The 254,945-nt window shown below is 38.5% G+C and overlaps 4 protein-coding genes, 1 non-coding gene and 2 pseudogenes across 13 annotated transcripts; 4 read left to right on the top strand and 3 right to left on the bottom strand.

Moving 5' to 3' along the window:
* Window positions 1-20,517: 20,517 nt before the first annotated feature.
* On the top strand, window positions 20,518-62,143 carry PDLIM1 (PDZ and LIM domain 1). 2 transcript variants are annotated; one of them, XM_031461419.2, is made up of 7 exons: window positions 20,518-20,649; window positions 38,952-39,103; window positions 40,727-40,811; window positions 44,420-44,619; window positions 54,734-54,885; window positions 61,052-61,169; window positions 61,604-62,143. In XM_031461419.2, the coding sequence occupies exons 2-7, from the start codon at window positions 39,036-39,038 to the stop codon at window positions 61,788-61,790; spliced, it is 810 nt and encodes a 269-aa protein (XP_031317279.1). In that variant the 5' UTR covers window positions 20,518-20,649; window positions 38,952-39,035; the 3' UTR covers window positions 61,791-62,143. The 2 variants fall into 2 exon arrangements, with proteins under 2 accessions (XP_031317279.1, XP_031317278.1); XM_031461418.2 differs by lacking the exon at window positions 20,518-20,649 and adding an exon at window positions 24,160-24,371.
* Window positions 62,144-70,806: 8,663 nt separating this feature from the next.
* Window positions 70,807-71,190, bottom strand: LOC105084367 (multiple coagulation factor deficiency protein 2 homolog; annotated as a pseudogene).
* Window positions 71,191-83,755: 12,565 nt separating this feature from the next.
* LOC105084254 (cytochrome P450 2C21) lies at window positions 83,756-103,433 on the top strand. 2 transcript variants are annotated; one of them, XM_010974316.3, is made up of 9 exons: window positions 83,756-83,938; window positions 87,045-87,207; window positions 88,632-88,781; window positions 91,562-91,722; window positions 96,554-96,730; window positions 97,699-97,840; window positions 98,438-98,625; window positions 100,704-100,845; window positions 102,975-103,433. In XM_010974316.3, the coding sequence occupies exons 1-9, from the start codon at window positions 83,771-83,773 to the stop codon at window positions 103,154-103,156; spliced, it is 1,473 nt and encodes a 490-aa protein (XP_010972618.2). In that variant the 5' UTR covers window positions 83,756-83,770; the 3' UTR covers window positions 103,157-103,433. The 2 variants fall into 2 exon arrangements, with proteins under 2 accessions (XP_010972618.2, XP_064344307.1); XM_064488237.1 differs by lacking the exon at window positions 96,554-96,730 and having other exon boundaries at window positions 83,766-83,938; window positions 102,975-103,427.
* Window positions 103,434-109,893: 6,460 nt separating this feature from the next.
* LOC105084252 (uncharacterized) lies at window positions 109,894-211,392 on the top strand. Of its 3 annotated transcripts, none has more exons than XR_010381961.1 (4): window positions 109,894-110,824; window positions 111,607-111,727; window positions 180,497-180,591; window positions 210,150-211,392. It is a non-coding gene; the product is annotated as an uncharacterized LOC105084252 (transcript). The 3 variants fall into 3 exon arrangements; XR_836679.3 differs by lacking the exon at window positions 210,150-211,392 and adding an exon at window positions 181,809-182,106; XR_004139720.2 differs by lacking the exon at window positions 210,150-211,392 and adding an exon at window positions 181,030-181,388.
* Window positions 129,724-161,474, bottom strand: LOC105084251 (cytochrome P450 2C42). The gene is made up of 9 exons (XM_010974314.3): window positions 161,287-161,474; window positions 159,910-160,072; window positions 159,588-159,737; window positions 148,459-148,619; window positions 147,095-147,271; window positions 137,748-137,889; window positions 134,961-135,148; window positions 130,641-130,782; window positions 129,724-129,905 (listed from the first exon to the last, which is right to left on the bottom strand). Exons 1-9 carry the CDS (start codon window positions 161,452-161,454, stop codon window positions 129,724-129,726), a joined length of 1,473 nt encoding a protein of 490 aa, XP_010972616.1. The 5' UTR covers window positions 161,455-161,474.
* On the bottom strand, window positions 180,157-237,282 carry LOC105084253 (cytochrome P450 2C19). Of its 5 annotated transcripts, XM_064488288.1 has the most exons (10): window positions 225,278-225,399; window positions 223,187-223,262; window positions 213,075-213,237; window positions 212,778-212,927; window positions 199,183-199,343; window positions 197,811-197,987; window positions 189,571-189,712; window positions 186,648-186,835; window positions 181,388-181,529; window positions 180,157-180,670 (listed from the first exon to the last, which is right to left on the bottom strand). In XM_064488288.1, exons 3-10 carry the CDS (start codon window positions 213,193-213,195, stop codon window positions 180,489-180,491), a joined length of 1,263 nt encoding a protein of 420 aa, XP_064344358.1. In that variant the 5' UTR covers window positions 213,196-213,237; window positions 223,187-223,262; window positions 225,278-225,399; the 3' UTR covers window positions 180,157-180,488. The 5 variants fall into 5 exon arrangements, with proteins under 5 accessions (XP_064344358.1, XP_031317276.1, XP_064344359.1 ...); XM_031461416.2 differs by lacking the exons at window positions 223,187-223,262; window positions 225,278-225,399 and adding an exon at window positions 237,140-237,282; XM_064488289.1 differs by lacking the exon at window positions 225,278-225,399 and having other exon boundaries at window positions 223,187-223,283.
* Window positions 199,883-206,197, top strand: LOC105084361 (large ribosomal subunit protein P1-like; annotated as a pseudogene).
* Window positions 237,283-254,945: the final 17,663 nt, after the last annotated feature.

Here is a 254,945-nt window from a genome sequence, read left to right as displayed (position 1 = left end):
AAAAATGTAAGAAAATTTAAAATGATGATAAAGAATATGCATATATATAACTGAATCAATATACTGTACACCAGAAACTAACACAACATTGTAGTTTCAATGAAAATAAAAATGAATCTACAGATGCAAAAGCGCTGGATGAGAGATGAGTGACCATGTGACACCAGAGTTTATGAGGTCGGTCCTGGAGAACTACCGCTCTGCTCTCTAGCCCTGCACTCTGGCATTAGAGGCAAGGTCCCAGGTAGACTGAGTCTCTCTGGCCCCTCCTGGCTGACTCATTTTTAAAGTGACTTCTCATGCATTCAGATCCAACTGCAGAAGAGGTAGATCTGAGAATCATCTTCAAAACAGCATAAATCATGTAGATTGATGAGAGCTTATCTTAGCAATGTCAGCAGATCTCAAAGTATGGTCACCCCTCGGAAACCCTAATCCCTCTCAGGAGATTCATAAAGTCAAAACTGCTTTCACAACAATGTTCAGACACTTGTGGTAGCCAGCTTCCATGAATGTCTTCAGTTCACCTGCTGGTATTCACACTCTTGTGTGGTCCCTTTCGGCCTTCTAACAGGGTTGGACTGCGTGACTAATAGAACATGACAGAAGAGATGGTCTGTCACTTCCAAGTTGAGGCCATAAAGCCATTGTGGCTTCTGTCTCTCGCTTGGACTACACTTTAGAACTAAGTCCTAGTTGTCATGTTAGATAAATGTGCTAATTCCTCCAAAAGGAGAGGTATTAGAGATTAGAAATGATCTGAGAGTCAGAAGACCTGGGATCAAGTGCTGCCTCTGATACTTGTTAGGTCTTGAGACCAAATAAATGCCACGTAAGTTCTCTGAGCCTGGGTTTCCTCACTGGGGGAGACGTCTGAACCAAAGAGGGGGTTCCGTTAGGGAGAAGGAACAGGAAGTGATGTTTGAAAGGCAACCTGCAGTGCCCACCAATGCTCTCCCATTATTCCAGTGCCTACCGTGTACAGCACTTTCCATGCATTATCTTGTTTACTTCTCACACCAAACCTATGAGATAGGTATTCTTATCCCCATTTACAGGTGAGAAACCTGAGACTCAGGAGTTCAGCCCAAGGGCACAGAGCAAGGAAGTGGATTCTGTCTGACTCCAAAGCCAGTGTCCTTTCCATCTGATCACACTGTATTGCCTCCAAGGGACAGCCATCAGGACACATCTGCAGACTCTTATACCTCCAGATCATCTAAAGTTTACCCAAAGATAATAACATCTCCAAGAATGAACTCATGGAATCATGATAACTGGGTTAACCATTTGATGAGTACCAATTACATGCTGGAAAATTGACAGTTCGGCAAAAGATATGTGTCCCTCCTCAATCTGCCAGAGCCAACAACAGCAGCGGTGGCATAGAGGAAATCCTCACATATCCCTACTGAATTCCATGCCATCTAATTCTTTACTACTCACAGCCTCTCAGAAGTGTAGTCCAGCCTCGCTGCCTGTACTCCCTCACCACCATGCCAATCCTCCACTGTCTGCACTATGAAGCGTCACAGATCTAAAAAGCTCAAAGGCCACCAAGAACTTTGTACTCCCCCATATTTTCTGTATGTTAAGAATGACTTCAAACAACAAGTTTACACTGTATAGCACAGGGAACCATATTCTGTATCTTGTAGTAACTTATGGTGATTAGAATATGAGAACGAATGTACATATGTTCCTATGTAGCTGAAGTATTGTGCTGTACACCAGAAACTGACACATTGTAAACTGACTGTACTTCAATAAAAATATATATTTTAAAATACATAAATACATAAGTAAAAAATAATGCCTTCAATTGCAGTAGCAGGTGGCCCAAAAAATGACAACTAATGTGACACAGATCTGTCTCACATTTCACAGAAGAGCAGGCAGGGCTCTGGGTTCCTGTTTCTGACTCCCCTGGCCTTTCTCTCATCATTATTATAAGGTGGCTACGATGCCAACTCCAAGCATATCCTCTTTTCTTTTTCTTTTTTTTTTGTATTTTTTTTTAATTGAAGTATAGTCAGTTTACAATGCTGTGTCAATTTCTGGTGTACAGCATAATACTTCAGTCATACATGAATATACATATATTTGTTTTCATATTCTTTTTCATCCTAAGTTACTACAAGATATTGAATATAGTTCCCTGTGCTACACAGTATGAACTTGTTGTTTATCTATTTTTTATATCTGCAAATCTGCAAATATCTGCAAATCTCGAACTCCCAATTTATCCCTTCCCTCCCCCTTCCCCCTCTGGCATATCCTCCTAATACAACTGTATTTGGAGGCAAGAAGCAGCACATAGCACAGATTTCTTCTCTTTATATGCTTCCCTCATTAGGGAAGAAAAAACTTTTCCAAAAACCCCCCAGCACACATCTTCCCTCATTTAATTGGCTGGAGCCAATCAGGTGGCTACTCCTGAATGTAAAGAAACTGCTGAAGGGAGGGGGCAAGGCAAGCGAGGGTTGGAAATGGCTTTAAGTAGCCAATCAGCAGTAAGTATCACAAACTAGCCCTGCCTGGATGCTCTTTTTCTTTGGCTTCCAAGAGACCTTCCTGCCTGGCCCCTTACTATTTCTTCAAATTCTTCTCATCCTCTTCTTACCCCTTTAATATGGATGTTCCCCCAGCTTCTCTTTATAATCTGTTACCTGGGCAATCTCAGCTATTCTCCTTGCTTTATTACCACTTCTTTTCTGACAAGTTGCTTTTTTTCTATTTTTTAAATTAAACAGTACAGATACTACCTGTGGATTCAAGACTGTAACATCAACTCTTCCTGGGTCTCCAGACTGCCAGCCTGCCTTACAGATTTCAGACTTGTCAGGGAAAATAGAGATATTATTCATTAGAAACAGTTGAAGCTGTCAGAACCATTTGTTGACAGACGAACAAGACACATGGGAATTTGCAATATCCTGTTTCTGAATGTCATGCACAAAACCTACAAATAGAGATCCTACTGTCAAGATATAGAATGTATGGGATAGGCAGGAAGGGGCAAGATGATGGAGTAGACGGAGCCGGAGCTCACCTCCTCTCACAAACACACCAAAATCACAATGAACTGTGGAACAACCATCAATAAAAAAGACTCAAACCTACCAGAAAAGATCTTCCATAATTCAAGACAAAGAAGGAACTGCAATGAGACAGGTAGGAGAGGCAGAATTGTAATATGACCAAATCCCATACCTTCCAGGGTGGGTGACCCACAAACTGGAGAATAATTGTATTGTAGAGGTTTTCCCAAAGAAGTGAGAGTTCCTAGCCCCACGTCAGTCTCCCCAGCCTGGGGGTCCAACACTGGGAAGAGGAGCCCCCAGAATATCCAGCTTTGAAGGCAAATGGGGCTTAATTACAGGAGCTCCACAGGACTGAGGGAATTAGAGGCTTCACTCTTAAAGGATGCACATGAAATCTCACACTCACTAAGACCAACGGGCAAAAATCAGTAATTTCATAGGATCCTGGGCAAGACCTACCTGCCAGTCTTGGAGGGTCTCCTGGGGAAGAGGAGGGTGGCTGTGGCTCACCCTGGGGACATAGACACAGTAGCAGACCTATCAGGGAGTACTTATCTGCATGAACTCTCCTTCCTGGAGGCAGACATCTTACTTGGGTCACTAGCACCAAGACCTGGCCCCACTCAACAGCCTGTAGGATCCAGTACTGGACACCTCAGGACAAACAACTAACTGGGTGGGGACACATCCCCATCCATCAGCAGACAGGCTGCCTGAAGACTTCCTGAGCCCACAGCCACCTCTAGACATGCCCCCAGACACAGCCCTGCTGGCCAGAGGGCCAAGACCCAGCTCCACCCACCAGTGAGCAGGCACCAGCCCCTCCCACCAGGAAGCCTGCTCAAACCTGAAAACCAAACTCATCCACCAGGGGGCCAGACACCAAAAGCAAGAAAACTAAGACCACGCAGCCTGTGGAATAAGTCTGCAAACACAGGCCAGACCCTAACCTGGGACCAGCTAGACACTGGCCCTTGGGTGACGAGAGGGGAGTGCACTGCTGGGACACACAGGACATTTCCTACAGAAGGCCACTTCTCCAAGGTCGAGAAACTAACCTACCACATACATAAAAATACAAATAGAAATTTAGATAAAAATGAGGCAGCAGAGGAATATGTTCTAGACACAGGAACAAGAAAAATTTCAGAAGAACTAAGGGATGAGGAGCTAGGCAATCTACCTAAGTAAAGGTAATCTATTTAAGAAAGAGTTCAGAGTAATGATTGTAAAAATGATCAAAGAACTTGGGAGGAGAATGAATGCAGAGGGCAGGAAGTTAGATGTTTTCAACAAAGAGTTAGAAAATAATCAAGAACAAAAGCTGGGCTGAAGAATACAACAAATGAAATGAAACAGACACTAAAAGAAATCAATAGACTAAATGAGACAGAAGAATAGATCAGTGAGCTTGAAGACACTAGTGGAAATCACTACTGCAGAACAGAAAAAAGAATGAAAAAAAAATGAGGACAGTTTAAGAGACCTTTGTGAGGACAACAAGCTCACTAATATTTGCATTATGGAGACCCCAAAAGTAGAGGAGAGAGAGAGAAAAGATGTAAGAAAATAGCTAAAAACTTCCCAACCATGAGAAAGGAAACAGTCACCCAAGTCCAGGAAATACAGAGAGTCACACAGGATTAAACCAAAAAGGAGGACGCTGAGGCACATAGTAATCAAATTGAAAACAATTAAAGATATGGAGAAAATATTAAAAGCAACAAGAGAAAAGCAATAAATAACATACAAAGGATACCAGCTGATTTTTCAGCAGAAACTCTGCAGGCCAGAAGGAAATGGTATGACATTAAATAAGTGATGAAAGGTGAAAATCTACAACCAAGAATACTCTACCCAACAAGGCTCTCACTCAGACATGATGAAGAAATAAAAAGCCTACAGAAAAGCAAAAGTTGAAAGAATTTAGCACCACTAAACCAGTTTTACAACAAATGCAAAAGGAACTTCTCTAGGTGGAAAAGAAAAGGCCACAGTAGAAACAAAATTATTAAATAGAAAACCTCACTGGTAAAGGCAAACATAAAGTAAAGGTAGGAGATCATTCACACACAGACTAGTAGGAAGGGTACAAGCCAAAAGTTGTAAGACCATTTGTATCCACAATAAGCAGTTAAAGGATACACAAAACAATTAGAAGTAATATATAATTTCAAAAACAGTCATCATGAGGAGGGGAGAGTACAAATGCAGTTATTTAAAATGCATTTGAAATTAAAAGATCAGCAACTTAAAGCAATGATATGTATATATGTATGTGTGTGTGTATATATATATATATATATAGTGTGTGTGTGTGTATTGCTATACCAAAACCTCATGGTGACTGCAAACCAAAAATCTATGATATACACACAAAAAAGAAAAAGGAATCCAAACATAACACTAAAGATAGTCACCAAATCACAAAAGAGAATAGAAAGGGAAAAAAGGCATACAAAACAAATCCAAAATAATTAACAAAATGTCAATAAGAACATATCAATAATTACCTTAAATGTAATGAACTAAGTGCTCCAACCAAAATACAGACTGGCTGAATGGACAAAAATAAAACCTGTATATTTGCTGTCTATAAGAGACTTACTTACCTCAGCTCTAGAGACACATGCAGACTGAAAGTGAGGGGATGGAAAAAGGTATTTCACGAAAATGGAAGTCAAAAGAAAGTCAAAGTAGGAATACTTATATCAAACAAAATAGACTTTAAAATAAAGATTGTTACAGTAGACAAACAAGGACCCTACATCATGATCAAGGAACCAATCCAAGAAGATATAACTATTGTAAACACATATGTGCCCAGCATAGAAGCACCTCAATATAGAAGGCAAATATTAACAGACATAAAAGGAGCAATTGATAGTACTACAATAATAGAGAAATTTAACACCCCACTTACATCAATGGAAAATCACCCAGACAGAAAACCAGTCAGGAAACACAGACCTTAAATGACACCTTAGAGCAGATGGACTTAAAATTGACATTTATAGAGCATTCCATTCAAAAGCAGCAGAATACACATTCTTTTCAAATGCACATGAACATTCTCCGGGATAGATCACATGCTGAACCACAAAGCAAGCCTCGGTAAATTTAAGAAAATTGAAAATGTTACCAAACATCTTTGCATCTTTTCCAATCACAGTGCTATAAAATTAGAAGTCAACTACCAAAAAAAAAAAAACAAACCAAACAACAAAAAACCTGCCAAAACACACAAACACATATAGGCTAAGCAATATGCTACTAAACAGCAAATTGATCACTGAAGAAATCAAATAAGAAATTTTGAAAATACCTAGAGACATATCAAAATGAAAACACAATGATACAAAACCAATGGGACACAGCAAAAGCAGTTATAAGAGGGAAATTTATAGTGATACAAGCATATCTCAGGAAACAAGAAAAAATCTCTAATAAACAACCTAACCTCACAGCTAAAGCAACTAGGAAAAGAAGAACAAAATCTAAAGTTAGTAGAAGAAATCATAAAGGTCACTATAGAATCAAATGAAATAGAGACTAAACAGTAAGAAAGATCAATAATCATGTTGGGAAAACTGGACAGTAATCCCACTCCTGGGCATATATCTGGAGAAAACTCCAGTTCAAAAAGACATTTGTACCCCAATGTTCAGAGCAGTACTGTTTACAACAGGCAAGATAGAATGTTCATCAACAGATGATTGAATAAAGATGTGATATATACACAATGGAATACTACTCGGCCATAAAAAAAGAATGAAATAATGCCATTTGCAGCAACATAGTATTGGTAATCTCTAGGTCCATCTAAGTGAAATAAGTCAGAAAGTGAAAAGCAAATACTGTATGATGTCACTTATATGTGGATTCTAAAAAAGACGACACAAGTGAACTTATTTACAAAACAGAAAGAGACTCACAGACATAGAAAACAAAATTTATAGTTACCAAAGGGGAAGAGGGGGAATAAATTAGGAGTTTGGGGTTAGCAGATACAAACCACTATATGTAAAATAGATGTGGTGTATGCATGCACATGCACATGCACATGCATATGCACGCACACACACAGGCATATTACTCAGCCATAAAAAAGAATGAAATAATGCCATTTGTGGCAACATGGATGGACCTAGAGATTATCATATTAAGTAAAGTAATTCAGAGAAAGACAAGTATCTTATCACTTATATGCGGAATCTTTAAAAAGTTGACATAAATGAACTTATTTACAAACCAGAAATAGACTCACATAAATAGATAAACAAGATTATACGGTATAGCACAGGGAAATATATACAAGATCTTGTGGTAGCTCACAGTGAAAAAAATGTGACAATGAATATATCTATGTTTATGTAGAACTGAAAAATTGTGCTCTACGCTGGAATTTGACACAACATTGTAAAATGACGACTGTAACTCAATAAAAAAAGAAAAAAAAAAAAGAAATAGTTTGTTTTCTATGAGAGTCTATGGTTACCAAAGGGGAAAGGTGAAAGGGATAAATTAGGAGTTTGGGATTAACATATACAAACCACTATATGTAAAATAGATAAACAACAAGGACATACCATAAAGCACAGGGAACTATATTCAATATCTTGTAATAACCTATCATGGAAAACAACCTGAAGAATTAAACACAGCAAAGTTACTCAAGTACAACAGAGAAGTCACAAAATCATTGCCACTGAGATATAACCTCTTCAAGTGCTCTACACAGATTAGTGAAAAGAGCAGCTTACACACACGTATCACTAGCACCTCTATGTTGTTTGAATGTTTACATGGTATATCTAGCAGTTGACACTTAGGGTGTTTCCAGTATTTTCAAACTATGGATAGTCTATGATAAACAACCTTTTGCACACTTTTAGTACCTTAGATGCCTACTTTTTTTTCTAGCTAAGTTCCTAGACGTGGGATTGCTAGATAAAAGGGTATGCTGTATTGAAGGCATTTGACACATACATATTTTCCCATGACTGCTGACAAGTCCTGTCTGTTCTTCCTTGGAACTTATCTTGAATTTGTCCTTTCCTCTCTGTCACTAAGAATTTATCATCTTATGCCCCACCCCACTCTCAACTCATACCACTTCCTGAAATCTTTTCTTCTGTGATAAAATGCTTCCTACCCACAGAATGATTGTGGATTGTGGATTTAAAGTATATCGTTGATAAATAGTCTTATGTATTTTTGAAAAGTTTCCAAAAAGTTAAAGTGGGGCTCCTTAATCTAGGACATTGGGAGCCAAGAAAGGTAACTATCTTAAAGGGGGATGTACCAGAGAAGCTGGTGTGGATCCAGAGGGCATTTGCAGGAAATTATAGGAGAAACAGGCCAGGCGAGATAGGGAAAGGCAGACTCCAGGAAGAGAACCCCGAGCTTTCAAGAGCTGCATGAAGGACAGCACAGAGAGGAAGTTAAACTTCAGAGGGTCAACTGGGAGCAGGGTCAGGCCAAAGAGAGACTAAGGAACTATGGCATCCGGTTTACTTGGAAGCAATGGCGTCCCTTTCCAGGGCCCTGCAAAGAATGGCCAGTCCTCCCTCTTCGGCTAAGGAAAACCTCTTAAGATCCTGTTCCCACTCCAGCCACTCCCTTGTTTCTCTCATTTTCTTTATAGCAAAAGGCCTCAAAAGAGCTGTCTCTCCTTGCTGTCCTCAATTCCTCTCATCTCATTCCCTCCTGAACCCACTCCGATCAGGATTTTGCCCCCACATCCCAAGAAAACCCTCTGGTCAGGACCCTCAATGACCTTAACAGCGTTACATCCCGTGGTTGATTCTCAATTCCCAACTCCCTTGACTTTCTCCCAGCATTTAACACATCTGATCACTCCCTCCTCCTGGAAATATTTTGTTTCCTTGACTTCCAAGACACCACTCCCTCTTGGTTCTCATCCTTCCTCATGGCTGCTCCATCTGTAGCCTGTCACGGTCCCTCACTTCCCAGGCCAGCAGCTTACAGTTGGTGTTCCCAGGCACAATCCTTGGCCCTCACCTCTCTTTCTACACCGTAGTGCCTCCATCTACTTCCCTGTTTTTAAAAATCCTCTGGATGCTCACCTCTTGCCTGGGGCTCTCACATGTATATAACTGCCTGCTGCACGTCTCCACTGAAACATCCAATGGGTTTCTGAAACTTATGAAATGTCCAGAATTCAACTCCTCAGTGTATCCCCAAAGCTGCTTCTCCCTCAGGCTCCCTCATTTCAGTTAATTGAAATTCCATCCTTGGAATTGCTGTTCATACCAAACACTTAAGTCATCCTTGACATCCCTCCTGTAGTTCACTTCTTATCCATCAGCAAACGCTTTAAAATACAGCCAGAAACCAAGCACTGCTCACAGACTCCTCTGCTCCCACCCTGGGTCCCAGCCAATAATCCTCTCTCACCTGGATTATTAAAACAACCCACTGGCTGCTCCCCTGCTTCTGCTCTTGCCTCCTCTTCCATCAGTTTCAACACAGCAAGCAGAGTGTTGAAAACAAAAGACAGATCATTTTAATCGTCCTTGTAAAGCCCTTAGCACCTCCCCTCTTACTCCTAGTTCTCAAATGCCCAGTCAGGCTCAGTTATTTCTCTGACCTCTTCTCCCGCTTCTCCCCTTACTGACTCAGCTCCAGCCCCACTGGCCACCCTGCCAATGAAGCTGCCAGGCTTGTTCCCATCTTTGAACTTACAATCCCCTCTGTCTGCAATGCTCTTCCCCCAAATAGCTACATGGGCTGCTCACTCATCTGGTTCAGGTCTTGACTCAAATCACTTTCCTGAAGTCTAATGTTACCAAATGCAAGTTTGTGGAGTTTGGAGCAGAGAAAGGTTTATTACAGGGCTGAGCAAGGAGAATAGGTGGCTTGCACTCACAAAGCCTGAACTCCCCAAAGGGCTTCGGCAAAGCATTTTTAAAGGCCAGGTGAGGAAGGGGTGTCCCGGGAATTACAATCAGCTCATGCACATTCAGTTTGGTTGATGGTGATCAATCCTTAAACACCAGAAGATCTGGGGGCTACATGCTCAAGATCACCAAGTAGTTAATTTCTTCCACTTGATGGTGGTTTTAGCATCCAAAAAACTCTGGAAAGATGCAGATACAATTATCTAGGCACTTCAGAGAGGAGCTGCAGCAGAAGATATGGAGAAGGGATCTGTCCTGGGAAGACCCCATAGGGTCCTGCTTGCTTGTCATCGATCTCAACTTTGTGTGTCATATCACGGTGAGGGCAAAAAAATACTGAAGCTTTGGAGTCTGGAGCAGAGAAAGGTTTATTACTGGGCTAAGCAAGGAAATTAGGTGGCTCATGTCCCTAAAATGCCCAGACTCCCCAAAGGGATTGAGGTGAGCATTTTTAAAGGCCAGCAGAGGGAGGGGGCATCCCAGGGTATGTGATCAGCTGTGCACAGTTCTCTGGTTGATGGTGATCAACTAATTGGTTGATGCTCATGATCATCAAATTAATGTCTTCCATTTGGTGGTGGTTTTTAGCACCTGAAAAACTCTGGAAACATTCATGAGATACTATTATTTGGGTACTTCAGAGAGGAGCTACAGCAGAGGATATGGGGGAGGGGTCTTTCCCAGGAAGGCTCAGGGGTCCCACTTGGTTACAAGTCCCCACTTCTAATACTCCTCAGTCTTGAGGAGAACCGGTGTTGGAATAATATTTTGGATCGGGAGGTTAATCATGAACTTGATTTCAATCTCCAATCCTATTTCATCCTTCCCTAAATCTTTCAGGGACTGGGGCAACAACCGCTGTGGCTACTTCCTGCTGAAACAGGGCCTAGTCCCACCTCAGTTTGGGGAATGGACACTAAGTTGGAAATATTCCTGAGTTCCAAGTTCTGGATCCCAATCTTGTATGATTAAGATCTCATTCAATGGGGGACTCAGAAGAATAAGCCTAAAAACCCATCTGGACCTGGCCCTTCAGGGGAAACTTGTAGCCAGGTAGCCAGCTGTCTACTTTTATCTGAGTAGGTTTTAACACTTGATGTGATATTAACATATATATAATAAGAGCTACTGGTCACTACGCATGTCTTTTTTTTTTTTTTTTTTTTTTTTGTGCTAACATCTGATCTAAAGCAATTTTATTTTCTAAAAGTTTAATAGTTACATGAGGAGACCTTGAGATCATAAGGTTGCAGCTACCATCTGCCAGCAGACACTGCTCTGAGAATGCCTGGTGGCATCCAAAGTATGACACAGCTCAGGAAACTCGAGCTCTCAACAATACAGGAGCATGTTTGAAATCACGTCCACGGTGGTCACCTAGTTTGACTTTGGGTATCTGAACCACAGCTACTCCATTCTGACTTTCAAATGAAGTCCCCCACCTCAGGGTCAAAGTGCATGTACAATGCACATCCAAAAGGCCATAAAACAGGCCACTTTGGTCAGTAGAGTTTAAACCATGTATAAGCTAGAATGACTTGCCCATACCTCAATATGTGCAGATTTTTTTCTCATCACTTCTCCTTTTGATTGCAAATCTTTCAATAGAAAGCATTTAAAATCAAAATATTTGTCCCTTGATGCTGGAGGGGTGGCTCCTGACCCAGATCTAGATCATGCCCTTTGTTGTTGGGCCTCCTCTTTATTTGCCTAGTTATCCAAGTTGGGGGAAAGCTAATTAGATATTGTGAACAGGCTCAGAGGTACGTTAATGGAGAAATACTTTATACATCATATATTTTATAACTTATACTTGAATGTTACACAAGCATTATACATGTGCTTTTAGCAACAGACTTAAAGCAAGCATTATTATACATCATGAGTAGTTATATTCTGTGACAACTCTGTTAGACAATTCTCTTTCTATCTCAAACACTGGGGGCAACAGTGTGATTAAAAGTATAGTAACTTAGAGGGAGAGGGTACAGCTCAGTGGTAAAGTGCATGCCTAATGTGCACGAGATCCTGGGTCCAATCCCCTGTACCTCCATTAACCAACTAACTAAATAAGTCTAATTACCTCCCCCACCCCCCAGAAAAAAAAGTATAGTAACTTTCAATACTGATAGGGAGACAAACATTTGATAAACAGTTCAATTAGAAAACATCATTACTAATTACCTACCCCCCAAAGTTAAAAAAAAATCTATTTAAAAATATTGACTGTACTTCAATAAAAAATACTAAAAACAAAGAAAACATAGATTAAAAGCCAATACTTCAGACAAAAAAACTTATAACCATATTTATCAGTTTACTCAATCCTATGTAATTATCCTTTTTACCAATAGTTTTATGAAATCAGAGTTTATTAGACTTTTTTTTTTAATTGAAGTACTGTCATACTGCCAGTTATAATGTGTCAGTTTCTGGTGTACAGCACAATGTCCCACAGAGTTTCTTAGACTTTCTAAATATCTTAGCTAGTTCAGCAGTATGATTTAAAAGAAACATGTACTTGTCAAAAAGTCCTTTTTATAAATCTTCTCGAAGATGAAGCAATTTTGCAAAGCATCAGCTTAACGGTCTGAATGTCAGCAGACTTAAAAAGGCAAGGTTAAACATCTGATTACAATGTTTTTGACAAAGCTTAATCAAGTTGCTGCAACATACATTTTGAATTATGACTGATAGCATTATACTGGGATATCTTAAATATCAGAATCTTTATATAATATCTAGAATGTCTGTATCAATATCATTTATCCATACCGTATAATCTGAGGCGGCTTATCACTCGTTTGACAGTGCTCCCTGTGTAAAGCAATATACCAAACAATCCTAGTTAAATATTTCTCTGAGATGCCTCAGAGGCCCTCTGAAGCACCAGGAAGCCAGCTGGAAGTCAAAAGAACTTTAATTAGAATTTGGTAGGAAGTTTGTCAAAAATATCAAAACGTTTTAAAAAACATTTGGTCATTGTGACTATTTGAGTGACAGAAGATTTCAAAAGCAAATACAGATCACTTAAAGGCAAGGAAGTTCACACAATCTGTTATCAAAAGCAGCATTCTAGTATACATCTGTCAAAATTCATCAAACTGTACATCTGAAATATGTGTAGTTTACTGTAGAGGAACCATACCACAATAAAGGTGTATAAAAAAAGAAGCATTTTAAGGAAACTCATTCTCTTAACAGAGAGGAACCAACTCTAGTCTACATTAGCCTACTTTTACTAACAAAAGCCATTTACCTAACTAATCTAATCTCAGCCCAACCACGCACAAAACTCCTTTCTACAAACCTTTCACAACTTTCTGTATCCATATTACTTTGTCCCTTATTTTTTCATCTAGAAACAATCACCTTTAGGACAAAATCCTTTTTTTTCTCTGAACAAAATGTAATTCCATTCCTCATAGCTTCCATTACTCAAAACATATCCTACTTTCCTACTGTATGCTGAAATGTTTCCTTTGTTGTTTTTAGTAACTTTAATTACATATTAGAATCTTCACCTCTTAAAAATCTTAATTCTTAGTGAAAACCAAGAAGTAAGCAATTATGAACTTTTACATTAGCGTTCTGTCTATTGACAAACGTAGGTGCCCATAATAATTTCTAAAAACATGTACTTTTCATAGAAAATATCTCAGGGTGGTGTGAATAAAATATACTGCAAACCATATCAGTAAACAAAGAATGCTGAAACCATTAAGTCATCAGTGGTTGCTAATGACACCCCAGTGAAGACAAGCCTGCAGCCCAGCCTCTGCAGCCACTCACAATGGTGCACTCGGAGGGGACTCAGAATAATAAAGGAGAGGACACTGGCCCTAGATAGCTAGGTGCTTGTCAAAGGAATGAATTCAATCAGCCCAAATATTTGCTTTCTCCCATACATAGAAAAGCACTAAATTCTTTAACTTGAGATGCCTGGTTTTCTTTAGTTAACAAGTAATCTTTTATTGTTCCTACTACCTGGTCTTTGTTGTAAGGCTCCTATATATCCTAGCTTCTCCCCTACCATTTTGGAGCAGTCCCTCAGAGCCATCTGAGAGGCTGTCATCCCTGCTTGAGTCCTCCCACCAAACAAAACATAACTATTAAGTTTAATGCTGCGCATTTATTTCAGTCGACAGTGGTAACAAATACATTCATCAATAGTCCTAAGTACCTTTAGTTTCTCTGTAAAGGGAAGCCAATATTCAGTAATTCATGTTTCAGTATCTTGTTTGGGAATGACCTAGCTATTCAATAAACCTATTCAATAAACTTCCATCATTTAACTTAATTTAGCACAACTCTAAAATTTCAAGTTACCAAATATCTGGGGAGATCTTTTTTAAGTAGACATTTCTAAAACAATTATTCCTAAGGAGTTCACCCTAAAGCTTTTATCTCATTTGCATTTAATTTACTTACAAGGAATTTCATTGTACCAAGTTAGTTTTTTTCTTTCTGCTGACATTCTGCAACAGAAATAACTTATTGACCTTCAGTAAACATAAGTACAATAAAAAGACATGTCTGTATTGATTAAACCAAAAAGCTTAAGCTAGCTTTAGTACCAGATATTAATACTGAATATTTCCTGGATCACATGAACCTGAAATTTGTTTTGCCTAGCTTCTTTTATGCTTATAATCTGTAAATGCTTACTTTTAAGTCAATTAGAGTTCATTTACAAGTTCATTTTTACATAAAGACAGACAGAACCAGAGATCTCAGTTTTTCTGCTTGAGTTTTAAAAGGACCTTTTTATCTAGAGAGCCCAGGTACATCATTTACATCTCAAAGACACAGGAAGAGAAATGCAAATTCCTCCTCTAACAGCCATCTTGGCTATTTTCAAGGATTTTTTTTTCCAGTTCCCAAATATCCATTTCAAATCAAACAAATAATAGTAATAGATAATTATATATATATAATACATATATATATATAAAATTTTCTCACACTCGTATGCCTCACATTCAGCAAAACCAGAGGAGAGAACAGGATTTGGACTCAGGAGCCAAGGCAGTCACACATACTCCACCAAGATAAGAGCCAAAACAATTGCAAAAAGCCCACTTTAATATGATAACAGAGCCATTAGGGGCCACTGTTCTCCACATCTCAGGGAGTACTGAGGCCACACGGTGTTACAATAAAAACACCATTTTCTTTCATTTATGGGAGCATAGCTGAAGATCTCCTAGGTTTGCAAGATACACCCCAGGGGGACTGTCAGATGGAAAAAAACTCTGGTTATCCATACTTATTCACAGCCAATGTTACCAAATATCTAGCAACAGAACGGTCTCTCAGGGTCATAGATCTCTAGCCCCCAAAAGAGAAATTCCCAACCAGTGCCCTGTCAGTCCCAAAGGGGAGAACCACAACCAACGCACTATCAGAAATGAAGCTGAATGGAAGCCCAAGGCTGGAAAGGGAAACCCCAACCAGATGGAGGCTTCCAGAGGGGCCTGGCTCCCGAAAGACAATGGACCCAGAGTAGCTCACTCCCTGAAAGGGAAGTGAGCCCAGATGAAGCAAGTAGATGGGCTCACCCCAAAACGATACATGCCAAAATACAAATAACAAATAAGCTATGGTCACACAGACAGAAAATCAGAGGAGGTGCAGTTTAAAAATTTCCACTTCCACCTCCATACGGAGGCCTCCAAACAGATTTGGCCAGCTCTCAAAAGAGAATGGACCCAGAGTGGCTCACGATGAGCCCAGGGAGGCTCACTTCCTGCGAGGGAATGAGTTCAGGAGCAGAGAGACATTCCCAGCCTGTGCAAGCTGGAGCAACTTACCTCCCAGCAGGACAAAATAGGGACCGTAGCTCCAGATATTTCTCTGCTCCAAATAGCCTTGGGCTGCAGCTGCTGGGGACCCAGGGAAGGGGCTGAGGTCGACCTGCCAGAGACAGACTCTGCTGGCTTTGCCAAAATTTTTACCTCTGCCTGACTCACAGAGGGGCTGACCAAACAGCAACATTGGAGCTTGGAGCAGAGAAAGGTTTACTAAGGGGTGGAGTGAGGAGAATGTGTGGCTCATGCTCTAATTAACCTGAGCTCCCCAGAGGGTTTCACCTGAGCATCTATAAAGGCCAGGTAAGGGAGGGGCGTCCCAGGGCTTGTGATCAGCTGTGCACAATTACCTGATTGGTTGATGGTGATCAATCCTTAGGTGCCAGAGGGTCTGGGGGCTACCTGCTCATGATCATCAAGTAGTTACTTTCTTCCATTTGGTAGTGGTTTTAGCATCTAAAAAACTTAAGAAAGATGCATCAGATACAATTATCTAGGCACTTCATAGAGGCGCTGCAGCAGAGGATACAGAGGAGGGGTCTGTCCCGGGAAGGTCCCATAGGGTCCCGCTGGGTTAAGGTCTTCCCTCATTACTTTTATTGTTGACATTTGTGACCCTGCTTGATTTTTCTCCATAGAACAGAACACCATCTATTGGGCTACATTTTTTTCTTTTTAAAAAATATTTTATTTGGAAACAAGTTCAAGATCACAGAGAAGTTCCAAGAATAAGGACAGCACAAAGAACACCCATATATCCTTTACCCAAGTCCACGTATTGTTAACATTTTATTCCAGTTGCTTCATTTGCATTCTCTTTGTCTCTATCTTTCACACACACATGCACACACAGGGACACTTACAACTTTTTTTGAACCATTTGAGAATAAGTTATATACGTGTCACCCTTTATCCCCAAATACTTCAATGTGTATTTCCTAAAGATAGTGATATTCTCTTACACAATCACAATCAGTTATCAACCAGTCAATTTAATGTTGATATAGTACTTTAATCTACCATCTGTATCCATTTTCCCCTCCAGTACAAGGTCAAGTCTACTATCAGATATTCTGCACTTGGACTGTCTGATTCTTTATTCTCCTTTAATCTGAAGCATGTCTACAACCCTCCTTTGTCTTTTATGACATTGCCAGTTTTGAAGACTATAGTCCCTCCCCTCACCCCTTTCATTTAGCAGAGTGTTGTCTAATGTTTCCTTATGAGGTTCAAGTTATGTTTTCCTGGCTGGAATGTTACAGAGCAACGCAGTGTCCTTCTCAGGATGCCATATTTGAGTCACACGGTGTTCTTTGGCCTCTCACTGGTGATATTCATTTTGATCTCCTGGCAAGGTGGTATTTAGTTTTGCCATGTGTTGTTTTTTGTTTTGTTTTGTTTTTTCCCTTTGCATCTAATAAGCAATCTGTGGAGAGATACTTTAAGACCATACAAGCATCCTGCTCTTCATCAAACTCTCACCCTAGAGTTTGCATCCAATGATGTTTCTTGCTTGAATTCATTTTGACTATGACATTGTGAAAAGATGTTTTTCAAACTCCTGTACTCCCTCTACATTTCCTTGTTGGCATTCAGAATTCTGCTGTAAGCAAGACTCTCCCTTCTCCTTCTTCCCTGCCTCCTTCTTTCTTTCCTTCCTCTATCATCTATGCGTCTGTCCATCTGTGTATCTGTCTATTCACCTACCTACTGAGTGGACTTATGGATTCTTATTTTTCCAAATACGGAATTCTTTATTATTTTAATGCTTATATTGTCCAAAATTTGGCCAGTGGGAGCCCTTTAAGCAGGCTTCTGTGCTTTTGTAACATGCCCCCACCACTTACTCGAGCACTTTCTTACTTTCTGCATAAAAATCTATTCTGTTGTACCTATCCTGCTGTAGCCCTAGAATTTCCTTGAGAAGCCCTGGTTCCTTTTATGGCATTTAGAAACCAAGATCAGCAAACTAAATGTGCTCATTGCTCTGAAGTATCCTTTGCTCCTAGGCCCTTTGGGCAGGAAAACATATGCATGCAAATATGCATAGACATACACATATTTAAATACATACACAGCTACATAAATGTATACACACAAAGCATACAATCAAGTTTACTTATTTATTTTATTGTTTGTCCTTTACACTAAAATGTAAGCTCTCATGAGGGAGAAACTGTCTGTTCTGTTGGCTATTGATTTGCTAGTGCACAGAACAGTGTGTAGCAAATGGGGAGTGTTCAGTAATCAGTTGTTGACTAAATCAGAAGAAAGAAACAGCCCCAACAGGCTAAATACCTTGCCAAATCCTCACTGCTGACAAATGACAGAACTCTCTTTTTATCATGATTCAAAGACCCAAAATAAGAGCTAATGTCTGGCTGGATAGCAAATGTCTCCATGGTCATTTTCCCACCTTAATTTTTTCTGACCTCTGTTACCTCCAGACTTCTGTAATTTGTATCCTCTCTTCCTACCCTCTGGGATTCGTAACTTCAGGTGGTCAGCGGGTAGGAGTTGAAGCTAGAGGCTAGGTGGCTAGTCCTGGGAGTAGGAGAAGACGCCAGGCCCATTCATTACCCAGCGGTGATGGCTGAGACTTCTCCTCAGCTTGGAATGTGGTCTAATGCAGGGAGTCGGGGGCTGGTTATCATTGCTGGCACACCCAGCAGCAGCCTCGAAGCTACCCAAGGAGTGACCACATGGAAGTAGACTACCCGAGATAATAAGCCAGAAGACAGACCCAGAGTGGGCGGGTGGAGACCTGGCAGAGAGGAAGTACCCCTCCAGGAGCCCTGGCGTCATGGAAACTGGCCCTGCCACTCCATCTGTCCTCAAATGCTATAAATAGTTGGTTTCAGTATCAGCCAGGGCCAGACCAGGGCAGCAGCATAGGCAGATCCTGAGAGGAAGTGGATCTGGGGGAGGATGTCACAGAGTGAGAGAGTGATGGGTGGAATGGGAGGAATGAGATGAGGTGGAGGGGAAGCCTTTGCCTGTCTCCACTGCACACCACAGCTGGTCACTGGCACTCAGAGCCTGCCTCATAGAATTTTCCAGCCTGCCTATCATCCAATGTCATTCCACCAGACCATCCCCCCCACCCGCCTACTCCTTTGTTCTGTTTCTGCTGTTCTCTAAGGCCCCTCTGTCTCCATGTTTGCTCACACTTTTAAAGCTTTTCTCAATTTATACTTCCTCCGAGGAAGAAGTCCAAAAAGCCAACCCCCAAAAGACTTCTAGTCTAGTCGATTTGCTGACACTTGGGCTGTGGGTGTCCCTGCCAGTGGAGGAAGAAGATCTGGCCCTTAGGATCTCCATGAATTTTATACGTGAGGGGTCTTCTGGGATCCTAGGTACCTCTGAATAACCTCTTGTCCCTCCTTCCTCTGTTACAAAGTCCTTTGGACACTATCACTCTCCTGCTGCCTTCCCTGCCCAGACTTGCCCTGTTACTCGGTTACTGAATGATTTTTGAGAACTTTCTTAACCTCTCTGGGCCTGTTGCAGGCTGGGTTCCCTGGTCCTGGAGACAATGTCTGTGCAGAATGTTTATTAAAGAGGGCCTTTGAATTCAATGCCTGGGGAAGGGAGTGGGGCAGGGGAGCTAGACTGGGCAGAGGGAGTAGGTGAACCACAGGAAGCTCCAGAGCCATAATGACCCATCAGAGTTGTCCCATGTTGGGCCCAAATGGCCAGTACTTTATCCCCACCAAGGTCAGTCACTGAATGCAGGCAGCCTGGGGAAGGGCGTGCTTTTGGGCAACGTTGCTCTCTGCAGTTGTAGCAGTCTCAGAGGGCGCTAAAAGGTGAAGGTTGCCCACCTCTCAGGAGATGGAAAAATTAAGTCCTTCCATGAAGGGAGACTTGGGCAGTGCCTGAGCTCCCTCCTGTAATAATGGCACTAATGGCACTTTAGTGGGCTCTTGTCCAGATGAAATACAGCAATATACGTCAAGTTCTTAGCATACACTCTGACTCACAGTCACTGTTTAGTAATGATGCCAATGTCTATTATCCGGGTGTTGGGCTAGGGTCTCTTGGGTTAACTCTGACCCCAAGCAACCTTTCCTCTTTTGGGGAGGTGATCAAGGGATGGGTGCATGTGAGTTAAGGACTCAAATTTAGACTTTTTAAGTTTCTCTAGATGAAGTTACATATAAGGTCACTGAAATATAACAGCAATGAAATATGTTCATCACACAGTTTTAAAATTCAGGTCCCATTATCTTGTGAACAATACTATTATATGATATTGTCTTTTTGTCTTAACATCTCCAATATGAACATTTAACACAAATCACCTTATCTATAATCCTGTTTTGGAATTCTTTCTGCTTTTAATATTCTGGGATGCTTGAGAAATGATAGTGGTCCAGGATTCTCTCTGCCTTTGATAATTTTTGTGCCACGTGTCCAGGGAGCCTGGAGGTAGGTGGACAAAACAGCTGCTTATCTGCTAGGCACAAGACCAGCCTCAGATCCACTCGCTCACCTGTCCACACACCTTATCAGCCCAGAGGGGACTTCAGCCAGGTCAGGTGTCCAGGTGTCTCTAGGGCCCCACGTGCCACGGTAGCATGCTCTGAACCAAGAGGAATCCCAGAAACGCCCAATCCCAAACAGCCACTTCAAGATTCCACCTCCCCACCCCACACCAGTGGGCAGGGGCAGGAAGCAGGAGAGTGGAAAGAACTGGACGCCCAATCCTCTGCTTAGTCCCGGGCGTAGCCGAGGGCACCTCCCCCGGCGGTCACGCCGCCGGCTGTCCTGGAGTGCTGCGGGGACCGGCTTCGCGTGGGATCCTAGTACAGGACGCACTGACCCTGGGAGCGGAGTGGGGTTGAGGACTGATGGAGACCAGATAGGCGGGTAAGACTCGGCGTGAAAAGTGGTCTTTGTTTTTCCAACTTCTCAGCTTGGGTTTCGAGGTTCTTTTTAGAGAAAAGAGAAGCAAATCACTCTCATGTCTTTTGACCAGGGTCCCCGGGCAGCTGCACAGGTTTGGGAATGGGGGAACCTCTGTGAGCTCTGCGCCCAGCGTCAGCAGGACCAGAGTTCTGGCTCTCTGGCTCCTGGGCTGAGCCCGCCTCAGATCCCAGGGCCTGGAGCCTGGGCGTCACCTACGCTCCCTCTTGGTCGCGGCCAGAATACTCGGTCCTGGAGGTGGGTCATGGCCGTGATCTCTAGGAATGGTTATTCTGCAGTTAGCTGGGCAAGTCCAGGACTTGTCTTTGAGAGTAAATAAAACCGTATGTAAAGCCTTAGCACAGTCCTAGTCTCGCTGTCCTTAAGAAATGGGGCTGTTGTTCCAGGAAGCAGTCTCCGCACAGTGGCTCTGGAGGGTCCTGGCAATGGCACCCTGGGTGTGGGAGTCGTCAGTTCTGCAGAAGCCAGGCTGGGAGAATGTGCCAGCAGACGCCTCCCACCCTGTCTACATTGTAAAACTGGACTGAGAGCTGGAAAGAGCTGTGTCCCCCTCTTCCTGGACCAATACTCCTCCAGTCCCTTTCCTGTCCTCCTTGCTTCCATTTTTCCTACATCTGTCCCCCCCTCCCCTCCCACTCAGATATTTGATGAAGGCTGTTTAGGTCAACACACTTTTATGGAATGCATAACAACAACAAGGTACTTGAAGTTCAGGCAGGTTGCTTAAGGCCAGGTCAACTAGTACTCTACAAGAGTCAAGGGTCTGAGGAAACTGGAGAGTTTTGATTAATAAGTAATGATGTTTAAGATAAAACAAGCTTGATTGTGTTTGGGGGTCAGAGCTGTCAGTCCATTCCTGGGTATCTTCTGAGTACATGCAGTGTGCTCAGCTCAGAACTAGCTCACTGGAGGAGAGGGAGGGAGATAAAAAAGATAGAAGATGAGGTTCTCTATCTCCAGAAAGACCAGCAATTAGTCTCCACCCAGGGAGCTGAGGTCATTTAATTGATTTTTATTTTGAAAACTTTAGAGAAAATTATTAAAACATTTTTTCCTCCAGTTCCATCTCACAATACAGCATTCGTGTTTGTACCATCTAATTTTCAGCAATAGGTAGATATAATTTTTATTTTTAATATAAAATCTATAAATAGTTCTGTTTACAAATAATAAAAATTGGTTTACAAATAATTTTTAATTTATTTTGAAAACACATTTCCCTGCCTCGTCATTTTCACAATTATGATTTTTATGCTGCAGACTATTCCCTCATATGGCCATTTAGCCACTTTTCGCCACTTTTCTGTTCCTGGTAATTCCAGTTTTTTGTCATTATAAATAATGTGGCTATAAATATCTTTGTACCTATAGCTTTTTTTCTTCTTCTAAATTCTGTTCTTGGAATCAGTGCCCAGAAAGGGGATGACCAGGTCAAAGTGTTGACTGTTTTACAGTTCTTGCTCTGTAGAACCAGACTGCAACTGAGAACATTTAATAACTAAATGAAGCAACCTTACAAATGAGTCCTATATCTGTAAAGAATACTGTATAGAGTAAACACTGTTGGCGACTACGATGTGTCAGGTCCATGCTAGCTGGACACCTGAGGATGAATGAGAGGCAGTTCCCACCTTGAGGGGAGCATAGAAGCTGTGGCTTTTCCACCTTTTTCCATTCCTAGGACACAAAATATTCAAAACTGCTAAACATCTATGGGCAGACCCAGAATTGAGCGATTCTCTCAAATTTTGAAGGGACTTGAAACATAAGGCTTTTTTTTTTTTTTTTTTGATCAGGAGAATCTTAATCAAAGAGAGTATAATTTTTGGCTTTGATGAAGCAGGTGGCTGGCTTGTGGGCTGTAACTCCATTCCTTTTTCCCAGATTCAAGAATATCAGGATGCAAGATGAGAGGAATGGATAGATAACATAAATCTACTTTGATTTCTAAATTCAAGCAAATCATTCCCAAACTAGGCATGTGTGCTGTGACACAATCGGACAAGTAGGATGATCCTTTTGTGTGTAAATCTGTGCACAGGACTCCTTGGTAGATAGGCCAGGATCACAAGGAGACAGAGCACTGGGGCTCAGGTGCCAGAAAGAATGGGAACAAAGAAAACTACAAAGAACCTGGGCCCCAGAGGTCATAAGGTTGGTCAATGTAGTACATTAATTAAATACTATGTGTCAGGCACTATTCTTAGTCACTGGGATACAGCAGGGATCCAAACAGATAAAAAATCCCTACTCCATGGAACAGATGCTTAGGGGTGAGGGTGGGACATATAAGTGAACAATTGAGTATGTCAGATGATGGTAAATACAATGGAAAAATAAAAGCAGGGGAAGGTGACAGGGTGTTCTAGAGACGGGGTTTTAAATGCGGCTCTCAGAGATGGCCTGATTGAGTTGACGACATTTGAACAAAGAGCAAGCCTTAGGATGCCTGGGAGAAAAGCATTCCAGAGGCCCTGATGCAAGACCCTGAGGCAGAAGCAAGGAGGCCAGTGCGGCAGGAGGTGAGATCAGAGACGGAGCTGGGGTCATTCTGTGGGTGGCCGTACAAGCATTTTTAGGGATTTCAGCTTTACTCAGAGAGTGAAGCAAGGGACCCAGTGGACAATTAGACGTGGTCTGATCTGGCGTGGAGAATGGACTCCAGGGCGAGGGGACAGGGAGCACAGTTAGGAAGCTAGTGGCAGGCTGAGAACCCAGTTCCGTTTCCACGCCCTCGGCCCGCCCCAGACTTGAGGTGCGGGTTGTTGGGAAGGTCACAACCCTTAGCGAATCCAGCCAGAATTAAAGGTTTCTAGGAAGGTTTTGAAGTCCCCTTGTAACTTCATGTGAAGGCCTCATTGGCATTTGAAAAGTTCCAGTGTGGGGCTTAGCACCGAGGCCCCGGGCGACGATCCAGTTGAAACGCTAACGAGCTGTGTGGCCTCCAGCAAGTCTTCTAATGTCAGGCTGACTCAGTTAATTCATGTGTAAAATGGGGCTATCACTGCCCTGACTGCTTCGTATTTTCAAAGGAGATCACTGGAAAGCACCTTTAAAACATCATTGGCGTTCACAGAAAGCAAATGTGAAAAAGGAGCCGACCTCAAGGGGTTGACTTTGCACAGCCCTTCTAAACTCTTTTAAAGCGACCAAGCTTGGTGTCCTCCGCGGTCGTCGGAACCTGCTCGCCTCTTACCTAGCGCCGGCGGCGGGGCTGGGAGCCGCAGGCGGGCGGCGCGTGGGGCGGGAGGGAGGTGCTGCTGGGGGCCCGGGCGGGGCTGCTAAGATGCCGAGCCCCTCGAAGTGACCCCGGGCTCTCTCCCCCCGACTCCCGGCGGAGGCCCTCTGCGGGCGCACTGGGCGGGGAGCGGCTGCGGGCCGCCGGCGGGAGGACGGGCGGGGCGGGCGCGGCGACGCTGCCTGGGCGGAGCCGCCCCCACCCTCCTCCCGCCCACCGCAGGCTCCCGGGCCGCGCCGCGCTCTCCTCCGACAGCCGCCGGGGAGCCCAGCACGCCGCTCCGCGTCCTGCCCGCTCTGTCTCTCGGGTCGCTGCCCTCCGTCGCCGCGCCATGACCACCCAGCAGATAGTCCTCCAGGGCCCGGGACCGTGGGGCTTCCGCCTCGTGGGGGGCAAGGACTTCGAGCAGCCGCTCGCCATTTCCCGGGTAAGAGCAGCTTGGGACTCGCGGGGAGCCGGGCGATCCCAGGCTGGGGAGCGGCGTGTCCCGGAGGGGACCTGTGGCGGCTGGGGCCCCGCGGGCGCTGCCGGAGACGGCGGTTTCGCGAGCCCGGGGCGGAGCCGGACGGCCGGGCGCACCCAGGTGCGCCAGGTGCGCCGAGCGCTGAATGCCTTCCGCGCGCCTGGGGCCCGCCGCCCCCGCCGCTTTCCCCCACGCTGCGCTCCCAGGCCAGCCGGCCGGCGGGAACGCACCCCCTTAACCGCGTCCGCGAGAAAGAGCGGGCGGCTTTCGTCCCTTCGCCCCAGAAGCGTGGCCGGCTTGTGGATGCGCTTTGTCAGCGAGAGAGAGGCTGAGGGTCCCGGCAGAACCCGCACGCTGGGAGATGGCACTTCCCTCTTCTTCACAAGCCGCAGAGTGGCGGGATGCAGCTTGGAAGTAGCAGAAACGACCTGGAAAGTGAGGTGGAGTGGGCGAGAAGTTTACTGGGGGTGGCAAGCTAGTGAGATTAACTTTAAACACAATTGAAACGACTAGTTTCTCTCTCTTTGAACTTGATCCATGGCCAGGTTTCACCTCCCTCATGTCTTTTGGAGAAATGGCGGGATTTTGGAAACAAACACGAATAAACCCTCTTGGACTTTTCCCTCCCAAGCGGGAGGTGGCCGTGCCGTATTTCCGCCTGGCATTTCGGGACTATTAACCAATCACCCCTTTTCCCCCAGGAATTGGGGATGGGGTTCCCACCTTGTGTGTGTGTCGGGGTGGAGTGAGGGGAGTTGGTGCTTGAAAAATTCTTAGTGGGGCCTCATCAGTTTGAAAGGGCCCAGAGTCAATCGGAAACTCCAGATCCATCGCTTCCAAATAAAGCAGAAACCCGAGGGAGACCCAGACTCAGTGTTTGGAGGCCCAAGCCTTGGTCATCTAGTCTGGGCTAAAGGCTGTCTTGATCTTCCACTAAGAATTACCACATTCATTGTGACCCCTAGAAGGAGACCAAGAAAGATTTTTTGATTGAATGAAAGAAGGGGGCAAAAGGCAATCTCTGGTATCCTTGACTTGCTAGACTTCAAGATCTATTCTTGGGTTCATCTGCCTGCTAAAGGTGACCCTAAACCTGCCTCCCCAGCCATCTGAACATTCTTTTTTCTTGGAGAAGGAGTGTGGAGGAAAGGGGGAGATCCCTATGGCTCCTTTTGATTTAAGTACCTGCCTCTAGCAGCTGAAAGAATATGGTGGGAGGTGCAAGAGGAAAAGAATTGGGAGCCCTCATTTTGACTTATCTGCCAGCCACAGTCCTACCTACATTTCCATCCAGGTGGGCCTAGTGGACTAAGGAGGTCTTCTCTGACCATCCCACCCCTAAAAAGGGTAGATGCCTCAGTTCTTAGGCCCTATCTTCTTCCTATCTTCCACCTGCTGTCTCAGGGGGACCTCTTGTGATTATTAATACTTGCAGGTACATGCTGTCTTGCCAGCCACCAGCCGAATTCCTCAAGCGCAGAAACTGTGTCTTCCCCAAATCTGGACACCCGCCCCACCTCAAGCCTGGCACCAAACTGAACCTATCTGTGCCCAGTAAATCTTTGCAGGTTTATTAATAAGTGTTTGTCCAGGGAAGGCACATTTAGACTCGCTTACCTCATAGTCCATTTGTCCCTGCTCTTTGTGTCTATAATTAACCTGTCAGCCCTCTCCACTTCTGAATTTATGTGTGACATGAAACCTTTTCTTAAGAATTGGAGGATAAGGGGGGGAGGGTATAGCTTAGTGGTAGAGTGCATGCTTAGCATGCATAAGGTCCTGGATTCAATCCCCAGTACCTCCATTAAAAAAATAATAAATGAATAAACTTAATTACCTACTCCCTAAAAATGAAAAAAAAAATTAAAAGATAAATTTTTAAAAATTGGAGAATATATTGGCCGTCTATTAAAAGGGCAGTTACTGCCTGTCATTTTAGCTGCCTTTAAAAGACTTAATGCAAGTGGCACTGTGCAGGAATGATGGTATGGAGTGGAAAACACAATTCTGTGAATTCATAGTTTGTACCCTCATGTTTGTATGTTTGTTTGTTTGTTTGTTTATTAGCACATGTCTCATGAGCATAGAGCATATTCTAGAAACTGTGCAAAGCCCTAGAGTCCCAGAAAGGAGAAGACACAGCTCCATTCAAGGTGTTCAAGGTCTAGTGAGGGACGCTCATCTTTATAACGCCCTTGGGTGGTGCTTTGGTTGAAAAGTTAAAGTGGCTCAGGAGGTGACATTCTCATGTCGACAGTAATTTACTTCATCTTATTATTTCCACCTGGAAAAAATGTGGGTCTCCTCACTTCCTGGAAATAGGAGAATCATTGTCATATATAAAGGGTCCCTGAGTGGCCATCCGAGATCTGGTGTGGGTCTCATTTCTGCTTCTTGAGCTGTATCTGGGGTGAGCCTTTTGTTGTGTGAGGCTGCCTTCTTTATCTTGGCAATGGATGACTCCAGCCATTGGCTGTGAGTTAAGGTATGTGAGAGTGCTCTGTAAACAGTGAACAGCAGTGAGGAGGTGTGAGCATCCACAAAGTTCTCCACACCTTCCGGTTGGTAGGTGTGCTACATTTATTTTCCTAGGCAGATACAGTTTGCTATGGTTTTGTATGTGCAGACTTTGAGTCTCCACACCAAAGCAAACCATAAAATTAGGCTGGGAGAGGAGTGCCTTTTATTTAAATAACCATGTTTGCTTTCTCTTGCATGAATTATTCTGGCATTGGCTCTTGTCTTTCGTTAAACTACTAAAGCTCGAATATAACTCTGGAATCTTGTGACTTGAAATTGTTTCTTTTTCTTTTTTAACTTATTTTTAAATTGTGAAATTAAAAAATCATAAAATATAAATGCATAGCAAATGATTACAAAGTAAATACCTGTAGAATTACCACTCAGGTCAAGAAGCAGAACATTGCCAGCACCCCAGCAGCTCACTACACATAACCCTATCCTGACTTCTGGGAATCACCTTGTTTTCCTTCCTTTTCCTAGTTTCTCATTTAAGCCTCTACCTTGGACTCCCTGATGACCCAGACTCACTTTTGCAACTATCCCCTGAAATTTTTTCTTCTGTCAGTTCCTGCTCCAAATCTACAGTTGTGTATCTCCTGGAGGTTTTGTTTTGTTTTGTTTTGTTTTCTTCTTCTTCTTTTTTTTTTCCCCCATGTCAATTTCTTATTTCCTCAACTTGGCTTTCAAGGAAAGCCTTCAGAGAATCCACACCCAGGCCAAAATTGCTGCTTGGTTTATGTTGACTTTTTTTCTCTCCCAGCAACTGACAAAAGACAGGAAGGGGTGGGGCCAGAGATAAGGGGGTGCTTTTGGTGGGACGAGTTGCTCATTTGCCTCTTGAGTCCCTGAGAAGCCTTTGCTAAGAGTCTCTGGTTTTCCCTCAGGTATCCTGAGGGGTGCTTAATAATGGATATTCTGTAGCCAGAGGGTCTTGTCTGATTTTTAACAGTGTTATATACAGCCTCAAGTAGGTTTACATCATGTTAAGCAGATTCATATCTGTCAGGTTATGAAAAGCAAAGCATGTCCTTAAAGGTTCATTATGCATTAATGGCTCTTGCTCTGTACTCCCTCATTCTGTGAAATTGGTCACCTGGGAAATACTAGCTGCTCCAGCTAATCTAAGGAGAGAGGAGGAAGAGGATGAATTCATGGGAATGGCATGTAAGTGAATGCCTGAACCTACTGGCTTGAAATTCACCAAGTCATGTTCTACCTGCTGACCAGAGACCCTGCCCCTTACACTCTCGGATGCCAGCCTTGTTGACTTGTCTTTGAGGAGGAGAGAGCAGGGAAGAATGGCGTTAAGGTATTGCCACGGGGGCAGGTGGCTGAGAGATTATATCTAATCACTGAGGTCAGTATCCCAGTCTGATCAGGACTGGGAAGAGCACCAGAATTACTCTTGTGCTAGGACGAGGTTAGGACTGGCTTCCAAGCTGGGCTCGTTCCCTAGGCTGTGCCTTGCTCTTCTTGCTCCCTGGAGGAGAGGAAAGCAGGTGTTCTTTGCCTTTTACAGGGAGGAAGCTCAGTGCCCATAGGTTAGGTAATTTGAATTTACAAAATTTTTCAGTGGTTGAACTACTTAACTTTTTTTGTAAAGGAAAAGGTTAAGGCTCATTGAAAATGAGCAAAAGTGGCTATGTCAGAAAATTAATTTTTAAAAGATAATTTGACTTCAAGTTTGTCTCAGAGGAGAGCCTGGGGAAGCTGCCAGAACTGTATGATGCCTGGTAGAATGTTCAGGGCAGGAACTCAGGCTGAGCTCCAGTTCTGAACACACCAGGTGACCCCGGGTGTGTTGTGTGCCTTCTTGGGGGCTCAGTTCTCTGTGAAGATAAAATAAAACAATAAACAAGCAAACCAATGGTATTGTACCCTTTGAATGTGAGGACCCACTTTTTTATTGTTAAAAAGTGTCTCAGCCTCTCATGACATTAGTTGTACTTTCAACCACGAGTTGATAGAGAAAACATATTATAAATCCAGAAATGTTTTCTAATGAATTTGTGTTGTTATTCATCTGTAAGTATCTATGCCCAAATGACTCTTGTGTTAATCACCAGGGCCTCCGCTTACACTTGAAAGTTTTGTGTGAGAACTATTTATTTGATCGGCTTGTATCAATGGCCAGTTGTATATAGCACTTCTTATATGCCAGGCAGTGTTCTAAGTGCTCAATATATCCTTTCAGTAATCCCCACAAGTATCTTGTGAGGTAGATACAATTAAGATACCCATTTTACAGATGAAGAAACCGAGCCATGGAATTGTTAAGTACTTTGCCCTTGTCATACAGCAGTGAGTGGGAGAGCTGGAATTTGGCTGAGTGGTCTGGCTTCCATGTCATAATCATATTTTAATAGTAGCTAATATTTTTTGAATTCCTACCCTGTGCTAGGTGTGCACTTGCATTATCTTCTTCTGCCCCTGCCACAACCCTTGACACAGAGACAGAGGACAGACAGTAAATGGCAGAGCTGGGATTTGAAGCCAGGCAGATTGACTTCCAGACCAGCCTTCACTATATTCTGCCTCCTGATAAGCCGTAACTGTCACTATTTCGTTGGTAATAATTTTACCCAGCACCCAGGTCTGAGAAGTGCTAATGGTGGTGCAGGCATCAACATGCGCATAGGACCCTTCTCAGATCCTCACCCTAGAGTCCTTCGTGTGCATGAGCGTGGCTGGAGTGGGGTCCCAGGTGCTCTGTGGCCTCAGCCCAAGTGCTCCTGGAGCTCAGAGCATCCCAGAGAGCAGCGCCTCGCTTCTCTGTTCCACCTGAAAAGCCACAAGCTGTGCCCCCTCCCCCGGCCCCAGGAGAATTGACATCTGGCCTGGGATTCCATGGCTGTGTGGACAGGGAGGAACAGAAGAGCAGAGGAATTGGGGAATTAGCCAGAGAAAAGCCTGCCTGGGTGGCTCAGAGGGGGTTTGGGGGCAGTTTTTGTGGCAAATGAAAATGACCAGGGAGTGGACAGACACGCCTTGCCCAGCCAAGGATGGGCCAGGAAAGTGGCAGGAAGCCAATTCCAGAACAAAAATGTACCCAGGAGAACCCAAGATGAAAAGGGTAATTTCTGTATGGTGATTGTTGATACTGTTATCAGCCCCATCGTGTGTGAACTGGAAAGCTCACCCGTAACTGAGGTCTGTGGTGTATTTTTCCATGTAAGTACACTGCCTTCTTGATAAGTGCCATCAACAAGAACAGTGACTTTCTGAAGAACACTCTGGTCTTGTAGGAGGCCAGGTTCTTGACCTCGGACTCGGCCTGATTTTAATAGATATGACTACTCATGTCATATCAAATAAGAAAATAAAGACATAGGTATGACTTATGTGGGAAAAGATGCTAAATGCATACAAAATTCAGGTAATGTAGCAATGATTTACATCTGTTTCTTTTTTAAAATAATAAAAAATACTTATGCTTTCAGAGCTGAACATGACCAGACTCCATGATCCAACAATTTCCCTAGTTAAAGGCTCAGTAGAAATGTCCACGTGGCACCAAAAGATAAGTCAAGAATCTGCAAAGCAGCGCTATTCATGATAACCCCAAACTCGGAACAATTCAAATGTCTTAACAACAGTGGAATGAAGGAATGAATGGTGGTATATAGATATAAATCAACATACTTATATCATATGGATAATGGTATAAAACACTGCAGCAGTGAGAATGAAGGAATTGTAACTGCACAGTGATATGGACGATACAGACATGCACAATGTTGAGAGAAATGAGCAGACAAAGTGTAAATACCATGTGATTGTAGTTATATAAAATCAGGCAAAATTCATCTATAGTGTTCAAAGTCAGGATCAGGGTAACCTTTGCCAGGAGGTTAGTGACAGGGAGGAGGCATGAGGGGACTCTGGCCAGTTCAGGTAATGTTCTGTTTTCTTTAGTTGTGCTGGTTCCCTGGGTGCGCTTTCTTTATGGGAATCTATCCAGCTGTTTATTTAAAATCTGTGTACTTTTCTGTATGCATGCTATACCGCAAAAAAATCTTACATAAAAACCATTGTGCTAATTATAAAAGATCAAATAATATAAAAATGTGGACAGCCCAAGGTAAAAGCATTCCCCACACCTTTCCCCAGTCTTCCTTTCCAGAGGTAAACACTTAACAGTTTGCTGCAAAACTTTCCAGACTTTTTCCCATTCGTGTAGCATTTTAAACATCAGTTTACCATGTCACGGTGAACCATTTAGATGTCATTGCTTTGTACTTTTTGCCTTATTTTTAATGCAGCAAATCAAGAATTATAGCCATCCTGATGGGAAATGGAGTCTCAGTATCAGCCTGCTCTGTGTTCAAACCCTGTCTTGTCCGGTGACTAGCTGTGTGTCCTTGGGCAGGATTAGCCCCTGAAACTTTAGTGCCCTCGCTTGTAAAGCAGGAATGTCTTCAAAGATTGTGATGGGGATTAAGATGGTGTGCAGAGAGAGCCTAGCACTATGGCTAACACAAACAAGGCATAGAGATACAGTGGTAGTGGTAAAAATAAAATAAAATAAAATAAAATAAAATAAAATAAAATAAAATAAAATAAAATAATGGTAGCTACTGTGTTGAGTGCTCATATGGGTCAGACATTGTTCTAACTCTACAGATGTAATCTCATTTAATTCTCTTAGCAACAAATGAAGTTGATACTATTATAAATTTCATTTGGTAAATGAAGCAATGGAGGCATAGAAGGTATAACTGCTCAAGGTTGTGTGTTCAGTGAATAACCATGAATAATCCAGGCTTTGGGTTAAGGGTGGTCATTATTGGAGCTATTTAAAAAGCTATACAGAGGGGTGCATAGGGACATGTATGGGGACTTTGAGAGACCGTGAGAGACCGATGACGTGTTGATAAATTACTCAGGGCATTCTGCTTTGCTGCCTGCTTTTTAATCACATTTCTAAAATGATGACTGGTCTTTCTGACTTGGCTCTGCCACCCCTTAGTGTCTTCCTTTTGCACCAAGCATAAAGTGAGGCTGGATTAAGGCACAGCTAACCTACAAGTACCTGAACTACTTTATTGCCTCATTTTCTTGAGAAAATGGTTATAAAGTAAGCAAGAACATTTTGAAACATTCTTGGGGTTTACAGGCCAACTTGAATAAGTTCATACCACTTCTGTGGCTATAATGTGACTTCAAAGTCTGTGCTGGAGCCTGGGCCCACAAACAAATTAGATCAGAAGTCTGACTAAGAGTTCAAATTCCACATCTAAATGGCACAGTGCAGGCCTGGGCTCTACTTTGTCACTCAGATCAGCGTCTTTTAAATTTGCACCCAAATACTTTGACACGGCCATTAGTTCAAAGGAGGTTGCCCCTAAAGGTACACAGCCCCGAGATTGAACTTGAATTCCAAATTTCTTTATTCCAGTCTTGTTTCATACAATTCTAAAAATGCTAAACCACCATCATTTAGTATTTAATTTAATATACCCAACTTGTGGGATGTATTTAAGGTAACTTACAATCCAAAATACATATTTACAAAATTTCAAACATAAGAACACACATCATAAGATGCAACAAAAAATTAAGAACATAGAAGAAGAAAGAGATGCCCCAGGACCTTTAAATTAGGTGGTTTCTATAATTGCACACTACATTTAGCTGTGAGTTTTCTGACTGAGGCAAAATAGAACGTGTTGAGTTATTTAGACATCTGGAATGAAATGACTTCTACAATACTCTGTATAGCACCTTCAAGGATGTTGACCAATAAATAGGACAAGGACTTTTTTTGTTTTAATTGTTTTAATAAGAGAGAAGTACTATTCTAGTGGATGTTTCTTTTAAACGCCTTCTATGTGTTTTAATAAGAGTGTCAGCTCTTGTTGTTTCTGGAAGCGCTGAGATTTTAGGGTCTACGTATTCTTTGTTTACATGAAAACTTCATTCAGGGAGAGAGCTTCGGGGGAAAGGCTGGCCCACATCTCCAAACCTAGTGAGCGTCAGAATTTTCCGGGAAGCTTTAAAAAAATATATAGATTCCTGGGTCCCACTGTGTAGACTGTCTTCAGTAGATCTGAAGTGGGGTGTGGAGATCTATTTATAGTTTTAAAACCCGATAACCAACTTGTTTGGGAACCATTGCCTCATCCTTGCAAATGTCAGTTCCCCCTAAGTTATCTGTGAGCTGGGTCAATTTCTGGCCTGAAGTTTGGATGCCAGTTCCAAGGGTCAGGGTTAGCAATGTTCTGTGAACACGCAGGAAATTGACCTCTATTCCTGTCCACAGGTAGAAGAACTTTCTGAAGAGGGACACTTTTTTTCCTTAAAAAGGGAGAAAAAAACAAAAACAAAACAACCCTGCATCAGCACTGTTTAAACTATTTGACAAATATTTGGTTGAAATCCTCAAAAGAATGACAGTACAATTTACGGTCCAGACTGGAACACTGTTGAGAATGAAATGGAATGCTTTTGATAGTTAAGCTGGGAAAATATGTTACTGTCCTGGGCAAACCAGGGTGCTTTGTAATCTTTGTCAGAAAACGTTTGTATACGTAGTTTTACTTTACATAACTTTTTAGCTAAGCTGTGGTCGCAGGTATGTTTGCATGATGGGATCAGGAGGCATCATAAAAGAGTTTTGACTCAAGAGTGAGGTAGAGAAAAATTAAATTAATAGCTGTAAGAATAATGGTACATGGTGACTGGTCCCAGGTTTCTGTGTTTGGGGTAGTAGAGTGTGGTGAGGACTGTGAGTAAATGCAGAGTGTCTGCCTCTGCTCAAGAGGGCAGAGTCATTTAAATTAAAAGAGAGCCAAGATTGTAGCCTGGGTTCATTTCATGGGCCTCCAGCTTTTGATCTTGAGCCTAGGGAGTTAAAGGATCCCCATCCAGCTGTCAATAGAACATGTAAGTTTAAGTGGAACTGCCTTCTGACAGGTCCTCTGGGGAAGCCAGCCTCAGAATGGCTGGCCTGGAGGCTGAGTGGACGACCCCTTGAATGGGTCTGCTTCTTGCAGCTGCCATAAGAGAACAGCTGTCCGAGGCAGGCACCTTCATCTCAGCAGAGCTGAGGTTCAGTGGTTGTTTCTTGGCAGTAACTGGGCAGTTGAGTCAGAGGCTATGTTTAATTTTCTTTGTTGTTCCCCATTGTTTCCCAGATGAAGTACAGGCTTGTTAGAAAATAACAGAGCTCTTACAGCCTGGTCTATGTTGACATCTTCAAGCTCATTCCCTTCCTCTCCCTTCACTTCCTGTGTTTTATCCATGCTAGTCCACATGCTGTTCCTGTAAGCTGCATGGTCTTCCCTGCCTCCTATAGTGCCTTTGCACAATTTTAGGCAACACCTCCTCCAGGGAGTCTCCCCTGATTCTACCTTTAGGCTCCCATTGTCTGTTTACTTGTTTTTGGTCCAGCATTAATCAGCTGTTGTACATAACTGTCTGCCCCAGGAGATAACTGCTCTCTGAGTTAGACAGTGCCTGAATCATCTCATATAATCCTCATGACAGCCTTCTGATGTCAGGACTGTTGTCATTCCTGTTTCGTAGATGAGAAGAGTGAGGCACACAGAAGTGTAATATCCCACTCGAGGATACTTAGCTCCCAAGCGCCAGAGACAGGACATGAATCCTGGCAATCTGACTTGAGATGCCACATCTTAATCAGTTAGCTACACTGTCTTTCAGTGTGTACTTAAGGAACGTCTGTCTGATGAGTAAATGAATGAGAGAAAGGAGGAGGTAACAGAGGAGGGATAAAATAGATACATGCCCTTATACAGAGGAGGAAAGTAATCTTTTAATTTGTCACAGCCAGTGAGTATGCATCCAGTTCTGTATAACAGTGATACTTCGTTACTTAGATGTAAATCGAAGAAAGTGGGAGAGCTACCTTGTAGTCCTACTCTATGCCATTTAGAAGTGAAATTCTATGAACCTTATGTGCTCAGGAGCTGAGCAGCAATGCACAGGCTTTGCAGGTGTGTTGGAACTTGCAGGATGGGGTGGATGTACAGATTGGCCCCTGAGCAAAGTGTCTGCCTAGGAGGGTGGGATGGAGCAAAGGATGAGGGAGATGTGAGTGAATTCTGCAGAAAACAGCAGATTGTTCATTTATGGAAATTGTGCCTAAACCCATTTATTCTCATGCAGCAGGAGTTGTGTGAGCAAGTTGTATGGTGTCTGGGGAAGAAAGCTGCAAGAGGGTTTTTGAGGATATCCGTTGAGCTAATGGGCCCGCTTCTTTGGTGAAGAGTATAGGATTTCTTTTTTAAAAATTGAAGCTGACTCCATTATGAGCTGGTTCTGATGGAATTTGGCGGTCAGGAGGAAATTAGAATAGACAGTGTGGTGTACTGGGTTAAGTGGATGAACTTTGGGGCCCCACAGCCCACCACTCACCAGCTGTGTAACCGCAGGCAAACTGCTTAACCCTGTCCCTCCACTTCCTCATCTGTGATGATGCAAATAGTGTTGGCCACCTGATAGCATCGGGAGAGGATCGGTAAATTAACCCTTGCCAGACACTTAAACTCATCAGCTGCTGGATATTGTTATGATTATGATGATGTTATGATTATGGTGCGCAGTAAGGGTTGGAATCCTCTGTCCAGGACTGGAAGTAACTGGAGTTGGAGGCATAGCCAGCCCTTCTCTCCTGAGGTCTTTTCGGTTCTGATTTGGGTATTTTATAAGGGGCCCAGGTGAGGCCAGAGCAATGGAGGTGACGGTCCCATGGGTGGAGGGACAGGGGTTTCTGACACTCCAGTTCCTTGCTTAGAAGATCACGGCAGATGAGTCTTCTCACTTTGGGGTTTCTTTTTGACTCTGACAGTGGGGTTTGGAGCCTTTTGCTTGTGGCATTGTGGTAAAGCAGAAAGGGAATGGAATTTGGAGTGAGGAGATCTGGTTTCAAGTCCAGGCTCAAGCCTTGAGCTGTGTGAACTTGAGTCAGTCACAGCTTCTCTGTGAGTCTCAGATTCCTCATCTGTAAAATTATCTTCTATGTTGCTGGTGAGGTCATTGTTATTACTATCTCAAATAGGACATTGTATCTGAAGGAGCTTTATAAAAGGCAAATCCCATACTTCGTTTAAATCTATTTTTTCCCCAGAAATAGATGGCTCATAAAAGAATGTGGACTTAGTCTGTTTATGTGCCATTCCACCTGAGTCCTGTCTGATGATGTTATCTTGTAACTTTTTGAGATTTCCTTTGGCTTCCCATGAGTTTGACTTAAAAAAAAAAAAATCAGACCGAAAGATAGGATGGCTAGGCCTTGATTACTCAGACTTAGGGCTCTTAAGACTGGTTCTAGCTTGTCCAGGACCTGTCCGGATGTACTTAGCAGAAATGCCTCACCTACAAGACAGTTTGAACCAAACGCTGAAAATTCCAAAGTTCTTAGCAACTGAGCATATGAACGTAAAAAGAATTTCTATTTTCATGTTCTCAAGCTTTTTACCACCCGCCAAATTTCATCATTTTAGTTTGTGAGGTCACATTCCAGGAAAGCAGTGTTGGGGAAAATGGTTATTTGATTCTTTTTGAAATAGTCTCTTTTTTTTTTAATGGATAAACTAGGGCAGCGTAATTACATATTTAACAACGCTGGATATTTTGGATTCAGTTATTCATTGGACACATTTATTGAGCACCTACTACATGCCAGTCACTGTGCCAGGCACTGGGGATACCCCAGCACCACAGGCAGACAAAATCTTGCCCTCACACACCTTACCATTTAGTAGGCTCTCAAACATTACATAAAGAAATCCACAAAATAGATATGCAAACCTAATGTGACAAGTGCCTTGAAGAAGAAGAGAGTGTATGAAAGGGTGACAGGGGATCCAGCTTAGATTGGATGTCAGGGAAGCCTCTGTGGGAAGGGTCACTTAAGCTGAGATGTTAGTCAGGTAGTAGCTGCAGCAGGTGCTAAGGCCCTGAGGCAGGAAAAAAAGTAAGGAAGCCCCTGTAGCTAGAGCTTGGTGGAGGAATGGCCTAGTGAGGGCGAGGAGGGAGGCATGGTCCTTAGGGGCCTCACTTAATGATTTGGGATTTTATCCAAGGGGACTTCTAACACCAAAAGAGTTGATCATGATGAATGACTTCCATCAGGCTGCTCTCCCTGGAGACAGAGTTCACCAACCCAAAACTATAGCTAATCCCAAATAAAGTGATACTTAGGGCCATTTTGGAAACAAGGGGGTCTGTGTTGTTCTTCAGAAAAAAAATGAAATATACATGTAGTCACACCAGCTAAGTCTTCTCAGGAAGACAGGCAGAAGATGAGAGGAATTTGTTTTTACTGCACATACTGAGTGACTCAGAGCTAACTCCCTGAAGTCAACTGAAAGAAGGGAGGCCTACGCTCGCCTGTATAAAATGCCTTTTCCCAGGGGCTGTGTGAGAAGGAGATCTGAACCTTGGATTGGGGGCTTTCATTTTCTAAAGGCCAGATCTCTGGTAAACAGATGATGGGAAAGCCAGAAAGGAAGGTTAGAAGGTCAGGATCTCTGCACTGGTTTCCACATCCTGCTACATTCCAGGGGTGTTTTGCCTGATAAAGTCATAATGTGTCCGAACCGGAAGGGACCTCAAGTTATCCACTCCTAATTTTGTGGGGTTGGGGCGCTGGTGGGGGGATGGACCGTGACAGCAGCATCCCACCAGCCACCTTAGAAGGGTCTTCAGTTTGGCAAGACCTGATTGGAGACTGGCTCCTGAAAACTGTGTCAGATATGGAGGCTTAGAGCAAAAGCCTTGTGTTCTGGTTCAGTGTCTTGAAAGGCCTCTTGCCTGTGGTTCAGCCTTATGGAGACACCCAGGTGTTCACAAGATCTTCCTCCCTGGGCTGCCAGGAGTCAAGGGCCTTCTCCAAGGCGAGGCCAGAACCCTGTGGGGCCTGGGAGTCTGGGTATGTTACCACCACTCTGCTCTGGGATGGCTTGGACTTCCCATCAAGGAAGGTCTTTTAATGTCAAAGTCACGGGACTGACTCTGGAATGATTTTTATTTTTAGTGTACCTTGGTTTAGAAAACACCTAACAGTAAAAATAACTCTGACGTTAGTACTACTTCAAAATGAGTTTATATATTCACTTGAAAAATAGTTGTGCATCTCTGTGTGAGGCAAGATATTTATTCAGGTCACGTGCAGTGCTCAGTAGGCAGATGGATTTGACAACCCACTGCAGTCACTGGTTGGCTTCCCCCAAGCATTGGTGGCCCATAAGTTGGGAACCATGGTTTAGAAGCTTTGGCCTGTAGAAAATCAGCCACCCAGAGGGCCCGACCCTAATAGTCAGCTTCCTGTCTGAGAGCATATGAACCAGTATAAACCTATACTACCATATTTTAAAATATTCTTTGTTGCTCTTTTCAACCATAAAAGTAATTCAAGCTCACTGTAAAAACCAAAAACATTGCAGAAATGTGAAACTGTGAACAATTTGGTATGCAATGTTCCAACTTTTTTTCTGTGCATAAATAACATTGATTATTAAGATTTTTAATAGATATAGGATGTCTCTCTGTTTAATAGATATATAATGTTCTCTAAGTGTGTGTGTGTGTGTGGTGTTTAAATGTAATTGGTGACTTATTTTAAGGAAGTAACAAGATTCTGGGAAGAATATTGGGTCTGGTTTAGGGTTTGAGTCCTGGCTCTGTATTATACTAGTAGGATGACTAGTAATACAGTAGTGTACTAGTTGGGTGATCCCAGGTAAGTCACAGATCTTTCTAAGCCTCAGTCTTCTGGTCTCTAAAATGGGGACCTGTGAGGGAACTGATACTTGCTGGCCTTTCTCACAGGGTTATTGTAAGGATCTGATGGGATGGTTTGTAGAAAAGGACTCTTTGTAAACCATAATGTGTTACATAACCACACAGGATTGTTATTATTGAAACTTATGATCTCAGCCCTCATTCCTTTTTAACTACTTTGATCCACATCAGTGAATACTTAAGCCAGCGGTTACTTACTCAGTGGTTTCCTTGGAGACAAGTAGTAACTAGCTTGCTCTCCTCTTTCCCTAGGTTACTCCCGGAAGCAAGGCTGCTATTGCTAATTTATGTATCGGAGACGTGATCACAGCCATCGATGGGGAAAATACCAGCCATATGACACACTTGGAAGCTCAGAACAAAATCAAGGGCTGCACAGAAAACATGACGCTCACAGTAGCCAGGTGAGGCCCGTGGAAACACTCGTTCATTTCTGGGTGAGCTGAAGCTGCTCGTGGGCAGGGACTGCCTCAGCTATTTCCGAACCCCCAGCACCCCCAGCTCCGTGCCACGTGTGCTGTGGGCAGGCTGAGAGGCCTGTGGAATTGGAATTCCAGGCTGCGCGTTCTCCTCTCTGGTTGCACAGGGCTTCCCGTAGGGTGGGCATCTTTCTCTAAGATACCTGCTCTTTCACTTGATCCAACACAACTGACCAGAATTTTGAGGAAAGGAAATCAGTTACATACTGTCAGGTCTAATGAAATGAAGATTTCTTCCTGGACACCATGAAGAATCTACTTCGGATGCTGCTCCTGCCACGCCACACAGAGCCGTGACAGGAGGTTACAGTAGCAGAAAGACTGCGACACCTTAGACAAAGTGCGGAGTGTAAGTTTAAGTTCACTGTGAGGAAGGAGAGCTGGGGCAAGCGTTCTCCACAGGCCAGCGAGTGAGGAGAACCCACTGGGAGCTGTAACTGGGGCAGAACGCCCATTCCTTTTCCGTTTAGTCTTGGCAAGTGTCCTGCGAGGGCAGGGTCTCAGAAGTGATTTGGTTCAACCTCTGTGGCTCCCTGTTTCCTGTTGGATCAAGTTCACATTCTTCGTTCTGATCTCCTGTTACCGCGTCTTTAATGTCTCATTAACCTTAGCTCTCATGGTACTTCATCATGAACCCTTTGCTCTCATCTGCACAGAAGCTTTATTGCTTTCTTCTCTCTTATGCTCCAGGACTGGCGGGAGACCACATATGGGGCAGGATGTCAGAATATCTTGTACACTTAGAGACCTACCCCCATGGGAGGTGCACCATTTTATTATGTCTTCTCAAAAACACATTTACCTCTTACTCTTGTCTTCATTTCTATCTTAGTCCAAATCCTCTCCCTCAAGACATCCATCCATCTACCCATTCATTCATTCATAGGTTAATTGGTTTTTTGGATCCATTTAACAACAAATTGAAAAGCTACATCTTACGTCTATCTGGCACTGTGCTAGGCAGTCTGGCAATACAAGGATAAGCACAAACATTCTCTATCTGTAAGACTGAGAAAATGCTATACTCATGAAAACGGAGACAGGGCTGAGAGTGTTACTCTGTGACTGGTACAAAGAAATCCTTTCCAAGCTCGGGAAAGGAGGCATCACTTTTATTTGGTCCAGACATGCTTCATGAGTAAGTTGGTTATCTGGTTTGGGTCAAGAACACTGGGAAAGATAGAGAAGCTCGGGCCATCCTGGGCAGAGGTGGGGTGGCATGGGGCACGCTCAGGAGCACAGAGGAGACCAGGGTGGCTGGGGATCAGGGACACAGAGAGGAGTCGGGGAGGATGAGGCTAGGAGAAGTGCCAGCATCTTGGGAAATCCCTTGGGGCTGAGCACAGGCAGCCATAGACATGACGTCATTAGATTGGTGTTTTGGAAAATCATGCTGGGGGCAAATTGGAGGGGAAGGCAGGGGGAGGGGGCAGCAGAGTACCAGTTCAGAGGCTAGTGGACAAGCAAGAGGGACACTCTCCTACCCCGTTTTTTGTATATATTATTTATTTAGCATGCATGAACAACAGCTTTGTTGATCTGTTGCAGATCTGAACAGAAAATCTGGTCTCCTCTGGTGACAGAGGAAGGGAAACGTCACCCATACAAGATGAATTTAGCCTCTGAACCCCAAGTAAGTACTTGGTCACCAAGGCCATCGCTCTCACCACCCAGCATCCTTTCCGCTTTTGACACAGCTCAGCACCCTCCTGTTTTTCCTGCCCTGGAGGCCTGGGGATACGAGGGCGGGGAGGGCCCTCCTCTGGAACCTGGCTCTAGTTAACTTCTTCCCGTAAGGGAACTGCAAGAGGAAAGGGCTGGAAAACCCCAGGGCAGTGACGCCAGGACCTGGGCTGGACATAGCGGTTAGGAAGGGGATATGGGAAGCGGGTGGAAGCCTTCCTGTATAGAGCTGGGTGGCAGGACCGTGGAGAATAAAGGTGTTGACTCAGCTCATGATGGATGTCAGATGCAAATGAATCGTGCCAGGGATAAGAGAAGTTTGGGCCCTGAGGCCTGGAGCCTAGAGGAACTCCAGGGAAGTTTAGTAGTAATCCTGTCTCACTGTCTGGTTTCCACGAGCCTTAGAGTGGAGATCTCTAGTTTCCTTGCAGTGAGACCCTAAAATTACTAAAAGTGATCATTCATATTGGAAAATGTGCTAGGGAGTCAGTGCACAATACAAGGGAAAAACGTGAAGAATGTTTAAACATCTCTGTGAAATTCCTCACCCTGACATGCTACTTTTCACAAAGTGTGTCTATTGAATAAATTAATTATTAGTGATGCCTTAGTAGGCAAGTTGATAGTGGCTTTTGAAAACTTTTAGGCTGGTTTGTGATTGTTCTACATTTAGGGCCAGTTGAAGATTTGAACTTTTAATTATTTATTTCCTAAATTTTGGACACTTTCATTTTTATGGTGTACTGAGAAATAATCAAAAGATAACACATAGCTATCTTTTATACATAAAGCAGAAACTTGTATGAAATTGAACTCATGAACTCACTGGGTACTTCAGTGTGAGTGAATTGAGTGTGTGTAAGTGATAGTTTCTCAGATGGCTTCTGCTAAAATGTCAGAAATGCAGTCACACAAAATTTTTCCCATTAATACAATAAAAATCATACTTAAGAATCCTAAGAGCCACTTTAAGGATCATTTTGTATCTGCCATTTCAAAACTGATATGACCGTACTATTCTGTACAGCTCCTCTAAGGAAAGTTCGTAAGAGGCATTCAGTCTATAAATTGGCAGTTGTATGAACTAATATATAACATGCCACCGTCAATTCCAGTTTCCCGGGGAGCTAGCTCTCAGCCACTTCATTAGATTTACATTGAATGTGAGCTTTTAATGTGTTAAGTTCTCATGTGTTTTATAATACATAAGGAATGACTTTGTTTTAATTTGGTTTATCTAAAATCCTAATTTCACTTCAATAAGGCAAGACTTAAATTCTAGTTATAGTTTTTATATGCATTATACTTGAATTCTCATCTTAAACATATAATCTGGATACCTATATTAATAGTTCGAAGGTGGTTTCCTTCAGATTAAAAAAAATTTTCCAACACTTTAACATCTAATTTGAGTGTGTTTTCCTTTTGATTCCAGTAATTCTTTGTTTGTATGAAAAACTTCCCACCTCTCATTTTTCCAGTCTTCCACTTCCAGTCATTCTGAAATACAGTGAGTAACAGCAGAGTTCATCTATAATTAAAGGATCTGTTCCTTCATGTAATGCCAGCCAACACCCCAGCTTATCTGAGGTCATTGTAGTTACACACCTAGTTTATATTTCCTCATTATTGAGTTTCCTTGGAGACTGATACATACAAAGCCCAAACAATTACATCATCCCTTCCAGAAGGCCGGCCCTGAATTAACCGCCTGACTTCTGGAAAGACCAGTATTCACATGGGATAAAGAGATAACTCCTTTTATGTACAAAAGAGATATATTCTTGGGAGGTTCTCTAGAAAGTGAAAATCAGAATTTCCAACCGGCATTTTCTACTAAGTTCCATTCTACTGAAAATGTGTTTCTGCGGAGGAAGGAGGGAATGACATTATACTGGGGGCTCAGAGAGAGATATAACTTGCCCAAAGCTGAACAAGAAGCAACAGGGATAAAACGGAGCCAAGACAGAAACATGAGGGCCCTTCCCTGGTGCTCAGCATCCTGTGCTGCTCCTAGGAGTTGCTGTGGGGAAGGAGAGAGGAGGGGAGGACCGGGATCCAGGCTGCCACCGTGTGTCTGACCCACTGTGCCGCCGTGTAGCTGCTGACGTGGGCCCGAGGCCAGGCCACCCGTCTGGAAGCCTGTTGCCATTAGTGACCTGTTATTATGCCTTGGGATAGTTGTGCTGTAAAACTTACTTAACCATTCTTTGAAATATGCTGAAGTTATTTGCTTAGCTAATTATACTTCCTCTTTTGTGAGTTATCTGTACATGCTTAGTTTTGTCCAAAATGGATAAAGTCAACTCAGTGTAATTTATACTGTAAAACTGCACCGATTGTGACGTGTGGAAGAGCCTATCTGAACAGTGAAAAAGAAACCTTCATCATCAACCTATCCTCATGTTGTCCTGTTTTAGGGAAGTCAGTCAGTACGCAGTGAGTGAAGCTGGTGCTTTTCATCATCATTTTCTAAGAAAACATGAAAGACTTGAAGGTTTTAGTGAAGAAAGAAAAAAGAGGAAGAGCAACAGAGGGCAGGAACTCTTTGAGGGCAATCCTTCTGGGCCTGAGTGTTAAGAAAGAGGCCAGGGTTCAGGAAGATTTCTGGAGAACCCAGAAAATAGGACGTGCATTGAGTTTAGTAGGCTGACAGGAGCACGGTCTCACCCAGGAGCCGGGGGTTGAGCAGAACACCCCTTGATAACTGAGTCATCAGAAAAGCCATGATTTTTTTTTTTAAGGGAGATTAGTTTAAGAAGTTTTTCAGGGTGTTTGTAAAGAAGCTCCAAGGTGTTGTAGCTGTAGTAATTATCCTGGCATTCCATGGGGGTGGAGGGCGTGCTCTCAAATTACAGAAAGAGGGGACTGAGCACAGGAGGAACTAACTCAGAGCCCTTTCCTGCAGCTCCCCTGGGCACCGCCCTGAAACAGGTATCTCCATCCCTCCTTCTCTCCCGCCTTCTATCTGGCCTTGGCCTTCTCCCCTGGTAATGCCCCTAAAGCCCCCTTCTGTCAGAGCCCCGCAGCCTCTCTGCCTAGTCAGCAGCTGCTTCACTGATGACACCACATCCCTCTTATCTTGCTTGTCTAAACTGCTCTGCTCTGGGGAGTTTATCTTCACCTTTTATCGTCTCCTACTCTGCACTGGCTGAAGTGTGATGCCGATTCCCCTCTTCCTGGTACTTAATTCCTATGGAATGTGCCTTGAAAGGGTGTTTTCAGCTCCACCTTGGATCCTGACAGCCCAGAGCATCAAGGGGTGTCCTGCCTGGGGCTACCCAGCAGGAGATCAGGCTTTGCTAGGCTTCCGGGGAAAATCAGGAGGTAGAGCTGGCAGGAGAACCTGCACACCTGCACACGTGCCTGGCTTGCGTGACATCTCCAGGCTTGCCCTGTGTCTGATGGGTTTGTCAGAGCCCCTCTGCTAGAGATTGGCGTTGAGCCAGGGCCAATGTAGCTCATCGGAACACCCCTCTCTGGGAGTCAGCCTGCACCATCCATCGAGGGGTGCCTTTTGGATGCCCCCTTGATTTCTCTTCTGTACTCTGCCTGCAGGAGGTCCTACACATAGGAAGCGCCCACAACCGGAGTGCCATGCCCTTTACCGCCTCGCCTGCCTCCAGCTCTGCCCCCAGGGTCATCACAAACCAGTACAACAACCCAGCTGGCCTCTATTCCTCTGAAAACATCTCCAACTTCAACAACGCCTTGGAGTCAAAGACGGCAGCCAGCGGGCAGGAGCCAAATGGCAGAGCGTGAGTAGGCCCCTGCGTTCTCCTCCAGGCCAGTCCTGGAAGAGGCATTTCACACCAAGGCCTCCCTCGTCCAGGCAGCAGGGAGGAGGTTCAGCCACTAGCCCAGGGAGAAGAGTGTCTACTCTTTCTGTATTCATTTTCCTCACCTCTAAAACCAGGGCGATACCACCCGCCTTGTAGGGTTGTTGTGAAATTAGAAGTAATTTGCAAAATGCCCAGTACTATGTCTGACACACCAGTTCACGGAGACCTGTGTTACTGTTGTCCTGATTTCTGTGGTCATCATCTTCCTCTAAGTGACCCATCTTCCTTCCTTGATAGCCCTGATGCTTCCTGAGAAATCCAGTTTTTATAGTTGGGGGTTTCTGCTTGTGTTCACCATCTGATCTGAGCAAGGGATCAGTACCTCATGATACAATTTTTGGTGAAGCAGTGTTTATTGTTTTCCCCTAGAGTGGCCCAGTGGAAATAATAGAAACAAGAGAAGTCCATGAGGATATAAATATGTGTCTTTGGAACAGGTTCAGATCTGGGGCAGAGGCAGAGGTGGGGTTGCAGGTAGACGGGGTGGAGAGGTCTAGGGAAGCATCTTGCTCAGGACTGGGGAAGCCTGTCCCCTTTGGCTGTAGCTGCCTCTAAGTCCTTATTTAAAGTATCCCCTGTATCTTCCCAGCAGAGGGGCCCTGGAGTTGCCTCCATACCAAACTCTGAAGATGAATCTAGAAACACTGAGAACACTGCAGCTCCTCACAAAAGAACTGGGTTTGAGGATGGAGAGTAAGAGATGGGACCAGTTCTCTGTGGGTGAAAAGGTGACGGACTAGGTTACGAGTTGCGATCTTACATGCCCAAAGGTGGCAGGGAAGACAAGGACTCAAAGGCAGGGCTCTGAGTGCAAACAGCAGGGAACAGAGTGGCCCGTGGCAGCTAGACCATGCATTACCCGTCCAGAGGGGCAGCCTCTCCTTGGCTCCGGCTGGATGCCACATGCAGGCCTAGCATTCCCATTTCTTTCTTTCTTTCTTTTTGCAAATATTTGGGAATTTTTTCCCAAATATGCCTTTTTTTTTTAATGATTCTCATTTTAAATGATTAATCTCATTGAAACAGAAGTCAGAAAGCCTCTCTTATGTGAAATCTGATTTTTAGATGTTAGTGACAGTCGAATTTGTTGGCAAAAACTATGTGATCCAAACTTGTCTGATCTCAGAGGATCTCTCCCACGTGGAGTCCTCAGTTCTTGTATTCACTCTGAAGCCCATTTTGCTATTCAGTTTCTCTCCAATTCACCTTTGACCAGAATCTGTCCAGCTCTTAGGGTGATTAAATGGCAAACCCATTGCTCCAGATGCAGGTTAGGACAGGTTAAGGCATGAGAGGTTCCAAACTGCTTAAATGTTTGGAAAGAGCTGTTATGGGGACCCTCTCAAAGGCTTCTTGGCCATAGTGTGCATATGGTCCTTTTTCCCTGAAGAAGAGACACAAATGTTATTAGGCACCTGCACCCACTGCATGCAGGGCCCTGTGCCCAGCACCAAGAGGGCCCTGTGATTTCCTTTTAAGCTTCTTGGCCTAGGCCTAGTAGGGGAGACTTTTTACCGTGTGAATTTGGCTTTACAAGATGTTAGTGGTCATTGGCATTTATTGTGGTAACCAGGGCAGAGTGATTACTAATGATTCTTCCTCCAGTTCTGATGATGCTGCCCTTCAAGGTGACTGTGGGGGCCTTTGGGACACCTGAGAAAGAGTGCCATATTTGGCCCCCCGAGCTTTCCATGGATGCACCCTGAAGGGACGCTTTCTCTCAAGCAGCTCAGTGGAGAGTCAAGTGGTGGAAACACGGAGGACCGTGATCCCCGTTCTCTGGTGCTTTGGTGCTGGGGGAGGCTGAGAACATGACCCTCTTTTACTGTCTCAGCATGGAATGTTCCATGATCTGGATTTAATAACCCAGGAAATGACACATCCTTAATTGAAAGAGCTGCTACGCATTGGGAGAAATATGTGCCTGGGAAGTATTCTTGGTATGGCCTCGGCTGTTATGCCTTCATTAATGTCTTCTTTCTTCTCTCATGCTCCCCGCCTGCTCCCCATCCTCCGATCCAACACAATTAAATCTGAACTGTCTGGACACTGTGCAAGCCTTTCCTCCAGCCCCTGTCCCCTCCTGTCACAGACTTTTTGGCTACAGCAGCCTCTGAGTCTTTATCCAAAGTCTCCTTCCAGATTCTCTCAGCAGAGGGGGCCCAGCTTCTGTTCCACCCACAAGTCTCTGCAGATGAATCCAGAAACAGTGGGAATACCAGCAGCCCATGGCAGAAGAAGGGCTGTGTTCCCTGCGCCTGGGTCTCCGCCTACTGGTCTGGTCCTAGAGAGGCCACTTGTGCACATCAGCAAAGGAAATTTCTCGTGCAAACCCAGCAGCCACCAGATCATGTCGCTTGCTCCGTCAGCACAAGTCCCAAGCGCTCACCCCCAACTGTTTAGTCTGTGAAATTCGCTGAGGTTCCAGCACTTCATACTGCTCACTTCATACTTTGCATCTGAGGTCATCACTGATTCCCGGGGGCTCGCTCTGAGCTTCTTTGTCCCCTGCGCTTCAGAGCAGCCTGGTATGTGTGTGGCTGTCTGTCTGGTGGGACTTCCCAGGGCCCCGGCCCCATCAGACAAGAACACAGACAACATTGCCATTCCCACATGGAACTGGGAAGGCAGGCGAGAGGGTGTGAGAGGGTGCCCGACCTCCCAGCACACACTGTTGAGTGGGAGCACCTCTGAGTCAGGTCAGCTGAATAGTCATTTATTGAGTGCCTACTGTGTACCACGTGGGTGGAGGAAGTGTTGCTCTGTTCAGGAGAAGGCTGTCACCTGCCCTCTGACCTCTTTCCACTGAGTCGAGAGGCTCTGATCATTTTCTGGTGATTTAGGGCCTGGATTTCTTTATATACGTGATACTACTGGATACTTTCCTAAAGGTGCAGGCTTGGTAGATGGAGGCGCCTGAGCTTGAATTCCAGCTGTACCTCTTGCTAGCTGTGTGACCTTGGGCAAACCACGTAACTTCTGAAACTCTATCTCTTCACCTATGAAGCCAGTGATACAAACTATTTGACCACTGTTATTGAGAAATTTCAGTAAGATGTGCAAAGTACCCAGCGTGGTGCCTGGCCCCTGGCAGGTGCTCAGTAAATGCTAGTTATTACGGACTTCACCTCCCCCCATGGAGCTCCATGTGCATCCCTTCTGAGAACCAGGGGCTGCAGAGGGTAGAACCACGTAGACAAGCATCGTGGAGAAGACTTGGCTTTAACTTACCAGTAGACTTCTTCACTTCCCAGCATAGTAGCTTCAGTGCAGCCATCCAGTACACTTAATTACCTTCTGACGGGGTGGTCACCTCTTCACAGGCTTCCATAACCACCAGATACCAGCTCGTCTAGACTGTGCTCTCAGGCAAGCCCCCTATAGACTCATGAGGCAGATTTCTAAGCAGCCGCAGTGGAACTAAACGGGTGCATTCGGTGTTCTTTGTTCAAATGCTGTCAGAAGGATTATATTAGCCCTGACTTATTTGGAGCTGGGTCACAAGAAAACCTGTGGGGAAGGTGGTGACGTGCCCCTCTAAGTAAACTTGCCCCAGAGAACTCGCTCTGGAGGCCGGGGTCTTGCCTCTTCTCCTGGTGCGCCATTACTCCTTGGGCTTCTCATTAGGGCCAACGTCTAGGCCTTTGAAAACCGAAACTTAGGGAGCTTTCTGGCCAGGCTGCCCTTCCCAAAATGGTCACATTGGGTTTCTCAGACTGCCGTATTCGGTGAACACTGGTGTTATCAGGTTGGCGCAGCTCAGGCATGAAGGGTTTTTCTGAATCAGCCTACATCCTTTATCCCCACCTACATAAAATCTGAGTATCACAGTCTCCTCTCCATCATTTCCGTCTTTGGGGGAAAACTTCTTAAACTTAACTGAACTTTTTATTTTGCAGTAATTATAGATTCACATGCAGCTATAGGAAACAATACAGAAAGATCCCCTATACCCTTTACCCAGTTTCCATCAAGGGTTACATCTGGAAAACTATAGCACGATATCAAAAATAGAATATTGACATGTATATGGCCAAGATACAGAACATTTCTGTCACCACAAGGATTCCTCAGATTCCCTTTTATAGTCACACCCGCTTCCCTCCCCGGGACCCCCCTTAACCCCTGGCAGCCCTGTCATCTTCTCTCCATTTCTCTAATTTTGTTATTTTGAGAAAGTTCTACTAATGGAATCACACAGTCTGTGACTGATTTATTTCATTTAGCATAATGTCCTCAGCATTCATGTTGCAGCATGTGACAGCATTTCCTTTTTTTTTCTTTACTGCTGAATAATATTTCATTATCTGAATATAACACATTTTCTTTATCCATTTATCTGTCAACGGACATTTAGGTTGCTTCCACCTCTCAGCTCTTGTGAACAATGCTGCAATGAACATGAGTATGCAGAGATTTCTTTGAGAGCCTGATTTTAATTCTTTTGGATATATATCCAGAGGTGGGGTTGCTGGCTCATATGGTAGTTCTATTTTTAATTTTTTGAGAAACCTCCATAGTGGTTTCCATGGTGCTGCGCCATTTTACATTCCCACCAACAGTGCACAGGGTCCTATTTCTTCATCCCCATCAACACTTACTATTTTCTGGGTTTTTGTTGTTGTTGTTACTGGTTTTAGGTAGCAGCTACCCTAATGGGTGTAAGGTGATATATCTCATGGCTCTGATTTGCATTTCCCTGATGGTTAGTGAGCATCTTTTCACATGGTTGTTGTCCACTGCGTATCTTTTTGGAGAAACGTCAGTTCAAGTCCTTTGCCCATTAAAGAAATTGGGTTATTTGGGTTTTTTGTTTGTTTGTTTTGGGGTTGTAGGAATTCTTTATACACTCTGGGTATTAACCTTTCATCAAATATATGGTTTGCAAATATTTTCTCTCATTCCATAGATTGCCTTTTCACTCTATTGATTGTTTTCTTTGCTGTGTAGAAGCTTTTTAGTTTAATGTCCCGCTTGTCTAATTTTGATTTTGTTGGCTGTGCCTTTGGTGTCATATTCAAGAAATCATTGCCAAGATTAGTGTCATGAAGCTTTCCCCTGTTTTCTCTAGGAGTTTTATGGTTTCAGGTCCTACATTAAGTCTTCAATTCATTTTTAGTTGATTTTTGTATATGGTGAGATAAAGGTCCAATTTCATCCTTTTGTACACAGATGTCCAGTTTTCTCAGTACCATTTTTTGGAGACACTGTCCTTTCTGCATTATGTATCCTTGACATCTTTATCAAAGATCATTTGACCTTACATGCCAGGGTTTATCTTCTGGGCTCTGTATTCCGTTCCATTGGTCTATATGTCTATCTTTATGCCAATACCATGCTTTGCAATATGTTTTGATATCAAGAGATATGATACCTTTTATTTTTCTTCCTCAAGGTTTGTTTTGTTTTTTGTTTTTTTTTTTTTTGGCTATTAAGGATCCTTTAAGATGCCATATGAATATTGGGATCCCCCCCCCCCCCATTTCTGCAAAAAATGCCGTTGGGATTTAGATAGGGATTGCACTGAATCTGTAGATCGCTCTGGGTAGTAGGGACATTTTAACAATGTTGATTCTTCTAATCCATGAACATGGGTGTATTCCATTTATTTGTGTCTTCAGTTTCTTTCATCAATGTTTCATAGTTTTCAGTACAAGTCTTTCACCTCCTCGGTTAAATTTATTTCTAAGTATTTTATTCTTTTGATGCTATTATACATGGGATTGTTTCATTAATTGTCTTCTTGGATTCTTTGTTAGTTTATAGAAACACAATCAATTTTTGTGTGTTGATTTTATATCCTGTAACTTTGCTGAATTTTCTTATTAGTTTTAACAATTCTTTGGTGTGTGGAGGCTTTAGGATTTTCTACATATAAGATCATATCATCTGTGAACAGATACAGTTTTACTTCTTTCTTTCCAACTTGGATGCCTTTTATTTCCTTTTCTTGGTACTTCTAGTACTATGTCGAGTGGAAGTGTTAAGAATGGGCATCCTTTACCTTTTTCCTGATCTTGGAGGAAAAACTTAGTTTGTCAGTATTGAGTATGATGTTAGGTATAAGCTTGTCATACGCGGCCTTTATTATGTTGAAGTAGTTTCCTTCTATTCCTGGTTTGTTTAACATTTTTATCGTGAAAGTATGTTGAATTTTGTCACGTACTTTTTCTGCATCAATTGAGATGATGTGGTTTTTGTCTTCAGTCTTCACTGTTAATCTAGTGTATTAATTACATTGACTGATTTTTGTATGTTGAGCCATCTTTGCCTTGCAGAAGTAAATCCCACTTACTCATAGTTTATAATGTCCTGTTGAATTCAGTTTGCTGAGGATTTTTGCATCAAGATTCATCAGGGGTGTTGGTCTGCAGTTTTCTCTTCCTGTAGTATCTTTGTCTGGTCTTGGTATCAGGGTAATGCTGGCCTCATAGAATGAATTTGTAAGTGTTCCCTTCTCTTCAGTTTCTTTTGGGAAGACTTTGAGAAGGATTGGTGTTAATTCTTATTTAAATATTTAGTAGAATTCTCCAGTGAAGCCATCTGGCCCTGGGCTGTTTGTTTTTGGGAGATTTTTGATTACTGATTTAAGTTTAAAAGAAGGTTAAAGAGCCCCTTATGTTCCCACTCTGGTCACTTCACTGTTTTGATGGAGTAGACTCTCATCCCTGGGTTACTGTCCCAGACCACGAGTGTGCTTTTTCTCTGTCCCCCTTGACCTTCTGACCTTCGCCCAGCTACTCACTTGGCTGGAGCCAACCTTTGGGTCATAGAAGGTCTGCAAGCTCAGCCTCTGAAATCCTCCTGGAGACGAGCTCACGGGGAGTTTTCTTCTGATGTTCAAAAGACCACCGGCCTTACACACCTGGCTCTGTGAGCCACATTGTCAGACAGGGAGTGGCCTGGCTGTGATGTCCCTGGGGAGGCAGTCCCTGAGGTCGGGGTCTAAAAGAGTGGGAGAAAATATTAAACATTTAATGAACTGATGTACATTCAGCGATGGGTCTGACTCAGGGAGGAACACGAACTAGGAAGCACAAAGAGTATAATGGATAGTTACTCCAAAGGAGCTGAACTTGATTAAACTCTTATATTTTGCTATTAAAATTATAAAGACTACGCTTACTTTTAGTGTTCCACCCTCACAAATTTTTCTTCTGGTGACTCAGTCATGTGTCTTACATTTTTTGAAACGTTATCACTACTGAATTCTTTCTTTTCACTGCTGTTACTATATATAAAAAAGAGAGTGCTTTTTTGGGGGGATCCATTTCCAATGCATGCTTTTGTCCTAGAATTTTTTTGTAATACATTATGGTCTCATTTGTCCATACTTGAAGACAAGAGTTAGGCTTTGTGTCTTAGGATATGATTTTTAAATTAAGCAGATCAAAGGTTCACATAAGGTGATGGGTATTGAAAGTGCTTTATAAGTTGTCAAGTAGTAGAAAGATATCATCATTATTTGAGAATAAATAATAAATTGTTTCTTTTTTGTAATCATGGAAATATTTTGCAAGACTGTTTGCTGGAAGAATATGTGATGACCTTGTGGTTTGGGTTTGTCATTTTTAGCGTTCCCTTGGTGGCTTCCAGACATAACAACATACACCAAAGAAGGGGAAAAATTCTCCCCAAGAACATTCCATGGTCTGATCTTGATTTTAAAATAGTTCCAAGTGTAATAGAAAAAAATATTTGTCAAAATAACGTAATACATTTATTATAGGGCAAGCTCAGAACTCAAGACCCAAAGAAAGAGGCATGTAACTCAGTTGACAGGGCTGCAAAGGTGGGCCAGAGGTAGACCATGGCCCCTGGTTCCAGCTCCTCAAGGTGGGCCGTCGCCTACCTGGGGGATGGGAGTTTCCCACAGTTCCCTGTGGGTGGGAGGGAGAGAGACATGGGCAGGGACCCGCAGCTGTGGGCCGGCAGGGGTGGTGGCATCCCTTCCCCCTACTGCAGCCTGCAGAGTGACCAGCTAGTGAGTCTCTCCACTTGAATTTTGACCTGCCCTGACAGCAGCAGAGCATTCGTCACTCTCTGAGGGCTTTGTCCTCTATTGTGAGAACCTGGTTGTATTAAAGAGAAAACCTGGAGCTTCATCGAGGCGAGCGACCCTACTCCCAGCCGGGGACTTGAGTTGCATTTAAAATGGAATGTGAACTAATTACACAATGGGTGGGTGATAAATTGCACCACCCGCTGGTATTTCCATTTTGGCTCCACTGGGCACACTGTCCCTCTTCTCTTGAGAGTGTTAGCTTTTGAAAAATAAGGCTGAGAGTCAGGAGGTGGTCTGAGCCCAGGAGAGTGGACTGCCCAGTTCCCTAGCACAGCCCTGGGGGATTCCCTGTGACCCCGCAGGAGGAGGGAGAGGGTGCAGCAAAGAGGACAGAGGGACTTGATCCAATTGCCAACTTGCATTCACTTCCCGGACACCTGCTGAGCCCCGACCCTGTGCCAGGCACTGATCCAGGGGGGTATATGATGGTGACAGGACTGGCCAGGGCCCTGCCCTCTTGGAGCTTACTTTCAGGGGGGAGACAGACAAATAAAGAAACAAGTATAAGCTGGCAAGAGAGTGGGAAACGACATGGGGAGAGATGCAGCAGAGCAAGGGGGAAGAGTGATGGAGGTGGGGGCTCTTTTAAGTTGAGGGTCAGGGACTATCTGAGGAGGGACGTCTGAGCAGAGAGCTGAGTGGAACGTGGGGGCTACAGGGCTATCTGGGGAGGGAGGGTTCCAGGCAGCGGGAGCAGGACGTGCAAAGACCCCGAGGCTGGTGTTGTAGAAACCCCATGAAGGCCTATCTGCCTGGAATGAGCAAGGAGTGACAAGCTTTGTGTTTGGAGAGGGAAGCAGAGCCCCATCTTTGAGGGCCTTTTGACTTTTTGTAATGAATATTTACTCCAAAGGATATGAATTTGGTTAAGCTTGTGTTTTGTTATTAAAACTGTAAATATTTGGTTCTCAGTCAGATGAGAACACTTAAGGCATGTCATGACACAGTCTGATTCTCCCATTTAAAATGTAATCACTCCGGCCTCTGGTCAAAAGTAAGGCTGTCCTGGGGCTGAGAGTGGCAGCAGCAGGACAAGTTAGGAAGCCAGTCAGCTGTCCTGTGCACGGATGGCGTGGCTGGGACAGGTGGCGGAGGGGCGGGGTGAGAAGGGGTGGGACTCGGGATAGCTGGTCCAGGTAAAGCTGACTGGAGTCCACCTCCCTTTCACTCCTCCTTTCCAGAGACCAGGCAGCAATGGCTCCTCCCCTGGAACCTGGACCCCGGGGAACGAGGCTCCCAGCTCTGCCTGTCTCGTCCTGTTGTGGGGAACCCAGAAGGACAGGGGCGGCGTGGGCAGCAAGGCCTGGCTCGCCCAGTCTCCGGCCTGAGCTGGGGCCTCTGCCCACTTCCTGACCTGCAACAGCATTTCAGTTTTCAAAGCACTTGCCTTTCTCATCCTTGCCAGCCATCTGTGAACGGGGCAGGGCAGACACTGTGACCTCTGCGTGGGAGGTGAAGAGACCACAGAGCCCCACCATGAGAATTATGAGAGTTTTTAGAGACAGAGAAGGCACTTTGATAGCATCAGGAAGAAAGAACACTGATTTCTGCCCTGGGGAAAGAACGCATGTGGCCCGCATGGAGGGGACCCAGCTGAGTATTTAGTGCTCAGGTGCCGTGGTTGACATTTTCCCTCTTCTAAATTTTCTTTTGCCATAATGTTGTTTATGTAACATTTATGTTGTTTCTGTGTTCAGAAAGAAGCACAGCATCACCATTCCATGGGATTAGGCCAAAAAGTAATTGAATTACTGAAACTACTGGGAAAATAGCCTCTTAGTGCGGGAGAGTGCATGGAAGCTCTGCCCACAGACAGCCCACAGCGTTGGCTGGAGTCTGAGGCTGTGTTAAGAGAGGGCTCTGTCCATTGGGATACTTTCTGTTCACCCTTCCTTTGGCGGCATCTTCGCGTAGATGGGGGTGCCCAGTGACACGTTCTAATGACCTTACGCACATTCCTTACAGCTTAGACCATTCTCAGCTTCCCAGCGGACTCGTCATCGACAGAGAATCTGAAGTTTACAAGATGCTTCAGGAGAAACAGGAGTTAAATGAGCCTCCGAAACAGTCCACTTCATTCCTGGTTTTGCAGGAAATCCTGGAGTCTGAGGAGAAAGGTAACCAGCCGTGTGTGTGGTCAGAGGCTCTTGTTCAAGGCCTGGGGCGAGGGATAGTCCTTGCTGCAACCCAGTGAACACAGCCCTGAGTGGGTGGAAATGGCACTGTGTGCTTTGGATGGTGTGGCCCTTAAAGTGCAAAAGCTCTTAAGGAGAGAGGACGTGAGCCTCCAGCCGGACCTGGCTCGCTGTTTCCTGTCACAGGAGCGTTGAGTGGTGGAGGCGGGGTGAGCTTGACTGTTGGGGACTCTGTTGGTCTGCCCCCAGGTCGCTCGTTTGGTTTGAGCCCACACACCCTGCTCCTGTGCCAGGTGGCCCATGTGGGTGGGTGGAGGCTGTGGACTACGACACACAGATTGAAATGAGTCAGCAGCATAGGGAAGCCAGGCGCCGGGCCTCCCTCTGGGGCCATGTGCTTATTCCTGCTTTGAGGTGGACGGCCTCCTGAGAGCCTGAGGGCCCCCCGTCTGGTCACACATACCCTCCTGGCCTCCACCACGTGACCTTAGGTGAGTCTCTGAACCTTTCCAGGCCTATTTGCTCATCTATCAATTGGGGATAAAATCCTTTCCTCTAAGAGTGTGAGGATCAGATGTCATAAATTGCACAAAACACCCATCACCATGAATGGCACAAAGTAGGTGCTTCTTAACCATTACGATGTTTGAAACCTCATCAAGACACTCCAGGCCAGCCTTCGCTTGCTTGTCCACGTGAGCTCTGATGCCCTTGGTGCCCAGGGCCCCCCGTGTGCCTCTGCAGGTCTCAGAAGATGTCTTTGCACCACAGACATCAGATACTGTGTCTAAAAAACAAAATAATTTTCAAATGGATAGCAGCAAGCTATCTCAGTGTAACAGCAACAGTGCATTATGAGAAATTTGAGGCATGTGGGTGTGTTGCCAAAGGGATGCTTTTTCCTCTTCTCACAAAGGTGACCTGTGAGCAGCAGCTCTCAGGCTGACCGATCTCCCAGGTGGTCATTCACAAGTGCCTTCTTATTCTCACCGTCAGCCTAGCTACCAGTGACTTCCAGAGAGTTGGGTTTTGCACCCTTTCCTAGTCTTGGCGACAGCCAGCCGTCCGCATTCTGCCCGGTCGGTTTCCTCGACGCTTGATGAAGTCCTGCCCTCTCCTGCTTTCCTCCTCTTCCCAGATGCCCATGGTGAAGAGACAGTGGGTACTTCTGGGAGGGACACTTGGTGGTTCTGCTAGTGAGACCTGCTTTAGCCAGGCTCCAGAGGGACTGGCTCTTTGCTCAGGGCAGCCAGAGAGGCACAGAGCTGAGTGCCCTCTGGAAGAGGACCCTTCCTCCTGGAAGCCTCTAGTGTGGAGTTCCAGCTTCCTGGGAGTTCTTCCTAAGCTGAAAGTTCCCTACTGAACACACCCAGCACCCAGGCCTCCTCCCCATTTGGGTGGGTTCTTTAGAGAAATTGGCAATTTACAAGCATAGGAAATTAGGAAAATTCTTCTTTTAGGCTAAAAGGATCCTGTTCTAACAGCAGTTTTCCCCTTTGCTTGGAGTACCTGTGCAGTTTGGAAGGGATGAGTCATACTCTGTATTCAGTTCTAGTATTAGCCAACTGACAGGTGACTTGGGGGGCCAACACTCGAGGATGATGGTTAATACGTGAGAAACTGCAACTTACTCTACTCTGAATACATGGCTACAGTTAAGAGAGGAAAAGTCCTCCAGCCCAAAGGAGGACATAGACATTGCAGGGCTCATCTCATGGAATGCCCTCCAGTCACAGGGGTCACAGAGAAGGACGTGAAGCCCAGGGTCTCTGAGCTGCTGTGAGGCAGCAGCTCCCCGCTCATCAGGATCTTGACCCCTTCCATCCTGTGTTCCACCCACCAAGCCGGTAGCTTCCATTCTCAAGGTTGCCTCTTGGTGCTAGTTGGCAGCTGGTGCTCCAGCCATCATGCCCACTCCCAGGCACCAGGAAGAAAGAAGGGGGAAAGGGCTATCTGGGCCGTTCCCCTTTCAGATGAACCAGCTTTCTCTTTGCCAGAGGTCCCACATGACTATTCCATTTATATTTTGACCAGAATTTAGTCACATGGCCCTATCTAGCTGCAAAAGAGTCTGAGAATTATAGTTTTTCTCCCCTGGGCTGGATATCTTCTTGCCCCAAAGAAAACAAAAATTTTAATAAAAAGGAAGAGGGAGATAATAGATTTTGTAGTCGCTCCCTTATCTCTTAAAACGCACTTGCATTAAATTTTCACTGAATGAAACAGCATAAATTCCAGTCTAGACATCCACCATGTACAGAAGGCCTCAGGGGAGGGAGCTTTGTTGAGTGGTGAAGTGGAAAGAAAAAAGGCTGTGCTTTACTCCATTCATTTTCACTTTTTTTCCAGAAAGCTTTGAGATGCAAGGTTCACTGGAAGAAGAGAGATTTGCAGATTTTTATAGTTGCCCAGAGTCTGAAGGGAGCTAATATTTTTACTGTAAGCTAGTGGAGAGGGAAGGAAGGGAAATAATCTTTGCAGTGTTGACTGAATGAGTGAGAGAAGACAGTCGAGCCAGTAGGTGGCACTGCAGAACTGAACCAGCACACAGCCAACCTCTGCTCCTGAGTCAGACTTCTTCCACTTCATTTCTCTTTGTTCAAAAAGGAATGTGGATTTTCCTCCTACCAAATAGGTCTCTGTGTCCCTCCTTCCTTCTCTCCTTCTACCCTCCTGCACCTCCTACCCTCTCCTGGCAGTTCTTTTTCTGTGAGAACCAGCCCATCACGTGGGAGATGCCGACCTCATTGAGTTGGTCCCTTCCGCACGGTTTCCTTCCTAGACTGTCTAGATGTGCAGAGATGCTGCCATTTCCTTCTCTTCACAGGGGTAGGCAGCCAAAGTGGTTCCAGCACCAACACCCAGAACGTGAGCTGCCCACCCACCTTCTGAGATCCCTCTAGGCAGGGCCAGGATCAGGATAAGGTGAGGGGGGCATTTGCTTTGGGTACAGAATTTAAGCTGGTACCCAAGAACTCAAGACAAAAATGATAATTTAATGCAACATTTTTGAAAAGTCAAAATTAATGCAAAAAAAAAAATCCTATAATGAACAAAGCTGGGGCTGTGGCCAAGAGAGAGGAAGGTTTGGAAAGTGACAAAGGTACCTTGGTCTCGGGTAACTGAAGCAACAGGGGGTTTCCCCGATGCCCTGTGATGGGCCAGCATCCAGTCTTCCCCAAGCCGAGCCATAGCACTGAAAGCAGTGGAAACTCTGGTGCCTTTTAATCCCTGTTCGTTCTCATGTGTTGCCGGATAGACATCTGTGTTCCTCAGCTCCCCCATGCCGGAGGTTTCCAGGTCTGGTAGGGAAACCTGCGAGACTGTGCCCTGAACACCCATGATAGGGCCACTAAAAATCCCAGTCTGCTTTTAAATATTCCTCCTTGTTCTCCATAAGGCAGCAAAGTCTCCCAAGCTAGCTCTCACAGTCTGTTAGTCAGAAGTGGGTTGCAGCAGCAAAGGCGTTTTTGCTCTGTTATATGAGGGCTGCTGGTGAGCTCTGACAGGCGGGGGCCTGGCTCCATGACTTTTCATTGTGGGAGCCCAGCAGAGGGAGGTGTCACTCTCTAGGGCTTGCTGTTCCCTTTTTTTAAAAAAAATTTTAGTTGATTTACAATATTATATTAGTTTAAGATGTACAACATAGTGATTCAGTATTTATAGATTATACTCCACTTAAAGTCATAGGAGGAGGGTACAGCTCAATGGTAGAGTGGTCTATGAGTGGTAGACCTTGTAGCATGCACAAGGTCCTGGGTTCAATTCCCAGTACCTCCATTAAAATAAATAAAAACCTAATTACCCCCTCAAAAGTAAAGTTATTATAAAATATGGACTGTATTCTCTGTGCTGTACCATATATCCTTGTAGCCTATTTATCTTATTTTATTTATTTTTAAAAATTTTTTCAAGAAAGTAAAGTGATAGGATTTACTTAGTGATAGGATGCTGTCAAGTGGAGAGTGGGCAGGCTCAGGTGAGCAGCTGCTGCTTTGTATATAGTAGTTTGTACCTCTTAATTCTCTACCCCTATTTTGCCGCTCCCCCGTTCCCTCTCCCTACTGGTAATAACCACTAGTTTGTTCTCTTTATCTATGAGTCTGTTCCTGTTTTGTTATAGTCATTCTTTTTTAAAATTTTTTTAGATTCCACATTAAGTGATAACCTAGAGCATTTGTCTTTCTCTGTCTGACTTATTTCAGCGAGCATAATACCCTCCAGGTTCATCCAGGTTGTTACAAAAGGCAAATTTTCTTACGGCAAAGGGCAGAAGCTCAGTGAAAGGAGGACCAAATCACACAAGCGCACTGAGTGCTTCTGCCCAAAGAGGCGGGCAGATTCCCTTGGCCAGAGCAAGTCTCCTGGCCGAACCCAGAGTGGGTTGGGTGGGTTTCCCCAGCCTTAGTGCTGTTGCCGTTTTGGCCCAGATGAGTCCTTGTGGTGGGGCTGTTGTGTGCGTTCTAGGGCATTTAGCAGCATTCCTGACCCATACCCGCCTCCAGTTGCAACAACAAAAATTGTTGCTCAGGAACAAGCTCACCCCCAGTGGAGAATTACTGACCTGCTGGGGAGCGTGGCAAGGGTAGGGAGGGTATGGGTAATGGAGGACAGAATGCATAGTCTGCCACGCTCAGCCAACTGTAAATGCCCCTTGTTTGAACACACCTCAGTTTTCAGTTCAGAAGTGCCGGTCAGCATATGGGGACTCATTTTCTAGAAGGACAGGAGAGTGAGGGTCCTCATTTGTCAGCCTCAGGATTCCCCAGTGTAGCTGCAGTTCAGGGATGACCCTCCTCTCACCCCCTCACCTCACACACAAAGCCTTTTTTTCCTTCGCTCTTGTCCTGTGGCTTTCAAAGTGTGGTTCCAAAGCCACCACCAGCAGCAACGGCAGCAGCTGAGAACATGTTAAAATCCAAGTTCTTGGGCCCTACCTCAGGCCTGCTGAGTCAAACTCTGGGAGCTGGGGCCCAGCAATCAGTGTTTTTAATAAGCCCTCCTGGTGATTCTGATGCACAGCAAAGTCTGCAAACAGCAGTTTTAGTCTGAAGATGTGGATTTTAACCTGGAAGGTAGAACAGGAGCTCCTGGGGCTCCGTCCCTGGAGATGCTCCTTCAGCAGGTCTGGGGTAGAGTCCGGTCTGTGAATTTCATAAACTCCCTCCTGGTGCCTGAGATGCTCACAGATGCCCATTCAGAACCACTGGTGCAGACTTCTCTAGCCTCCTAGTATGTTGGGAGGAAGGATTGACCATCCTGCATTTGTCATGTTTCGTAATTTATTTCTTCTGTATTGATTAAGCTTCTGTTATTTGCTAATCCCGTGGTGGGCTCTGTGGAGTATTGAGAAGTATATAAAATGGGGTTCTGTGCTCCAACAGTTTGCAGTTTAGACAGAGAGACACATGTAAATAGCTGACAAACATAACAATACTTGCTAGGCCACATCACAGCAAAATAAATAAGTAAATAAGTGATGTGGAAACACAGCCTGCTAAATATATAGCAATAATAGTAATATTAGTAGCTTACCATTATTAATAGCTACCACGATACAGGGCTTTGCCTACGTGATGAACCAGGCTGTAGGCAGTTCAGCCCCAGCAACTAGGAACTTATTTTATACACACAAAGCTGACTGCAGGAGGGTGCTGGCTCTGCTCTGTAGCAGTGTTATATCTGGTTATGTGTAGCATGCTCGACTGCAACCACTTTGTTCTTCTCGAGAACTGGGTTTCTTTTGGCATCGAATTACACCGTCTTTTGAGTTTCAGATATTTTTATTTACTTATTTATTTATTCCATCTATGTAAAGCATTTTGAAGTTCCCGTATATGTGTATTTAATCAGAATGTAATGTGATTTGTGTTTTGAGGGCTGTGTGCCAGCTTTTGTGGGAGAGTTTTATGTGTCTTGAGATCTTTTTGTATCATTGTGAAATGGAAAACGATCTCTTATTTTATAGCAAAGGAAACTTTGGATCAGAGACGTTAAGTGACTTGCCCAGGATCACACAGCAGAGTCAAATCTGACTCCAGTGCCCATGACCTTGCTGGAATATGTATTTGAGTTACTCTGAAAGAGCTAAGTGGTACTTAGGCAATCTTGCCCTTCATGGACAACCCAAGTGTTTTCCTCGTTTTAGGGGATCCCAACAAACCCTCAGGATTCAGAAGTGTTAAGGCTCCAGTCACCAAAGTGGCTGCATCGATTGGAAATGCCCAGAAGTTGCCCATGTGTGACAAATGTGGCACCGGCATTGTGTGAGTATCTGCCTTCCCCAGGCATCGGAGGCCCTGCAGGTTGGGTAAACCATGAACATGTGGAAAGTGCCAGATACTGCACATTTTGGGTGTGGTGGGGGGAAAACTCCTGCCTGGAAAATGGAGCACAGAGTCCAGGTAGATCCTGTGTCTCAGAGCCAGGTGATGAAGGCTTTCCTTGGCCATGGAACTCTTAGGGTATGAACATGTAAAACTAGAAAGAACAGGGCTGCTCTCCTGAAATGGGAAAGACTTCCAGAAGGCTTCAAGAGTAATGTCTCTGGACCCCAGTACTGACCAGCCCCTTGATGACTGGAGGCCAGCTGGGAGGCCTGATCTACCCTTTGATGGGCCTGTTGGGTGGAGCCCCTCGCCTGGTGCCATCTTCAGGTGCCCATCACTAACGGAGCCCCTTTCCTCCCTCCCTCCTGTAGCGGTGTGTTTGTGAAGCTGCGGGACCGTCACCGCCACCCTGAGTGTTACGTGTGCACCGACTGTGGCACCAACCTGAAACAGAAGGGCCATTTCTTTGTGGAGGATCAAATCTACTGTGAAAAGCACGCCCGGGAGCGGGTGACTCCACCCGAGGGCTACGACGTGATCACCGTGTTCCCCAAGTGAGCCGGCCGGTCTGCACCGAATGCTGTTCTCCGTCGAGCCCCTGCTGCATCCTGTTCTCTAAAAGCTTTGGCCTCTTTTCTTGAAAGTTCTCACTTACTTTGGTTTTATCCCTGCTCATTACACATCGTGTCCCCCTTTGCCTACTGACGCACACTGGCTGTGTGATGCCCGCTTTTATAATTAGGGGAAGGTTGTTTTGTCCAGTGTTCCCTCGCCAGCATCACCATGTCTTCTCTTCACCTCCATTCATCTCTGTTGCCAGTGGACATCAGCCAGATTTGAACCCAACCAAACTGACTACGTCCGACAATGATTTCGTTTTTACTCAATAAATTAATGGACTCTAAGGCAAAGCAGTGTCTCTTTACTGTGTGACCATGTGTCCTGTCTCCTGTCTCAAGCCAGGTGAGATTCCTGAGGCCTCTCCTCTTGTTCTGGGGTTCGCACTCCTCCAAGATTTGCAGGCCTTTTCCTTCAAGTGTGAGAAAACTGGCATCTGAACCAATTATATTCTTACATTTCTTCAAAGCTTGCTCCAAGTTCTCGTTCTCTGATGCTAATAAGTTAGTTATGTTGTAATGAAATGTTTTCTTTGCATCTGGTTGCTCTGGGACCTACCTGAGGAAATGACTGGGGAGCTTTACCAATTGGCCTTAAAATTCTCCCCAAAAGCCTATCCCCAGGCTGGTTTGCTGCCACTACAACCCTGCTCTTTTTTGAAGGGAAGCAAACTCAAGAATGTGGCCAGCAGCACTAAACTTGCAGATTGCTCAGGAAGGTGGCAAATGCCTCCTCCCCAGCGAAGAGACTGGGAATCCTGGCTATTAAGGGGCCTTGAGTCAGAGATCTGAAGTCACCATAGGTCATTGCTTCGTGACTAATCACTAGTGGAGTCATTTACTCAAACAATGGCACCCCCATTGCTCTAGAAACAGACTAAGCCATTTGTTAAGAGAGAGGGACAGGTCACTCCACATGCCTCCCTTCCTCAGAGCAAATCTACCCTTAAGCAAATGTTCATCACCTTTGCTGAGGAAGGGCCTCGCTTGTCCGTGTTCAACAGTAAGGATTCTAGGTAGATGGCAGTGCTAGGATTTGACACTACAGATCTCTGAAGCCTGGGCATACTGCAGGCAGTTTAGACAGGCGCAGTTCTCATCTACAAAACCTGAAGCAAAACTTTCAGGCAGTGACATCACGTTGTTAGGCAATTAAGTGTGGGCACCGGGCAGACAGGTGGTGGAGAGGGAGGATGGCCTGGAAGATGGTGTTATGCCCGCCTCCAGCATGAAGGGACTTTACTTCGTCTAAATGAGTGCCAGCAAAAACAAACAAACAAACAAAACAAAACAAAACAAAAAAACTGATTAAAACCCAACAGCTTCGACTGCGTGGTATCAGAAAGGACTTAACCGGACATGACCAAGTTTCATTGTATTATAATGAACATTGTGGTTTAGCCCCCTGCCCCGCCATGGGTTTTTCTGTGTACACCATGGGTAAGGACATGCGCAAAGGGGCCAAACATGACTAAGTATTCCAGGCACAAGAGCCGTCAATCAATCAATAGACCACCTCTAAGCGAGGATGTAAGAGAAAGGGGAACAACAACCTCTGCCTTTTTCCTCCCTTGGATCAGCCCGCCTCCCATTCTTGGGAGTGTACTTTTCCTTTCCTTTTAAATGAATCTTTTGAAATTTTTCGCTACACAACTCACGGTAACAACTGCATACTTGTCTTTCTGGTATGACAAGAACTGGGGTCTTTACCTTTTGGGATAACACATTGTGGCCGTTTTTCAGTTGACAATTTTTTAAAAAATCTTAATTTCTAGTGAAAAACCAAGAAGTAAGTAATTATGAACTGTCTTTTACATTAGCATTCTGTAGAATGCCAAACTTATAAACACTATAATTTCTTTAAAAAATGTGCTAATAGTGAAAATTGAAAAGTGTGGCACTGAATATATTTATTAATAGTGCTAAATATCTTTAGTTTTTCTGAAAAAGGAAGCCTGTATTCACTAATTAATGTATTAATATCTTATTTTACTTAGGAATGATCTAGATATTCGATAAATTTTCATCATTTAACTTAATTTAGGAAAACGATGAAATAAAATTCATATTTTAAGGGAAGACAAAGTTTAAACATAACCTTTTTTTCTCTGTCCTTTTGGGCCTCTTCCCTCCCTCATGGTGTGCATTGTAAAATGATTATGCATTGACCAGAAATACCTGCTCCATCACATAGAGATCAATTTTCTTCTTCTGGCATCCCCCATGTAACTTCTTCAAAGATGTGTGCATTCCTCAGCCCTGTAAGGGGTCAGGATGACCCACCGCTTGCCTTGTGGTGCAGATTCTTTGGTGAACTTTATATAAAATGTCAGTCTATCATTTCCCTTAACGTTGGTGATTGGTACAGAACAGACCAGGTCAGACGACCTGAGGATATGCTGGGCTACACCTAGTGGACTTTCTCAGCTTAAATTCTTACTTATGACCTTGTTAATGTCACTAGTTACATTACTTGTAGTCTGCCTGTTTTACCAGATAATTGTTTCTTGCATTACCAAATGTGTGACTAAGCCTCTGATAAAAATAGCAATGACTAGGCGACTTGAAACGACTGACCAGATATATAATTCTGTCAGACCAATGATTGCAATGGTGTTACTCTAGCAATGGGAAGAATTAACAAGAGGGAACTGTTTCCTGGACCGTAAGACTAGTAATGAGATAGGAGGGAAGGGGGCAGAGCATGACCATTAAAAGAATGACACAGCAATTAACACCAAGATGGTGGAAGATTCAACTCCCAGTAGACCTCGAGCTTCAATATACACTCACTGAAATACAGTAGCATGCTAAGTGGTACTCCCACAGGTGCCAGGACTGTTTTAAGGCTGACCATAAACAGTCAGAGGGTGGGTGATGGTCCAGTTCCTGAGAATTCCACTCCCTTCCCCAAAGTAGTTGGAATAATCCTCCCACTTGTTAGCATCTCAAGTTACCGAGCCCATAAAAACTAACAACTTCCATACTTCCTGTCCACTCTCCATTCTGAGTGAGGCTGACCACACTGTCTATAGAATATGAATCTGCTTTTACTTTAAACTTAGCACCCAACCACCACACCTCGTGGCTTTTCTCTTGCCTTCTGAGATGGCCTGCACTCTGTATGGAGTATGTATCTCTCTGAATAAATCTACTTTTGCTCAACTGTGGCTCGCTCTTGAATTGTTTCTTGTGGGAAGCCAAGGACCCACACTAGGCAGGGTGCATCACAGGGACTCACCTGAGACCTGGGGACATGACCATCCTCTCGCCCCACATTTTTCCTGTATCAGTACGACTGGCAGTCCAGAGGCTTTGGGCTACTGTTAACAGGGACTAGTCAGTCCAGGAATAGCACAGTGAGTGGCCTATCCACCAACTCCTGACCTGGGAGTGAGGATTTCTAGTGCCATGGTACAAATTATTTACAAAACACATCCCAAACACTGGCGGAAATTAAGAACAAAAGAAAGGAGATTGTAAAGAATTTTGCCCACCATCCAGTTCTACAAATCATTAGCTACTGCAGTCACTGACCTACAATACAACCTGAAAGAATTTCAGGGTGAAGATCAGAATAAGGCGCTTGGTGCCCTGGGAAAACTGACAGAACCTGCCCTCAGATAGTTAGCTATTTCCAGAAGAAAATTTTATGAACCCAGTTTTCTTGCATCTTCCCATACTTAGAAAAGCACTAAAACCATAAACCAAGATATCTGTTCCTTGCAGATAGCAGTAACCTACCAAGATGTGTCCTTGATTGCACGTACCCCTCTTCACCAAAATCACATGTATACAGGCCTCTCCACTTACCTCTTTGGAACAGTCCTCAGTGCTTTCTGAAAGACTGTCTCCTGGATTATAATCCTCAGGTTGGCTCAAATAAAATGTTCCATTTCTTTGTTAGATTGACTATTGATTAATTTTTCATCAACACTAAAATTTCAAGTTACCAGTAAGGTTTGGAGAAACTATTTTTAAGTAGATATACCATAAACATAATTATTCTTAAAGAGTTAACCTAAAAATGCTCAGCTCATCCCATTTACTTTTTATTTACCTGTTCCCAACTTATGTTTAGATTACCAATGAAAATGTTATGAGACAAAGTCAGCCATCACCCCGAGCTGTTTTTCTTGCTGACAAACGTAACAGAGATAACATGAACTGATTTGACCATCAAACCCAGGTAGCATAAAATTTCTATTTTTTAATGTTGATAAGTCCGAAGACATGTCTATTTAAATCAATAACATTAAATTTGCTTTTATTTACTAGAGATTTATCTTAGGTCATGTGAACTTGAAAAACAATTGGGTTAGTTTTTATTACATTTAGAAATATTTAATTCATAAGCACTTTTTTTTTTTGGCGCTGCAAAAAGCTTGTTGCCATTGTTTCCATTTGGTCCAAGGCTTGGGAGAGGGCTCCAGGGAGGTTAAAAAGCTGCCTGGTGACTGCAGAGAGAGCCTTCAGGCAGAAGCCCCAACACCAGAGGGGCTCCACAAAGGTTGCTGGGTTCTGGAGGTTCCTAGTCATGCTCGAGTGTGAGCCTTTTGAAAAGATACTCACCCAGCCCAGCCTGGGGACCAGCTAGCCTACGGGGTCAGTCAGGTGGTCGCCATCTTCTTGATGAGTTTCATCTCCACCTCCAGGAAGCACCTCTCCCGGAAGTCACAGAGGTGGGGGTCTGTGTGGGCAGAAGCCAGGGCATGCAGATCCAAAAAGGCCTGGTTTAGGTTCTTCTCCGTGACAATGGCAGCTTCCACAGCATCCTGGGTTTTACCTCACTTATCTTCTGCACTTCCTGTGAGAGGCTGCGGCGCTGGCTTTGCATTTTCAAGAGACACTCGGTGCCCTCGCGCTTCTCCTCAGCCAATTCGCGGAAAAACGCCCTCCAGAGCCACATCGTCGCGGTCGAAACAGAAGCCCAGAGAGAGGTAGGTGTAGGAGGCCCACAGATGCATGTTGACTAGGTGGCTGATGGCAGCCTCCACCTTAGTGGAATAATTGTGATGAGTCTGGGAGTTCATGGTTGATCGGTAATAAGGAGCTAAGCTCACAAAATGGTGTTGGCTGGTCCCGGAAGCCGAGGATAGCAGTGTGGCTGGTTCTGAAGGTTGCGACTGGAAAAAAGGTTGAAGGCTGGTCAGAGGCTGGAGCAAGGAGCGTCCCTGGGTTCCCTGGGTCTGTTCCGTCCAAACACTGTTGAAACAAGAGACAGATCCGTGGGACCACTGAGCGCACTGCATAAGTGAGGTTTTCTTCAGTCAGCTTTTGAGTGAGGGAGTCTCTCCGCAGTTTGTACTTGTACATATTTTAAAAATTTTTATTTATAATGGAGGTGTTGCCGAAAGATTGGCCTCCGTCCCTGATGAGACGAATAACACAGAGGGAGGGTCTTAGAGTTTAGAAGAAGAGGCAGCTTTACTGCTTTGCCAGGCAAAGGGGACTCACAGCAGGCTAGTGCCTTCAAAACTGTAAAACCACCGTAGGGTCTGGGCTTAGTGATTATATAGTGAACAAATTGGGGCGTGAAAGGTGATGTTAATCAATGAGAGTCTCTGGTGAAGCTTCTTCCTAAATCAGTGAGTCTGTCCAACATCCTGGGACCGTCCAGTGGTTGGAGGGTCATTAGCCCGCGACCTTCTTTATCTGATCATACTCATCAGGTGCCAGGAGGGACTTTGGAGGGTCTGGTCGTTCTCCTGAGAGCAATGTCCCGTGGCTTCCTTCCTAGGGGAATGACTCAGAATCCAAACGTGATTGTAAGGTAAAACAAACGGGGAAATCAATAACTTTAGCTTTAACAATGGGCCTGGGGCTGGGAGCAGTGTCTCCCATCAGTCAGGTTTGCTGATCATTCTAAAAGCAAGCAGTAAGCATAAAGCCAAGAATTAGTTAGCCTGAGCATGGCCATTTTATTATTTCTCCTTCCGAGGTGCTGGGGAATTGAACCCAAGACCTCGTGCATGCTAAGTGAGCACTCTACCACTGAGCTGCAATAAATATTGAACAGGGTAAGTGTGCTGAGAGAGGAATATTTAAGATTCTATTGGGTCATACCTTAGACATTAAGAAATAACTGAGTCAATCGTAGTAAATGTTGTGCTCTGCTGTCCAGGTTTCTCACCAGGACTGAAGGAATTATTCCTTCAGCTCTGGGGAACACTGCTCAGACAGCACTTGGCTGTCAAACTTTTTCAGGAATTACCTGCACTGCCCGGTCACCTTGCAGGAGCTCGTGGCCCCTTCCCAGTGCCGTCCATAGTCAATGACTGGCCCAGTTCTCAAGAGCCATGCCATTTTTAGAGCTCCTCTTGGAGTCAGCTGAGATCTTTTTTGGAAATGTCTCTCTTTATTCAGTTGTAGCCCCTCCCTCTTTTTCCACAGCAGTTTGTACTTTTAAAAGCCTCCCCACCCCTCTCTTGTTGGTCTCAGGTTCTATCTGATGGAGTTAACTAGGCTCAGTGTCAGGTCGTTGTGGGCTCTTTACATTTCTGATTTGTAGAGATTTGCCAGACCAAAACAGTTGCTTTTAATTTCCCCAAAGAAGTGGGCTGCTGCCAAAATGATATCGAAAGATTGATCTGCCCAGCTACATTTTCTTTAATTTGCTTGCTATATCAGTAGGAAGATTTCAGACTAAAACGGAAATCAAAAGATGTCTATGTGCTAGAAGTTCAGGGTTCAGTGTACCATGCCTTCAAATGCACAAGGCGTTTAACAAAGGCCCTCTTTCTGAACACACAAGTCAAACCTAGATGAAGTTACCTGGGAGTCAGAGGCTCCATTGTTGCTTCTATTAGCCCCTGAATGTTGGCCCCCATTTTATACTCCACACTCCATGGGCTCAGGTAACCCTACTGATTCCCTTTAGTGTGTTCAATTAACATTGTCTGAAGGGCAGATTTATAAGCCCTGTTGTATAATACCAGGCAGGGGAAGCATTCCCCAGTGAGACATCATGTCTGTCCTCACAATATAATCAGGCAAAAGAGATAAGACCATCTTACATAAAGCCTGTTGAGATACACCAATTTTCTTAGAAACTGTTGTGTGACACTACGCGGCGGCCAGTCTGTGGCATGGTGATGTGCAGGTTGGTAAAACAATTTACCAGAGATAAAATATGGAAATAGGATGGAGTTTATGAGGGGGGCACTGCTATAGACAATGGCAGGCCACATAGACAGAGAGGTGCCTGTGTGAGCACTGAGGAACAGTTGTTGGGGTGTTTTATAAGGTTGGGTCCCAAGGTGCCTGATTGGCTTGTGCACAAGTCTCTGATTGGTTGTAGGTGAGGTAAGAGGTTTAGGGTCTGTGAAGGGCAGTGGGGTCTATGACCCCTGATGGTCTGGGCTGAAACAAGCCAGGCTGAGCTATTGTGAGATTAGTGATTACTTAGGGCCATTAGTTTGTTAGGGCAAACACACCCAGTAAAGGATGTACTTTATCTGTTGAGGGCTCACAGGTGGATGTCTGAGAGCCCAGGAATGGGGGTGGTTGGACTTTGAAGGAAGTCAGTTGGCCCAACATACACTTCATCTCAGTTCCATCAACTCTTCTACTTTTGACCTTAGTCTCCATTTGGACCTCATCAACAAGTCTCAGTCTTACAAGGATTCCCAGAAATGTTTACTGTTTATCCGCCCACCATTGAACCCATTCCTGTATGAAAGGCCCTGGGGGTCCCAGTGAGAGGTCAGACCGAGGCACTAAGGCTCTTTTGTCAATCTTCACCTTAACTAATCAGCCCAATTGTTGCCCCAGGCATTTGTTATCAGATTTCTCAATGTAAATCTTTTTCCCTTCTAGCTTCTAAAGTTTCTCTTGTAAATTTAAACTTTAAATTTCTGAGGTAAATAGAGTGGGCTTGCTTGGGGTCCTTTAATGTTGAGGGGACCAACAAGGGGCCCTCTTGGCTCATCCAGCCTTCGGCAGTGCTGTAGCAAAGCCTTTGTCTTAATCCCATTAATGTCCGCTTTATTTATCTCATTTCTTAACCATCTCAAGATTGCCATCCCAATGGGGCAAGTCTCATGACTTTCCCCTTAATAACACTTTCTAGTCCCTTGTTAATTAACCTAATTTTTTATTAGCATCTGTAAGACCCTTTGAGGAGAAGCTGAGACCACAAATTCAAATAGGCTTCCTGAACAGGGTTTGTTTGATTGTTTGTTTGTTTGTTTTAACTAAGGGAGTTCTTAAAGTCAGCCATTATATTTCTCTGTATCCACCTTTTAATGCGATCTTTCCGTAGGTACCAATAAAACAGCTGTTTATAATGAGAGCTCTCTAAAAATTTACCACCTTTGAAGAGTTTTCCAATTTAAAGGATCCATCATCTAAGCATCAAGAGTGGGATCTTAACAGCGACCCAAACCAGTAAGGCAGGATCCTCCAGGGGAAGCATTTGGCTTTCATTCCATTCCCTCACTGTTACTGAAAAGTGTGTCCAGTTAGCAAAGCTTGTCTTACTTTTCAGGTAAATTAAAACCAAGAGTGTGGCAGTATTCTTCAGTGAAGTTCCTGAATGCTCAGCTCTAATTACCTAATATTCTTTTTTTTTTTTTAAATGAGGCTTGAACTCAGGACCTCAAGCAGGCTAAGCATGAGCTATACCTCCCCACTCCCTGACCCAATATTCTTAAAAGGATTCTTTAATCAATCCTTTGTCAAAGGTGGGGAAGGTATAGCTCAAGTGGTAGAGTGCACACTTAGCATGCACAAGGCTCTGGGTTCAATCCCCAGTACCTCCTCCAAGAAAAAATTAGACCTAATTACCCCCACCCCCTCACCCCGCAAACAAAACAAAACAAAACATCCTTGTCCAATAAGAGATTTAACAGTATTTAGGGATTACAATATGTTCCATTTCTCCTTCCTTTGATTTCTCTTTCTCACTCCAGTGTAACAAATTGCTACAGGTTTTTTACCAAAGTACTGTAGCAGTGTTTTGGAAATGAATTGTCTTGCATTACCGAAAGTGTTCAGTCACATTATAGAGGGTCTCATTTGCACTTAACTAGGAGAGTTATCACCAGATCACGTCTTCTTCAGTGATGTTGTGAGCTCAGCATAGTCGATCTATCTGTCATTGTTCTTGTCATCGTCTCTCAAAAACACCACCTATTAAGCTGATCAGTTCATCTTTGCTCATTGGTGGCGCCTGTTCATTCCCTCCCTCCTTCTGGACATGAATGATATCTGTGGAGAGTTTTGGGCCTTCAAGCAAATTATTGCTGTCATAAATCATGCATTTTGAAATAATGGAGCTGCAGTGCTTGTGAGGATGTCTCCACCTCTGGTTTGTTGACAACACCTCCTAGATGCTCCATGTTATGCCCTTGGTTGTGCCCTGTGTTTTTATCCAGGCCCTTGCTACCAGGATGGGAGAAGCTGGTCCCCTGGCTCCCTCGCCCTGGCACCTGCTGCACAGATGGCCCAGAACAGGCTGCACGGGAAGGGGGTTCTGAGCAGCTGCAGAGGTGCTCACGGGTACCTCTTTAGAGTAAACCTCCTTCAGCACGGAGAAAAGAACTTATGGTGAATTTTAAGTGCTGGTTTCATTCTCAGCTGAAAGCCATTGTCAAAGACTCTCCAAGGCTTGAAAATAAGAGAGTGAGGTGAAGCGCTGCCACGCTGAGGGCCACTGGGACCGCATGCCCAAGCTGGTCTGGAAGATGCAGACCCTAGGCTTGCTACATGTAGGCTGTGATGAGCCGGCCTGTGATGCATTCGATGAGCCAAATGCAGTGTTCACCTCTATGGACACTGGCAAGTGAGCTGAATGCTTTTAACAGTTACAGGGCAGTGTTTTCTTACAGAATAATTGTGTTAGCTACCAGTGAATATTTTATGTGGAAATTATTGGAATGACACCATCTCATCCCTATACAGCATAAAGCAAGCATATGCACAGGATACATTTAGCACTTAATAAAATTGTACTTGTATGACCAGACATACGTTTGTTTGTTTCACAGGGTCCATGCCTCTGGTGATTTGGTGTCATCAGACTAATTATAGTGCCTTTTAATGGATTTCGTTGTCTAGGTACCTGTTAGGCCAAATCTTATCAAGTGTGGTTTCTCTTTAAATGAAAATTAAGAACATAAATTTTTTTAATTACTCACTAATAAATACCAGGATATAAATGTGACTATTTAACAATCATTGCTTTCCCTTTGTTCGTGGTCAATAGTTTGGTTCTGGTCTCAGGACTGCTTATCTTAAATTCATGTTGGATAATGGGTTAAAATCTTAGTGGTAATGTTTTAACCCCCAATGCCAGCTCTCATGACCCATATGGTGGTTGCCCAGGTAAGAACCTAGACTTGACTCACACAATAGCTCTGTTGTCTTGCATACCAGATTGTCCCTTTACTTTTTTGGGCTCATTCTTCAATCTAAACAAATGAAGAGCTAGTGAAAAATTCAGTTTTTAGCCTCACTATCTTAATAGTCCTACTTTATAGGTGTACCTCTCCAAAAAACCTTTCTTTTCTAAAAATTGAACTCTAGTTGATGTACAGTATTATATGTTACCAGGGTACAGTATAGTGATTCACAATTTTTAAAGATCCTACTCCATTTATAGTTATCATAAAATATTGGCTATATTCCCTGTGTTGTACAATATATTTTTGTAGCTTATTTGATACCTAATGGTTTGTACCTCTTAATGCCCTACACCTATGTTGCCCTTCCCCCTTTCCTCTCCCCACCGGTAACCACCAGTTTGTTTTCTATATCCCCAGAACCCCTTCCTTATTCCTTATAAGTTCATTTGTAAAAAATAGGAATTGAGCTAAGTTACGGTGAAATTTTAAAACATATAAAAATTTCACTGCATTCTGGTAATGGCAGTATCCTAAAATTCCACAAGATGGCAAGCGTTCCCCTATTAAAGTAGAGCTGAATGGCCACGCCTTCCTGGAAAGCAGATTTGCTTTTTGCTTCATCGAAACAAGGAAATAAGACCTTTTTCTCACCCCACCTCTTTTCTTAATCAATGCCTGTGGTTCGAAAAACAAACAAATGCAACATCTTATTTTACTTTGTTTTGATACAAAAAGTGGAAGTAAAATAAATGTACATTTAGTGATTTCTACTCCTTTTTTCTTCTAGAGCAATACTGACAACTTTTACTTTCTTACCTGTAAACTTTCAGATTTCTGCTTTCATCTTTCTTCTCTTTCTGTCTTTACTCTTCTCTCTAGACCTACACTGAGTTATTTCAGCTCCTCAGCATATAAAAGGGTTTCACAATTCCTGTTCTTTCTTATGTCAATATTTAATTACCTCCAGGATTTGCAGACAGCCATGAATCTGTGGTGATAGCTATAATTACTTTGTATAAGGATGTAAAAGAGTAACCCCTTTTTATATATATGTGTGTGTGTGTATGTGCATATATATATATATATATTTTTTTTTTTTGGCCTTGCAGATAGCTTTTAGTTACATACAGAATCATGTAAATAAAGGCAGGACGTGTGAATGGGTATTTGGAAGATTATTATTAAAAGAGCTAGGATGGACTACTTAATTGAAGTTTAAGGGAAAGGTGATATGTTTGATTTTATACATGTTGACTTTTTGGTGACATGAGGCTCTTTTAGTGGGTATTTCTTTAGAGCTTTAAAAAGTTAATGACTTTTATCTGCAAGATGGAGTTACAGTATATTCTTTATCGGTTAAAAAAATATTTTCCACTATTTATCCCACCCTTTGATCTAGCTTTTTTTCATGAGCTATGCTACCTGCAGTGTGACTTGTTCCTGTATTTTCCACAGCCATTTTGATTATTAAGATCTAAATTTTGTTAACTTGACAAAGAAATTACTAATGGAAAGCATCAGGATTCTGAGCTTGCGATGGGTCCAAGAGAGGCCAAGTTACTTTCTTCTGAAGCAACCTTTCATGTTTTTACCTCTTCCAAGTCTAAAATTTATCTAAATCAATCTGTGACAAAATCCTGCTCGGAGCTCAGAGTCATTCATCTGGGAAAGACCCTGGGGATTACTTAGTTCTAGCTTTTTCTTTAATGGATAAGGAATTAACTTTTGAAAAGATGAAGCCAACATTTTGAAGGTTTTTTTTTAAAAACAAGAGAAGGAAATAAGGTTATAACTCAAGACCACCGGTCTCCTGTCCAAGGGTTTTTCCACTCTGCTGTAAGGCTCTATAAGGTATTCTGGGACTTTCATCAGACTGCCCAGACCAGTCAGTAGTGGCCTAAGTTCCTTGCTGAAATGCTTCTGTTTCCAATCCTCAAACTACTTAGCTGATCTGATCCTGGGAAGCAGGAAGCACCATCTTGGAACAGAGGACACGTGGGTTTTGAGGATGGAGAAACTTCGGGAAAAGTGATACTGCTAGGAATACAGTGACCAGGGCTGGGTTTGGATGCTCCAGTAGGGACCTTGGCAGCCCCTAGGTAGCTGGGTTGGGAAATGATGAAATGATTGGATGTGTTTGGATTAGAGGCGCATGTCACAATTTTACCCTGTGCTGACCTGATATGCTTTGTACTCTGCATAGTTGGTAATTAACTGAGTGATCTTAGAGAAATCACTTACCTACTGTGGTCCATGGTTACCTCATCTAGAGTTGGATTGCATGATATCTTAGGAAGTTTCTTGTTTCTAAAATATTGATTGTATTTCCAGAGTCATCTTGTAGAAATAGAAAGAGCACTGACTAGCTGTGTGCTCTGTGGAGGGTTGCCCACATTTCCTTAATTTCTCTTCTCATCTGCAAACTGTGTGTCATAGTAATTCCTGACACCTGATATCTTAGGATTGTGTGAACAGTTGATTTAAAAATGAAACAATTGATGTAAATTAATTATAAACAGCAAAATGATATATGAGTGTAAGGAACGGTTCTGTCTTTAATTATAGGCAGTTTTTTTCTCTCAGTTTCTTTCTGAGATCCAGTATAGAGAATTGTATGCACAGTAAAAGTCTTACCTACAGGGTGGAGACCATGTCAGTATTCACCTTTATGGTCCCCAAACCTCATGCAGAGCTTGGCATAAGTATAAATGTGCTCAATATGTTTATTTTTTAAAAATTAGATGGATGAGGCTTCTTATAAGCTTACCATACTTTCCCCTCCCTCATTCCCTATATCCAGGGAAACCATAACAATTTATTTAACAATACAGCTAATTTAAATAGATTTGTTTTGGAAAAAGTAAACAAATACCAAAAATTCATGGACACTAACAATCATTAGAACTTCTAGGACTCTTTCCAGTCAAGATGGAACAGGAAAATATGAACTGAGTTATGAAGTTCATTTTGTTCTTTCTGGAGGCATTTAGGTGATTGGGCAACTGCTATTTGACAAGCACTTTAAGCAGCTTCTGTGTGAACGGAACTACACTAAGCATCATGGGGGATTTTCAGCTTTGAAATGTTAAAGAACTATAAGACATTGTCCCTGTTTTGTACGTGGTGGAGTTGTAACTGAAGAAAGACAGAATATACATATTCTTACATCTTAGATGAAAAATTATAATTTCTTTTTTTTCTTTTTTTTAAATTGAAATATAGTTGATTTACAATGTTGTGTTAGTTTCTGGTGTACAGCAAAGTGATTCAGTTTTACATATGTATATAGAGTAGTTTCTACCTGCTAAAACCCAACTCTTAATTTATTCTTCCCCCAACCCCTTTCCCCTTTGGTAACCATAGTTTGTTTTCTATGTGAGTCTGTTTCTGTTTTGTAAATAAGTTAATTTGTATCATATTTTAGATTCCACATTTAAGAGATATCATATGATGTTTGTCTATCTCTTTCTGACATACTTCACTTAGTATGATAATCTCTAGGTCCATCTGTGTTTCTGCAAATAGCATTATTTCATTCTTTTATGGCTGAGTGATACTCCATTGTTGAGTAATACTCCATTGTATCTTTTTTTTTTAATTGATTTATAATCATTTTACAATGTTGTGTCAAATTCCAGTGTAGAGCACAATTTTTCAATTATACATGAACATATATATATTCATTGTCACATTTTTTTCTCTGTGAGCTACCATAAGATCTTGTGTAAATTTCCCTGTGCTATACAGTATAATCTTGTTTATCTATTCTGAATTTTGAAATCCTGTCTATCCCTTCCCACCCTCCACCCCCTTGGCAACCACAAGTTTGTATTCTATGTCTATGAGTCTGTTTCTGTTTTGTATTTATGCTTTGTTTGTTTTTGGTTTTGTTTTTGTTTTTTAGATTCCACATATGAGCGATCTCATATGGTATTTTTCTTTCTCTTTCTGGCTTACTTCACTTAGAATGATATTCTCCAGGAGCATCCATGTTGCTGCAAATGGCGTTATGTTGTCGGGTTTTATGGCTGAGTAGTATTCCATTCTATAAACATACCACATCTTCTTTATCCAGTCATCCATTGATGGACATTTAGGCTGTCTCCATGTCTTGGCTATTGTAAATAGTGCTGCTATGAACATTGGGGTGCAGGTGTCACCCTGAAGTAGGGTTCCTATATCTGGATATAGGTTCCTTCTGGAGCGGGATTCCTGGGTCATACAGTAAGTCTATTCCTAGTCTTTTGAGGAATCTCTATACTGTTTTCCACTGTGGCTGTACCAAACTGCATTCCCACCAGCCGTGTAGGAGGGTTCCCCTTTCTCCACAGCCTCTCCAGCATTTGTCATTTGTGGATTTTTGAATGACGGCCATTCTGACTGGTGTGAGGTGATACCTCATTGTAGTTTTGATTTTCATTTCTCTAATACTTAGTGATATTGAGCATCTTTTCATGTGCTTCTTAGCCATCTGTATGTTGAAAGAAGCATAATTTCTTAGAAGCAGCTCAGACAAAATATCATGTTCTAAAGTGAAACTATAATTGATGATTGATCATAGTGCAATCTTAAAAGAAGTGATAGCATAAATTGGCCATGGAGGGCATGAAGGGAACTTCAGATTAGGTGAAGATATGCTGAACTCTGGACAAGTGGATTGGCAGAGACTGGGTAGATTGAGTAGAGGGCTTTAAATGGTTTAGTAAAGTTGTCTTTGGACTGATACGAAGTTGGAGTCTGGTATTTATGAAGCAGTCTGAATATGGCATTGGAAATTTTTGATTTAATTAGATAGAAATTTGAGCAAAAACAAGGTATGACAAGTAGAATGTGATTGCAGGTGATATTTGAGAAAAATTATGCAGGAATTCTTTAAAGTGGTTTGGAATGTAGCGAGTATGGGGTTCAAAGGACTGCTGGGCATCTCCATTTTCTTTCTAAGCCTAGCATTTTGAGAGTCTGGATAATAAATCATTACAGCCATGGAAACTCAGAGAAGTTTGGTGATGGAGGAGTGAAAATTACATGACAAATGTGTCCTTTTTGGCATGCTAACAGATCTAGGAAGATAATCATTTGGGTGGGTCCAAAGAGGCGAAAGGAGAAGAAATACGTTTAAAAAAAAAAAGGAATAAATCATATTTAACTGGGGAGGTGGATACCTGAGTGGTCTTTGGATTGGTGAGGAGGATTTCCTAGTCGACCCTAAGTAAGGAGAGCAGTTTAGTGGGAAATAGACAATGGTGGGGGAAATTTCAGTAATGAGAGAAGATCTTCTATTTGAGAAGTTAAACAGAGTTGGGAAAGATCTGGATGATAGATTTGAACAGTGGTTGGGTCAAGTGAAAAAAACTGTGTAGGAAGGGAATAGAGATACTTATAAAGACATAAGTGTGGGTGCAAAGCTTCGACAAAAATGGGAAAGGCAAGATTCAAGAACACGTGGAAAAGAGCTCATTCTAGAGGCAGAACAATATTTCTTCCTCTAAAGTTTCAATTACTTTAACTGACTACTATCTGTTATACTGAGAGAAAATGATAAAATTGGTTAGTAGACAAGACCTAGTATCCCAAATGGTAGAGTCTAGGAGGCCAGAAAGAGTTATATTCAAAGGATTTTCTATGGAATTTGATCTGAAGCACCAGTTTCATGTGGTCTGGATGAGATGCCGTGATTTTGGTTAAATGTGATTGAGGGAACTGTAGGAAGAAGAAAATTTTTTCCAATGTCTGCCTTCTCCACCCCTAAGGAATGATTTTTAACCTTTGGGAAGTCCTAGTTCATTCTGGGAATCTTCCCCAAAAATGTAGCTGCATTTCCAGAAAAGTTTCCTCGTTTGCAGTTCTTGCTCTTCTGTACACATTTTGAGGAGGTGTCACAGACACGGTAAAGCCTCTTCATTATCCCAGGGTATCTGAATGACTGGTGGCTCTCTCCCTAATACTATAGTTAAATATAACTTTGTTGTTCTGGGCAACATTATTTTATTTTGATTCTAGCTTCATTTTGATAGGGTAGGTGTAAGAAACCACCGATTCTCCCAATATATTTGAAAAGATGGGTGTCTTCATCAGGATCTTGGACTATTGTTTCTCTGTATTGGGCCATATGTTGGGGAATTATTTTGTCAATAATTGCATCTAATCACTCCTAGGGAAAGCACAATCAATGCTAAAAAAAAAAAAAAGAAAACTTAAGGGCAGGGCCCTGGCTCTTGTGTGCTCCTCCACAGCTGTGCATTCTCCCCGGGACATGTGCACTGCTGTTGAGGCCACTAACAGGACTCAGGCTAGGGGTGTGCAGGTGCTCAGCTGGAGGGGCTAGCTCCAAGTGTGTCCCCCAAGCAGGGGGTCTCAGCTGGGAGAATCTAGGCTTGCATCTGGCATTCACAAGTCACAGGAACATGAGCTGGCTTCTGATGGGGTCTTTAGACTCCAGCCGGGGTTGGGTAACAGGGAATGGGGAGGGACTCCAGTGGCTGGCATCAGTGAAATGTGAGCACCTGTGGGGCAAAAGCTGGTGAAATCTGCAGGGAGTCCAAGGTGGTAGCGCCAAATGTTGGTTTAATCAGTGCCGAGTTTGTCTCCTAAGTAGGTCACTGTGAACTGCCGTGACTCCCACTGTGTGACTGTTATTAGTAGCCCCTGTGTTTCTTCCTTGTTCTTAGCCATCTGTATACATCTTAGCTTTGCTAGTGTTGGTGGGCTAAAATCAAAGTAGGACATTTTCCCAGTGACCCAAAAGGTTGGAGAAGCTAGTTGGTCACTCCACTCTTCCTTTCCTGGTGAGGGTAACTCTTTCTAGCTGGGAAGTTCCCTTTTGGCACTGAACATTGCTGGCTTGGGGGATGGGATGATTTTTTTTTTTTTAACTGAAGTATAGTCAGTTACAGTGTGCCAGTTTCTGGTGTACAGCATAATGTCCCAGTCATGCATATATTTGTTTTCATATTCTTTTCCTTTTTTTAATCTATATTTTTATTGAAGTATAGTCAGTTTACAATGTTGTGTCAATTTCTGGTGTACAGCAAAATAGTTCAGTCATACATATACATACATATATTCATTGTCATATTCTTTTTCACCATAAGTTACTACAAGATATTGAATAGAGTCCCCTGTGCTATACAATATAAACTTTTTGTTTATCTATTTTATATATTAATCAGTATATGCAAATCTCAAACTCCAAATTTATCCCTTCCTCCCCCTTCCCCCTGTAATTGTAAGTTTGTTTTCTATGTCTGTGAATCTGTTTCTGTTTTGTAAATAAGTTCGTCTGTCTTTTTTTTTTTAGATTCCACATATGAGTGATATATGGTATTTTTCTTTCTCTTTCTGGCTTACTTCACTTAGAATGATGAACTCTAGGTCCATCCATGTTGCTGCAAATGGCATTATTTTAATTTTTTATGGCTGAGTAGTATTCCATTGTATAAATATACCACAACTTCTTTATCCAGTCATCTGTCCATGGACATTTACATTGTTTCCATGTTTTGGCTATTGTAAATAGTGCTGCTGTGAATTTTGGGGTTCAAGTATCTTTTCGAAGCAGAGTTCCCTCTGGATATTTGCCCAGGAGTGGGATTGTTGGATCATATGGTAAGTCTATTTTTAGTCTTTTAAGGAGTCTCCATACTGTCATATTCTTTTTCATTAAAGGCTATTACAAGATACTGAATATGGTTCCCTGTGCTATACAGAAGAAATTTATTTTTTATCTGTTTTTATGTATAGAAGTTAACAGATGGGATGATTTTTAACATGCCTGTCCTCCACCTACTCACAAACTAGAATCTCAGCCAAGGTACCCATAAAGTAGATTCTGTACTCAGTATTTCCACATACTCTTTGATGGTCACCAAGGGCAAGGGGCAAAAGAATATGTCTTAGATTAACAACCCAGTTTCTTTTTGAGCTCTGATTGAGGATTTCAGGTAAAAGATTGTTGCTCCCTAAACTTCGCCCCTGCTATCTAGGGTAAGACAGCTTATCACAAACTTTTATAACCTTTTAGTTTTCTCATGTTTGTGTATCAGAGTTAAAATTTAATAGCAAGTGTTTCCTACATTCACTATTATATAAATTTAAAATTTCTTCAGATTCAGGTGATTTTTAAAAAATCTTATATTTCAGGAAGCAAAGACTGGCAGCTCTGCTGTTAACCCACTCTATGACTATATGAAACTCTTTACCTCTCTGAGCCATTATCACATTGCTCTTAAAAAATGGAAGTAAGAAATTTTATTAGATAATTTCAAAGATCTATTCCAGCTTAGTAACTTCTATGTATTCTTCCTTGTATGAAGGGTAAAATGGCCAGGCATACGGACCCCAAACAGTTAGCATAGAAAAAGCTAAGACACAAGTTTCTTAGGCACAGGGATTACTCTAAAGAGACTGTGAGAGAAAGAGAGAAAGAGAGAATGTAATTGTTATAAAATATGCTCTTCTTCCAGTACCAGAGATTGAGAGAAAGAGGAAGAGAGAATGAAACCATTTAAAAATCTGGTCTTCTTTCAGTACCAGAAATGTGCTGAGGTAGTGGATGTTAGGTATGGGAATGGATAGCTAATAAGTGCATTTTGTTGAAATCAAGTTCTTTAAATCTTTGAATCCTGGCTTCCTGAAGTTCTAAGTATTAATAAGGGACAAACTTTTCTGAACTCTCATTTTTATTTACTCATGGTAAAATTATTGACTCAAAATAACTATTTAACCTTAAATGGGTTTTTTATGCCAAAGTAAAATTGCAAGAAGACCTAAACAAGCAATTCTCCAGTGAAGACATACAGTGGCCAATAGGCACATGAAAAAATGCTCAATATCGTTAATTATCAGAGAATGCAAATGGAAACTACAATGAGGTATCACTTCACATCTGTCAGAATGGCCATCATTCAAAAGTTCACAAAAGATAAATGCTGGAGAGAGTGCGGAGAAAAGGGAACCCTCCTACACTGCTGATGGGAATGTAGTTTGGTTGGCCATTATGGAAAACAGTATGGAGATTCCTCAAAAGACTAAAAATAGACTAAAAATATAATCCAGCCATTTGACTCCTGGGCATATATCCAGAGGGAACCTTAATTCAAAAATGTACATGCACCCCAATGTTCATAGCAGCCCTATTTACAACAGTCAAGACATAGAAGCAACCTAAATGTCCATTGACAGATGACTGGATAAAGAAAGTGTGGTATACTTATACAACAGAATTCTATTCACCGTAAAAAAGGATAAAATAATGCCATTTGCAGCAACATGGATGGACCTAGAGATTGTCATTCCCTCTTTTTTTTTCAGGGGTGGGTAATTAGGCTTATTTATTTATTTTTTTAGTGGTAGTACTGGAGATTGAACCCAGGACCTCATGCATGCTAGGTATGCACTCTACCACTGAGTTACACCTTCCCCCACCCTCCCCAGAGATCGTCATTCTAAATGAAGTAAGCCATAAACAGAAAGAAAAATACCATATGATACCACTTATATGTGGAATCTAAAAAAAAAGATGAATGAATTTATTTACAAAACAGAAAGAGACTCACAGACATAGAAAACAAACTTATGGTTACCAGGAGGAAGGGGTGGGAACGGATAAATTGGGGGCTCGAGATTCGCAGATACTAACTACTATATATAAAATACATAAACAGCAAGCTTATACTGTATAGCACAGGGAACTATATTCAGTATCTTGTAGTAACCTATAATGAAAAAGAATATGAAGAGAAATATATGTATGTATATGTATGACTGAACTGTTTTGCTGTACACCAGAAATTGACACAACATTGTAAACTGACCATACTTCAATTAAAAAAAATAAGACTGTGAGATAACATAATAATTACTCAGCAAATATTGTGGAATGTAATTGAATTGAAATACTTTTCAATGTAGAGTTCACAAGTTATAAAACAAGAGTTGGAGTCTCCAGCTGAAACATTTTTGTTCAGAGCATCTTTTGAAGATCAACCGAGCTAACAGGTTGTAAAATATCTGGCACAGAAGAGCCACTAAAATATTTCTTCAGTCAATCTCGTGGTGTTAAGTTATATGCTAGTTGTATATTGATATAGCCATGCTATGAAAGTAGGCTACTTAAATATTTTTTAAAAATTATTAATGAAATTAATTAGATTAATTAATTGTTATCCAACATAAGTATCCAAATTTATCAAAAATAAGTGTCATTGATGTGCTTGCTATCAATGAAGGACATTCTAGAACTATTGTCCATATCACTGAACTTTGTAATTTTCATCATTGTTATTTTGCACTTAATTTTTATACGCGGAATTTGCTTTTGGTCTTCATATTTATTTGATCCATACTGGTCACCGGGTAGTGTATTCAGGAGGCTTCTTTTAAATACCCATGCAATCTTTGATGAAAGTGATGATTTTTATCTTATGTTTCATAGACCTCATTTTATATTATCCTTAGTTGGATTGATCAAGCTTTCTTCCTTTTGTTTTGCTCTTCCTCTACTAATAGGAAAGGTATATCATTTTAGGTTTTTTAAAAAGCATTTTTGCAACCAGAGAATTAATGAGAACCTCTAATAAGTTTTCTAAAAATTTTTTCTTTTCATATGGCTAAATTTGTCTGATGATATATTTATTTTAGTATTTTTTCTGTTTTCACTAAATTCTTTAGGGATTAGTTTTCTGATTTTTAAGTTTGATGTTTGTTGTGCTGTTGAAGTTCCTCAAATATCTTTTGAGTCTTGAAGTTTCATTCATATCTGTGAGTTTCTAGACACTTAAAAATATTTACAGTATTGAATACTGGAATGTATTTCCTCTCCCAAGGGTGAACAGGCAATGTATGCTCTGATATATTATCCTCACTGGAAATGTATAAGCAAGGAGGGTGGTGGGCGATGTGCAGCCAAGGGACTTTCCACCGATGTCTTTGAGTGATTTCTTTCCTTGACTTGAGGAATCCTCAAGATTTGTTACTCCTGTCTTCTGTCTACTGCCTGTTCACCTGCTACTGCCTGTTGACCTGCACCCACTTTGGGAGTAGGTGGTGTCAGAACTCCTGACGTATAGAAAAGGGTTCTGCAAGCATGTTCGGATATCTACTCTTCTCTAAGATAAGACCAACTCCCTATACCTTTCTTTTTTATCCTGCCTCCTTCCTTCTGTTTTGAATTTTGGCCTTTCCCTGGATCTTCTGAGAAAAGGCACTAAGAGAGTGCTTCTTCTGCTCATAAGATGATGAACATTGATGTAAGAGATACTCTTTCAACATTTGTTGTGATCATGAATTCCAACCCTTTGAAATCTGATAGCTTTGAATTTCATTACTAAAATATGGCCATCGCTGAAGAAGTGAGTTGTTTTTTAGTTGGGATTCCCGTTGAAAACTTGGATATTTATCAACACCAAGATGAGTGTTTTTATTTATACGTCTGCTGGTAGGCCAAAGTGCACTGATGATAAACAATATTTACTCAAGGGTTCAAAGACTTACTGCGTGTTTGCTGATGAGTTTGCACCTACTATTTAAAAAGTCTTTGGATTCTAAGCCTTCCATTGCACTTACACAAGGCACATCAATGGATCTCTTCATAGTCCTGGTGATTTGTCTTTCTTTTTTGATTTTCCTTTTTCTGTGGAACCAAAGCTATGCCAAAGGGAAGCTGCCACCTGGCCCTACCCCTCTCCCCATCATTGGGAATATTCTACAGATAAACATTAAGGATGTCACCAAATCCCTGAGCAAGGTATGTATGACTCATTTTTCTTCTAGTTATTTGCAGTGAGTAAATAAGACAGCCCTGTATCTTGTTCTAGACTTCATGGTCCCAGATACCATATTTTCAAAAAGTGGTTTTACAGGGTAGTGCCCATTGGAAACTTGGACATGATTTTATCTATATATGTATATATTTTTAAAATTAAGGTATAGTTGTACAATTTCCTATTAGTTTCATGTGTATAATGTTGTCATTTGAAATTTTTATAGATTATACTCTGGCTAAAGCTATTATAAAATGTATGCTATATTCTGAAATCTAGGAGCGTGATACCTCCAGCTCTAGTCTTCTTAAGGTAGCTTTGGCTGTTGGAGGTCTTTTGTGTTTCCATATAGATTTTACAATTTTTGTTCTGGTTATGTGTAAAATTCCACCAGTATTTTGATAGGAATTGCACTGAATCTGTTGATTGCCTTAGGTAGCATGGTCTTTAACCAATATTAATTCTCCCAACCCATGAGCATGGTATGTCTCGCCACCTATTTGTGTTTTCTGAAATTTCTTTCATCAATGTCCTGTAGTTTTCTGAGTACAAGTCCTTTACTTCCTTAGGTTATTTCTAGGTATTGTATTCTTTCTGATGTAATGGTAAGTGGGATTGTTTTCTCAATTTCTCTTTCTGATAGTTTGTTGTTAGTGTACAGAATGCAACACATTTCTGTATGTTCACTTTATATCGTGTAACTTTACCAAATTCATTGGAAAGCTCTAGTAGTTTTTTGGTGGCATCTTTAGAATTTTGTAAGTATAGTATAATGTCATCTGCAAACAATGACAGTGTTACTTCCTCCTTTCCAATTTCAATTCTTTTAATTTCTTTTTTTCCCCTGTGACTGCTGTCAAAAGCTTTTCTGTATCTATTGAGTTGATCATATGATTTTTATCCTTTAATTTGCTAATGTGGTGAATCACATTGATTGAGCTGTGGATGCTGAACCATCCTGGCATCCCTGGGACAAATCCTACTTGCTCATGTTGTGTGACACCCAGACATGATTTTAAATGGTATATACCTAAAGGTATTGCCAAAAGGGAATGAAATCCATGAGGTGATTGTTGAAATTGCCAAAGTAGGCATTTCCTGTCCATATTGTGATGTAGGTACCCTTTATAGTAATTATTCTTTTTTGAATTCTAATGGCAATGAAACTGCTTTCAATTTTTTTTTTAAAAGACACATTTACAGAGTGACAATAGTAAAATTTTCCTAAAAGCACACATTGATTTGAAGTCAAGGAAATAACTAAAGTTTGAGGAAATTTCACAGTTTCTGTTACATTTTGTCGATGATTGAACGAATAGCTGTTCTGCTCCTAGCTATTTATAGAGCAATTGCTCTCTAAATCTCAAAGAAATTATCTGAACTCTGACTTCCCTGAGACAGCTAGTTACCAGAGCACTGCCCCTGGAAGCTCTTCTTCCTGTGTGTTGGGCGTTGGATTTGAAGAGATTGTGTCAGCACCTCAGCTCATTCACTTGTTAACGCACAGCCTTGGGCAAACTTTAGAAATCTCTCTGAGCTTTAATTTTCATTTCTTGAAAATGTGAGTAATAATTATTTTGCACAGGTTACTTGAGTATATCATATGTTCAACAAGTTACTGAATACCTACTTTCAATAACAAATATGTTAGATGCTGGGGATTTTCAAAAGTGAATGAACAAAGATCTTAACATTATGGAATTTAAGTCTAGAGGGTAGGCATGTGTTTATGAAACAATCATGTAAATAAATGTATGATTACAATCTGTAACAGGAACACAACAGAAAGGGACCACATAGCTTGGAAGACTAGGGGTAGGAGGAGTCAACAAAGTGTTCTCTGAGGAAGTGAAGTTGAAGCTGAGATCTCAAGGCTAATTAGGCATTAGCCAGATAAAATACAGGTAGATGTTTGTTCTAGGCTCCTTCAGTCTGGAAGGGAATTTCTTGTTGGAGTCTGAAAGAGAACGAGTCTGGTTGTAGCATAGAAAGTAAAAAAATAAGACATGATGTGAGATGAGATGGGAGAGGTAAACATGGGACTAGAACATACAGGTCTTATAAGGATTTTCAAGAATATTGGTCTTTAGTATACGAGCAATGAGATGCTACTTAACATTTGCCTTCTGAAAAGATCGCCCTGGTTGCTTCATGGAGAGTGAATTGTAAGACAGCAGAAGGATTCAAATACTGGACAAATTGAAAGAGTGTTAGTTCTATATCATTTAGTAAACTGAATAAGCTGCCATGACAGAAAGACCCCATAATAGAATGGCTTAAAGAAGGCAGGAGCTTATTTCTATTTCCCATAATGACAGAGAGGTAAGTGCTGGTAGGCTGCCTCTCCTCTGTGAGGTCATTCAGAGAGTCAGTATTTCCTGAGTCTTGTAGCTTACAATTCTTTGCTCCTCAGCTATTGTTCTCATCGTATAGTCATAGCGGAGTCATCTCCAAGCTGTCATTTCAACACAGGTGTTGAAAGAGAAATGAAGGGCATGAATTACCATTTATGCAAGTGTAGGATTTGCACACATGACTTCTGTTAACGTCAGTTCATGGAAACTTAGTCACACTGCCACAAGAGGAAGCTGGGAAATGTCTGACTACGTTCTTCTGTGTTATTAAAACTTAAAGGTCCCTGGTGCTAAAAAGATGTGGAGAATGGATAATGAGGGATGGTTATAGTCTGCATGGGGGCAAGAGGAAGAAAGTTCCCTTAAACAGGAGGAGAAATGCAAGATTTATTGTATTTATAGGAAGGAAGTAGAAATTGGTGCAGTTACAGGTTTGGCAGAAGAACTTAATAATATGAATAAAATTCATAATATAGCCACTGTCACATAGTAGGAGCTGAATAAAGGCTAACTATTGATGGTAATAATAATCATATATTATTAATACTATAATGAAAATGACCATTTGAATAATGTGATTTCTTATTAAATTACTGATTCTAGAGATTGAAATCTTTTCTAATGGGTGAATGAGTATTAAAATGTGTCTTCAGAAGATTAAAAATATTCCCCCCACTTATCTACATTTTCAGTGTTGAAATTCTCACTATTCTTGCATCTCCTGTTCCTTTTCCAGCTAGCAGAAGTCTATGGCCCTGTGTTCACTGTATATTTTGGCATGAAGCCCACCGTGGTGTTATACGGATATGAAGCAGTGAAGGAAGCTTTGATTGATCAGAGTGAGGAGTTCTCTGGCCGAGGCAGTTTACCAATAGTAGACAGAATCAACCAGGGATTAGGTACGCTTCTATGTCGGGAGTATGTGGCAGTTTGTTCATTTCAAAGATTCAAATAGGCTAACATTGTCAACAGACTATACTTCAATTAAAAAAAAAAAACAGGCTAAGGAATTGAGAAATTGTAAGTACTTAGAGAAATCTATGAAAACATCATAAGTCCAGCATTTTCTATAAAGGATCATTAATCCATATTTAAAATGATGGTGACATAATGTCTCCCTGAAACATTAAATGCAATGAAATTAAACCATCTAACCACTAATGTTCTACAAATTTGTGACTAAGCCATGTTCATTTAAAATTATGGCCAGTTAAGATAATGAGAAAGAGACAGAGACAAACAGAAAAGAGGAAAATGACTAAATTATCCCTATTCATCAAACATTTTGCTTTCTGGCCATATTCATGGTGGTTAAGAGACTATTTTAGGAAGCTTCCATACTATGCATGGAACCAACGAAGGTGCGGAATATTTCCAACCTTGCCTTCAGTTTTTTTGTTCTTCTAACAAAAAGCATAAGAAATATTTGTAATCAGTAGACGGCTAAACATAAAGCACAAAGATGCTCTGAAAAGAGGATCGTGGAGAAACATGATAAGTATCAATTGGAACATCAGTTGGAGTTGATATTAAAAAGGCTTTTAAAGTTAAATATTGAACTACTTTTGTAGCTGAAACTGTCCAGTCCTCTGATGGGTCACTGGGTTTCTGCAAAAAGAGATAAGGCCTCCATAAGGTAATTTCCTCCTCTACATTGTTCTTTAAGATCTTTTTGTACGAGTATCCTATGAGTGTTGTTGTCTCCTCTGATCTTACTTGACTCTGAAAATCTGATATTGAAATTCCCTGGTGTTAAGGCCACATTTGAGAAAAGGTGTTTTAACAAATAGAGGGGGCATGTTAAAATGAGAAGAGCTGTGGTTGTGTCCCTTATTTGAGGAATAGGTTTTCATGAGCTTCCTTCTAATGCACAAATGCCATTTCACCTTCTCTTAAGAATGGACTCCTTATGTTATTTTTTCTACAATTTACTTAAAATGCACAAGTCAGCCCTAAAACCTTAACCTGTAACTTGGACTCCATGGTTTATTAGCTGAGTCATCCTAGAGAAAGCATTTTGCTTCCATCATCTTCAGCCTCCTCGTCAGTAAATAGGAGACAGAATACTTGGTTGTTCTGAAGTTTGGAGGAACTAATGGATGAGGAGTTTGATAATTTGTAAAACCAAGAGTCTTGACAGTAGAATACTAGGCTGGATTAAGAGAGGAGACAGGTGAAGTAGGGCTCAGTAGAAATTCCTTGAGACTGGCACAATTCTATTTCTATTCGTGCTTAAGTGTCATTATCATTTCCTGGGATGAAAACTCTTAGCTAGAATTCATGACAATGAAGGTTGTTCTTTCCTATTTTTATTTCCTCATAGGAATTGTTTTCAGCAGTGGAGAAAAATGGAAGCAAACCCGGCGTTTCTCCCTCATGGTTTTGCGGAATATGGGGATGGGGAAGAAGACTATTGAAGATAGAATTCAAGAGGAAGCCTTGTGTTTGGTAGAATCATTAAAAAAAACTAATGGTGGGTATTTCTTTATGAAATTAACAGCGATAGTTTGGGTAGACTGAATGCTGTTACAGATACACTGGAGAGGGATAATGGCTCAAGTACAACAGAAGTTTACTTTCTGCTCACAGAACAGTAATAAGAGGTGAAGTGGTTGGTGTAACAATCTTATCAGGCACCAAGTTTATACGGTCTTTGGTATCTTCAATGTACGGCTTCCAGTGGCACCCACAGCTCATCTCTTTGAATGGTAGTGGGAGGAGGAAAGAACCAGGACAGGAGCAAATAGTCCTTGAATAGGCCAGGCATGGCTGTGGCACACAACTTCTTTCATATTCCATGGGCTGTAACTCAGTTGTAGGGCCACAATTAACTGTAAGAGCAACTCAGAAATGCAGTTCTTGGTGTGCACAGGGTAAAGAAGAGAACACGGATTTTGGTAATCTGCTAGTAGTTTTGGTGACAGTAAGTTGAAAAAACTGCCTTCTCTAGTAACTTCTTGAGAAACATTGAAAATATTTTGCAACATGTATATGTCAAGGCATTATGCTCTGTGCCTGAAACTTACACAGTGCTGTCTATCATACCTTATAAAACAAACAAACAAAAAATGGTGCTTCACTGGTAGAATTCATGCCAAATCTCAGTGTTCAAGACTGTATTACAGTTCACCCGTCGGTGTGAAGGGAGGGAGCTGCTGTAGCACAGATCTGCTAAGCATGTATATGTGTGGGTGCACGTGCAGACCTGGGAGAGGGTAGAAGAGAAAGGGATGGGTAGGAGATTTGGCAGGGAAGGAGCAAGAACAGGATCATAAGACCTTTGTGGTTTTTTAACTTCAATATTTAAATATCTTTCAAGCACATGATTAGCTTAATAACACTATATTAAATGGTAAATTAAATGAAGTGCTGAATTGCCCTTGTGTTTTTTTAACCAATATTATATTGTTGTCCAGATAGGTTGCTCCCTTTGCTTTTTTCCCCTTTGCTTTCTTGCTGCTATTAATATAAAAATGCAATTTTTTACAAATATTTGTATGATTCTGGATTCTTCCACAGAATAAGTCTCTGGAAATGGCAGTAGAGCGTCACTGAACATCATTTAAACTTTTCGTACCTATGACCTAGGAATGGGTGGGAGACCTGGCAGAAGAAGTGATAACACAAGGCTTATATTACATAGATGGTTTTCTAACCTTATGTTTAAATTTAATATATTAAATAAATTTTTTTCACGTTTAATTGTTAAATGTTTTTTGTTTAACAAAAAAATTGTTAAATTTTTTTCACGTTAATTGTTAATTGTTAAATGTTTTCACGTTTAATTGTTAAATGTTAATAATTGTTAAATTATTAACTGAATAGTACAGTATTCCATTATTTTAAATATATCATAATTTATTTAAGCAGTCTTTACTTTTGGCCAGATAGACTTTTAAATTCTTTGTTGCTAATAATATTTTAAAAAACGCAATCCGTATTAATGATTGAATATCTCTGACTACTTTCTTAGAATAAAATATTGGAAATGGAATTAGTAAATCAATGAATATTGGGTTTTGATATATATTACCTGGAAAATGACTTTATCCACTTAATTTGTATTTCAAGCAGAACTTATCATTAATTGGCTCAACTTTTCTTACAGTGAATATGACCTTCCTCAGCCTCCTGAGCTATGACCACCCAGGCTCTGCTCCATCCCACCTAACTGTGGAGACCTCATACTCTTGGGGTAGCCCATTTTGTCACTGGATAACTAACTGTTGGAAGTTTATTTCACATGTTGTGCAGAAACTTTTTTCCTTGTAACTTCTGCTTTTTGATCCCTGCTAAATTCTTTCCTTTTGGAGTATTACATTGTGGTCACCTCACAGAGGCAGGATGGACCTCTCAACCCCAATTTGGTTTAGACATTGATATTAGTGATGCCACACACATCTCAATAGAATATGAACAGGTTTATTATTTACATATGGGGCTTTCTGTGGAGGGCAGGATGGTTACTGAGCAGATCCAAAAGTGGCTTGAGAGGGCAGGGAAAGGATAATGGCTTGAGATTTTTATGGTGGTAAGGGCATGGAGTAAGGATGAGGGTTCCCAGGTATAGATCAGGGCTTTGTGGTTAAAACTTCCTCCTTGTGCCAAAGAAGGGATCACCTGAACTTCTAAAAAATAGCTTGTGCAGATGTGAACAGAAGAAGAAAAGATGAGTTTTCAAAGCTGTCAGTAATCGAAGAGCAAAAAATGGAGTCATGTTCTTTATTATATATGGAAGCCTCTTCCTAATAGTATAACATATTTTTTGAACAATCTGAATGTCACTTCAATTCCTCTCATTATTCTTCTCTTCTACAAGAAAAGCACACCCAACTTTTTTCAATTTCCTTTTACAAAATATGATTCCAAATCTCCTCTGTCTTCTGATTTTCTTATTATGTTGCTCAGTTTCCTGTGGGCATCATGAAGAAGTATCCACACTGAGAGCCAAATTTTATGACTTTAAAGAGATTTTAAAATTATCTCCTTGTGAATTACCTTATGGCTCTTATTTGGAGAATGAAGTCAATAGGAGAATACCTGGGTGGAAATTAATAAGTATATTAGACTGGATTAGACAGTTTTGCTTGTGGAAACACATAAATTTTATTTCAGGCATGTTGGGTTTATAGTGATGATGGCGTGTCCCCTAAAATTAAAAAAATCTTAGAAGTCAACCCTTCTTAATTACTTTAAACAGTACACTTAAGATTTATATGATAGTTGCGCACTAACATTTATATTGTTTTTTAGCATCTCCGTGCGATCCAACTTTCCTTCTGAGCTGTGCTCCCTGCAATGTGATCTGCTCTATTATCTTCCGGAACCGTTTTGAGTACAGTGATGAGGAATTCCTAGCTTTGATAAAATATATCAATGAAAATGCAAGACTTGCAAGCACCTCCTGGATAGAGGTAAGGTCAAGATTGTCTTTCAGTGAGAAGTAATTACCTAGGAGATTGATTGCTCATCCAACCACATCCCTTTGTGGTATTTCAGAATGACTAAGGTTTATCAAGCTATCATTTATAACAAATCAGCAAGTTATAAAATTACTTTAATGGGTTTAAATTAATTTTAAAGCAAAAAATACAGTAATAGAAAGAAAAATACGATATCGTAGTGTAACAGTTTAGGAAGGTTTTTTGTGGGTTTTTTTGAGAAACCTTTTTTCCCCCTGATATTTATGTGTATACATGGAAAGGGTATTTATGTAAAATGTATTTTTTACTATAGTACACTGTCAGAAAAAGTCAACAACCTGTGTTGTACAATAATTAACAACCTAAATTTTGTGTGGCTCCTAAGGTTATGATGTTTTCTACCTTAAAAGGACCATAGAGAACAAATAGTCTACTCCTAATTTTTTAGACCAAAAAACTCACATAGAGATACTAAGCATATTTTCCAAAGTAGCTTAGCCAGGGAAAGGGATGAGGTAAGCCTAGAAACTACTTTTCTTCATCCTCTATTAGGTTGATACAAGCTCCCAGCCAAATAAATTTCTTCAGTGCCTTCAGAAGGATATTAAGTCCTGAAGCTACTGTTTAAAAAGGAGCCAGTAAACTCTTGAGTGGGAATGGCCAGATAAATAAGGACAGTGTGTGCATTTCTGATAGGGTAAAATATCAAACTAAAAATAAGCAAAGTAATTTAGGCATTTTCTTAATCTTTTAATGCAGTTTTTTCATTATAAAAGAAGTGTATGATATGAACAGACATAAAAGGAGTTACTGGCAGTAATACAATAATAATAGTGGACTTTAACACACCACTTACATTAATGGCTAGATTACCCAAACATAAAATTAACAAAGAAACGTTCGTGTTAAGCAACACATTAGATCAGATAGACTTACTAATAGATTTATACAGAACATTCCCACCAAATGAAGCAGATACTTTTGAAGTTGACATAAAACATTCTCCAGGATAGATCATGCTATGTTACAAATATCAATAAGTTCAAGAAATTAAAATGATATCAAGCATATTTTCTGATCACAATGGTATGAAACTGGAAATCAGTTATAAGAAGACGACTAGAAAAAAACACAAAATCATGGGGGTGAATAAGATGTTACTAAACAATAATGGGTCAATAAAGAAATCAGAGTGGAAATATAAACTTTAAGAGAAATGAAAATGGAAACAAAGCATTCCAAAATCTATAGGATGCCCCAAAGCAGTTCTAAGAGGGAGGTTAAGAGCAAAATAGGCCTACCTCAGGAAACTTGAAAAATCTCAAGTAAACAGTCTAACCTTAACATAAAATCATAAGAAAAAGAAGAACAAACAGAGCCCAAAGTTAGTAGAAGGAAGGAAATAATTAAGATCAGAGAGGAAATAAATGAAACAGAGACTACAAAGAGAATAGAAAAGATCAATGAAACTAAGAGCTGGTTCTCCAAAAAGATAAACAAAATTGGTAAACTTTAGCCAAAATCATCATCATCAAAAAAAAAAAAAAAAGTCTAAATAGAAAAGAATCAGAAATGAAAGGGAAAATATTACAAATGATATCATAGAAATTCAGAGGATCATGAGAAACCACTATGAACAATTAGACAGCAACAAATTGGACACCTAAAAAAAGTGGATAAATGCATAGAAACACACAACATATCAAGATTGAAAGAGGATTACTAGTAATGAAATTGAATCAGAAATCAAAACACCTCCAACAAGCAAAAGTCCAGGACCAGATGGCCTCCCAAGTTAATTCTGTTGAACATTTAAAGAAGAGTTAATAGATATCTTTCTCAAACTCTTGAAAAACAATGAAGAGAAAGGCACACTTTGAAACTTACTCTATGATACCAGCATTACTCTGACACGAAAACCAGATCAAGAAACTCCAAAAAAGAGCTAAAAATGGGCCAATATCCTTGATTGAACATAGGTGCCAAAATCGTCAGCAAAATATTAGCCAACAGAATTCAGCAAGACATTAAAAAAACATATGCCACGATCAAATCAAAGTTATTCTGGGGATGCAAGGATGATTCAATATCTGCAAATCAATCAATGTGATTCATTGCATTAACAACATGAAGAATAAAAAGCATATAATCTTCTCAAATTACACAGGAAAGCTTTTGATGAACTTCACTGCCCATTTATATGATAAAAATTCCACATAATGGATTTAGAAAGAACACAACTGAACATGATAAAGACCACATAAGACTAGTGTACAGCTAACACCATACTCACTGGTGAAAACCTGAAAGCATTTCCACTAAGATCAAGAGCAACTCAGGGATGCCCACTCTCACCACTTTTATTCAACATAGTATTCGAAGCCCTAGGCACAGCAGAGAATCATAAGGAAGAAAAGGAATCCTAATTTGGAGAGAAAACAAAAACTGTCACTGTTTGCAGATGACATGATAGTATACATAGAAAATCCTAAAGACACCACCAAAAAACTATTCAGAATTTGGGAAAGTTGCAGGATAAAAAATTATTATACAAAAATCTGTGGCAACTCTATACACTAACAATGAGCTATAAGAAAGAGAAGTTAGGAAAACAATCTCATTTATAATTACATCAGAAAGAATAAAATACCCAGTAATTAATCTAACTAAGGAGGTAAAAACCTGTACTGGATAAAACTATAAGACACTGATGAAAGAAATTGAAGACAACACAAACAAATGGAAAGATAGACCGTGTTCAAGGATTAGAAGATTCATATTGTTAAAATGAGCACAGTACCCAGGCAATGTACAGATACAGTGTAATCCCTATGAAAATACTAATGGCATTTTCACAGAACTGTAGAACAAATACTTTTGTATGAAAACACAGAAGACCCAAATAGCCAAGAAAGAACAAAACTGGAGGTATCACGTCCCTGATTTCAAACTGCACTACAGAGCTACAGTAATCAAGACAGTAATGTCCTGGCACAAAAACAGACACATACATCAATGGAACAGGATAGAGATCCCAGAAATGAACCCGCACTTATCAACACTTAATTTATGGCAAAGGAGGCTAGAATATAAAATGCAGAAAAGATAGCTTCACCCATAAATGGTGTTGGGAAAACTGAATAGCTACATACAAAAGAATCTAACTGGATACCTTTCTCATACCATATATGAAAATAAACTAAACATGGATTAAAGACTTAAATGTAAGAGCCGAAACCCTAACAATTCTAGAAGAAAACATAGGCAGTATGTTTTTGATATCAGTCTTTTTGCTGTTTTTTGGGATATGTCTTCTTAGGCAAGGGAAACAAAAGCCAAACTAAAGAAATGTGATCTAAGTAGATATAAAAGCTGTTGCACAGTGAAGGAAACTATCACAAAACAAAAAGGCTGCCTACTGAATGGGAAAAGATACTTGTAGATGATCTATCTGACAAGGGGTTGATATCCAAACTACACAAAGATCAGAAAAGAAAGCTAATTAAAAAATGGGCAGAGGACTCCAATAGACATTTTTACAAAGAAGATATGCAGATGCTAAACACACATGTAAAGATGCTCCAAACACTAATCACTAGAAAAATGCAAATCAAAATCACAATAAGATATAACCTCACACTGATCAGAATGGCTATTATAAAAAAGACAAATAACAAGTTCTGGGGTGGAAGTGTAGATAAGGGAACCCTCAAGTACTGTTGGTAAGAATGTCAATTGCTGTAGCTACTGTGTAAAACATTTTGGTGTTTCTCAAAAAGTTTAAAACTCCCTGGATATTTATCTGAAAAAAACCCAAATAGTAATTTGGAAAGATATATGCACCCTGTGCTCACTGCGGCTTTATTTACAATAGCCAAGGTATGGAAGCAAGTGTCCATTGATGGGTGAATGGAAAAAGAAGATGTGGGGTTTGTGTATGTGTGTGTGTGTGTATGTATGTGTATATACACATAGAATGGAATTTTACTCAGCCACATAACCGAATGAAATTGTACCATTTGTGACAAAGTGGATGAGTCTAAAAGGTATTATGCTCTGGGAAAAATGTTAACCAGAGAAAGACAAATACCACATGATTTAATTCATATTTGGAATATACAAACTAACACAAAACAAAGCAGATACAGACTCATAGATACAGGAAACTGGTGGTCATCAGTGGGGAGGAGGTGGGGGAATGGATGAAATAGGTGAAGGGGATTAAGAAGTACAACTTCCAGTTATAAAATAAATAAGTCACGGGGATGTAATGTACAGCATAAGGAATAGAGGCAGTAACATTTCAATAAATGTATGATGACAGATTGTTGCTGGTCTTATCATGGTGATCAATTCGTAATGTATGTAAATGTTGAATCACTATTTTTTACATCTCAAACTAATAAAATATCATATGCTAGCTATACTTTCCTAAAAAATAATACAGAAAAAAGGGTATGAGCCTTGCACATTGTTTAGGCTGGTTGACTTTTCGAACCTCAGTACCCTCCTTTGGAAAGGTGGGGTATGCTGCAGAATTTCTTCAGAGAGTTATGGCTAGAAAATGAATTTAAAAATTCATTTTCAATTTTTGCATGGTAACTTGTGCATTTTGAAATGCTTTTTTTCAAATGGGTTGGTAACTTATATAACTCTGGCCATTTTATCAGTTCCCTCTCCTTCAGATCCCAAGTGTGTTCCAGTGCAAGAAGCATGTCTTAATCATCTTTATCTATTCATTTTATACCAATGTGTCTGATACATACTATGGGCCTGTAAAAGTTTGCTAAATGAATTAATGAATGATTCTTTCCTCTTTCAGCTCTACAATGCTTTCCCCTTTTTAATACATTATCTCCCAGGAAGTCATAATACACTATTTAAAAACATAATTGAGCAAAGAAAGTTCATTTTTGAGAACATAAAGAAACACCAAGAATTCCTTGACCTCAGTAACCCTCAAGACTTTATTGATTACTTCCTGATTAAAATGGAAAAGGTATAACGTGACCCTGATTTGCTCCTTCATCTTTGTGGGCGATGGGATGTGGCTCATGGGATAGCTTGTTTCTTCTCAGTGAAACGGCTATATTAAAACAAATGCTCCTTCTTAAAGATGTACTAATTGCTTGTGCAACCTCTTGTTTGTGGAAACCATAGTGGATGTCCTGAGATATTTCTAAATTCTCACTGAAAATGACCTGGAAGATTTTATATTTACCATGTCAAAGCTGATTCTTTATTTGGGGATAGATTGAAACACACACACAACTTCAAGATTAATGATAGAAAGCATGTTCTCTTTCATAAAATAAATTCCATGAATGGAAAATGTAACAAATGAGAGAACGCAGGAATGGGTTGGAATCTAGAAGGGCTTACCCTCGGAAAGGCTCTAGGAAACAGGTGAGGTAGGGTTTGAGGAAACCATGGCTTAGATTAGCAGAGATGACCATATGGGTTCAGGGAAAGACAAGTGCAGTGATCAAGTGTGTGGAATTTCAAACAATTTATCTTGATCGTAACTGAGGAACTCTCATGGTTGCAATGACTTTTGAATTTGGAAATAGTGGTGTAGTTTGTAGGTGGGTAGTTCTAGAGCCTTGAGTGAGAAATTTAGATGTGATGAAACAGAAAATAGATGCCTGAATTGACCGTGAATAGCAGTGATGACATGTAAGACTCAAGTTAGAAATAAATTATTGAAGAATTGATTTGCTCTCGTGGGGGAGAAAGTAAAGACTCAGAAAGGAATTGTTGGAAGTTTGTAACTCTGATTATATTTTAACTGTTTAAAAGGAGTCCTAACAACTCATGTAACTTTACCTTCAGCCATAGCACTCTCTAATGTCTAGCTTAATTTGTCAAATAAGCAAATTAAGCAAGTAATGATGTTATATTGAATTACGTCATGTTACTTCTAAGACTCTTTTATTTATCAAGTAATCCCCAACACATCATTGCTAGGAAAAGCACAATAAGCAGTCTGAATTTACCATGGACAACTTGATCACTACTGTATGGGATGTATTTACTGCTGGAACAGAGACAACAAGCATGACTTTGAGATATGGACTCCTGCTCCTGCTGAAGCACCCAGAGGTCACAGGTATGGTCACAGATGATGGACAGAATGCAATTTTGGGTAGAAATTGGCAGGCAACCCTGATGACGATTCTACTCTTCACCTGTCTAGAAAATGTACCTGAGAAACTTCCATCGTTAGTACATCCTCCTACCACTGGATGAATTAAGTTCAAGTCACATGGTGGTACAAAAAGAGAGTGAAATATTTAACTGGCAGCAGAGAGTTGAAGGGCAGAGGTCATTGTTCTCCGCGCTGTGGTGGAGCATCCTTGACTTGCTTCAGGCCGAGGCAGTGAGCAGAGTTGTCTTAGGACCTGGAAAGAATTAGCCTTCCTATTTCTCTATAAAGATATTACTTGAAAGGCTTTCCAAGCCCATATAAACATATTTTTGTCAAAGGATATTTCTGTTCAAACGCATCTGCAATGTAAGGATTGATTGTACAAAATCACGATCTTTGTCAAAAAGACTCACTCCCTAAATTTTAGAAGCTATAAAGCAAAAAAAATTCTTTTCAGATACATCTTTTTGGCAAACAAATCTTCCAATGGAACCATGATTAAGAAGGTTTAAAAAAGCGTCTATCACCTGACATAAATTCTGCTTCCTATCTTGCCAGCTAAGGTCCAGGAAGAGATTGACCGTGTGATTGGCAGACACCGGAGCCCCTGCATGCAGGACAGGAGCCGCATGCCCTACACGGATGCCGTGGTGCACGAAATCCAGAGATACATCGACCTGGTGCCCGGCAGCATGCCCCATGCAACAACTCAGGACGTTAAATTCAGAGAATACATTATTCCCAAGGTGAGAGGTATTTCATCTATAGTCCCCCTTCAGAATCTTAGTTTATCAACTATCACGGTAGTAGAATTATAGATTGCCTAACTTTCTGTAGGTATTGCACAATCATAACTCATACATTTCACCCTCTGACCACATGCGCCATTGCTCCTAGTTTGTCGATACAGTTTAATACATATCATAGTGCTTACACTCCCACAGGATTTTCAGTACATTCATAGCTCCACACTCTGTCTGTTCATTCTCCCAATCTTCTGTCCACTTCCCTGTTTTCCTGTGTATTTTTTATTACTCTTACCACTTAACCAGTATCCTGTGTCCCGACTGCTCCACCCCCTGCCTCCATAACTATCTGTTTCACTTATTTGTTAAAAGTCCCACGGCAATAATCTTCTTCCCTGCCTGTTTTTGAGCTACTTACCTCTTCTGGAAAAGGCCATGCAGCCCGGCAGGTTGGTATTATTATCACTATCCCAACACGTGTCCTCAATCTTACCCAACAATCTTCCTTTGTAATCTCACTCACCTTGCTCTGCCACGCACGCCAGTGACTTTCAGCCCTGAATTCTCCCCTTCCAGTTCTCTACCATGGACTTTTTCTCAAGTGACCTGGTCTTCCACAGAGAAAATCAGAGCCATTGGAGGGGAACTCCCTCAACTCCCTTGCACTAGATTTACAAATTTAGTGACATCCACACCCTTTGATTTCTCTTTCACTTTGTTGTTGTGGGAGAAGGGCTCTCCTTTTATCTAAAGTAAATCTTTTTTCCTGTATCATGGATCCCTCTCCTCTCCCTTTTTCAGGAATCCTCCTCAAATAATCATTTCTTCTTTTTTCATTCACTTTCTTCTCTCCCTGCCTGCTGGCTTCTTTCCATTATCATTCAAACATACTCAATTCTCTTACATCTTAAAAAAAATTTCCCCCAATCCTGGCCTGTTCTATTCAGTAAAATTGGTGAGAGTGTTCATCCTTGTCTTGTTCCCAAGACAAATATTTGGTAGGATTCATCAGTGAAATCACCTGGACCTTGCACTTTTGTTGGGAATCTCAATCTCCTCACTAGTGACTGGTGTATTCAAAATTTCTAAGTCTTCATGATTCTTTCTTTGTAGGTTGTATGTTCCTAAGTATATCTGTTTTCCCCAAATTGGACAGCCTAGAAAAAATTGATATATTCTTAGAAACTTACACACGAAGGATTCAGACGGATCTGGATTTGAATTTTGTCTCTGCTGGGTACTAAATGTATGACCTTTATGAAGATCCCACAATATCGTGAATACAATCATTATTACCATAACTGTAAGAAAAGTTCTTTACTGAGTGCTTTAACATGTGGTAATCTTTGCGTAAAAAGTATTTCATGTATTACCTCATTTTATATTTACAATCAGCCAATGCTAACGTATTGTTTATGTTTTCCCTGTGATGAAAATGAGGCATGGAAGTGCTAAACAACTTACCTGTGGTCACAGAGCTTAGTTTAAGAGAAATATTTGATTGATGCTGAAAACTAAACTCCAAATTATGATGTTACAGTGTATCTCTGAGTTTAGGGAAACTTACTAGAAGGTGGAAATACCCTTTTATTTCCACAAGAATATGCAATAATTACATTGAAGGAAAGTAGCAGAGGAAGGGATACCTTCCAGTTTTTCATCTTACTGGGAAAGAAATGGTTTTCACGAATATGGCCACTCAGGTAGAGTTTCTAAGACATCATACTTGGTTCTGAAGAGAATGAGTTATTTTCAGTGACATCAGCACTCTTAGACAATACTGCAATTTATTTGTCAACGAAAGTGCAGCTCCCTCAAGTTTTCTGAAAAGCAAGTGCTGGTGTCAGACTACAAACTGAGGAGGATGGCCTTGGAGTCAGTTAACAGCGCTCTGCACCGGGATGATATGACTTCGGACTTGTTCGCTTGGTCATTAATTTGTTCTGTGACATGGAGTAAAAAATATTTTTGTGCCTCACTCTCCTGATGTATAAAAGAAAAGGATTAGATAAGGCATCTCTCCCTCCAAGTTCCATGACCTTCTCTATAATCCAGTTTATCTGTTTGTCTTATCTCAGGGCACAGCCATAGTAACATCTCTGACTTCTGTTCTGTATGATGGCAAAGAGTTTCCCAATCCAGAGCAGTTTGACCCTGGTCACTTCCTGGATGAAAGTGGCAACTTTAAGAAGAGTGACTACTTCATGACTTTTTCAGCAGGCAAGCATGCTTCATTTTTATCTGTACATCAGGGTCAAATGAGATGAGGAAGGGCTTTGCATGGAAGCTACTCTGCCTTGGACAAATTGTCATTTGCATGAGGCTAAAGGTACCACTCCTAAGGTCCAGATTTTTTCTTATTGCATTGGAGGTTGCGTTTACTGAGTTCTGCCCTGCAACCCACCACTGAGGTTCTTAAGAACTCCTCCTAGATGTCCAGTGCCTAAGACTTTTCTCACCTGCCCTGAGAAGCTAGTTCACTCAGTAAACTTCGCTAAGGACCCATGTAGCAGACCTATGCTCACTCAGATCCAGGGATCCAACTGTGAATAAGATACAGATCTATCCTCTAAGAGAGATGAAAGCAAATTAACAAGCAATGAGACTCCACAGAGACAAACGCTCTTTGAAAGGTTTCTGTGGGAGCCCAGAGAGAGGAACTCCTGACTCTTGCCTTTTGTGGGTCAGGGGCCAAGGCCAGAGTTGTTGGAGGATAAGGGCAATTTTCTTACAGGAAGAAACATCACGGTATCTTCTTTCAATTTGTCAGGGCCCTTGAAAGAAACACGTGGGATACTGAAAAAGATTAATTAAAAACAGTTTAATGAAGAGACTGTTTTCAGAGGTGTGGGCAGGATGAAGGGAAGTAGCAAGGAGTGGTAAAGTACTCAGAGACTAGCACCAGCAGGAAGATATTACTGTCTTGTGTGGGGAGGGTCAGGAGAAGGAGGGTGTTCCTGGAACAAGCAGACCTTTAGCACAGAGAGAGTGGAACCCTCAACAGGAGGTGGGTTTATAGATGGGGGAATACAGCCAACGCCTAAAGTGTGCCCTGGCAGGCTGGGATTGAGGGAATAAATACTCTAACCTTTTTAATATGCAGTCCTCTGAATGTATTGACCATGAAGAAGGGACCTAACTGTTGGTTTAAGCAGTCTATCGAAATCCGCTTCCTGGACACAGAGTAGGCATAGAAGACAAACCAACAGACAGTGGAGCCAGGAAGATGAAGAAGATGTTTAGCACACTCCAAAAGAGAAGCTAGGGGAAGAGTAGAGGGTGAAGGGCCCTTCCTATGGAAGTAACTGAAAGAGGGACAAAAATGAGAGATTTGCTCCTGCTTGAATATCTAAGAAAATCGGAATGAAGTGCCCGTTGGGTACTGTGGTCCCAAGAGTATGAACAACGCCGGGAGGTGATCTCAAAGCAAGACCCTACTGTTCCTCCCCTTCTCTTTCTTCCTGTGTTTTGGACCCACTGTTGTATAATAAGAGTGCTTGAGATTTCTACACATTTCCCAGGACTTGCAGGCTTGCTTTTGTCCTCACACTGTGATATCATTACAAGAGCTAAGGCCTTACCTTCCAAGCTTAAATTCCATTCTGTGGGACAGAGGAATAATTAAAATCTCATGTGAAATATTTTGTAGTAGACACATTAATGAGTTGTGGGAAACAGATAAGGCTGTGGATCATATCCCCCTGAGTACATCAGAGAGGTTTGCATAGAATAAATGACATCTGAGCTGGACCTAGAAGGGTGTCGGGAATATCAGCAGGCAGAGCAGAGGGAAAGACTATTTCAGTTGGAGGGATGACTGGATACCTAACATTTGAAACTGCCTATCTGGGGATTATTGAATAGTTAGTAATACTTGTAGCTGGTGTGTGATATTTCTTGTTGGCAATGGTAAGCTCTTGAAATACTTTGAAAGCAGGGACATGACAAGGTTAAGATTAGTTTTAGGAATCCAGGTGAGGAGAAATAAATCTGTTGTTGAATCTTGGGTTAGAGGTAGATGGAAAAATGTAGTGTGTTTCTCATGCCCCTGAGGATAAGTGTGTAAGTGTGTGTGTGTGTGTAAAAAGATGTCACAGGCAAACCTCAGCCAAGCAATTCCAACATGGGTATATAGAAAAGATATTTTTCCTTATAGCATGCACATAGAAATATGTTCTAAGGAAATGAAGCAAACCAGGTTTTGGTGTAAACAGGAGAAGCCATAGTTTAATAGGTATTTTATTAGTATATATATTTATGTATTCACTCACTCTGTATTTATTTAAACTTCCTGCATGCTAGATCAGAAATACAATTAAATGAGTATCTAATTTATGTGTCATTTTTAGGAAAAAGAGTTTGTGTTGGAGAAGGCCTGGCCCGCATGGAGCTGTTTTTATTCCTGGTCAGCATTTTACAGCATTTCACTTTGAAATCTCTGGTTGATCCAAAAGACATTGACACTACCCCAGCTCTCAAAGGGTTAGGCTCTATAGCACCCTTCTATGAGGTCCGTTTCATTCCAGTCTGAACAAAGGCCAGCTAGGTGCACGCTGTCCTATGTGTTAGCTATTACTCTGCTCTCCCTTAACATCAGGAAAGACATTCCTGAGCCCTGCCTCTTCTAATTTTCTTTAAGATTCAGTTCAAATTTCCGTGCATGAAATACAGCTCATTGTTTCATTGCCAGTAAAATTGTGTCTTACAATTTTGAGGTCTTAAGCTACGTCTCACCCACGGTGTATACTGAATGAAAGATATCTTATAAATGTCATATTTTGTTTTATGAAAGTTAAAATTGCAAATTATCCCATGCATTAAAATATTAAATAATATATAAAATGTACTCATCTCTTATTCCTATTTAGCTCTCCAGGGGAATGCTCCCTTGACACTTTGGCATGTATAATTGCTGTTTCTTCCCAGTGTTTATTAAAATGTAACTATGTGTGTGATGTGTATGTTTGTATACATACGTACATGTATGTACATGAAGAGAGAAAGCAGAGGAAGGTCATTTCAGCCACAGGGAATATCATAAGATAAAACTTCAATTTGCTGGTCTTTTCAAGGATGTCCTTTCTCTCTTCCCCTAGTGGTTAAGACACACACGTGCGCGCGCACACACACACACAGACATATTAAGGCAAAGAAAAACACACATGGAGAAATATTTGTGTGTGTTTTTCTGTGTAGGTGGGCATTTGTAATTCTTACTTATATTTTAGCTATGATTTGTTGGTGACATTATATAATAACATAAGATAGATATTTTCCCAAGCAATGTAAAAAAATGTATCTCATAACACTCTATCGCATGGCTATAATAATTTTTTAAAAATCTCCCTATTCAAGGATTATTTAGATTATTTTTGAACTTTTGTTAAGAAAAAAGATGCTATGGCATGCATATATCTTTTATTATTTGTGTCCTATTTCTTCAGGATAGTTTCATAAAAGTGAAGTGTCTGCACATATATATACACTTTTATTTTTCATAGATACTAAAAAATAATGCACTAAAAATTAAGCAGCTATTTATTTTTTTGTCACAATTGTAATAGAGTATGTGACCAAACCTTTTTATGTACTGAAGATTGAATTCTTTGGTAGATTTAGATATCTTTAGTTACCTTTCATCAATTTTTCAAGTAGAAAATCCTATCATCTGCAAGTAATATCTCATTGCAATGACCAGAAATTTCCTGATATAACATCTATATTTATGTTTGTGCCTCTCTATTTCTCTGTGTGACTCATCGCTCACATACACAGCCATATGTACATGTATATTTGTCAGCATGGCAAAATGATAAAAGTTGGGAGAATTTATGGGTATAAGATACCAGAGGATTTGTGAAATTCATATTGGAATCCTGTTATTGATGGGATTTTACCTTTGAGTTGATTGCTTATTTGGAATCAGGAGCTGAGAGTCTGAAAGGCTGACTATAAGGTGTCATGTAGGAGTTTTAGAACCCTGAAAGAATTTCAGAAGATTCTGAGGGCTATCAGAAAAAAAAAAGGAGTCCAGTTAGATAAAATTGAACATCCATTCATGATAAAAATTTTTACCAAAGTGAGGATATAGGGAACTGATCTCAACACAATAAAAGCTATTTATGACAAACCCACAGCCAACATAAAAGTTGAAAGCCTTCCTGCTAAACTCTGGAACAAGACAAGGATGTCCACGCTCACCACTTGTATTCAACATATTATTGGAAGTCCTAGTCATAGCAATCAGAAAAGAAAAAGAAATAAAAGAGATCCATACTGGAAGAGAAGAGGTAAAATTGTCACTATATGCAGATAACATGATAATATATAGAGAAAACTTGAAGGACTCCACATAAAAACTACTGGAGCTGATGACGAAATTTAGCAGGTTAGCAGGATACAAGATTAAGATACAGAAATCTATTGCATTTCTTTACACTAACAATGAAATATGAGAAAAAGAAAATTAACAAAATTCCTTTTAGAATTGCATCAAAAAAATAAAATACTTAGACATAAACCTGAGCGAGGAGGTGAAAGACTTATAGCTAATAAGTATAAAACATAGATCAAGGAAATTAAAGATGATTTAAAGAAATGGAAAGATGTTCTATGCTATTGGATTGGAAGAATTAATAGTGTTTAAATGGCCATACTGCTCAAAACAATCTACAGATGTAATTCAATCCCTATCAAATTATCCAGGATATGTTTTACAGAAGTAGAATGAATATTCCTAAAATTTACATGAAATCACACAAGACCCAAAATTGCCAAAGTAATACTGAAGAAAATAAAGGAAGCTGGAGGCATAACCCTCCCAGAATTCGGACAATACTACAAAGATACTGTAATCCAAACTGTATGATGCCTGGTACGAAAACAGACATATGGATCAATGGAACAGAATAGAGAGCCCAGAATTAAACTCACACATCTATGGTTAATTAATCTTCAACAAAGGAGGCAAGAATATACAATGGAGAAAAGACATCTCTTTGGCAAGTGGTGTTGTGGAAGCTGGACAGCAGCGTGTAAATCAGTGGAGTTAGAATACTCCCTCACACTATAGACAAAAATAAACTCAAATTGGCTAGAAGACTTATAAGACAGGACACCATAAATCTCCCAGAGTTGAACATTGGCAAAAGATTCCCTTACATAGATCATAGCAATGTTTTCCTAGGTCAGTCTCCCAAGGCAATAGAAATAAAAGCCAAAATAAACAAATGGGACCCAATTCAACTTACAAGCTTTTGCATAGCAAAGGAAACCATAAACAAAACAAAAAGACAACCTACAAACTGGGAGAAAATATTTGCAAACGATGCTACTGACAAAGGCTTAATTTCCAAAATATACAAAGAGCTCATAAAACTCAATAAAAAATAAACAACCCAATTGAAAATGGGCAGAAGCCCTAAGCAGATATTTCTCCAGTGAAGTCATACAAAGGCCAACAGGCACATGAAAAGATGCTCAATATTGCTAATTATGCAAGAAATGCAAATCAAAAGTACAATGAGGTATCGCCTCACACCAGTCAGAATGGCCATCATTAAAAAGTCCACAAATGATAAATGCTAGAGAGGGTATGGAGAATAGGGAACCCTCTTACACTGCTGTTGGGGATGTAATTTGGTGCAGCCTTTATGGAAATCAAGATGCAGATTCCTTAAAAAACTAAAAATGGGCTTACCATAATATCCAGCAATTCTACTCCTGGGCGTATATTCAGAGGAAACTCTAATTTGAAAAGATACATGCACCTGAATGTCCACAGCAGCACTATTTACAACAGCCAAGACATGGAAGCCATCTAAATGTCCATCAACAGATGACTGGATAAAGAAAACATGGTATATATACACAATGGAATATATTCAGCAGTAACAAATGAAATCTTGCCACTTGTGACAACATGAATGGACCTTGAGGGTATTATGCTGAGTGAAATAAGTCACACACAAAAAAACAAATAGTGTATGATTTCACTCATATGTGGAATATAAAAACAAATAAATAAGTAAAGAAGTGAAGCCAAACAAAAACAAACACGTAGATAAAGGGAACAGAATAGTGGTTACCAGAGGGGAAGGGGCAGGGGAGAGGGTGAAACGGGTAAAGGGGATCAACTGTATGGTGATATATGAAAACTAAATTCTTGGTGGTAAGCATGATGCAGTGTATACAAAAGTAGAAATACAACGTTGTACACATAAACATATTTGCATAATGTCAAATCAATGTTACTTCAATAAAACAAATTTTAAAATTTTTTAAATAAAAATTAATTTAAAAAATTTAAAAGATAGTGATTGTTTTCCACATCACTCTAAGCCCTCTATCTTAATACACTTTTTTTTAAACATTTTTTATTGATTTATAATCATTTTACAATGTTGTGTCAAATTCCAGTGTTCGGCACAATTTTTCAGTTATTCATGGACATATACACACTCATTGTCACATTTTTTTCTCTGTGAGTTATCATGACATTTTGTGTATATTTCCCTGTGCTATACAGTGTAGTCTATTCTACAATTTTGAAATCCCCGTCTATCCCTTCCCACCCTCCACCCCCCTGGTAACCACAAGTCTGTATTCTCTGTCTGTGAGTCTATTTCTGTCCTTTATTTACACTTTGTTTTTGTTTGTTTGTTTGTTTTTGTTTTTGTTTTTTTTAGATTCCACATATGAGCGATCTCATATGGTATTTTTCTTTCTCTTTCTGGCTTACTTCACTTAGAATGACATTCTCCAGGAGCATCCATGTTGCTGCAAATGGCATTATGTTGTCGGTTTTTATGGCTGAGTAGTATTCCATTGTATAAATATACCACATCTTCTTTATCCAGTCACCTGTTGATGGACATTTAGGCTGTTTCCATGTTTTGGCTATTGTAAATAGTGCTGCTATGAACATTGGGGTGCAGGTGTCATCCTGAAGTAGATTTCCTTCTGGATACAAGCCCAGGAGTGGGATTCCTGGGTCACATGGTAAGTCTATTCCTAGTCTTTTGAGGAATCTCCACACTGTTTTCCATAGTGGCTGCACCAAACTGCATTCCCACCAGCCGTGTAGGAGGGTTCCCCTTTCTCCACAGCCTCTCCAGCATTTGTCATTTGTGGATTTTTGAATGACGGCCATTCTGACTGGTGTGAGGTGATACCTCATTGTAGTTTTGATTTGCATTTCTCTGATAATTAGTGATATTGAGCATTTTTTCATGTGCTTTTTGATCATTTGTATGTCTTCCTTGGAGAATTGCTTGTTTAGGTCTTCTGCCCATTTTTGGATTGGGTTGTTTATTTTTTTCTTATTGAGTCGTATGAGCTGCTTATATATTCTGGAGATCAAGCCTTTGTCGGTTTCACTTGCAAAAATTTTCTCCCATTCCGTAGGTTTTCTTCTTGTTTTATTTCTGGTTTCCTTTGCTGTGCAGAAGCTTGTAAGTTTCATTAGGTCCCATTTGTTTATTCTTGCTTTTATTTCTTCTAGGAGAAAATTTTTTAAATGTATGTCAGATAATGTTTTGCCTATGTTTTCCTCTAGGAGGTTTATTGTATCTTGTCTTATGTTTAAGTCTTTAATCCATTTTGAGTTGATTTTTGTATATGGTGTAAGGGAGTGTTCTAGCTTCATTGTTTTACATGCTGCTGTCCAGTTTTCCCAACACCATTTGCTGAAGAGACTGTCTTTATTCCAATGTATATTAATACACTTTTGACATAACAAAGTACTATAGAAATTCTTGCCCAATGAAGAAAGGTAATGAATGAACTATCCTTGTCACCATTATTACAGCCTTTTCCTTTCTTTAGTTTTATTTGTAGTGCCAGATAGTACAGGAAGATAAGTATGGGGAAGTACCCATTGGGTGACTATTTCCAAATAAATTTTGAGTAACATCAGCAAGATGGCATGTTGGTGGTTCCCAACTTCAGGCCACCTCACAGAAAGACCAACTAGCATCTATCTATAAGCAAAATGCCTCTGTGAAAAATCACAGAACCCCGAAATGGAGCTGAAGCAACCACCTGAACCGCAAAAACTGAGAAAACCACATTAGAAAGGTAAGAGGAGTGGTTTCTCTTTGACTGGATTGCTCCTCCCTTAGACCAGCACAATGCTGCCTCCCCCTGGGCCTCCAGTTTCTCCAGTGGGAAAAAGAGCCCAAGGTGGACATCCAGCTTGCCTAGCATTACAGCACACTTTGAGAGTGCCACTTAGGTCTAGCCTCACAGGAGCACTGGAGGAGTCAGTGGGGCCAGAGAAACAGGCATCAGCTAGAGACAGAGGCAGAGTAGGACTCACAGGGCAGAGCATGCATGGATCTTGCCGGACCAGTTTCTGCAGCCTGAGCAAAGATCCCAGACAGCAGCTCTGCCCATCTGCAGAGCTGAGCCAGTGGCCCAGTCTGGGCAGGAAGGTCAGACAGCACTTCTGTCCAGTTTGGGTCCCCAGCCAACGGGCCCTCCACCTTAGAGCCCATTCTGCAGCCCCTATCTAACAGGGAAGAAAGGCAGCAGCCCTTTCTCAAGTGTGCCAAGGAACTGGGGAAGGCCATAGAACATGTATCACTGTGGAGGAAAATAAACAAGAGTGAATAAACCCAAGAAGAGGAAAGTGATTAGCACCCACTACTTTCCAGCCAGATTGTCCTGGTTCAGCTTCTGGCTCTCCCACTGAAAAGTTGTGTGATCTTGAACAAGCTATGTAACAGAGCATTCCCTTGGTTATTTGGTGAGAAAATGGGTATAATAACATGGTAGGCGGAATACAATCCTTACACTCTGCCCCCAACAGAGGCCTACATCCCAATATTAGGGACTTGTGAACCCGAAAGTATGTTAATTTACCCAGTAAAAAGGAAATTGCAGCTGTGATTAAGGATCACGCCATGGGTAGATTATATTCAATTACCCACACCTGGGCCCAATGTAGTAACAGCGCTTGTGAAGGGGCAATGGATGTGACTCCTTGGGAGGGGCTTGTGGGGACGGGAGGGGCGCGTGAGAAAGGGAGGGGCGCGTGAGAAAGGGAGGGGCGCGTGAGGAAGGGAGGGGCGCGTGAGGAGGGGAGGGGCTCGTGGGGACGGAAGGAGCGCGTGAGGAGGCGAGGGGCGCGTGAGGAGGCGAGGGGCGCGTGAGGAGGCGAGGGGCGCGTGAGGAGGCGAGGGGCGCGTGAGGAGGCGAGGGGCGCGTGAGGAGGCGAGGGGCGGAGCGGCGGTGGTTGGTCCGCGCATCCTCAGGGGGCGGGGCCGGCGTTACTGAGCGCTTTCCCGGGCTTCACCGCGGCGGCTGCTGCTCTAGGGTCAGTTGGTTCCTTAATGTTCTTCCCGGCGCTAACGACCGGGACCTCACTCTGGTTGGGAGCGACGGTAGGAACTGCCGAGGAGGCCGGTTCTTCCCTTCTCCCTCGCGGTCCTCGGTTCACCGCCACACCCGCCTCCTCAGCTCCCCGCCCTCAGCTCTGCACGCCTTCCCCGCTGCCATCTCTTCGCAGGCCGAGCCACACTGCCCGCCTCGCGCTGCAGGCTTGGAATCCTGGCTCGGAGCCACAGGGACCGGGTCCGCTCTCGTCCCCTCCTCAGGGCCGGACCGCCGGCGCCGCTGCTTACTCCCGGCGGTTCCTGGCCCAGCCGCCACCGCCACCACCACCGCCGCCGCCTTCCGTTAACGGGGCAAGGGCCCAGCCTCCCAGCACCAGGGGAGGCCTCCGTTGTGAGCGCAGCATAGTTCCCAGCCTGCCCCCTCGAGGTCCCTGCGGCTTCTAGGGTCCAGTAGGACTATGAACCTCTGTTCCAAACGCTTTGGTGATTTTCAGAAGAAACAAGCGGACGATGATTCCACTTGAAGTACGCGTAACAGCCAATCAGAGTTGTTTTCCGAAGAGACCACCTGTGACAAGAATACCTGGATAACCACGCCAACTCAGTCCCAGCCAGCAACCGCTTCCGACAGAACTGACTGTAACTTCAGTGAGTAAAGAGGACTGTGGGCCATGCACAGATGCAGCTCGTGTCTCGTTAATCCCACCAACCAAAAGATCCTGAGGTACAGAGTCACAGAATGAGAACGAGGCTTCGCCAGTGAACCGGTCACGACTACTGAATACTGAACGATGCGAGGAAACGAGCCGATCCACACAGAACAGCCGACGAGGTGCGGCAGGAATTGGGACGGTGCCGCTGCGGTAAGCATCTCCCCCAGTGGCATGATGGAGACTGTCCTTGACACCCTGGTGTAGCTTTGCAACTTATTCCTAAGAAGCTGAAGTCGTTCCTTCTCCTGAGTACCTCCCTGAAAGCTATACAGGTTTGGAGTTTGAGAAAATAGGAGTAGAGGATTCTTATTTCTTAACACCCTTTCTTTCCTCTCAATCGTACAAAAAAGGCAAAAACATTCCCACTGCTCGTACACGTATTTCTTTCAAATGTTGCATCCTCATTGCTTCCTGCTTTCAGTTTCTCCCCACTGCATATTCCTGTGATTTCTTCTCATTGATGACTTAATTAAAAATTAACCAAACCTGTGAAATTCTGGGATAGGTACCATAAAATTCAGAGGTTAGATTACTTTTGAATGATGTTCTTAGTAGGTATAAAAGGTGGAAGATTTCTCTTTCATATCCCTTTTAAATTAAAGTTTAAAACAGAAAGGGGGATAAAAAGATTTGCATCTCTAGTGGGAAGTATGATACTGAAGCAAGAGGTTTAGAGTGATGCAAAAAGGAGCCATCAACCAAGGAATGCTGGCAGCATCTTAAAGCTGAAACAGTCAGGGAAAGAAATAGATCCTCTTCCACAGCCTCCAGAAGGAAACAAGCTTGCTGACACCTTGATGGTAGCCCCACGAAACTGGTATCGAACTTTGGACCTCAGACCCGTAAAATAAGCTGTGTGGTTTTAAGCCACAGATCTTTGTGGTAATTTGCTACAGTGGTAATGGAAACTAATGCAAGAATAGTCCTCCTAGGTTTATGAACAAGATGAATGGAAAACATGCAGTGAGCCAAAAATAGCACAAGGAGATGAGAGATTGAGCCTCAAGAAGCTGATGATGGAGAGGAGATGACAATTTTCAGTATGGTATCAAGGTAGGCTATTTATTATCTTAGGGTTTTTCCTGGCATACTTTTAGAAAAGCAGCAAGTTGTAGAAAATATGTGTAGCATGAACCGAGGTTTTATAGAACCATATTAAATCCCTTTTGTAGGTATGTGACTATAATATATATTAGATGTGAATGTATATCATGTACACATATAACTATAGAGCTAAAGGTAATGTCTGTATACATATATTCTCTTTAAAATGCCTAACAAAGTATAAGGAGCTTCCATAGGAGAGGAGCTGGGAGAAGGGAAATGGGTGATGATACGTTTGGTTCTCACGATTGAAGTAGAAGTAAGGGGAAAAGATGACTGTAACTTGTGTATAAAACGTTCATTTGTCGAAGCTTTGGAGATAACATGAGGCTAATGATTTTGGAGCCCCAGCATCAAATAACCATTGCCCTTAGGTATAAACAGTGTGGTGGAGACTGAAAAAGAAGAATTGGTAATTCCTTCCAGGGATTTTGTTCTTGTTGGGGAGACACGGATAGCACTCAGAACACATGAAAGACAATAGGAAGGCACGTATTGATACTTCACTTTAAGTTGGAAACACAAAGCAGTAAAAATACCTCAATCTTTATTTTGTGTTCACAGTAACACCAAGGTAGGTGCATGAATTCTAATGCTTATGGAAAGTTGGGCATTGTCAGTGTCCTTTGGGTCAACCAGTGATTTCAGGGTAAATTTCTGTAAACTGGTGGTTGGGAATAAAAACAGGTCCACGCAGGCTAGCTCCTTTCCCAGACAGCTCCATTTTACTGTAAATGACAAATGAAGAGGTAAATCCTCCTGAACACTGAGTTGCTGTCAGAGAGAATATGCAGATAATATTTGATAAATGGTCGGATGGGCAGATGCCTGGCTTGCTGGAAGGATAGTTGGATAAAATGGAGGAAAAGATGAAAGATGGACTCACATACTATCCACCTAACATCTTATCTGAACAGGCACCCTTCAGTCAACAAATATTTATTGATTACCAGTTCTTTGCAAAGTATTTCTTTAAATATTTCCACATTATAACTGCTGTTTTGACATTTCAGTTTTCCATCAATATTTTTCTAAAAACACACCCACGCTGCTAGTTTCCTATTCCCAGTCTGATGTTCCATGATGGTTTTTTTTTTTTCATTATTTATAGTCTGTGTTCTCAGCTCTGACTCTTCATCAATATCCAACACACTGTTAAGTTTCTGATTTTATATTATGCTGTTCCTAATGGCTAAGATGTACCTCTCTGATATAGTTCATTCAGAACCTCAGTCAAATTATATCTCCTCTTTCAGTCTTTGTGATCTCTTCAGGCTATAGATTCTGTTCCCCTCTGGGTTTCCTCAGCATCATATTCACTCTTCCACTGAGTCAGGGATCACCTTGAGTCATAATCTTTGTTAGTTATTTTTCTTCCATGTTAAAATATGACTTCTTGAAGGAGGGCTTTGTCCTTCTTGTTGGTATTTACCGTGTCAGACCCAAGGCAGAAGTCAAAACCATAGAAAAAAAGAAAAGGAGTCCATGGCTCAGCACACACATTACCAGTGCGGAGTCCCAATATCCAAGATACAGGATGATGACTGGAGGAAGAGCAGGGTGTTCTGGAATCATGACAGGGTGTTCAGCTACATTCCCAGTGTTCCCCTGACCTCATGGTTATTTGGCGGAAGGTTCCAACATCCTTCCTCTAGAGCAGATGTCCTGCTCTTGTGGTTCAGTAGCTCCTTTAAAAAGTCCTGCCTTCTCTTGTCTCTGCCTCTTTTGGCGTACCTTCAATATCATTTCTGCTGTTATGGTGTTGCTTGCACCATTGTGTGTGTGTAGAGTACGAGAGAGTAAGAGGAAGCGTATATTTTTTTTCCCTCTACCGATACTCCACCCCGCTCCCCCAGAAGTCTGTACTTTCCTCTTTCACAGCCCTAGTTGTACTGGATTACAGGGATCACTTGCTTCCCTCACTGAAAAGTGAGCCCCTGTTGTGCCCATTCTGTGCTCGTGGATACTTGTAACCCCAGAGCTCAACTTGGAGAGTAAGGGATACCACACTGAAGATATTCAATGAAGTTACGAAGTTTTTACCTTTCTCATGGCAGATAGGGAAAGTCTAAACGAATTTTATGTTCTGAGGAGCTGTTGTATATTTCTGTGATGTGTCTAGACGAAGAAATTTAATCAACTCATACACTAGTTTTCTCAGTTTGGAACAAGTGGGTCAACTCTCAGAACCTCGGTGATCTGTCCCAATAATGAGGTTGCATATCAAGAAGTAGGGGCAGCGCATGGGCGTTAGGACTGGTGCTTCTGATTATGGACAAAGAGCAGAGTGGGCAGCCCCAGAGTGGGCACCATGTAAGTTGTATCTGATCTCAGAAAGGTATCTTGTTCCATGAAGTACTGAAGGAAATACATTTCTCTTGCCTGTCATTCTTCTCAAAATTGCCACTCTTATGCAGGGTCAGATACCTCTGGGTTGGGGGAATTCTTTGTCATCATGTAGCACGTAAGTCAGAAAAGTAAATATGGTTGTGCCTTGGAATGTGTTATGAAGAAGTCATGGAGCTGGAAGAAATGTTGCAACTCAGCCCATAGTTGAGGAAACCTAGGTCCAAAAAGAGCAGAGGCATTTTAAGCCAGACAAAGTAATAAACAGTGATGACTTTAAGGCCAGTGTCAGTGATCTTGTGAAAGTGGCCTCCCATAGCACTTTAAGTACTGAGTACACAGGTGCTTGGCTGCAAGACTTTCTGAATCCATTCTGCTTTCATCAAGCTTGAACACTGGTGACGGTACCCATCTGCTGCTTTATTTCATTACTTCAGGTTTCACTCACCTCATATGTGCTTTACAGTGGAAGGCTCTGTTGGCAACTGAAATGTCCAGAGTATCCATTCACACGGCTCTTGTAAATAGAAGTCTGATGTAATTAAAAGACCTCTTCCTTGATCATGAGAGCAAGTACAATAACAAGTATGGAGTGTTTATCACTGCCATGTGATTTGTTTCCCTAAATTAAAAAGTAAGGAGAAGATCTTTATTACAGACTGATCCTAGCTTAAAAACAGGAACGATGATAAAAATAGAAAAAAATGATGATTTTGCAACAAATCAGCTTAGGACCATCAATAAATGCTGAAACTGTTGGGTGAATGCTTTGGGTGTAGGATGCTCACAAGGCCTCAAAGTACTATGCCATAAATACTTAGTATTTATGTATTAAATAGCGGAACTTCTGCAATGGAGAGATCTGGGAGGTACCACTTTATTCAGTGAGGACTTTGACATGGCCAGTAATGATAAGTGACATTACTTGCCCCACCTCCCCAGTGAGATTCAGTAGGACACACATAGCACCTATGTAGTTCTCTTGCCAAAACCATAACTGGAATATAATCTCTAGAAAACAATCAAACATTTACATGCCTACTAGCCTGGACTCCAAAGAGGTAAATGTACTGAAAGGAAATAAAAAAATAAAGAGAACTATTCTGGATTACAGGAGACCAAAAGGAAAAGATAAGCAAATTATGTGCCTGTTCCTTCACTGGATAGTGAATTGCAAGGAAAAAAAAAAAAGATATAAAGGATATTCTAGGAACGTTAAAACTCTTTAAATACAGGTTGTATATTAGATGATATTGTATTAATAATAACTCCTGAGTGTGACTATTATTACTGTTATGTATGAGAAATTCATTGTTCTTGGCACATAGATAGTGATGTATTGAGGGATAGATAGATACATAGAATAGATAGTAGCACATTTCATACACACACATTAAAAATACGTACTTTTTTTAATGTTTTTCAGATTCAAAATTTTTAAAATATAAAACTGGGAGAATATTCCATCCTCTAATTCTATCAGATAAAAGATGTATAATTTTGTTTTAAAAATTATTCTCTTCTATATTTTAAAAGAAGTAGTATGTGAGATTGTTAAGATACTATAAGAGATACATTTTCAACAAATGTTACTCCAGCAACAGGATAGTGAAAAAGAAAAACAGCGTGACCAGTACTCCATAGCAAAATAAAGTTAACCTGAAGTGGATCATTGCTCTGAATCTAAGGACTGAAATAATAAAACTTCTATAAAAGGATAAAGGTAAATCTTTGGGACTTTGTGTTAGCAGATGTTCTTTAGATAGGACACAAAAGCACAAATCAGCCTCACCTCATTGTAGAAAGTTGTTTTGGACAGGAATGTCACAGCAGAGGCTGGCAAACAACAGCTGTGGAAATCCACACTGCCACCTTTTTTTGTAAAGCCTATGATCCAAGAATGTTTAAAATGGAAAAAAATAAATAAGAATGATATATTATGACATGAAAATTTTATGAAATAGACATTTCAGTCTGGAATTTGATTTTTAGATTTTGAAAGTCTTGTGTGTTTTAAGCTAGGACCAGTTGGAAGATGACCACCATCATTCGTTTGCATGTACTCGTGACTGCTCTTGTGCTACAGTTCAGAATTGAGTTGTAATGACAGGGACTCCATGCATGGCCCTTAATGCTTAATATCTTTACTCTCTGTCCAAAAACAGTTTGTCTGTCCAACCATTATCTCCAGTTAGCTCGATGGCTCCATCCTGTGGTAGAAGAAATCATTTCTCTGATTAGTTAAGAGGGTACCATGAGCCCCCCAATATTGCTTATTTCTATACTGGACTGTACTATATAGAAGGAAGTGGGTCATCCCCTCAGATGGGGTCTCTAGACTCAGAGAGCAACAGGGACAATATGAGCCATTTGGAAGAAGGAGGAATGGTGGTGTGAGCAGATGCAATGTTCCCCTCAAGTAGGTCCCCAAATCTGATGTAGAGAATGGGACAGATGGGCAGTCCCTGTACAAATCCTCAGTCGATTTTCCGTTTCGTTAGTAATAAGAGGAGAAACAAGTGTGGTTAATTATTCCTGTGAGGTTCTATATTAAAAAGAGAAAAATCTTCTCCTGCTTGTGTCCTTTGGTGAAAAAGTAGTGGGCTTGAAGTCTTAACCTGTATCAAATCCATGACATCAGGGCAAGCCCCATTTCCTTTTAGTAAAGTCTCTATTGCATCTTCTCCACATGATGGCACTAGTAATTACAGCCTTAGCAATCTCTTTACTTTTTCCCCATGAAGATGTAATTTTTACTTACAGTATTTCTGATAGTTTTGGTAATAGTCCTGGCTTCAACTGGAATAGAGTAGCTTGTAGCGTAATCACCAGCAGGTCTGAAACTTTCCATGAGAAGGCATTGGAAATATGCTTAGACAGAAAGTTTTCTCAAGATTCCAGAGATGGGAAAATCTCAGGGAGGTAAATGAATGGCTGTGATTAATTTTAGACTGGGTTCATGTCCAAATCATAATCAGGGCAAGAGGTATTACATAATTCTGACTTCCTGGTGGGAAAGGGATGAACCCTTTCTGGAAGAAGACAAACATCATCTGCAGCTCTGCATTTGTTCGAATATAATGATTGATATTTAACCAAAAGTTATTAGGCATTTCAAAGATAACTAAGTGACCACAGGGAGAACAACAGTGCAGGGGAAGACAGTGAAAACAGACTCACTTTCTGGAACATTTCTCACCTAATTTTATAAGGGCAGCGTTACCTTGATATGATAAACCTAACAAAAATTTTGAGGAAGAAAATTTGTAGACCCAAAATCCTGATGAATATAAAGAGATAAGTCCTGAGCCAACTGTAGCACATCAAATGCAGTTCTGTATTATACTTAAAGTAGGCGTATTTAGTGGCGAAAATAAGGCCGTTATATACACCATACCTGTAGACGCAGGGAATCAATTTGATAAATTTGTACACACATTCATGAAATAAAATCATATCAAAATAAGAGAAGAGGGCACACTTTCCAAATCTGATTGAGTATAGCTACCAAAATGTTCTTAAAACATCAAACTCAAAGTGAGGTGTTAAATCTTCAAATCCTCCTGATGATATGAAATGAAAGAAGGATATTCACAGTCATGGAATCCATTCAGCACTATCGGGGGATGTCTAGGAGTGCATAATGCAAGAAAGAAAAACAAAACTTGGAAAATAATAAATAAAGCAAATGTTGACCGTATGTACAGGATAATGTACATAGAAATTCCAAATGAATCTCTGGAAAAAATATTACTGATGATTATTAATTTAACAAGGTTGCTACATATATCACCCCACTTATCAAATCATTTATACTTCCATATACAAAATATAAGAAATGGAAGCGTCATTTAAAATTTTTATAATAAGAAAAATGATGTTACTTAGGAAAACCTGGCTAAAGTTTTGCAAGCCATTGGAGTGAGAAGGGAAATTACTGAGAAAATTAAAGAGAGCCTCCTACCCGCCCCATAATCAGGAGAATATACTGTATCTATGAATTGAAAGATTCAATATGTCAAGATGTCAGTTCTTTCCAAATTGATCTGTAGATGTCATGTCACCCTGATAAGAATCCTAGCAGAGTGTTTTGGGAACTTGACAAAATGATACTCATGTTCATTGGAAACATATACAGGTAATGAGAGCTAATATTAAAGAAGCAGAACACATTTGAAAGACTTACAGTGCTGGCTATGAAAAGCATTATATACTATTAAGCCCTATATCTCAAACAGAAAGCAATGGAAATTCCAGCAATTTGCCACGTGTATTATTTTTGCATTTCATTCATCTTGTGTTGATAGAGGATTGAAACCATACTGTGAAAATGGGAACTTTAAGAGCACTGAGGTCAGTTTAAGAGAAACAGATCTTACCTTGGAAGTGTGACAGTTTCTGAATTTAATGTGTCAGGTCACTCCATGGGACAGGTTGGTGGGGAGGAGGTCATGTATCTCTGGGTGTCGTGGACCATTGCATCCACATAAGGCAAGCAGCTCCTATGCTGTGTGCAGGGGCTCCAGTGTTTGCCACCCACACAGTCAGTCTCTTCCTGGACTTGGGCTAATACACAAGTAACAACAGCTGGAAGTGGTGAAAAGGTCACATTTGCCATAGCAGTTCAGAGATATATGAAAAATTAGGAAGGTGTCCCAAAATAATTATAAATGAAAGTTGTATGCCGAGAAGTACAACAAGGGAAATAGAGAGACTGCCATAGTATAGTTACCTGTGTCTCTCTTACAGGCTAGGCATTAAGATACATCTGTATATATGTATATATTTGCATACAAAATAATTAATGCAAATAGAAATTTGGAATGTCTCAAAATATAAACAGAACTTAATAAAATCAAGAAATTACTATCCTTGCAGAAAGAAAAGCAAATCAAATATTAATCTTATACTAAAATAATTTATGGATTTAAATTCTAATGGGTGTATATGTGTGTGTTTTTATATGTTTGTGCGTGTGTGTTGCGCACACGATTTGCAGTGGTACAGTCTTCATCTTCCAGTTCCACAAAGGAGCACAGTGTGGTCACTTTGAACTTTTAGTAGTTTCTTCTGAAATTTATGTTCATTTTTCTAAAGAATGACTTTGTTTCTATATCTTACTTGTCCATTTTAGATATTATCTAGTGACATCCTGGTATAAGAGTTGAAGATTTACATCTCCATCTCTAACTCCTACTAAATAGACACAGACAGAGACACACACACACACACACTTCCCTTCCATTTTTCTCAGTACATTTACAACAGTTTTTGCTTCTCTCAATATACATTTGTAATCAATCTGACTGCATACCTACTGTTTCCTGGTACTTTTTTGGATTTAATTATATGTCTCTCTAGTTCAATTTGTAATTTACTATATCTTGGTTTCGAATTATTTCCTAAAACTCAGGGAGATGTTTAAAAGTACTACTCACAGTAATTTCCTTGCTGTTGAGAAGCCTGAGATGAGTAACATTTCTCATTTGTTCTTGGTGTCTCCCATGTCATGTTCTTCATAAGGCACGCCCACTTTGAAATGAATGCTTTCTAGGCCAGGTGCCCAGAACCCTCCCTGATACTCCCCTTCTTCTACCTGGGGTCTCCGAAGGCTGGACACCATGAGTACCTCTGACTTGGTTTCAGATTTGGATGAGAAAGGGAAAATTGGGTGAAATTTTTTCCCATAGCGCTGCTTCTGAAAATACGTCTTTTTTTTTTTTTTACATCAATGCACAAGATGATGCTTGTCATTGAGAATTCTGATACTATTCTGTATCCTAATCCTTATATATGACCTGACTTCTCTCTCAGAAAGTTTTATGATTTTCTCTTTAATCCTGATGTTCTAAAATTCCATGACCCTGAATCTTGGGGCGCTGTTTTTATTCTACTTACTCTGCTGGACATATGTAAAGTATTTTCTGTCTACATGGCCAAACATGGAGGTATCTTCTCTAACGCTGATAATTCTCCAGAGGATAATCTGGCTGCTGAATTTCATGCAGCAGGAGGGAGAAAGGAGTTAAGAGTGTCAGAATTCAACAAGTGGACTCTTACTGAACCTTCCTTTTCAGCCCTGCCCCTCACTCTTTCCCTGTCACTGCCCAGTGTCCCTGAGTGTATGAGCTTTTAGGTCTAGTTTCTGTGGAGAGTAAACCTCTGTCTTCCTGGGGGGAAAGTGAGTTGCCTGATGAAAGGAGTCTGGAGGAGACCTAGGCAGAGACAGCTTCCCTTCCCAACCTCATCCTTCCTCTATTTCCTTTGACATTTGATGTTTCCAAAGAAGCCTATGGGGGTTGTAGGGACAAAATTAACTTTTCCCCATTATATGTCTTCCTCTTCCAATATTTTGGTCATTGACTTCTCTCTGCTGAGCTGTTTATCACCTTTCAGTCTTCTCTCTCTGCTTCAGAAATTTCTTGAGGGTTTGGTGAGTGTTTCTTGTACTCCCCTTCTTCACCTGTAAAGGACAAACTCTCGTTTGTAATTAAGGTTATAGTCATTTCAGGGAGATCCTGACCCAGGGCAAGATTATATATGTTTCTAATCTGCTATGCCTATCCCCAATCTCCTGAAAGGTAAATTTCTAAAATAAAGTTGTTCCTAAAATGTAAAATTATTGACACTCCCCCAATTCTTTTGTTTTTTAGATTGAACTATAGTTGACTTACCATATTATATTAGTTTCAGGTGTACAAACAACATAGTGATTTCACGTTTTAATGGATTATACTCCGTATAAAGTAATCACAAAATTTTGTCTGTATTCCATGTGTTAGCTATATTCCATATTCCATGTGTTGTACATGACATTCTTCTATGTTACTGATTTTAGACTTAGTAGTTTTTACCTCTTAATGGCCTTCCCCTATCTTACCCCTCCCCCACTTCTTCCCCACTAGTAACCACTAGTTTACTTTCTGTATTTGAGTCTTTTTCTGTTGTGTTCATTTGTTCAGTTTTTGATTCCACATGTTAAGTGAAAACATACAGTATTTGTCTTTATCTATATGACTTATTTCACTAAGCATAATAGCCTTCAGGATCATCTATGTTTTTGGAAATGATAAAATTTCATTCTTTTTTATGACTGAGTAAAATGCCATTGTATATATGATGTTACCTGTGAGTTTGTCATAAATGACCTTTATTATGTTGAAATATGTTCCTTGTATAGCAACTTTGTTGAGTTTGTTGTCATGAATGGATATTGAATTTTGTCAGATGCTTTTTCTGCAACTATTAAGATGATCATGTGATTTTCATCCTTAGGTTTGTTAATGTAGTGTATCACATTAATTGATTTGCCAATATTGAACCACCTTTGCCTTCCTCAGATGAATCCCACTAGGTATGGTGTATGATCATTTTTATGGATTGTTGAATTCAGTTTGCTAATATTTTGTTGAAGGCTTTTGTGTCTATGTTCATTGAGGATATTCACCTGTCATTGTCTTTCTTGGTACTGTCTTTGGTTTTGGTATCAAAGTAATGGTGGCCTCATACAATGAGTTTGGGGGTGCTCCCTTCTATTCAGCTTTTTTGGAATAGTTTGAGAAAGATACGTATTAAGCCTTTTTTAAATGTTTGGTAAAATTCCCTCGTGAAGCCATCCTGTCTTAGACTTTTGTTTGTTGGCAATTTGTTGATCTCTAATTCAATTTCAATACTAGTAATTGGTCTGTTCAGATTATCTATTTCTTCTTGTTTCAACCTTGGAAGATTGCATGTTTCTAGGAATTTATCCATTTCTTCTAGGTTGTCCAATTTGTTGGCGTAAAACTGTTCATTCTATTCTTTTAAAAGTCTTTGTATACATTCTGTGATAATGGTTGTAACTTCTCAGTCATTTCTACTTTTGTTTATTTGGTCCTCTCTCTCTTTCTCAATGAGGCTGGCTAAAGTTTTATCAATTTTCTTTACCTTATCTAAAATCCCAACTCCTGGTTTCATTGATGTTTTCTGCCATTCTTTTGGTCTCTATTTTATTTATTTCCACTCTGATCTATGTTAATTCCTTCTTTATGCTGACTCTGGGCTTTGTTTTTAATTCTTTTTCATGGTGCCATTGTTCAGTATTGCATGATTCACCCTCATTAGTGATTTTAAAAATAAATATTAACATAGTTAATAATTACAGCACCAGCTCATTAAACTGGGGTCAGAAAAGTTTGGTTTTGTAACCTTTAGAACTTAAATGAACCCATGTCTCAGTGAACACTTTAACCAGGACAAAACAAAGCACTAATTTCTTGACTAACTCACATAGCTGTAACTCTAATAGCACCACACCAGCATCTTTTGAATAAAAAAAGCTCGGTCAGTCTCTTTCGACACCCACTGTGTTTCTTGAATAAGAGATGTTCTACTCTGCACCTCCTTCTTTCTTCTGAGGCTTCTGACTGGCTCTTTCTTTTTATGGAATGAAAGAATCATTGATAATTTAAAGACAGAAGGGATTTCGGAGATGAATTTATCTGATGTTTATTTTTCTTGAGTGAACAGTGTAGACCTCAATGAGATAAGGAATTGGTATGAGACCTTATCTTAGAATCCTGATTTTCCAACTCCCATTTCAGTGACATCTCACATCAAATAGAATTTCCATTGCTTTCCAAATGATGAGGAGGGCATCAGCATGAAGCCCTCCACAATCAGTAAGAAATGCAAACCTTGCCTTGGCTAGAGTTGTGGATTAGAGTCAGAGTTTTAGATCATTATTAAAATTTATTTTTAGAGAAGTTTTAGGCTCCCAGCAAAACTTACCAGAAGGTATACCATTTCTATATCCACCAATACCATACCCACAAAGCCTCTTCTATAAACAACCCTCACCAGTGTGGTGTGTTTGTTTCACTCAATAAACAAACACTGACACAGCATTACACACCAGAGTCCATGCTTTATATTAAGTGTCAACGTGTGTGTCATACATTCTGTGGGTCTGGACAAAAGCGTAATGACTTGTATCGACCACTGTAGTACCATACAGAATAGCTGCACTGCCCTAAAAATCCCCTGTGATTAATGTATTCACCTGTCCCTGTCTCCAAGTCCCTGGCAACCACTGATCTTTTTTATTTTTATTTTTTTTACTGTATCCATAGTTTTGCATTTTCTGGAAAGTCATGTCGTTGAAATCACAGCATATAGTCTTCAGATTGTTTTCTCTCACTTAGTAAGTCTCATAAAGTTTTTCCATGTGTTTTCATGGTTTGATGTGTGATGTTTTTCTAACAACAGAGTAATATTCCATTATATGGATGTACCACAGTTTGTTTATCCATTCATCTATTGAAAGACATTGAAAATGCTTCAAAGTTTTAGGAATTATGTATAAAGCAACTTTAAACATTCATGTGCAGGTTTTTCTGCAGACATAATTTTTCAACTCATCAATAAATATCAAGGAGTGTGATTGTTGGGTCAGATGGTACGTGTATGTTTGGTTTTATGAGGAACTGCCAAGTATATTCCAAACTGCCTATACCATTTTACATGCCCACCAAAATGACTGATAATTTTTGTTGTTCCACATTTTTGCCAATACTTGGTTTTGTCAGTGATTAGGATTTTAACCATTCTCTTTGTGGGTACTGGTATCTCGTTGTTGTTGCTTACAAGTCCCTAACGATCTAGGATGTTGAACATTCTTAACATGCTTATTTGCAGTATGTGTATCTTCTTTGGTGAGGTGTCTGTTCAGATCTTTTGTCCAGTTTTAAACTGTGTTCTTGTATTTTTGACTGTTGAGTTTTAAGAGTTCTTTGTATATTTTGGATATATTTTTGACTTTTGAGTTTTAAGAGTTCTTTGTATATTTTGGATAACAGTCCTTTTTCAGATATGTCCTTTGCAAATATTTTTTCCCAGTCACTGGCTTCTCTTCTCATTCCCTTGACAATGTCTTTCACAGAGCAGAACTTGTTAATTTTAATGAAATCCTAATTATCATTAGTTTTTCTTTTTTTTTCCACTGGTTGTACTTTTGATGATGTACAGAAAAATCGTTGCCAAACCCAAGTTGTCTAGTAATTTCTCCTATGTTATCTTCTATAAGTTTTACCGTTTTCCATTTTAACTTTAGACCTGTGATTTTTTTGAATTAACATTTGTGAAGGATATAAGTTTGTGTTTAGATGTGTGTATGTGTGTGCACATATCCAGTAGTTGATGTAAGATAGGTGTCCAGTTTCATTCTTTTGCCCCTGGAAATGTAGTTTCCTAGCATTATTTGTTCAATAAACTGTTCTTTCCCTGTTGTATAGTCTTGTGTTGGCAAAGTTGTTGAAAGTCAGGTATAAGCTTGAGTTTATTTCTGGGCTCTGTATACTGTTCCATGCTGTATGTGTCTGTCTTTCTGTCAGATTAATACTGTTTTAATTACTATAGCTTTGTAGTGTATTTTGAAATGAGGGAGTGTTGTACCTCCAGCTTTTCTCCTCTTTTTCAAAATTCAGTTGGTTGTTTAGAGCCTTATGGTTTCATGTGAATTTGAACATTGTTCATTTCTATTTCTGTAAAACTTCATGAGTATTTTGATAGCTATTGTATTGAAAATGTAAATGGCTTTGGGTAGTATGGATATTGTAACAGTATTAATTATTCCAGTCTATGAACATGGGATATCATTTCCATTTCTTTGTTTCTTTTAAAATTTCTTTCAGCCATGTTTTGTCTTGTTCAGTATACAAGTCTTTCATTTCTTTAGTTAAGTTATTCCTAAGTTTTTAATATTTTTTCATTCTAGTATAAATAGCTTAGTGTTTGTAATATACTTTACACATCATTTATTCTTAGTGGATACAATTGCAACTGATTTTTGTATGTTGACTTGTGTCCTGCAAAGTTATTGAATTCATTTATTGGTCTCAAGAGAGATTTGTGTGTGTGTGTGTGTGTGCGCGTCAATCTTAGGATTTTCTTCATGTAAGATCATGTCACCTGTGAATGGAAATCGTTTTAATCCTCCCTGCTGATTTGAATGCCTTTTCCTTTTTCTTGCCTAATTTCTCTAGCTGGGACTTCTGGTACTATGTTTTGTCATCAGTGGTGAGAGTGGGTATCCTTGTTTGCTTCTGATCTTAAAGAAAGAGCTCTCTGTTTTTCACCAGTCTTGTTATCGGTTTTCATATGGCCTTCATTATATTGAGGTAAATTCCTTGTATACCTAGTTTGTTGAGTGTTTTCATATTGAAAGTCTGTTGAATTTTGTCACATGCTTTCTCTTGAGATGGTCATGTGATTTTTATCCTTTATTGTGTCGATGTAGTGTGTCACGTTTGATTTTTTTAAGTTGAATCATCCCTGCATTGCAGAGAAAAAAATCCCACTTCGTCATGATGTATGATACCTTTAACGTGCTGTTGAATTAGTTCTTACAGTATTTTATTGAGGATTTTTGCATCTGTCATCATAAGGAATATTGACATGTCATTTTTTTTTCTTGTGATGTCTTTGACTTTGGCTTCATGGAATTGCTAGCCTCAAATAATGAATTTGGAAGTGTTCTGTCATCTCCCAATTTTGGAAGGGGTTTGAAAGGATTACCACTGATCCTTCTTTAAATGTTTGGTAGAATTCACCAATGAAGCTATGTGGTCCTGGGGTTTCTTTGTTGGGAGGTTTTTGATTACTGATTCAATCCCTTTATTCATTGAAGTTCTGTTCTGACCTTCTGCTTCTCCATGATTCAGTCTTGTCTTGGTGGGTTTTATGTTTTTAGGAATTAATTCACTTCTTCCAGGGTATCCATCCATTCTGAGGGTGTATAATTGGTCATAGTAGTTTTTTATGGTTCTTTTTATTCTGTCTCAATAATTGTATAGTTTATCGTTTTTGTGTGATTTTGTTGATCTGATTCTTCTTTATTTCTTAGTCTAGCTAAAGATTGCCTCTTAGTAATGCTTTTGCTGCATCCCATAACTTATGGTCTGATGTCTTTTCATTTTCTTTCTCTCAGTGTGTTTTCTAATTTCCCTTTGATTTCCTCTTTGACCCATTGGTTGTTCAAAAATATATTAACTTCCACATATTTATGAACTTCCAGCTTTTCTTCTGCCATTAATTTCAAGTTTCATTCCACTGTAGTCAGAAAAGATATTTTGGTATGATTTCACTCTTCCCAAATTAGTAGAGACTTATATTGTGATGTGACACATCATCTATCCCACATAATGTTCCGTGTGTGCCTTAGAGGAATGTACATTCTGCTGCTGTTGAGTGGAATGTTTTATATATGTCTGCTTATTACGTCTGTAGTTCTCTCTAGGAGCTGAGTTATATACATGTCTGCTATGTCTGTTTGATCTACAGTGTTGTTCAAATGCACTATTTCTTTGTGGATTTTCTTTCTGGTTGACCTATTCCTTATTAGAATGAGATACTGAAGTCTCCTACTATTATTGCAGTTCTTTTATTATTATATTACTGTTGCATTTCTCTCTTCAGTTCTGTCAGTGTTTAGTATATTAAGGTGCTCTGGCATTGGGTACATGTATATTTATAACTGTTCTATATACGTGGTGGATTGATCCTTTTATCACTAGATAGTATCCTTTTTCTGTCTTTTGTAATACTTTCTGACTTAAAGTCTGTATTGTCTGATGTGAGGGTAGTTATCCTTGCTGTCTTTTGGGTACCATTTCCATGGAATACCTTTACCTACCCATTTACTTTCAATCTATGTGTGTCCTTAAATCTGAAGTGAGTCTCTTGTAGACAGCACATAGTCAGATCTTATTTTTTTTTTTAATCCATTCAGGCAGTCTATGTCTTTGATTAGGGAATTTAATCTATTTATGTTCAAAGTAATCATTGATAAAGAATGACTGTTTTCATTTTGTTAACTATTTTTTGTTTGCCTTGTAGTTCTTTATCCCTGCCTTCTTGTATTATAATCTTACTTCAGTTTTTATTCTTTTTTTGTATTGCTATACTTTGACTTCTTTTATCTTTGCTTTTGAATACCATAAGGCAAGAGAGCTTACACAAAAGAGCTTAGTCTATTTTAGCTGATAACAACTTAACTTCAATCACATACAAATTCTACCCTTTTAATCATTCCCACATTTTTTGTTATTAATGTCAGAATTTAATGTATATTTACATTGTGTTTCTATTAACATGTTTTTACTTATAGTTATTCTTAATATTTTGTCTTTTAACTTTTCTAATAGTCATTAAACTCACTATATAAAGTCATTTTCCTACCATCATTTCAGCAATATAGTGTTCTGTATTTTTCTCTATATTTACCTTTACAAAAAAGGTTTTATTCCTTCTTATCCTATCATGTTGCTGTTTGTGGTGCTTTCATTTCAAGTTGAAGAAGTCCCTTTGGCATTTCTTGTAAGGCAGTCGGAGTGGTGATAAGTATTCTCAATTTTGTTTGTTTCGGGGGGTTTTATCTCTTCTTCATTTTTAAAGGATAGTTTTGATGGGAAAAGATTTGCGATTGGAGGTTTTTTCTTTCAGAACTTTTGAGTATATTTTCTCACTCCCTTCTCTCCTGCAAGATGTCTACTTAAACATCTGCTGATACTCTTATGGGGGGTTCCCTGTACGTGAGAAGGTGCTTTCTCTTACTTCTTTTAAAATTCTTTCATTGTCACTGACTTTTGACAACTGAGATTATTGTGTCTCAGTGTGGATTTCTTTTATTTTTTCCCGCTTGAGGGTCTTTATGCTTCTTGCATTTCCATGTCCACTCCCTTCCCCAGATTTGGGAAATTTTCTGTTATTGTTACTTTGCTTATTGTTACTTTCCAGTTCTCTCTTCTCTTCTAGGATTCCTATACTGAATATATTGGTCCACTTGATAATGCTCTGTGAGTCACTTAAGCTTTCTTTTCTTTTTTCTTTGTTTTTGCTCCCAAGTGAATATTTTCTGATGACCTATCTTCAAGTTGGCTGGTCCTTTTCCTTGATCTAGTCTGTTGTATCCTCTAATGACTTTTTTGGTGAAATTTTTGCATTGTTCAGCTCTGTAATTTATGTTTGGTAACTTTGAATTGTCTGTCTTATTGTTGGAATTCCTACTTCAGTTCCTTATTGTTCTAGTGACCCCAGCAATGATTGTTACGACTGTTATTTTGAATTATCTTTTAGGGAAAACATGTGTCGCCTGTTTCTTCATCCTCCTTGACACTCATAGTTGCTCTATGCATGTTAGACAGAACAGCCACTCCTCCCAGTCTTCTCTGACTGGTCTCTGCAAGAGAATTACCTCATTAATCAGCTCAACCAAAGAGTCTGAGAGTCTCACAAACCTGATGCTAGTCTAGTCTGTGTTTCTTCTAGCCATCCCCAAGTGTCCAGTGTGTACAGAGTCCTGTCAGTGCTCCAAGACAAGCAACACAGAGATCAGTTCACTTTGCCACTCCCCAGTAAATTGTGAACGGTTGGCATACCAGATGTGCAGGCCAACTCCTTTGGTCCTCATGGAGAAGCTTGGAGCTTGGGGGTTCCTCCCCAGTTATATGGCACTTGGCTCAGGTGGGAAGTCATGGTAAGAGTGTGTCCCTGCTTTTCTTTTCTGGCTTTCTTGTGGTTTGATTCACACTCATGCAGGGTACAGAAGTCTTTCAGCTAGTTTCTTGATTTTTACAAAGGGAATTGATTTGTGTGTTGTTGTGAATCAGTGTGTCCACTGAGAGAAGGAGAGTTCAGAGCTTTCTATTATGCCATGTACTGATGTTACCCCTTGTTGGGTGAGTTCTGACAGAGTGTGTATTTAATGAATTGACCTATTTCATCTAATGTATCAAATTGGTGGGCATAGGATTGTTCACAATATTCCTTTTTTATCCTTTTAATGTCCATGGCATCAAAGAGATGGCCCCTCCTTTCATTACAGCTGGTGTAATATGTGTCTTCTATCATTAAGGGACATAGCCTGGCTATGGGTTTATTAGTTATACTGAGTTTCAAAGAACCTGCTTTGGTTTCATTGAGATTTTCTTGATTTCCTGTTTACAATTTCTGTTCTGACTTTTTTGTTATTTTTTTGTGACCAACTTTGAATTTCATTCCTCACTATCACTGATCTCAGTATTTCCCTACAGGGTGAAACTGCTTCTGGACACACCTTCTTTCACTTTCAAATCCAACCTAAATTAACTCTAGGTGACATGAAGCCAAGAGAGCTTTTTCTCGCATTCCCTTTGTCATTCTCTGTGCTTATCATTATGAGGACCAGCATGATTTCTATGGATTATTTTCTTTCATTTCTTACCTGTATTATACACAATGGAAGGAAATTCTTGAGTCCTGGCTCATGAAGTTACGCTTTTTATTTTGCGCATGCACAAGAGGTGGCTCTGCATTGGCATACACCAATCGTCTTGTTCTATTTTGTATAGATTACACAATACTAGTCAATATTAGAAATGTATTAGCTGTGTGACGACTGAAAGCAAGGTTACAAAGCGTGAAGAATAGCAGACACAATGCTGTAGTGAAACTGCTCAATGATGAGAGGGGAGGTCAGAGAAGGCATTCCCAGGCAGATGGGGAAGAGGAAAGGAGATGAACGATTCCCCAGATGAGGGAGTTGCAGACAGTATCACAGGACAAGCCTGATGATCGTCGCTTCCTCACACAGGAATGAAGCAGAGCTGGTAAGGAGGTGGCACGGAGGCAAACCCATTGACAATTGGGGTGGTGTCAATGTCCTTTGGGTCAACCACAGATTTCAAGGTAAACTTTTGTAAAATTGTGGTCAGGAACAAAAACAGCTCCATGCGGGCCAGGCCCTCTCCTGCACAAATCCGTTTTCCTGAAATCAACAAGTACAAAGAGTACACAGTCCTTAAAAAATATGTTTCAGGCTGTCAGAAAGACACTGTGCAGTAACTATTTAATGAATGGTTGAATGGATGGATGGAATGCAGGACAGCTGGATAGACGGATGGACCTAGGGTAGACACACATGCTATCCATAGAACTTTGTGTCTTAACAGGTGTCCTCCTTTAAATAGATTTTTATTGAGTTTTGGCACTGTGCCAAGTCCTTCATTAAGTAGTCTCATGCAATTAGACATTTTATGTTCTCACCAATCCCGTTTTTTTCTAGAAACACACAGTGTAGTTGTATTTTCTGTTGGCAGTTTGGTGTTGCCATCATCTTTCTTTCTGTTCCTTACAGCCTGTGTTCCCTGCTCCAGCTATACCTACTCTTCATAGATCTTAAACATAGCGTGAAATTTCATGTTTTATAACATGGGGTTCCTTTTGGTTAAGATGCATTTCTCTTATATTTTCAGTACCTAGCTCAGATTTTCTCTCTGAATTTCCAAGAACTGGGTCAGCTCTCCAAAGCTCTGGGGATCTAGTGCAGTAATAAGGGTGTATCGTGAGGAGGGCTAGTGCCTTGGCACGGTGATTGCTGTTCATAATCACGGAAAAAGAGCAATTCTGCCAGCACCCAAGTGGGAATTTATGTAAGGTCCAAGTGACCCCCAAAAGGTATCTTGTCCTCTGAAGTAATGAAAGGAAATATTTGTTTTATTACCTGCTGAGAAAGCCATGAAGTACTCGGTCTTCTTAAAGTTGCCACTCTCATCCAGGAAGTGGCCAGGGTCAAACACCTCTGGGTTGGGGAATTGTTTGTCATCGTGCAGCACAGAAGTCAGCGACGTTAATATAGTCGTGCCCTGGAAAGAACACATGAAGATAAACTCTATTACAAAGGAGTTGTGAAGGTGGAGGAAATGTTATAAATTATTTGTTCTAATCTCTGATCTATGTAGATGAGGAATCTCGGTCAAAAGAAGGACATTAGCATTTTGAGTCAGACAGAACAAGTAATAAACAAGTTTAAGATTAGTGGTAGTGATACTGTGAACTTGGACTTCAGTAGCATTTGAAGTACTGAGTACATGGGTCCTAGGTTGCCAGACCTTCTGAATCCATCTGCTTATCACAACATTTGACACTGGGATATGTCCCCACCCGGTGCTTTACTTTATCACTTCAGTTTTCATTCATATCAAATGTGGATTATGGTTAAAAATGGAAGACTCTGTTAGTGGTTGAAATTTTTGGAGTTTTCTGTTTAACACGGCTTTTAAAAATGACATATGATTTAATAATAGCGTCTGTGATAATACAAGTAAGTACTGCTAGTATTTATCATTGCTCTGCAGACTGTATTAATTTTAAAATATGTGGTAGGGTCATTACAGATTAATCCTAGTTTAGAAACATGTAAAGGATGATAAAGTTAGAAAAATCATTTTACAACAATTCTGTTTAGGATCATTGATTTTTGGCAACTTATCTGTTAATGCTAAAATTGTTGGGTGAGTGATAAATCTGGTATTTACAAAGTCTTAGTACTATGCCCTAGATTTTTATGAAGTAAATGTAAAAAACCGCAGAATTTTGTTCATGGAGAAATGTTGCAGATACTGTTTCATTATGTGAACAACAGTGTATAAGCAGTAATGATGTAAGTGACATTATGTGACTTCACTTCTGCAATGAATTCAGAGCGATATACAAAGCATATATGTGCTTCTCCTGCAAAATCATAACTGATACCTAATTTCTAGAGACCAGTCACGTAAAACCAGCCTGAGTGATATTTTATGTGACCACTAGCCTGGACACATCTCAAAGTGAAATATACGGAAAGGAACAAAGAGGGCAAAGACAACTGATAACAGGAGGCTAAAGGGTAAGGGTAGCCAAATTTCTTGCTTGTTCCTTGGCTGGATACTGAATTGAAAAGTAAGAAAAAGCTGTAAAGGATATTCCAGGAAAATTGTGAAATTGGAGATTGAACCCAGGATCTTGTGCATGCTAAGCATGTGCTCTACCACTGAGCTTTGCTTTATACCCCTCCCTCCCATGGGAAATTTTAAATATAGGATGTACGTTAGATAATATTAATGTATCAATGATAACTCCTGAGTGTAAATGATATTGACCTATATACACAAATTGTTGTTACTTAGATATACATATTGAAGGATTGAGGTTTTGACATATAAATGAACAGATAAATGGATATAATAGTAGATACATATACAAGTTCATATTTTACATATATCTGCACGTCTTTAATGTTTACTTTTAAAAGATTTTTAGTGCAAACTTTGTAGAAAATTGCATTCCTTAAGTTTATCATATAAGAGATCTAAAACCTTATTTTTTAAGTTATTCATGCTTATATATTTCAATACGTATTTTTTTGAAAATCTACCTTTAAGATGCAAAAAAAGTTACAAAGCCAATATGCTGTCATCAAACGTTGCTTAACAAATGGGTATTTATAATAAATTAAGGAAGCATAACCATTACTCAGCAATGAAAGTAAAAATTTACCTGAATGGATCAGTGATCTGAATGTAATTGCTAGGACTATCAAGTTTTAGGAAGAGATAATGGTAATTCTTTGTGACCTTGTGCTGAAAAATATTCTTTAAGTAGGGGGAAAAAAACCTGTAGAAAAATCAGCCTGTAGTATTGTAAGTGTTCTATTCGGCAGTCTTAGATACTGACAAATAACAACCACTGTGCAAGTACACTCTACCTTCTGTTTTTGGACAGATCGTGAGCTAAGCATTTTAAACTGAAAAAAATCAATGAGAATAACCTTTTGTGACACATGAAAATTAACTGAGATCTAAATTTCAGTTTCCATAAAAACTGGGATATAGCCATTCTCATTTGTTTCACTGTGTCCTGTGGCAGCTTCCATGCTCCAGTCGCAGAAGTGAACACTGGCATCAAACACTCCAAGGCCTCAAAGTCTGAAGTATTTACACTCTTGTTCATTATAGATAAAGTTTACCAGCTCCTGCTTAGGCCATTATCTCTGCCTTGCTCAATGACTGCAGCTTGGGTAGAAGAAATCACTTATCGGTAAAAAGATAGAGTCAGCCACCCAGTGTTCCTATTTGTGTACTGGGATGTCCGTGCAGAAGGGAGTGCTCATTTGCAATATACACATTGGGAATATGTATGACGATACGATGGTCATTCCTGATACACTGGATGTGAGAGATGGGCAATCCTATTCTGACTCCTAGTGGGTTGTTTTCCATTTACTTAGAAATAGAACTAGAAAGACGTTTGATTAATTAATACCTTAGACCCCAATATTAAAAAAGAAAACTCTGCTCCTCACTGTGTCCTTTGGTGAAAAAAGAGTGGACTTGGAGTCATAACCCTTGTAGCAAATCTGGGATCCTTGAGACACGTCCCATAATCTCTTACTAATTCATCAATTCTGTCTTCTCCAAAGATTGGCATTAGTACTTGCAGCCTTACCAATCTCATTTCTTTCTCCAACAAAATACAAATGTTATTATACTATTTCTAATATTAATAGTAATATGTCTTGGCTTCAAGTGGATGCGAGTAGCTTGTAGCATACCCACTAGAAACCCTGAGTATATACAGAAATTGTGTATTAGAAAGCATTAGAACTCTGCTAAACCAGAAATTTGTCTTAATATTCCGTAGTTGGGGGAACCTCAGAGTGGTCAGCTGACACTTCAAGTTAATTTTAGTCTGTGTCAGTGTCCAAATTTTACTCAAAACAGGAGATGTTTACATCATTCTGACTGCCTAGTAGGAGAGGGATGAACTCTCCGGAAGAAGATAAGCATCTCTGAAAACTCTGCATTTTTTTCATATATATATATAATTAATTAATATTTAACCAAAAGTCATCATGCATTTCAAAGACACAACTAAGTGGCCACAAGTAGAAGACAGAAAGGCAATTAAAATACACCCACATAGGGAACATTTCTCACCTCATATTGTATGGCCAACATTATCTTGATATCAGACATCTGACGAGAAAATTTTGAGGAACAAATATCATAGGCTAAAAATCTCCAATGACTAAACAGAGAAGTCCTGAACAAAATGCAGCAGATCAAAGCCAGCTTTGTGTGTGTGTGTACTTATTTATATTTAGTGGGAAAATTTAGACTGATATATACAACCGTACAAATAGGTGCAGAAAGCAATAGGAAAGAAATTGTGTATCAATCATGACCAAAAAAAATCACAGAAAATAAGGGAAGAAGGTAAGCTTTCTTAACATGACTTTAAAAATTTACCAAAATGTACATAAAACATGCTAAGTAGGGAGATGCTAAGCTAGCACCCTCTCCCGTAAATCAGAAATGAAACAAAAATGATACATAGATATTAACCCAGATACCAGGACAATATATGTAGAAATTGTAATTAATCTGGAGACAAATTACTAGCAATGATTTTAAATGTAGCAAGTTTCCTACAGATAAAATCATCAAAATGATAAAATTGATTATATTTCCATATTCCAGAAAAAGAAATGGAAAAGACATTAAAATATTTATAAAAACAACAATATTAAGCACCTAGAAAATAAAAAAAGAGTTGTAAGTCAATGCATTGAAAAAAACCTGAGAAAATTATAGAAGCTCCCCCATATTGGAAGTATGTAGCATATTAATTAATTCAAAGATTAAACAAATCATGATGCTGTGTCTTTCTAAATAGATCTGATATCACCCTGAAAAAATTCCAACAGAGCATTTCAGTAAATGGAGAAACTGATACTAACATTTGTTTGAAAAGGTAAACAGCTAAGATCAGAGAAGAAAGATAAAAGATGTAGAACAAATTTGGAAGACTTACACTACCAGCTGTCAAAATCTGTTATAAAACTTTATAGACCTAACTGGAAATAGCACACAATCCATCAAGCTGCCACACATATAATTTTGGGGCTTCTCTTATGTTGTATTCCTAGAGGATTGCACCCTTACTGTGAAAAGGGGAATTTCAAGACCCGTTAGGTCAGGAGAAGAGAAACCAGTCTTACCTTCGGGATGACGTAGTTTCTGAATTTAATGTCGTGGGTCACCGCATGGGGCACGTTGGTGGGGATGAGGTCGATGTATCTCTGGATCTCGTGCACCACAGCATCAGTGTAGGGCATGCGGCTCCTGTCCTGAATGCAGGGGCTCCGGTGTCTGCCAATCACATGGTCAATCTCTTCCTGGACCTTAGCTGGTAAGAGGCAAGTAAGACTGATGGAAAAAGAGAAATGTGCCTCCCACATTTGCATACCAATTCAGGGATACATGAGGCATTATGAAGGTGTCCCAGCATCACTGTATACATCACTTATGTGGCCAGGTTGCACCTAGACATAGAGAGGATCATTGCCATAATGTAAATACATATAAGTCTCCTACAAGGTAGACTCAAGATACATCTATACATACCTCTATGTTAACCTACATGATAAAACAAATGATGAAATGTTTCCAAGTATAAACAGAACATATAGTCAAGACATTATTGTCCTTGCTGAAAGAAAAACAAATCTGATATTAATTTCTACAAAATACTATAGGAGTAGAAAAGTTAAATTATAAAGCATGTATTTTAGTGTATTTGTATATTGTGTGTGTGCAATGTACAGTGGTAGTCTCCTCATCCTCCAGCTTCCCACATGCCACCACCCTGAATATGCTAGCAGTTCCTTCTGAAATGTATGTTCTATTTCTAAATGATGACTCACCACTTCTATTTTCAACTTATCTATTTTTAGACAACATCCTCCCATGTGTGATAAGAATTTGCATGTCCATCCCCACCTCATACAAAATACACATAGACACACACAATTCCTTTTACTCTATTATCCCAAACATACTTAGGCCACAATCGTTGGCTGTTAGGATATTCATTTTAACATTGTTCTGATTGCATAAACAGGGCTCCCTGATAAGAGGACTATGATTATGTTTGTTTCGGTATTTTCTTGGACTTAATCATGTCTCTTTATTCACTTGATAAATTTCTGTATCTTGACCTAGAGTTATTTCCAAATACTGAGGTAGATATTCCCAATTCCATATAATAAAATTTTTCTATTTTTAGGAAGCCTCAGACAATCACTTCCCTTTTATTTGCTGTCTTCCTTCATACCTGCTTTATCCACCTAATCCATTTTGAAATGTATATTTGTCTAGGCCTGATATTTAACAACAGCCCCGACACTTTCATGCCCAGTCATGAGTTCTGATTCCTAGAGCATATGACTTCTTCTCACATGACTTCAGATATTTGTGTGAGAAAGGGAAAAGTGGGAGAAAATTTTTAGTACACCTGCAGGTCTGAAAAGATTTTATTAATACACAGTTTGAGAGTTGCTCTTGAATTCTGATGCTATTCTGAATCCTAATCCTTTATATATGACGTGACATGTCTCTGAAAGATTTTATAATTTTCTCTGTAATTCTGTTGTTCTGAAATTTCATGACCCTTTGTCTTGTTGTGGATGTTTTTATTTCATTCACTCTGCTGTACATGTTGAGAGAATTTTCTATCTACATGGCAAAATTTGGAGGTGTTTCCTGTCTCTCACTCTCCAGAGCGAATCACAGGTTCACTCTGTGAATTTTATCTAGCTGCTTATTTTCAGGAAGCAGGATAGAAAAAGGAGCTAAGAGTCTCTGAACTCAAGAAGTGAATTTTAACCTAACCTTTCTTTCAGTAGTGCACCTCACTCTTTCCCCTACCTCTTCCCAGTGTCCCTGAGTGTAGGACCTCTTAGGTTCAGTTTCTCTAGAGAGTAAACTTCTCTCTTCCTATTGGGGAAAAACAATCACCTGCTAGAAGGGGTTGTCAAAGGGACATGGCAGGGAGAGCTACCTTTATCACCATATATCTACCCCTACTGTCTTTGACGCTTGGTGATTCTAAATACTAAAACTTACAGGATTGTAGAGACGTAAATTATTTCTTCTCATAATGTAACTTCCTTTTCTGACATTTAGGTCACAAGTTCATCTCTATACTGACTTCATTATCACCCCTCTGTAAGCTGTCTGTGTTCAGAAATTTGTTAAACATTTGTCAGCTGTGTCCTGGTCTCTTCTTGTCCATCTTTAAAAGACTAATTCTCGTTTGTAATAGGTCATAGTCATCTTAGAGGGGTCCTGACACGACAAGATAGTGTTTCTAAATTGCTATGGATTAGTATCACTCTTTAAATGTACTTTTGTAACATAATGTTCTTTGTAAAAATAAAATGATTGATCACCCTAATTTTCATTTTGGCAAGCACTAGTTTTCTAGAAACAGAATTCTGGACCACTAAAATACCTTTATCGCATCTTAGGCCTGAATAGAATAAATTCTTGTGAGTGTACATTTGAGAGCGCTTCGCAGAATGTGGACGTTATCTCAGGCAACCTCACTAAATTTCTAGGATTTCCACCTATGCTTCAATGAGAAGTGTTTCTGTTTTCCACCCGTTTAGGACACTGCATTTTCAGAATGAGGATAAATCAGAGTGACCTTTCCATGATAAAACCAATGTGCAGCCCCAGGCTAATTAATGCCCACTATGTCTGCTACAGATAACCTCAGAGAGTGCTTTATTGCTTTGCTACTTCCCACAGTGTCTTCACTCCTCTCAGTCATCCTCCTGTGTTACGTAAAGATGTCCATTATTATCCCTTCATTAAATTTCGAAAAATTAAGCTGTTCAGAGATTTAAATTTAAATACTTCCCTATGAGAAACAAGGTGGAAGCACTCGCAGTCTCTTCCCAGTATCTTCTTTGAAGTTACCCTGCCCACCATGTTGGTCATACCTGTGACCTCTGGGTGCTTCAGCAAGAGGAGGAGACCATATCTCAGAGTGGTGCTCGTTGTCTCTGTCCCAGCTCCAAACAAATCAGATATCGTGGCTAACAGGTTTTCAACAGTGAACTCTAATTCTTGATTGTGTTTTTCCTAGGAATGATTTGGTAAAATTATTTGACAAGCTAATTTGCTAGCATTGCTGTTAATCCAAAAGTCATACTGCTTTAAGGTTAAGCCAACATATAAACTACAAGGTGCAGTTATAGGAAAAACTGCTGTATGATATAACAAAAGTACTGTAGATGAGTTGACTCAAGTATCATTTTCTCCTTATTCCTCACTTGCCTAAAAGTTCCATTCATCAGCCCCTTATGCATTTAAGTAGGCTATGCAGCTTACTTTTTGCCATTAAGATATAAGCAGAAGCCTATTGGTGCTGCTTCCTCTCCTTCCACCTGAAAAGAAGTGTTTGAGGGAGTTGATAGAGTACACGTCACCTTGGAACAGTAGGGCTTGATCATGAAGTAAGGCTTATATTCTAAGTATGAGTGAAGAAGAATGGAAGGTGTTTAAAATTCTAATGTTTTGGGGGTTCAGTACTATCCCTACAGTGACAGATGACAAGCCTCCTTGTATATGAGCTGAATAATCCCACTATTTGTTAAAGCCATTTTTTCTCTTACTTTGGCATGAACACAATCTTAATTAGTAGAAATATAAATTAGGGCTATGTCATGAAAGATATAAGCCTAAGTCAAGATTTCATAATTCTCTTCTGTGTTAAAAAGTTATAGAACTCAGTATTGTTTGCAGACTCACCATGAAGTTGGAATTGTGCAAAAACTAATATTGTAGTTCAACCTAGTAAAAGAGAATGGATGCCCAGAGCTAATACAGGGCCATCACTATTGTATTCCACATGTGATGCAATAAGCAGCTTGGTCTAGGAAACAAATATAGGAATGAATCGAAATATACACTTGAAGTGCCACTACAGTCATGAAGACAGAATCTGGGACATTCACTGTCCATAAGGAAGAAGAGAGTAGGGGTAATGCCAAGGGTATCAGACTGACTGAATGGAGCTGTCGTGGGAAGTTGGTAGAGACAGCAGTTGACAAGTACAAGTAATGTTAGCTTAGGAGTGAGGACATGATGTGACATGGAATAGATAACAACAAGCAGGTAGTTTCAATGCTGAGTGGAAAGGATCACTAACGTAAAAAAAAAGTATATTTTTGCACACGTGTCACTAGGCCAGCATTGATTTTATGATGCATTTACAGTCTCCAGAGGTCCAATGCCATGTCTAGTATTAAGTAATAAAGAGAATCAAGGCAGACTAAACACTATGAATTTGTGTACTTGTTAGAAAGAGTCATCTCCCTTGGCTCTACCCAAGCTCTAAGCTTGTCAATTCACAACTGTTCTACAGTCGAATGAGCAGCGCACTCATAAAGCAATATTAGTATTTCCATTGCTTGAATTGGATTTGGAGATACAGTGCTTATGTGCACATAGCCTACCAGTATTACGCTATACAAAACAATGTTGAATGAAATTAAAAGAAAACGTGGATAAAGAACACTCCTTGACATAGATCAAAACACGCAATATTTTATGATAGCATTACTGGATTAATATCACAAAGATGGCAGAAGGAAGTTTCACAAATCAATCTGTTCACTGAAACAACTGCTGGCAATGCACAAAGTCTCTGAGCAACTCTTTTGGTACTCTGGGGACTAAACACTTGCAGCTGATGTCCTTAAGTATAAATGTTGATACATCTACATCTCGCATACTGGCTAGCATTCCTCATAACCTAGTTCGAAGGCAGGCAGTTGTGAAAAGTGTAGACTGTGTTCTAGTACAGCTAGTCAGTATAGCTAGTAGGTCCCAGAGTGGGCAACGGGAGCACATTCTTCAAAATTGGGATTGTAGGTTTTGATCACTGAGAGGTTGGCACGGAGAATAGCCATTGTTTCAATCTCCAGGGCTTTCATTGAAAAGATAAAGAGAATGCCATCTTTTACTTTTCTACTTTCTTTAGCTCTAGGTATTTGATAGAATGCCTGTAAGGTCACTACTTTACTATAGAGATGACAGAAAAGAGAGTCAGGTGCCCACAGAGGATAAGAAAAACAGTCTTGGCAAAAACGATTGGGAAAACTTTCTAAACAGATGAATGATTGTCGTCTTCATCAAGTAACAGTAGCAATTGTTGGAACAGGGTAAAATCTTATTTTCAGACTTACTCAATACAATATATTAAATACTGTCTTCTCAACAGAAAAATTACAAAGCACACATGAAAAATAGGTGATTATGGCTCATTAGCAGCTTTAAAAAGTTGACACAAACCATTGCTGAAGAGGCCCAGACACTGGACTTAACTAGATAAAAAGTTTAAGATACATGTCTTGGATCTTCTCAAAGAGAGGAAGGAAACCATGTGCAAATCACTAAAGAATGTTAATAAAGTATATGAACACTTAGGGAACATCAATAATGAGAACATTTTAAAAAGGAACCAAATAGAAATTCAGGAGCTAAAAAGTACAATACTTGAAATTAAAATAAAATTTACCAGAAAGTTTCAACCACAGGTTGGAGGAAGCCCAAGAAAGAAACAGCAAACCTGATGATAGGACAACAGAAATTATGAAGTCTGAATAATCGAAAGAAAAAGTAATAAGTAAAAATGAACAGATCCTAAGGAACCTATGGAACTCAATAAACTGTAAAACATCCACTTACTGGAGTCCCAGAGAAGAACGAGAAGGAGCAGTAAAAAATATCTTTGAAGAAAGAATGGCTGAAAACTTCCAAAATTTGGTTAAAAATGAATCTACACATCCAACAAGCTAAATAAGTCCCAAGAAAGATGAAACCAAACAACCCACAGCAAGGCATATTTTAATCACAATGTCATAAAGCAAAGACAGAGATATTTAAACAATCAAGAGAGCAGTGACTCATCTTGTACAAAGGATTCTCAATGGTAGTAACAGCTCATTTTCCTTCAGAAAGTGTAGAGACCAGAGATTAGTGGAAGGACACATTTAAAACCCTGAACATAAAGATGCCAACCAAGAATTCTATAACTGACAGAACTATTATATCCATAATGAAGGAGAAATCAAGACATGCCCCAAATAAAGGGTAAGGCGATTCCTCATTAATAAATCTGCTAAAGAAATGCTAAAGGAAGTAACCTTTTAGGGTAAAATCAAAAGACACTAGATGTTAATTGAAACCCACATTAATAAGTGAATATGCTTGATGAAAATAACTAGGTAAATATAAAAGCTAAAATTATTGTAGGCTAGTATGAATCTCTTTATTGTCTATATTGTTTAAATGAAAAATGCATTAAACAATCATTATAAATATATTTCTAGGCATGCACCATATAAAGAAGTAATTTGTGACACACAAAAAAATAAAACGGGATGAATTTTGATGGGAGCATAGTTAACATGCAATTTAAAACTACTATGGAATCAAATCATACTAGGTTTTTATGACTTTAGGATGTTAAGAATAATCTAAGAAATTAAGTAAAAATACATGCAAAACATTGAAGAGGAAAAAAGGTACACTAAAACAACTGATCAAACAAAAATTATAGATATATTGGAAGAATTGAGAAGCAAAAGGCATTAGGGGAAAATAGCAGAGCAGAAGTAAATCCTTCACTATGTCTAATCACTTCAGATTTTGAAATTCATAAGTTTAGACAGATATTCAGAGAATACATTTTAAATTGTGTATATAAATATTCCATTTATGATGGAACATAATATAGCTATAAAAAGGAAGGAAACCTGCCACTTGTGAAGCATGGATGGGCCTTGAAGGCATTATGCTAAGTGGAATAAATCAGGATGAGAAAATCAAATATATGATCTTACACGTGGAATATAAAAGAAGCACTGAACTCATAAATATGGAGAACACATTGGTGGCTTCTAGAGATGAGTGGTCAAAATGCAAAAAAAGGGTCAAAAGGTACAAACTTCCGATTATAAAGTAAGTCAGTCCTGGGATGTAATGTACAGCCTGATGACTGTATATTGTATATTTCAAAATAGTTAAGAGAGTAAATCTTGGAAATTCTCATCACAAGAAAGAATGCAGTTACCTGTGCTGATAGATATTAACTAGACTTACTGTGGTAATTAATCACTTTGCAATATATGCATGTATTGAATTCTTATGTTGTACACCTGAAACTAATGTTATGTCAGTTATATCTCAATTTAGAAAAGTGTGCATTATTTACAGGAAACTCACTTTAGACCCAGAGATGCAAACACATTAAATCATAAAGAAGGAACGAGATGTTGCAAGCAATAGTAGCCAAATAAAGCAGGAATGGCTATGTTAACATTAGAAACAATAGATTTTAATCAAAAATAGCTGAAAAGAAACAAGTAAGTATGGGATATTTTAGACTGGATAAAAAAAAAGATAAAGTTGAATTCATCAGGAAGCTATAACAATAAACAGGTATTTGTACTAAACATAAGATGCCAAACTACAGGAAGCAAGCTTTAAAAGAACTGAATGAATAGGGAGTTGAACAAGAATAGTAGGAGACTTCAATACCCAACTTTCAATAATGCATAGTCCATCTAGACAAAAGATTGACAAGACAATGTAAGACTTGAACAACACTAGAATCAACTCTACTACCAGACATAAAGAGCACTTGTGCCAACAACAGCAGAATACACACTCTTCTCCAGTGCACATGTAACTTTCTCTATGGTAGACCATGTGTTAGGTCATAAAGAATTCTCAGTAACTGAAATAGATAAAAATGATACAGACTATCCTCTGATAACAGTAAAATGAGTCTAGAAATCAATAGACAAGTGAAAATTCTAAATTCATGAATACTTAAACATAGAAAAATAAATCTGATAATTCCATATGTGAAGAGCTTAAAAGTTTCAGTTCCATTCTAAGAGGAAATAAATTGTAAATAACTCTTCTAGGATCCACGAGAGGGGTTAGGACCAAGGGAAAACCGCTGCTTCCAAGACTGGAGAGGTTGGCAGGGAAATGCAGGGAGTCAGATTTAACAGAGAAGAGCCCCATGAATGGAAATCAGTGCCTGGGAAGGAAAACCTAAGTCGTAGTTGAGAAATTGCTGATAGCTCAGTGTGGACAACTCTGAGAGAAAATGCACAGGGAGCCCCATCCTACAGGGGCCACCACAGTATTTTGAGGTTTACCTCCCGGAGGTTGAGCAAGTTCTCACAGTAAATACTGGAGAAAAATCCCTTCATTTTTCCAGCAGGAGGAGGGCAAAAGGAACGATTTTTAAATATACTAGAGCACTCGATTCTTCTTAAGAAGGCCTGCCCTCAAGACAAACTAGATAAAAAAAAGTCTCACCTGCTGGGGTTTTATCAGACCCTAACTGACCTGAGGGAAGGGAAATATTCAATCCAGGTAGCGCTAGCATTCCATCTGGGAGAAGTGAAATACCCAACTCCAGTCCACTTTAGCTGTCCTACCCCATCTGGGGAGCGAGAAAAACACTGAGAAACATACGTAAAGTTCAGAGTCCAGAGGCATAGGCTCACTCAAAATCCTCAATCCCTATTAAAATCACTGCTGCCTTCTTGGCATGAATTGACAAGTTTATCCTAAAAGTCACATGGAAATTTAAGGGACCTGAAAAGCCAAAACAATCTTTAGAAATAACAACAAAGAGATATTCTCAATTTGAAAACTAAAAACAAAGCTAGTAATTAAGACTACAAGATGATGTGATACTGGCATAAGGACTGACATAGAGATTATTGAGTTGAGAGGACAAATAAACACTCGTTTTCTTGTTTACTGAAGGATAGTCATTACAATGTATCAATTTCTGGATTACAGCACAATGCCTCAGTTATGCATATACATATATTTGTTTTCATATTCTTTTTCATTAAAGGTTATTATAAGATATTGAATATAGTTCCCTGTGTTAAACAGAAGAAAATTTTCTTTAATCTATATTTATATACAGTGGATAAGATTTGCAAATCTCAAACTCCCAAATTTATCCCTTCCCACTCCCTTTCCCCTGGCAACCATAAGATTATTTACTATGTCTCCGAGTCTGTTTCTGTTTTGTAGATGAGTTCATTAGTATCCTTTCTTTCTTTTTTAGATTCCACATGTGAGTGACGTCATATGGTATTTTTCTTTCTCTTTCTGGCTTACTTTCCTAAGAATGATGATCACTAGGGCCATCCATCTTGCTGCAAATGGTATCATTTTATCCTTTTTCTGGCTGAGTAGTATTCCATTGTATAGATATAGCACTTCTTCTTTATCCAGTCATCTGTCAGTGGACATTCAGGTTGCTTCCATGTCTTTGCTATTATATATAGTGTTGCTCTCCAGATATATGCCCAGTAATGGGATTGCTGGATCATATGTTAAGTCTATGTTCAGTCCTTTGAGAAGTCTCCATACTGTTTTCCACAATGGCTGCACCAAACTACATTCTCACTAACAGTGTAGGAGGGTTCCCTTTTCTCCACACCCTCTCCAGCATTTACTGTTGGTGGACTTTTGAATGATGGCCATTCTGACTGATGGGAGGTGATACCTCATTGTTGTTTCGATTTGCATTTCTCTGATAATTAGCGATACTGAGCATTTTTTTCATGTGCCTATTTGCCATTTGTTTGTCTTCACTGGAGAATTGCTTGTTTAACTCTTCTGTCCATTTTTTGGATTGGATTGTTTGTTTTTTTATTATTAAGTTGTATGAGCTGTTTATATATTCTTCAACTTAAACTTTGTCAGTCACATCATTTGTGAATATTTTCTCTCATTCTGTAGGTTGTTGTTTGTTTTGCTTTTGGTTTCCTTTGCTGTGCAAAAGTTTATAAGTTTGTTTAAGTCCCATTTGTTTAATTTTCCTCTTATTTCTATTGCCTGGGTAGACTGTCCTAGGAGAACATTGCTAAAATTTATGTCAGAGAATGTTTTGCCTGTGTTTTCTTCTAGGAAGTTTATTGTGTCTTCCCTTACATTTAAGTCTTTAAGCCATTCTGAGTTTAGTTTTGTGTATGGTGGTAGAGAATATTCTGACATCATTGATTTGCATACTATTGTCCAGTTTTCTCAGCACCACTTGCTGAAGAGACTGTCTTTTCTCCATCGTATACTCTTGCCTCCTTTGTCGTAGTTTGACTGTAGGTCTCTGGGTTTATTTCTGGGCTCTCTATTCTGTTCCACGTGTCTGTTTTTATGCCAATACCACACTGTTTTTATTACTATAGCTCTGTAGGATTGTCTGAAGTCTGGAAGGGTTATGCCTCCAGTTTTGTTATTTTTCCTCAGTAATGTTTTGGCAATTCTGGGTCTTTTGTGATTCCATATAAATTTTAGGATTATTTGTTCTATTCCTGTGAAAAATGTCATAGGTAATTTGATTGGGATCGCATTAAATCTGTCGATTACCTTGTGCAGTATGGCCATTTTAATGATGTTGAATCTTCCAATCCAAGAGCATGGGATATCTTTCATTTTCTTTAAGGCATCTTTAATTTCCTTAATCATTGTTGTGTAGTTCTACATGTATAAGTCTTTCACTCCATTGGTCAGATTTTTTCCAAGTAGTTTATTGTTTTAGATGCGATTTTAAAAGGGATTGTTTCTTTACTTTCTTTTCCTGCTATTTCATTGTTAGTGTGAAGAAATGCAGCTTATTTCTGTATGTTAATCTTGTATCCTGATACCTTGGTAAATTCTTTTATCAGCTCTAGTAGGTTTTGTGTGGAGCTTTTAAGGTTTTCTGTATATAGTATCATATCATCCACATATAGTGACATTTACCTCTTCTCTTCCAATTTGGATCCCATTTACTTCTTTTTCTTTCCTGGTTGCTGTGGCTAGGACTTCCAAGACTATGTTGAATAGAAGTGGTGAGAGTGGGCATCCTCGTGTTGTTCCAGATTTTAGTGGGAAGGCTTTCAGCTTTTCACAACTGAGTATTATGCTGGCTGTAGGTTTCTCATAAATAGCTTTTATCATGTTGAGATACAGTCTCTTTGATAAGAGTTTTTATCATAAATGGGTGTTGAATTTTATCAAATGTTTTTTCTGCATCTATTGAGATGATCATGTGATTTTTGTCATTTCTTTTGTTGATGTGGTGTATCACATTGACCTATTTGCATATGTTGAACCATCCTTGTGATGCTGGGCTGAATCCAACTTGATCATGGTGTAAGATCTGTTTTTATGTGCTGTTGGATTCTGTTTGCTAATATTTTGTTGAGGATGTTTGCATGTATGTTCATCAGCGATATTGGCTTATAATTTTCTTTTTTGATAGCGTCTTTGGTTTTGGTATCAGGGTGATGGTGGCGTCATAGAATGAGTTTGGAAGTATTCCTTCCTTTTCAGTCTTTTGGAAGAGTTTGAGAAGGATCGGTGAGAGTTATTCTTTGTATGTTTAGTAGAATTCCCCAGTGGAGCCATCTGGTCCTGGACTTTTGTTCGTAGTGAAGTTTTTTTTTTCACTGCTAATTTGATTTCATTTCTAGTGATCGGACTGTTCAAGTGGTCTATTTCTTCTTGATTCAATCTTGCTGGACTGTATGTTTCCAGAAATGTGTCCATTTCTTCTAGGTTGTCCAGTATGTTTCCATATAGTTGTAACACTCACATTTTGTCAGTTGATTTTTGACGAGGGTGCCAAGATGACTCATGTGGGAAAACTAGCCTTTTCAACAAGTGGTGCAGGACTCATGCACACAGACATATGACTCCAACTCTGTATCTATGCCAGTTCTTTTTCACTTTACATTCAATTAATGTTTCTGTCTTCCATCCACCAAGTATTTCCCACCTCACATCTCTGCACTGCTGTATACACTACTCACCCATCTGAAATTCCCTCTCCTGTTTTTCAATGCAGATATATTAAGATTTATTTCCAACCACTGGACATACAGGAAGCCCAGCTCTGTTAAGCCATTCTTTTCCATTCATTCAGGCAGTGTGTGCAATGATCCTGCCCATCTTCATAGTATAGCATGACATTTTGTATTTTCTAAATTGTTTATATTTCACCAGAGGTATCATTCTGTCTCTTCGTAGGTAGACTATTAGTACCCATAGAGTAGGATCAGGTTTTCTACTTATTTAACAGTTAAATATGATGTCTTCCATAACAATGTTTATTGTATATTCATGCACAAAATGGGTACTAAAATGCATGTCAACGTTGTTTGCATGACCACTGAAACATCCCTTGTAAATATGAGAGTAATCAATGAACAGAGAATGCACAAGCAGTGAAATAACTGATCTGTCATTAACATTTTACCTGCTCCATCTTGATCAGGAAGCAATCGATAAAGTCCCGAGGATTGTTCATGTCCAGGGATGCTTGGTGCTCCTTTGTTTTCTCCAAAATATAGTTTTTTAAATTAGCATTATTTTTAATTACTTTATTATGACTCCCTGGGAAATAATCAATGAGAACGGGGAAAGTATTGCAGATCTAGGAGAGAAAACAATAGTTTAATGAATAAAGAACACTGAATGAAGACTTGTATACCATATGCCAAGCCCTGGTTAGAAACAGTAGTATAAATGGTAATGTCATATGTGTATTCCTGTTTTTAGGGGAATTTTTTCTTTACAAGTACATAATTTTCTATGCTGATAGATGTATATGAAAGAGAAAATTCTGACTAGGGACCAAAGATGATGAACATTTTGTATACTCATATATCATGTTTGTTGTATAAAAGCATCTTTATAAAATTTTTCTCATTCATTTTCTTATTATCAATTGTTCCCTTGACTCATGTAATATGGGATAGTATGAAATACTGTGGTTCACATTTTGTAGATGACAACAGAGCTTAAGAGAGTTTGGACAACCTGATATAAAACACAAAGCTAGTCCCTGCTATTTCTATTTCTTTTTGTAGACTCAAACATAGAATGAGTATTTCAGAACTGAGAGGTTTCTAAAGACACCATGAAACATGACACAACATTTTATGTATAAAGTAACTGCAGCAGAGCAATCAAGTGACTTTTCTAAGATCATACTGTCATCTTTTAGGCAGAGTGCAGAACATGTCACCTCAGCCCTGGGTACAACTGTGATGTCTGTTTATGGTTCATACAACAAAAAAACCTAATCATTTTGTCATCTCTAAACAATTACCTTGTCAATTAGGATGCCAATGAAGCATCAAACATTCCTATCCTAGTCAGTGTCCCTGGCAGCACTCTCCCTCCTTTTCTTCCTTTCCAAATGCAGATATTTCTGCCAACTATTGTGCTGAAGAAGTTATTAAGTGGTGATTGGATGACAAGAGTTGTGGGTAATGGAAACCTTTCCAGAAGGTCCTGGAAGGCCTCTTATTGCTATGGGCATGCTTTGGGAAAGTTACCAAAGTATTTCATTGAAACTGGGCTTTGGGATTCAGTGGAAGAATCCACTGGACAGGGTGACTAGGATTGAATTACTGTTCTGAATTCTGGGCATGTATTTTCCTGCCTGTTGTAAAAGGCTCAGTCGTCTTTCCCAGGTAAGCACCCCAGGATGCTAAGCTCTGGGCAGGACTGTGGTGTGCACACATTTACTTCACAGTGTGGTGGATATAGAGATTTGGACTTCATGGAGAAAAGAGCATAAATGATTCCTCTAGAAAGAAAGGATGGGGGCCTCACCTGTATCCATGGAGAGCTCACAATCCTGATATTTTCATTAAATTTTTTCATTATGTTTAGAAAAGTCTGATCTTTATAATCAAAACGATTCTGGAAAATAATGGAGCAGATCACATTGCAAGGAGCACAGCCCAGGATGAAAGTGGGATCACAGGGTGACGCTAAGGAATAACAAACAATTTAAACACCCCATTAAAACATACATATGAAACATATTGTCTTTGCGGTAACAGGTCAAGATGATGTTAGAAACTTTAAAGCAATATTTTACCTACGAATTTCCTTAACAAAGTTTTGAACACGCATAAAATCAACATGTCGCTTTTACCTTAACCTGCATAAATCATTTCAGCCTAGTTAAATAATGGTTTTTGAAAAAAAAACTTCAGTTCACATCTACTATCTTTACTTGTATCCTTTTCACCCAAATGCCTGTTAATTTGAAGGACAAAAGAAGAAAACATTTCAAAAGGCCATTTTTGTATCATTTAATAATATAAAGTTCTTAGTGCTGAATATTATCTGTTTGCAAAGCCTGTAGAAATGAAACACTGATAAAGAAAGAGAATAGTTAGGGACCTCAAAATGTTTTTCTTTGTTTTTTTTGTTTTTAAATATAGATACTGGGGAATGAACCTAGGACCATATTATGCATGCTAAGCATGCATTCTACCACTGAGCTATTTCCCTCCCCACAAAACATTTTTTTTTGTAATGTATATTTGAAAGAATCATCTCTAGAGTCAGCAAAGGGTAAGCTTATGAGAGCAAGGTTGTGGGTGAATTCATGTATTTCAAGAAGAGATGTAAAAAAAAAAAAGCAGCTACTATCCATGCAGTATGAGAAGAAAATCTAATACAAATGAACAATTAGTAAAAGATAGGATTTTTTTTGTCTAAAATATAGACAAAATGTAAAGTGTTTATTTCAAACATAAATCCCAGGTGACACAAAAAGGGAAAATTGATGGATGGAGTTCTTTCATTTTTTTTCATTTCAGTGTTAAGAAATTCCCTTGTTAGGAATTAAATGTTAATAATTTCCAATCAGCATCAAAAATTTATTTGCACAAAGGTGCCGTATGTGGTCTTGAGGGACATCATTCTGTATATGCATCAATAGAATAGTGTGTTTTAATACATTTAAAATGTATCATTTAAGTGAACATGATCTTATTACCAGTTAAGAAATTACATGAGAGGAAAAATATTGTTTTTCGGTAGGAGATCTGTGAAATAAAATTGATGCAATCAAATGATCGATTAAAAATCAAAAGATCCGAAAGATCTGTGTAGAGAGATCCAACATTCACATGTATTGATGTATGAATTACTTGAATCAAAAATAGACTGACAGAGTGACATCACAAAGATGGTGAAATAGGAAGTCTTAGCTCTTGTTCTCCCATAGAAACACTGATTTAGGAATTATAAATGGACTAAAATTCTTTAATGAGACTTTCAGAATCCAGTTAAGTAGTTACACACCATACGCAAGTATATAGCTAAGAACAATGACATTAAAACTTGTAGAAGTGCAGTTTCACTTTACCTGCATCAGCACTTCCCCCCAAGCTGGCACAATTCCGTGCTGGAAGAGAATGCCCCAGGTTGTGATTACTCCACAGGAAGGAGAAAGATGAAGCATGCATCCAGTGAACCAGCTCTTCAGCTGGCTGCTTGAGGAAATGGTTTCTGTCTTACCTCACTTGGAGTGCTGACAGAACTGGCATAGTACAGGGATGTCACGGACCACGGAGAATAAAGCAAAGTGAGGATAGTGGCTTGCTATCCCCAGCATGGCTTGGCACAATCTAGAGAAGGTGAACCACTTCAGGCTTTCCTTCAGGGGGAAGGGAGAGGAGTGGAGCTTGCATCTGGTGCTCCTGCTTTTTGGAGGAATGGTATGTGTCTCATCTGACTCAGGCTGGTAAGGGGGTGTTTATACTCTTTGGATGCCATTGAGACAAGGGAAAGTGGAGTTGCTTGCCTCTGTCGAACTAGAGAAATCCTAGTGCTGCAGAGAGCAAAGGGAGCAAGAGATTAGTAGCTCCTGAAATGAATTTGGCAAGCTTCCCTAATTGTGAAATTCTACACCGAACCCCAGAGAAGTTGCATCCACCAAAATAAACAGGTTTCAGACCCCCAGAGTCTCTAGCTAAGATGACTGGTAACGGTTTCACCGTACATAAAGTTAGCCCCTAAGGACTGGGAGAAGTGACAACTTTTTCAAGTCCCTGGATCCCAACACAAAGTCACAAAACACAAAAAGAAGCAGGAAACATGGCTCACACAAAGGTACAAAATAAATCTCCAGAAACGGGATTCAGAGGAAATGGAGAGTATCACGTGAACAGAGAATTTTTTGAAAACATGATAAAGGTGCTTCATAAGTTCAAGAAAATGATGCGTCAATAAAATGAAAATGTAACAAAGAGATAGAACACATAAAAAAGAACAAAACAGCTGAAATTTGTTCAGCTGAAAAACACAACTCACCTAAGGACTTACTCCAGCACAGGTCATCTGATATTGTTCAATCAGAAGATCAAAAGGAAAAAATGAAAAGGAGTGGAGGAAGCGTGAAGGACTTATGGGATCAATATGAACACTGTGGGGAAGAGAGAGAGGGCAAGAAGCTTATTTGAAGAAGTAATGGCAAAAAACATTCCATATCTGGGGAAAAACTACTCAGATTCTAGAAGGACTACACACTAACCAGGATGAACAAAAGAAATCCACAGTGAGATAGATTATAACCAAAAGTCAGAGATAGAGAATTTTGATAGCAGCAAAAGTGACTTGTCACAAACAACAGAGGCATCATAAAACCAACAACAGACTTGTAGGCAGAGCCGTTGCAATCTAGGAAGGAGTAGGATGATATATTCAAAGAGCGGGAAAAAAAGAGTTGCCAACCACAAATGCTGTATCTGGCAGATACTTGCTTTTCAAAAAAAGGAGAAATAAAGAGTTCCCACATAAACAAAAGCTGTGGGCGTTCATCACCACTAGGTACATCTTAGAAGAAATGCTAAAAGGTGTCCTTAAAGTTGAAACAGTAGGATACTGGACAGCAACACAAATGCATTATGGAAGTATAAAGCTTGCTGATAGAGGTAAATATATGGACAAGACCAGAATACGGTAGTAATGCAGAAGTGGTGCATAAACCACTATTACTTCTAGTATAGAAGTTAAAAGAAAAAAATTGACAAATCTTTACCTAGACTATCTAAGAAAAAAAGAGAAAACTCAAAATCGGAAATGAGGAGGAGCCATTACAACTGATACCACAGAAATACAAAAGAGTTGAAGAGACTGCTATGAACCATTATACACCAACAAATTGTACAATCTAGAAATGGATACATTTCAAAAAAGAAACAGACAACCTGTTAGCACTGAATCAGGAAGAAATAGAAAAGCTGACAAACCACTAATGATAAGGTTGTCAAATCAGTAACCAAAAACCACCACCAACAAAAAAAGCCCAGAACCAAATGACTTTAGTGATGAAGTCTATGAACATTTAAGGATTGGCAAACATTTGCAATCCTCAAACTCAAAGAAATGCAAATTTATAAATGTCTGTGATATGCCACTTTATCAAAATGAAAAGTAAAAATCATATAATCATCTGAATAGATGTAGAAAAAGCATGACAAAATTTGAAATTCTTTCATGATGAAATCGGTTCTAGACTCCTTTACTCAACATGGTAAATGCCATATATGACCAGCCCACAGCTAACCTTGTATTCAACTATGAACAACTGGAAGCTTTTCCTCTAAGAGGAAGCATGAGAGTGCCCATTCTTTTCTTGTTTTGAAATTTTTTTTTCATTTTTTTTTCTTGGGGTGGGGAGGTAATTAGGTTTATTTATTTATTTTGTATACAGTTACTCTGGATGGAACCCAGGACCTTGTGCGTGCTAGGCACATACTCTACCACTGAACTATACCCTCCCTCCTCGAAAGCTCCAATTCTTCCAACCCGTACTCAACATAGTACTCAAAAAGTTTTAGCCATGCACCCCAATGTTCATAGCAGCAGTATTTACAATAGCCAAGACATGGAAACAGCCTAAATGCCCATCAACAGATGACTGGATAAAGAAGAAGTGGTATATTTATATGATGGTATACTATTCAGCCATAAAAACCAACAACATAACACCATTTGCAGCAACATGGATGCTCCTGGAGAATGTCATTCTAAGTGAAATAAGCCAGAAAGAGAAAGAAAAATACCGTATGAGATCGCTCATATGTGGAATCTAAAATAAGAAAAAACACAAACAAACAAACAAATAAAACATAAATACAAAACAGAAACAGACTCGTAGACATAGAATACAAACTTGTGGTTGCCAAGGGGGTGAGGGTGTGGGAAGGGACAGACTGGGATTTCAAAATGTAGGATAGATAAACAAGATTATACTGTATAGCACAGGGAACTATATACAAGATCTTTGGTAGCCCACAGAGAAAAAAAAAATGTGACAATGAATATATATATATACACGCGTTCATTTATAACTAAAAAATTGTGCTCTCCACTGGAATTTGACACAACATTGTAAAATTATTCTAAATCAATAAAAAATCTTAAAAAAAAAAGTTTTAGCCAAAGCAATCATTTATGAAAAGTAAAATGTATTCAAAGGAAGAACTAAAAAATGTCTATTTGTAGATGCTATGATCTTATATTTAGAAAACCCTCAAGAATCCACCCAAAACTGTTACAACTAATCAATGAATTCAGTAAAGTTACAGGATATGAAATGAACATACAAAAATTATTTGTATTTCTATACATTAACAATGAAGTCTCTGTAAAAGAAATAAGGAAAATAATCCCATTTTTAAAAGCAATAGAAATGATAAAAACCTTAGGACCAAATTAAAGCAAGGAAGCGAAAGCTCTGTACACTGATGTCTCGTAAGACATTGATGAAAATAATTAAAGAAGGCACAAGTGGGTGGAAAGGTATCAGTGTTTCTGCATCAGAAGTATTAATATTGTTAATATGTCCCTACTACTAAAAGCAATCTGTAGATTCAGTGGCATTCTAATGGCATTTCTTACAGAAATACAAAAAATAATCCTAAAATCCATATGGAATTAGAAAAAGACCCACTATATCCAGCAAGTCCTAAGAATGAAGAAAAAAGTTAAACACATGAAACTTGCTGATTTCAAATTCTGTTATAGAACTAATATATCAAAGCGGTATTGTACTACCGTAAAAACAGACACAGACCAATGGAACAGGATTGAGAGCTCTGAAATAAACCCACACATTTATTATCAACTGATATTTGACAAGAGAGCCAAGAATACTCAGTAGGAAAGGACGGTCTCTTCAGTAAATGATGTTGGCTCTCACCACTTGTATTCAACATAGTATCAGAAGTCCTAGCTGCAGCCGTAAGAGAATAAAGAAATAAAAAGGAACCAGATTGAAAGGAAAGAGGTAAAACTGTCACTATATGCAGATGACATGATACTATATTTAGAAAACCATATAAAGACTCCACACAAAGACTACTAGAACTGATAAGGGAATTCAGCAAGGTAGCAAGATATGTGATCAACATACAGAAATCTCTTGCATTTCTTTACACTAACGATGAAATATTAGAAAAGGAAAGTAAAAAAAAATCCCTTTTAAAGTTTCATCAAAAAAAAAATACTTAGGAATAAACCTGACCAAGGAAATGAAACACTCATACACTGAAAAGTCTAAAACACCGATAAAGAGAATTGAGGGTCATTTAAAGAAATGGAAAGATATCCCATGCTCTTGGATTGGAAGAATTAATATTGTTAAAATGGCCATATTACCCAATGCAATCTATAGATATAATGGAATCCCCATCCAATTATCCATGACATTCTTCTAGAGCTAAAACAGATAATTCTGAAATTATATGGAATCACAAAAAATCCAGATTTGCCAAAATATTACTGAGGAAAAATGAAGCTGGAAGCATAACCCTCCCAGACCTCAGACAATACTACAGAGCTACAGTAATGAACACAGTGTGGTACTGGCACAAAAAGACATAGAGATCAATGGAACAGAATAGAGAGCCTAGAAATAAACCCATACACCTACCGTCTATCTTCAACAAGGAAGGCAACATAAATTTCATGATATCACTTATATTTGGAATGTAAAAAGTGACACAGATGAACTTATTTACAAAACAGAAACAGACTCACAGACATGGAAAACAAACTTATGGTTACCAGTGTTGAAGGGGAGCAGGGATAAATGGGATTTAGGGATTAGCAGGGAACTACATTCAGTATCTTGTAATAACCTCCTATGAAAAAGAATATATCTACACACACACATATATAACTGAATATCTGTGAGGTACAACAGAAACTAACACAACATTGTAATACAACTATACTTCAAGAAATAAAAATAAATGAACGGTGATAGGAAAGCTGCATATTCACATACAAAGTAATGAAACAGACCCCCTATTTTATAGCACTCACAAAAGATAACTCTAAATGGATTAAAGACTTAATGTAAGACCTGAAGCCATAAAACTCCTAGAATAAAACTTAGAGGAAAGACCCCTTGATATCAGTCTTGGCAATGATTTTTTTTTTTATATGATACCCAAAGCACAAGCAATGAAAGCAAAAATGAACAAATGCAACTACATCAAAGTAAAAAGCTTTTCTGCATAGTAAAATGAACAATCAACAAAATGAAATGCAACCCACAAAATGTGAGAAAATATTTGCAATCATATATCTGATAAAGGGTTCATCTCCGAAATATGTAAAGAACTCATACAGCTTAATAGAAAGAAAAACAACCTGATTAGAAGTGGGCAGAGGAACTGAATAGACGTGTTTCCAAGATGACATACAAATGGCCAACAGTTGGATGAAAAGATTTTCAGCATTACGAATCCTCAGGAAAATGCAGAAGAAACACACATGTTAGAATGGTTACCATCAAAAAGTCAAGAGTAAGTGTTGGCTAGGATGTAGAGAAAAGGGAACTCTTATGCATTGTTGGTGTGAATGTACACTGTCACTATGTGAAATACTGTGAAGGTTCCTTCACATATTAAAAATAGAACTACCATGTGATCCAGTAATCCTGCTTCTGGGTATATATCTGAATGAAATGCAAACAGGATATTGTAGAGGCTTCTATACTCCATATTTATTGCAGGATTATTTATAATATCCAAGATTTGAAAACAAACTAAATCTCTCCACAGTTGAGTGGATAAAGAAGATGTCACACACACACACACACACACACACACACACACACACACACACACACACACACACACACACACAGTTGACCCTTGAACAGCATGGGGGTGGGGCACTGACTCCCTATGCAGGTGAAAATCTGTGTATAACTTTACAGTTGGTCCTCCATCTCAGTAGTTAGACATTCCAGGATTCAACCAAGCACGAACCATGTAGTACTGTAGCAAGTTGTTAGTGAGAAATATCCACATATAAGTGGACCCACACAGTTCAAACCCATGTTATTCAAGGGTCAACTGTATATACATACACACACACAATGGCACATTATTCAGCCAGGAGAGAGAAGGAAATCTTTGCATTTGCCACAACATGAGTGAATCTTGAGGGCATAGTGCTAAGTGAAATAAGACAGACAAAGACAAATAGTATATGATATCACTAATATGTGGAATCTAAAAAAAACAAAAAAAAAGTCATAGAAGCAGAGAGTAGAAGGGTAGTTCCCAGGGTTTAGGGAGAGTGTGAAATGAGGAGAAGTTGGTCAAAGAATACAAACTTCCAACTAGGAAATGAATCATTTCTGGGGATCTAATGCACAGCATTGTTATTATAGCTAACATAAGTGTATCATAAATGTAAAAATTGGTAAGAAATTAGACTTTAAATGTTCTCTGAAGAAATGGTAGTTATGGGACCTGAGGGAGGTGTTGGACAGTGCTGTGGTGGTCATCATATTGCAATATATGAGTATATCAAATCAACATACTGTATACGTTAAACTTAATATCACAAGGCATCACATTATCACAATATCAATTATATCTTAGTAAAGTTGGGGAAAAATATTGAATGTAGACCACGCCCTTTGAAGAAAGTTGAGTTTTATTTTTAACCTAGATGTGTAGGTGTAGTTACAGCTCCATTGTAGGGAAGGTGTATGGTACACATGGTCCATAGGTGACCCTTCTGTGATTCTGTGGGAGCTATTTTGCAACTTTCTAAATTTTCAATAATAGATAGTGATGCAAAATAATTCTTGTCTATAGACATACACACTCTGTTCTGTCCAGTAGAGGATCCGTTGAGTTTCCTAGCTAGTTTTGTCTTCATTTGCACATTCACATCAGCATACTTTTACTGTAAATAAACTTTTACCTTTTGACCCTTGTCCTTTGAATTGGTTGTAACACCTCGTTACAATTGTTGGGAACTGATTTCCTCATTAATGTGTCAAATAATATCTTTAACTTGTGTTTGTTTTTAAAAATAAAGACTGATCAACAGGTATATGAAAAGATGATTAACATCACTCAGCATGAACTTTTGTGCTGGTCTCAGCCTGTCAATAACCAATATTGTGGTTGGACCAGCCCTTGCATTCTTATTTTGAGTAAGCAAGATGGCCTTCAGTGGTAATGATTAGGGAATCTTGAAAAAATAGGGGTGTATTACTTACCAAACCTGGAAATTACAGAGCATATTTTGGGCCATAGCTTGGTTATAGGCAGGGAGAGGGAGAGCCTAGGATTCTACTATAATGGAGTTGAGTGTAGGGACCTAGAGTATCTGGAGCTCCCAATTGTTTCTTCTTTTCAATCCAAGTATAGTTGATTCATAATATCATATCTGTTTTAGGTGTACAGTATGTTGATTAAATACTCTTTATTGGTGAGATTGCTATATAACAGTTGGAATTTAAAGCATGAGAAGAGAAAAATTTGTTAAATCTAGTTCCCTTAAAGGTCAGTAATTAAAATCAACCAAGATCTCTAAAACAAAGGAGACCCCATCGGAGGAGGTAGCCTGCCTCTTTATCTAGTAGTGTGGCTGGTAATGTGTTTGTTTTAGATAGCCAACTTGGAAGGGTTGCCTCTTTGAAATGGATGCCTTGGCAATCAGAGCATTAAGTCAGGCACTTGCATTACCAAATAGAGAAAAAATATCAGGGTATCCACTTCACATTAAACAATGCAAATCAGAGCAATGAAGTATCATTTCATATGTATTCAGGTGACCTTTATCAAATAAAAAAGGAAAAGAAGAAATAAGTATTGGTGAGGATGTGAAGAAATTGAATCCTTTTACATGGTTGGTAGAATACTGGTACCAGCAGGTAATATGGAAAAAATATGGAGGTTCCTCAAAGAGTTAAACATAGAACTACCATATTACCCAGCAATCCCACTTCTGAGTTTTTATTCAGAAGATCTGACTCAGGAACTCAAAGAGATATTTGCCCTCCTATGTTCATAGTAGCCAAGAGGTGGAGACAACCTAAATATCCCTCAACGATTAATGAATAAAGATGTGTAAATGCATACACTGGAACATTATTCAGCCATAAAAATGAAAGAAATCTTGTCACCATGGATGACCCATGAGCACATTACGCTAAGTGAAAGAAGTTGATCACAAACGGACAAATGTTGCCTGATTCCACTTTTATGAAGCAGCTAAAATAGTCAAACGTATAGGAACAGAAAGTAGAATGCCAGTTACCAGGGCGTTGGGGGAGAGGAAAAGGAGAGTCACAGTACAGTGGGTAGAGATGGTCAGCTTATGCAGGATGAAAGTTCTAGAGACCTGCTGTACAACAGTTTCATAATACTTAATGATATTGTAATGTACACTTAATAATGTGTTAAGAAGAGAGATGTCATGTTATGTTTTTTTTTTAATATAAAATTTTGTTTTTCAGTTTTGCAAAGGAAAGTTAGGGCATAGAATAAAAGGAACATGTATCCTGAGAGGCTTCTATGCCAGGCTCCTTTGTATTCCAGGCCTGTAAGCTTTAAAAGAAGTGTTATTTCACTTGATAGGTAGAGGATGCTTTGGAAAACCTTGGGGATTTCTTTGTCTATATTTGATTTTCAGTCTTTCATTTAATCCTGAAGAAAGAATTTTAAAACAGAGCAATTTGTAATACAATCTGAAAATCAGTCATTGTGACAAAGACTTTACAGGTCATTAGACCTGGGAGTAGGAGGTAAATAATTACCATAAATTCGTTACCAAAATCAGATAAAAATGGATCAGAGTTTAGCAAACTGAAAAGAGAGTCAAATTCCACTTAGAGAAGACAGGGTAAGGATGTATTGATTAGGTTGAAATCGAGTTAAATAAAACATTTTGTAACTTGGTGTTTGTGTATTTTGCAGAATTATACTGTAGCATATATTTTGTCAAAATAGAAATACAGTGAGTATTGCATAACAAGAATAATGGATGCTGGTACCTTTAAAATAGTGCTGCCTTTAGAGAGAAATCATAATTGATGAGAAGTGCACTCAGATGGGTTTCAGTTGGAATCATAGATGGCATCATTAGTACTGGCCAGAACTGCAGGCCTAGGCCCTGGAAATAACTCTCAGACATGTCTGTGCGGCTGACCATATAAATATAGTTCAGTTAAGTGAGGGCACATGTCACTTGTTTCATGCTCTGCAGAGGTGTGAGGAGGTCATTCCCACCCTGTCCATTTAACAGCTATTCCCTGGTGAAATGCTCTGTAATAGATAGCCACATTTATGATATAGGAAAGACTTGACTCTAACTCTTTCAGAAAATGACTCAAAACTATTCTTTGTGATTTGTGATTTTAAAGCAGTTCAGGGGAGAATATGAAAAAATGACCTTTTATAACCACAGAGTATGAACTGTCATAGGTGTACACATATGACAAGCGGAGATACACACAAAGTTCACATAGCTCTCTGCTTCACACCCTCCCTGCTGTGAGGGCTGACACCCCCTACTGGTATGAAGATGTGGCCACCCCTGAAATTTTCTGAGGATGCCATTTGAGAGAAAGCAGTCTGGTAAGACAGAGCGTTCTATCAGAGTTAGAGTATAGACTCACTTACCATTGGTTTTTCTCAACTCCTCCACAAGGCAGCGGGCTTCCTCCTGCACACGGTCCTCAATGCTCCTCTTCCCCATCCCGAAATTCCGCAGGGTCATGAGGGAGAAGCGCCGCATCTCCTTCCATGTCTTTCCATTGCTGAACACGATTCCTACCAGGAGGGGAAACAGAGACTAGGAGGGAGGTCCTAGGGAAGGAGGAGTGAGCTGACACTTGCCAGCCTTGTGGATAGAACAAACTGTGCCTGACGGGCCCTTCAAATTCCTCTTTTCCACCCTCCCCACCCCCATTCCCAATGCTGAACATGAAACATGAACACCTACCGTGTCCTTTATTAGTTCTTTCAGTCAATGGTAACCTGCCTCTTCCAGAAAAATCTTCTCCACGATCAATTAGGGCTTCTTTCACTGCTTGGTATCCATGCAGCACAACGGTGGGCTTCATGCCAAAATACACAGTGAACACAGGTCCATGGACTTTTGAGAGCTATTAATAGAGATGTGTATAATAGCATAAGTCATTATTGGATAGTATATTGGGGCTGATGCAGAATGCATTATCATCCTACTGCTTATGTTTTTATTCTGTCCCATATGGCCTGAAATATTTGTGAAATTAATGAATAAATATGATGGTGATTACTGTAGACCCCATTTATGGGTGGCCTGCAATGTGCTAAGCAATGGCCAGACAATTACTATACAGATTATAATTAATCCTCATATTAGCACCTTTCGCAGGTTTATTTGTCCCACTTATAAATAAGGACCGGAGTCAGGAAATTGCAGTTGATTTCTAGTGTCCCATGGCTACTACATAGAAGATGCAAATTGAACCACTTCTTCTCCAACCTCTGATCATTAAGCACTATAACAATCCTCAAGGCCCACCTTTGGGCCAACACCAGGTGGACTGCTTCAGAATCACCTGTAGAGAGAGCTCTTCCCGTGAGAATTTTGATTCCCTCACCCTGTGATGAACACTACAGTTCTGTAGTTTAACAAGTAGATTCAGATCATTCTAATGCCCAACCCACTTTGAGATCCACTGGTATTACTAACAGAGAAAGACAGCAAGCATCACAGAGGCAGTGTGGGACATGCAGCGTCTCACAGAACAATATCATCCATCCTGCAGCCTTCATGAGGTACAGACAGCACCTTCGTGCAGAATCTGCGTGAACACTGTTACCACCAGTTGGGCCATGGCTGCTTACTCCTTTGTTTCATTCACTCATGCCTGTCTTCAACTCAGAGCTATTTCCTTAACATTAGGCACAATTTGCTGCTTCAGGAAAGTTTTGTTTTCATGGCTATCTGAACAAAACACACAGCTTCTATAGTGAAAGACTTCTGCAAGGAAATTTCTAATCAGAAAACATTTCACTTACCATTGACCTTCAGCCCCAAATTACTGTGAAACGAAGGAAGTGTTATTTCCCGCTTTTGTCACTTTATTATTGTGATTCTACCACACAAAGACCTAAATGTTTCTCTGCTCACAGAATATATCATTTCACTCTTGTATTTATGACAGTGACAGATCTGAAGAGGTAAGAGAAATATCAAAATTTACAGGGAATGATATACTTCATAATGACCTGTTTTAATAGTGTGCCCACTGGAACATGTTTTATTTTAACAGTTGGGCTAAGTTACTTCCCCTTTGCAATACACTGGAGGAGCATTAAACTTACTTACTTTGCTTAAGGATTTGCTGATGTTCTTAACATCTAACTGTAGGATATTTCCAAGAATTGGGAGAGGAGTCGGGCCAGGCGGGAGCTTCCCGTTCCGAGAGCTCTGGATCCAGAGTGAAAGGAGAAGCAAACATGAGAGCCAGAGCACCAGGACCACAACTGGATCCATGGTTGCCTCCTCTTCTTACTTAGACAACTGTGAGTGTAGAATCTAAAGCTTTTATAACAGTCCTTGCTAAATCAACCTGTGCCTCTCTGGAGTGCAAAATGACCAATCAATTAATCTGTTTTGTGTGCTATTCTGAGTGGACTTTGGCCATTGATGAAAATCAAAATAAAGTGTTCTTTAGTCTTATTTTTCATCTGTCCAGTGATGACTCTGGAGATTCTTGTTTAGTTGCACTGGGCTGAGTTTCATGTTTGACAATTCTTTTTTAAAAAGTGATTGCACTATGCAGCCAGGACTTAGAACCACTTAAATAAATAATTTGATGTTAAAAACAGCTCAAAAGTCTATTCAAATCAGTGACCATTTTGAATTTATGACTTTGAGGACAATGAGTGTATTCTATGCCATTCATATTTGAAAAGTGTGTCTTGTCATGCTATATGTAAAACTGGGATATGTTGTGCTTGAAAATGAAAGATTTTAAATTATTTTAATGTACTCTGCTAACATTACACCTGCCTCTACATAAAATAGCCAATAATGACATGTTTAAGAGCCTTTAAGTATGAAGGTGGAGTAATTATGGTTCAGGCATCCAAGATAGAAACGCGTAGCCATTGTTGGATGTGGGTCTGTTTCTGCATCACTGAGAACTTGAATTTTTTGAACTGTATCAAACTCAAGGACACTACTAGTCATTTTTAAAACAATATATGCTAGCAGCTCCTAGCTGCAACCTCGTAGTTTGAAAGATTGGAACCCTTTCACTTCACAAGTAAGGAATCATTTCAAACCCCAATCAGTTGTTTTTTTTTTTTTTTAACTGAAGAACCCTTACTTCTTGTTAATGCCAGTGCCAATTCTTGACAAACAATGTATGTATGTAACTTGTGGATTTTTGCCTTTATGAGCTTCCCCCACTTTGCAGTCTGGCAGAACACAGTTCAAGTGCTTCTTAATCTGTGTCTCCTAGGCTGTAGCCCTAATAAACCTCAGTCAAATACCTCTTTATTTAAACTAGGTCTCTGTTCTTAGAATTCTTGGTTAACACTAACATAATTCAAACATCTTGAATGACCAGCCACAAATAAAGTAGTTAACTAAAGTTACATGCATTTTCACTGGCATCTCCCCCCCCCCCCCCAAAAAAAACACTGGAAGGTAGAGATTACTATTTTGTGCTTTTTAAATGGGGAAAAATGAGATTCTGGGAGAACAGGAGAGCTTTCCAATGTCATACAGCTCATGAATAATAAAAGTGAGGTTTTCTGATGCCCATTGTGATATACTCACTCTTTACCATAGCTACCTTAAGAAAAACTTTAGCGACACAAAATTGAACCACTGTTAACACACACAAAAAAATCAATAACCAGTCTATAATCAGGAATAGCAGAGAATTTTATCCAAGTCAGAGTGAGAACTATAGCCCAGGAGACTGCCTCTCTGTAGCCTTGAGAAACTGTTCCAGAAAGACTTGGTTTTCATCAGTGTTTTGTATCTTGTCATGTCAAAGAATATACATCAATCATGGCAGTAGTGCATTCCTTCAAGGTTTCAAAAGGGACAGATTAGCATGTATACAATTCAGCATGGCCATGGCAGCTGGGAAGGGAACCTTGTCTTTGAAGGACTGCTAGCGTGAGTGCCATAAAAGGGAGGCCTTTTATCTCTGTCTTCATACTGGACATTCTCTACTTCTGGATAATGCATTGTCTTCTTTAATGGTTAAAGTAGATGTTTAATGTATGATAAACCCAAGACCGTAAGACAGGCTGTTCTAGTTAACATAAAGTTCAGTTCAAATCATGTATGAATGAGAATGACTTATCCATACCTCAATATGTGAAAATTTCTACTAACCCCTCCACACATGTTACTCTGGATATACATCCTAATGACTGTTTATCAAATAAGGGGCTTCATATTAAGTAGATGTCCTGGACCCTGGACTCATCATCAATTCTCAAGAGAAGAAATAATAAATAGGGATTCTCCTTTCTCCTTCATTGAGGTAAATTTGTTCGGGTAACAGGGAAGAGCCAATCTTAAGAATTTTGTGGGGAAGCCTTGAGAAACTATGGCTTACACCTCCCAGTTGCTTCCAGATACAATTGCTTCTGTTGCCTCTTGGAGTTTGTCTTTGTCAGGAATACTGGAATGAAGCAGGCAGAGTGTTAATAAAACATTTTAGAAAATGCAGGTTCAAATGAAAGGACTTCATTGGGAATTTGTTAGGACTGTAGCCTGAGAGACACGGAATTGTAAATGTGTGAACTGTTTTCAGCCAGCCTACAAAATGGGACAGTCTTATAAAGGTAAAAACTGCAAAGTTACAATTAGAATATGAGTTTTTGTTGTTGTTAAGGATTATCAATTGGAGCTGGCAAGTAGTAAGGGTTCCTGTTAAGTAAGGATTGGTTGGGGTCCAAAATGGTTGCATAGTTACCAGGGGAGACCATAGGGTGCAGCTGGCAGGTGTTGTTCTGAATATGGCTGGTGGTGTCCTTGGGTCTGGTACAGGTCAAAGAAAGTTCAAGTTCTCACTGGTGCAGAGACATGCCTGACACCAGATCCTCAATGGCTGCCTGACTCCACATCTGTAAGCCTGAACTGTGGTTAATCTATGTTCATTTCAATGTGTCATCAACAGCAAGGAAGGGAGATTTTTTACACAGAGCAACAGGTTGGATTCAGTGGAGGACAGGAGTCAGGGACTTCATTAAACAGACCCACAGCACAGAACCACAACAAGCAGAACTGAACAGGAGATGAAATTTAGTGGTCATAAGGATCTCAGTTATCACTAGAATTATATACATCACAAAGTGCTTTACAAAACATATGTTCTTTTTTAAATTTTTTAAATTTTTAAAGATTTTATTGAGTTATAGGCAGTTTACAATGTTGTGTCAATTTCTGGTGTAGAGCAGAATTTTTCAATCATATATAAATATACATATATTCATTTTTACATTCTTTTTTACTGTGAGCTACCACAAGATCTTGTATATATTTCCTGGTGCTATACAGTATAAACTTGTTTATCTATTCTATATATATGTGTCAGTATCTACCAATTTCAAGCTCCCAGTCTGTCACTTCACACCTCCCTACCCCCTGGTAACCACAAATTCGTATTCTATGTCTATGAGTCTATTTCTGTCTTGTATTTAAGTTCATTCCTCCTCATCCTCCTCCCCCTTCCCCTCCTCCACCATCAGTGATATCATATGGTATTCTTTCTCTTTCTGGCTTACTTCACTTAGAATGACAGTTCTCCAGGGACATCCATGTTGCCACAAATGGCATTATGTTGTCCTTTATGGCCGAATAGTATTCCATTGTATAAATGTACCACAGCTTCTTTATCCAGTCATCTGTTGATGGACATTTAGGCTATTTCCATGTCTTGTCTATTGTAACTAGTGCTGCTATGAGCATCGGGGTGCTGGTATGTTTTTGAATTAGGGATATATGCCCATGAGTGGGATTACTGGGTCATATGGTAAGTCTATTACTGGTCTTTTGAGGAATCTCCATACTGTTTTCCACAATGGCTGCACCAAACTGCATTCCCACCAGCAGTGTAGGAGGGTTCCCTTATTCCACACCCTCTCCAGCATTTATCATTTGTGGACTTTTGAATGATGGCCATTCTGACTGGTATGAGGTGATACCTCATTATAGTTTTGATTTGCTGGGCTGCACAGCTCCCAGTGAGGCATTTTGTTCATGGATAGATCTCTGGTTGCTGTTAGAGGAGAGAAAGAAGGAATGTTTTAAGCCACCATGCTTCTGACATGACTCTGCTTCTCTCCTTTATTAACATAGTACTTAAAACTATTTTTATCACTTCTTTTTTTGTGGTTTCCCAGATACATTTATAACTAATTCAAGTCAAGTTTTTAAATAACCCAATACTGCTTCATATGAAGTACAATTTCCTTTTGACAAAGTATGCCTAAGACCTCTCTCCTATCACTGATATCGTTGCTGTCATTCACTTCACTTATCCATAATCTATAATCACAAAATACATTATTGTTATTATATTTTCAGATAGACTATTCTGTTAGATCAATTCAGAATAATAATAAGTGTTATCTTCCATTATTTCTTCTGACACAATGTACACCAACTCAAAATGGATTAAAGACCTAAATGTAAGACTGTAACCATAAAACTCCTAGATGAAAACATAAGCAGAACAATGTTGATAAATCATAGTAATATTTTTTTGATTTGTCTCTTAAGGCAAAGGAAACAAAAGCATAAATAAACAAATGGTACCTAATTAAACTGAAAAGCTTTTGCACAGCAAAGGAAACCATTAACAAAGTGAAAAGATGATCTACTGAATGGAAGAAAGTATTTGCAAATGACATGACTGATTAGGGGTTAATGTGCAGAAGACCTGAATAGACATTTTTCCAAAGAAGACTTACAGATGACCAACAGGAACATGAAAAATGCTCAACATTGGTAATTATCAGAGAAATGCACATCAAAACCACAATGAGATATCACCTCACACCTGTCAGAATGGCTATCATCAAAAAGACCACAAATAACAACTGTTAGAGAGGATGTAGAGAAAAGGGACCCTTGTACACTATTGATGGGGGTATAAATTGGTGCAGACACTGTGGAAAACAGTACGGAGGTTTCTCAAAAAACTAAAAATATGATCCAGCAGTTCCGCTGCTGGGTATAAATCCAAGAACACCAAAAACTAATTTGAAAAGATGCATGCACACCAACAGTTACAGCAGCATCATTTACAATAGCGAAGATATGGAAGCAGCCTAAGTGAGCATAAACAGATGAACAGATAAAAGAATAGTAGGTATATATGTATGTGTGTGTATACACACACACATACACACACACACACTTTCGAATATTACTAAGCCATAAAAAATGAAATTTTACTATTTGCAACTATATGGGTGTACTTGGAGAGTATTATGCATAGTGAAAAAAAGTAGGACAGAGAAAGGCAAATACTTTACGTTAACACATGTGGAATCTTAAAAATAAGACAAATCAATGCATATAACAAGACAGAAACACTCACAGATGTAGAGAACAAACTAGTAGTCAAGGGAGAGAACGTACTGGGGAGGGGTGAGATAGAGGTTGGGAGTAAGTAACACAAACTATTATGTATAAAATAGATAAGCAAAATGGATACATTGTACAGCACAGGGAAATAAAACCATTATTTTGTATATGTAAAATACTGGATCACTGTGTTGTACATCTGAAACTAATATTATAAATAAACTATAGTGCAATTAATAAAGAAAAAGAAAATACACACTATTTCCTCTCCATCACTGTAGAGTTGAAATTTGCTCAGTGTAACTAATAGTAACCCAACCTCAAAATCTCAGTGTTACTGAAAAACAATTCAGTGGGAAAGTTTGAGACACCATATCTTTCCCTGCATCTCAGTCACATCCAGACATAGCTCATACTGCTGCTTTTCTGGTCTGTCATTGTCAGAAATAGTGCACTAATGGATGCATACCAAAGAAGGGAAATTATGGAAGAAACAGCAGTTGCAAAGCACTATAGAAGAGGAGGCTGGGACTTCATTAAATGTACTGACAGCACAGAAGCACCCCAAGATGCACAACTAAACAGGAGAGGAATTGTGATGCTCATGAGGGTCTAAATATCTCTGGAATGACATAATTTCTAGATCACTAGTGATAATACATGTACAAATGTGAATTCTTTCAGGGAGATGGATATTTACACAGAATTTTCATGCCCATCATATATTTCATTTGATTGTCTTTATTAACTTTGCCTTATATAAATGATTCCCATCTTAGGCATGAAGAAGCAGGTCTTGGAGATTCAGTATTTAAGGCAAGGACACACACACTACAGGTATTAGAGTGCAGATTGGAACCTATGTTCCTTAGTCTCAGACCCTTCCTTCCAGCAAAACATTCAGTTCAGCCGAGTACACCAACATTTATTGAGGGTTACCATTGTTTAATTTTTCATGATTCACCCTTATCAGTGACTTTCAAAATAAATATTAACATAGTTAATAATTACAGCACCAGTTTATTAAACTGGGGTCAGAAAAGTTTCGTTTTGTAACCTTTAGAACTTGAGTGAACCCAGGTGTCCATGAACAATTTAACCAGGAAAAACTGAAGCACTAATTTGCTGTCTAACTCACATGGCTCTGACTCTAATAGAACCACATTAGCTTATTTGGAATAAAATAAGCTCAGTTACTCTTTTTAGCAACCATGTTATTCCTTGAGAAACGAGTGTCCTGCTCTGCACCGACTTCCTTCCATTGAGGCTCTGACTGGCTCTTTCTTTTTATAGAATGAAAGAATCATAGATTTAAAGATGGAAGGGATCTCTGAGATTAACTCATTTGAAGTTTATTTTTTCAATTGAACAGTGTATGTCTCAGTGAGTTGAACTGTCACCAGTGCATCAGTACGAGACCTTATCTTAGAATCCTGGTTGTTCACCACCCACTTTACCGATATCTCACATGAAATGGAATTCCCACTGCTCTCCAAGTGATCTTGATGGCATCAGCATTAAGCCCTCCACAGTCACAGAGGAATGCAGACCTCGTCTTGGCTAGAGTTGTGGATTAGAGCTGGATCTTTTCTTTTAAATAATTAGAATTCATTTTTTAGACAAGTTTTGGGTTCACATCCAAACTGAGCAGAAAGTATACAGTTCCCATATACTCCCCACAAAGCTTCTCTTAGAAACAGTGCTTACCAGTGTGGTGCCAATGTTTCAATCACTGCACCAGCACTGACTCACAAATTTCAACCAAAGTCCATGGTTTACATAAACTTCACTCATTGTGTCATACATTCTATGTGTTTTGACAAAACCATTATGACTTGTATCCACCTCTGTAGTATACAGAATAGTTACACTGCCCTAAGAATCCACTATGATTCACTTATTCATCCTTCCCTCACACCAAGTCCCTGGCAACCACATCTTTTTCCTGTGTCCATAATTTTCCCTTTTCCAGAAAGTCATATATTTGGAATCCCACTATGCAGTCTTTAGATTGGTTTCTCACACTTAGTAATTTTCATAAGGTTCTTCCATGTGTTTTCACGGTTTGATAGCTCATTTCTTAAAACAAAACAAAACCAAAGTAACATTCATTTGTATGCGTGTACTACAATTTGTTTATCCATTCACCTATTGAAGACATCTTGGCTGTTTCCAAGTTTTGGCAGTTATGAATAAAGGAACTATAAACTTTCATTTGCAGGTTTTTATGGGATATAAGTCTTCAACTCATTGGGTACATTTTACATTTTGTTCTGTGATCCATTTGAGTTAACATTTGTGAAAGGTGTAAGATTGTGTGGGGGTGGATTGGAGAGAGAGAGAGAGAAAGGATATTCAGTAGTTGGAAAAAATTCATCAAAAAGACCCTGTCTCCACTGTATTTCTTTGCCCCTTTGTCAAAGTTCACTTGACAATATTTTTGTCTATTTCTGGACTCTTCTGTTCCACTGATCCATTTGTCTGTGCTTTCATCAGTACCACACTGTCTTGATCACTGAAGCTTTACAGTAAGTCTTGAAGTCAGATAGTGTCAGTGTCAGTGTCAGTGCTCTGGCTTTGTTCTTCTTCATTATTGTGTTGGCTCTTCTGGGTCTTTACCTGTCTACATACACTTTAGAAAAGATTGTTGATATCTAAAAAAATAACTTGCTGATATTTTTATTGGGATTACATTAAATCTGTAGATTGGAAAGAACTGATATCTAAACAATACTGAGACTTCTATTGTTTAGTTCCTCTGATTTCTTTCATCAGAGTTTTATAGTTTTCTTCAACTATAACTTGTACAGATTTTATCAGATTTATATCAAAGTATTTCAGTTATTTGTCAAATAATGATGAGAGGTGACATCTTGCCTTACACCTGATCTTAGCAGGAAAGCTTCTAGTTTCTCACTTTAACAATGATGTTAGCAGTGATTTTTTTTTTTTTTTTTGGTAGATGTTCTTTCTCAAGTCAAAGAAGTTTCCCTCTATTCATAGTTTGCTGAGAGTTTTGTCATGAGTGAGTTTTGAGTTTTGTCAGATGATTTTCATACATAATATAAAATGTTGTGATACATTCATTGACTTTCAAATATTGAACCAGTCTTGCATACCTGGAATAAATCTTACTTGGACGTTGCTGGATTTGGTTTGCTAATATTTTGCTGAGGATTTTTGCATCTAAGTTCATGAGAAATACTGGTCTCTGCTTTTCCTCTTTTATACTGTTTTTGTCTGATTTAGGAATTAGGCTAATGCTCACCTCATAATATGATTCAGGGAGAATGTCCTCTACTACTATATCCTGAAAGAGATTGTAGAGAGTTGTTAGATAGAATTCACCTGTGAACCCACCTTGGTGTTGTAATTTTTCTTCTATAACAATTATTAATTCAATTTATATAATAGAAAAAAAGCCTATTGGATTATCTATTTCTCCTTGAGTTTTTAAATTTGTGTTTTATTAAGGTCAGAACACTTAACATAAGTTTTACCCTTAATAACACATTTTTAAGTGTACAATGCAGGTTTGCTATCTATAGGCACAATGTTACAAGGTAGACATCTAGAATATATTCTTCTTGTATAGCTGAATTTTCATACCCATTGATTAGCAACTAACCCTTTCCCCTACTCTCCATCCCCCAGCAACCACCATTTAATTCTTTTAATCTAAGAATTTCATTATTTTAGGTACCTCATATACATGGAATCATGCAGTATTTGTATTCTGTAGCTGACTTAAGTTGACTTAGGGTAATATCTCCTCGTTCATCCATGTTGTAACATATTACATCAATTCCTAATTTTTTAAGGTTGAATAATATTCCGTTATATGTATATATTACATTTTCCCCATTGTTCTTTCGTTTTATTTTAACATTTTTTTTATTGAGTTACAGTCATTTTACAATGTTGTGTCAAATTCCAGTGTACAGCACAATTTTTCAGTTCTGTATGAACATACATATATTTATTGTCACATTTTTTTCACTGTGAGCTACCACAAGATCTTGTATATATTTCCCTGTGCTATACAGTATAATCTTATTTATCTATTCTACATATGCCAGTCAGTATCTACAAATTTTGAACTCCCAGTCTATCCCTTCCCACCACCCTCCCCCTTGGCAACCACAAGTTTGTATTCTGTGTCTGAGTCTGTTTCTGTTTTGTATGTATATATGTATGTATGTATGTATGTATGTATGTATGTATGTATGTATTTATTTATTTTAGATTCCACATGTGAGCAATCTTGTATGGTATTTTTCTTTCTCTTCTGGCTTACATCACTTAGAATGTCACTCCAGGGACATCCATGTTGCTACAAATGGTGTTATGTTGTTGGTTTTTATGGCTGAATAGTATTCCATTTTATAAATATACCATATCTTCTTTATCCAGTAATCTGTCAATGGACATTTAGGCTGTTTCCATGTCTTGGCTATTGTAAATAGTGCTGCTATGAACATTGGGGCGCAGGTGTCTTTTTGAAGTAGGGTTCCTTCTGAATATATGCTCAGGAGCGGGATTCCTGGGTCATATGGTAAGTCTATTCCTAGTCTTTTGAGGAATCTCCATACTGTTTTCCAGTGGCTGCACCAAACTGCATTCCCACCAGCAGTGTGGGAGCGTTCTCTTTTCTCCACAGCCTCTCTGGCATTTGCCATTTGTGGACTTTTGAATGATGGCCATTCTGACTGGTGTGAAGCGATACAGCATTGTAGTTTTGATTTGCATTTCTCTGATAATTAGTGATATTGAGCATTTCTCATGTGCCTATTGATCATTTGTATTTCTTCCTTGGAAAATTGCTTGTTTAAGTGTTCTGCCCATTTTTGGATTGGGTTTATTTTTTTCTTATTAAGTTGTATGAGCTGCTTATATATTCTGGAGATCAAGCCTTTGTCAGTCTCTGTAGGCCCCCAGCTGAAGGCTCTAGAGAATAAACCATGGGCTGAACTGATAAACAAGCTGTGAGGAATGTCACGTATCGAGGCTGGATAAGAAATGGCCTACTTAATGTATCCAGTATGGATGGCTGGATAGCCAGTGACGGGTAAGATCCTCAGAGGAGGACAACCTAAGACAGGCACAGCTGGCTGGATGAGAGATGGCCTACTTAATGAAGTTTCGTGATGAACTTTCTAACAATCTGTCCTTGATCATGTAACATCCTGTGCCTACTACAGGAGCTTGGGGACCTAAATAGCTTAAGATTATTAACATTGTTATAACTTAGATGATATGTGAGGCACCATGCATGTACTATATAAATCCTTTTCTGAAAATCAATAATCAGAGAACTGCTTCGCTTCTCTCCACACGGTGTTCGTGTGTACATGATATCGCGCCACTGACAGTTTTATCTTTTGCAAAAATTTTCCCCCGTTCTGTAGGTTGTCATTTTGTTTTACTTATGGTTTCCTTTGCTGTGCAGAAGCTTGTAAGTTTCACTAGGTCCCATTTGTTTATTCTTGCTTTTATTTCTATTGTTTGGGTAGACTGTTCTAGGAGAACATTTTTGAGATGTATGTCAGATGATGTTTTGCCTATATTTTCTTCTAGGAGGTTTATCAAGTCTTTGATCCATTTTGAGTTGATTTTTGTGTATGGTGTAAGGGAGTGTTCTAGCTTCATTGCTTTACATGCTGCTGTCCAGTTTTCCCAACACCATTTGCTGAAGAGACTATCTTTATTCCATTATATATTCTTGCCTCCTTTGTTGAAGATTAGTTGACTAAAAGTTTGTGGGTTCATTTCTGGGCTCTCTATTCTGTTCCACTGGTCCATATGTCTGTTTTTGTATCAGTACCATGCTGTTTTGATTACTGTAGCTCTATAGTATTGTCTGAAGTCTGAATTCTCCAGCCTCTCTTTTTCTTCAGTAATGCTTTGGTAATTCTAGGTCTTTTGTGATTCCATATAAATTTTATTATGATTTGTTCTAGTTCTATGAAATATGTCCTGGGTAATTTGATAGGGATTGCATTAAATCTGTAGGTTGCCTTGGGCAGTATGACCATTTTAACAATATTGATTCTTCCAATCCAGGAGCATGGGATATCTTTCCATTTTTTTTAAGTCTTCTTTAATTTCCTTAATCAGTGTTTTATAGTTTTCCATGTATAAGTCTTTCACCTCTTCGCTTGGATTTATTCCTAGGTATTTTATTACTTTGGGTGCCATTCTAAAGGGGATTGTTTCTTTACTTTTTTTTTTTTTTCTGTTGATTCATCATTAGTGTAAAGAAATGCAACTGATTTTTGAACGTTAATCTTGTAACCTGCTACCTTGTTGAATTCTTCAAGTAGTTCTGGTAGTTTTTGTGTGGACCTTTTAGGGTTTTCTGTATATAGTATCATGTCATCTGCATATGTTGACACTTTTGCCTCTTCTTTTCCAATTTGGATCCCTTTTATTTCTCTCTCTTGCCTGATTGCTGTGGCTAGGACTTCCAAGACTACGTTGAATAGGAGTGGTGATAGTGGGCATCCTTGTCTTGTCCCAGATTTTAGTGGGAGGCTTTTGAGTTTTTCACCGCTGAGTACTATGCTGGCTGTAGGTTTTGTCATTTATAGCTTTTATATATCCATTGATTAGCAACTGACCCTTTCCCCTACTCTCCAGCCTCCAGCAACCATGATTTAATTCTTTTAACCTAAGAATTTCATTATTTTGAGTACCTCATATACGTGGAATCATGCAGTATTTGTATTCTGTAACTGACTTAAGTTGACTTAGGATAATATCTCAACGTTCATCCATGTTGTAACATACTACATAAATTCCTAATTTTTTAAGGCTGAATAATATTCCATTATATGTACATATTACATTTTCCCCATTGTTCTTTCTTTTATTTTTGAAATTTTAAAGGATTTTTTTCATTGAAGTATAGTTGATTTACATTATTTTATTAGTTTCATGCATACAGCATAGTGATCCAGTATTTTTAGAGAATATACTATGTTAAATGTTATTACAAGATAATGGCTGTAATTCCCTTTGCTATAAAATATATGCTTGTTGCTTTTTATTTTATAATCTTAGTTTGTATCTCTTAACCCCATTCTAATTTACCCATCCCACATTCCCTGTCCCCACTGGTAACCACTAGTTTTTTTAACAGGTTTGTGAATCTGTTTCTGTTTTGCGTACATATTCATTTGTTAAATACCACATTTTCCCCATTTATCCATTGGTGGAACAGTTAGGATTTTCCACATCTTGTCTATATCGAATAATGCCAACTCAAATATAAAAGTGTAATATCTCCTGAATATCCTAATTTCAATTATTTTGTTAAATAGTCAAAAGTGGAATTTCTGGGTTACATGGTAATTCTATTTTTAGTTTTTTGATGCAACTCTATTCTGTTTTCCATAGAAGCTGCACCATTTTGTATTCCCATGAACGGCATACATGAGTTTCAGTTTCTTCACACCCTTGCAACACTTGTTTTCTTTCTTTTTATAATATCCAGCCTAACAGGTGTAAGGAGGTATCTCATGGTGGTTTTGATTTACATTGCTCTGATGATCAGTGATGTCGAGCACCTTTTCATATACTTGTTTGCCATTGCTGTTTTTCTTTGGATATACAACTCTTCTAGTCCTTTGCCTGTTTTTAAATTGGATTAATCCTTTACTATTGAGTTGTAAGAGTTTCTGTATATGTTGGAGATTAATGTCTTATCAGATATGACTTGCAGATATTTTCTCCCATTCTATATGTTGCCTTTTAACCTTATTGATTGTTTGTTTTTGTGTAGCTTTTTGTTTTTATATAGTCCCACTTGTCTAAGTTTGCTTTTGCTGCCTGTGCTTTTAGTGTCATATCCATGGAATCATTGTCAAAACTATCATGAATCTCATACTGTATGTTTTCTTCAGAAAGTTTATAGTTTCAGGTCTTACATTTAGTCTTGAACCCATTTTTAGTTGCTCTTTGTGTCTGGTGTAAGATAAGGTCTAATTCGATTCTTCTGCACGTAGATATCTATTTTTCCAGGATTATTTGTAGAAGAGACTCTTCTTTGCCCATTGTGTAATCTTGGCATACTTGTCAAAGTTTAGGTGACTCTATAAGCTTGGATTTATTTCTGAGTTCTCTAAACTGTTCCATTATTCTGTGTCTATTTTTGGGTTAGTCTAATAAGGTGGGGTTTTTTTCCAATGGTGTGTTTTTTCAGTTATGGTGTGTCAATTTCTGGTTTACAGCACAACTTTCCAGTCATGCATATACATACATATATTCTGTTCATATTGTTTTTCATTAAAGGTTTTTAAAAGATATTGAATATAGTTCCAAGTTTTTAATTACTATAGCTTTGTAATATATTTTGAAATCAGGACGTGTGATGCCTTCAGACTTGTCCTTCTTTTTTGAGATTGCATTGGCTATTTGGAACCTTGTGGTTCCTTACGAATTGTAGGATTGTTGATTTCTATTTCTGTAAAAAAAATTATTAGTATTTTGATAGATACTGCATTGAAATGTAGATGGCTTTGTGTAGTATGGACCTTTTAACAGTATTAATTCTTCAAATTTATGAACTTGAAATGTCTTTCCATTTCTTTGTGTCTCAGAATTTCTTTCAGCAATGTTTTGTATTGTACAGTGTATAATCTTTTCATTTCCTTAGTTATTTCTACCATATCAGTATTTTCCATGCTGCTATAAGTGGTGTTGTGTTTCTAATTTTCATTACACATGGTTTATTGTTAGTGCATAGAAATGCAACTGATTTTTGCATGCTGACTTTATGTCCTGAAAATTTACTAATTTACTTATTAGTTCTAATGGGTTTTTAGGTGTAGAATCTTTATTTTTTTGTGTATAATACCATGTCATCTCCGAACAGATATAATTTTAGTTCTTCCTTCTGATTTGAATGCCTTTTATTTCCTTTTATTGCCTACTTTCTTAGCAAGGACTTCTAGTGTGATGTTGGACATCAGCTGTGTGATCCTTCCTTGATCCTGTTCTTAGAGAGCATTCAGTTTTTCACCACTATGATGTTATCTCTCAGTTTTCATATAGCCTTTATTATTCCTGGTTTGTTGAGTGTTTTTATAATGAAAGGGTGTTGAATGTGATCAGATGCTTTTTCTACAGCTATTCAGATGATCATGTGATTTTCATGCTTCGTTGTTCTAATGTAGTGTATCACATTGTTTGAATTTTACATGTTGAACCATCCCTGCATCAGAGGGATAAATGCCATGTAGCCATGACGTATGATACTTCTAATGTGCGGTTGAGTTTGTTATGCTAGTATTTTACTGAGGATTTTTGCATATGTCATCATAAGGAATATTGATCTGAACTTTTCTTTCTTGTGGTGTCTCTGTCTGCCTTTGGTATCACAGAATTGCTGGCTTCATAAAGTGAATTTGAAAGTGTTCTCTCTTCTCTCTCTTTTTTTTTAATTGAAGTATAGTCAGTTTACAATATTGTGTTAGGTTCTGGTATACAGCAGCATGATTCACTTAGTATATGAAAAGGGATATTTCATTATATACATTCCTTTTTCATCATAAGCTATTACAAAATATTGAATTTTCATTAGAAGGTATTACAAGGTATTGAATGTAGTTACTGGTGATATACAGTAAGACCTTGTTGTTTACCTATTTTATATATAGTAGTTAGTATCTGCAAATCCGGAACTCCCAATTCATCCCTCTACCACCACCCTCTTTGCCCCTTGGAAACTGTAAGTTTGTTTTCTATGTCTGTGAGTCTTTCTGTTTTATGAATAAGTTCATTGGTGTCCATTTTTAAGATTCCACATATAAGTGATATCATGTGGTATATTTTTCTTTCTCTTTCTGGATTACTTCACTTAGTAATACAATCTCCCGGTCCATCCATGTTGCTGCAAATGGCATTATTTCATTCTTTTTTATAGCTGAGTAGTATTCCATTGTATACACATGCCACAACCTCTTTATCTAGTCATCTGTTTATGGACATTTATGTTGCTTCTGTGTCTTGGCTATTGTAAATAGTTTTGCTATGAACATTGGAGTGCATGTATCTTTTCAAATTAGAGTTTCCTGTGATTATATGAACAGGAGTGGGATTGCTGGATCATATAGTAAGTCTGTTACTCACTTTTTCATAAATCTACGTTCTGTTTTTTTTAATGGCTGCACCAAACTACATTCCTACCACATTCCCTTTTCTCCACACCCTCTCCAGCATTTATTGCTTGTGGGCTTTTTAATGATGGCCATTCTGACTGGTGTAGGGTAATACCTCATTGTAGTTTTGATTTGCATTTCTCTGCTAATTAGCGATATTGAGCATATTTTCACGTGCTTATTGGCCATTTATATCTTCATTGGAGAGATGTTTGTTTAGATCTTCTGCCCACTTTTTGATTGGGTTTTTTTTGTTATTGAGTTTTATGAGCTGTTTGTATATTATAGAAATTAAGCCCTTGCTATTTGCATCATTTGCAAATATTTTCTCCTATTCTATAGGTTATCTTTTTGTTTCCAGTTTTCTTTGCTGTGTAAAAGCTTATAAATTTCATAAGGCCCTATTTGTTTATTTTTGCTTTTATTTCTATTGCCTGTGTAGACTGCCCTAGGAGAACACTGCTGAGATTTATATCACAGAAAGTTTTGCCTATGTTTTCTTCTAGGAGTTTTATAAAGTCTTGTCTTATGTTTAACTCTTTAAGCCATTTTGAATTTATTCCCATATATGGTCTTCTGGAGTGTTTTAAGTTCACTGATTTACATGTGGTTGTCCAGCTTTCCCAGCATCATTTGATCAAGAGGCTGTCTTTTCTCCGTTGTATATTCTTGATTCCTGTGTCGAAGATTAACTGACCATTTTGTCAGTGTTTATTTTATATATTTTGTGCTTTGGCATTGTGTATATATATATTTATAGTTATTATATATTCATGGTGGATTGATCCCTTTATGAATGTATCACATTCCTCCTGTCTCTTGTAACAATTTTTGACTTAAAGTCTATTTTGCCTAATTATAGTGATCCCTCTCTTGCAACTACCATTTGCTTAGGGTACCTTTTTCCATCTATATGCTTTCAGCCTGTGTGTGTCCTTAAATCTGAAGTGAGATTCTTTTAGAGAGCACAGAGTTGGATATTATTTTTTAAATCCATTCAGTGATTCTAAGTCTTTGGTGAGTTTAATCCATTCACATTTAAAGTAACTATTGATAGGAACTGACTGACTATTGTGATTTTGTTCATTATTTTGTTTGTCTTATAGATTTTTGTTCCTATTTTCCTATCCTATTGTATTCTTTGTTTTTCCTTCTTTTTTGTATATTTTGATTCCTCTATTTTTTTCCTTTATATAACACCTACAAGTTTTTTGTGGTTACTATATACTATAGGACTTAAGTAAAATATCTTATAACAGTCTATTTTGAGCTGATAACAACTTCAATCACATACAAATTTCTACACTTTAAATACCCCCCAGTTTATGTGATTAATGTCACAATTTATATATATTTACATTGTGTATCTGTTAACATATTTTTACTTATACTTAATGTTAATACTTTGTTGTTTATCTTTTATATTAAAAATGCCATTTTGTACCACCATCACATAATACAGTATTCTGTAGTTTTCTATATATTTACCTTTACAAAAGGGTTTTGTTCCTTCTCATACTATCATGTTGCTGTTTATGGCGCTTTTATTTCAGGTTGAAGAACTCCCTTTAACATTTCTTGTAAGGCAGTACAAGTGATGAAGAATATTTTGTTTTGTTTGTGTGGGGAAATTTTACCTCTCCTTCATTTTTGAAAGAAGGTTTTGATGAGTATAGGTTCTAGGTTGGTTCTTTTGTTCAAGAACTTTTGAGTATATTTTCTCATTCTCTTCTGCAAAGTTTCTGCTTAAAAATCTGTGGATAGTATTTAGGGGTTTCCATGTTAAGTGACAAATTTCTTTCTCTTGCTGCTTTCAAAACTCTCTCATCATTGAATTTTGGCAACTTGTTTATAGTATGTGTCAGTGTGAGGGTTTTTTTCTTTTATTTGAGGTTCTTCATATGTCATGATTTTTATGTCCACTTCCTTCCCCAGATTTGGGAAGTTTTCCTCCTTTGTTACTTTGAATAAGTTTTCTAGTCCTTTCTCTCTTTCTCTTCCCTTTAGGACTCCTATGCTGCATATATATTGGTCATCTTCATGGTGTTCCATATGTCCCTTAAACTTTTTTCTTTTTCACTTCTTACTTTTTCTCTGCTGACTGAATAATTTCCAGTGACCTATCTTGTAGTTCACTGTTTCTTCTGCTTGATCTAGTCTGTTACTGAACACTCTATAATGAGTTTTCAGTTCAAATACTGTATTCTTTAGCTCTGTTTCTGTTTGAGACATTTAAATTGTATGCCTTTTTGTTGAAATTCCTGCATCATTTTTAATTGTTCACCTAACCCCAGTGATGATCTTTATGACTGTAAATATCTTTCAGTTAAATCATAAATATCCTGTTTTCATTTTCCTTGACATTCTGCATTACTGTCTGCACATTAGACAGTCACTTCTCATAGTCTTCACTAACTAGTCTCTTGCAGGAGAAGAATACCACCAAGCAGCTTATCCAAAGATTTGGAAGGTCTCTCAAACTTGCATCTAGTCTAGCTTGCTTTTTTGTTTTAGCCATCCCCAGTTTCCTCAAGTATGCTGAATTCTGTCAGTACTCCAAAATAAGTAAGACAAAAGCCAGTTCCTCATGAAACCACCCCAAAAGTCATTAAAGTTTGGAATGCTAGAGGTGGATGCCAACTCATTTGCTCCTCAGGAGGAGGGAACTAGGGGATTTCTGCTCAAAGATGGCACTTTGCTGGGGTTGGTAGTTACATGGAGAGTGTGTCTCGGCTTTTCTTTCTCATTTGATGTGGCTGGATTCACATTCTCTAAGAGTACTGAAGTCTTTCAACTAGTTTCTGGATTTTTGACTATGAAATTGTTCATGTGTTGCTTTGAATCAATGTGTCCACCGAGGGAAGGAGAGTTGAGAGCTTCCTATTATGCCACGTTACTAATGTTACTCCTTCTTGTAAGATTGTGTACTTAACTTAATTGAAATGGGCAGTTCCTTATCAAATTGGTGGACAAGAGTTGTTAATACTATTCCTTTATTATCCTTTTTAATGTCTGTGGCATCAAAGCAGTGGCCCCTCTCTTAATTATAGCTTGTGTAATTTGTGTCTTCTTGATCTTGGGGGGATAGCCTGGCTAAGGGCTTATCAATTCTATTGAACTTTTCAAAGAATCTGCTTTGGTTTCTTTTTCTTTCTTTCTTTTTTTTTTTTCTAGTGATTTCCTGTATACAGTTTCAATGGTTCCTGTTCTGATTTTCAATTGTGAGTTTCTCTGGCTTACTTTGAATTTAACTCCTACCACTGACCTCAATATTTCCTTATAGGGTGAAACAATTTCCTTCATGTTCAAATCTAAACCTCAAGTAACTCTAGGTGACATTTATCCAAGGGAGCTTTTCTATTCTTGGTCCCTTTATTCTTCTCTGTGCATATCATTACCAGCATGACCTCTTTAATTTTTTTCTTTTATTTCTTAATTGCAATGTGCACAAAAGAAGGAAAGTCTGAGAACTGGCTCATCAAATTATAATTTTTATTAAGATTATACACAGGGGAAATGGCTTGCATTGGCATAATCTACTCATTCTGTTCTATTTTGTATTGTGTGTAGTACTATGTATATAGTACTACTTAGTATTAGAGAAGTGCTAGCATACATGGTGGCCAATACAGATGTTACAGAGTATGAAGAATAGCACATACACTTCTGTGGTGAAACTGCATGATGAGAAGAGGATTGATCAGAGAAGGCATTCAGGAAAGACTGACTGGAAAAAAGTGAACAATACCCCACATGAGAGGGAGTTGAAAACAATAGCACTGAAAAAGGCATATGATCTACCTTTTCTCACACAGGAATGAAGCAGAGCTCGTAAGGAGGTGGCACAGAAGCCAGCCCATTGACAACTGGGGTGATGTCAATGTCCTTTGAGTCAACCACAGATTTCAAGGTAAAGTTTTGTAAAATTGTGGTTAGGAATAAAAACAGCTCCATGCGGGCCAGGCTCTCTCCTACACAAATACGTTTTCCTGAAAATAACAAACACAGAGAATACATATCTTTGATTTCTGGCTATTAGAAAAAGATTATAAAGTAACTATTTCATGGATGGTTGAATGGAAGGCAGGATTATTGAATAGACACATGGACAAAGGGTGGACACACATGCTATGCACCTGACATCTCCTCTAAACAGGTATCCTTCTTTCAACAAGTATTTATTGAATATCAGTAAAATGCCATGCACTACATTAAGTATTCTCACAGTATAACTGCAATTTGACATTTTCAAGTTTCCATCAATCTTTTTCTAGGAACACACATACATTCACTGTACTTTCTGTTCCCGGTCTGATGGTCCCAACATCTTTCTTTCCATTCCTCACAGCCTCTGTTCTCTGCTCTAAGTATACCTACTCTACATCAATCTCCAACATACCCTGAAGTTTCAAGTTTTATAATACACAGTTCCTTTCGGCTAAGATACAGTTTTTGTATATTTTGAGGACCTATCTCAAAGTTTGTGAATTTGAAACAGCTGGGCCACCTCTCCAAAGCTCCAGTAACGTAGCCCAATAATGAGGCTGTATCATGGATGGGAAACTGTGTGTTTATTGGGACTGGTGGCCCTCATTGTGGACAAAAAGCATTTCTACCAGCCCCAGAGTCAGAATTATGTAAGTCCCACCTGATCTCCAAAAGGCATCTTATCCTCTGAAGTACTGAAGGAAATGAATTTTTTTTACCTGCTGAGAAAGCCATGAAGTAATCACTCTTCTTAAAGTTGCCATTGTCATCCAGGAAGTGGCCAGGGTCAAACACCTCTGGGTTGGGGAATTCTTTGTCATCATGCAATACAGAAGTCAGCAACGTTAGTATGTCTGTGCCCTGGAAAGAACAGATGAAGAGAAACTGAATTATGAAAAAGTCATGGAGCTAAAAGAAATGCTGTAAATCATTTGCCCAATCTTCTGATCGCTTGCCATCTGGTTCTGTCAGAATGAAGTCCCTAGCCACTATAGTCGGTGACCTTCAACACACCATAAAAAGAGTTAAGGGTGGAGATCAGGAATGAAGCACTCTGTGCTCTGGGAAAAACAGGCAGATAGTTAGATATTTTAAGAAGAAATCTTATGAGCCCTTTTTCTTGCATCTTCTCATATCTAGAAAAGCACTAAAATCATTAATGCAGACATCTGTTCCTCGTGACGAGCAGCAAGCAAGCCTCTGCCAAAATGTGTGCTTCATTCCATGTACCCCACTTCACCAAATTCGTGTGTGTGTGTGTGTGTGTGTGTGTGTGTGTGTGTGTGTGTGTGTGTGTGTATGTATGTATGTATGTGTATATATATATCTCCCCTCTCACCTCTTGTGATCAGTTCCTCAAAGCTATCAGAACTTCAGAGCTATCTCCTGGGCTGTAGTCCTCATTTTACCCAAAATAAACCTTCACACATAACTCTCACCTTGTCTTTTTTTTTTTCCCCCAGTCAACTGATCTATAAATGAGGAATCCTAGGTCCATAGAAAGGCAGTGGCATTTTGAGCCAGACATACTCAGTAATAAACAAGGGTAAGTTTAAGACTAGTGGCAGGGATGTTGCTAAAGTAGACTTCAGTAGCATTTGCAGTACTGAGAACAGGGGTCCTAGGGTGCCAGACCTCATGAATTCATTCTGCTTATCACCACATTTGGACACTGGCGTATTTCCCACCATCTGTTTTATATTATCACTTCAATTTTCTCTCATCTCATATGTGGATTATGGTTTCAAATGGAAGTCTCTACAGGACTTGAAATGTCTGAAGTTATCTGCTCACAGTGCTATTGTAAATAGACTTCTGATCTAATGAAAAATAACCTCTTCTGTGATAACAATAAATATAGTAACAAAGATTAGTGTTTATCATTGCCAAGCAGATTGTTTGTCTTAATTTAAAAATATAAGGTAGATTTCATTACAGTTAATCCCGGATTTGAAAACGGAAGAATGATAAAATTAGAAAAATCATCTTACAACAATTAAGCTTAGGATCTTCAAGCAAGTTTTATCTGTTAATGCTAAAACTGTTAGGTCAATAACTGAGAAGTGTGATACTCACAAAGCCCTAAAGTACCATGCAATTGATTTTTATTAATGAAACATAAAAAAAAAGACTTCTGTCAGGGAGAAATCTGGCATATTTTACTTTATCATGTGAACAGCACTGCATAACAAATAATGGGATAAGTGATATTATGTGCCTCCCATCTCCTCAGTGAATTTCGGTGGGACATACAAAGCACCCATGAGGTTCTCTTGCAAATCAGAACTGGAATCTATCTCTAGAATACAATCCAAAAAATGAAAGGAATATTTTATATGACCACTAAACTGAACTCTTCACAAAGTTAAATGTACTAAAAGGAAACAAAGAGAACTGATAACAGGAGACTAAGGGAAAGGTAACCAAATCACATGCTTGTTCCTGGGCTGGATATTGATTTGCAAAGAAAAAAAAAATGCTATAAATGTTATTTCAGGAAAATTGGGAAATTTTATATACAGACTATACATTAGATAATATTATTTTATCCATGATAACTCTTGAATATAAATGTTTTTATTGTTCTGCATACAAAAACATTGAGATATACATACTGAAATAAGGAGGTGTTGATGGATAGATCAATAAATGGATATTAATGGGAGTTTTCACATAATGAGTTACGGAAAAGTCATTCTGGCTTATACATAAATTTAACTTGAATTTTATGTTAAGTAAAATAGCCTGTCTGTAGCCTATCAAACATACACTGTACATCTCCTCTAATCATTAAAGGGTTCACTGACCAGAAATAAAGAATGTCCATGTTAAAAATAAAGATTAAATTCCTCCCTTCCTGGGATGGCAATGCTGGAAGTCCTACAACAATATGACTCCCTTTGCAGGTGCCATGGTCATACTGACTCACCGTGTACATGCTGATCTGTTTTTTTTTTTTTTTTTGAGACCTTGAACGAATGTGTCCCTGACTTGTGATGTTCTTTGTTCTGAAAAGATACAAAACTGTGCTGAAAACCATGCTTCTCCAGAGCAGTTCCTCAGTTACCTGAGAGGCTGTCTCCTGGACTATAATTCTCAGTTTGGCTCAAATAAAACTCTTTCCTATTTTTATAGATTGCTTATTGATTTTTTCCACCCACGTTGCAAAAGTATATATATAAACAAATTCATATATTACTTACATATGCATGTTATTAATATTTGTAAGTTTTAAAACATTTTAATATTAGGGGAAAACTTCCATCCCCTAACATTAACATGTAAAAAGGTCTATTACTCTATTTTTCTAATTATTTCCTTGTATATTTTTATAAAAGTGATAAAAATCTTTAAGATACAAAAAACATACAAAACACAATATACTTTTCATCAAATGTTGTTCCAACAACTAAATGTTCACATAGAAAAAAGAAAACTATTACTTCCTATCATAAATAAAAATGATCCGAATGGATCAATGATTTAAATGTAAACACTAAGAACATAAAGTTTTAGAAATAGATAAGGGTAAATCTTTGGGATCCTGCACTGGGAAATGTTCTTTATATAAACAAACAAAAAACCCCCCAAAACCTCACAAATCAACCCCACAGCATTGCAAATGTTCTATTAGACAGACAGTTTTAGATACAGACAAATAACAACACGTGCAAATATACCCTACCACCTGTTTTTGTACAATGAGCTAATAAGCATTTTAAACTGAAAAAAATCAAGGAGGAATAACATTTTGTGACATATGAAAATTATATGAAATCTAAATTTCAGCTTCCACAAAGATTGGGATATAGCCATTCTCACATTTATTTAAATATGTCATATGACAGATTCCATGCTACAAGAATACAAATGAGTACTAGAATCATACACTCCAAGACTTCAAAGTCTGAAATATTTATACTCTGGCCCATTACTGAAAAAGTTTACAAACTCCTGTCTTAGACTATTATCTCTACCTAGCTCTGTGGCTTTAGCCTTAGGTAAAATAAATCACTTATCCATTTGTAAAAAGGTAGAATTAGCCACCCAGTGTTCCAATTTATACCCTGGAATATCCATGCAGAAGGAAATGGCCATTTCCATTATACACATTGGGAATAGGACAATATGATGGTCATTTCCTGATTCAGTGGTTGTAAGAGGTAGGCAATCCCATTCTGATTTCGACCACATTGCTTCCCATTTATGAAGAAATAAGAGGAGAAATAAGTTTGAGTAATTATTACCTTAGACTACAATGTTAGAAAAGAAAAATCTTTCTCCCATTGTGTCCTTTGGTCAAAAAATAGTGGACTTAAAGTGTTAACCCTTTATGCCAAATCTGTGATCACTGAGACAAGTCCCATAATCTCTTACTTAACGTCATCAATACCGTTTTCTCCAAATACTGGCATTAACTTGCAGCCTTAAAAATCTCATTACTTACTTCCCTCAACAAAATACAAACATCAGTTGTATTAGTTTCAATTTTAATAGTAATGTCTTGGCTTCAAGTGAGTAAGAGTAGCTCACAGTACACTAACTAGAAAGTCTGAATATATAGAGAAATTGTGTGTTGGAAAGCATTAGAAATCTGCTAAGACAAAAAAAAATCTGCTAAGACAAAAATGTGTCTCAATATTCCATGGTTATGAGTTCTCAGAGAGACAAGCTGACATCTAAAGTTAATTTTAGTCTGTGCCAATGTCCAAACTGTACTCAAAACAGAAGGTGTTACATCATTCTACCTCCCCAGTGGGAGAGGGATGAACCCTTTCTGGAAGAAGATACGTATCTCTGAAATTCTACATTTCTTCATATGTAATAACTGATATTTAACAAAAAGTAGTCAGGTATTTCGAAGATGCAAGTAAGTGGCCACAAGTAAGAAGAGGGGAAGACATTTTCCACCTAGTTTTATGATACTAGCACTACCTAGATAACAGAAATCTAATGAGAAAAATTTGAGGAAAAAAAATTCTAGACCAAAATTCTCTTATGACTATGGACAGAGAGGTCCTGAACAAGATGTAACAAATCAAATCCAGCTGAGTATGTACATACTTACAATACATATATTTATTGGAAAAAAGTGAGGACAGTATATACAATCATACAAGTAAATACAGATATCAATATGAAAAAATTAATGTATGTTCATGACCAAAAAAAAAATCATTAAAAATGAAAGTAAACTTCCCTAATCTGATTAAAAAAATAACAAAATGTACACAAAACATCATTCTCAATAGTGAGATGTTAACCTCCACTCTCCTGGGGACCAGAAATGAAATAAGGGGGAAAAAAATATATTGACCCAGATAACAGGACAATGTATGCAGAAACTGCAATTATTCTAGAGACATATTTTTAGCAATTATTTTATTTTAAATTTATCAAGGTTGCTACATATAAAGTCATCAAATGATATACTCAATTATATTTCCATATTCCAGTTAAAAGAATGGAAAAAGCATTTTAAAATATTTATAACAACAACAATAAACCCCTAAGGAAAAATAAACAAAAGATATGGAAGCTAATGCACTGAAAATAAAGAAAACATTATTAGGAAAATTAAAGAAAGCCTTTCAAAATTAGAAGCATATTTCATATTCATTCATTAAAACATTCAATGTGTCACAGTAAGTCTTTCTAAACTGATCCAATGTCACCTGATAAAAATCCCAGTAGTGTGTTTTGGTAAATTGGCAAAGTGGTACTAACATTCATTTGGAAATATAAACAGCTAAGATTAGCTAAACAATATAAAAGAATCAGAACAAATTTCGAATACTTACACTGCCAGTTCTCAAACCTGCTATAAAGCTTTATAGACTAAACTGGAAACCGCATACAACCCACATGTATGACTTTTTTTTTTCATTTCTCCATCTTGTGTTCCCAGAGGACTGCACCCATACTGTGAAAAGGGAACTTCAAGACCACTGCGGTCAGTATAAGTGAAACCAGTCTTACCTTGGGGATGAGGTAGTTTCTGAATTTAACGTCACAGGTCACGGCATGAGGCACGCTGCTGGGCACCAGGTCGATGTATCTCTGGATCTCGTGCACCACAGCATCCGTGTAGGGCATGCGGCTCCTGTCCTGCATGCAGGGGCTCCGGTGTCTGCCAATCACTCGGTCAATCTCTTCCTGGACCTTAGCTGATTTAAGAGACAATTAAGACTGATGAAAAAAGAGAAAAGTACACACTTGCATACCAATTCAGGAATACATGAAACCTCAGGAAGGTGTCCCAACATCATTAAAAACATCAGTTATGTGACCAGAAGTGCACCTAGACATAGAGATAATTGCCATACTACAGATACATATAAGTCTCCTACAAGCTAGGCTTCAGATACATCTACACATACCTCTGTATCAGCATACAAGATAATACAAAGAGAAATGATGAAATATTTCAAATATAAACCAAACATAATGTCAAGGAATTATAGTCCCTGCAGAAAGAAAAACAGGAATCAAATATTACTTTTCTTTCTGAATAATACATGAGTTGAAAAGTCAAATGATAACATATATGTTTTCATGTATTTGTGTATTGTGTGTGTGCAGTGTGCAATGGTACTCTCTTCCAATTGCCAAATGCCACCACTTTCAACATTCTAGCAGTTTCTTATGAAATTTATGCTATATTTCTAAATAATGACTCTGTTTCTATTTCTTACTTCCAGATTTTAAACAGTACCTGATTTCCTGGTATGAGAGTTGGAATCCACATCTTCATCCACACTTCATACAATATATATACCCAGACACACACACAAATCCCCTTAGTCCATTTCCCCAACATATTTAGACCACAATTTTTTGTTGTTAAAATATTCATTTTTTTATTGAAGTATAGTTGACTTACACTGCCGTGTAATTTCTGGTGTACAGCATACTGAATAAATTACACACACACATATATGTGTTCCTTTTCAAACTCTTTTTTCAAACTCTTTTTCATTATAGGCTAATTCAAGGTACTGAATATCATCCTGTGTATATAGAACTATAATACTCCCTGTTAAGACAACAGTGATTAATCTTCATTTTTGGTACTTTCTTGTACTTAACCATGTCTCTCTGTTCAATTCACAAAATTATACATCTTTATTTAGAATTTTTCCAAATGCTGAGGTAGATATTTCTAACTCCTAATAATAATTTCTCTATTATTAGGGAGCCACAGATAATCGATCCCTTCTCTTTTGGTCATGGTGTCTCCCCTCATACCTGTTTTATGTACCTAATGTAATTTGAACTGGATATTTTCAAGGCCTGGTATCTAGCAGCTGCCCTGACAGTTTGATTCTCCATGAGTTTTTTAATCCTGGAGCCCATGACTTCCTCTAACATGACTTCAGGCATTTGGATAAGAAAAGGAAAACAGGGGGAAAGTTTTGTCAAACTTACAGGCCTGAAAATAGCTTGTTTATATTAGTATGCAATTTGGTAGTTGCTCTTGAGATTTCCAATACTGTTCCGAACCCTAATCCTATATGCACGACCTGATGTGTATCTCTAAAAGATTTTCTGATTGTCTCTTTTATCCTGGTGTTTTGAAATTTCATGACCCTGTGTCTTGGGGTGGATGTTTTTGTTTCATTCACTCTGCCGTACATTTGTACATTTGGAGGTCTTTTCTCCATAGTGTTCACTCTCTGGAGTTTTTTGTCTGGCTGCTGAATTTTAGGAAGCAGGATGGAGAAAGGAGCTAAGAGTCTCTGAATTCAAGAAGTGGATTCTTACCTAATCTTTTTTTTTTTTTTCCAGCTGTATACCTCACACTTTCCACTACCTCTGCCCAGTGTCCCTGCATGTAGGACCTCTTAGGTTCAGTTTCTCTAGAGAGTAAACCTCTCTCATTCTACTGGGGGAAAAGTCACCTGATGAAAAGGGTTGTCAAAGGGACATGTTGGGGAGAGCTACCTTTATCAGCCTATTTCTCCCTCTGCCACCTCTGAAACTTGATACTTACAAATGCTGAGCCTTACAGGATTGCAAGGACACAAGTGACTTTTCCTCACTGTGGAACCTCCTCTTCTGACATTAAGGTCACAGCTTCATCCTCTCTGCTGACTTCATTATCACCCCTCAATATGCTCTCTGTGTTTCAAAAATTTGTTGGAGATTTGTTGGCTGCTTCCTGACCTCCTCCCTCTAACTTTAAAAGACTAATTCTCATTTGTCATAGGTTATAATCATTGCAGTGAGATCCTGACACAGGGCAGGATAATGGATGTTTCTAATCAGCTGTGTATGACCATAACTCTTTAAAAGTTATTTTATAACAAAAAGTTCTTTGTGAAAGACAAAATTATTGACCTCTCAAAATTCTTATTTTGGCAATAACCACTTTTCTGGAAGCAACCTTCTGGAGTAATAAAATTCCTTTATACACACATCAGTTTTTTTGTGAATCTAAAATTTTAAAGCATTTACCATGCTGTACAAATTATCTCAGGAAGCCTCACTAAAATTCTAGGATTTCCACTTATGCTTCAAGAAGGAGAGATTTCATTTTCCCTGCCTTGGCGTTGGGACACTGCATTTTGAGAATAAGTAAAGATCAAAGTGACCTTTATAATAAAACCAAGATGTACTTTCAGGCCAAGTCATGCAGGTTGTGTCTGCTACTAATAACTTCCCATGAAATCCAGATGCTGCTTTGTTGATTTTGCTACTGCCCACAGTGTATTCACTCTTCTCAGTCATTCTCTCATATTATGTAAAGACGTCCCATTAGTCTTCCTTCATTCAATTTGAAAAAATTAAGCTGCTCAAATAGAGATTTACATACTTCTCTAGGAGAAACAAGGTAGGAAGCACTCCCAGTCTCTTTGCAATATCTCTTCTGAAATCACTCTGCCCACCATGTTGGTCATACCTGTGACCTCTGGGTGCTTGAGCAGGAGGAGGAGACCATATCTCAGAGTGGTGCTTGTTGTCTCTGTCCCAGCTCCAAACAAATCAGATATAGTGAATGCCAAGTTTTCAAATGTATATGCCAACTTTTGATTGTGCTTTTCCTAGGAATGATTTGATTAAAACATTACAAAACATACAAAAAAGCAGGTAAGTATGGACCATTAACAGCTAAAAAAAGAAGTTGATAGGAATCATTCCTGAGGAAGCCCAGGCATTGGACTTGATAAATACTTTAAGATACATGTCTTAAACATGCTCAAATTGTTGTACAAGAACTAAAGAAAATTAAAGAAGTGGAAGAATCATGGGGAATGATAAGAAAGATATTATAAAAAGGAACCAAACAGAAATTTTAGAGCTAAAAGGTACAATACCTGAAATTAAAAAAAAAAAAATTACCAGAATGTATCAACAGCAGATTTGAGGAAACCCAAAAAAGAAACAGCAAACCTGAAGATAGGACAACAGAAATTTCCTCTGTGAATATCAAAAAGAAAAAGGAATAAAGAAAAATGAACAGAGCCTAAGGGGTGCATGGAACTTAATCAAGTGTACTATCATCTACTTTATGGGAGTCCCAGAAAAGAGAGAAGGAAGGAAGGGAAAATAAATTCTTGACAAAGAGTGGTAGAAAACTTCCAAAATTTGGTGAAGTATGTGAATTTACTTCAAATCCAAGAAGCAAGACAAACTATAAGAAGAATAAAGCCAAAAAGACCCACAGCAAGGCATATTTTATTCAAACTGCCAAAAGCCAAAGCAAAAGAGAGAATGTTTAAAACATCAAGAGGAAGTGAATTATCATGAAAAAAGGGTCCACAATTGAATAACAGCTCATTTTTCAACAGAAGCTATGGAGATCAAAAATCAGTGGAAAGATATTTTAAAGTCCTGAATGTAAAAATGTCAACCAAGAATTCTATATCTGGCACAACTATCCTTCCATAAAATAGGAGATATCGAGATACTCCCCAAATAAAGATAAGGGGTTCCTGGTTAGTAGATCAGCCATACAAAAACTGCTAAATGGAGTCAGCTTTCAGGTTAAAATCAAAGGCACTATATGAAAATTCAAAAGCATATTAGTAAATAAATATTCTTTTAAAAAATATGTGTGTAAGTGACAGATGGCCAACAGACACACAAAAAGATGCTCGATATTGCTAATTACTAGGGAAATGCAAATCAAAAGTCAGATGGCCATCATTTAAAAGTCTGCAAATAATAAATACTGAACAGGCTGTGGAGAGAAGGGAACCCACCTACAGCTGTTGGTGGGAATGTAAATTGGTGCAGCCACTGTGAAGGACAGTATGAAGATTCCTTGCAAAACTAAAAATAGGGGACTGGGGATATAGCTCAGTGGTAAAGCTCATTCTCAGCATGCACGAGGTCCTGGGTTCAGTCTCCAGTATCTCCATTTTAAAAATTAAAACTAAAAATAAAATAGAAAAAGAAATAAAATGAAGTATTTTAAAAGAAAAAAAGAAAACCATCTCAAAAAAAAAAAAAAAAAACAAAACCTCAAATAGATGTACCTTATGATCAAGCAATCCCACTCCTGTGCATATATCTAGAGGAAATGCTAATTCAAAAAGATACATGCACCCCAATGTTCATGGCAGCACTATTTACAATAGTCAAGACATAAGAGAAAACTAAATGTCCACTGGCAGATGACTGTATAAAGTAGTTGTGGTATACAATGGTATACAATGGAATACTACTCAGACATAAAAAAGAATGAAAAATGCTATTTGCAGCAACATGGATGGGCCTAGAGATGATCACACTAAGTGGAGTAAATCAGACAGAGAAAGACATATCTGACTTATGTGTGGAATCAAAAAAATGACACAAGTAAACTTATTTACAAAACAGAAACAGAGTCACAGACAGAAAACAAACTAATGGTTACCAAAGAGGAAAGGGGAGAAGGGAGAAATTGGGAGTTCATGATAAGAGATACAAACTACTATATACAGAATAGATAAACAACAAGGTCCTATCGTATAGCACAAGGAACTATATTCAGTAGCTTGTAATAATCTATAATAAAGAAGAATTTGAAAAAGAGTATATGTACCTGAAGAGATGAATCACTATGCTATACACCAGAAACTAATACAACATTGTAAATCAACTATACATCAATTAAATAAATAAATTTTCTAAAAGAATGTAAGTAAGTAGAAATGCTAATATTATGTATTCTAGTATAAAAACATCTTTTTTATTTTCTGTATTATTTAAAGAAAAATGCATAAAACAATCATTATAAATATGTCCCCAGGCACAAAACTATATATAAAAATGTAATTTGTGACACCAGTTAAATAAAGGGGAATGAAGTTTGATAAGAGCAGAGTTAACGCATGCAATTTGAAGCTACTGTGTAGTCAATTCATACTGAGTTCTTATAAATTTAGGATGTTAACAGTAATCCCCATTAAAAGTACTAGGAAGTTAACTTAAAAATACACTAAAATTTGAAGAGGAAATAAAAAAGGTACACTAAGGAAAAAACTGATGAAACAAAAAATAAGGCTATATTGGAAGAATTGAGAAATTAAAACCATAAAATGCATTAGAGCTAAAAATAACAGAAAAGAAATAAATCCTTCAATATAACTAATTGCTTTGATTAAAATTCACATTTTAAGGCAGACATTAAAAGAACCAATATTTAAATTTGTATAAAATATTCCATTACATATATATACATATATCCATAAATGTATAGAATATAATTCAGCCATAAAAAAGAAGGGAATTCTGACATTTTGACAACATGGATGGGCCTTGTAGTTATTATCCTAAATGAAATAAATCAGACACAGAAAGACAAATACCATATGATCAAACTTATATGTGAAATATTTTAAAAACCTGATCTCATAAATACACAGAATACACTGGTGGCTACCAGAGATGAAAGGTGGTCAATATGTAAGAAGGGAATCAAAAGGCACAAACTTCCAGCTATAAAGTAAATAAGACCTCAGGACGTACTGTACAGCCTGATGACTATGGATAATACTGTATAGTATATTTGAAAGTTGCTAGGAGAGTAAATCTTTTTTTTTCACATTTTTTATTGAGTTATAGTCCTTTTACAATGTTGTGTCAAATTCCAGTGTAGAGAGTAAATCTTAAAATTTCTCATTACAATAAATAAAATCTGTAACTACTTATTGTAATGGATGGTAACTATACTTATTGTGATAATCATTTTGCAATACACACATATGCTGAATCATTATGTTGTACAGCTGTAACTAATATGCTATATGTCAATTATTTTCAGTGAGAAAACTATATTATCTACAAGAAACTCATTTGAGACCTAGTGACACAAATATGTTGAAAGATAAAAAAGGAAAGAGATTGGGCAAGCAATGAGTAGCCAAATAAAGCAGGAATGTCTATACTAATGTTAGAAAAAAAATAGATTTTAATGAAAAATAGTTTAAAAGGAGCAAATAAGAATGGAATGTTTTATACTGGATAAAGAGGTAAATTCTTTCAGAAGCTATATAATTTTATATATGTATGAGCCAAAATATATGAAGCAAATATTAAAAGAATTGAAAGGATAAATGGAGAGTCCCACAGTAACAGTGGGAAACTTCAATACCCAACTTTTCATAATGGTTAGTACATCTAGACAAAAGATCAATGAACAAATATAAAACTTAAACAACACTAGAATCAAATATACTAACAAATATATAAAGAATACTTGACTCAACAACAGCAGAACATACTCTTCTCCAGTGCACGTACAACCTTCCCCATGGTAGACCATATGTTAGGTTGTAAACAATTCTCAATAAAATGAAAAATATGAAAATAATACAAACTGTCTTCTCTGACTGAAATAAAATGAGGCTAGGAATCAGTAACAGAGTGAAAACTCAAACACTCACAAATACATAAGCATAGAAAAATAAATCTGATAGTTTCACAGATGAAGAGCTTGGAAGTTTCCACTTCTAAGAACAAGTAAAAAGCTGAACAGACTGAAATACTGACAACTCTTCAAGGATTCCTAAGAGATGTGAACTCAAAGGGAAAACCACTGCCTCCAAGGTTGGAAAGATTGACAGGGGAATACGGGAGGTCAGACTTACCAGGAAAGAAGACTCACGAGTGGAAACAACCATAAGAACCAGTGTCAGGGAAGGAAAATGTGAATTATAATTGAGAAATTCCTAAAACCTAGTGTGGACAACTCTGAGAGAAAATCTACAGAGTGACCCTGTCTTCCAGGGACCACCACAATTTTTTGAGATTTACCTCTCGGAGCTTGAGCAAGTTCTTGCAGTTAAATCTGCAGAAAAATCTCCTCATGTTTCCAAAAGAGGGAAGGCAAAACGAATGCTTTTTAAATATACCAGGGCACTGTATTCTTTGTAATACGGCCTGCCATCAAGAGAAACTAGTTAACCAATAGCCTCACCTGCTAGGGTATTATCAGAGCCTGGGGGAACATGGGGGAAGGGAAACATTTAATTCAGTCAACTCTAGCATTCCATGTGAGAGAATTGAAATATCCACTCCAGTCCACTCACCCTATCTTGTCCCACCTAAGAAGGGAGAAAAAACAGTGAGAATCACGTGTCAAATTCATAGTCCAAAGGCATAAGGTCATCAAATATCTGAGACCAAATCATAGGACTATAGAATGCTTCCCCTCCTCCCACATGTCACCCTCATTTCACTAAATGCCTACTTACAACAGTTCCTTTTACCTAGTACATCATGTCCAGTGTTCAAGACAAATTTGCAAGGCATACAAAAAGACAAAAAAGAAAAAAGAATTTGACAGAGCAAGCATCAGAAACTGACATGAGAGGGATGTGGAATTACTAGACTAGGACATAAAACTATGGATAATATGCTCATAAGTCAGTGGATGAAGTAGAAAGCATGCAAGAGCAGATGGGCAATGTAAGGAGAGAGAAAAAAAGTCCTCCAAAAGAACCCCCCAAAATGCTATGATCAAAACATTGTAACAGAAATAAAGAATGCCTTTGGTGAGCTTATTAGTACACTGGACACAGCTGAGTAAAGAATCTCTGATCCTGAGGATAGAGATATCCTCCAAAACAAAGAGAACAAAGAGTTTTAAAAACAGAGGAAAGAAAACCAAAAAGCATATATAAAGATTATGGGAGAAATACAAAATGTATAACATATGCATGATGGAAATACCAGAAGGAGAAAAAAAAGAGAAAGGAATAGAAGAAATATTTGAAAAATAACGGCTGAGAATTTACCCAAATTAATATCACACATCAAACTGCAGATCAAAGAAACTCAAAGAACACTAAATATAAATGCCAAATAACAAAACTAAACCCCAAAACTCTACAACTAGGCATACATTTCAAACTACAAAAAAATCAAAGATAAACTTAAAACTTCTGAAAAAGCCAAAGGTAAAAAAACACCATACTGATAAAGGAACAAAGATATGAATTATTCCTATTTCTCCTCATGTATCTTGCAAGCAAGATGAGAGTGAAGTGAAACATTTAAAGTGTTAAGAAAAAGAAATCATCACTCAAGACTGCGTATCCTACAAATGATGCTTCAAAAGGGAAAGAGAAATGAAGACTTTCTCAGGAAAAGAAAAAAAGAGGAAATCTGTTGCCAGCAGAAATGCCCTGAAAGAAGTGTTAAAAGAAATTCTTCAGAGAGAAGGACGATCATATAGGTCAGAAATATATCTACATAAAGAGGTGAAAAATTACAAAGAAAGAATGAGTAAAGGTAAAAAAAGTTTTTACTTATTCTTAATTGATCTGACAGCTAAAAGTTTGTTCAAAATATTAACAGCAATGTATTTGATTAAGTAATATTTATGAATATACTACCTATAAATATATACGCTTTTATGTAAGTGGAATGAATGACAGCATGATAGAAGGGATGGAAGGGAAGGATTGGAATTACTTCGTTACTATGAGATACATTAACTGTAAAATGGTGTTGGAACAACTAGGTAACCACATGGAAATGAATGAAGTTGGATCTCTGCCTCACTCCATATACAAAATATAACTCAAAATAGATGAAAAACTTAAATATAAGAGGTAAACCTATAAAACACTTAGAAGAAGTCATGGTAAATCTTCATGAACTCACATTTGGCAACAGATTCTTAGATTTGATACCAAAGTAACAAATGTGTGTGTGTGTATGTCTAGTTGCCTGATACATATTATCTTCATCAAAATAAAAATGTTTGTGTATCAAAAGTCAGTCAAAGATGTGAAATGACAAACCTACATGTCGGGGGAAAATATTTCCATTTTATGCATATGTAAGGGTATGATGCCTGAACTATCAACTTTCACAGCTCAACAACAAAGACAAGCAACCCAATTTTAAAAAGGCAAAGGACTTAAATAACATTTCTCAAAAAAAATATTAAAATGAGGAACAGCACAAGAAAATAAATTCAACCTCATTGTTCATTAAGGAAACGCAAATTAAATCCACAGTGAAATACAACTTCACATTAACTAGACTAGCTTTAACAATTACAAGAAATTAGAAAGTAAGTATTGGCAATTACGTGGGAAAATAGTAATCCTTGTACATTGCTGGTGGGAATATAAATGCTGCAGTCATTGCAGAAAAGCTTGGCTGTTCCTCAAAATGTTAGAAATAAAATTACTATATGTCCTGACAATTAAGCACCTAGGAATATACCCAACAAAAATGAAAACATGCCCGTGAAGAAACTTGTACACAAATGCTTATAGCAACATCATTCCTAAGACCAAAAATTAGAAACAACACAAATGTCCACCAACAGACAAATGCATAAAAGTTATAATATGTACATAAAATGGAGTATTATTCAGCCATGAAAGAGAAAAGCAAAGTACTAATAGATACTAAACTTAGCTAAGTTTCCAAAACATTATACTAGGTGAAAGAATCCAGAAGCAGTAGGGACAATGCTATGAGTCCTTTTATATGACACATTCATAAGAGGCAAATCCACGGACACATAAAGCAGATTACAGGTTAACACATGATGGGGTGGAGGGAATAATGATCATTTAATGGATATTGAATACTTCTGCAAAGTAATGGAAAAGTTTTGAAATGAGAAAGCTAGTAGTTATACAGCACTGTGAATACACTAAATACCAATAAGCTGTACACTTTAAAATGGTTAATTGTATGGTATGTGAATTTCACTCCAATTTGTTAAATGATGTTAACTGCAAATTGATCTATAGATTTCTTGCAATCCCTAGCAAAATCACTACTGATTTCTTTGCATAAAGTGACAAGTATAACCTAAAATTGATCTGAAAATTCAAAGGCCCCAAAATAGACAAAACAACTTTAAAAATTAACAACGAAATTAGATAACTCAAACTTCTCAATTTCAAAACTAACTACAAAGCTAGTAATTAAGGCTACCAGATGATATACTACTGGTATAACAAGTGACATATAGATTATTGGAATAGATTTGACAATACACAAATATACCCACACAATTTCAGTCAATTTATTTTTGACAAGGGTGCCAAGATGTTTCATGTGGGAAAAATACTCTTTTCAATGAATGATAAAGGACTCATGCATATAGATATGTAACTCCATCTCCACATTTATGCCAATTCATTTTATTTTACACTCAACTAAGGCTTTTCTCTTCCATCCACCAACTCTTTCCTATCACATCTCTCTGCAGTGCTATGTACAGTATGCACACACCTGAAATACCCTTCCTTTTGCTTCAATGCAAATTTATTAACACTTATTTCCAACCAACAGACATGCAAAAAGCCCAGCTAGATTAAGTCATTCTTTTCCATTCTTTCACACAGTGTATGCAGTGATAAAGCCCGTATTCATATTGTGGAATGGTATTTTGTATTTTCTAACTTGTATGTAATTGTTTACATTTCACCTGAGGTGTCATGCTGTCTCTCCTTGGGTAGATATTAACACCCAAGAGGAAGATCAATATATTCAACTTATTTAACAATTAGATATTATAGCTTCCATAATGATTAGTGTAGCTTCACGCACACAATGAGTACTTAAAATCTTGTCACCATTGTTTGCCTGAACACTGAAAACATCTCTGGTAAATACAGAACTATTCAATGACCCATAAAATGCATAAGCAATGAAACAACTGAGCCATCATGAACATTTTACCTGCTCCATCTTGATCAGGAAACAATCAATTAAGTCCCGAGGATTGTTAATGTCCAGGGATGTTTGGTGTTCCCTTATTTGCTCCAAAACATAACCTGTTACATGAGTAACATTTTTAAATAATTTATTATGACTCCCTGGGAAATAATCAAGGAGAGCAGGGAAAGTATTGCAGATCTAGAAGAGAAAACAGTAGTCTATTAAATATAAAACACTTAATGAAGACTTATATACTATACACCAAGCCCTGGTTGGAAACTGTGGTATAAATATTAATATAATATGATATCTGTATTGAGGGGAATCTCTGCTTCACAAATACATCATTTTCTATGCTGATACATATATGTGAGGAAGAAAATTCTGACTGGGGATCAAAGATGATAATTATTTCCTATACTAATACATCATGTTTACAGTACAAAAGCATCTTTACATCAATTATCTCATTTTTTACATCAATTCTTTCTTGCAACCATGAAATATAGGAGGGAATGAAATACCATGATTCACATGTTGTAGATGTCAACAGATGTTAAGGGAGTTTGGACAACCTGACATAGAGCACAAAGCTGGTCCCTGATGTTCCTATTTCTGTTTAGTAGCTTCAAATGTGAAATCAGTATTTTAGAACTGAGAGGGTCCTAAAATCACCATGAAACACAGCTCAACATTTTATGTATAAAGTAACTATGTAGCAGAGCAAGTAAGGGACTTCCCTAAGATCACACCACTATCTTTTTAGGCAGAGTGCAGAACATCAGCTCAGCACAGGGTACAACTATGATACCTGTTTATGGTTCATACACCAAAAAAAACCCAATCATTTTATCATCTCTAAAACAATTCCCTTGCCAGTTAGGATACCAACTGAAACATCAAACACTCCTAACCTAGTCAGTGTCCCCTGGCAGCATTCTCTCTCCTTGAAGGAGACATTCTCTTCTTTCCTAAATGTGGATATTTCTGCCAACCATTGGGCTGAAGAAGTCCTTAAGTGGGGACTGGAAAACAAGACTTGTGTGTAATGGGAGCCTTTTCCGAAGGGCCTGGAAAGACTTCTATTGCTGTAGACATGCTTTGAGGAAATTAGCAAAGTATTTTATGGAAATTGGGCTTTGGAATTTAGTGGAAGAACAACTGAACAGGGTCAATAGCATTAAATTTCAGTTCTGAATCCTGGGCATGCATATTCCTACCCATCATTAAAGGGCTCAGCCATCTTTCCCAGATGAGCACTCCAGGATGCTAAGCTCTGGGCAGGACTGTGGTGTGCACACATTCACTTCACAGTGTGGTGCACACAGAGATTTGGACTTCATGGAGAAAAGAGCACAAATGATTTCTCGAGAAAAAAGGATCTTGGCCTCACCTGCAACCATGGGGAACTCAGAATCTTGAGATTTTCATTCATTTTTTCCATTATGTCTAGAAAAGTCTGATTTTTATAATCAAAACGATTCTGGAAAATAATGGAGCAGATCACATTGCAGGGAGCACAGCCCAGGATGAAAGTGGGATCACAGGGTGAAGCTAAGGAATAACAAACAATTTAAACACCCCATTAAAACATACATATGAAACATACTGTCTTTGCGGTAACAGGTCAAGATGATGTTAGAAACTTTAAATCAATCTCTCGCCTACAAATTCTCTTAACCACAAAATATTTAACAAGCATAAAATCGACACATCACTTTTACCTTAGGCTGAGTACACCATTTCAACCTAACTAGTTAAATGATAGTTTTTTTTTTTTAATTCAAGTCATATCCTCTACCTTTACTTGTACCCTTTTCACTCAAGGTGCCTGCTAATTTGCAAGGAAAATGACAGAAACACTTAATAGGGCACTTTCATATCATTTCATAACTAAAGGTGGCAAGGCTGAATATCATCTGTCTGGAAAGCCTATAGAAAATTAGGCACTGATAAAGAGAGAAAAAGAATAATTAGATACCTCAAAGTGGTTTTGTATAATGAATGGTTGAAAGAATGATGTTAGAATTAGTAGAGGAAAAGCTAAAGAGAGGAAGGGATTGTAGGTGAATTCAAGTATTTGAAAAAAACAAATGTACAAAAGCAGTAAGTATCCATACTGTATGAACAATAAAATGTAATATGAGTGAATAATTATTATAAATTGAATTTTTCTAAACCAAATATAAAACGTAAAATCTCAAATAAGTGAAGGTAAATTGGTAACTGAGGTTCTTTCATTTTTTTATTTCAATGCTAAAGAAACTTTAAGAATTGAATGTCTAAAAAAAAAAAAAGGAATTAAATGTCTACCCTCTTTCCTCAGCAGTCGCCAAGGTGCTCGGTACTTCCAAGGGAGCTAAGGGTACGTTGGGGTGAGGCCCTCACTTCATCTGGTGACTAACACCGCGCCCAGCAGCACCCACCTAAGAGCTCTCCCGCGCCACGGCCTTGGTCTCCAAGCTCGCATGCATCTATTCGGTCCTCATTCTGCACAACGATGACGTGACAGTCATGGAGGATAAGATCAATGCCCTCATTAAAGCAGCCAGTGTAAATGTGGAACCTTTCTGACAAGGCTTGTTTGCAAAGACTCTGGCCAATGTTAAAATTGGGAGCTTCCATCTGCAACATAGGGGCTGGCAGACCTGCCCCAGCAGCCGGTGCTGCACCAGCAGGAGGTCCTGCCCCCCCTACCACTGCTGACCCAGCTGAGGGGAAGAAAGTGGGAGAAAAGAAAGAAGAATCCAAGGAGTCTGATGATGACATGGGCTCTGGTCTTTCTGACTAAACCTTTAGTAGCACATTCCATAAAAATCTGAGCTCTTTTAAAAAAAGAAAAGAAAAAAGAATTAGATGTCCACCATTTCCAATAATCATCAAAAATTAATTTATTTAAGCAAAGCTACCCTATGTAGACTTCTGGGATACTGACTGTCCTGTATAGCTAGAACAGTATGTTCTAATAAATTTTAAAATTCCCATCAATGAAATCAAGTTAATCATATTTCCAGTAAAGAAATTATATTAGAGGAAAGGTTTTCTCTTTTGGTAGGAGGTCTGTAAAATAAATTTGTTGCAACCAAATCATCAAAGAAAATTCATTATATAGAGAGAGACCCCATATTCCCATCTATAAATGTAAGTGAGGACTACTTAAATCAAAAGTACAGTGGAGAGGGATATCCGAAAGATGGTGAAACAGGAGGTCCCAGCCCTCATTCCTCCACAGAAACACTGATTAGAATCCTTTAAGAAGTCACAGTACCATAGGCGAGCACAAAGCTGAAAACAGATACAATGAAACTGATAAGAAGTGCAATTTCACTTTACCTTCATCAGTACCTCCCCCAAGCTGGGACAACTCAATGCTAGAAAAGAACGTCCCAGGTGTGATTACTCCATCATAGGGAAGAGAACGATGAAGCACCCATCCAGTGAACCCCAGGGCTGATTCAGGAAATGTTTTCTGTCCTATCTCACTTGGAGGGCTGATAAGACTGGAACAGTCTGGATGTCTGGGACCTCTGAGAATAAAAGAGGGTGGGAGTAGTGATTTGCTATGGCCAGCATAGCTTAGCACAATCTAAAAAAGGTGCACTAGAGACTGTTCCTTCAAGGGGAAGGGAGAGGAGTGGAGCTTCATCTGGTGTTCTGGCTTTTCGGAGGACTACCCAAAGGATTGGTATATGCCTACCCTGGCTCAGGTTGTTGAGGGGGAGCTCACAAACGCTGGATGCCACTGAGAAAAGGGAGGATGGGATAGCTTGCTCCTGTTGAATCAGAAAAATTGCAATGTACAGACAGACAACAAATAGAGCAAGAGATTCTCAGCTCCTGAAAAAGAAATTGACAAGCTTTTCTAGTTGTGAAATTATACACACAAGCCCAGAGAAGTTGCATCCACCAAAAGAAAAAAGCTTCAGAGGCCCCCAGAAGTCTCTGGCCAAGATAACCGCTAATGTTTTGCCCTATGTAAATCTGGTCCATAAAGACTGAGAGAGATAGCTATTTTTTTCTAATTTATGGATCCCAACACACAGTCATGAAACAAAGAAGCAGGAAAAATGGTTCAAACAATGAACAAAATAAACCTCTGGAACTAATCCTATAGAAATGAAGCAACATCACTTATCTGAACACAGAATTTTATTAAAAAGTGATAAAGATGCTCCTCCACAAACTCAAGAAAATGATGCATGAACAAAATGAGACTGTCAACAAAGACAGAACACATTAGAAATAACAACTGAAATGTGGCAGGTTGAAGAGCACAATATACCACAAAATTTTTGCTCATTTGATATTAATCAGAAGAACAAAAGGAAAAAAATGAAGAAGAGTGAAGAGACAATAAGGGATTTATGGGACACCAACCAGTGGATCAATATATACATTACAGAAAAAGAAGGAGGTGGGTAGGTAGCTTATTTGAAGAAATAATGGAAAACACTTCCCATATCTGGGGAGAAAAGTGACACCCAGATTCTAGAAGGCCAATACACAAACTAGCTATGATGAACAAAAGAAATATACAGTGAGCTATATTATAATCATTTGTGAAAATCAAAGACAAGAAGAATTTTGATAGCCACAAGACAAAAGTGACTTGTCACATTCAACAGAAGCATCATTAAGACTAACAACAGATTACTAAGAATAAATATTGCAGGCCAGAAAGCAGTGGGATGAAATAATTCAAAATGAAGAAAGAAAGAGAGAGAGAGAGAAAGAAAGAAAAAAAGCTTCCAACCAAGAATATTATATCTGGCAAAACAATTCTTCAAAAATAATGGACAAATAAATATTTTCTCAGATGAACAAATGCTAAGGGAGTTCATCACCATTAGACATATCTTAAAAGAAATGCTAAAAGGACTCCATAAAGTTGAAACAATAGGACACTGAACAGCAATACAAAAGCATTTGTACGTATAAAGCTAGCTGATATAGGTAAATATATAGACAAAATCAGAATACTTTAATGATGTAGAGGTGGTACGTAAACCACTACTACTTCTAGTACAGAAGTTAACAGACAAAACTGACAAACCTTTACCTAGACTAAGAAAGAAAGAAGACTCCGAAGAATAAAATCAGAAATCAGGAGGAGACATTACAACTGATACCAGAGAAATACAAAAAAAGAAGAGACTACTATGAACCATTATACACCAATGGAATAGATAAACTAGAAGAAATACATTTCTAGAAACACACAGTCTGTTAAGACTGAATCATAAAGAAACAGAAAATCTGACAAACCAAACAATAAGGTTGTCAAATCAGTAATAACTCCCAACAAAAAACAAAACAAAACAAAAATCCCAAACCAGATGGTTTCACTGGTGAATTCTACAAACATTTAAGGACTGGCAAATATTTGCAATCCTTCACCAACTCTTTCAAACTTTTGTAAATCAATAAATGTGATTCACCACATTAACTGAATTAAAAGTAAAAATCATATGATTATCTCAATAGAAGAAGAAGAAGCATTTGATAAAATCCAAAATTCTTTCATGATAAAAACACTTCCATATCCCTTTACTTAACATAGTAAAGGCCATATATGATAAGACCACAGCTAACATCATACTCAAAGGTGAAAGAGTAGAAGTGTTTCCTTAAGATCAGAAACAATACGATTGTGCTCACTTTTACAACTCCTACTGAACACAGTGATGGAAATCCTAGCAAGAACAATCACACACAAAAAATAAAAGGTATCCAAATAAAAGTAAAATGTAAAAAAATCTGTTTGCAGATGCAATGATCTTATATATTAACAACCCCTAAAGATTCAACCAGAAATTGATAGAAATACTCAATGAATTTAGTAAGGTTGCAGAATACAAAAAACACACATTTCTATATATTATCAACAAACTTTATGAAAAACAAACAAAAAATTAATCCCAATTTAAATAGCAACAAAAACAATAGAATACTTGGGACTAAATTTACCCAAAGAAGTAAAAGCTCTGTACACTGTTTCCTTGTAAGACACTGATGAAATAGAGAAGATATGAATATGACTGGGACATTGTGCTGTACACCAGAAATTGATACACTGTAATTCACTATACTTCAAAAAAAAAAGAAGGCATGAATAAATGGGAAGATATACAGTGTTCACAGATCAGCAATGTTAATATGTTCTTATTACACAAACTCATCTACAGATTCAATGTGATTTTGGTCAAAATTCTAATAACATTATTTACAGAAATTAAAAAAATCCCAAAATTAAAATGGAAAGACAAAAAGCCCCAAATACACAAAGAAGTCCTGATAACAAAGAAAAAAGCTGGACACATTAAATTTTCTGATTTCAAATTATATTACAAAGCTAAAAAAAATCATACTGGTGTAAAAACAGTATATAGACCAATGAATGGAATTGAGAGCCAAGAAGTAAACCCATACATATACTATGAACTATTATTTGACAAGAGTCAAGAAAACACATTATGGAAAGGATACTCTCTTCAATAGGTGGTGTTGGGAAAACTGGATATTCACATGCAAGAGAATAAAATATAATACCTATCTTATACTTCTCACAAAAGTTAACTCTAAATTGATTAAAGACTTAAATATAAGACATTAAACTATAAAACTCCTAGGAGAAAACTTAGGGAAAACATTTCTTGACATTGGTCTTGGCAATGGATTTTTTTAATACAACACCAAAAGCACAAGAAATAAAAGCAAAAATAAGGAGACTACATCAAACAAGATTTACTGCATAGCAAAACAAAATGATCAACAAAATGATGGCAACCTACAAAATGAGAGAAAATATTTACAAATCATATATCTGATAAGAGGTTAAAACCTAAAATACATTTTTAAAAATTCATACAACTTAACAGGATAAAAATAATCCAATTGAAAATGGGCAGAGGACACAGAAATGTCTTGTATTTATCTACACTAACAATAAAACATCAGAAAAGGGAAGTAAAAAAAAATCCCCCAAATTAATAAAATGCTTAGGAATAAACCTAACCAAGGAGGTGAAAGACTTACACATGGAGAACTATAAAACACTGATTAAGGAAATTAAAGATGACTTAAAGAAATGGAAAGAAATCCTATGTTCTTGGATTTGGAGAATTAATACTGCTGAGATGACCATAGTACCCAAAGCAGTCTACAAATTAAATGTAATCCCTATCAAATAACCCAGGACATTTTTCACAGAACTAGAGCAAATAATCCTAAAATTTACATGGAATCACAAGACCCAGAATTGCCAAAGAAATACCAAAGAAAAAGAATGAAGCTAGAGGAATATCCCTTCCAGACTTCAGACAATACTAGAGAGCTACAGTAATCAAAACCGCATGGCACTGGCACATAAACAGACATACAGATCAACTGATCAGAATAGAGAGCCCAGAAATACACCCACACACCTATGGTCAACTAATCTTTGACAAAGGAGGCAAGAATACAATGGAGGTAAGACAGCCTCTTTGGCAAGCAGTGTTGGGAAAGCTGGACAGCTGCATGTAAGTCAATGAAGTTAGAACACTCCCTTACACCATATACAGATATAAACTCAAAATGGCTTAAAAACATAAGACAAGACACTATAAACCTACTAGAAGAAAACATAGGCAAAGTACCCTTTGACATAAATCTCAGCAACATTCTCCTAGGGCAGTCTACCCAGACAATAGAAACAAAAACAAAAATAAACGAATGGGACCTGGTTAAACTTGTAAGCCTTATAGCAAAGGAAACTATAAACATACTACATAAACATATAAACTATAAACAAAAAGACAACCTATGGAATGGGAGAAAATATTTGCAAATGATGCTACTAACAAAGGCTTACTTTCTAGAATATTACAAGCAGCTCATACAACCCAATAACAATAACAAAAAAAAACCCAATCAAAAAATGTACAAAAGACCTAAACAAACATCTCTCCAATGAAAACATTCAATTGGCCAATAGACACATGAAAAAATGCTCAATATCACTAATTATCAGAGAAATGCAAATCACGACTACAAGGAATTATCAACTTATACCACTCAGAAATAGCCATCACTGAAAAGTTCACAAATGATAAATGCTGGAGAGGGTGTGGAGAAAAGGTAACCCTCCTAAAATATTGGTGGGAACATAGTTTGGTGCAGCCATTATGGAAAACAATAAGGAGATTCCTTTAAAAACAAAAATTAGTCTTACCATATGATCCAGCAATCCAACTCCAGGGCATATATCCAGAGGGAACTCTAATTCAAAAAGATACATGCACACCAATGTTCATAGTAGCACTATTTACAATAGCCAAGACATGGAAACAGCCTAAATGTCCATCAACAGATGACTGGATAAAGAAGCTGTGATTACACACACACACACACACACACACACACACACACACACACACACACACACACACACACACACACACACACACACACACACACACACACACACACACACACACACACACACACACACACACACACAGTGGAATACTACCCAGCCATTAAAAAGAATAAAATAATGCCACTGGCAGCAACATGGAAGGACCTGGAGACTGTCATACTAAGTGTGATAAGCCAGAAAGAGAAAGAAAAATACCACACAATATCACTTATCTGTGGAATCTAAAACAAATGGCACATCTAAAACAAATGGCACAAAAGAACTTATTTACAAAACAGAAACAGACTCAGACAGCAAAAAACCTTACAGTTACCAGAGGGGAAAGGTGGGGGTGGAGGGACATATTGGGAGTTCAGGATTTGCAGACAGAAACTACTATATGTAAAATAGTATATGTATACCTGAACCACTGTGCTGTACACCACAAATTAACACAACATTGTAAACTGACTATATTTCAATTTTTAAAAAATGGGCAGAGGGACTGAATAGACATTTTTTCAAAGACACAGATGGCTTACGGGTACACAAAAAGTTTCTCAAAATCAATAATCATTAGAGAAGTGCAAATCAAAAATATAAGACATCACTCAGACCTTTTAGAATAGCTATTATCAAAAAGTCTAAAGGTAACAGTGTTGGCTGGGTTCTGAAGAAAAGGGAACACTTGTCCACTGTTGGTATGAACGTGAACTGGTACAGCCACTATGTAAAACAGTATGCAGTTTCCTACACATATTAAAAATAGAACCAACATATTATCCAGCAATCCAACTGCTGGCTATGTATCTGAAGAAAATGAAAGCAGGATATAAAAGAGATTTCTGTGCTGCCATGTTAATTGCAGCAGTATTCACAATATCCAAGATGTGGACACAACCTACGTGTCCGTAACATAATGGAAGAAATTTTCACATATTGAAGTATGGGGAAGTCATTCTGGCTTATACATAATTTGGCTTGAATTTTATAATACCGAGAACAGCTTTTTGTGGTCTTAAACATACGCTGTACATACGCTTTAACCATTAAAGAATATAATGCATTTAAACATTAAAATGCAGTAACTGTAGTTAAGGATTTCAAAATGGGACTGGGTGGCTATTGTGGATGTAGTTTTAGACACAATCCTTATTGCTGAGAACTGAATTTTCTGAAGTTTATCACCCACCAGCCATTCTGAACACAGTTAACTGCTAGCAGCTGTCAGTTGGAACCTTATGGTCTCAAGGTCTCTTCAACCATTTCAGACCCAAACCAGTCCTTCCTTAACAAGTACCCTTACTTCCTGCCATCTTCAATTATAATTCTTAACAAACCTCTTATGTATGGGTTTTGCCTTTATAAACCTCCCCCATTTTGAAGCCTGACAGAACACAATTCAAGTGCTTCTTGAATCTGTGTCTCCCAGGCTATAGTCTCAGTTTGGTTAAATAAAATTATTTTATATTCCTATTATTATTCCTATTATCCACTGATAAACAGATGTATATTTGTCACTTACATACAGTTGATCCTTGAACAATATGGGAGTTGGGGCACTGACCCCCTGCACAGTCAAAAATCCATGTATAACTTTACAGTCAGTCCTCCACATCCACATTCTTGCATCCAAGGATTCAACTAACCATAAAACATGTAGTAATGTAGTATATATTTATTTTAAAAATCCGAATATAATTGGACCTGCACAGTTCAAACCCATGTTGTTCAAGGGTCAACCACATACACATACCCAATGAAATATCATTCAGCATTCAGAAAGGAGGAAATGCTTGCATTTGCAAAAACATGGATGGAACTTCAGGGCATTATGCTGAGTGAAATAAGTTAAACATAAAAAGACGAATACCCTATGATCTCACTTATATGTGGAATCTAAAAAAAGCAAACTCATAGAAACAAGGAATAGAAGGGTGGTTACCAGGAGCTGGGGAGTGTGGGAGATGGGGACATACCAGTCAAATGAGTATAAACTTCCAGTTAGAAGAAGTAGTTCTGGGGAGCTAATGCACAGGATTGTGATTACAGAAAACATTACTGTGTCATATACCTACAAGTTGCTAAAGAAGTCGATCTTAAATGTTTTCAAAAGAAATAATAATTATGTGACCTGATGGAGTGGTTAGACAGTACTATGGTAGTAAATATATTGTAGAATATAAACATAAATCAACATATATATTTTAAACTTACAAAATGTTATAATCAATTATAATTCAATAAAGATGAGGGAAAAAACTGAGTCTAGAGCACATCCTTTGAAGAAAGTGTATTTTTCAAAATTTGGATATAGAGGTGTAGTTCAGCTACATTGTATGGAAAATGTGTGCTCCAGCAGAAAACTATACATTCTCCATAGTTCACCCTTGTGCTTTATCTGACAGAATTTTCTTGGAGCTGTATGCAACAACTTATAAATTATCAGTAACTGATAGCAATGCAAAATAATTCTTGTCTATTGACATACAAACTCAGTTCTGTCCAGCAGAAGTTTAGTTGACTTTCCTAAGCTAGTTTTGTCTTCATTTGCACATTCACATCAACATTCCTTTACTGTAAGTAAGTTTGCACTTTTTTACCCTTCTCCTTTGAATTGATAGTAACACCTTATTACAACTGGTTGTAATTGATTTTTCTCATTAATAAGTTAAATAATATCTTTAACTTGTGCTCACTTAAAAAAGTATAAGAAGAAATAAAAACGATCAATCATATATACACATGTAGGAAAAGATGCTCAACATCTCTAATCATTATGTTCTGCACTGGTCTCAGACTATCAATAACCAATGGTGTGGTTTGACCAGACCTGGTGATGCTTATTAGGAATGCAAAAAGCCCTTTAGCAATAACCATCAAGAAACTTTAGAAAATAGTTTATAACTCAGGAGACTTGGAAATTGCCAGCATATCTGAGGACACACCGTAAGGCTGTGAGTGGAGAGAGAGACTACTCATACACGGGCCTGGGGTTCTGCTCTCACTGGGGGGAAAGGCTGGGGCCTAGGGTTTTGAGGGCTCACTATTGGTGAATTTAAAACATAAGAGTGGGAATTTAAAGAACAAGAGAAATAAAATAAATAGGCCAAATGGTCAGTAATTGAAATAACCAAGGATAAAGGAGCCTCAATGGTGGAAGCTCTTTATCTAGTTCTGCGGTTAGCATGTGTTTATTTGAGATAGCGATTTTTGAGGGAGATGCCTCTTTAAAATGGATGCCTTGGCAATCAAAGATTAAATTAGGCATCTGCATTACGAAAAAGAAAAAACAATATAACTGTCTGGGTTTACAGTACACATTAGAAAATGCAAATCAAAAGCAAAGTGGTATCATGTCACATCTATTAGAATGGCCATTATCGTGGCAAAAAAGGAAAGAAATGGAGGAACAGAGGGAGGGAAAAGGGAGGAAGGAAGAAAGAAAGGAAGAAAATAACAAATATTGGTGAGGGAGTGGAGAAATTGAACCCTTGTATATAGTTAGTGGAATGTCAAACTGTTTAATATGAAAACCAGTATGGAAGTTCCTCAAAAAATAAAAAGAATATACTATATTATCCAGCAATCTCACTTTTGGGCAATCTCAATTTTTATTCAAAATAGCTGAATCATGATCTCAAAGAGATATCTGAAGTCCCATGTTAACAATAGCCAAGAGATGGAAACAACCTAGATGTCCACCAACAATTATGATAAAAAGAAAATGTGTCAACTTTTGGTGTACAGCATAATGTCTCAGTTATGCATATATATACATATATTCGTTTTCATATTCTTTTCCATTAAAGATTACTACAAGACCAGAAATTGACACATGGTAACTGACTACACTTCAGTAAAATAAATAAAGAAAATAAAAAAGAAAAGAAAAGAAAATGTGAGAGGAGATTGATGAAGATGGCAGAGCAGAAAAACCATGAGTTCTCCTTCTCCCACAGGCACACCAAAATTACAGCAACTTATAGAACAATCATGAATGGAAAAAGACCAGAATCTACCAGAAAAGACCTACAAATAAGATATAAAGAAGGAACCACAAAGAGGCAAGTATGAAGGGCAGAGTCACAATATACTGAAGTCCCATGCCCACAGGTGGGGAACACACAAATGGGAGAATAATTACAATTGCATGGCTCAGAGTCAGATAACTTGAATATAATGGTCTGATAATGCTAAAAGTTTTGCCACCCAAAGTTAAAGAGGCTTTACTAGAAAACTATTTCCTATTAATGAATGTTAAGAATATAGGTACATAAGAGAGGATATATCCAGACAGCAATCAAATGCAATCTCATGGTATCAGTTGCATGAATAAATTATATTTATGTTAGAATTTTTCTGAACCCTCAAATCATGGAACCTCTGTGCTTTACTAGATGATGTACAATGTGACTTAAAATGTCAAGCTAGATAAAGCTGTTAAAAAAGAAAATGTGATAAGTACATACACTGAAATATTATTCAGCTATAAAAATGAAAGAAATCTGGTCATATGCTACAGCACGGATGAACCTTGAGAACCGTGTGCTAAGTGGAAAAAAAATGATCACAGAAGAACAAATGTTGCATGATTTCACTTACATATGAATTATCTACAGTAGTCAAACTGATAGAAACAGAAAGTAGAATGCTAGTTTCCAGGGTCTGAGGAAGAGGAAATGGATATGTCACCAGTCACCCCTGGCCTTGAGCACCTCATGCAAAGAATGAGATCTAGAAACCTCACTGTGTTCCTAGGGAACTCATTTGGAAATACCCAGTGTTGGTGGCGGTGGTGGTTTTCAGTTGTTTTTTCAAGGTTTGGAGGGTTCCAGGTAGAGATACATTTTCAAAAAACAGCTCAAATCAGCTTGGGCCCAACCACAAGACTAGAGCCTGAGCAGACAAACCAAAAATCATGCAGAAGTTACCTTTGCTTCATTTGAATGTTAAATTCTCCTCCCCAGGCAGAGCTCAAGCCCCGTTAACATACTATGTGATGTGTGAAGAAATATGTCCCCAAACTGTGCTTCTGTGAGATTACTTCTGCCTTTACACATGACAAAATCTTCCTGCTTGAATATTCATCCCCTGCCCCAATAAAACTACTAATCTTTCCATGTTGAAGCAGCCACAGCTTTGAGAAATGACTCCCCATGGTTTCCTTATTTGCTGCAAATTAAAACTTCACTTTAACAATTACTCTTGGTGTTGTTCCTGATTAAAAACTCATCAAGAAGTGAATGCCTTTTGGTTCCCTAACAGAGAGTCCCAGTTCAGTGGATGTAGAGTATCAGTCATGCAAGATGAAAAGTCCTAGAGGCCTGCTGTCCAACAATGTGATTACAGTTAACAATACTCAATACTATACTGTTCACTTAATAATTTGTTAGGAGGGTAGACCTCATGTTATATGTATTTTTTTACTATAAATTTTCGAAAAGTGCTGGGAAGAAATGGTAAAAGTTAGAATAAAAGAAACACGTGTAGTTTGTGTCTTCTATCCCAGGCTCTTAAATGTTCCAGGGCTTGAAGTGTTAAAACAACTTTTATTTTCACTGGATTGGTAGAGGGTGTCTTAGAAGGCCTTTGGTGTTTCTTTATGTATTTGTGATACATAGGTAAAATCTGATTTTGTCTTTCCTTTCACTTAATATGGAAGAATTTAAAAACAGGGTAGGTTGTAATATGAGCTGAAAATCAGAGTCATTGTGACAAACACTTTACAAGTTACTACACCTGGCAATGGGAGGTAAATAATTACCACACATTTATTACCAAAATTCAATAAAGATGGGGCAAAGATGGCAAACTAAAGAGAGCCAAATTCTCCCTAGAGAAAACAGGGTAAGCATGTGTTGACAATGTTCAAATCTAGTTAAATAAAACATTTTATAACTTGGCATTTTGCAGAATTATGACATAGTAAATTTTTATTCAAAATATATAAATCAGTCCAGTGACTTCTGAGTTAACAGGAAACAATGAATGCTGGTATTTTTTAAATAGTGCTGTCTTTATAGAGAAATCTCTATTGGTGATAATTACATTAAGATATGCCTAAATAATTAAAACCACAAATGGCGTTAGTATTTGTAGGCCTGAGCCCTGGAAGTAACTCTAACATGTCTGTGAGACGGAACATATAAATATAGTCCAATTAAATGAAGGCACATGTCACTTGTTTCATGCTTTGTAAGGGTGTGTCATTCCTACCATGTCCACTGAACAAGTATTCCCTGGTGAAGTGCTCTGGAATATATAATTCTCATTTATGCTATAAAAAAAAAATTGTTCTCTACTCACTCAGGAAGTGACTCAAAAGTATTCCTTGTGATTTCTGATGGGAAAACAACGTTCAGGAGACAGTAGGAGCAAATGACCTTCATACCCACACTGTGCACTATCATGGGGTACACACACAACAAGCACAAACACACAAAAGCCCCCGTGGCTCTCTCTTCTTCACACCCTCCCTCCTCCACACCCATGTGGAAGATGTGGCTGCCCCTGAAATGTTCTAAGGACGTCACTGGAGGAGAGAGCACTCTGTTAAAGTCAGAGTTACAGAGTACAGAATCACCCACCATTGGTTTTTCTCAACTCCTCCACGAGACAGCAGGCTTCTTCTTGAACACGGTCCTCAATGCTCCTCTTCCCCATCCCGAAATTCCGCAGGGTCATGAGGGAGAAGCGACGGATCTCCTTCCATCTCTTTCCATTGCTGAACACGATCCCTACCAGGAAAGGAAACAGAGACTAGGAGGGAGGTCCTAGGGAAGCAAGAGTGAGCTGACACTTGGCAGGAGAGGCTCTTCAAATTCCTGTTTTCCACCCTCCTCACCTCCATTACCAGTGCTGAACCTAAACACAAACACATTTACCAAGTCCTTTATTAATTCTTTCAATCACTGGGAAACTGCCTCTTCCAGAAAACTCCTCTCCCAGATCAATCAGAGCTTCCTTCACTGCTTCATATCCATACAATACCACCGTGGGCTTCATGCCAAAATACACAGTGAACACAGGGCCATAGACTTTTGAGAGCTAGGAAAGAAGATGCATGGAAGAAGAAGAGAAGTCAATATTCGATAATATACTGTGCCTGATGTGGAATGTATTATCATCCTACTTCTGTGGTTTTATTCTGCCACAGACAACCTAAAATATTTCTGAACCTAATACATAAATATGATGGTGATTGTTAGAGAGCCCACTTGCGATGTCCCAGGCAATGGCCGGAGTGATTAGTACACAGATTACAATCGATCCTTATATTAGCACCTTTAGCAGGTTTACTTGTCCCACTTATAAATAAACTGAGGTCAGGGAATTCCAATTCACTTCCAGCGTTCCATGGCTACTATATAGAGGATTCAAATTTGAAACTCTTATTCAACCTCTGATCCTTGATCAATACACCAATCCTCAAGGCCCAACTTTGGATCAACACCCAAATGACTTCTTCAGAATCACCTGTAGCAGTGATGAGAATTCTGATTCCCTTGCCCTATGATGAATACTATAATTCTGTGTTTAAAAAAATAAATTCAGATAATTCTAATGCCCAGCCTAGTCTGAGATCCGCTGGTATTACTAACACAGAAAGAGATCAAGCATCACAGAGGCCCTGCAGGACACGTAGTGTCTCATGGAACAACAGTATCTTCCATCCTGTAGCCTTCACAGGGTACAAATGGCAGCTTCATGCAGAGTCCACGTGAATGCTGTTACCACCAGTTGGGCTCTGACTGATTGCTCCTCTCTTCCATTCACTTATGCTGGTCCTGATCCCAAGCTGTTTCCTTAACATGGGGCACAATTTGCCTCTTCAGAAAAGTTCTACTTTCGTGGCCATCTGAACAAAACATACAGCTTATACAGTAGATAATATCTAAAAGGAGATCTCTAATCACAAAACACTTCACTTACCAACTACCTTCAACCCCAAATCACAGCAAGTGGCTGTGGAACAAAGAAAGGAAGCAACATTCACCGCTTTTGCCACTTTTATTATTTTGAGGAAGATGTGCCCTCTCGTCCTTGAATCCAGAAACCTGGAGAGCTCAAGATTCCATCCTCCCCCCACATCTCACTCAACACAAGTGCCTGACAACATGCCAAAGCACTGTATAAAGCAGCAGGGATAAAGACAAGGTCAAATCCTGTACCAGGAGTGAGAATACTATAATGTAAGGTTATCACATGGGCCTATAAAAGAAAAAATATAACAGTAACAAAAGACCCAAGAGAGTAGGAATAGGCATATGCGAAGTTACACAAAGATTTGGCCAGCAAAAGGGGAAAATCACAACTCACACAAATATTAACACATGTGTCAATGATTTCCTTTAACTCATAAATGAGGGAACTGGTGGGATTTACAACCAGTTCAAAGAATCAAAACATATGCCATCAAGGATGCAGAAAATGAGATTCTTAACAAACACAAAACTGGTCCATACCCTGAGGGCAATAAGTAACTGCATCTTCTAAAGATACAAATCGCATTTCTATAAAGAATCATTCACATTACCATTATTATTCCACAACTTATCTCAAAGACAATGAAATGAAACACAGAGTTAGCAAAGGGCACAATGGATAGGAGTCATTTTTTGCCAACTATGTTGTTTCCCATCCATAAAAAGGGGAAGAGGTAGAAATACAAAGACCCTAAGAAGACCCAAAGGTTTCTCTACCCACAAAACACACTATTTTGTTCTGTATTTATGACAATGACATACCTGAAACGGCAATAGAAATATCAAAATTTGCTGGGATAATTTCCTACATAATGACCTATTTTGACTGTGTGCCCATAGGAATATGTATTATTTTTAAAATTGAACTGAATTTACTTACCCTTTAAAAGACACTGGAGGAGCATAAAACCTACTTACATTGCTCAAGGATTTGCTGATGTTCTTAATATCTAATTGTACAATGTTTCCAAGAATTGGGAGAGGAGTGGGGCCAGGCGGGAGCTTCCCATTCCGAGAGCTCTGTATCCAGAGTGAAAGGAGAAGCAAACAGGAGAGACAGAGCACCAGGACCACAACTGGATCCATGAACACCTCCTCCCCCTCCTCTTCTGAGACAGCTGTGGGCCTGAAATCTAACGCTTTTATAACAGTCCCTGCTAATTCAGCCTGTGCCTCTGAGGTATAAGGAGACACCAATCAGTTACACCCACTTTGTATGCTATTCTGTGTGGACTTTGTCCCACTGTTAACAACGAAAAGAAAGTGTCCTTTAGTCTTGTTTTCTCTGTGTTCAGTAACAACTCTCTGAAGATTCTTAACTGTACTGGGCTGTGGTGTAGGTACTAATAATTTTTAAAGAAGTGGTTTCACTGTGCAGCCAGGATTGAGAATCACTGACATAAATAATTTGATACCAAAAAAGGCTCATAACTCTGGATTCAAATCAATGACCAGTTGGGAATGTATGATTTCGAGGACAACAGTGTTTTGTATGCCTCTGTTATTTATTCTACAAAGTTTATTTTCCAATGCTATATCTAACACTTGGTTACTTTGCCCTTGAAAATGAAAGATGTTAAAGTATTTTAATTCACTGTACTAAGGTTACAGACTCAGGTTCTTGGACTGTTTAATCAACAGAAGTTGATATGAGGCCAGACAAGAAATTCAGGCAAGGCTTTACTGGGACTTGTGCTGCAGAACAAGGGAGCAAGAACAAGAAGCTGGTTCCCTTGCTCACTTCCCAAGGAGGGGCAAGCTGGCTCCTTAAGCAAGGTGAGGGTAGGGGTGGAACAGTGGGTTGAGCCAGAGGGGTGACTTAGGTCGCCTACCCATCTCCTCGGTGGTGCTGTGTGCAGGAGTCATGTGTAGTACTGTGCTTTTGCTCCTGGCAGCTCTGAACTGGTAGCTGGGTTTTTGCCTTTATGTATCTTATTGTTCATAATTGCCCTGACTGCAATTATGCAGTTATAAGTATATGCAGTTACTTTCAGTCTTTTATAGTTTCATTGTATTGTGTTGCTCGAAGAGATGTTTGTCTAGGTGCAAGCACTGCAGTAAAGGTCCCAGGTCCCAGGCTGTTTCACGAACATTACATGTGCCCATACATAAAATAGTGATGACATTTCTAAGATCATTTACAAATCAAGGTGGAGTAACTATGGTTCAGGGATCCAAAATGAATCCAGATGGTCATTATGAATGGGGTTTCTGACGTGTTTCTGCATCACTGAGAACTTCAATTCTGAACTTAAGGACTCTACCAGCTGATTTCAAAACTCCAAGTATAAAAGGGTCATAGATTCTCAAGAGAAGGAATAAATGACAGGGATTCACCGCTCTCCATCACTGCAGAGGTAAAACTTGCTCAGGTAGCTGAGGGGAGAGCCAACCACAAGAATTTAGTGTGGAAGGCTCAAGAAACTGTGGCTCAAACCTCCCAGTTGCCTCCAGACACAATTGCTTCTGTCGTCTTTTGGAACCTCCAATTGTCAGAAATAATGGAATGAAGTATATACTGTGTTGACCAAAATTTTAGAAAATGGAGACCCAATTGCTTCAAGTGTTTAAACACCTTAATAAATAAATAAAACGTGTTTATTGCGAGTTTGTTAGGACTGCAGACTGGAATATACAGACTTGAGAAGAACCTGAATTGTGTTCCACTGGACTACAAAATTGTGGAGGCTTCTACATGGGAAAACTGCAAGGTTACAGTTAGTTACATGAGTTGTTTATCAAAAGTTATATGTGGAGCTGGCAAGTAAGGGTTCCTGTTAAGTAAGGACTGGCTGGATTCCAAAATGGTTGCATAGTTACCAGGAGAAGACTTTGAGACCAGAGAATGCAGCTGGCAGGTGTAGTTCTGAATATGCCTGGTGGTGTCCTTGGGTCTGGTACAGGTCAAAGAAAGTTCATGTTCTCACTGGTGCAGAGACGTGCCTGAGACCAGATCCTCAATGGCCACCTGACTCCACTTCTATAGGCCTGAACTGTAGGTGTGGATTCAGTGAAGCATGGGAGACAAGAACTTCAATAAACTAACCTACCTCACAGAACCACCACAATAAGCAGACCTGACAGATGACATTTAGTGATGATGAGAATCTAAATACGACTGGAATGATATACATCACTAATGACAATGCTTTACAAAACATGTATTCTACAGAGATATCATCCTATTTGTTCTAAACTGATTAGTGAAGTTATTTCTAAGCTCTTTTAGTAAGGAAAAATAAGATTTTGTCAAGACCTAATTACAAAATATTTTATTCCTCATATTTACATGGATTCATGTTTTATTCCTCATGTAACAGAGAATTTTCAAACCCATATCTCTTTTGAAAAGTCTCTCAATTTCCTTTGAGTAAGGTAAAATTATTTCCATTTATGGATGAGGAAACTGGGCCTTGGAGATTCAGTACTTGTGTCAAGGACACAGTAGGTGGTAGAGCTGAGACTGGGACTTGCGTCTCCTGAATCATTCAGTTCACCAAGGTCACCACATCTGCTGAATGTGCTTTATGATCCAATGTTTTCTCACTCATGCTAGTCAGTGAATTTCCAAATGTACTGATTTAGTTAATAGCTACAGTATCAATTGATTAAAATGGGGATCAAAGAGTTTAGTTTCATAATCTTTAAACTTGAGTGAGTCCAAGACTCAGTGTAACCTTTATTTAGAACAAAGAGAAGCAGTAATTTGCTGCCACTGTCACAGAGCTCTAAAATCTAAAAGAGCCAACCAGCTTACTCTAGGTAAAGTAAATGCCATCACTTTCTTTAGAGCAACACTTTTATTCCTTGAGAAAAGAGTGTCCCTGCTTTACTCCACTTTCCTTCTGATGAAGCTCATTTCTTTCTTTTAAAATTGAAGTATAGTCAGAATACAATGCTGTGTAAGTTTCTGGTGTACAGCACAGTGATTCAGTTTTATATATATGTATTTTTTTCCTTTTCACAATAAGCTATTACAAGGTATTGAATATAGTACCCTGTGCTATACAGGACCTTGCTGTTTATCTATTTTATATATAGTAGTTAGTATCTGCAAATGTCCTGTGTAATTTGATAGGGATTGCGTTAAATCTGTAGATTGCTTTTGGGTACTATGGCTACTGCAACAATATTTATTCCAATCCAAGAGCATGGGATATCTTTCCATTTCTTTAAATTATCTTTAATTTCCTTCATCTATGTTTTATAACTCTCAGCTATAAGTCTTTCACATCCTTGGTCAGGTTTATTTCTAAGTATTTTACTATTTTTCTGAAGCAATTTTATTTTATTTTTATTTAAAATTTTTTTTTAGTTGAAGTACAGTTAGTTTACAATATTGTGTCAATTTCTGGTGTACACATATTTCAGTGACACATATACATAGATATATTCCTTTTCATATTCTTTTTCATTATAGGTTACCACAAGATACTGAATATGGTTCCCTGTGCTACACAGTATAAACTTGTTATCTATTTTACACATAGTACTTAGCATCTGAAAATCTAAAATTTCCAATTTATCTCTGTCCATCCCCTTTCCCTCCTGGTAACCATAAGTTTGTTTTCTTTGTCTGCAAGTCGGTTTCTCTTTTGTAAATAAGTTCATTTATGTCTTTTTTTTAGATTCCACATATAAGTAATATCATATGGTATTATTCTTTCTCATTTTGGCTTACTTCACTTAAAATGACAATCTCCAGGTCTATCCATGTTGCTGCAAATTTTATTCTGTTTTATGGCTGAGTAGTATTCCATTATATATATATTTTACACACACACACACACACACACACACACACACACACACACACACACCACAATTTCTTTACTCAGTCTTCTGTTGATGGACATCTAGGTTGGTTCCATGTCTTGGCTATTGTATATACTATGAATACTGGGGTGCATGCATCTTTTCGAATTAGTTTCTTCTGGATATATACCCAGGAGTGGGATTGCTGGATCATATGGTAAGTCTATTTTTAGTTTTTTGAGGAATCTCCTTACTGTTTTCCATAATGGCTGCACCAAATTACATTCCCACTAACAGTATAGGAGGGTTCCTTTTTAAAATAGATTATGCTTTGGTGATATATTTAAAAAGTCATGAACAGGCTCAATGTAATCTATATTTTTTATCAGTTTATTTTCTAAGAGTTTTGATATTTTGCATTCTACATGTAGTCCTGAGATCCATTTTAAGTTAATTTTTGTAAAGGCAGTTAAGATCTGTGTGTAGATTTTTTCTTTTCTTTTTTTGCAAGTAGATGTTCGGTTGTTTCATAAACATTTCTTGAAAGGATTACCTTTTCTTGAAAGGCCTACCTTTTATCCATTGTATTGCCTATGCTCCTTTCTCAAACATCAGTTGACTATATTTGTCTGGATCTATTTCTGGGCTGTTTTGGTTCACTGATCCATTTGCTTATTCTTCCATGAATACCACATGTTTTCATTACTGTAGCTTTTTTTTTTTTTATTACTGTAGCTTTATAAAAAAAAAAACCTTGAGGTAAGAAAGAATCAGTACCCTGACTTAATAATTCTCCTTCAATATTTCATTGATGATTTTGGGATGTTCACTTCTCCCTGTTAAAATTAGAATCAAAATGTCAGTATCTAAAAAAAACTTTAAAGAATTTTTATTCGATTGCATTGAATCTATAGTTCAAATTGAGAACTGACAACTTGGCAATATTAAGTCTTCCTATCCATGAAAACGGAACAGCTCTCCATTTATTTAGATGTTTGGTTTCTTTAATCAGAGGTTTGTGGGTTTCTTCATATAGATCATGTATATATATTTTGTCCATTTTTATATCTAAGTATTTCATTTTTCTGTTAAGGTAAATAATACTGATTTAAATTTCAAACCCCAATTGTTCATTGCTGATATACAGAATACCAATTGACTATTACACAAAAAATGGATCCTACAACCTTGCTGCAATTGTTGATTAACTCTAGGAGGATTTTTGGTGGGGAAGGGGTTCAGTTTGGGGGATTTCCTACCTAGATAGATATATTATCTGAAAACAGAGACAGTTTTTATTTATTTATTTTTTTCTTGATCTTAAAATATTTTTATATTCCATTCTTTAGAATCTACAATGATCCTTCTAACAGTCTGACCTAACCCTCATTCTCTGCATCCAAAGTAAAAATAAATATTATTTTTGTCTTATTTTTCTTTTTTTTTTACATTTTTTATTGAGTTATAGTCATTTTACAACGTTGTGTCAAATTCCAGTTTAGAGCACAATTTTTCAGTTATACATGAACATACATATATTGTCACTTTCTTTTCGCTGTGAGCTACCATAGGATCTTGTATATTATCTCCCTGTGCTATACAGTATAATCTTGTTTATCTATTCTACAATTTTGAAATCCCAGTCTGTCCCTTGCCACCCCCCGCCCCCTTGGCAACCACAAGTTTGTATTCTATGTCTATGGGTATGTTTCTGTTTTGTATTTATTTATTTATTTATTTTTTTAGATTCGCTTATGAGCAATCTCATATGGTATTTTTCTTTCTCCTTCTGGCTTACTTCACTTAGAATAACATTCTCCAGGAACATCCAAGTTGCTGCAAATGGCGTTATGTTGTCAGTTTATATGGCTGAATAGTATTCCATTGTCTAAATATATATCTTCTTTATCCAGTCAGCTACTGATGGACATTTAAGCTGTTTCCATGTCTTGGCTATTGTAAATAATGCTGCTGTGAACATTGGGGTGCAGGTGTCATCCTGAAGTAGGGTTCCTTCTGGACATATACCCAGGAGTGGGATTCCTGGTCATATGGTAAGTCTATTCCTAGGCTTTTGAGGAATCTCCATACTGTTTTCCACAGTGGCTGCACCAAACTGCATTCCCACCAGCAGTGTAGGAGGGTTCCCTTTTCTCCACAGCCTCTCCAGCATTTGTCATTTGTGGACTTTTGAATGATGGCCATTCTGACTGGTGTGAGGCGATACCTCATTGTAGTTTTGATTTGCAATTCTCTGATAATTAGTGATATTGAGCATTTTTTCACATGCCTATTGATCATTTGTATGTCTTCCTTGGATAATTGCTTGTTTAAGTCTTCTGCCCATTTGTTTGTTTGTTTTTTTCTTATTAAGTCATATGAGCTGCTTATATATTCTGGAGATCAAGCCTTTGTTGGTTTCATTTGCAGAAATTTTCCCCCATTCCATAGGTTGTGTTTTGTTTTACTTATGGTTTCCTTTGCTGTGCAGAAGCCTGTAAGTTTCATTAGGTCCCATTTGTCTATTCTTGCTTTTATTTCTATTGTCTGGGTAGACTGCCCTAGGAGAACATTTTTGAAACGTATGTGAGATAATGTTTTGCCTATATTTTCTTCTAGGAGGTTTATTGTATCTTGCATTGTATCTTCTTTATCCAGTCATCTGTCAGTGGACATTTAGGTTGCTTCTTCCTCTGGCTTCTTTCAAGGTATTTTCTTTGTCTTTATATTCTGCCTTTGAACATGATGTGCCTACATGTAGACTTTGAGGTACTTTTCCTATTTGATGTTCTCCAAGTTTCCTGAATATGGCCTGTTTGGACTCTATTTCTTTTTTCCATTGTACTGTTATGGACGTTTTAGTTTCTTCCCATGTGGGGCTATTCTGACTGCTGCTATTAAGTATATTCCTATACATGTCTTCTTCAGATCCCAATGTATTGCTTTTCTGTTAAGTACAGCCCTACAAATGGAACTGCTAGATATGCATGTGTTTACTTCCAGTAAACACTGCCAAAAAATTATCCAAATGATTAGGCCAATTTACAGTTTTACTCTGAGAATTTCAGATGCTTTGCTTTCTTGTCAGCCTGTAGTATAGTCTTTTTCATTTTAACCATTTTGTTGGCTGTATAAGAATAGCTCATTAAAATTTTTAATTGCATTTCCATGAAACTTAATGTTACTGAGTCTTTGTATACGAAAAACTAGTTTATTCTGGATATGAGCCAATAGTTGGCTTCACACATTTTTTAAACAAACACATGTGTCAGAGAGGGAACTCGGTGGTATGCACAAAGAATTATTTTACTTTGAAACATTTCAGGGCAAACTGCTGACCTGATTCCAAAGACCTGAATTATTTCAGTACCTACTTTGTTCAAACAAGGCAAATCTCCCATATAATAATAAAACCTTCAAAATCAAGAAATTAATACCAATGCCATAGGAATTTCTAAGTCTCATTTCCACTGGTGTTTCAGGGAGAAGTCCCAAAGATATCCTTTATCTACCAGTTGTCTACGCTTTAACGATGATATGAAACTAGAGACTTCAGGATCATAGCATCAAATTGCTATCACACTTAACAATCTGGTGGATATAGAAAAAAACAGAATTTGGTAATGCCTTTCAGAAATTTTGTTCTTGTTCACAGAGAAAAGAATAACACTTAGAACACATGATTAGGAAAATGAAAGCATATGTTAATATTTGACTGTAACCTTGAAACATGTAGTAATGAGAACATGGTATGTCTTTAATTAGCATTCACAGTGACACCAAAGCCAAGAAATGAGTTCCAACCCTTATTGTTCATTTCTCCCACTGCTGATCTTCTCATTGTTTCCCTACAGGTTGGAGCTGCTCTTGAATACAATTTCTCTCACTTTCAAATCCAAACCTCAAGTAACTGTAGGAGACACTCAGCCAAGGGAGTTTTTCTGGCCTCTTTCCCTATGTACCTCAGTGCTCATCATTAAGGAGAAGTAAGGCCTCTTTGGACTCTATTTTCTTCCATTTCTTACCTGTATTACGTACAAAGAAGGAAAGTCTGAGAACAGGCTCAGCAAATACTGAGGTATTTTATTTAGAACATGCAGAGGACAAATGGCTGAGTAGTGGCTTATACTCCTCATTCTTCTGTGTTTCACAGTGATAACATAGTACTAAGTCAGTATTAGATAAGTGTTAGCATTTGTGGTGGCCAAAAGAAGTGTTAGCGCATATATTTATTCAATAAAATTCAGGAATCTCACCTACAATGGAGGCTGGATGTTCACTGGATATTGATGGAATGAGGAGATATGAGATGGGAGGTCAGCGAAAGCACTCCTGGTTGAAAGAAAGAAAAGGGGGAGTTAGAGACAACAGCACAGGAGCAGCCGGATTGGTGAAGCAGTACTGGTACAAGGGCGGCACATGGCCAAACCTGCTAGAAATCACAGTGGTGTTGATAACCTTTGGGACAACCACAGATTCCAGGGTAAATTTCTTTAAAATACTGGTCAGGTATAAAAACAGCTCCATTTGGGCCAGGCCCTCTCCAAGATACATTCATTTTCTTGAAAATAACACACAGAGGGGTTTTGTTCCTAGACCAGTATGTTTGGAACTGTAACAAAATGTACACAGTAACTATTTAATGAATGACTGACTAGACAGAGGGCTGGAAGGATGGTTTAAGAGACAGATGGACAGAAGGATGGAGCCACTCACTAGTCACCTAATATGCTGAACATTAAATTCAACAAATATTTGAATGTCAGCTCTACATCAAGCACTTCATTATGTATTCCCACATTGTAACTGCTCTTTTCCATTTCCAATTTCCATCAATCTTCGTAGAAACACCCCCCCAACTCTGCTTGTCCAGGTGGGTTGAAGATAGAAGGACTGAGGGGAGGGAAGTTGTGTTATCTGTTTCCCTTTCTACCTCTGGCACGAAACTCAGCCAAAGATTCTTTTACCTTTCTGTGCTTTTAAAAGCACGTGTCAAAATGTGTCACTCTCCCACTTTAAAATATTAAATGTCTCTCCCATCTGTTCCATGGGATGAGGTCCAAATATGGATTAAACTGGTCCTTCATATTTTGTTCCCAGTCTGATGCTCCCTATCATTCCTTCCATTCTTCATACCCTCTAGTCTCAGCACTAGCCATATCCACTCATCAATTCCTAACATACCACGGAGTTTCTAGCTTTGTCTTGTGCTGTTCCATTTGGCTAAGATGCACTTCTCTTATACTTCCTTCAGGACCTAGGTCCCGTGTCATTTCCTCTTTATGATCTTTGTGATCTTCACAGGCAACAGAATTTTGCCCACCCTGGGTTTCCTCAGCATCATTCTCACACTTCAACTGAAGCACGGATCACCTTGAGTTGAAATTCTCTGCTTATTTATTTTTCTGCTATGCTGAAATGTGCATTCCTTGGAGAGGGCTCAGTCCTTGACATCTCGGTATAGTCAGAGCAAGACCCAAAGCAGGCATCAAAACCCACTGAATAAATGAAGGTGGCTCTGGAGCCAGAAATCAGCACACACTGTAGCTGTGAAGACTCAACATCCAAGACCTCTGATCAAGAGTGGAGGAAGATCACGGTGCTCAGGAACCACTGCACAGTATCCTGCCACATTCCCAAGAACTTCCTGACACTACCATGATAGTTTCCAATCTTCTCAATCTACAGGAAAAGTCCTGTTCCTGTAAAAGTGCCCTGTCCTCTCTTCTTTCCTTGTTCCTCTGAGGCAGCTATCTTTCTGCTATTAGAATGCTGCTTATCCATTTTAGGCCTCACTGTGGGGTACGAGTGATGAGAAAGCAGGCAGCTTCCCCTCTGGTCTCCTGGCAGCCTGTGCTCTCCTCTCTCACAACACTATGCTTAATGAATTACATTGATCTGTTTACTAACCTGCTTCCCTAAGTAGGATGTGAGCCACTTTGGTGCCATTCTGTGCTTTGGATACTTGCAACCCCAGAGCTCAGCCTGGAAAGTGAGGGATATCACACAGAAAATACTCAAACTTGTTAACCTATATACCTTACTCATGGCAGGCAAAAGAAGTCTAAATGAGTTTCACCTGCTAAGAGGAGCCCGTGGGTAGCTCAGTGATACATCTAGAGGCAGAATTCAACCAACTTATTTTTGAGCTTTCTCACTTTAGGAGAACTGGGTCACCTCCTCAAAGTTCTAATATTGGTGATGGATGATGAGAGAGGAGAGTGGTACCTGTGATTATGGGAAACGAGCAATTTTACCAGCCCCAGAATGGTCATTATCTAAGTTCCAAGTGATCCCCAAAAGGTAACTTGTCCCCTAGAGTACCTTAGGAAAGTAACTTTTATTACCTGCTGAGAAAGCCACGAGGCAGTCACCCTTCTTAAAGCTGCTACTAACATCCAAGAAGTGGGCAGGGTCAAACACCTCTTGGTAGGGGAATTCTTTGTCTTTATGTAGCACAGAAGTCAGCGATTTTAATATTGTCATGCCTTGGAATGAACAGATGAAGATAAAATGAGTTATAACAAAGTGCTAGAGCTGGAAGAAATTTTGCAAATCGTTTAGTCCCATCTTTTGATCTACAGATGCGGAATCCTAGGTCCAAAGGAGGGCAGTAGCATTTCCACCCAGACACAGCAAGTAATAACAGGGATGAGTTTAAGACCAGTGTCAGTGATGTTACTAAAGTGGACTCCAATAGCATTTATTTCTACTTTTTTCTGAGGGGGGAGGGAGGTAATTAGGTTAATTCATTTAATTTTTCATGGAGGTACTAGGGATTGAACCCAGAACCTCATGCATGTTAAGCACGTACTCTACCACTGAGCTATACCCTCCCTCACTCCAACAGCATTTGAAATACTGAGTATTTGGGTACTTGGGTGCTAGATCTCTGAATCTCCTTACTTACCACAATGTTTAGACACTGCTTCTGTCCAACCCTTTGCTCTATTTCATCACTTCAGTTTTCATACATCTCATATGTGGATTATAGTTTAAAATGGGAGCCTCTGCTGGCTCTTAAGTCAGATACATTTGGAATCTGTTTATAGGACTTTATTAAATACAGGCTGATCTGATTAAAAATGACAGCTGGCAAATCTATTCAACAGAAACAGATGAGTCATTGTCAGGAGCTGGAGGGAGGGAGGAATGGGCAATGACTGCTTAATGGGTAGAGGATTTCCTTTTAGAGTAATTAAAATGATTTGGAGCTAGACAGTAACCATGGGTACACCACATTGTGAATGAGTTACATCTCACTGAATTGTATACTTTGTTTTTAAATTTTCACATATTTTTATTGAAGTATAGTTGATGTATATAGTATTACAGAATTTGCAGGTGTATGACATAGTAATTCACAATTTTTAAAGGTTATATTCCATTCATACTTACTATAAAATATTTGTTGTATTCCTCTTGTTGTACAATATATCCTTATAGCTTATTTTATAGAAAATAGTTTGTTCTTTTAAATCCCCTACTCCTCTTATTGCCCCATCCCCTCTCCTCTCCCCACTTGTAAGCACTAATTTGTTCTCTTCCGGGACTCTGCATCTATTTTATTTACCGTTTTGTTGTATTTTTTTAGATTCCATATATGAATGATATCATGCATGTCTTTCTCTGTCTGACATTTCATTAAACATAATGCCTTCCAAGTCCAGCCATGTTGCTACAAATGGCAATATTTCTTTCGTTTTTGTGGCTGAGTAGTATTCCATTGTGTGTGTGTGTGTGTGTGTGTGTGTGTGTGTGTGTGTGTACACTGTGTCTTCTTATTCATCCATCTGTTGATGGACACTTTGGTTGCTTCCACATCTTGGCCATTATAAATACTGCTTCTATGAACACTGGGATGCATGTATCCTTTCCAATTAGTGTTTTCTTTTTCTTTGGATACATAACCAGGAGTGGAACTGCTGGCTCATATCTCAGTTCTATTTTGTTTTTTGAGAAATATGAGGAAAAGGATAAGCAAAACTGAAAACAGAGTTTTTCACAGTCAACACATCACTTTTATGTTGAACTTGAGTTGAACATTACAATGTAATTAAATAATGTCTTCTCTATTCAATTCAAATCCACAGCCTTTATTTACACCCTTTTTAGAACGAAAATAGGAAAAAACATTTAAAGAGGCCATTTTTAAAATAATATATAAGAATTCAAGTTATCAGTGCAAAATTACATCTGTCTGTAAATCCTACAGACATTAAATCACTGATATGAAAAGGGAAGCAATAGTTAGGGACTTCAAAACTTTCTATATATAACGAATAGTTGAAAAACTTGTGTGTAGAATCAGTAGAGAAGAAATTAAAGAGAGAAATCGAGGAATTGAAGGAACAAGTGTAGAAAGTGCATAATGTATGAGAAAAAACACTAATACAAATGAACAGAAATTATAAGATTTGTTTACAAAATCTATCTTATAAATATAAAATGAGAATTTTTATATCAAACATAAAGCCCAGGTAGGGCAAACAAAAAATTATATTGATAAGTGGAATGTTTGTTTCTGATTTCATTATTAAAAATAATAAGATAATTTCCTTCCCTAGGAAATAAATGTCCATCATCTCTAATCAATCCACATATTTAATATATTTGGACGAAGGCACAATCTTATGACTCTCTGTGATATATTTCTGTTAGCTAACAACAGAATAGTATGTATGAATAAATATTAAAATTTAACAATCACCTAGGACAGGTCTATCATTTCATAAATGATGGTTTTATATTTATGGTAAGAGATCTATAAAATAAAATTGTTGTAATCAAACGATCAGTAAACTTTGTACATAAAACTCTGAAACTCACATTTATTGACAAAATTAGGGATGATCTGAATCAAGAGTGTTGTAAGGACACTGTAAGAGCATCAAATGATAGAAACCCTATTGAGATATCTGCTTCTATGTCAGACTCCTTTAAACCCTGAGAACTCTAGGCTCTCAGAAAGTATTTTTTAGCTATGAAGGTAAAGGGAACTTGGGAAACTTCAAAAATTTCTTCATGTACATGTGATTCCCAGGTAAAATCTTATTATCATATATTCCCTTCACTTCATTTGGAAGAGAGAACTTTTTAAAAATAGTGTCATTTGGAATATAAGCTGAACATCACAAGCCCTGTGACATGCACTCCACAGATTACCAGAGCTGGCAGTGGGAGGGAAATACTTCCATAAATTTGTAATGAAAATCCAAAAAGGATGAGGAAAAAGACAAGCAAAACTGAAAACAGAGTTAAATTATCTTTCAGTAAGAAAAAGTAAAGAATTATTGATAATAGTTGAAATCTAGTTAAATAAATCACATTTAACTTGGTATTTGTGTATTTTGCAGAATTATTCTGTAGTATTTACTCAAAATATATAGATAATATAATGAGCACTTGGTAATAATAAATAATTAACACTGATATTTTTGAAATAGTGCTGTGTTCACAGAGAAATCAAAATACTCAAGAATTGCACAAAAATCTCCCTAAAACCTTAGAAAGCTGTCAATATAGGCCAGAACTGTAGGCAGGGATCCCAGAATAAACTCTCACATGGCATATCAATTAGGTTGATCATATGAATATGGTACAATTAAGTGAAAGCATGTGTTGCTTGTCTCATACTCCCTAAGGATGTTATGAGGTCATTACCATCTTGTCCACTTAACCCACTTAACAAGTATTCTCTGGTGTAATGTTCTGAAATACATAACCCACATTTGCAGAAAACATTATTCTTTCATTCTTAGAAAAATGACTCAAAAAGTAGTTTAAAAACAAACCAACCAACAAAAACCTGGAACAGAATAGGATTAAATGATCTTTTATACCCACACTTTATGCACAATACACTGCATGGGTGTACACACACTACATAGATACACAAAAGCCCCCATGACTCTCTCTCTTCTCTCTCCCTCCTGCACACACCACTACCCATATGAAAGATGTGGCGCCCATGAACTGTTTCCAAGGATGTCACTAGAAAAGTGAGCAGACTGTTAAGGTCAGTTATAGAGTACAGACTCACCACCGTTGGTTTTCCTCAACTCCTCCACAAGGCAGCAGGCTTCCTCTTGAACACAGTCCTCAATGCTCCTCTTCCCCATCCTGAAATTCCGTGGGGTCCTGAGGGAGAAGAGCCAGATCTCCTTCCACTTCTTTCCACTGCTGGACACAATTCCTACCAGGAGGGGAAACAGAGACTAGGAGGGAGGTCCTAGGCAAGGAGGAATAAGCTGACACTTGCCAGCCTTATAGATGGACCAAGCTCTGCTGGCGGGGGGGGGGGGTGTTCTTTTCCAACCCTCCCCACCCCCATTACCAATGCTGAACATGCACACATGCCCAGCTACCGTGTACTTTATTAGCTTTCTGCAACATACGCCTTCAAATATTTCCAAACTGTACATAATATGAAAGTGATTATTTTACCTGACACTTACACAGTCTGTAAGGTACCAGGCAGTGGCCTGGGTAGTTGGTACACCAATTCCCATATATTTATGGGACAGACAGTACACCAGGACCACAAGTGAATCCACTGAAGCTTTCTTTTCTTTCTTACTCAATTATGAGCTTGAAATCCAAAGCTTTTACAACACTCTCTGATAACTGACTCATGCCTCTTTGACTCATAAAGTGACTAATCATCTTCCATTTTATACTCTCTTCTGAGTGGACTTTAGTAGTCAAACAACAAAGACAAAAATAATGTTCTTTAGTCTCACCCCCCTTTATAGTGCCTATTGTGGAGATTTTGGTTTAATTGAACTGGTTGGATTCCAGGTATTGGCAGTTAAAAAAGGGAAGAAAAACAAAACTCAGGTGGTTAAAATGTACAGCCAGGATTAAGAAACACTGAAATAAATGACTTACGAAAAATGCTCAAAATTCTACATTCTTAGATTCATGACTAATTGGGAATTTATGCCTTTTGGGGCAGTCAGTTATTTTATGCCTTGTATATAAAAAAAAAAGTTTACTCTGCAAAGCCCATTATGATGTCTTGTTTTATTTTGGGTTTTGCATACACTAATTACAGCTGTCTCAAGAAAAAATTTTAGCAAAACAAATCAAAACCTCCCAAACACAAGTTTCTCTGAATATACACCCCAATGACTGTTCACAAAATAACTGGCTTCACATTAATGTAAGAGTCCAAAGATAACAGAGCCACAGGTTCTCAAGACAAGAAAAAATAGAGGGTTTCTTCCTCTCTCTCACTGCAGAGATGAAATTTGCTCAGTGTAACTCAGTAAAAAGACTTAATCTCAAAATTTCAATGTAACTGAAAAAGAATTTGGTAAGTACAGCTTGAGATACCATCTTTCCCCATCTTGCAGTCACTTCCATACATAGCTTGCCCTGTTGTTTTCCAGTCTGTCATTGTGAGAAATAATGGACTGAACGATGCAAACCAAGAAGGGAAATTATAGAAGGAACAACAGTTGCAAAGCAGTACTGGAGAGAAGGTGGGGCTCTCATTATATGTACCCACAGCACAGAAGCACCCCAACATGCACAACTAAACCGGAGAGGAACTGCAGGGCTCGAGAGGATCTAAGTATCTCTGGAACGATATAATTACTAGATCAATAATGACAATATGTGCACAAATCTGAATTCTATACAAGTGTCCACATATTTGTTCTAAATGTTAGCACTATTATTTTTAAGCTATTTATTAAGGAAAAATTAACTTCTGTCAAACCCCCAGTTCCAAAACGTTTTAGCCCTCATGTTACTAGGGAGATTGACAATTTACACAGAATTTTCTTGCCCATCATCTCTCTTTTGATTTCATCAATTTGTCTAACGTAAATTATCCCATCTTAGGGATGAAGAAGCAGGTTCTCTGAGATTCAGCACACGAGGCAAAGACACAGACTACAGGTAGTAGAGCTCAGATTGGAACCCATATCCGCGGGTGTTAGATTCTTCCTTTAAAGCAAAAAGAACTGTTCAACGGGCTACACCATCATTTACTGCTAATTGACTTGTGGCCCTTTTACTCATAAAGTGACCAATCACCTCTATCTGTATTATACTCTCTTCTGAGCGGACTTTAGTCAACTGATACATTGCTCAATATTTCATGATTCACCCTTATCAGTGACTTTCAAAATAAATATTAAGATAGTTAATAATTACAGCACCTACTTATCTAAATTAGAAGGTCAGGAAAGTTTAGTTTTGTAACCTTTAGAACTTGAATGCACTCAGGTCTCATGAATACTTTAACCAGGAAAAACTGAAGCACTAACTTGCCGCCTACCTTACACATGCCTCTAACTCTCACTGAACCACACCAGCTTAAAAAAAGCTCAGTCACTCTCTTTTAGCAACCATTTTATTCCTTGACTAAGAGCCGTCCTGCTCTGCACCTCCTCCTTTCTGCTGACGCTTCAGACTGGCTCTTCCTTTTAATGGAATGAAAGAGTCATAGATAATTTAAGGATAGAATGGATCTCTGAGATCAACTCATCTGACGTTTATTTTTTTCAAGTGAACAATGTATGTCTCAATGAGATAAAGTGTGACCAGAGCATCAGTACGATTCCTTATCTTAGGTTTTTCAACTCCCTGTTTAGTGATACCTCACATCAAATAGAATTCCCATTGTGGTCCATGTTATCCAGATGGCATCAACATTAAACCCTCCACAATCACTGAGGAATGCAAATCTTGCATATTTCACTTAATTTAGAATTTATTTTCTTAAGGAAGCTTTAGGTTCACAGCAAAACTTGTCAGAAAGAACAGTTTCAGTATACAACCTTACCATACCACAAAGCCTCCCCGATCAACAACCCTCACCAGCAATGGTGCATTTGTTTCAATCAATGAACAAACACTGACAGCACTATCAATTAAAGTCCATGGTTTATGTAAGTTTTACACTATGTGTCATATATTCTATGGGTTTTGAGAAAACCATTATGATTTATATTCACCAATGTACTATCATACAGAATAGCTGCACTGCCCTACAAATGCTCTGTGATTCACTTATTCATCCTTCCCTCATACCAAATCCCTGGCAACCACTGATCTTTTTACTGTATCTGTAATTTTGCCTTTTCCAGAAAGTCATATAGTTGGAATCGCAGTATGTAGTCTTCAGATCGGTTTCTCTCACTTATTCTCATAAAGTTCTTCCATGTGTTTTCATGGTTAGATAGCTTATTTTTTTTCTAACAATGAAATAATATTCAATTGTATGGATGCACTAAAGTTTGTTAATCCATTCACCTATTGAAGGGCATCTTGGCTGTTTCCAAGTATTGGCAATTATGAATAAAGCAACTATAAACATCCAAGTGCAGGTTTTTATATAGGCATAAATTATCAACTCTTTGGGTAAATACCACAGACTGTTTTATATGGGAAACATATGTTCAGTTTTGCAAAAAACAGCTGTCTTCCAAAGTGGTGATACCATTTTGTAATCCCACCAACAATGACCAATGGTCCTTGCTGCCTCCACGTCCTTGCCAATGTTCTGTTTTGTCAATGATTTGGATTTTAGCCATCCTATATGTCTGTGGTGGTATCCCATTGTTATTTTTGTTTGCAAGTCCCTAATAATATATGATGTTGAGTATCTTCATATGCTTATTTTCCATTTATATATCTACTTTGGTGAGGTGTCCATTCAGATATTTTGCCCATTTTTAAATTGGGTTGTTATATTTCTGATTGTTGAGTTTTAAGTTTTCTTAGAACATTTTGGATAGAAGTCCTGCATCAGATGTCTTTTGCAAATGTTTTTTTCCCAGTCAATAGCTTCTCCTCTCATTCCCTTGACAGTGTCTTTCACAGAGCAGAAGTTGTTACTTTAATGAAATCTAAATTAACAAGTTTTTCGTGGATTGTACCTTTAGTGATATACATAAAAATCTATGTCAAAACCAAGGTCATCTAGTATTTTCTTACACATTATTTTCTAGGAGTTTTACAGTTTTGCATTTTACATTTATATTTATGATTCTAAATTTGAGTTAACATTTGTGAAGGGTATAAAATCACGTGTGTGTATCTTTGTGTGTGTTTAAGAGAGAGGATATTTAGAATTTACAGGAGCATTTATTGAAAAGACTATCCTTTTCTGCTGAACTGCTTTCCTCCTTGTCAAAGATGAGTTGACTATATTGACTATATTTGTATCTACCTATTTCTGGACTCTCTTCTTTCCACTGAATTATTAGTCTATGCTTTCATCAATACCATACTATCTTGATCACTGTAGATTTAGAGCAAGTCTTGAAGTAAGATAGTGTCAGTGCTCTGACTCTGTTCTTCTTCAATACTGTGTTGACTATTCTGGGTCTCTAACTTGTCCATATATACCTTATAAAACACTGTTGACATCTAAAAAAAAATGTTGAGATTTTGATTAGGATCACATAGAACCTACAGATTAAACTGGGTAGAACTGAAAACTAAACAATATTGAGACCTCTTATTGATGGATGTGGACTATATTCCCAATTACTTAGATCCTCTTTGGTTTCCTTCATCAGCATTTTATAGTTTTCTTCAAATAGAACTTGGGCAGATTTTGCAAGATACATATCTAAGTATTTCTTTTTTTATTGTATATAATATTGTGTTTAATTGTCAAATTCCAATTGTTCACTGATAGGATATAAGAAAGAAATTGATGGTTGTACGTTATCATTGTATACTTCAACCACAGTAAAATTCCTTATTAGTTCCAGGAGGCTCTAAAATCTTTGCAATTTTCTACATACACTATCACATTGTCTGAAACAAAAAGAGTTTTATTTCTTCCTTTTAAATCAATATACATCTTAATTCCTTTTTTTGCCTTAATTCTTTAGCTAGGAATTCCACTATAAGGTCAGAAAGAAATGATGAGAGGGGACATCTTGCCTTACACCTGATCATAGCAGGAAAATTTCTAGTTTCTCAATATTAAAAGTGATGTTAGGTGTATGTTTTTTGTAATGTTCTTTCTCAAGTTGAAGAAGTTGTCCCTCCATTCATAGTTTGCTAAGAGTTTTTATCAGGAATGAGTTTTGGGTTTTGTCTGATGATTTTTATACATATATAAGTACACAGTTTTCTCATTTCTCTTCTTTAATATGTTGATGGGACAGGGTACATTATTTAATTTTCAAATATTGAAACAGTCTTGCATACCTGAAATAAATCTTACTGGGACATTATTGGATTTGATTTGTTGAAATTTTGCTGAGGATTTTTGAATCTAAGTTCATGAGAAATATTGGTCTGTGCGTTTCCTCTTTTGTAATCTCATTGTTTGCTTTAGAAATTTGGGTAATGCTAGCCTCACAAACTGATTCAGGAAGATGCTTTTTTAAGTTCTTTGTATGTGCAGGATTTTTACCTCCAATGATTTCCCCAGATTTGGAAAGTTTTCTGTTATTATTACTTGGAATAAGCTCTCTAGTCTTTTCTCTTTCTCTCTTCCCTTTCTAGGACTCTTGTATTGCATATATTGGTTCACTTAGTGGTGTTCCATGTGTCCCTTACACTTCTTTTCTTTTTTCCTTCTTCTTCCTTTTTCCTCCCCTGACTGAATAATTTCCAATGACCTACCTTTTAGTTCACTGATCCTTTCTTCTTGATCTACTCTGTTGTTGAACACTCTAAAGACTTCTCAGTTCAATTATTGTATTCTTCAGCTCTATTTGTTTGGGGCTTTTAAATTTTCTTTTGTTGAACTTCTTGCATCCTTTTTTATTGTTCACCTAAACCCAGTGATAATTGTTATAACTGTTACTTTGACTTATCTTTCAGTTAAATCATATATATCCTGTTTCTTCATTTTTCCTTGACACTCTGCATTACTATTGGTATATTAGACAGTCACTTCTCACAGTCTTCACTGACTATTCTCATGCAGGAGACTAGCCCACCAAACAGCTCAGCCTAAGAGTTTGAAGGCTTTTCAAACTTGGGTGCTAGTCTAGCCTGCTTTTCTTGTTCTAGCAATCTGTAGGTGTCTAGAATATGCTGATTCCTCTCAGTGCTCCAAGACAAGTAACATAGAACCCAGTTCCTCATGCAACTCCCCCTCAAAAGTTGTAAACGTTTGGAATGCCAGAGGTACATGCCAACTCCTTTGCTCCTGAGGCAGAATCTAGGAGCTGGGGGCTCCTGCTCAATATATGGCACTTTGCTGGAGTTGGTAGTTAGGTCGAAAATGTGTCCCTGCTTTTCTTTCTGGCTTTGATATAGCTGGATTCACATTCACAAAGAGTACGTTAGGCTTTCAACTAGTTTCTGGATTTTTTTAATAAGGAAATTTATTCACATGTTGCTCTGAATCAGTGTGTTCAGTGGAGGAGAGTTCAGAGCTTACTATCGTGCCATGTGACTGATGTTACTCCTTCCTGTAAGTCTGTGTACTTAAGGAATTGTCCCATTTCAGTTATCAAGTTGGTGAACATAGAGTTGTTCCTAATATTCCTTTATTATCACTGTAAGGTCCATGTCATCAAAGAGATGCCCCCTCTTTTAATTACAACTTGTGTAACTTGTGTCTTCTTGCTTGGGGGGGTAGGTAGCCTGACTATGGGTTTATCAATTCTATAATTTTTTTTCTATATTTTCAAAGAAACTGATTCACTGGGTTTTTTTTCCTAGTGATTTCCTGCATACAATTTCAATGCTTTCTGTTCTGATTTTCATTTGTACATTCTATGGTTTACTTTGAATTTACTTTCTCACCATGGCTGATCTCAGTATTTCCCTACAGGGTGAAGGTGCTCCTGAAAACAATTTCTCTCACTTTCAAATCCAAACCTCACATAACTCTAGGCACACAGCCAAGGGAGCTTTTCTGCTCTTGTTCCCTTTGGCCTTCTCTGTGCATATCACTATGAGGACTAGCATGATCTCTTTGCATTTTTTTCATCCTTTCTTACCTACAACAAGTGCAAAAGAATGAAAGTGTGAGAACTGGCTCACCCAAATTGTAATTTTTTATTTACAACATGAGAAATGGCTTGCATTGGCATACACTACTCATCTTATTTTATTTTGTAAGTAGTACCTAGTACTGCGTACATAGTACTACTCAATATTATAAAAGTACTAGCATATATGGTGGCTGATACAGATGTTATTGAGTATAAAGAACAGCAGATGAATTTTTGCAATGAAACTACACAGTGAAGAGAGGAGAGATCAGAGAAAGCATTCTTGGGGAAGACTGATGGGAAACAGGTGAATGATGCCCCAGATGAGAGGTATTTGAAGGCAACAGTACTGAAGAAGCCATATGAGCTACCTTTCCTCACACAGGAATGAGGTAGAGCTGGTAAGGAGGTGGTACAGAAATTAACCTATTGGCAACTGGGGTGGTGACAATGTCCTTTGGGTCAACCACAGATTTCAAGGTAAATGCTTATAAAATTGTGGTCAGGAATAAAAACAGCACCATGTGGGCCAGGCCCTCTCCTGCACAAATCCATTTCCCTGAAATAACAAACACAGATAATACATAGTCCTTGAACACTGTGTTTCTGGCTGTCAGAAAAAGGCTATGCAGTAACTATTTGATGGATGGTTGAATGGTAGGCAGGATCATTGAATAGACACATGGACTAAGGGTGAACACACATGCTATGCACCTGACATCTTATCTAAACAGGTATGCTTCTTTCAACTACTATTTATTGAATATCAGCACTATGCCAAGTACTTCACTCATATTCTTACATTATAACTGCAATTTCATAATTTCAAGTTTTCATCAATCTTCTTCTAGGAACACACATACATTCACTGAATTATGTTCCTGGTCTGATGGTCCCAACATCTTTCTTTCCATTCCTTACAGCCTCTGTTCTCTAATCTAAGTATATCTAATCCTCATCAATCTCCAACACACCCTGAAGTTTCAAGTTTTATAACACATGGTTCCTTTTGGCTAAGATGCACTTCTCTTATAGTTTTAGTATCTAGCTCAAATTTTATTTCTGAATTTGGAAGAACTGGGTCACTTCTCCAAGGTCTAGTGAGGTAGTCCAATAATCAGAATGTATCATGAGGAGAGAAAGCATGTGTGTACTGGGATTGCTGCTCATCATCACAAAGAAAGAGCATTTGTACCAGCCCCAGAGTGGGAACTACATAGCTCCAACTGATCCCCCCGAAATAGCTTGTCTTCTGGAGTAATAAAAAAAGTAACTTTTTATTACCTGCTGAGAAAGGCATGAAGTAGTCGGTCTTCTTAAAGTTGCCATTCTCATCCAGGAAGTGGCCAGGATCAGACACTTCTGGGTTGGGGAATTCTTTTCCATCATGCAGCACAGAAATCAATGATATTACTTACATTTGTGCCCTAGAAAGATAAAAATATGCTAAATTATGAAGAAGTCATGTAGCTAGAAGAAATGTTGGAAGTCATTTAGTCCAATCTTATGATCTGATCTATAGATGAGGAATCCTAGGTCCAAAGAAGGACAAGGCCATTTTGAGTCTGACAGAATAATTAATACACAAAGGTAAGTTTAAGACTAGAGGCAAGATGTTGCTAACGTGGACGTCAGTAGCATCTGAAGTAGTGAGTACATGGGTCCTAGGGTGCCAGACCTTGTGAATTCATTCTGCTTATCACATTTGGACACTGGTGTACATTTCCACCATCTGTTTTATTTTATCACTTCAATTTCATTCATCTTATACATAGTTTATGGTTTAAAATAGAAGTCACTATTAGACCTTGAAATATCTGGAGTTATCTGCTCATAGTGCTATTCTAAATAGACATTTGATCTAATGAAAAATAACGTCTTCTGTGATAATAACAATAAATACAGTAACAAATATTAGTGTTTATCATTTCCATTAAGTTTGTCTGAATTTAAAAATACGAAGTAAATTCATTACAAATTAATGCTCAATTTGAAACACAGAAAGGATGATGAAACTAGACCAATCATTTTACAGTAATTCAGCTTAGGATCATTAGTTTAAGCAAGTTTTATCTAATAATGCTTAAAATGTTGGGTGAATGATTGAGAAGAACTATACTGAAGTACCATGCAATTGATTTTTATTAATTAAATGTTTCCAAAAAAGCACTTCCACCATGGGGAATTCTGGCAGACTACTTTATCATGTGAACAACACTGAATAACCAATAATGGGATAAGTGACCTTATGTGCTCCCTGCCTCCTCAGTGAATTTCAGTGGGACACACAAAGCACCCATGAGGTTCTCTTGCCAAATCACAACTGGAATCTCTCTCTAGAAAACAATCACACAAAACTAGCGTAAGGAATATTTTACATGACTGCTAAACTGAACTCTTCACAGTTAAATGTACCAAAATAAAACAAACAGAGCAAAAAGAACTGATAACAGTAGACTATAGGGAAAAGATAACCAAATTATATGCTTGTTTTTGGGGTGGACATTGATTTGCAAAGAAACGCTATCAAGGTTATTCCAGGAAAATTGGGAAATTTTAAATATAGACCGTATGTTAGATAATATTACTGTATCAATGTTACTCCTGAATATAAATGCTATTTAATGCTCTGTATACAAAAATCATTGTTATTGAGATAAACATACTGAACTAGGGAAGTGTTGATGGATAGATAGATAAATGGATACTAATGGAAGAAGTTTTCACATACTGAGTTATGGGGAAGTCAATCTGGCTTATACATAATTTAACTTAATTTTATGTTAACTAAAACAGCCTGTTTGTATCTTATGATCTGTTTAATCATTAAAAAAAAAAAGGTGCACTCAGGGAAATATACACAAAATGTTATGATAACTCACAGAGAAAAAAATGTGACAATGAGTGTGTATATGTCCATGAATGACTGAAAAATTGTGCTGAACACTGGAATTTGACACAACATTGTAAAATGATTATAAATCAATAAAAAATGTTAAAAAAAATAAAAAAAATAAAAATAAAAAATAAAGGTGCACTGAACTAACCGGAAATAAAAAATGTTCATGTTAAAAAATAATTAAATGCCTTCCTCCCAAGGATGCCAGTGCTTGAGGTCCTTCAACAGTAAGACTCCCTTTGCAGATGCCAAGGCCATACGGACTTGCTGTGTACATGCTGATGTGTTTTTCCTGGAACTCTGAAGGAATGAATCCCTGACTTGTTTGATGTTCTTTGTTCTGAAAAGATATGAAACTGTGCAGAAAACCATGCTTCTCCAGAGCAGTTCCTCAGAGTTATCTGAGAGGCTGTCTCCTGGGCTACATTCTTCAGTTTGGATCAAATAAAACTATTTTATATTTCTTTTATAAATTGCTGATCAATTTTTCCATCAACATTGCAAAAGTGGACATGTAAACAAATTTATATATTACTTACATTTGCATACGTCTTTAGTGTTTTTAAGTTTAAAAAAAATTTAATGCCAACATGGGGAAAACCTCCATACCCTGCTTATCATATAAAAGGTCTGTAACTCTTTTTTTTCAAATTATTCCGTTGTACACTTTTACACAAGTAATATATGAAGATCTTTCATTAAGATACAAAAAAAAGGTACAAAAGCCAATATACTTCCATCAAATGTTACTCCAATAACTGGATGTTGATAACGAAATAAAGGAAGTATAATCATTACTTCCCATCATAAGTAAAAATTGTCTGAATGGATAAACGATCTAAATGTAAACACTAAGATTTTAGAAATAAACAAGAGTAAATCTTTGGGACTATGTGCTGGGAAATGTTCTTCAGATAAACAAAAACAAAAGTTTTAAAACCCACAAATCAATCTCACAGCATTGCAAAGGGTTTCATTAGACAGCCTTAGATATTGACAAGTAACAACCCATGTGCAAATACAGCCTACCACCTTTTTTTGTATTAAAAAATGAGCTAAGAATTTTTAATTGAAAAAATCGAGGAAGAATAACATTTTGTGACACATGAAAATCATATGAAATTTAAATTTCAGCTTCCATAAAGATTGGGATATATCTATTCTCATTTGTTTAAATATGTCCTATGACTGTTTCCATGCTACAAAAGCAGAAGTGAACACTGGAATCAGACACTTCAAGGCTTCAAAGTCTGATATATTTACACTCTGGCCCATTACAGAAAAAGTTTACCAACTTCTGTTTTAGACCATTATCTCCACCTAGCTCAGTGGCTTCTGTCCTTAGATAAAAGAAAGCAATTATCTGATTGGTAAAAACGTAGAATCAGCCACCCAAAATTAGTATTTCTACACTGGGATGCCCGTGCAAAAGGGAATTTAATATAACTATTAAAATTAGAAAATAATATAACTAAAATTTGTATTTTGCTGAGGAAAGTAAATAACGAGATTGGTAAGGTTGTAAGAACTAATGCCAATCTTTGGAGAAGACAGAACTGATGACTTTACTAAGAGGTTATAGGACTTGTCTCAGTGATTACCAATTTCGTACAAGAGTTAGGACTTCAAGTCCACTATTTTTTTGCAAAAGGACAAAATTAGAAAAAGACTTTTCTTTTAAAAATAGTGGGGCCTAAGGTAATAATTAATCAAACCTGTTTCTCCTCTTATTTCTAAGTAAATGGGAAACAATACACTAGGAATCAGAATGGGATTGTTCATCTCTCACATCCACTGTATCAGGAATATTGATCATTATATTGTCATATATACATTCTCAAATATACATGTTTTAAAAAGTTTTTTTCTTATTGAGTCATTTGGCGAAAAAATAGTGGACTTGAAGTCTGAACCTCCGTACGAAATCAGTAACCATTGAGACAAGACCCATAACCTCTGAGTTATGATCATCAATTCTGTCTTCTCCAAAGATTCGCATTAGTATTTGAAACTACCAATATCATTAGTTACTTTCCTCAACAAAAACAAATTTTGATTATATTATTTTCTAATTTTAATAGTAATATGTCTTAGCTTCAAGTGGATGACAGTAGCTTGCAGCACACCAACTAGAGAGTCAGGCTGAATCTATACAGATATTGTGTGTTAGAAAGCATTAGAAATCTGCTAAAACAAAAATTTTTCTCAAAGTGCATAGTTGGGAGAGACTCAGAGAGGTAAGCTAACAACTAACGTTAATTTTAGTCTGTGTCAAATGTCCAAATTTTATTCAAAACAGGAGGTATTACATCATTCTGACTGCTTAGTAGGAGATGGACGAACTCTTTCTGGAAGAAGAAAAACATCACCTGAAACTCATCATTTTTTCATTTATAATAATTGATATTTAACCAAAAGTAATTAGTCATTTCAAAGATACAATTAAGAGGCCACAAGTAAGAGAGAGGAAGACAATAAAAATACACCACATGATGGAACATTTCTCCCTAATTTTATGATGCTAGCATTACCTTGATAACAGAAGTATGACAAGGAAATTCTGAGGAAGAAAAATTACAAACCAAAAATCTACAATGATATAAACAGAGAAGTCCTGAACAAATGCAGCAAATAAAATCCAGCTGTGTGCATAGACTTATAATATGTATTTTAGTGAGAAAAGTGAGGCCAGTATATATAACCATAACAGAAGATGCAGATATGAATATGAAAAACCTATACATGTTTATGACCAAAAAAAAAATCATTAAAAATGAGTGGGTAAACTTCCCTAATCTGATTTTTAAAAGTATCTTTAAAAAAGTACATACAACATTATTCTCAATAGCGAGATGTTAATCTCCACTCTCCTACAGATCAGAAATGAAACAAGGATGAAATAAAGATATTAACACAGATAGCAGGACAATGTATATAGAAATTGCAATTAACATAAAGACAAAATTTCAGCAATTATTTTAAATTTGGCCAAGTTGCTACATATAAAGTCATCAAATGATAAAAATTATATTTCCATACTCTAGATAAAAGAATGGAAAAGGCATTTAAAAATACTTATAACAACAAGCACCTATGTAAAACTAAATGAAAGATTTTCAAGCCAAATCACCAAAAAAATAGAACATGACAAAAGTCCTTCAAAATGTGGGCTTTACCACATTCACTAATTGAAAGAGTCAACGTGCCATTTAGTTAAGTCTTTTCAAACAGATCTAATGTCACTCTGATAAAAATCCCAGTAGAGTGTTTTGGAAAAATGGCAAGTTGATATTAACATTTGTTTGGAAACGTAAATAGCTATTAGCCAAACAATATTAAAGAAGCAGAAGAAATCTAAAGGACTTACACTGCCAGTTCTCAAACCTGCTATAAAGCTTTATAGACCAAACTGGAAACAAAGTACAGCTCATCTAGGCACCACATCCAAGACTTTTTTTTTTTTTTCATTTCTCCATCTCATGTTCCCAGAGGACTGCACCCATACTGTGAAAAGGGGAACTTCAAGTCCACTGAGGTCAGTATAAGAGAAACTAATCTTACCTTGGGGATGAGGTAGGTTTTTTTTTTTTTTTTTTGAAATTAACATCTCAGGTCACCACATGGGGCAGGTTGGTGGGGACGAGGTCAGTGTATCTCTGGATCTCGTGCACAGCAGCATCCGTGTAGGGCATGTGGCTCCTGTCCTGCATGCAGGGGCTCCGGTGTCTGCCAATCACATGGTCAATCTCTTCCTGGACCTTAGCAGACAAGCAGTAAGTCAGATTGATTTTGTATCTCTATTTATGACAATGTCAGAGCTAAAAAGCAAGAAAAATATCAAAATTTACAGATGTAATCTGACCTATTTTAACCATGCCCACAGCAATATACATTATTTTTTAAATTGGACTTAATTTACTTACCCGGTGCAAGACACTAGAGGATCATAAAACCTACTTATGTTGCTTAAGGATTTGCTGTGTTCTTAACATCTAACTGTAGGATATTTCCAAGAATTGGGAGAGAAGTGAGTCCAGATGGGCGCTTCCCTTTCTGAGATCTCTGTTTCCAGAGTGAAAGGAGAAGCAAACAGGAGAAAAAAAAGCACCAGGACCACAACTGAATCCATGAATGCTTTCTCTTCTTACTATGACCCGTGAGCCTGAAATCTAAAGCTGTTATTACAGTCCCTGCTAATTCAACTTGTGCCTCTCTGAGGTACAAAGAGACCAATCAGTTACATCACTTTGTATACTATTCTGTGTGGACTTTGCCCCAGTGATAAAAATAAACTCTTTTAGTCTTGTTTTCTCTGTGTCCAATGACAAATCTGGAGGCTCTGGTTTAATTATAACAGGTTGGGGTCCAGGTATCGATAATTTTTCTAAAAAGTTGTTCCACTGTGCAGCCAAGATTGAGAATCACTGAAATAAATAATTTGATGACAAAAAAGGCTCATAACTCTATATTCAAATCAGTGACCAGTTGGGAATGAATCACTTTGAGGACAATCATTATATTCTATACTTTTTTTATTTAAAAAAAAGTTTATTTCAGTGCTACATCTAATACTAGAATGCTTTGACCTTGAAAAAAGAGGAATTTTAAAGTATTTTAATGTACTGTACTAATATTATAATTACCTATACATAAAATAGTTAATGATAACATGTTTAAGATGGGTTAAAAATCAAAATGGAGTAACTACGGTTCAGGGATCCAAATGAAGCCAGGTGGTCATTGTGAATGTAGTTTCAGAAATGTTCCCACATCACTGAGTAGTTGGATTCTGAACAGTGTACAACTCAAGGATTCCACCTGCTGTTCTGAAAACAACATATGCTATTAGCTGCTAGCTGTGATCTTGTACTTTCAAGGTTCCCCCTACCCTTACCAACTATGCAATCATTTGAACGCCAATCAATATTACTGAATAAGAACTTTAGGTCTTGCCATCTGCAATCCTTTTTTTTTTTTTTGCTTAAAACAACACTAATTTATTATCTTACGGTTCTGGAGGTCAGAAATGTTAAGGGGTCAACAGGGTTGTGTTTCTCCTGGAGGCACCAGGGGATAATCCATTTCCTTGTCATGTCCAATTTCTAGAGGCCATCTGCATTCCTTAGCTCATGACCACTTCCTCCATCTTCAAGGACAGGAGCAGAGCATCTTCAAATATCTATGATCCACTTGACTTCCTCTTATAAGGACTCTTGTGATTACACTGGGCCTACCAGATAATCCAGGAATGATTTATTACTGTCAAGATCCTTAATTTTTAATTTTTTTTTATTTTTATAAAATTTTAAAGGTTATTTTCCATTTACAGTTATTAAAAAAAATCCACTCCTAATTCCTGAGAAAAATTTATGTACCTGTGTGAGTTCTGCCTTTATAAACCTCATTTTTTTAGTCTGGAAGAACACAAACATTGCTTCTTGCATATGTGTCTCCTTGGGCTGCAGCCCTAACTCCAAATAATTACCTCTTTGATTTCAACCAAGTCTCCATTCTTGGAATTCTTGGTTAACACTAACATAATTCAAACATCTTGAATAACTGAAGACATATAAAGTGGTTATCTAAATAAATTTACATGGCTTTTACCTTGAAATCTCTTCTCTCCTCTCACCAATATAAACATTGGAAAGTAGAGATTATAATTTTGTATTTTTCAAATGGGTGAAAGGGAGATTCTAGGTGAACAGGAGAACATGGCTCATAAACAAAAACACTAGGATTTAAACTGAGATCTTCTGATGCCCAGTGTGATGCACTCACTTATACCACAGCTGCCTCAAGAACAATTTTAGCAAAACAAAACCAACCCTCTGAAAATGTTACTCTGGATATACACCTGACTGTTCACAAAATAACAGGCTTCATATTAAATGGATGTCCCTGGACTCCAAGGGAAAAAGGGTTATAGATTCTTAAGAGAAGAAATGAAAAATGGGGATTCTCCCCTCTTCAACACCAAAAGAGTAAAACTTGTTCAGGTAACTAAGGGAAGAGCTGATCTCAAGAATTTAGTGGGGAAGGCTTGAGTAACTATGGCTCAAGCCTCCTGTTTGCCTCCAGACACAACTGCTTCTGTTGCCTTTTGGAGTTTGTCAGAAATAATAGAATGAAACATGCACAGTGTTAACCAAAATTTTAGTAAATGCAGACCTGATTGATTTAAAAGGTATTCATTGAGAGTTTGTTAGGAAAGAAGCCCAAGAGACACAGATTCAAGCACCTGAATCGTGTTCCTCTGGACTACAAAATGTTGAAGACTTATAAAAGCAAAATCTGCAAAATCACATAAACTGTCAAGAATTATAATTGGATCAGGCAAGTGTTTCTGTTATGTAAGAATTGGCTGGGGTCCAAAACGGTTGCTTAAGGTCACCTGGCAGGTGTTCTGAATATGGCTGGTGGTGTCCTTGGGTCTGGTACAAGTCAAAGAAAGTCCAAGTTCTTAGTGGTACAGAGATGAGCCTAAGACTAGATCCTCAGTGACTGCCCAACTCCATTTCTGTAAGCCTGAACTGTCATTAGCCCATGCTAATTTCAATGTGTTATCAACAGCAAGGAAGGGAGATTGTTACACAGAACAACAGGTATGGATTCAGTGGAGCATGGGAGTCAGAGACATCATTAAACAAACACAGAGAACAGAACTACCACAACAAGCAGACCTGAACAGGAGATAATATTTAGTGGTCATGAGGATCTAAATTATCACTGAAATGATATACATCACAAAGACAGTGCTTTACAAAGCATGATTTGTTCCACAAAGATATCATCCCATTTGTTCTAAATTGATTAGTGAAGCTATTTCTAAGCTCTTTATATGGAAAAAACAAGTTATTCTCAAAATCTAATTACAAAATGTTTTATTCCTCATGCAACAGAGAATTTTCACACCTATGATATCTTTTTTTTTTTTTTGATTCTCTCAATTACCTTTGCATAAAGTAAAATTATTACCATTTTAAATTTGAGAAAACTGGGCCTTGGAGATTCAGTACTTGTACCAAGAACACAGTATCTGCAGGCGGTTGAGATAAAGTGGGACTCATGCCTCCTGAACCATGGGTGCTTCCTTCCAAGCAAAATTCAGTTCACCAGGATCACCACATTTTACTGAATGTATACTGACTTAATATTTTTGATATTCATTGTTATCAATGACTTTCCAAATATATTGATTTAGTTAACAATCACTGCACCAGTTAATTAAAATTGAGGTCACAAAAGTTTAGTTATGTAACCTACAAACTTGAATTAGTCCAAGACTAAACTTGAGTTAGTGTAACCTTTATTTAGGGCAAAGAGAAGCAATAATTTGCTATCTAACATAGCTCTAAACTCTAAAAGAAGCCACCCACTTATTTTGGATGAAATAAATGCCATCACTTTCCTTAGAACAACCCTTTTATTCCTTGAGAAATGAGTATCCTTACTCTGCTCCATGTTCCTCCTGTTGAAGATTATTTCTTTTTATAGATGAAAGAGTCAAAGACAATTAAAAATTGGAGGAATCCCTGAGATCAGTTAGTCCAATCTATCCTTTTCTAATTAGTAATTAGTGACAGATAAAATTTCCCCACTGCATTAGCACAAGGCCTTGAGTTAGAATCCCACTTTTCCAACTCCCAGTTCAGTGACATCTCACATCAACGGCATTCCTATTACTGTCCAAATGAGCAAGAGGTCATCAACGTTAAGCTCACATTGTCATAGAGTAATGCAAACTTCAGTTTGGCTAGAGTTGTGAATTAACATTTTTCTTTTTAATTAATTTTTATTTTATTGATGTATAGCTGATTGCCAACATTATATTGGTTTCAATATAATTGGTATACAACCTAGTGATTCAGTATTTTTACAAATTATACTCCATTAAATGTTATTAAAAGATAATGGCTAGCCATCATTCAAAAGTCCATGAATGATAAATGCTGGAGAGGATGTAGAGCAAAGGGAACCCTCCTACACTGCTGGTGGGAATGTAGTTTGGTAGAGCCAGTATGGAAAACAATATGGAGATTCCTCAAGAAAAAAATAGACTTAACATATGATCCAGCAATCCCACTTCTGGGTATATTATCTGGAGGGAATTTGAATTCAAAAAGATACATACACCCCAATGTTCATAGCAGCACTATATACAATAGCTAAGACATGGAAGCAACCTAAATGTCCCTCAACAGATGAATGGATAAAGAAGTTGTGGTTTATTTTATACAATGGAATACTACTCAGCCATTAAAAAGAATAAAATACTGCCACTTGCAGCAACATGGATGGACCTAGAGATTGTCATTGTAAATGAAGTAAGCCAGAAAGAGAAAGAAAAATACCATATATCACTCATATGTGGAATCTCAAAAAAAAAAAAAAAGAAAGAAAGAAAGAAAAGGACACTGTGAACTTATCTACAAAACAGAAACAGACTCACAAAGTAAATAATCTTATGGTTACTGGGGGAAGCGGGTGGGAAGGGATAAATTTGGGAGTTTGAGATTTACAAATGTTAGCCACTATATATAAAAATAGATTTTTAAAAAGTTTCTGCTATATAGCACAGGGAACTATGTCCAATATCTTGTAATAACCTTTAATGAAAAAAAAATGAAAACAAATATATGCTTGTATATGCATGACTGGGACATTGTGCTATAAACCAGAAATTGACACACTGTAACTGAGGTACTTCAATTAAAAAACTGCAAGTATGAATAAAATTATTAAGATTAAAAAATAATTTTAAAAAAGCTATGTTTATACTATACTGTAACTTATTAAGTATAGAATAGCATTATATCTAATGAAACTACATACCTTAATTAAAAAATACTCCATTGCTAAAAAAAATTTTTTTTAAAATAATGGCTATAATTATCTGAGCTATACAATATATCCCAATTGCTTATCTATTTTATACATAGCAGTTTGTATCTCTTAATATCATACCCCTAACTTGCCCCTACCCCTTCCTACTCTCCTTCTGTAATCACTAGTTTGTTTTCTATATCTGTGAGTTTCTATTTTGCATATATACTCAATTGTATTATCTTTTTAGATTCCACATATAAGTGATACCATTCTTTGTCTGATTTCAGTAAGCATAGTATCTCGGAACACCTACCTTGCTGCAATTAACAGAATTCATTCTTTTTTATGCCTGAGTAATACTCCATTGTATATAAACATACCCTATCTTCTTTACCTATTTGTCTGTTGATGGACTCTTGGGTTGCTTCCATATCTTGGCTATTTGTAAATAGTGATGTTATGAACAATGGGGTGCGTGTATCTCTTCGAATTAGTGTTTTCTCTTTCTGTGGATATTTATATATACCTAGCCGTGGAAATGCTGGACCATATGATAGATCTATTTTTAGCTTTTTGAGAAACCTCCATATTGTTTTTGATAGTGCCTGTACCAACTTACATTCCCACCAACAGTGTACAAGGGTTCCGTTTTCTCCACACCCTCTTCAACATTTGTTATTTTGTCCTTTTTTTGATTATAGCCATTCTGAGAGGTGTGAGGTGGTACCTCATTGGGGTTTTGATTTGCATTTCTCTGATGATTACCACTGTTGAGCATCTCTTCATGTGCCTGGTAGTCATTAGTAGTAGTAAAAAAAAAAAAATCTATTCAGATCTTCTGCCATTTTTAAATAAGGTTGCTTGTTTGGTACTAAGTTGTATAAATAGTTTAAATATTTTGGAATATTAACCCCTTATCAGTCATATCATTTACAAATATTTTCTCTCATTCTGAAGGTTGTCTTTTCATTCTGTCAGTGGTTTCCTTTGCTCTGCAAAAGCATTTAAGTTTAATTAGGACCCGATTGTTTATTCTTGCTTTTATTTCTTTTGCCTTAAGAGAGAGATACCAAAAAAGTATTGCTCCAATTTAGGTCAAAAAGTGTTCTATGTTTTATTCCAGGACTTTTACGGTTTCTGGTCTTACATTTAGGTCTCTAATCCATTTTGAGTTTTTTTTAATGTGGTGTGAGGAAGTGTTATAATTTCAGTGTTTTACATGTAGCTGCCCAGTTTTCCCAGTACCACTTATTGAAGCAAATGTCTTTTCACCATTGTATATTCCTGCCTCTGTGTCATAGATTAATTGACCATATATACATGGGTTTATTTCTGAGCTATTTTGTTCTTTACTGTTTTTATGCCAGTACCATGCTGTATTGATTACTGAAGCTTTGTAATATGGTTTGAAGTTTGAGAAAGTGATATCTCCAGCTTTATTCTTTTTTCTGAATATTGCTTTGCCAATTTGTGGTCTTCTGTAGTTGCATATGAATTTCAGGATTGTTTGTTCTAGTTCTGTGGAAGACCTGAAGGGTATTTTGATAGGAATTGCATTAAATCTATAGATTGCTTTGGGCAGTATGGACATTTTAACAATATTTTATGCCAGTCCAATACTGTTTTAATTACTATAGATCTATAGTATAGTTCAAGATCAGAAAGTGTAGTATCTCTGGATTTGTTCTTCTTTCTCAAGGTTTTGGCTATTCAGGGTCATCTGGTTGCATACAAATTTTGGCAGGGCTTTTCTATTTCTGTGGAAAATGTCATTGGAATTTTGACAGGGATTGTATTCAGTCTACAGACAAGTTTGGAAATTTTGGACATTTTAACAATGTTACTGTTTCCAATCTATGAACACAGGACGTCTTTTGATTTTTTGTCTTATTCACTTTCTTTCAACCAAGTTTTATACTTGTCATCATACAGATCTTCCACTTTCTTGGTTAAATTTATTCTTAGATATTTTATTGTATTTGATACTATTGCTACATTTTCCTTATTTCTTTTTCAGATGTTTCATTGTTAGTGTAAAGAAATGCAACTGATATCTGTATGTTAATTTTATATCCTGCAACTTTACTGAATTTGTTGATTAGCTCCAAGAGTTTTTTGTTGAGTCTGGAATTTTCTATATATAAAATCATGTGACCTGCAAGTAACAATTTTATGCCTTTGTCTTCGATTTTGATGCCTTTTGTTTCATTTTCTTGCCTAATTGCTCTGGCTAGGACTTTTATTACTCTGTTGAATAGGAGTGGTGAAAGTAGACGTACTTGCCTTGTTCCTGATATTAAAGTTTTCAATCTTTCCCTCTTAATTATAATGTTGACTGTACATGTTGTATATGGCCTTTATTATGTTGAGTCTGTTCCTACTATACCCAATCTTTTGAAGATTTTTATCATGAAAAACAACTTTCACTTTGTCAAGTGCCTTTTCATGTAAACAGATTTCTGCTCTAATCTTATTTCCTCACTTCTGCTCCCATGGGGCTTAATTTGTTCTTTTTTAGCTTCTTGATGTGTAATTTAGGTTGTTTATCTGATATCTTTCTAATTTCTTAATATGAGCATTTACTGCTTAAACTTCCCTCTCAGAACTGCTTCTGGAACACCCCATAGTTTTGGTGTTATGTTTCCATTTTCATTTATATAGAGATGGTTTTGATTTCCCTTTTGATTTTTTCTTCCACCTGTTTGTTGTTCAGAAGATTGTCATTTGATTTCCACATGTTTATAAATCTTCTAGTTTTCCTCTCTGTTGATATCTATTTTCATACCACTGCAGGTAAAAGATACCTGCTATAAATTCAATCTTTTAAAATTTGCTATGACTTGTCTTGTGTCTTATCATATGATATATCCTGGAGGACGTTCCTTTTGCACTTGAAAAGAATGTGTATTCTGCTGCTGTTGGTTGGAAAATTTACCCGGGTCTGTCAGGTTCATTTGGTAAGTATGGCTTAAGTCCTCCACTTATTTTCTGTCTGTATGATACATACATTGCTGAAAGTGGGGTACTGAATTCTCCTACTATTATTGTACTGCTGCCTATTTCTCCCTTCAGATCTGTTAGTATTTGCTTAATATATTTAGGTGCTCGAATATTGGGTGATTATATATTAACAATTCTTATAACTTCTTAGTGAGTTGAGCCCTTTATCATTACATAATGAACTTGTCTCTTGTTACATTATTGGCTTAAAATCTGCTTTGTCTTATACAAGTATAGCTACTCTCAGTTTATTTTAATTTCCTCTGCATGGAACATCTTTTTCCATCCTTTTACTTTTGAGCATATGTGTTCCTTAAAGTTTAAAGTTCCTTAAATCATAGGCAGTACACAGTTGAGTCTTGTCTTTTTTAATTCATCCAGCCACTCTGTGCCCTTTGATGATTTTAGTCTACTTACATTTAGATTATTATTGATATATAAGGACTTACTAACACTATCTCAGTAACTGCTCTGGTTATTTAGTGTTTCTATTTTTCTTTTTCACTTTGTTTCTACCTATTTTGTAAATTGGTGATTTTCTTTGGTGGTATGCACTATTTCTCCTTTTGTATTATTTGTGAATATACTCCAGATTTTTACATTGTGGCTATCAGGAGGCTTAAATAAAGTGTCCCATAGATAAAACATTTTGTCCACTTTATGCTGATCACAAGCTATTGTAAATTGCCTATGAAAATCCAAACCTTTAACCCCCTTTTATATTTTTGATGTCACAATTTACTTTAAACTGTATATTCCTTAACAAAATACCCAGATTTCATATATTTGTATTTGTATACTTATTTATATTACATACTTCATATATAATACTCTATTCTATAACTGTCATGTTTTATATGTAAATATGTTTATGTTATATACCCTTTTTCTACAACCTTTATTCTATAGTTAAGTGTTTAACACACCATCCTATTATATAATTAGAGTTTTCTAAATATGACTTTTCATTTCAGCTTGAAGATCTCTTTTCAGCATTTCTGACCAGGCAAGTCTAGTGATGATGAACTCCCTCATCTTCTGTTCATCTCAGAAAGTCTTTATTTCTCCTTTATATCTAAAGGATAACTTTCCTATATAGAGTATTCCTGGCTGGAATTTTTTATCTTTCAACAATTGGAATATGTCAGCCCACTCTTTTCTTGGCTTGTAAGACTTATGCTGAGAAGCCTAATGATAGCATAATGGGGGTTCCTTTGTAGGTTACACACTTTCATTCCCTGGATGCCTTTAGGATTCTTTCTTTTTTTTTTTTTTTTTTTTTTTTGATAGTTTCAATACAATGTGCCTTAAAGAAAGTCTTTTGGTATTGAGATAATAGAATAATATTAGCCTCATAAACTTGGATGCAGAAGGCTTTCCACAAGTTAGGAAATTTTCAAGGCATTTTTCTTTAAATAAACTTTCTGCCCCTTCTCCCTATCTTTTCCATTTGGCGCCCTTATTATTCTGATTTTATTCTTTTGATGGAATCCAACTGACCACACAAAATTTCTTTGCTCTTTTTTATTCCATTTTCTTTGTTCTCTTCTGTGTTATTTCAAAATTCCTCCCTTCTAACTCTCTTATTCTATCTTCCATTTGCTCTACTCTACTACTTATGCTCTCTATTGCATTCTTCAACTCATCCACTGAATTCTTCAGCTCCAGAATTCATTGTTTGTTTTTTTTTTTTTAAGATTTTCATCTCTTTGATAAAGAGCTCATTTTGGGTTTTTTTGTATCATTGGACTGTCATAATTTATGAGTTTTCTTGTAGATAGTGAATTTTTTCTAAAACAGCTATTTTGAATTCTTTGTTGGCTAGATCACAATATTCCATAGATTTGAACTCACCTGTTAAAGAATTAATGATAGCTTTTGGCAGTGACCTATTTTATTGATTTTTCATGTTCTTTATAGTTTTGCTTTGCTGCTTTCACATATGAAATAGCAGAAACTTCCTTAAATCTTAACTGGTTGTCTTCAGATGGTTGTATTGCTCCTTGGTGTTGCTTTATCTGGGGTTTCCTAGGTTTTGAATGGAAAAAACATACACTCTTTTTTGCTCCCTCATGCAGTAGAATTCTTAATCTTCTCCTCTTAAAACTAACTAGATGGACTGCTGGAAACTTCTTTTTGGTTTTCCAGATGATAGCACTGTAGCTCTAGTTTATAGTTTCCTTCTTGCCAAAAACCCTGGTCTGTTTTTCTGAGACCACTGTAATTTCAGAATTTGCTCTCACCACCAATATCAGGAGCAGACTCCAGTTGCAAAGGGGGAGGACATGTGGGTTTAGCACTCCAGGAATTGGTAATGCCTGCAGAACCTGTGGGGAGATCCTCAGGTGGGTTACTCCTCAAGGTTTCTATGCAGACTTCTTTCTGAAGTCTTGAAGTAGTCAGCAGGGACTGTGTCCCTTTAATGCCCTTTGAAATTATGCTTCTTTTCCTTTCTCCTCCTGGCCCCCAGTCATGGAAGTCCTGCCTTAGTACTCTGGGTGCTAAGCTTCTCCAGATGCAATCCACACAATGAGGGTAGCCAGGCACATACTTACTGCTTTCTAATTTCTCTGCAGGAGAAGCTGCCAACTGGTAGAATCTCCTCTCCAAACAGGCTAGATTTGACAAATTCTCCCTCACCCAGAGGTATCTGCTCAGGTCAACATTCTCCTGACTTCAGCCAGAAGGGGATGGGGCAGGTTCACTACCTTAAATCTTCAGCCTTTATTGAGGTCTGTCTGTCTATTTCCAGATACAAAGGTAGGCAAGAGTTCTCCCAGGTTTCTTGGCTTAGGGTTCTGGGTCCCATAGTCCCACTAAATCACTTTTGTTCATGGATGAATCGCTAATTAGTTATTTAAAGGGAGTAGACAAAGGAAGAATGTTTTATGCCACTGTGCTTCTGACATCACTCAACTCCTCTCCTTTCTCAACATATTACTTATACTTACTTTTTATTGCTTCATTTTTGGAGATTTCCCTAGAGTCTGAAATATATGTTTACAACTAACCCAAGTCCATTTTCAAGTAAGCCAATAGTGCTTCATATGAAGTGCAAGTATCTCGTAAAAGTATACTTAAATACTCCCTACCATCACTAATATCTTTGCTCTCATATTTCATTTATCCACATTCTATAATCACAAAATACATTATTTCTATTATTATTGCAAATAATCTATCCTGTTACATAAATTAAGAGTAATAAAAATAAAATGGTTATGTTACCTTCCACTGTTTCTTCTGGGATGCTCCTCCCTTGTTTATGCAGATTAAAGTTTTTATGTACATTATTTTTCTTCTCTCTGAAGAAATTCTAATATTCTTTGTAAGGCAAAATTAGAGACAAATTCACTCAATATTGTTTGACTGAAAGTCCTTATTACTCCTTCACACTTAAAGATTATTCTCTTAGAATTCTGGAGTTCAAAGGTGCAATAACACTTTCACTGGAATAAAATTAAGGAGTCAGCAGGGCTGCTTCCTCTAGAGGTTCTAGAAGACAGTCTATTTCCCCATGTTTTTCAGCTTCTGGACGCAGCCAGCATCCTTTGGCTCATGACACCGTCTTCACATGGCTCCGTACTCTTGCTTACCTCCTAGTACTTACACTGATCTCCTTGCCTTCCCCTTACAAGGACTTTGTGAATACATTTGGTCCACTTGGATAATTTAGGATTACCTCTTCATCTTAATTTCCTTAAATTAATTATATTTGCAAATTCTATCTGACCATTTAAAATGAGTTATTCACCAGTCCTGGGGATTAGAACATGGACATCTAGATAAATAGAAAATGATACCTAAGGAAAATGTGCAGGAAAAAAAGACAATTCCTAGTCCAGGCCCTGTATGCAGTAACTAATTGTTCAGCAAATATTTACTGAATAAACATATAGATTAAAGAGAAAGCAAATGTTCAAAAAGAGTTTTAGGATTTAAGAAGTTCCTCAACCCCTGCAGGAAGTATTCATATATATATTAATTATCTTTTAATAAGGAAAAAATCCCCAAATTCCATTCGGGCTTATATAAAATGAAAGTTAACTGAAGTGTTTCTCTAAAACAAACAGATGTACACCACACCTAGACTTCCAGTGACAATTTATTTTTTAAAGGTTATTAGCTGTAAGATACTCATATCTACTTTTCTGCCATATAAGTGTAGTAGCATATGCTGGGTGAATTATGACTAAGCTAGTAATCAACTTAGTAGGCTTCCAAAACTAGATTTTCTTCAGTGGTTTGAAAAGATAACTTTAAAAACCTCTTAAGTATGGTGTTTGCATGAACCAATTTCATCATTCAAAAATGTCTATTTCTATAAAGGTCCTAAAGAGGTAAAACTAATGTGCTAGAAAT

This window comes from Camelus dromedarius, chromosome 8, assembly GCF_036321535.1.
Source record: "Camelus dromedarius isolate mCamDro1 chromosome 8, mCamDro1.pat, whole genome shotgun sequence".
In the NCBI taxonomy this organism is placed as follows: Eukaryota; Metazoa; Chordata; class Mammalia; order Artiodactyla; family Camelidae; genus Camelus; species Camelus dromedarius.
The sequence above is the reverse complement of the archived record's forward strand: the minus strand, read 5'-3'. Positions and strand labels throughout refer to the sequence as shown.

Coding starts and splice junctions, on each gene's coding strand:
- PDLIM1 (XM_031461418.2), top strand. CDS start 24,276: ATGACCACCCAGCAGATAGTCCTCCAGGGCCCGGGACCGTGGGGCTTC. Junction 44,620..54,733: donor CAGGAGCCAAATGGCAGAGC/GTGAGTAGGCCC, acceptor CATTCCTTACAG/CTTAGACCATTCTCAGCTTC. Junction 54,886..61,051: donor CCTGGAGTCTGAGGAGAAAG/GTAACCAGCCGT, acceptor TCCTCGTTTTAG/GGGATCCCAACAAACCCTCA.
- LOC105084254 (XM_010974316.3), top strand. CDS start 83,771: ATGGATCTCTTCATAGTCCTGGTGATTTGTCTTTCTTTTTTGATTTTC. Junction 88,782..91,561: donor ATCATTAAAAAAAACTAATG/GTGGGTATTTCT, acceptor ATTGTTTTTTAG/CATCTCCGTGCGATCCAACT. Junction 96,731..97,698: donor TCCTGATTAAAATGGAAAAG/GTATAACGTGAC, acceptor CATCATTGCTAG/GAAAAGCACAATAAGCAGTC.
- LOC105084251 (XM_010974314.3), bottom strand. CDS start 161,454: ATGGATCCAGTTGTGGTCCTGGTGCTCTGGCTCTCATGTTTGCTTCTC. Junction 159,738..159,909: donor AAGAACTAATAAAGGACACG/GTAGGTGTTCAT, acceptor CCCTCCTGGTAG/GAATCGTGTTCAGCAATGGA. Junction 147,272..148,458: donor TGAGCTCTCCATGGATACAG/GTGAGGCCCCCA, acceptor TTTCTCTCCTAG/ATCTGCAATACTTTCCCCGT.
- LOC105084253 (XM_010974315.3), bottom strand. CDS start 215,261: ATGGATCCAGTTGTGGTCCTGGTGCTCTGTCTCTCCTGTTTGCTTCTC. Junction 181,530..186,647: donor GAAACTACCTCATCCCCAAG/GTAAGACTGGTT, acceptor TGTTCTTTCCAG/GGCACAGACATACTAACGTT. Junction 180,671..181,387: donor CTTCATGGCTTTCTCAGCAG/GTAAAAAAAATT, acceptor TGTTATTTTCAG/GAAAACGTATTTGTGTAGGA.